The sequence below is a fragment of the Rhea pennata genome, chromosome 1 (assembly GCF_028389875.1).
Source record: "Rhea pennata isolate bPtePen1 chromosome 1, bPtePen1.pri, whole genome shotgun sequence".
Taxonomy (NCBI): Eukaryota; Metazoa; Chordata; class Aves; order Rheiformes; family Rheidae; genus Rhea; species Rhea pennata.
Window position 1 is genome coordinate 33219341 of NC_084663.1, and position 263416 is coordinate 33482756.

Consider the following 263416-nt stretch of genomic DNA (forward strand, 5'->3'; position numbering starts at 1 on the left):
TAGTTTTCATGCATTTCCTATACCTATCTTATACCTATTCTTTAATGAAATCGAAGTGCAACTCCTAAACAGTAATATCTTCTGCTAAACCTTCCCTCAGAAACAAGTAGGCAGCTGCCACTGAAATCAGCTGGAGCTGTGCCTCTGTGTCCGAGGGCAAGGCACGACCTCTAGACCATTACGAGGAGGCAGGAAAACATTGCACAGAAAGCAGCCTCTTTTTCAAGGAGCTCACACTCTCCTTTAAGAACATTGATTGCAGCTTGCCAGCAACTGGACAAAACAGTATATCCCCTGAGTACTCGTTATTTATGGACAAGGTGTCAAAGAGGAAAAAGGCTTATTTGGGCTGAAAATCTTCATAGTTTTAATGGTCCAATGTAGAACATAAGTCTAGATTTTTTTTTTTTTACTTTTTTCAGATTTTATTGTTGTCTGTGTTATTTGCACTCACTGGTCTGGCATCTGTCATGTTTCCTGCTCCAAAATCATCTAATATTCAGTAGGACTAGGGTGCAAAAGACTACCTATCAGATTCATGCAGTTGCATGGCATTCCTTTCATCTCCTCCTGTATCTGAAACACTGTAAAGTAGCATCCGTTTGAGGGCAAATATTCTGCCCTGTGAAAAATATACACACAGACTTCCCCTGTAACTTAATAACAGAAAGGGACAATATTAACAGAAGTTTTACCTGTTCAGGTTGCATGATGATCTATTGAACGGGTAAGAAAGATGCTGAAGAGAAATGAGGCACCTTGAAAAGACTGCTAGTGCAGTACTGAAAAGGATGCTGCCGTTCTGAATGTTTTGCTCCTCTCAAGCTTTGTCTCCACTGTTTGCAATGCATCCCTACACATCCAGTCTTTGCAACCCCTGCTCTGCAACTACTGCTTTATTCTTTATTTCCTTCCCAGAATAACATGGATTTGGTTAGGTAGCCTCTCTTATTTATTGTCACAACAGTACAGTTGTGAAAATAGGGTTTGCAAATTTAAGTGATTTCTCCTAATGGTTGACTGCCTCTTTATCGGTTCAAGTAAATACACTGAAATCATCTTCATGCATAGAGAGATTTTACAAAAACAAGCTGAGGAGCTTACAGAAAGACAAACCAACCTACGGCATCTGCAGAGACCAGGAGTCTAGACTACACCCCATGTAAACTAGAATAGATGTAATCACCACAAATGGTGTATACCTAGTCTGAGTGACATCTGGCTGGCAGGTAGGGTCTGATCTTTAGCCCTGTGAATTGCTTTGTTCAACCCGCTATAATGTTTCCCATGTGTGAAGTTCATGTGCTCTCAGAAGAATAGCAAAGATATGAAATGATGGGCATAATGTGCTGGGCAGAAACTCCCGTATGTATAGGAGCTAGACAGGAGATATACATTATCTGTAAAGTATAGCTGTCTAGCTCTGCTGACAAAGAAGGAACAATAACAATACAAAAATGACATATCTGAAAAGGAAAGGCAACACAAAGAAACATAAGGTAAGAGAAATATTTATTTAAATTTGCACAATAACGAGCTTATACTGAACAAATTCAATCAAGAAATAATAGTAAGTGCAGTAAAACAAGGAAATATTGATGACTTTTCCCATCAGAAAACATTAAGAAGCCATGCCTGTGCATCACGGGTTTTGTTTTTGTGTTTTTTTACAACAACTTGTATCTTTTTTTTTCAGAGCACATACTGTACATAACACGTCTTAGCTGCTATGTTCTTTATTCCTGAAGGCCTCATCCTTTTACTCAAATGTCTGCTAAATTCTGCAGTGAGCAATCAAATACATCTATGCATATCCAAATATGATTAGGTAAAAATCTCTGCACCTAGTCGAGTGTTGGACCCTCAAGCTTCAGAAGACCCCATAAGCACTCCTAGTTGATCTTTGATCTTGATACCGTTATGTACATCATTACAGTGTGTCATTTTACACTAATCTAATATTCTGCATAATGATGTCAGACAGACAAACAGCCAGAAGCTGGGCCTGACCTCACACAAAGGTTTACACATCTGAGATGATTTTCTTGAGTCCCATAAGTTTCATTCTGATTCAGGTAACTGAGTTCATCACATTCCTGCACTTTAGATGGGCAAAACCAATCTAATTTCAGTTTTGATTTTGTACAATTTTTGGTCTAAAGATCTTTTTTCATGAAAGAAATTCTTTAACCAGAAACTGCTTGTGAGAGATGGTTGTTAGCATCACAGTTCCTGAAGGCACTGTGGATCCACTGAACAACAGACGTGGCCATTCTAAGGGAAGAAACAACAAAAAGAAGAGTTGAAGTAAATAACACACATTTATACAAATTCAGTCAATTTAAGAAGATCAGTTATTTGCAGACACCCATCAGGCTTTAACACACAGATTTGTAAAATAGGGATTTGTATAGATTTTGAGCTGATCCATGAAGTTGTCAACCTGTCCTTCGCCCACCCCAGGGAGGGATGTGATGAGTCTCCTGACTGCACAGTTTGCTGCTGTCTGAATCACAAAGCTACAGCAACTGAACTGAAAGAAACTGAGATTGGTGAAAGACATTTAGCTGATGTAAAGGTATCAGGTATTTGCCTGCAGTACACATTAGGCTGTTGAACAAGACAGGGCACTTTGTGTTTTATTTAGCTTAGACAGAAGGGACTATGACTTTTACTTAGCACTAAGTGCTTCAAATTAATACATCCAGGCTATAACACTGGCAAAGGTTAATCCGTAAGGTTTTCCCTGGTAGTCTAGACCTTTTTTGAGAATATTAGCAATTAAGGGAACAGATTGCCTATGACATGATTAAAGTACTGGAGAAAATGTTTTTTACATTTCCACTACTTCTTTTTCTCACTCTGATTCTTGCAATGCAAATAAAAAGTGTGCATTATTTTTAAATTACTCCAAATATATTTAGATGACTGAACTGCCAGGACTGATTAAAGACCAAGGTCTGAATCATTCAGATGTTTTCTTTCACTCTTTCTGTGACACAAGGTTAGACAATCCTAGTGTTCACCTTCTTTACTTGTGACTCGAAATGGTTTTGTGGCTAAGTCAGCTTTAGCTGATGCCTGGCTTTCTGAATTCTTAAAGGATTTGTGTAAACCTGTTTTGCTATAGCTTGGTTAGAGAGGCTTATTCTAGAGCTTTAACCTTCTGTGTGATACTCCGCAAGAAAAGAGTGGAGTGACACAGGACGAATGAGACAGAACTATACAAATTGAGCACAGCATTAACCTCATCTGGAGGGAGAGGGCTGCTCGCATGCAGAACTGAAATATTAAAATGCCATGAATATGAATAGATATTGTATTTCAAAAAGAATACTGCTCTGTAAAGAGAAATGAATAAGATTTTGCTTGCTGAGGGACAAAGTGGTACATTTTCAGAGTTAAGCATCACTGCCCTGTTGTATGTTTTGCACTGTGATATTCAAGAATGCATAATGTGGAAAATACAGCTACACATTGAAAATCTGATTTAAACAGCACAATAACTTTTATCAAGGACTCATCTTTGTGACAACCCATTGAAATGTCTAATTCCAGGTAGCTGGGACACTGAAGTATAATAATGCAGTGGTGTTTTCTATGGGTTCTTAGAGCACATTCTTATCTGAGCTGTTTTAAATCTATGGAGTTTGGCAGAGTATCTGCTTTAATTGTATATAAGTTCACAATTCAGTAATAGATTTTAGTAATCTATGTATGTGTTTACACTGCATACAAATTAGTGCAGGCTTACAGTTCAATCTTTGCTTAGGATAAAAGGGCAAAAGGGAGTAGCAGACAGATGGACATCAGTAAAACTGATACAGATTTCTTCTGCAGTACCATTGATTAGCAATAAAACAATGAAAAACACATTTCTCATCACTGAATCTCAAAGTGCTTTAGAGAAGAACTACATGTAATTAGTAATTTTACAGACGGGGAAACCAAGGCACAGAAATCTCAGCACATTGCCCAAGCCCAAACAGTCCCTTAAGAGCCCTGTCCTGCGTTGTGTCTAGGGCCTTCCCCCTGCAGTGCCGTACCCATTACCTGAGCCACCCTGGCAGCGACTCCCAGAGCCCCACATTGTTCCTGGGCTGGTTTTTCATGGTCTGGCATCTAGAAACCCCAGTAGTAATTTCCACAGGACCTTGTGGGAAGTGACTGGGCCAGTGTGAAAATTCATCTCTTCCTCATCCCTTGGTTGCAGCTTTTATTTGTTTATTTCAATTTTCTTCCCCTAAAAGTAACTTTCACCATTAGAGTTGGTGTGTGTCACCAGCTATAGACCTCACTAATACAGGTTTGTGCACATAAGCCTGTGTCAACATTTCTTGGGCAATAGCTGGCTTTCTAACCATTGGCCACCATGTCAGATTATAGGGTTTTCTCCTAACCAAAGACCCACTCTGACATCAAGACAAATGCCCATACTTGATTTAGCATGTACCACTTGCCTAGTAAAAGGACTATGCTTTCAACAGCAGTGACAACTGCTGTTGTACACAGTATTACATCAGGCAATTCAGAGAAAGAAGGTGGTGGTGCTTGACAGCTTTTGCTACACAATCAGCTAAGCCTCCTCTCTTCCAGGAGCAAGTAGTAATATTATGCTATTTTTTGTTATGCACCTTTTCAAAATAATTTATGGTAGCATGTACTAGAGTTTGGGAAGTTTCCTCCTTGGAAGGATGCGGGATAAAGATCAAAATCAATCGTGAATTTCAGGAGGAGCTACACATCATTTGGATGAATCCTGCTGTGTCTCTCTCCTTGGCTACTGCGGATTCACTCTTTGTCATTCTTCACTACTGAATTACCAAAAATATAATCCCATTTATTTAGAGGCTTATTTTGAATAGGAAATATTTATTTTAACTTCCCACTCTCTTTCTTTGACTACAAAAACCATCAGATGCTCTAAACATTATGTTGATTCTATTAATAATTTTAAAGTAAGAAAACTATATACTTATGTAACTAGTCCCATTATAAAAATGTGAAGTATTTGATCATAACAATCCTCAGGGAGGAAATCAATCAGTTCTGATAACTTAATAGTACCACACAAAGTGCATTTCTTGCTGGTCTAATCTTACATATCTGTTTGTTACTGTGTAGATGTGCAAAATAGCACAGAGTTGCACTGCAGCCAAATTTGAAATGAGCTATTCTGACGGAACAAACAAGCCGTGGAACTTGTTCAAAGCATACCGTGGCAGGGGCTGTTCTGCTTCTGACCTGTTAGTGCAGTAAAGCCATCACTCTAGTGCATGCAAGACTGAAGTTAGCAAACCAGACTCAATGCATTAATATTTACATGCCACAGAACCAGCTGGGAAAGAGAATCGCAGCTCAACTTTTATGCTCATTACCTTGCACTGGCAGAGGGTGCACTCTGTGCCGTGCTTAATCCAAGAAGATCCAGTGAAGCGAACGACACTGGTTTCATCCAGACAGGTTTTAGTGATGTCATTACGAATGGTGTCTGCTTGGCAGGGGTCAGTGACACAGCGTGGGCAACACTCATTCTCGGGGAGAACACTGAACTCACAGTCCACCTCTGGACATGACAAGGGCCAGCAGTCAACTTCTCCTTGCTGTTAAAAAATGTTTCGAGAACAAGAGATTATTAGCTGTTGTTTTGATTCATTGCTTGTTTTATTACTCCGACTCAGCATTACGTTCCTTAGCCGACCATTTTTTTCCATCCAGTCCTGTTCAAAAGCCAGTGCAGAGAATACTAATATTCACTGCCTGTGGGAAACAGTAACCTGGGTGCTTTTAGCTGCATGCTATTCAGGAAGTGTATTAGATTTAACTTATTCCAATGCATCCTGCTTCAAGCTGCAACTGAAAATTCTCCTTACACTTCACAAAATACAAAATATGGATCTTTTCTTGTTAAGCCCTACTTCTGCAAGTGGCAGAAGCTGTAAAGGACTACATTTCAAAAGTGCTTTGATGTCTCTTTCCTCTAGTTCTGGCTTCTATTCAGATTGTTGATTTGCGATAAAAAACCCTCAACTGTTCATTTCTGTATGGACTACTTTTTTTTTTTCTTCTTGCTATCGTTACAAATCCACTGGCTGTACTAAGGGTGTCAAGCTACCAGCAACACAGTTTAACAGGGAACGAAAGAGAAAGGACCTCCACCCATTGATCATCCATGACTAGATTACCTGACTTCCCAACTTAATCCCACTTTCCGCACTTCAGTGATGGGTTCAGTGCAATCAGAGTATGAGAAGGTCAAATAAGAGACTTATTTGACACAAATAAGTGAGCTAGAATATTCCTTGGGAAAGTTACTGTACTCCTCTACACAAATCTTAAGATGTCTAATTATTCACTTCAGTTACTGGAAGTTGGGGCCAATTTCCATTCAGTTCTGAATAAGGGCCAAATTTTTACATCTATTGGTCAATGAAAAAATTTCACAGACATCTTAAATTCACAGTTGTTTTGGGGCAGGTCTATCTCTGACCTAAAAATTTATTCAGGTCATTTGAGTAGTCAGGATTTATGAAGGAGGGGGGAAAGAAAAAAAAAAAGCAACATTTGATCCAGAAAAGAAATTTATTCACAAAAACCTGTATCTAATGCTTTGAGTAATGGTAGTTAGATGTCTCCAGAGCAAAACCTGACAAAGACCTCCTGGAATTTGTCATAGCTCTGACTTTACTCTTCTTACTGTAGCAAGTATTGTGAAGTTGCTGCTTTATAAAACTCTCATGAGTCAATTTTCCTCTTTTTCTAAATCACATGATGCTAACAATGAAAGCAATCTTAAAACCTGTCACTGATCTTGAACTTCCAATTTATTTCTATACACTATACTATTACACTAGAAAGAGTAAACAAAAAGGTATCGCCTAAAACATCCTTGTGATAATCAAAGGAAAGCAGGTTTTAGTTATAGAAGAACCATCTTAAATAAAGAGACATCTATTGAGGTTCCAAGCTGCAGGTTGCCTTTTGTTTTGTTTTGTTTTGAAGACACTTAATGAAGCACCTGGGAATCTATTTCATTGGATTTTAGCAGTGGTAACACTGAAAGCTAAGTTTGTCTACAGGAAATTGGTTTCCTTCCGTTATTCATGATGTTCAGACGAGGGAAAGCTGCTAGATGGACTAGGCTTTACCTCTGGAGATTAACTTGAGGTAAAAACTGTTCGTTTATATCTTGGGATTGTTTCTGCCATGGTAACTTCCTGAGCTGCATTACACAGAAGAAGTTCTGCCCAGACTCTAAAATACATGCCTAGGAAAAGATCACAAGCTTTTAAAATACCTTTTTTCCAAACCTAATTTCACTATTTTGAAGAATGCATCAGGTCTTATTAATTTTTCTGTTACTGGAAATGTCTGAATTAATAGATTTTAGTCTGCCAAACCCTTAGAAATTATCAGTTGTGACAATAATTTCATATATATTTAGAATTTCCTTATAAAGCTTCTCTCGTCTCTGATTTCATGGGCTGTTGAGTACATTCCACATCCAAATGACCTTCACTCTCCTAAAACAATCTTCATGATTAAGTAATTCCTATTATGTCTATTGTGTCCATATGCATTTTTGACTGGAACTTGATAATACCAACAAATATCCACGAAAAACAGATTTTGATTATACATGTACTCCAGAGGGAACTAAATGGATGCTAATGCACCAAAATGCACACATCAAAATCTCTCGCATCCTTTTTTCCTTTCTGTCTGGTCTGCTGTAATCAGAAGACTCACCAAGCAGCGACACTGCTGACAGTTCTGTATCCAAGTGTCGCCGCTGTTGTAGGAAAGCTCTCCACTTTGATGCAAGCACTGACTGCTGAGCCGTGGGTCACATTCAGGGCAACAAAATAGGTCAACAGTGGGGTTCTCACAGTCACAGACCATTCGCCGGCACATCACATATCCACTCTGTTGTCGCAAGACAGACATAGAGCAACAGCAGAAATTAGTGCAACTCCAACGGCAATTGTACAAAAACTTGATTTGTTGATGCAATTCTAAGCCACTGGCACATCAAGAAATTTTCCACTATTTAACTCTTCAAAATACTATTTAAACAGAGGCAGAAATCACAGTACACACTGAACAAGTACTGTAAGTTCACCTGCAGACTAATAGATCACTGCACATTCTCGGTGTCTTGTGCAAATCATTCGTACAATCAGTCTTCAGACAGCTCTCGCCTAAGGTGATAAAACTCAAGGGTACTTCTCTCAAAGGTCAAATTTGAATGGGTTGTATTAACTCTATGCTAGTCTCCTATGGGTGCTAGTTAGGTCTTGTTTTAAACTTCCAGATCGGTCCTCTCTTGTGAAACTATTTACATAAGGAAGATAGGTACTGCAAAATTAAATTCATGCTAATGAAACTTCAGTCTCTGAAATGTTCAGTACTTTGTCAGCAGTGTATAATGGCCCTTCATTCTGCGTGAACTTCCTCTACACTTAGCTTGGCATTGGCATCCCACAGCAGACATTTGAGAAAGTTAGGCTGAATTACCCTTCAGATATAGAATCCATCTATATTTATAGCCATCTGCTAGAGATAATGGGTTCAGTCAGTAATGCCAATATGTGTCTAGATAGACAGTCTCTTTGAGTGACAATGTCTTTACTCCCACCAAGACAAGATAGGTTGGCATCTCTGCTAACAAAATAGTATCATGTCCTTCTCCCAGTACTGTATAATAAACTTTCCAAGGCAGTTACATTTGTGCAGGTTGGAGAGAGGAGGCTCTCCCCAAAACACCCTATAAAATAATGCTTTTATATAGCACCATCTGCACAGCAGAAAGGACAGCTAAAACAGGAATTTCACTTGAATCATGATGGTCCTCCCTTCACCCCTATCACCATATTGCAGAAACAGCTAGTTTTCATCTCTACTGACCTGGCACGAACAGACAGAGCATCTGTCATTCTCCAGCACCCAAATCTGACCATTGTGCTTGATTTTGTCTTCATGGATACAGTCTCCTGTACAGTTCTTGCCATGGGGACATCGACAATCATACCCACCATCCAAGTTAAAGCAAACAGTGTCATTGGCACAGCTATGCCTTCCGGTTCCACATTCATCAATGTCTGCAAAAACATGCCATGCAATGCTTTTAGACCACATTCAATTAACAAAAATGTTCTTGCTGTAGCCACTATAAATGATTCTTAGCTATTAAAGACTTCAGCTGAAAATTAATTAGCATTTCTTCAGCACAGGGAGAAATAACTTCCAACTTCATAAAAACCATTTTTCAAATCAAATCAACTTTTAAAAGAAAAAAATATATTTTGAGTTTCCATATATATTTTTCTACACAAATGCTACCAAGCAAGCTAGATAGAATGCAGAAATCACAAGAAACACAAGAAGAAAAATAATACTTAGCTCATGAATCTCATTAGTTTGTGCTAACCCACATTCATTAGAGATGTTCAATTAAACAAGAAAGCTGCAGAAACTTGTTTTCAAAATCTTTTGCTGGTTCTGACTAGCAAATTAGAGTTCACCTGCTAAGACATTAACAAGAAAGGTGATGTTTGGCCTGCAAGCTCATTTAGGTAAGAACTGCATCATTTATCAGGGTGTGCAAACTAGAATACTTTAACTATTCATGTTGAAGTGTTATCTATAGCCTTTGTCTGTAGCATAGAAAATAAAGAACAAAATTAACATCTCCAGTGGAAAAAAGTAAATGATTTTGAAACAATCATATCTCAAAAATTCAAGAGTACCTTTAAAGATTTACTTCATAAATCTACATAGAATTATTTTGCAAGGACAAAGTAGCAGCATACTCTGCCGTATACTTGAATAGCCTGCATTTAGCTTTTTCGGATGACCATTCAGAGAAGAGTTAGCTGGAAAAAAGTTAGCTTTGAAATGGCATGAAGTAAACAACTATATGTGATATAAATAAAATGTGGAAAACACTAGAAGGTCAAGTAGAGGCTAGATCTGTGGCAAGTGTAAATAGCAATAGCCCCACTGAGTTCAATTATAAATTCAATTTCATGACAAACTCTTTAACTAGAGTTCATTAAAAAGTAACACTGTGATGTTTAACTATCCAACAGATTGATACAAGACAAAATAAGCAGTAGACTCATGCACATATCTTTCATAATGACCATAAAAACTTAATACAACATTCAGTTTTGGTTTTAACAATGGAAATGAAATCTCCTTCAATTCAAGTTTAAAGCAAAATAACTTAATTATTTCAATTCCATGTGGCTTCAGTCAAAAAAAGTAAACAAGTTGCTACCATGAATAGGAATTAGAATGAAAAACAGCATGGAAATTATTAGAATTTCATATATAAATTATCAACATTGTGGTTTTAGTTCAAATATTCTGTGCAACAATGATAGATCCATCTTAAAATAAAAAAGTATTGCAAAATTAGCAGAGCTTCTGGGAAGGATGAGTAAAATATCATTTGATAAGATCTGAATAGAAATGGATTGTTCCTCTCTAAAATAACATTAGCAGGAAGGGATGTAACCAAAAAATAAGCAAAAGATTACAAATGAGTAATAGCACTTCTCAACAAACTGGCCACTCAGTTCAAACCAATTATATTAGATGAGATACTTGGAGAAAATTCAGCTGTCCTGTAAAACAAGCACAGTTTCCTGTTCTTGCAACAACATGCAATGACTCTATAAACACTAAGTCTGCATGTGGTGCTTAGGTACAAGTGCATTTCATAACTTGCTCATGGAGAAAATGTTTCTGGGGTATGTTTTTCAAGAGCACTCAGTAATGGTTAGTGTACTGTTACTGAAAATAATCAAGGTTTTATCACTGACTCCCTGCTTATCACTTCTGAAAAATCCCAACTTCAGTTTTGTAAGTTGTTTGATTGAGGAAAATGAATGTTCTGGATAGAGTAATTTATATATCTCAGGTCAAAGTAGAAGCTGTTTAGACTTTGATTCTCAGCTAATCAGAAACAGCAACGGGTTCATCATGCAGCAAGAGAAACACAAACTTACATGCACAAAATTCTTATTAGCATCATTCATCCACAACAAACTATCATCATTATCTGCAAAGAACTTATGCACAAGTCATCCATCCCAAGGAAAACTTCACTCAGCTCTTCTCCTTTGGATTTCCATGAGATGGTAAATTATGCCACTAACATTTTTTTTTAAGTTATAGCCAGCTCTCCAAACTCCATACTTATACGGACAGTGTACACTGGCCCCCACATCAGTTGCTGCTGAATATAATGGAGGACGAGGGAGGATTACAGGTTGCGTATTTCCAGCATACTGAGTCACAGAGGTTTATTATTATCACTCTCATATCATTTTTTTAATGTATCAATTCACATCACACTATTTACACACATTGCCTAGGAATCAAGCAGTTTAAGTGTTTTGACGTTAGAACATTGAGTCCCAAAAGACTTGAAGGTTTATCTCAGAAAAACAATCAAAATATCACTAGTTATCTAGTGTTAAATTAAGAACCAATTCTTATTTATCTAATCCATATTAAAAATTGCAACAGCTTTTATCCAGCACTTTTTTTTTTAACACTATCATCCCAGGTATGACTGTATTGTAATGACAAAAGAAACACATGGATGCCAAAGTAGTGCTATATGTTAAAGAAAGGTAGGAGTTAATTGTATCACAAGTAATTTAATGTCTCAACAGGAAAAATACAAGAATAGAGGTATATAGAATGGTGATAGTAACTGGAATGACTAAACTCAATTTGTAAGATTTTAGAATCTGCAAGGGCAGATAACTCCATAAAAAATGGAATTTTCAATTGCTCCACACAGACTGGGTTAGTGCTCCACCAGGATGTGACTCAAGACTACATTTAGGAGATTTAATGACTGTTTCTTGGAGCAGATAGTCAAAGAATCCCAAAGGGAGAAAGCAACATTTGACTTGGCCCTGCCCAGTGTGCAGACTCTGATACAAACTCACTACTGAAGTGCTACTCTGTATTGGTGACCAGTAATAACCACAATGTATGCAAGTTCAGCATTCTAAGGGGTATTAAAGAGGCTCCAAAAATTCACTGTGATAGTGTCTCATTTCAAAAGGGGAGTTATGTTAAAATGATGAAGCTTTTAAAAATGAATTAGACTAGCAGCTAAAAGTATAAAATGTTCTCAGATAGAAAGATTGTTCAAAGACATTGTATTATAGATTCGGAGTAAAAGCACACCACTAATTAAGAAATACTTTACAAAGGGGTTCCAGATGACATAACGTACTTTTTTATTCAAAAAAATTAGATGAACTCCCTTGCATAGTACATGTTCTTAAAGAAATGAATCTGCCATGGAATAAAAGAGGAGGTAAGCTCATGGATTTATAAATGGTTAATTACTAAGTAATAAAAGGTAGCAATAAATGGTCAAGTTGTCACAACGGACAGCTGTCCCAGGGGAGTCCCACAAAAGTCTATGTTAGAACATGTGCTGTTCACTGTGCTTAAAAGTGATCTGAAGGAATGGATGAACAGTGAGATAAAAAAGGCAGTTGACAATAAAGTACTAAAGACAACAATTGTCTGTTAAGATATAAAATGTTTTGTGATATTGACTGAGTAGGCAATAAAATGGCAGATGAGATTCAAATACAAGGCACATGGGGCAATATACATTCAAAAAACAAATCAATCTTTTAGATCTATTCTGGAAAGAGATTTTGCAGCTACTGTGAATAGCTCTTTTTGCAGCTGCTGTAGATAGCTCTAAGAAAAGGTCAATTCAACAGCCTATTGGACACAAAAAACAAATACAATATTGATAACTACAGATGAGAAAACTCTCAATAAACTTGCAAGGAACGTATGCACAATAAGAAAAAAATGCACACCTTGATAGGTGGTGACAAAAAGCTCAGAAACATGTTCTGACAATAACTGACTCTTACAAGTTTCTACTTTCCCTGCTCTTACAAGTCATCCAGACTTCACTGATGATGTGAATTCCTAACAAATTGTTCTGGTAACAGTCTGAGGGCTGTGGACCTCTATCAAGGAGAAATAGGCTGTTGGAAGATGGGCTGGGTCAGTGGACTCTTCTTCTGCCCTGAAACTACTGAAGTAACTTAGATACCTCAGCTCTGGGGAGTAGTGTTACCTCAGCAAGCTGGCAACTATGAGGATACCTGGAGTATTTTTTGCTTAAGGCAAAATAATAAGGAGTGTGTTTGCTGGGAGCCTGAGTTCTTCTAGACAGAAAGTTTGGTTTCTGTTCTTGTCTGTCCCAAAGCAATCTATTGACTGATATAACTATTCTTCAAATAGCAAGTGAATTATGAATAATTTATTTGTGACTCCATAAAAGTCATCTGTCAGAGCTCAGCAGATGTGGAAGATGAAGAGCTGAGATGGACTTCGGATGCTGATAACACCAGTTTCACAAAAGTGTTGTTTCCTGATACAGTAAATATGTTCAAATCACCAGCATATAAAATGCAGTGGTTGAGTACTCTGTCCCTGCTAGTCCTTTTATAAAAGATGAGAAACTGTCAATTTTGCACACTGCCTACATTCCAGAATATTTAAACATTAGTTTGTCTCTGTAGAAGTTATTTACCTTCTGTCTGGTTATGTTTAAGTTGTGTTCGCACACCTAATAATGAAGCTTTAATACCTATAGCTTTGTTTGGAAAGGATGGACTGTAGGAAGATCTAAGTGTAGAACTATGAATTGACAGTGCTTTTGAAGTAAGGAAAATCTCAAGAACATGTTAGTACCTTGGACGTACCGTGATATAAATTCAGACATTCTGGTGGTAAGCAATTCCTCTGCCTTCTCGATCCAGAGACATGAATGTCAGACTTTGTTCATTCAATGAGACTGGGGAGCATGCTGGCATCTGTAATTAGCCTCCATCACTCATTATTCTGGGTTGTGGAAAAAGTTTTTCAAGGAGACCCCTACCCCTCCACCTGGGATCTTCTTTGAAATAGCTTTGGCATTCTAGATTGATGCTTTCCAATCCTTTCATTTGCAGCTGTCTCATCTAAAGAATTTGATACCTGCTGAGAGCGAAGATATTTTGCTCCCACCTTATTTATCAACAACAGCTGGTATCTGTCAGATACTTCTGGTAAGTCCAAAAGGACTTCGTTAATTAGGTGAGCTATTCTTTTGACACAGAAGTGTGCAAAATGTCCAACAACTGATGAGGTACAACCTGCACTATTTCCGGTATGAACTAATACAGCCTCTGTCCTCACCTGATCTTCAAAGCTTTTTAGACATTGCAGGGGATATATTCAAAGGAATCAGGATCTTGCACAGAACTGAAAAGCAAATGGTAACTGGGCCTAACTGTTCTTATTTTAGGATTTTGCCCTCAGAGGTTCCAGTTTTTGAATACAATGAGGCTTGAGGCTGCAAAATCTATTATCTCAGCTTAGCTCTCTTTTATGAAATAGTAGGTGAGAGACAAACTTTAAAGCATCTATATGACTGTGTAATGAAAAGCCATAGGGGGCTGAAGAGGAAGGTAATATACTGTGCTGAATGCTATATTCACATCTCTCTAAAATTTGAGACTCCCCAAACCCATGCAATTCACAGAGACAAAGCAGCAGATCTTTCACCACTTTTCTGGAAAGAAGATGATGCATAATGTAATTCTATTTCCAAGGGAGAAACAGCAAGTGCTGGCATGAGGCGTTAAAGCCCTGCAGTTGCCTTTCACGTCGTTTCTCCTGGTCATTGTTATTTGGACTACAGGTCTGCCCAAAAGTACAATGTGAAGCAAAACTAATAGCAAAGGAATTTCTAGGTCTTCAAACATTTGTAGGTACCAAGTGATATAAGATCATAAATTTCTACATTCAAGTGCAGCGTTAGTCTAAATACTTGATATTCTCAGTCATGCCAAAGAAGCAGCAGTAACCAGGGTCAATACAGGTGTAAAGCAGGCAGTTCAGCAACTTATTTCACTGATATTTATCAAGCACTGACAAAGGCTGATGCTACCAAGGAGTCCACTTCCAGCTAGGATTTTCTAGTAAGAGGTCCTAATGGGACTATCTCCTGCAAAAGGGGTAGGGGGGCAGTTTAGGTCTTCTGTTAGAATAACGTTTTTAAAGCAAGACTCCTGTGCCTTTAATATTAATAGGGGTGTTTCCATCTGCATCTTTATAAATGGAGGCTTTGCTGAAGGAAACAAGGAGATGACTGACACGGATCTCAGAAGTGCTCTCTGTGGTACTACACACAGATGTCCCAGGGACACTGACAGACCCAGATTTAAGGCAGACCCAATAGAGCAATCAAGAAAGAAAATATTTGAATCCAGACATGGAAAACTGAGATTTGAGATTGATATGGTCTAGAAGCTGCTACTCTATTACAGTGACTGTCTGAAAGGCCACCCAGCAACGTCCCAATTTAATCACCTCTGACCTAGCGGATACTGAAGAAGTGACATAAGAAACGGCCAAATTGTCTTTAAATCCAATAGGGGAATCTCTCACAGTGGAAAGACCAGCCAGTGGAGAAAATGATTGCTTTTACACCATTGTGCTCTGCCACTGAAAGTTCGGCAGCAATAGTTTTGAGGCTGTCTCGTCATACCTTTTTTCAGATTTTATTTTCTGCTTGAGACACAATGTCACAGGCTTCAATCCAATAAAAAGTGATATAGTAAGACACCAATAAAATATGTAACCATCCTTCCTATCTCAAGCTGTTACATATTCCAGAATTTAGAGCTGCAATCAATCAGACTGAAAGTGTTCCATCGCTGGTGACTAGAGTTAGCAACAACTTGAAGGTAGTTTCCTGGTATCTGTGAACTAGTTCTAATCACTTGTTAGCCTCTGTGTATGTTTTCTAAAGAGCTGCTAATGCCTTGTGGAAAAGGCCAAGACATACTGTTAATTGCCACTTCTGCATACACATAACAATCTTTTTCCTTGGCTTTTCATTTGCTTAGAAATTGTTGCTTGATTTTTGCTTGTTAGAACACATCTTAGCAACAGATGTACTGCTAGAAGTTTCACTTGGGTGAGGAACCATGTTTCTCTTAAGATGGCATGTGCCAAATCACTATCTTAAACCCACAAGACAAATGGGATCTTGAAGTTGCAGATAAATCTTGGGGTAGGTAATCAGCAGTATTTCCACAAAAGCCTGGCTACAGTATTACTTGTACCTAGAGAGCGACAGAAGGGTGATCTTACAATCAGGGGAATCACACCTTCTTCAGAAGTCTTTGCACCTTCCTGCTCTAACACCTGGCCAGCTAACACTGACATTTAGTTTGTTCTTGATTAGGAAAGTGGGACTTATGAAAGCAGTTGCTGATTCAAATTGCTGGTTCCTCCTGGGAATATAGGCTTTCAGCTGTGGTGAAAATGTGTTGAAATAAAGCATTGGTGATGGGGATCCTGCAAAGGTCATTCTTGCTCTGTGTAGGGAATGGTCTGTATATCTGCCTTACTAAAATTAATTCAGTGCCTTCCCTTTCGAATTGATACTGCCCACTAAAGTGAATTTAAACAGCAAGGTGGGGAGGCTTACACTGTGTGAGCACTGAACATTTAAGTATTCAGGGAAAGAAGGAAGAAAGACTACTAATTTTGCCTTAAGTGGTCAACGACAAAAAAGATAGGCTTGTTCTCCTTTTTTAGCATAGCAGCGTGTAAAATCTTAAACGCAGAAAAATTTCATACTAAGAGATCTGCATCTGAAAATAACTCTATATTTACAAAGCTGCTGCTCACTCTTACGTCATTCATAAAACAAACAAAACCTTCCTGTCTCCTTGTTCCTGTCTCCTCTGCACCCCTGCCCCCAGCCCATGAAGGTAATCAACTTGCAAGGTTATTCTTCAAAATGCAGCTTTCTAAAAATGGTTGGTCTATGCACAGGAAAAACAGCATGGTAATAACTTGAGTGTGGGTAGGAATGTGAGAGCTCCGTAATTATTCTTTGCAATGGGAAAGATGTGTAACGCAGCCTATTTCAGTATACAAGAAATGAAGAGGAGGAATGGGGATCTGGACTGAGGCCCATTTCCACAAGTGAAGAAGCTGACATATGACCAGGCTACCATGGAGTGACAGATCATAGAATCAGTAAGGTTGAAAGGGACCTCTGGAGATCATCTAGTCCAACCTCCCTGCTCAGCAGGGTCACCTACAGCATGGTAGACAGGGTTGCATCCAGGTGGGCCTTGAAGATCTCCAGAGAAGGAGACTCCACAGCCTCTCTGGGCAACCTGTTCCAGTGCTCCGTCACTCTCACAGTGAAGAAATTCCCCCTCACGGTCAGGCGGAACTTCCTGTGCTTCAGTTTCTGCCCATTGCCTCTTGTCCTGTCACATGGGACAACTGAAAAGAGTTTGGCCCCGTCCCCTTGACACCCTCCCTTCAGGTACTTGTACACATTGATAAGATCTCCTCTCAGTCTGCTCTTCCCCAGGCTAAACAGGCCCAGCTCTCACAGCTGTTCCTCATAGGGCAGATGCTCCAGCCCTCTGATCATCTTTGTAGCCCTACACTGGACTCTCTCCAGTAGCTCCATGTCTCTTTTGTCCTGGGGAGCCCAGAACTGGACACAGTGCTCGAGATGAGGCCTCCCCAGGGCTGAGTAGAGGGGCAGGATCACCTCCCTCCACCTGCTGGCAACACTCTTCCTAATGCGCTCCAGGATACCATTGGCCTTCCTGGCCAGAAAGGCACATTGCTGGCTCGTGGTCAACTTGTCATCCACCAGCACTCCCAGGTGCTTCTCTGCAGAGCTGCTCTCCAGCAGGTCAGCCCCCAGCTTGCACTGGTGCCTAGGGTTATTGCTCCCTAGGTGCAGGACTCTACACTTGCCCCTGTGGAACCTCCTGAGGTTCCTCTACACCCAGCTCTCCAGCCTGTCCTGGTCTCTCTGAATGGCAGCACAGCCCTCGTGTATCAGATCACAGTGCATGCTATAAGCCCATGGTAAATGCAAGGTCACCTGCATTAGTTTAGCCTTCAGCACAAACTAAAGATCAGATGATTACCTCCTATCATGCTGTAATTTGATCTTGTACTAAGCTTTCCTTTGCAGCTACCTAGCAAAAAAAAAGTCATCTTTCACAGAAAATTAAACAACCTTTGCTCTCCTCTTTGGGGAGAAAAGGGGGGAAAAAATTCCTTGGTTTCTCTATTTTAGGACTTTAGCTGCACAAAGAGCATGGGAGGATACTGATCAGTGAATATCATCTCTTTTTCCCAGTTCCTTATGCAAGAGCCATGCACAGAAGCAGATATAGTACCAGAGAGATTCTGTTTTAAGCACTACTACTGACTTTACATAGTATCTTTAGCAAGTCACTGAATCTCCCAGAGGGCCAATGTTCCACCTATAAATTAGGAATACTTACATTTTCTTTTTTTGTCTCTTGTTCACCATGCTTACTTAGATTATGATTTCTTTAGGTTGAACTTTAACTTTCATTGATACAGTGTCCACTACTACTAAGAAATGGTAGATGTTACTGTAATGCAAGGCATAACACTACATCATCTTTTTTAGATACTGACCTTCACAGGATTCTCCGCTTGGTGAAAACATCCCATTGTCATGGTAGCCATCTCTGCACTCACAGTGATACCAACCAGGCAGATTAATGCAGTTAGCACGGCTGTCACATTGAACAAAGCCATCTGAGCATTCATCAATGTCTGTTTAGTAAGACCAGAAAAAAGAAAAGAAAAAGAAAAAAAAAATCACTTAGAGGAAAATACTACATTCACCCAATGTAAAAAGCATCTCTGTAGTATTCCTGAATTTCACAGAAGTATTTTAGTTACTAACACTTGTATTTCCAGAATTGTTTGTGGTATTTTTTTAAATCTTTTCTGTAGAAAGTCTTGGCTGTGCTGGCCCTGATCACAATGGAGGATCTGCTAATCCTATTTATTGTTTACATATTAGCAGCCCATTTTATCACAATACAGGGTAGATTATCTGTTATCCCTTTAACAGATAATGTAACAGATGTATTATCTCTTATCTGCCCACAGTATGGAAAAGGAGTTGGGCTGTGTTTCCAGGGGTTAACCCTTTGATGAATGCAGTCTGCCTGATAAATCAAGATTGTTTCTGGGGGCATATCAAAACAATAAATCTTTATTCTAGTACTCATTTGTGCTCTTGGTGACATTGATTTTAGGTTACTGGAATTTCCCTGTCTTCTGGTGTTCCCATTGACTTATACCAGTGCCTCCACAGCCAGTTATGCCAAGAGTCAGACTCCCCTCTCACTATCAAAAAGAGTAGTCAGGATTCCAAACGTGGATGCTTACATTCCTAAAGATTTCCTTCAGAAATAAAAAGCTCTAAAAAACTCTATGAGTTTGAATATTGAAGAAACCCTCATGTCCTCGTAAGCCCCTTCTGGCCAAGCAAGGACTCAACAAGGAATCTTTAGAATTGAATATTAAAATAACAATTTGAATTAAGACTCAAACTGTTAAAAGTACATCAGCCATTGATCGTATCCTCTGGGATGCAGGTACAATGAAGAGACGTGACACGACCATCAAAATTACATATATAAATACATCAAAATTCTGCTCATAGTGCCCGTTAGCTCCCATTTATGTCATCTATTATTTTCAAAGGAGAAAGTGTACACTGGCTGCAAAAATCAATTGTGAACTGTAATAAGGGCACAATTCTCTTTTCTGAGAATATCAGTGTGTAGAGAGAGCATAATAGTTAGTGCACAGATACAGATGTACTCACTCAAGTCTCCTATGAAATTTGTTCAAAAATAAACTTCTAAAAGAAAACAAAGCTTTTTCACCCATCCAAAATGTTTTATCTCATGTTTGCCAAGAAGAATGCTATTAAGTATTTGGGGGACATCTGCATACACTGTAAGGTATTTCTCCAGTTATCTACATTTGTTTGCAAGTTCTATTTGTCTTATACACCTTGAGGGTAGGAGGTAATCTTTTGGGGGTATTTCATTACAAGCCAATTGGTCTCTGACACTACACTTTTGTATTACAAGACTGATACAGTCATCTTAGAACGACCTGTCATCCCATCACTGTATTGGATTTTAAAAGCCTTATAGTTGATTGAGGAAAATTCATGAGAAATTTTCACTACTAGGTCTCAGCCCAATTTTCTATCAAGAGACTCTTTGGCTAGGTGCTCCTGGTGTACATTATCAGTATTTATCATGATGAAAGTTAACAGTACTCTTGTTAGAATACTGCATCAAACAGATAATATTTTTGCCTCTTTGTGTATCCGGAATTCATTAATAGGTATTGACTGGTTTAAAACACAGAATTTTCAACTCCACAGTGAATTCCAGGATAATCATATAATAACTCCTGCTGCAGGACTAAGAAATGTCAAACCTTTACAATCATCAGCTTTTCAGTGTGTGCGTCTCTAACCCAGTACAAACTCTGGCTTTTTTCTTGCGAGCAGGCAGGAGCCCGGGGGACTACAGAAGTGTTTGAGAGATCAGAGGAAGATCAAGGAAAATTATGTTGCTGGAGTGAGAAAAGGTTGGTTTGCAGTCTGTGCCTTATCTACCGGCTTTCACTTATATACCCATACATTGCCAAAAAAAAAAAAAAAAAAGAGAGAGAAAAAAAAAGAAAATGAAAAGAAAAGAAAGGAAAAAAAAGAAAGGTCCACAATCTAGAATTTAGCATACCATTGGGGAATATGCAAAAAGATAGCTTGCTTGGTGGGGAATGATCTAATTTACTATCCAGAGGCTTGAGATCATCTGCTCAATAGAGGATAACTTGCTGAGGTTGGCCAAAGCTACAAGACCCACAGAATCCACGAAGCATGTAGTCTAAGGCTGAAAAAGCAGAGAGCTGTTGTTCAAGCCTTTATACTCACCACCTAGAAACATGTATTAAGATACTGGATAGTATATATTTCACCTCTTGGGAAGCGGAATTTATTTCTTAATAATGAGGTAGAGGAAAAAGTCTTATTTAGGTCAAAGTAACAGATACGAATTAAAGAAAGCTTGTGTTCTTCTCTTCAAAACAATTTATTTGTGAATCTGTAAGCTTTGTAATTATAAGCAGGGTGCTGCAGGCACAGGCTGAATGCATTCTGATGAAATCACTGATTATTCAGGAAAACAAACCTTGCATGTCATGTCAGTATTGGTAAACTGACAAACAAAGTAGCTCTTCTGTATTTATTTGCAAACTATCTGACAAACCTGTATCACAAGAAATATTACTCGAGATGAAATGCTTCATCAGATGCCAATAAACAAAGAAATACATTCCTTTAGCTTCATTATGGCTGCATACAAAGCTGTTGAGTGGAGTTAGGTAAGAGAGCCTAGCATAAAGCGCTGATGGCAGCATACTGTCAGTCTTTAAGAAATGTCATATTCCTAACAGATTGTTTACCTGCACACCACTCCATTGGAACCACTTCTGCATTGGGGTTGAATAGCCTGTTATTCTTTAAATGATTTTGTAGCAAACAAGAAATTCAAAAAAATTTCTTCTCACCACTAACTTTTTATGCAAAAGATTTTACAGCATGTGCTGGTGGGTTTCAGAAAATAAATGTTAAGTACAAAAATTTGTTCTAAATCTTCCAAATAATGTGCAGTGTTAACTCTTGTAGAGACTTGCACTGTAATGGGACAAAAAACTGTTGCAACTCTGTTAAACAGAAAATGCAGCAGAAACATGTCTTGCAGAGCTGAAGCACTGATTTCAGGGAAGTTTTCTTGACATTTGGATAAAAGGATTTCTATTTTCAAATGGGCATAGCATGATTCAGGAAGTGCTGTGAAAGGATCTACAGCTGAAAGGATCTTATTAATATGGGCAAAGCAGCCAGAAATAATTTTTCTCTTTCCTATGGTGAAATGTTCTCCAATGAATCATCTTGCAGCTGCTCAGTCAGAGGTGTGAGCTGACAGGAGAAGAAAAACTGATTGAAGTTTTGCTTGGCCAGTGGCTATGGTATATCAGTGGACTATATGGAACATTAACAGCACTAATGAAGTCCTGTTTGATGCTGTACTAGGCACAAAAAATGAAATACTACTCTATAGAAGGAGGTTACTGAAAAGGCATTATATTTCACTTTCGAAAGAAATTATACAAAGTTTCTAAGTAGAAGTAAAGAAGTGATATGTCTTTTTCAATAGCAGGTGATGATATTTGCAAGCAAATACACAAAATCAACATCTTATTCTGAGTAAGCAAGTTCTTTTCTTCTACTAGCTATAAGAAGCTGCGGCAAAGGAGAACAAAAAATAAAAGCACCTCATCTAGGAGGTAAAATAGAGTGTCATCTGTGTGAAGGTTCAAAGCATGCAGTCTGCAGATTTAATCCGCTCCCACTGAAATTTATGGCAGAACTCCCACTGACTATCATGGAGGCAGTATAGTCTCCACTTTTTTTCTTTTTCCATTTAAAATAAACAGCACAGTTGCGCATACCAAATCTCCCACCGCACTGGCGTGAGTAGCCAGCTTTTGAACAAAAAGCAGTACTGAGACAATCCCTGGAGGTAACCTTCACCCTCAAATTGGAGAGCAGCTACACAACCAGTAGCGTAGCGCAGCGCAGTACTTCGGCACCTCCTGTCCGTCTGCGTTTCCACCCTGGGGAATTTGCATGGCAGAAGATTTGTGATTTCCGCTCTTGAGACAATGTGTCTGCAGAACATGCAAGTGTGATATCGGTGAGCACTACAAAACATCAGGAACATGAGGACTCTGTCTATGCTACAGAATTTGTGAATGCACTCATAGCAATAGCATACATACCCTATTGCCACAAAATAATGCAATTTTTTTATTAAACACTTATGTTGCACACAGTTTGCTTTTAAAATATTCAGTTTTTCTCCTGTGTGTTTTTCTTGAGCTAGAATCAGCCAACCTGGTTATTTCCATATTATGTTACCTATTTTTCAACGGGAAAAAACCCTCAAATTTTTGCTAATTGAAGCCCCACTCTAATAAAATAGTCACCTTGCCTGGCTTTTTGAACATAAGGACAGTATACAACTAGCTCTGCTTGAGATGAAAAAAATGATTTGCTCTTCCAAATCACCTTCTTTGCACCTCTGAATCACTCATTTCCTGAACTGTGGCAATAGTTATAGCTATTAAATCCCTTGCTCTCAGGGAGACTGAGAAAACTCTGCTCCCTGAAGAGTCAAATAAGATCATTAGCAAATTATCCACCGGTACAGTATGAAAAAAAGAAAAGCCAGAAGTCTGATGAATATTATTAGAGAATTTCTGTATAATAAGAGCTTTTGAAGATTCAAAGTGCTATAAAATTGCCAATTTGAAAGATAGCTGTGCTCTTTCATCCAGCGATAGGCCCAAGCTCTCTAATGTGGCCAAGCTGCACTCAACAAAGAACCATGGTGTGGGGGAAGAGGAGGGGACGTTACACTATTTTACATTACTCTCACTTCAAGATTGAAATATTAATCGCCAAATCCCGCTCTCAGAAAAGCCTGTGTGCCACCATCAAGCACAAAGTTACAGAGACAGAGAGCACAATTTAGTTCTAAAATCCTTTCTTTCATAAACCCTTTTTATCCAGTTCCAAACCAAAGCCCCCAAAGCCCTTTCCATTCAAGAAATAAACATCCACTGATTCAAAGTTGTGAATATTTAGAATTCAGTTATTTCCATTCTGGAAGTTTATTCTGGGACAGTAGAATATATAGCAGTCAGCTAGGACCGTCAAGTAATAGACTTCCAGTTGCAGCAATCTGCCCCCATGCTAACTGGGTTATCATCATCAGATGGATTTTTAAAGACTAACAAGCAGCCAGCAAACTCCATAACTTTCGGTCACTACTGAACTAGGCTAAGTTTGAAATCCCATTTTAAAGGCAAAAGCCTTCCCAGCCTAAGGCTAGCCTCCAGAGCCACCCACATTCCAGTCTATATGCCAGTTCCGTATAAACAAAGTGCATATGCTGAAAGAAGTATCACTTCAACACAGATCCCTGAAGAAGCAAGCGGTTAGGGGGACATCCTAACTATGAAGCTGTTTATAAAGATGAGCCTTTAATGATTTTTTATTGGTACATTTGAAACACTCAGACTCTAGTTGAAGTTTTTGCATGTCAATTTACTTTCAAGGATGCTATGTCCAGCCTGGGTATAGAAGACCACATTCCAATTTTTCAGACTTATGCTCATGTAAGATTAAGAGGATGTCTAGGTTATAGGATTTTAATTAGTACATACACAATAGGGAAAAGGCTTCAGCCTTATTCAATAGGACAAAATCAAAGTTCACTATACTGTATATTGTATCTGCTGTCATAACTCAATTTTCTGGAGTAGCTGTGAAAAGGGCTCATTATTTCTACGGCAAATTCTAGAATCTCATCTCTTTACATTTAAAAAGAAAAAAGTGTTTTGGTTGGTTTTCATGTGACAACAGATTTCTAATATGATGATACTTGAGAAGACCTTGCTGTTCAATGAGACCTTTGATTTGAGATCTTATATAAAAATCAGGTCCCACTGGAGAAACATAACAGCCTGAAACTGGTTCAATATACTAGAGCTATCTTGCTGTTAAAACAAAATATCAGCCTTTGGGATTTCCATCTCATTGCATTCCTATATATTGCAGGCATATAAACATCATACAGAAGAATAAAAAACAAGAATACAGAAGTTGAGACTTTTGAAACAATCCAGGGAGATACCAGTTATATCAGAAAATCAAAGTTGTTTAGAATATATTTTAAATGTTTTGTAAAGATTGATCAGCTCCTTTCCTCTGATGCTGCTGATGATTCCCAAGGAACTTTTTTCCTTGGTTAATAAAAGTTCTAGAACCTGTTTTTCTTTAGAATCTCACATGGAACTGTTCAGCTTCCAGTAACTCTTTAAAGATATGGTAACAGACCCTAACTACTGTAACATGCTTTTCACTATATGGGCTCTCACAAAGTTCCCATTGAACTATGGAATTTTCTTGAGTTTTCCTGTATTTGTATTCTAACATTTCGTTCAATTGTAAGTTTAAATTATGAAGGACCAGACTACGGGAGAGAGAAGACTCACCTGTTCTTTTACCCTCTCATAGTATAATGTCACGAGTAAAAGGATTTTCTCAGTATAGCATGAGAAACATTGACTATCTCAGATAAAGTCTTCAGAGAGCAGTAAAGAAGACCATGGCCCTTCCTTCCCCTGCTCCCCTGGAATATGGATCAGGCCAGTGCAGGATGAATTGCATCTTGCATGCCTTTGGAGTTGCTGCTCCTATCTCTATACCCCCGTGACTCTAGCAGAAATTCTCACTGAGTCAGCCTAAAACCATAATCTGGCTCAAATGGCAGGAACTGTAGAGCAAGGGCTGTAAAAGTAATTTTTAAAAATACTTCAACAGGTTGAGTCAATGCTGCAGATATGTTCTTCACTATAAGTTTTCAACTGTCATGTTGCATGAAGAAATAAATCTATCATTAAAATAGGTCTTTTTTTTTCTTATCCTAGCAAGAGCATGATTACATTTTTTTTTTTGAGTACCTTGTCCATAGAAAACTAATTTACTTACATTAATGAAAAGGAAGCAAAATGTGATTGAGGATGTAATATGGAATTATAGTTCATTAATTCTTCAAGTATGTAATTTTCCAGACTCCTGATCCCCCATTGATTTCTGCATACCCCCATAGGTCCTGCTAAATGCCAGCAAAAGAAAATTCAATCGTATAGTTATTTCATGTGTGGCAGTGGCGGTGTTCCAAAATTAGATAGAAACATTATGAAAGGGAATTTTCCACTGACTGCTTCCCCATGCAACCCTGTTAACAATTCTTTGTTGTCAAAAATTGATCACAGACCCCACAGATAACCGAAACTGTGACAGCTTCTCATTATGCAGCCAATACCATCAAAGAATATGATATTTGTAACAATTGAAAATGATAATTCAGAACCCCTAATTAGGCATGATGAACTAGGTACATGCTTGAATAGTTAAAAAAAAAAAAAAAAAAAAAAGATGTAAGGAATATATTTTTGCATGAGATCCTGTGAAACTGGTTATGCCAATCTCCATTAGAAAGTTAGATAAATTGAGACAGTACTGGGTTTCTGTTTTTAGATTTGGACTAAGATGCAAGTTTGCTTTCATTTTGGCCATAACTCTCAGTATAGCAACCCATCTTAAAAATAGTGCATGTTTATGTTTCCTTGTTAGTCCTACCTTGAGAAATGAAAATAATTATCTTCAAGATACCAAAATCACTTGCATACCTTGAAATCCACAGACAAATCCATTTTAGCTACATATGAGGTTTTGAAAGTTATGTAGCTCCACCAGCACATATTGAAAATGAGACTAACGCACTAGTGCTTCTCACTGAAAATGTTGTCAGTTACTAGGTAACAGTAGTTGAGTTCTAAAGAAAACAGCTAGATTAACCTCTCTGAAAAGAGAAAAATTCATTTTTGCCAGGTGCTTTCTTTTGTGAAGCGTGAGAAGGAAAGCTTCCTTTGCACAGTGCACTGAACAAGATCTTGAATTTTGTCAGGTGGGGAAATTAAGTCATTGATAATTGTGAGGTGCAAGAACAACTTCTACATATTTGAACTGAGGATTCTTAGTTTGGGTTCAGCTTTGCAAAAACTTAGTTAACGTTCAGTTCTGGTATGAATTAAACAAAACTTCCAATCATTCAAGTTTAGAGGACGTTAAAGGAAAACAAACACACACCCCACACAACACCTCAAACAAGGTTTTGTCTTGGATTTAATTTTACATCCCGATCTGAGCTTGGTCTTCTGCTGCTGGTCATATGATGTGTGTGCATGCGTAATGTTAAAACAGTCTTACCTACATTTTCTTACTGGTGACCTATTATCATGACTCTCAGCCCATATGACAGTGACCATCAATCTATGTTGCTATTCTTCAAGCATAAAATCACGCAGAGTTCATACAAAACCACCGAACCACAGAAATGGAGTAAACACATTATTTCTTTGCTTGGGCTATAAACATATCATTGGCATATATCTGCAGAGATTGCAGACTCCCTCATGTTGACAGCAAGAGAAAGGGCTCTCCAGGGATATGGTGCAATGATTGGTGGTGTTATAGATTTAATTCCACTAATAGTTGAATGGCTCATAATTCATAAAAGGAAGAGCTACAGTGAGTTATGAAGGTCATCCTCATTTTCCTTATATAACAGAAGGAAATTTTACCATAATATTGTCCAGCTGCACTATTCACATTCTATTTATAGCCTACAGTATTTTAAGAACCTAACTGAAATTTTCGTTTACATGTTTAGTAAAGGAGGTTCTTTCGCACAGTAAAATAATAGCTAAGTTGTGGGTGCATTAAAATCCTCCAAAGATGTATTTTGATTTTTGTATTGAAAATCAAAAAATCCTGTCTCCTCAAACTTTTCCTTTACTATTCTCCTTTTCCTGTTTTCTCAAATGCTTTTTAAAAAGCTGTTACAGATAGGAATGTTGCAACAGGAGTGTTGCAACAAGCTGAAGTAGATACAAAAGGAAAAGTGTTAGTATTTGGGTCTTCAGCAGAGGAAAAAATGTCCTTTGTTATTTAAGCTGACAAATACTCTGAGAGAAAAAAGAAATAATATACAACTAAGAAAGTGTGTCAGGCAGGGAAAAATGAAAAAAAAGTTACAGAACAGAAAGGATGATGTAGTAATGTTCATGCCTAAATGCAGAATATTCACCAAATTCCATATGCGCACTTTTGCTTAATTGCTGTCAAGAGTTTTATGAACAAACAGAAGTAAAAAATGTGAAGCAAAGTAAAACTTTCCAAACTTCTAAAGTCACCAGCCATCACCTCTCTGCTCATTTCGAGCTCATTTCTCATATCTTCGAAAAATATAATTGATAATTGGGATTAGCGTGACCTCCCTGCCAGACCCTGCAGCTAGGCAAAAAGCATCTCACTCACAGAACAGTGGCTTTTCCCGTGGCTTGTTGCAGATCTCATCTGTTTACAGCATAGAAACTTTAAGGCTTTTTCTGCAATTTAATGAGCTAACAATTTTAGAAAATGTCAACTCTAAAAGTCAAAGGAAACATTTTCTCAGGTTTTTATGAATTGGCTGAGCTTTCCTTTTGGGGTAATATGATATAAAAAACACCGTATCTTCCCTTGGACGTTGACTTATTTGAACAGAAGAGCAAGAGGAGCAGATAAGGGAGGACCTATATCTTACTTGCACTTTGCCACTGACTTATTCTTATGCACACCTTGTCGTCTACTCAACTTGGCTATGCGTCTTGATTTCACATCTGTAAAATAGGGAGAAAGTGCTTGTCATTTTTTTGCTTTTTGTTTCATTTTGCCTACAAAGTGCTCTGGAGGAAGAATTTCTAGTAACGGCACGAACTCCGTACCACTCGTGACATTGCCTGGGCATGCTTTGGGGGAAAGCAACAGATCAGGGGGTAGGAGCTATGGACAAGACAAAGGTGTTCTGGGGAGAGGAGAGAGATGCAGAGTTCAGCTGTACAGATGAAAGCTGCACCTCCTGCCCTTACTCCCTTGCCTGTGTTGTTCAGCAGCACAGACATATTGTACAAGTCACAAGGACACGAGCTAATACTAATTTGTCTTTTTTTTTTTTTTTTTAAGCAGAACTCTCAATGTAGACCACAAGTATTGTTTCCCGTAAAAATATAATTACAACGTACATACAAAAATATAATTACTCCTGTACAATTCTACTAGACTAGAAATGAGGATATTTAATTTCCTATATATTTGAAATAGTGATTGAATACAGCACCAGCATGTGTAACTAACTTTATATTACTGTATATGTTCAGATGAAATATTTGGACAGAGGGAGATACAGGAAACTATTTTTTTACACCAGCAAATTGAATTTCATAATTTTACTTGTATACACCCTATCCATATCATATGTGCCATGTTTGTAATGCATCTACTGCCTGCATGTACCTATATTTCTGCAGCCTTAATTAGCACTTGGAAAATTGTTAAGAGAGAGCATTCCTTGTCCGAAAGTCTCATTCTGCAGGTGTTAACTGAACTCTTACCTGGCTCTCTCTAGTAATCATGCTTTCTTTCTTCACCCCCTTTTTTTTCTTTTTTTTTTCTTTTTTTTTTTTTTGTTTTTTGTTTTGAACTTACCGGCAAATATGAAGGCTCTGCTTTTACTTGTTGGAAGTTAGCTGGAGTGTGATGGAATTATCACTTATAATGTCAGTTCAACCAACACTTACAGTTGGCTGTGTTTTATCAGTATTGTGGAATATGCAGTATTTTTTTCTCTTCTTAGTGACAACTCTTTCTGAACTTAAAGTTCCTTTTAGAATACGACCATCAAATGCCAAAGAGTTGTAAGCTATTTTATGAATGAAATCCTTCAAATCCCCCCCTTTTTTTTTTCTAGAGAAAAAAACTCATCCACAGGTTCTTAGCAGAGAGTCTCAGCACAAACTCTGTCCAAGAGTATCTTGTTCTTTGCTCTTTGAAAAGGCTTTTCTGAACTCATTTGGGCTGAGAAAAGAAAACAGTCAGTTTACACCTTTTATACGAATCAGTGGAGAAATCTCAGACAAGTAATGGGACAGAGATAGGATGGCAGCCTAGACGACCTGCTTTTGTAACCTAAGTTCTGCCAGATTACTAACCAAACTCTACAGAGGGTTTGCAGTTTACTGACTTCCCAACAAATCTCGGATGATCCTGCTGCAAAATGCAATCATTCATCAGCTTGTGTTGAAATGACTTCTTCAACCTTTCTTTCAACCCTCACTTGTCTGTAGGAGCATGTACGTTTGGACTGTGGGGGGGACATGCCCTTTGCCACTTGCAGTCCTTGGGAGTAAGGCTGCCACTGTAACACCCATTTCATAAGCTGTCCTGTCCCCTGCCTCTGCTAGACTTCAGTGCTAACAGAGATGCCAGTTAAAAGAGAAGTACAGTCTGGACAGAGTTAAAACTTTTGTCCCTACTAAGCTTCTGCCAGTGTCTGCTCTAGTCTATCTGCCTATGTTCAAACGAGCAACTGGTGCCCAATTAAAAAAGCAGAGATTGCAGCATTTGCCTCTTTAGTGCTCCGTGTTCCTTAAGATGTAATATACTAAATGCTTTGCAGCGACTTTAGTTGGGCAAATTCAAGATATTTTTCATGAGCACTTTTTAATTAGCTTAGAAAAATGCACCACACTTGAGATCCTTATGCGGTAAAGCCTTCCTTGAAAACCAGCCCTAGCATGTTTTTTATTAAACCCTGGTACATTTTCTACTTTGTAAAAATACAAATATTAGTAGCAACTTGTTTTATTTTTACACATGTTGGACTGAGCAGCTCTTCACCTAGAATGCTAATTAGTGGTAGGGAAGGAAAATGATTTACAAATAAAGATGAGAACATATTGCATGTTTTAGTTCTTTCAGCTAGATTCTAGCTTAATAGGACTCCAGCTCACCCAAGGTCTGACTTATAGAACTATATTAAAGAGTGAGCACTGCAACAACATGCCCCACTGTCCATGTTTTTCTTAGGGTTGGTCAGAGCTACTGGAATGATCTTAACCATCAAGTGTGAAATGTTGTTTCTGCATCAGTTCAAATGGACATTTTAGAATGACTATTACAGCTTGTTATTACTGTTTCAGCTTTCAGAGCCCACCTGGCCACAAGCTGATTATGATTGTTTTAGGTGAACACCAGCAATCAAGGGCTTAAACAGAAGCAATTCTCTTGTGATGCTAAAAGTACAAAAATATTTAATCAGGTTTTAGCAATATCAGCAAAGTTAACAAGCTTTCTGCTTACTTTGACAACAACTTCTGATCCAATACCAATAAAATTATTTTCCTAACAACTAGAGTATCAGAATTAAAAGTTTTTAACAAGCTTCAATTGGAACACCAATAATTTGAAGCCTGCTATTATCATAGTCAATGCACATGAAGAACTTAATTTGAATTTGCTGAAAAAAGCAACAGTTACACATGTTAAACATTTAGCTTGTACAGAAAGTGGCACAAAACATGGGAGCTCTGATCTGTAGCCTATAGCTAGCCAAATCACTTATCTGAATTATATTTTAATATTTTGAACTGCAAATGTTAAGTAAAGTTAAAAAAATTTGTGTTAGTTATATATTTTTTTCATTTTTCAGGAAGTACACAAAGCTTATTTATTTTTGTTTGAGCTTTCCATCTATGAAAAAAACAAAAAACATGGCGAAAAGCCAGATAATGTATTTTCCTTAAATTTGGCTATTTCTGGTAAGAGTGTGATCTCAAATTCGGTTGCCCATGTCATTAAGCAAATTGTTACTAGTAATGCATGGCTGAGTGATTGTAGAGTCTGTAAGTTAAGTTTGTTCTGAGCAGTTACTTTTAAATATAATAGTTTCGTGTGTGAGTTTATTTTTAGTAGTTTGCCACAGATTGTTAGGTAATAGGTGGACAAGATTCCTATGATATCCAAGAAAAGTTCACTATCACAAAATGCAAGTTACAGCCTGTCATCCACAAAAAGGCCATATATTTCCATCCAACTTGTTACAAAAACTGTATCAAAACACAAGTAGTCAAACTTTGCTATTTGCTTTTATATTGTAAATTAAAAAATGGTTCAGGGGAATACTCAAAGCACAGAAATGAATGTGGAAACTCAAAGAAGCTGGTAAAAAAGAAAAATTCAGTAGTCTTGAATATACACAGTAGCATATATACATACATAGTAGGAGAAAAATCACTGTTAAAGTTCTGTCATCCAATCAAAGTGGAGTTACACCAGTGTCAAGCAGCTCTAACAAAGTTATGCTGGATTCTTACACAAAACACTCTCCAAATACAATTTAAGATAACTAAAATGTCTATTGAATAATCATGGTTTTATAATAAAACAGGCAATAATAACTCAGGTATTTGGAAAATGTGTCTCAGGCACAAACATTTTCAGTTAGTCTTGGTAATCTCAGCTCTCTATACAGAAGAAGATTGTGCTCTACTGGGTTAAATCCTACTCTGTCTTGTAAGTCTTGAAAATCTTTTCACACATATCCGCTCCCCTATCCTAAGCCAACGATTGCATCTTCAGCTTTAATATTGCCTCAGCCTACTTCCTTTGGGAAAAGAAACAGAAATTCTCGCATGTCTCATTTGTATGTTATATTACCAATAAAAACAAAAAGTGTCAGAGGTTGAAATATCTGCATGTGATTCTTGCCTCTGCTTCCTCATTCTGTTGATCCATTTCAACAAGGCATGGGCCACGATTAATCTAAAGTGCTTCCAATAGCTAAATAATTACAAAGCTTTGCAACAGCTCCATTAACTGCAAGGCTCTCACAATGACTACCTCTCTCACAGAAATAACAGCTGACTAACATACAGTCTTAGCTGATTCTCATGTTACTGAGAGAGCAGTGGTTCCTACTGGCACTCCAGAAGTATCCACTGCGAAACAAAAACTTGTGTGAAATGCAATGCCCATTACAGTGTTTGGTTACACAAGGCTCCTTTTCTCTTTAAAACCTGCATTGTATTTAGGAATCTGACATACTCAGCTGACATGTCAGGAAGGTGAAGAGTTCCAGCTATGCCCATAAACACAAATAAGCTTCCAGTGCTAATCCACCAGAACTAGGAAGCTCCTTTGAGTCATGGCTGAACAGACTTGCCCTGAAATTATGTTCAATATCAGGATAATTTTTCCAGCAGATTTCAGACTTCCTCACCAGAAGCAGGCTGCCCACTTCTCACAGTCATGCACCATCACTTACCGACTCCACTCCTCTCCACTCCACTGGAAGATTCGGAGGGGCTACTAGTCTAATCACCTCCAGCCCAGTCTAATTTCCAGGCTATATCTTTTATCTTCTAAGCCAACAACTGTAGCCAGATCATCAACTATTTACCTGAACTGGTGCCGAAAGGACTGGTCTATTATCAGCAGCCATTCCCATGTGCATCTTTCATAGATGAACGGTGAAATAGTGCATCATCCCAACCCACACAGTGCCAAGGAAACAGACCAGGTCTCTGCTGATCTCAGCCTCACCACTGAGAAGTGCTTTAGAAAGGCATTTGGGCCTGAATCCACTCAACCTGACTTTAGGCCTGTATCTGAACTTCCTAAATTGGGAACAGAGGGGGCCATGGGTTCTTCTCTGAACAAGGGAGCAGAGACAGGACTTCCAGAGAGCAATTCAGACAAGCTAGTAAGACCTGTCTCTGCTGGTGGCTCTTTATTGACTACGCAAAGAGATTAATGCAAGTATATTTCTAATCTACACAAGTCAGATGATAGGCATGTAAATCCAGGGAAGATGAATCTTAGCCCTGAAACTGTGTATTTGGTTTGCTTGGCTGATAACAACAAAAAGCTGCAAGAAACATTTAAGACAAAACCACTAAAACAAGATAGCTATTTTTATACTTGAGCATTATCTTAGCACAAAAATTTATCCAAGTAAAAATATAACGCTACTGTGAAGTGACCTGATATTCTGCACCACATCATTTTCAGTCTCTGAAATAGTGAGGAATACTTGAAAACTTGCCTTTTTGACAGTTTTCTAGAAATAGATCAACAATCAGGATCCTGCTTTTCACATAGCACCTGTCGTGTGCACTGCGGTAATATCCATTCAAATGTAGAAGAATGAAAACAATCATATTTCTCACCTCTCAAATGGACCACAGAATATACAGAATTCAGAACAGTTAGTGTTTTGCATTAAACCTGGATATGTTTACAAGTAAGATGAAAGCAATACTTGCTGAAATGACCTCCTTTCTTCTGTTTGTAAGATTTATTGAAGGCAATATAGAATGGCAACAATAGTCAATCATAGGTGGCAGACTGCCCTTTTATTAGGCATAGTGAAGCCAATTAATCTAAGAGAGCTTTTCCCCTTCACCTCCTGAAGACATGTACTGTTAGAATGCATTTGAAAATTCTACAGCAATAAATAAAGGTGCTGGAACTACTCATTTGAACTTTGAGAAATTATTTACAAGCACTTGAGATGCTAAATATTAACATTCTACACAGTCTCCTGGGCAAAGTGCCTGCTACTGTAATTTGCATAGAACCAAGATTTAAAATAAAACTTTAAAACAAGGCTTTGTGGTACTGCCATTCTCAAGGATAACAAGAAGAATAAAGAATGCCTGTGAGAGAAAGTAAGAATAATAGGAACATTGGAACTTGTCTTGCAGTAAGTAAACACTGTTGAGTTAATTAAAGAAGTGTTTAAATAAAAATGCAAGGGAAGGTCAGCTAGTAAACCAGTCACAAGTTTACAGCATAGGAGTAATCAGTTACTTGGATTTATTTCTAGATGTAGATTATCTAGATTTGGTAGGAGATACCAAAGGCCATTTGAGATGAAAAGCAAGTATAAAATATTCTTCTTAATTATGGAATATCAGAATTCAAGATGTCTTAACTCATGTTCTGATTTCTGTGTTCAATATGCTTCTAATTAGAACTGTTGTAATATATTTTCTTGGGAGGCATATAAGAAAAGTGAGTAACTTAGTGGCAAGCTCCCTTTTTTAGGGCACAAACTTAAAACATTCCTTTATTCTTGGATTACCTCAAGCATCTTTCTTGAATTACTTTCATCATAAATTCAATTATAATCTTACCAGTTTCACAGCTGGGCCCAGTGAAGCCTTGCGGGCAGGCACACACATTGGAAGCAATGCAGGCTCCTCCATTCCTACACCCATCTTTGCAAAATGCTGAAATAATAAAAGCACAATATATGGTTAAGAAGGAATTAGCAAAATTACACTCAACAACTTCGCAGGTGTTCACAGGCCTCTAGCAGAGTGACACAAAACAGTCCTGTAGTGCTGAGCGCAGAGGCTGTTTTCACCTAAGGATAGAGGTCACTAAGAGAGAGTTTATAGCCCCCCTGCCTCATCGGCCAGATGGTCTGACAAGATGAAGAGGGAGATTAGAGTAAATCATCTGAAGAAAACAGGCCACATATGTGCTCCTTCTCATGCACTGGAAAGCGTGAGAGGGAACGACTTCCATAGCAACAGACCCTTCCTCGGGCGTTGCTGTTCTTCACTGCTTTCCCAAATAAAGACCTGAATCTAACAGGCACAATTAAGCACTAAATTAACTTTCCTACCTGAATCATAAATTCGACAATTAGATCAAAATAATAAAAATAGTAATTTGTCTCAAGGGATTTTAAAGAGCTTTAAAAGTTTTACCATTTACAGTTTGAGGTTCATCCTTGGATTTGTTCTTTGACTCACATTGGAATCTAAAAATCTGTGCACACATATTTAAGGGCAACATTATCCAGATACAGCTGTCAGTAAGTGTGTGCCTACAAGAATTCCTTCTATTGACACAGAAATGTAACTAGCGCTGATATAAAATTTGGCAGCTTTGTTTAATTGCTTTGATCGTATCTGTACCATGGAGTGAGCCCTGCCATGTTCACAAGAAACTACAGAGGAAAACTGCAGGTGAAACTAGGTGGATGAAGGTTGTCACCAATGCAAAGAGTAGAATTCTACCCAAGGGCACTGGGGTTACTCCTATGTTTGTAAACAGCCACAAGAGATACGAGGTTTGGTGTGCAGCTGCTCTGTGAGGCAGCATCACTGATGAGGTCCAAAGGAGGACCTAAGAGAGAACAGGCGTGTTATGAAGTTGACCTTTCCTACTCATTTTTGAGGCACTGAGCTCACAAGTTTCACAAAGTAGGAGCCAGAGCATTGAGCGGGACACCTAAGCTTCCTGGCATGAGATGGCCTGGAGCATCAGTTGGCAGCATGGGGCATAGAGAGCTGCCAAATCCATAGTGGTCAGGAGATGCATCCAGCTCTCTGAGAGACTCCAGTATCCAAACTAGGGCTGTAGGGATATACATTTCTCAGAATGGGAAACAGAGTTTCAGAGCTTTCTCCTGCATACTGTCTTTTCAATACCAAGAAGGGAGGGAGGGACACTTTTCTTTTATAATGGGGCCAAAGACCCTCTGAAACATTAGATTTGCAGTCAGAGCTCTCCTCCAGGAAATGTAAGAGCTAAATACTGCTCTACGGTTAGGCACCTTTTCTTTGACTCAAAGAAGTCTCAACTACCTGTTTGTGAAGTGACACACAGAAGGACTGGGGACTATTCCCAAGCACAGCACAGGGCTCAGTCACACAGACTGGGTGCTCTTCTGAGTGGAGTGACTGTGGGTTTGAACCTCCTTAGCCTGAGGTGTTTTTTCTCGCATCCCGAAAGAGGGATAATGGCATAAAGAGGATATTGGGTGACATCTCTTCCTCTAGCCATGTGTTTCACTAGAAGCAGGCACGGCTACTGTGTTTAACAGAGAGTTCACATATATTAGGAATACATAGGAAAAAATATACTGGCACTAAGGTGAAGGAATAGCTAGTGCTAAGATCTTAATCAGGTTTAGCAATTAAAGAAATATTGAGTTGCTTTACCTCAATAATTTGCATAGAACCAAGGTTTAAAATAAAAAATAGCAGCAGAATGTAGCTATGGAATATTATCAGTGTTAATTCAGTCCTCTTAGATTCTGACACCTAACAGATGGGGGGATTGAGGTGCAGTTTTAGGGAATCCTGGGTATGCCATTGCTGCAGCGAGACCACTTCTCATTTCTAAGCCAGTTCACCAGTTCACTTAGAGCTGTACTACCTATATTGTCAGATATCCCCAAATCCTATGCTACAAGTCTGAGGACTTCTGAGAATTTGGGCCCAAGTACCAAGTATTACCTCCTCTGATGTGAAATACAACATGAATTATAAAAGCAGCGCTGTATCTTTGGAAAAGCATCTAAGACTATTAATATAATTTTTAATGTTCACCAGTGAATGGCGATGTTAGAAAACAGTACCAGCTCCTGGGCAGAAAAGGCTTTGCACAGGGATGTCTACAGCTTTTCTTATTTACAATGGAAAGACACAACATACCAAACAATCTTCACTTCATCCCAAGCAAAATGACTGACAGTGGAAAATGCAGAAAATGCACAATCGTAATTTTGTTGGTAACACTGAGTTTTCTTGAATAGGGTAGCATTTCTAGAAACTTAACGTGGGAGAGAAAGGAAAAATTTAGTTGCTCTAAATTTTAAAACACACTATTTATATATGCATCATCCTCAAATTACTATAAACATTGTACAATGCAAAATTTTTATATCCGCTTATGAAGACCTTTTCCTAGGTGCAGAACCTAAATGTCTAGCATTTCTTCTGTCTTATTCAAGTTTTGTGAACAGACTGGCATTAACTCATGCAGTTCAAAGACTGTTTTCAACAGCTTACCTTTACATATGGTCCCATTTCCTGTGTAACCCGGCTTACAAACGCAGTTGTGCCCACCCACAGTGTTGAAACAGAGAGCGTTTTCATCGCAGTTGTGCTGGTTTGTGATACATTCATCATGCTCTGAAACGTGAAAAAATAATAGTTTGCTCTTGAATTTTGAATATACAACAAAATAAAGGCTTTATATAGTTTTCAAAATTAAAAAGAGACAAACAAAGAAATAGTTACAGAAGACAGGGCTAGATGAACGTGTAACCATGGATTAAACAAGGGAATACACTTTTAGCACATACTTTGCGTGCTAAGTGTGTTGCCCCATAACTCCACTTCAATAATAGGGAACTATCATCATTATATTTTTCATGTTACCTACACTGTACTCGTAAACATTTGCCAAAAAAATGGCTAGCATACTATAAATCCGTATGTTAGATCTACCGTACAATTGCAGATTTATGTTAAGCTAGATTCAAAGGGTTTCCTTAAGAAAAGCTGACTAATGGTGTGAGTCATGCGTTCCAAACTGCAAAAAACATGATTAGCAGAAGGCAGGACTTCAAAATGTAGCCCACGTTTTCCTTCACTTCATTGTGTACTCAGCTCTTGTCTTTAGCCAGATGAATTAAGTAAACTGAAAATTAAGGTCTACGTCCTGTTCAGAGTATGGGACTTTCATCGTGGAGTGTTCTAGCACCAGGATTCAATGGATTTGACTCTCCAGTCTGGTGACTAAATGTTGACATACTGAGGAAATACCACGGTTTGGATTAAATGAACAATAAAGGCAATATGATTTTGTGTTAACCTGAAGTGTTCTGCTTATTCTAAAACAACAGCAACAAACAAAATCTATAGATGTTTAGGTTACTCAACATTTTAATGTTTTAGCTTGCAATTAAAAAAAATCGAAAACAATTTCAAAATAAGATGCTCTAAAGTATCATTTCAAAATGTCACGTAAAGTGATCCAGCATTTTTGAAATGAAATACGTTACTCTGAACGCATCAGAATGAAATGTTTCAACGTTCTGGAAATCTTTCTTGCACTTTTTTAAATTCATCTAATCATAAATAATTTCAGGCTGTCTGGAATCTTTAATTTCAGGAAAAACTGATCTTTTTTGGGGGAAAAAAAAATCCAGTTTCTATCAGCAGACATGGACTAAACTGCAGGTGAGGTTTCCATAGCCATCATTCGTCCAGGGTCTAGTAAATTTTAGTAGTTCAGCTTATGCTTGTTCTATCTATCTGACCCAAGTCTTAAATCTGGACTCAGAAGTTCTTTCTTTTCTGGCCTTGGGTATGTCACATTGCTCTGAAACTTCCACTTTACAAATAAGAACTGAAACCTACACATACCCCACAGGGTGGCTGTGAAAATAACATTTGAAAATCACTATGTAAATGTCCAGCTTGGTATTTCAATACTGGCCATATATTATAGGAATATAAAACTGGCAAAATGAACCTACATCTCTAATCCATCAATAGCTGTAAATTGACTTCTAGTAATAGCAATTACCAGTCTTTTAAAAGGGAGAAAAATCACCAAAATATAGCTAACTATTTTTAAATACTACACAAGGGTTTTTTTTGTTTGTTTTTGAGGTTTTTCTTCTTTTGTATAACACTTACCTAACATCGCACTTATAAACAAGGACTTAAGTGTATCTTTTATCAATAATGCTGTTATCAGCCCTCATCCCTTCTGAGCAAGTCTCTTACTGAACGCAGCCGAGCATGGGCTGCCGGCCTCAATCCTGAAGCATAAGATTTAATCACTTTACTCTGAGCATAGATAACTAAAATTGTTAACGTTCACCAAATGATCTGGCCCTTCTAGCCTCCAGTTAAAATACTCAATTCTGACCTCCTGCCACAGTGAAATCTCTTACGCTGACAAAATAGTATTTTTGTTAGATCAATCAATAAAACAAAAAAAAAAGTCCTGGTTACGTAAATTAGCTACAAGTATTGTCTATGCGGTAATAATACTCTAGATTTCTTGGTTTGTGTTACCTTTGTGATGTTATTTAAGTATGGTATGCTATTTAAATAATAAATACTTATTATTTTCCCATTTTTAAATGTTCTATATAACACACAACAGGAAACTAATCATGGAAATGTGAGAAACATTATGCATTTAGCAGGCCAAAATATCTTGCAAAGTTAGAGTCTCAGCAGGAAGGATATATATAAATATACGTCACATTGATAGACTTGGTTCAAAACACTGAATCTGGCAAATTAAGTATCATGCTGAACAAGGAAGAGTAACCAGCCACCCCAGTCCTTGGGGGTGCAACAGCATCCCTGGCACTTACAGCACCTCTTTATGGCAGATAAGAGTGCATGAGAGAAAAGCAGCTAATCCCCAGGCTGTCATGTTAAAAGGAACAGCTCGAAGCATGTGCCTGGAAGAGCTCAGAAAGCCTGTGCAGGCATCCAAAGGCAGGGCAACTAATGCTGCCTTTATGCCAAGCAAAACTCTCGGGTTTCCAGTCCAACATGGTATTAAACACATGCATAACTCCACCTTGCAGAACTGTGGCCTTGAAGATCATTTGAACTGTCCTTTGGAAAAAAAAAAGAATTATGTTACATCTGACTGTATTTTCATAATATTTAGTCTCTGGACAGAGACAAACTAGTAAGTCTTTTTAAGATGAATTTTTCTTCAAGTGTATGGCATAGATAAAATTAACTTTTTAGTAGTCAAGGAAGAGAGCTCGGATTCAAAGACAATATCCCTTGTTCCCTACTCTGGCAGTAAGAAACTTCAGCATCTCATATCCTCCTGTAAGACAGCTCACAGAGGATGCTGCTAACATTTCAGCAACAGGGTGCAGCTCAAGATCAAAAATGTAGTATTATCAAAATAGCCAGCGTTTCTATGACAGTGACTATCTGCTCAAATTTCAGGTCTTTTTCTTTTTATTTTAATTTAATTTTTCTTTTAAATTAAGTATAAGTGACTCATGAAAAATTCATGGTTCTGATAAACAATTCTGGGATTTAAGTTAACATGTCAGCAAATTTGAGGAGAATGTCTCTGAGTAAAAGTAAAATTTGTGATTCAGTTAAAGAAACAGACTCTTTATAATGATAAGAACAGAAAAGAATCAGCAATGATATTTTACATCCCATCTAGATTCGTTGTCTTATAATATCTAAATTAATAACACAATTAAAAACATTTAAATGTACTGCTTCTTCATATTCCTTGTTTCAGCAAGAGCTAGCAGAGCAAAAGGCTACATTTTACGACTAGCTCTGCTGTGGACAGACTACAAATGGTTAAACTACGTAGAAAAAATCCTGCACACAAAGCATTTTATCACATTCAGTTCCAAAACGCATATGCCACTATCCACAGCAGTTTTGAAGAGACTACCAAAAACTGTTTTTTCCATAACTCTCCATTTGTTATGTCTGCCCAGTTTTATTAAATACAGAAATATTTATTTGTGATTAAAAGGGTACCTCTGTTGATAACTCTTCATTAATTCATGCCTATTACTTTGGCTTCCCTTCCTAATCGAATATCTCAAAAGTCACTTTAAATAAAAAGGATATTACAGAAACTAAGCTCAGCAATCTTCAACAGCACCAGGAACTGCATAAGCAGATATGACCATATATTACAAAGTAAAAAAGCAATTTATAAAAGAATCATTTAAAGAGAACCGTGAATTTGGTGTCTTCTACTTTAAGTTCAAAAAAATAGTAGAGAAACATTATTTGTATTATTTAATATTATCATTTAATATTATTCATAATATTTAATGTAAATATTGCTCAAACACATTGCTGATGCTCCAAGAAGCAATGCTGAGGTTATTTATTTCAAGCATCTTTAGAAATAATGTGACACAGATTTAACAAAAGCCCTATGTTCATTTTACTACACATCATAATGATGATGGGGACAGGTCAGGTACAACAGTATTACAGAATCAAAGAAATAAAAATTACATTTGCAGAGAAATTTTAATGATTTAGAAACCTGAATTTGCATAAACACATATTCCAAAAAGACCAAATGTACTGGTTTCAATGATTACTTCTAAAGCTATATTATCTAATATATCTAAAATCCATTTTGCACTGGCCAGGACTCCATGCTCAACAGTATTAAAATTCATAAAATCTCTGGTCTGGGAATTGACTGAAGGCTTAAATACAGTATTCATTTCTCTTGAATACTGTAAACTATCTCTTGAATAAGGTCTTTTTAGATGTAAAAAAATTTTCAACTCCAAAATTTGTTATTACTCCATAGTAAGTGCATACGAATGTTTCACTAAATAGCCTTCAAGACACAGATGACTTAAAGAAACGCAGAAAGCACATGACTACACAATTACTTTACTTGCCTATGTATTTGTGTATGTAGCAAACAGATCATGCACGTGTACATATAAATGTATGTATATATTTATAAAAATACACACACTCAGATGCCCATGCTTTATTTTACTTTGATTCATTATGGAATACTCATCTAGAATGTCTAATATGGTTGGTCTGACAAAAATTTTATTAGTTTATATCAAAAAAAGCATCAAGGACATTCTTTAAGATCTGGAACATAAATTAAGCATATGGTTTCTCATGACAATCAAGGTTAACAGGAAGATATTCACAGTGAAGTATGGTGTCACAAGGAGAGATTCTGCTGGAATAAACTGATGTAGACTCACTAATTTCCTACACTGTAAGACAATGTCTATCAGCTGGGCATCTCTCTTACCAATTTTACTGTATGCCTGGAGATTCCTGTAGAACAAAGTAACATGCTGTCTATGAGGTATCTCACCTATCTTCTCCTTTTATTTTCCTGATGCTATGCAGCACTTGGCCCCTCTGTCCTTCCTAGTATAATCTTCATGATTAAAAATAAACAGAAATCCTGCATAGTATTTGCTATGCATTATTCTACTTGTGTACCATAAGCTTTTACCAATGTCCCAATATTTATCTCAAGCATCCAAATTTTGTAAACATCTAAGAGAAAGAAAAGAAATCAACAGGCAGAATCCAATCCAACAGTGAACAGGATTATGCCTGAGTTGCATACTCAGCTACTAACGGGTAAAGAATATTATACTGACAGTTTTCCAAATTACTCATTACCAGCATGGGAGATTAAGAGCTAAGACCACAATTAAAATACAGAAATGCAAAAAAGCACCCAAATATGTAAATAAAACATGTTCCCCAAATTGTAATCTTGTAATGCCATGCAACAGACTTTCATTTTTGAGTGAGGAATTTCTGGACCAGGACTAAATTAAAGTATTTTTAAGAAACAGAATATTTTAGGTATTTTCTCCTGAAGATGTCTCTGAATTCTTGTACTCCAATTACTTTTTGTCTCCTGTTTCCTTCCAATGGATTTAGTATAATCGATAGAAATGTGGTGACCAGCTGGCAATCTGACATGACAGTGACAATAAGAGTTACTTTAATTGTCACTACCTTACACACTTAAATACTCACTCACAATTTATCTTAATTGCAAGCTTTTCTCCTCACATTGTTCCTGTACAGGATAAAAATTTGTATTAATTATATGGATAGTTCCAAAGACTTATTCATTTAAGATCATTTGGGAAGTGACAGATGGTTAATTTCTTTAAAGACTTCATATTAACTAGTTTAAACTCCAGTTAGCAGGGTTACCTAAAGTCTCCAGTATATGCACAAATTTATTGATGATATCGTTTGTTTTTCCATATACTTAAGTTACATTTTTCTACAGATATCCCCAATTAAAATGCAAAATGGAACCCACCCTTTAATTACTTTGAGTTACCATCACGCATTTACTCTTAGTTAATTAATGATTCATGACTTCAGCACAGATGACCACCAACAGTTGTCCCCAATTCAAGGCTGAAGATATGAAAGGCAAGGTCGCTCTACAACTGTGTATTCACTGCTAATCTTGTTTCTTGCTTGATTTTCACTTCTATCCATTCCTATATGTCCCTTACCCACACTGCTCTAGGTCCTCTTTTACTATTTCTTTCTTCACTGCAGTCATAAACAACTCTTTTTTTGAACTTATATCCCAATTTTTTCCTACTTTCTTCTCTTAATTATGTTGATAACAAAAATAGCTCTGGCATGTGCATGTTCTTTTCTCAAGGGCTGTTTAGAGGCCATCCTGCTTTCTGAAATGACTGTCATTACTTAGTCCACTGTTCTTCAGGGAGAACAGCTGCCATCACCTCATCCAGATGTCTACTTCTCTCTTTTGTTTATTAGCTTATTTACTTATTCTATATTTGGTGTTAATATGATAAAAAAGAAAAACAAGAGAACTGTAACTAAACCTTAGGAAGACAATCCAGTTGCGGGTATGGCCAAAACCTAATAGCCCTTTTCATATCCATTATCAGAAAGCTCAAGGACATTTTATTTATACTACTAAGAGGATATAAAGGGGAACCTAAGTTATTGGCAATTATTGATTAAGGATTAAGAGAGCAGAAAAATACTAGATCGAGAGAGGGTAATACCAAGAACATGCACTTGCTCTTCTTGAGTCTGTGTCTGAGGTCAGGAGTGCTTTGGAGAAAGCTCAGAGATGGTAGTGACTCTGAGGACACTAGAGACAGACAAAATTAAGCTGGAATTTGGGAGCTGCATGTGTGCAGCTTGATCTATTTCTGTTTAAAATTAAGTGAAGTCAGGCATATCATGTGAATTAAACTGGAACTGTGAGACTCTGATTTATCTCAAAGCAGTTCTGCAACAAAGCCCCCAAATGGACGAATATCTGACTGATAGGCTTTGCTCCAGCACAGGGTTCTGTGGCTGATACCTATAAAAGAGCAGATCAGAAGTATTCACAAATGAGGATATTTTCTTGGCTTACCAAAAAAATCTATTTTTGCGTGTCTGAATAGCCTTCGCCCTGAAGACCAACTGAGTAAGGACAAACCAGCTACGCAGACAAAGACCAGGAGAGCCACTTATTTTGGAGGCTTACCTCAGCATAAAAGGTTAGCTAAACTACACTGTGAGCCTGAGTCTGAGCCTTGCATACTCCTATGACTGTGTTTTTAATTATAATTCTAGCTGCCTTGATCTTTGGTAATATCTTTATGGGTCTGGCATAATTTTCTTTCATAAACAGAAATCCTGGCACTTTGAACAAGGTGATGAAAATAATCCCTAAAACATCTCCCACTTCTAGCCATGTTCTTTTCTCAATAAGAGAACTAAAACTTTTAATGTGTGCCTTGCTCTTTACCAACATGAGAACAGAAGAAAGACCCTAATGCCAACAAAATCCAAAAAAAAGCTGCACGTTGCAGCAGATACATCTTTTTTAAATAAGGAATAGGATATGCTAATCCCAGTAAAGAAGAGTTTTTTTGAAAACATATTCTAAGATTTTCACTTTTTTTTAGAATTATTGAACAACAGACTTTCATTTAAAGAAAACAGCAGCACTATTTCACGCTCCCAAATCAGCAAGAGGAATAAACATTTTTTCTACACCCTTATTTATACTAAGAATTGTTTCTTATAGAACATTATATAAAGTGATTTTCACATAAATTCTCTCTTTATTTTTTGATGATTCCAAAATTGGAATTCTGGATTTTTCCTCCTGAACTGAAGAAATACATAACTGCTATCTATGTCTTTCTAAATTGCCCACTAATACTTTTAAACTATGTAACTCTAATCATGGCTTTCATGGCTCTAAGCAGTGTATACTCGCACTCAGATCTTAAACTGAAAAGTCCAGTACACAAGCTGAACGTGGACCAGTCCATCCTTCCTGTGGTATCTCTTCAACAAGAAATCAGTGTTAAGATCTCCTAGAACCCAGGAAAGACAAAAAATATGCTCCAGCTCAGCCACAATGGACAAGGTGATGGTTAAAATACGTATTTCAAGTCAGGTCTACCACTCTTCCCCCTCAACCTTCTTCCACAGCTCTTGAGCAAATCACATAAACCTACTTAAACTCACTTAAGTTTCCTCACCTTCAAGATTTGTATTATAATTGTGATTTCCTATTTCATAGAAGTAAGATGTAATTTTGCAAAATATTCACATTCCTGTCATGAAGGGTTCACCTTTAATATTAATCATCATTACTTCATATAACATTCTATGAATTTTTACACTTTTCAACGATTTAAGCAGAGGAAATCTACTGAAGAATATGTAACATAATAGCTAAAATAAAGTAAGCTTTAATTTCCTTCATGTATGCCATTTTCTGTATTCCTTCCCGAAGGGAAAAGTTCATGGGAACCATTTTCTAGGGCACTTAGCAGAGGCCTAACTGTTTCCCCTAAGGGAAAGACTGTAACTCCCACCGACTTCAATGGCAGGGCTGTAATGCAAATCTGAAATTATTTTGAAAATCCCACCTTAAGAGATTTCAGCCTAGACATCAGGTCCGTGACCTTGTCACCCACTTATTTTTCGCCTTAATGCAAACTGATCTCTTAATATCTTGTCTCTTTTATCACTGACAATTTTTAAATAATGTTTCTATCCTTTAAAAGATATTTCATGATTTAGCTTGTGTTTTCCTCTATAATCCTTTTACTTCTTCTTCTTCTTTTTTTTTTTTTTAATCTAGGCAGATACATTATTTGTTCCTAGATAAATCTTTTTCAATTTCAACCTTTATTGTAAACCTCCCAGGTACTTATGATAAACTGATGCTTTCAAAATCTTCTATTATGTTGTCAAAAATGACAATGAGAGCGAATTCTGCATCTATGGTAGTGATTCCTATGTTATTGCTAGTAGAAAAAATAGCCAGCCTAGAACCGCAAATATCCTACTTCAATTTCCTCAGCCAGTTTAAAACTGTTTATTTCATCATATTTAATACCAGCTCTTTTAATTTACCATTTCCTTGCTAAAAGATTCCATGTTACATAAATTTGCTACCAGCAAGAGATACGTGTACTGGATATTTGGCCTCCATCTTGCACATCTTCATTTTACAGGGGAACCAGGAAAACTGCTAAGGCCCTTAACCTCCTGTATATTCTCATATCTCACTGTTAACAGCTTAAGGATCATCTATGTAACCAGAAGGCTCTGCAAAAGCTTCTCTGAGCAACACGGGCTTTTCAGCACTGAGATCACAGAAGGATGCATACCCAAGGGACAAGAGAAATGTGTCTCGGCAATCAAGTGCTGTCCAAAGTTGGTTAGATAGACTATAAAAGTACTCAGAGCTCTCTGGAGACAGTTGGTGCCACTTATCTATTCTTTTGGAGTATCATCATGGCCAGAGTTCACCAGCTTGTTATTAGAGGAGGCTCCCAGGGAACTTGCAGTTACACCATAAAGGACCACTGCCATGATAGTGCTTGACTGGAGGATAGGTGAAAAAAACAGTGGTGGATGTTGCTTTGATCCACCTCTTGCTGTCCTCCAGATTCTAGTGCAACCTATCTAACCATAAATATTAGATAAAATCTGTTCTCTTACCCAGCAGAGTAATTTCTTGATACAGGAGATGGTTCACCTTAGCTCCCCAGTGGTAGTGTACCACAGGAATACAGATGACTCACTGGGTATCTAGAAGGGCAGTACTATTTTTGATAAGGCAACTGAGCTCAGTGGGGAGAGGACTTCCCCCAGTGTTGCTCATCTAATGTAGGAAATGAGGACACAGATGTCCCCAGTGATCGTTCAGTGAAGCTTTAGTGAAGGAAAGGCAGAATGATACTGATACTCTGCCCTCAGTTCTGCCCTGTCTCTAGTGATGCTCCTAATTTTCCCTAGAGCTTGTCATCCACAGTAGACTACAAGGGCACACCGAAACAGCACAGCAAGCACACCCTGTGGCTGCTGCACAACCTCTGCACCCAAGCTGTCTTTCCTGGGAACAAGTGTGCCTGGAGAAGAACTGTACAGCCAGGTCTCAGAACATCACGGTGTCAGGGAAGCACCAGCACAACTCAGCCTTGGGAGCCAGCAAGCGCCCTGGCTTCTGCAGTTTAGACACAGCCCTCGATGCCAATAGCTGGCAGCGGTGCTGCAGAAGCGGGTTTGGCTGCCACAGGATACATCTGTGCTGCTTTTAGCAAAGCACAGCACAGTAATGGGCACGCAATGAAATCGGCTTTCGCATTACTTTTCCTCCCTGCGACAAACACTAACTTGTTTCACAGGTAGATTTTGCAGCCTGTACTGTATTTTTTTTTTTGCCAAATTTTAACTGCTGCTGCCAAGCATAGTTACAAATAACGATTTCTGCACTTACGTAGATGGCTATGTATATTTGTGTTTTATATTGATAACTAAATGTTTGCATAAAAGCATGTTAACAAACTTCACATATCTGAAAAATTCTACCATCAAATCTGCTGTCCTATTTAAGGGCATGAATTGGACCATGAATTACCCAATTAAACAGAAACACGACTGACATTAAGTCTTCAGTATTGTCTGAAACACAAATTTTAAATTTAGAATTAAATCTTAGAGTTAAAAAACAAAGCAAACCCAAACAATATATTCAATTTTTCTAATTTTTTTTTCATCCCAGGATGAATTTGCCTTTGGATTCCTATCTGCTTTACTTGTCTGCCCTTTGGAAATTGGTTGTTCAGATGTTGCAAACAACTTTGGAGCCCACTAACTTTAGGGTGGGTACTAAGTGAATACTCATAGCATATTCATAACATAATGGAACCCTTCTTCAGGCTACAATTAACCACATTCTTTTTTTTACTTCCCAAACATTAAAATAATGTAGCTAGAAGTTACATTGACTTCTACCTCCATCTCCACCTTCCGAAAAGCTGGAAGTAATGAATTCTGTTTACCAAACACATATACATTCCACACTTACTAAAAGCACAAGAAAACAATTAAAAGAGATTACTTTTGATGGAGCCACCTTTCCAGAAATCAAAAATTGACTATTCATGCCCACTTTGAACCTTGTGAAATCTTTATGCTTTTTTTTTTCAAATGCACCATTACTAAAGATTCTAGTTTTCCAAACCCCTGAGCATCAAAGTTAACACTGTGTGACAGCTGCTATGTTCCAAACTCGTCACATTTAGTGGTCTGTAACAGGGTAAATGACACAATTACCTGCTGTAATTACTGTTACTGACAATATATTTTCCCTGGTGATTGGTCTATATGATTCAGAGTCGCTTATCTTTGTCAGTCCAATCCAAATCTCCATTTGCATGCGACTTTGATATTAACTTAGGAAGTATTTAAGAATTAGTTCCAATATCTTCCAAGACAGATATTTGGGACAGTGAGGATAGTAAAAATTCATCTTCTATTGTATCACTGAATAGTCCACCACAGTCTATGCCTTTAATGTTGTTTTGCATTAGAAAATAAGCATTTATAATGAAAATAGGTTTTCCATTTAAAGTAAATGGTTATTTGTTTTATTAATATATTGGAAGACACACTTACTGAAACACATAAATAAAATGAAAGAATAAAATGCAAATAAGTAAAAAAGGTAAAAAAATATGTGATAAACATTTGAAGATTTATCTTCTCATGACAATTTTAAAGAATCCTTGTAGAAGACAACAGTGATTTTAATTTATAGTGGTGAGAGTTACAGGATAATCAAGCTAGCTGACTGCAAGTATTTCCCTGGAATACTTTCACTTTTAAAATATAAAATAGGTAAAATTCCTTGCTGTATTTCTTATATGAATATATGTATGGAAATCTAAAAAGACTGCAACATAGAGGGACTGCAGGAAACCGCACGGGAGCAGTTGTACCTACTATGTTGTACAGTGTAAACAGTGATACTTCCTTTTATATCGACCCGAATTTTCAAATTAAAGATGACAATTTGGCCAGTTTTCCTCCGAGCATCCTGAGAACAATCCCTGAGGACAAGTTCTGATATTTTTTCGCAGTATGACAGTATTTGTGTCTCCTTGCCAGCCTGCCTCTCCTGCCTGCCACAGAGAGGCCCTGCCGTCACTGGGGCATCTTCGACCTGGTAGAGGAACCAACGAACTCAGACAGGGCAAGTTCTGGAGCTGGAACTAGCTTTAGATGGGAATAGAAAGATAGATAAAGCACCAGTTTGGCTTTATCTAAATTATTGGTGCTATGCGTTTGTGCAGGACCAGCCATGGTCTGGCTATGGGGTCACCAGCAAATTTCAGTGTGAAATAGAAGTAACACACAGAACAACAAACGTAAGCCTTTCTTTGGGATTACACACAGAAACACAGATACCGAGTGAGTCAGTGAAGTGGATAAGCCCAATATGTTTACTTTGTGCGCCAAGACATTTCAGGGCAGATTTCAGCATAATTTATGTGCGAAGAAGGACTAGCAAGTATGCAACTCCTGCTGTGGTTAACAGGTTTTACAACATGGTTAAGTATGGCCACTACTCCAGCACAAGCTGGAAGAGAGCTTTGTAGCCCTAAAGGCTACTTCTGAGTTCTTCTGGCTGCAGCAATGAGCTTTCAGTTTAACAAAACAGTTTGATGCAAAGGTAATTTGTTTTAATAAGTTAAAATCATCAGTATAAAAGACTAACAAAAGGGAATATTATTGCTAAATTTGTCCCAGAAATCAAGCCTACACAGTATTTCCAAACCATGGCAAATACTAAACTACAAACCTTTTAGTGTTCACTGCCAGTATAAAACAAGAGTTAAAGAAACAATTTGCCATTTAGCATACAGCAGGGTTAGTCTTTTTAAGATTTCACAAAAAACAAAGGATGGTTACAAATTGTTTCAGGAGCCACTGCTTATTGGACTTCCCATGTTGCATGCAGTGGAAATCAGATTATAAAGAATTAAGTTTCCATACTCACCGATTGTCTGAACAGAAATAATTCAAAGATTGCTATACATCCAAACAGGAAAATTCCATATTCATTTAAAAGAAAAAGCCTCTGAAGCCCTAGACAAAACTAAAAAATTTCATGTCTCCTTTTATGAGTTTTGACAGACAGGCAGTTATCTTTCTCATCCTCGGCCTTTTCTCATGACTGCATTACCTTATGATTGGAAACATTTTTCAACAGCAGAGTGCCAACAGACTAAAACATGATGACCATATACTGCCAGCTGTATCTACTGCCCTCAAAACCTGTGCTAATTTCTATCGTAGCTCTAGTGACCTTCATTTTTATTGCAAATGCATAGAAAACTGCTGACTTGAATACAACACAACCACATAACCTTAAATAACTCCACTGTTCCTGTTTAAAAGCTATCTCTTTCTCATGCAGTAGCTGCAGTCTCTCACTGACCTTGGCTGGAGTCCTTTGAGGACAAGCTAAGCTCTGCAGGCAGGAGAAGATCACCAGCTGGCTCTGACACAATCAGCTGTGAGCTTTCCAACTTCCCTCTATTAAACTGCATTCTGTTCTGGCTCGCTCAACAAGACAGCAGCAGATTCCCATCTCCTGATCCAGGAAGATTCTTACATCTTCAAAGAAACTATCCTCATGGCTACCTATAATCTTTCTTGATCTTTGCAGTCTATCTTTTGCAGCCTGTGATCATTTGAAGGAGGACAAACCAAAAGAGGTCCATCTGTGATAAGAAGTCATGTTGTAGTTGAGCTCCATAAAAAATAAGCCTGTAAATTCTCCTTTCCTACGCTAATTCTAACTCAAAGCCCTAAATTCTTCAGGCATCAACCAAATGGGGCAGGAGACCTGCATGGATGAACAAGAAGCTCCTGGCAAAACTCAAACAGAAGAAAGTGTACAGAAGCTGGAAAAAGGGACAGGCCACTTGGATGGAATATAGAGATATCGTTCAAGTATGCAGGAATGGAACTAGGAAGGCCAAGGCCCATTTGCAGTTTAATCAGACAACAGAGGTCAAGCACAACAAAGGGGGCTTCCTTAAATACATCTACAACAAAAGGAAGACCAGGGAAAATGTGGGCCTGCTACTCTTTGGGACAGCGGCCTAAGGGACAAAGGATACACAGATTCTTTGAATGCCTTCTTTGCTCCCGTCTTTACTGCTAAGACCGTCCCTCAGGAATCTCAGGCCCTTGAGACCATGGAGAAAGTCTGGAGAAGGGAAGACTTTCCTTTGGTGGAGGAGGATCAGGCTAGGGACCTTTTAGACAAACTTGACACCATGGGCCCCGAGGGGATGCACCCATGAGTGCTGAGGGAGCTGGCAGATGTTATTGCCAGGTCATGCTCAATCATCGTTGAGGATCACAGCGATCAGGAGAGGTACCCGAGGACTGCAAGAAAGCCAATGTCAATCCAGTCTTCAAAAAGGGCAAGAAGGAGGACCCAGGGAACTACAGGCCACTCAGCCTCACTTCCATTCCTGCCAACGTGATAGAACAGCTCATCTTGGACACCATCTCCAAGCATATGAAGGATAAGGTGGCGATCAGCAGTAGTCAGCATGGATTCAACAACGGGAAATCCTGCTTAACCAACCTGATAGCCTTCTGTGATGGGATAACTGGCTGGGGAGAGGAGAGGAGAGCAGTGGATGTTGTCTACCTTGACTTCAGTAAGAGTTTTGACCCTGTCTCCCGTCACATCCTCATAGGCAAGCTGAGGATGTACAGGCTAGATGAGTGGACAGTGAGGTAGACTGAGAACTGGACGAATGACAGCAGCGCAAAGTCTAGCTGGAGGCATGTATCTAGTGGTGTGTACCAGGACCAATCTAAGGTCCAATCCTGTTTAGTATCTTCATTAATGACCTGGATGATAGGACAGAGTGCCTCCTCAGCATGTCTGCCGATAGTACAAATCTGATAGGAGTGGCTGATACACCAGAGGGCTGTGCTGCCATTCAGAGAGACCTTAGCTGGCTGGAGAAATGGGCAGAGAGGAACCTCACGAAGCTCAACAAATGCAAGTGCAGAGTCCTGCACCTGGGGAGGAATAACCCCCATGTACCAGTACAGGCTGGATACTGACTGAGTGGCTGGAAGGCAGCTCTGCAGAGAAGGACCTGGGAGTCCCAGTGGACAACGGGGTGACGAAGAGCCAACAAAGTGCTCTGGTGGCAAAGGCGTCTAACAACCTCCTGAGCTGTATTAGGAAGAGCACTGGCAGCAGGTCAAGATCCTTCTCTCTCTCCACTCTGCCCTGGTAAGGCCATACCTGGAGTACTGTCTCCAGTTCTGGGCTCCCCAATACCTGGAGGGGGCTACTGCAACAAGTTCAGTAAAGGGCAACTAAGATGAATAGGGGATCGGAGAATCTCTCCTATGAGGAAAGGCTGAGAGGGCTGAGACTCTTCAGCCTGGAGAAAGGCCGGGGGGGTCTTATCAATGCCCAGAGATATTGTGAAGTCTCCATTCTGGTAGATATTCAAAAGCCATCTAGTCATGGGCCTGGGCAATAAACTGATAACTGATGCCAAGTTGTAATAAATTGCAAGTTATTATTGCTTCCATCAATATTCAGCATATTGGTCACTTATAAATAATTCAGCTCCAAAGCTATAAAGTTAAATTCCATACCAATTTATTTGTAGTTAGGACTGTTTGATCACCATTTATTTTAATGTGTTATTGAGCTATTAATAGGACATATTTTTACTAGGTAACTAATTATAAAGACAAATGTCCATTTCCACAGTATCAAAGTGTGGCTTACATGGCACAGGTAATTTAAACAGTGGTAACTCTTAGAAGTCCACTGCTACAGGGATTCTGAATCAATACTCTCTGGATAAATATTCTCTTGATCTTGCATGTCATAGGAAGTGAAACTATTTCAGATTGCTTGCTATCCAGAGTAGTTAAGCGCTGGCTTCAATATGCTCAATAGTACCTCAATGAAGAGGTACTACAGGAGACAACTGACAACCCAAATCCAGCCCTCTTTGCCCAGATCAGTCACTCCCAATTCCACTAGAATGAACAGATTAATGGACAAAAGGGGCATGTTGAAAGGAGGAAAAGCTTTATTCCATTAGTTTTCAGGTGGCATAATCCAGAACAGGTCCAGGTTAATGTACTATTCCTGTGACAAAGCCAAGGCAGTAATGTTTAGATAAGCAAAGAATCGTAACTACTTCATAATTTAAAACTTCCAGATAGGAAGCCCTAAAAACTTAATGGAAAGGTTCCAGATAAGTTACTCCAGAAATTACTGCTTGGATTCTTTTTTTCCTCAGTCTCATATTCCTTACCAACAGATGTACTATCATCAAAGCAAGAACCATCTTCAGGAACCGCAGAAATCTCCTTTAGTATTGGCCATCCTCTCTCACTACCATTACACTAATTCCCACAGTCCAACTACCATCCAGTAGCTGGGATGAACAGATGAAGAAGTCTAGTACAGATGATACTACATGTACTCTTTGATTTGTTGGACGTAAACTCATTAAAAGAAAACCAATCCTTATCTGACCTTATTGCTGCTGTTTGGTTGCTAGAAATTCTGAGCGCTATTCAGCTCTAGATTAAGATACCTAAATTCAAATGTCTTATGTGTTATGGGCAGGATTCTACCACCTAAACACACTTGTATCTATTGAATCATATCTAATCTGGCACCACACGATATCTATCTAAGGCATCAACACAGGCTGGTAGAATGAGAAAGGCTCTAACAGCAGCTGGAAACCAGGCAGGATACACCACAGCACCTAAAATTATACTAGATCTATGACTGGAAAACCAAACCTATCTGCAGATCTCAATGTCCCCATTTCATGACATTCATGAGAACGACTCAGCAAATGTAAAATAGACAACTAGGATTGGATTGAATTGCCCACATATAGGAGTCTTGAGCCTCCTGAGAGGCCTAACTTGTACCCAGCTGTCACTCAAGAAAGGCGTAAGACCAACACTGTAGGTCTTGTATCAGATCTAGTAATCCCATGATGACAGCTTGGGTACCCTACATCATCTCAAACAGCACCAGAAACCTATAAGTAGATGGCTGAATTGTGCCCAAATGAATTGTGTCCTAGATCTCTTTTTATTAAGTGAGCTTAGATGAAGACATGTACATTTAGGGGTCTTAAACTTTCAGACTGATTCCCACCTCCTGAGTCAACCTCAGGAAGATTCTAACATGAGGATTCAATGCAATCAGTTGTGAAAATGAATATTCATTCAGTGCCAGATTGTTAGACTGCCTATTTTCATAATATACTCTGTTAATTTCACTAATTTCATTACATTTTTAATTTTCAGTTGTACTGTACTGACACAGCACAACTGCATTGTAGAAGCTGTCAAGTGAGAGTGGATTCTTGAGAGCTGGGAAGTGGTTCAGCACACCAAGAAATGGGATGTGCATTGGATGTCTATGGTAACATAGAGAAATATTAAGCAATGTTAATGTTTGAAAATGTTAAGTTTTGGAATTTTTAGATTTACTCCTTTCTGAGCCATTCTTTCAAAATGAGTATATTCTCAAATACATATCTGTACCTTCTTTTATAAATGGAAATGGAAAGCTTCCTCACCACCCTAAAAACATGAAATAATTAATTCTGATGTCTGCTCCTGCATAAACACAGAGTTCGAAAAGTATACAGAAGATGTAGAAATGCAAAGTAGTCAGAGAATTGCACTTGATAGAATAACTTTTATCATGCTCTGCACAGACTATTCCTAACATCAAAGGGAATCTAGTTCTATTATGCAATGATGCAGTGTCACTGAACTTGCCAGTAACACTTTTTTTTACATATTTTGTAAACAAATGATCTCTGAAAAGAATTAAGAATCCAATATGCAAGATCATACATTCACACATGTATTTGTCAAATGAATACATGTTGTGTTTATCAACCCAAATCACATTCCATCAAAAACCCTTGAAACATGTTGGGTTTTAATCAGTTGAGAAAGCAATCCTGCTATGATTAAATAGCCAGACAAACAGTTCTGATGAGGGTCAGTAACTGAGAGGGAAATAGAACCTAAAAAGTATGCTCTAAAAAGAAAAAAAAAAGTCTGGCTCCAAGTTAAAACAGCCTCTGAACTAAGATGTAAATAATAACTTGAATCAATACAAATATAGCATAAATGTATAAAGGCATAAATGCATATAGCAGATATATAATAATGACTTTTATTGTTATTTTAATAATGCAGTAACATAGCAATAAGTTCAGTCAGAATGATCAACCGTCCATGACCTTTGTGAATTATCTTACAGCTAGAAAGTTAAAATTGTAGAACATAGGACAGATTTTTTTTCCTGAAATAGACTTGGGAACTTTATGTGAACTCAAATTCTATAAAGTAGAAGGAAACTGTGCCCAGTGAAGGAAACTAGAATCAAATGGGATTTGAGTTGAAAATGTTCTGTGCATACAAGCTAACTTCCAGTCTACTGCCAACGGCAATGCTGAATGTATAGTCATATACCGTTACTTTAGTGAGTTTTAGATTACACAGAGTTTAATACTGTTTTATAAGGCATGTGTATTCATACTGTTGCTAACATCATTGGCGAGGCGGGAGTGGGAGAAATCACCAATATCAGAGACAGAAAAGACAGATGGTTCATCTTGCCCACATCATTACAAATCCACAATTGCTCATCCTATTTTCTCTAGTGGTTTGCTGACTAAAACATTTCTTTACTCAAGCCACAGGATTTCACTACACTGATGCTATAACAAGCCACAGCATGCTTATTTATTGTTCTGTCCCTTGCACCATTCTGTACAATCATTATTAGTCTTTATTTAAACAGAGTCAATGAGCTCAGCTGTTGTACAAGCTGCAGAACTTGAGGATAACTTGAAATGCTTGTTTCATAAAAATATCAAGGGGAAAACAGGAAGAAATTAGCCACATTGTTTTTACTATTATGATAATGTCTGGTATTGCTGTATCTGAAAATAACAAAGCTGCTGTACTAAATTAAATGACAGTCATCTGAAGTCACAAAGATTGTTTTTCTTTTTTAAGCTTCTTTGCAGCAGTGGAGGGTATAGAGTAGTTATGAATAAAGTTGCATCTTGTAGCCAAATTTAGGTACTTATTAAAATATGACCTCATTTACCAGTGTGGTGAGTACTATCAGTTCCTATTATCCTCATGCTGACTTGTGGATGCCCTTGTGTGTCTGAAAAAGCAAGATGATTTTATACTGTTCATTATGTAAGGATGAGTGTGCAACCATAAGCACAGAAGCTGCATGATTTCACTCAACTCGAGATTCCATCAGTCTTATAATAGCTTTGCTCCACAGAAACCCAGGCAACTATACCAATCCAAGCATGTGGTGGAGGTCCTAAGATGGTAACCCACATTCCTCACAGGTAAACTAGATTTTACTCTCAATTTTAAATAAGGAGAGGCAATTCCTTCCAGCTTCCCAGAACTCATATAGCTAGAGCAAAACTAATAAATCACAATACTATAAAATACCCACACTTCATGGTTAACTGGAATCCACTTCCTACCAATGTATACTGGTACAAATCCACTTTCAGTCACATGTCAGAACCCTTAGTAGCTCTTTTCTTGAATACCTAGAAAAGCATTGGATGTCTAGAATTTTAACTGTTGTTAAATTCCAGTATCCTATGGACTGAAAATGTTAATTTTACTTTCAGCTTCCTCACAAGCACATCAACAAAACCTTTTCTGGAGTATCTTTGCCATTAAACATCATTTCTGTGGTACAATATAGGAAAATAGGTGATTTTTCAAACTGTTAGTGTCCCAAACAATTGATGGATTCCTAAGTCAAAAATAAACCAAGGAAACCCGCATGGAAGACCAAGGTCAGATGCACTTTCATGAACTTCAAGTTCATAGGGAAATGGAACCATTCCTCTAAGTATACTGGAATACCAAGGTAAGAAAAACATAAAAAGCAAACCCCAAAATTATGTGACAGGGACTGTACTGTCCCCTCCAGAATGGTTTTGTCTTGCAAGAAGCAGAGGGTAGCAACTGGGGAGCTAGCAAAACCTCTAGTCTAGGGATCTGAGTCACAAACAGATCACCAACAGTGCCTGCTTAAATTTCAAGTTCCTCCAGCTACCAGGCTGGTTGTTTCCAAGCTGGGACATCAGAGCTTGGGGAATAGTAATGAACATCACTACCATTATAATGGCATGACCTCTATTTTTTCACAGACATCCTCAGAAGGCTTACTTTGTAAATAAAGCATGAATGTAGGAAAAGGTGGTAAACCCTACTTTTGGCTATACACTGTATTAGAAAGTTTAACACTTTTATTTCCTGGCTGGAACGATAGTGAAAACTGAAAACCAAACAAAATAGTATCATATATACAAGTGCTGAACAGGCTAAATATGACAATCCTTTTTCTGTACATAACTTTCCACTATGACCAAGGGCCTTTGTTTCGGAGTCAGCCCACAATTCCATTAAAGAGTTGTGTTGTGGGTCAGAGGTAATAAGTTAATGTCAAAAAGCAGAGTCTATTGATCTGCAATCATGCACATTTTTCCCCCACACTTTCTCATAAATTACTGACATCTTTCAAGTAGTTATTAGTATTATTGTTATCACATTCCCTACTTTTTGCACATTTGTCATCATTATGTAGGTAAATGTGTAGTTTTCTCTTTAAATCTTTCCCGTATGTCAAGTCAATCACCTCAGACCCTCAATTATTTTAATGCTGTTCTTGGAATTTCTTCCACTTTGCAACAGATTTGTGATTTAATTTGAACTGAAAAATATGCAGAGTTGCGAGCATTCCAAAGAATTAACATTTCAGGTGTCACTCAATTTGCTACTGCCATGCTTCTTGGCAATTTATGTGGAAACAATTATTAGCCTTCAATCTACTGTGAGAGGCCATTCCAAAAACATATTAAATGCTACTGAATCCATTGACAATGTTTAGGAAAAAAAATATTGTCAGAGTAATTTCTGAGACATGTAAATGACTTAGATATGCTAAGGGCATGGGAGCAAAGTCCAGCTGGATTCACTCAGCTAAAGCCCAATGAGTCTGACATAGGTTTTCCTTTGCGTTCAATAGGCCTTCTGTATGGCCAACTTGGGGAGAAAGGAAAGAAAAAAAAAAAAAAAAGGCCATCAATCTATTCCCTCCATTCCTTTCATTTCCAAGGAAGCGTTTTGTCCCTTCTGCTTGTTTAGACTCTGCAACTATGCCTCACTGAAGAACAATGTACCCTGTAACTATTCCCACCACAGTCATGAAATTGTACATAAAAACCCTTCATGATCTTCTTCAGAAGTCTAAAAAAAATGTAGAAACAAAAGTATGACAGTACTTAGCTCTAATGCATAATAGCGGCCTCACAGACTTAGAATCTGCATTATTTTGCCATTTCCTTCGACTTCAAAGCTATTTCTTTCTAAAAGAAAGTAACAGCAAAAATTCAGTGTCACTTGGCTCATATGAAAGTGAAAAGGAAAGACAAAATCATGCAGAAAGGATTTAGCAAAATGGTTATGAAGAGAGTTATAAAGTCTGCAAGCATTTAAAACATTTATGCAAGTGACTAACCCTGCACATGGGAGTAGTCCCACATAGCTGGGGTAACTGCTGAGATGGGTAAGGTTCGTCATGTGGCTCTGCCACGGTTTGGAGAAGTAGGCCACAATTTGCAACATGCCAGATACATTTTAATAATTAATCAGTTAAGACTTCACAAATATTTGCTGCCAGAGTGCAGTGTAATTTTAAAAGCTTGGTGATGTCAAGGTACAGGTCTGTAGATCACCCACTTCTGTTTAAAAAAGGAGAGAGAGAGAGAGAGAGAGAGAGAAAGGGAGTGCACGTGCGTGCAAGACAGCGAGTGTGTGAAAGAAGAGAGTGCAAGTGTACAGGAGAGAAAAGGAGAGTGTGCGCAAAGGAGAGAGTGTGCAAAGGAGAGGGAGGGGGATGAGGGAGGGGGTGAAGGAGGTTGGGGAGGGGTGGGGGAGAGGGAAGAAAAGCATGGAAAAGAATCTACAAAATACCCCAGATTATGGCATGTACAGGCATTACTTACCAAGGGAGGTATTTACAGAACCTGGTTTAGATGCTAACATAGTCCTTGCTGAGCCTTATCTTAGCGCTTGCTGAGCTTTAGCACAAGGCCACATGTGCAGAGAGAGTCAGCTGAAGACGTGGTTCTAGGATATTGGGGTCTCGAAATTAGTGGGAACCCTGGTGCCACACTCCAGCACCCGTAAGAGCGAAGCCCGAAGCTGCCCTCGGGGGAATCCTCTCAGCAGGCACCTACTGGCAGAACGGGTCCCCCTTTCCAAGCTGGCTGGAAAGTGAAAAATCAGAGTAGGCAGCCCACGAGACCATGCAGAAACAGAGCTTTCAAACAAGTTGTCTGGGCCTGGGAAGAGCCATGCTTTCTCTGCACCGTTACTTGCAACTTTCTCTACCTGGATATGATCTAAGGAGTAAAGGACGCTAAGAACCTCATAGGGTTTTCTTTCCTCCATTCCTTTTTTGATGGGTACTTAGGCAGGTGAGTGATCCCAAGGCAGGAAACAAAAGACGTGTTCAGAGCAGATGTGATTTTTTTTTTTTTCAATTGTGCAGGAAGGAAGATGTGTCATGCTGTTGAGAGCACTGTCCTGCTGGCTGTGGATTACCCTGCAACCTGGAAGACCTGGGGGTGACAGCAGCTGAATTCTTGCTTCTAGAAGGAAAACTTTTTTTTTTCCCCAGCCAAGAAAATAGCCTGAGCATTTTCTTTTTAATGCTAAATGGAATAAGGGTGTAAGTATATTCCATAAAAATACTAGGGCATTCAGATACAATCAGTGATGGTGCAGCATGGTGCTAAAAACTACCCCAGCAGAGAACAATGTCATTTTCTGCCTTCCTTCCCCCAGCACAACACCATAACACTTTAGGTTTTGCGAGACACAGTGGAAGGAGAATGAGACAATATGAATATAGAGGAATTATGGTAGCCTAGGGCATATTTTTACGCCATTAATTTGCAGTTTGTGCACCCATTTGGCATATGTGTGTAGCTTAGCACTCATCTCCCCTTTCATGACTATGATTGATTTTTGAACCTGAAATCAGTCACAAACAATAGATTTCTGTGTAAATATGGTTATGACTAATTCAGTCTAACCCTGTGATACTTGCTTCTAAGACAAGTACAAATAACAAAATCTTAAATTGATGTCTTCATTATATCCTTTGTTATATCCATTTGTGAAAATCAAAACGTAATTCAGATCTATTGTAACATTCACAATAAACATGCCATGAAGAAAGAGACTTAGCTGTTTCCAAAACAGTCTATATGTGGTCTAAATCAGTCTTTTGTGCACAGGACTCTAACAGAGATAGATAGTACAAATTTCTTTTCAAATGTCTCACGTAGGAGAAAAAGCCCCTCAATGTCACTGATTTTATACCTCTTTTCTATTTTGATCAATGACTGCTAAATTATATGTGTGTGCATGTATGTATCCAAATGGAACAATAAGGCATTTTACATAAATCTGCCAGCAAGCTGCATGGACATCACTCACATAATACCTGTCTAATCAAGGTTTGTCTATAATTTTTCAACATCTCCTTCCCATACTTCAGCTATCCTGTGCAAACAATGACATATTAATGCCGAGCTACAGAACGTTTTCTTCCTACTTTGTAACACTGCAGAAGATGGGCTACCAAAGTTTTTGCTCTAGTGTACAATAAACTCAAATTGCCTATAAGATGAACAAAGACTTGCCAAACACTTTAAATTCTGTAAAAGATAGAGGAAGGCTGAATAACTAAATTTAGTTGCAGACATTGGCAAAATTAAAAACGCATTGGACTCTGTACACAAGCGCTGAGAGGCTAGGACAGGACTGCATACTACACGGCTACATCAACTTGAATCCTGGGCACGGGGTCCCTTTTACTGCATGCTGCTAGTACCAAGCTGCCCCCAAGACAGCTCAGGATCCTCTCTGCACACAAGAGAGCAATGTCTGAGACACTTCTGCAGCATGGTTCTCATGAGTTGTTGGCAACATGCATCTTTATAATTTACAATACCCTTTTACAGTAGCTGATAGCTGAGAGTATCAGCTTTCATAGCACCAGCTTTCCTGGGGAAAACAGAAAGGAGTTATGTTCTATAGAACCCACTTTTTGCAAGAATCATGTAAAACAAAGCCTCTCTGATCCAACAATTTTAAAGATATTTCGTATATCAGTGCCAGAATCATTTTTTAAATTATCATTCCTTACACAGACATTTTTCCCACTTCTCATTTTTCCCAGATGTAAACACCAGGTTTTTGTATTCACAATAGAATACACCAGCTATTACATGCAGCTTCTACAAAAAGCCTGATTGTTAGAGCAAAAAAGAAAAATGGAAAACCTGAAATTTCTTTCAAAGGACAGTGCTCAGCCTTACTCTCATAGATATGCCAAGTTAAACAGGTTCTTCACAGAACCTTTCAAAAGCACTTCCTCAGCTCACAGAGCTCTAAGTCTCTTGTTCTGTCACGATTGCTTTTCTCCTTACTGTTTGGCTTTTTTGCCAGATAAAAAAACTTAGTTCATTCTCTTAACCTCCACAGCTAGCACCATCATGACAAAAAACAAAGCCTAACTAAAATTATTTCCAGATGCAGTGAATGGTCCAAAAGCTCAAGACGCACACAGTGAGGTGTGCTGGCCAAGTTGGAAGTTATCTGGATTCTCAAAGACTTTTACTCTCTGCTTTCTACAAATCATAAGGGGCAGATGAAAGTGATGGGTCTGCATGGAGCAAATGAACATTTGGGCTTTTTGTTTGTTTGTTGGGAGGAAGGATGAAGATACAATATAGATAAATGTAACTGCCTAACCTAAACCTGTCGGACTGTCTGTAGAACATCACAGAACTGTTATCATCATTAACTCCTTCCAGTTAGTATTTAGCATGGATTAGTTAACATACACAACTTTCAGCTAAGTAGTGGAAACCAAATCAGTGTTTGTACTACAGAGAAGAGTTGCTCTTTGTCAGAACACAGCAAGTTTCTTCAGGATAGACAATGTCAGAAAATTAGGTAGTGTGAAACTTTTACAAAGTTCATGTTAAACCCACAGCAACATACCTTCATTATTTATGTTCATATTGCCTCTCACAATTATATCTAGACAAATGGGTGCACATGAAAGTCTCAGAAACTAGGAGCTTTAATAGATGGCAAAGCCAGTGAAAAGTGCATGCTCAACCAGAGGTGAAAAAAATACAGCAATTATATACATTTGCCACTGGCTCAAACGCTGTAATTTCAACGCTCTCAGTGACAGTCATATAGACAAAAACAAGCACACTGCCCTTTATTGATCAAAGTAAAATTCTTTAAAAGTATCCTGTGTTTCACTCAGTCATTGAAACGTAATCAACTTTTCAATCATTTGTTATTCGATTAAAACGTCACAGAAGAATCTCACAACGTATTTCACTAACTGACCAATGGCTGCAGTGGAAATGCCCGGAGTAATTGTGGGACCATAGGAAAATCACAACCATTTCTTGTGTGACATATATGCTTAATTGTCATTAGTGGAAATTTTACCATCCAATTGGCATTGCTTTATCATGGTTGCTTCATAATATTCAAAATTCTCTACAGTTTAACTCCAGAAAAACTCCAGGTAGCATAACTATACCAAGGAAATATGTTCCAAATAATAGCAAGGGCATTGCTCAAACATAGAGAAACACTACACCACTTAGAAGTATTTCTGGCCTGAAGATGTCTTAAGATTTCACTTTCTTTTATTTTAGTTTTTTCCTTGTTTGAAGAGGTGGAAAAGAAATCATCTTTCATCCATCAGGCTGATTCCACAGGAAGCTATTATTTACAAATGTAGAGCCAAACTAGTTTTGGAATGTGAGGTCTGTAATGGATTTCTAGCAAGTTTTACATCAATTTGATAGACTATGTCAAGAGCTTTTGAAGTTCACTGAATTTCATAACAGCAGATTTCAGGAAAAACGGGGGTTGCTGTATGTGAAGCATTGAGAAATACCTTTATTATTTTTACAGCTATACCAAATGCTGCTATATTTATGATGGTTTACTGTTTGTAGAGTTCAGTCAGAATGGCAAGTTGAGGGAAACAAAACAGAGTCACACAGAATCATCACAGTGATTTGATAAGCTCAGTTCTAAAATAATACTAGCATTCAATAGGTAGTGAAACAACTGTTTTGCTCAGCTGAGTGTGTGGAAAACATGAGGCAGTGATTAGAAACATAATGGTTGCTTTGGAAAAGATCTGCTGCAAACAGACTGTAACTTGGTCCTTCAAGAACAGAGCTCACTGAAGTAAAATAATGCTTATCAGCATATGTAAGAGGAATGTCAACTACATACAAGGCAGTATGTACATAAATCACACACAGGTGTGTAAATCCACATCCCTGAGTGCTGTGCAAGTTTGGGCAAAGAAAGTATGCTAGTTTACAAGGAAGCTGTTTCTATATCAAGACATACCACTGATGCCCAAAAATGCCAAAACAGAATAGACAGGACTAAATAAATTTAAAACGAATTTTACAGTGACAGCTCCATCATTCTGAATATTCTCATCCATTTCTAGCTAGTACTAGTGAAACAAGTAACAAATAGTAATATGAAACAAGAAAGTTTTACTGAACACATATATCCTTTTATATAAAGAGCTAATGCATTCCTCTGTGCAAGTAAAAAAGCAGTATTATTTTGTTCACACACGTTTTTCTTCACTGAGAGAACGTGCCACATCTTTGAATCATATTTGCTTCATCTGTCTAGCACGAAAAAATACATTCCTCTAAGGAACACTTATAGTCAGCCTGGCTCTGATAAAGAGAGTTTTAAATGTTCAATTTTCATTTCATATGCCTAAAATACTTTGCAATAACACAAGACTAGAACACAGAAAGTCAGCGCCAATCCAAAGCTTCCTCTAGAGCATCCAGTAGCAGCAGAGCAGAAGGGAAGGTGTGGAGACAACACAGACCATGTAGTCCAGTGGCACAAAGTAGACAGATTTCTTGCACTCTGAATTCACAAAGAATTCAGCCAGAGAATCTCCCTGATGCAGGTGAATTCAAAACAAGGAAACAACTATACCTAATATGCAGGAAATTCAACTCCAACATTTGCAGAAGCGTCACTATATTCCAGTTTAAGATGTACTAGGATACTATAGGGAAACTGATTCCCTACAGCACTATTTTTGTTCTCTTCCCCTTCAGCCTCTTGCCTTTACTTTCTCTATCCACATCCAAAAACATGTACCCATGAGACAATCCAGACTGCTTTACAATTTCACATAAATGGTACAACATACACATAATCTCTAAAATGTATTAACTTTTGTGCACTGTATCCTCATAATTATTTTAGTATTTACTCTTCTTCACAAAATGTCTACATGCAGTGTTAATCTAACAGAGATTAACTTTATCTGATTAGTCATACCTGAATCATATCAATGCTCCTAAATACTACTATCCCATTATTTCCTTTCACAAATATACACCTCTTACCTGTACACGAATAATCATCAATCCGTATATATCCTGTTTTGCAGATGCACATAAAAGATCCTGGAGTATTTACACACATGGTATTCTCACGACAGTAGTGTCGTCCTTCGGCACACTCATCAATATCTGTGAATAAGGCAAAGAGGAAGACAAGTCAAATTCAGTTGTGTTCTTCAGTATCTCTCAATACTTTGTACTACTCACTTCCATCAGCATTAAGTTAAACTAAGAAATTACTTGAACCACCAAGCATTTTGGAAAGTCTTTTGGTGCTTTCCTTAAAACGACTGTTTGAAGTGTTCAAACAACAGGAGCAGCACAACCTTTTTGTGAACAGCTGTTAGTGGAGTTACAAAGAAGATTACATTGGCTTAGATCTTCCCTAAGCCCTTTTGAAGCGCCTATGCTATTATTCCTATGATTTAAGTAAGACCAGCATGCAAGTCTGGGCTGAAACAGCAGACCAACTGCCTCAGCACTGCAATGTCGTCAATGTCATCACTCAGTACATCTGTATAGTCGTTGCAGCCATTAATACATAGGGATAAACCCACTACTATATGCATACCATATGCCTTTGATCTAACATGTATTGCTATTTGGGAAGGAACTGTAATGAACATGGTAGGTTCCGAAAAAACACTGGACCTTATTAGAACTTTCGCTTATAACTATAAAGTAACCAACTGGTATTTATTACATATATATGTAGATAGCCATATCAGAAAGGAACATGAAAGAATTTGATTTATATAAAGATCTGTTCTGATAGAAAAAAAATGCAACTCGATAAAATATTTTTGGGGATGGAACACTTGCTGTTCTATTACAGTCACAGAGCAAACTCTAGATTGCAGGCATGGATTTCAAAACCTGTCTAGTTTCAATACTCACTTTGGTTTAAAATTAGGCCTATCTCTTGTAGCAGCTTATATTTAAATGAAAAGATAGAGAAAGCACCACAAATAACATTGCACACTACTATAAGAAAAACTATATTAATTTGAAAGTGATTAGTAGCATTCTGTTCTTCTAATCCTAATGATAAAGCCAGTATCACCAAAATGTTCATTACAGCTAGTTGTACTATCACGCAATGCATCACTAAGCTTTTTTACAGAAGCGGGTTAAAAATCAAAAGGGTGGATTGCTGGGTTTGTTTTTTTCCTGCTTAATCATATCACATCAATTTTAATTTGCTACCTGTTTTCAATGATGCTTACAGCTTTTGGAGTTGAAAAGAAAACCTCCAGAACAAAGTGTTGTATTCCAGAGTTTCCTAATAGTTCAAAACAATAGCTTGGAATTACAAACTCGCATCAGGATTGATTTCTTAATGCTGTGATGCTAAATGTCAATAATGTTAACTGCTACACTCTACTCCCATTTATGCCAAAGTTCATCTCCCAATTCCTCCTCTTCTTCCTAGCTGCATTAAAGCAACAACTACTTTCCAACTGCACTCATTGCCTGCTTTCCCCTTTAACCCCACAAAAATTTGCCTTATCAGCATGAAACCATGCAGCACATTGAACATTTGTGATTCCATTCTCATTTTTCAGTTTTGACAAAACCCTTCTACTTTCTAGCCCAGTTTATCTGACCCTAATTTGTCCAGTTCGGCACAGTGCACTGTTCCGTGGATTCTGCTGAAGAATCTGGGGACAGGTTTTGTATTTTAGAAGATACAAAGGTGTTGACTGTGAGTACTCAGTGCTGGGGGCCCAGCCTGTATTACACAAACCTACAGGTTCATGACCAACACACTTGAGCTGTTTTCCTTCCCTTCCTTTTTCTATAGGCTCTACAGGCATGGGGGAAAAAAATTCATACCAATATGACAGTGCTGGTTTAGAAAAGCAGTGGGAGTTTTCAAGTACATACATACACAATCATCAAACACTTATTTACAATAAGCACTCTAAGGAAGTACATTTTCTGAAAACCATCTAAGAAAGGCAGAAAAGAAAAGCTATCCCAACAGGCTGACAGAGGCAGTTGTTTTGTATGGAAAGCTGAAAATAGCATAAACCTCCTGAAGTACCAAACTTCTGCAGAAACAAATGTACAGGTCAAGAAAACAGTCAGTACTTACAAGGTGTACCACAGTTGCTACCACAAACGATGCAACTTGTGTCTTTCATAATTCCAGCTCACAACTCCATGTTAAATCAATGGTGTAAATTTATATTTAATAATATTGGCCTTTAAATAATTACTGGTCTTATATTCTTGAGGTCAGACTGCCTGTGAGCCGGCTTTGGCACCCCCAGACAATTCTAGTTAAAGATCCAAAGCCTCAAAAATATTAAATAGAAGTTTCTTAAAATTATACTAATGATTGTTTTGGCAAGTAAAAAGCCACAGGAGACCTAAAAGTCTAATGTTTATTAAAATTTTACAAAGAAATGTTTAAAGCCAAAGCTACTTTTGTTCTAACCTCTTCATATGGAACTGTTCTAAATAAATCCTTCCTTTTGTTAACATATCACATTTTGAGGTTTTGTAAAACTGTTTTATTTAAAATTACTTTTACTTCAAAACTGTGCTTGTTCAATTACCACAAAAAATGAACAGGTTAACTTTGCATTGAAATGTTTCATTTGAACACTAATTTGCAAAGATTTGTCTGCATTTCTAAATTCTCAATAGATTACAAAACTCTTTTTTCCACCCAGCTCTCTAAAATGGCTGTAAGAAGCAAAAAGGAAATGATTATTATTGCTACTGTTATTGTATTTTATTATACAATACGTTACAACCTATATGTCATTATACTCTAATCAGGTGTCAAAACAGCATTGTCCTAAACTATGGACATGTGTTAAATAGGAAGTTGCTTTTTAAAAGAATTTTCAACCTTTGCATGAAATGACACATTGCTGCAAGACACAAAGGAGTGAAGATAGAAAGGGTAAACAGTCAAATGCCAACTTGCAGTTGCAAAACTAGATGCAGTGAGTGACCACACTAAAAACCCAGTGATTCTGCTCTCCTTTAGTACCTCATATGCAAGCTACATATACATTAGGTTTAGGCATTACAAATCAAGGAGGATTGAAGTGGGACATTTGTTCTCTTTAAAAGTCACCAGAACAAAAGTCTTTTTATCCTGCTTATTGGTTGAAACACTGGCTTGGCCTTTTCTTCACCTTTAGACACAAATGCGCTCAATACAATAGAAAACCTGATGCGTTTCAAAATCTAAGCAAGCCTACAACATTTATCTTAATTTTACCCTGCCAAAAAGCCTTGCTGACAAATTAATGTACATTAATGTCTTACTGTTTAGCCAATAAGATCCTGCAGTCAGTCAGTTCAATAGGGCGAATGCATCACTCCAGTGGTTTTGCACATTCAACAATAAAAACTTGTCTGCTTTAAGTCTGTGATGTGATACTGAGCCACCAGCTGTGATGTACTGGCACAATGTAGTCATGGAGATCAACCTGCTCTGTTCCCACTGGAACAGACGTGAGAGGAATTTTTGGAAAATTGGTTGGTACAGAAGTATTTGGTATGGTTTATTTATACTTGCGAAAACAACAAAAGCCTGCCTTCACCCTCCCAAACACCTTAACAAAATTTATACAAAATACATAATCCGAGTTTTCTTTCTTCTATACTCCTATCTGATTCCCCAGAGTGAAATTCCCATTTATGTTTTATAATCCCATTAATAAGAAGAGAATTTGACCTGCAATCTCTAAGTCATTACTGACCCAAGGCTCGTAACACAGATGTCAACAAACAAAGCCTCTCCTTGGGCCTCACTATCCATCACTGCCTGTAGCCAGCACCAAAGCCCGCCAGAACAAATGAGTCTGGTACTACCTCAGTAAATCTGGGCTGTAGAGTAAAGGGAAGGCTACTTCCAGAATAATGCCCTGCCTCCAGCCTCTTCCTCTGAAACTCAACAGTGTCTAGCGTAAGTGATCTCACTGCTTGCACCCAGAGAGGCCTATGATGGGTAGGGAGATGCTTTTGCAGGATTTTTAGCAACAAATAGCTTCAGTTCCCCCTTGAGGAGGGGGGGAATGAAGCATTGAAAGCTGTATTTTTTAAATTTTCTTTGGGAAGCATGTCAAAAAGTGCCTTGAACCCAATAGCACAATAAATTAGATTTACAATTTAAAAAAATCTTTTTTATGTTCTGCCTTGACAACTCATGAGCATAAAGCTCCAGGTTTGCCAGCCCTCCCATCAGCACACCTCTGTCCCAACCTGAAGGCTCTGTCGCTCAGGGGAGGGAGGCCAATTTCTCACCATTCCTATGCTGTCTTGGGCCTCTCTGCTGAGATTCCCAAAGATAGATGCCAATAACAACATTCAACATATAAAGATCCTTCAGATCCTAATTTTTATCACTACTGACCTGATTCATATGGAAAAGGATAAGCTGGGAAAAGCTGACACTTTCTCATTCAGATCCTGACCCAGACAAAAGGCCTCATAAAATCAGCAGATGCTACTCACCCGCTAAGGGACTACAAACGCAGAGAATGAACAGTGACCAATCATAACAGCCACTACCAGGGAAAAGGGGAAATGTGGCTTTTAAAATAGTATGAGTCTTTTTAAGGAGATACAGGCAGAAGTATTATTTTAAATTTGTTTGTATCTGTCTTATGACTGGACTACCTCTCAGCTCTTAAACTGATGCCCATCACTTGCCCATGACCTGGTACAAGATGTAGCCATCCATTTGTGATGCACCACAGAGAGCAAGCAGTACACCACTCTGCGGCTCTACAACATCTCGTTTGTCTTTAAAGAAAGCCTCACGATCATGCAGTTTTTGCTTCAGATTGCTTTTTTTCCCTATGCTATCAGCCTTACTTCTTTCCACAAACCACTGTTTTGCCTTTTCTTCTGTAACTATTATTTAAAGCCTAGCCATTTGCTGCAGCTTTAATCTTTCTTCTAGCTCCTGCACCCTGGACAAGATCTCATAGAGAAAAAAAAAAATTGTCTTTTTTCTTTCTCTTTGTCTTCCCTTCACCTATAACAGTCTTCTTCCCACCTATCTCTGACATTAAGCTTTCTCTACTGTTTCCCGCCCTCACTCACTTTCTACTTGACTGACTTCACTCCCGTTTCCAGATCTTGCTCACCATGTTCCTCCCCGTCTTCAACCCTTCCCCTCCCTAGTTCCTTCTCCTTAAAAAAATAAAGGATAGACTCTTCTTCCATAACTTTGAAGCAAGCTCTCATCAGCTCACTCACCTGTGAAAACAGTTTTTTTTTCTTTTCACCAAACACACTGACTCAACCTCAAACTCTTCCAGTTCCCTCAGTGTCTAGAGCTTTAAAACTCCTCAAATCATTGCTCCAATGAGAATGCTACTAGTGCTCACTCCCCCCAACCATAACTCAGAGCTCCTGTTCACACTCCGCTCACTTTCAGCTACAACTTGCATATCTTGCATGCTCACAGAAGTGTGTCTCTGTGTCTCCGGTGCATGCCCTTCTTCTCACCGCACAACACAAAGTCCTGTCTGGAAGGACAAAATACCTGAGGGCTCTGGCACAGCCCTTCCTGCTTCCTCTTCCACTACTCCTAGGCTCTTCATCATCAGACAAACCTTTGGTTTAATTACCCTTTTATTCCAGTGAGTCACAAATTCATCACTGTACTCCTGTTTTGCTTTGCTTTGCCAAATCCAGTACAGCTATTTTTCCATCTGACATATTGCACAGCAGATAATAACATCAACTTAAATCAAAACTATATATTTTACTCACAATTTCCCACATTATTTATCCCAGTTGATTGCACCATCATTGCCATTGCTCACACCCACTGTAGATAATCTTTGATTCTTTCTTCTCCTTCTATATGTAGCCCTAGGCTCAATTAATTTGGTGTTACCAACAGCCAGTAATAGGCCTAGCTGTAACAGCAAAGTTACCCAATGGTCATATGTTATCTATCTCTCTGCTTATTTTAATTGTATTATTATGTAACTTACTACAGCCTTTTTTTTTTTTGCTTGTCTTTGTGCAGTTGTGCAATTCTTCTCCCCTAAAAGAAAACATACCACATGTGAAGAAGGACTAAAATCTACTTAATCATAATGTAACTAACCTTGTGGATCAACAGATGAAGATAGAGGATAATCTACTACAAGAACGTACCCTTATGTATTAGGTTAAAACCAAAAAATAACCTTAAGTTATTAACCTTAAGACCACGGAGAATAAAGCCTTCCACCGTCAGTATCATACTGCTCCAGCAAAGAACCTGGGACACAACTCACTGCAACAACACAAAGGAAGGGTGAGAACTTAACACCAGGGGAAGGGGCAGTTACTTCTGTCTATTGATTTTACGGAAACATTAATGGTCCCTAAGAGGAACTGAGAGAGTTGGATTATAAGCATCAGCACTGACGTAAATGGACTAATAACAGGTTGTTACAGCTTCACTAGATGGATAAAGCATTAGATTTAAAATAAACTCTAATTATTGGATCCTCATATAAGGTATATTCCCTTTTTTGCCCATAATGAAACTGCACACAACACACACACATATCTTGGTGCCTTTCCCTTCAGAGATTATTACATTTCTGACTTTTGCTTAAGTTCATGTTTTCTCTGTCCCCATCATGCAGAACGAGAATGGACTATTAGAACAGAAAGTACTACTAAAATAAAGGCGAAGTCACTCAAGTTCTACATTCCTTGACACAAGCTCTATCTAGCTGATAAAGGGCACAATTCAACATTATAGGATTTCAGAAATCTAATCTTTAACAGTGATTAAAAGTTGGCTTGTTTTTATTTCAACTGGGCCCAATTTTTCGAAAGGATGCGTAGACAGACTGTTGAGATAAAACTGTCTTTGTTAAAGTATGCAAGTAGGAGATATAGTTCAACATTTACCAGTGCAAGTGAGACACTTGAAAGAAACTGAAATCTTCATCATTGTCTTATCAAAACATTACCGGACCCCAAAGAAATTACACAGTTAAAAAAAAAAATCACACGAGAAATCTTTGAAAACAAATACTGTCTGCCATCATGTAATGTTTTACTTGGCAAACGGCACCTTCTTACTATTTAATATCTTATAATTAATTCATATGGTAGTGTATACACAATAAAACAAGTAATTATATATAGTTATCTGTCAGACATGGAAACACCCCGAGGGGCTTTCCTTATGCACCAGTCTGATGTAGATGCACACGAAGAATATAAAGGATGCTGTATACGGTTAATCAGTGAATTTCAAAATTGAGAATAATTTTTTGCAACTGCAGTTCATGATCTTCCCCCCGCCCCAGCACTGCATTGGGTGTTTAAACTTAAATTACAAAACAATATTTTTTTTTTCACTATGACAACTCTTCTTAGCATTTTTCAATTACGATTTTCAAAAACTTAGAAACACTTGCAACTGTTCTGTTAATGTTCTTGCTTTTTTCTTTTTAAAAAGGAGAATAAGATCAAGGAGAGACTATTTTTATACTGAAACTATAAATATATATCAGATTCTTCTCGAGAAGAATAAATTAATAAAGAAGAATAAATGGCAATATCGCAACCCATGTAGCCTCTCTTGAGAGGCTGTCACACTAGTTTCAGTATCATAACAGATATAATCACTGAGGTTACTATTCCTTTGCATACTTTATAAAAGGATCTTTATTTTAACTTCAGTTTGGTTTAACATCTAGCACTTGTGTGATCACTGTAGCTCTTGGGGACTGAACCACTATATACCGTAAGACATGCACTGCACATTTGGATAGAGGTTTTAAATGTTATCTAAGGAAACCAAACACCCAGCTCTGGGTAATTTTCAGTAGAATGAGAGCATCTGATTTACACAGTAGTCACCTCCCAGCTACTAATAAAAAATGGAATTAAAGGTAAACAAGAACAAAATTAAGGTGCTTTTTTCTTTTCCTCGAAGATTTAGGTGATTTCTATGAAAAACTTCACCTTAATTTGTAATTTAAAAAACAAAATGCAGCATATGCTCTTATTGCTGGGGGAAAACAATTGTCCTCCGTTTAAAAAAAAAAAAAAAATCTTACAAGGTACTAGGAGCACATTAGAGTTTAAAAGAGTTTGAGAGGCTCCCTTTATACAATTAGTTTCAAATTTTTTTCATCCTAAAAGCATAGACATGATAGATTCAGTCTGAACATCCTTCCTGTAGAAATAATCAAAAACAAATAACACTGAATCACATCCTGCAATACGTATATGTACAAGCTATTCCACACTTACAGACACTGGGTCTACCTGTACCCCAGAAGCACAGCATTCAGGAACACAACATATGTACTGGTGTCAGGGATGCTCCTTCTATGCTGGAAGTACGAAAATGCTTCATTATATTCCTAATAGCCATGATAAATGAGGACTTGGCCCACCCTCTAATCCACACTGGCACATTAAGACTGGTCCAATAATTCTTCATATGTAGATTTCTCAGTGACATAATGATGGAAATAAGCTGACAATTACTGCCTTTTTCAGAAAAAAATAAACATAATTTTTATGTTTAATTACTTTAATAGAGATTTTGAAATAACATTCTGCCCTCCTGGAATGAAAGCTTTTCTTTCTACTTCATTAATTTTTCAACCCAAACTGACAAAGTAATCATTCAAAAACTGGCAGCTGATAGAGATGGCAATCTTAATTTTGTAGTTACATGTGATACTACTGCCACATCCCACTCACAAAGTAGAATTTATGTAAGAAGAGAAGTTCAACTAATCTTCCCAGCTGTAAAATACTGACTATACTGTAGAGTTCCCATGCAGAGAGGACAGCACATACCCTCACGATCACGAGGCTAGCAAGAAGCCCAGTATTCTTTAATATAGACTTGCAGGATTTAAGGTAATATTCTTAAATATTCTCAGCTTTATCTCCATTTCAAATATCTTTTATTTATTTATGCTCTTCTTAATACTACATTTCTCTAAAGAGAAAAAAATGTTGTTGATTAGTGCACTTGGCCAATATAATGCAGAACGTATCCTACTCATTATTTCTTTTTATGTTCTGTAAGATTACTTCTTTTTATTACAGTCTGTAGAAACCAGATTCATTCTGAAAATTCTCTTCTGTTTTGTAATCTGGACAGCCAATAGTTAAAAACAGTGAGAAGCAGCAAGATTATCAACAGATTCTATGTACTAGGTAAATGATGAAATGCAGTGCTTGCCTACTGGTATCTTTACCCAAATACATGGATAAACACAAGCCCCATTAGTTAATCTTTCCAGCCAGAATGAGAACACAAGCACTGAACTGAGGGAATCTTGATGAAGCCCAGCAAAGTGATACTTCTTTTCTATTTTGGATATTTATTTTTGAAAGAGAAAAAACATACCCTAAAACTTCCTATTTCCCTCCACTGATAATTGAAATCAAGACAGCTAGCTCAAATGCAGATCTTTAAACTGAACACCATCTCACCTCAATCTTCGCTCAGAGAAGCTGATGCAGTTCTGAAATGTAGACAAAGTCACTCAGTCTGTGGTCTCATTTCAGCTGCCAAGTTTGAAACTAGGACAACCATGGTAACAGAAGAGTAACAAGAGGAGTTACTGAGGAAAGGGAGTAAATTAGAAGGAAGAATGGTGTATGGCTTCACTGAAGTGTATTTAATAATATTAAATACTCCCAAATATTGTTAGCACAAGTTAGCTAGGTTGCATACTGTGCAACTACCACAACAACAAAACTATTAAATATCAGAAAATAAACGTTATGGTACACACAACCAGAATGTAAATTTGTCAATTGCAGATGTAAAAGGGCCTATGCATCAGGCAGAATTCTCTTGATAAATAATCCAATAACTTGTTTTCTCTGATCACACTCATTCCTAGTGCTTACAAAAGATTACTGCATTCTCCTGTCTTACTTGAACCTACCCTTTTCCCTGTGTTATCAGTGATCATTGGCAATGCTCTGAAGCGAAACCAGATTTTGCACACAGTGAGTTGAGCGCTCTTATTAAATTAGAAACTCTGGTTTCAAGCACTCCCTCCAAGCCCAGACTCTGAAGAATACAAGTAACATCTCCTCTCCGTACACACATCTGAGAACAGCCGAAGGCACACACCTCAGTGCACAAAAATGGCTTGGGTTCAAGGATCTGAGAAGTACACCTAAGCTTATCACCAGCAGACTATTTGCTATGCACCCTGTTTCAGCAGATGTCTTGCTACCTATCTATATTTCATTCTCCTAAGTGCATCAGTTTATCCTGTCGTAGCTAAGAGTCCCACATTTATCCTTAAAAACATAAACGTAACTCCACGACCATAAAGTGGGCACTGAACACTATTTCAAATAACTCCCTGGGGCCAGGGTCAGTTTGAAAGGACTGTAGGTATCGATCTGGGCCACATAGATTACACATCATCATCAGATCTGAGTTTGTAAAATGCTGATGTTAGGTAGGCTATATACCAAGGATGCTATATTCAAAGCACCTCTATCCAGACAGTACAGCATATTCCACACTCAACCTGTCTATAAGGCACCTCAAACCATGCAACAACCTGAGGCAGAAAACGGATTTCATAGTACTTAGAATTCTTTTAAGTGGAAATTGTTCTCGATCTTAACTGTAGCACAGCACTGTTGTAACTGCATATAAATGAGTAAGTCCCGACTCTTTACAGTATGGCTTTTAACAGTCCTCCAAGGGAAAACCAGACATAATATTAAACACAAATATTAAAAATATCATTATTATAAAACAGAAAGGTATCCACCATAGCAGTATCTAGAGACATCACATAGCTTTGGAAAAGCATCAATTCTTTCTAGCACAGAAGCCAAAGTCTTCATTATTCAAATGAATTTCATGCAGCTCTCCTACATGCAAACTTAAACCAGCTTTGAATATTTTTATTTTTGTTCTTCTACTTTAAGTAGTTTTTCCAATAGGTGCATTATTATTTCTATCCTTTTAATTTTGGCAGTGCTGAGGCATGAACTTTTAACTGTAAAAAAAAATAAAGAAAGAAAGAAACCCAACATGGCAGGAACCTAAATTCTGAGACCCAATGTAAAAGTAGGATTTGGTGGTTCTCAGAGTTACACTGAGGGTTTTTGTGGGGAAGGGTGGTAGCAGATGGGTTCTCTTGTTGGCCTTTGTGTCTCACTGGTTTTCATCTTCCACATCCTGCAGCACTTCTTTATTCTGTTCTTCACTAACGTATTTGGTAAAGTTTGGCTCTAACACTGAATCAATAACATCCAATTTTGCAGCTTATCTTAAGTTTGTGAAGTGCAAGCATAAAAACAGTTATCATATCCATGGGTCCCAACAACTACAAAATACCTTGTCTGAAAGGCTGTATGTTAACATTTCTACACTTGGCATTACTAGTAACTAAAGCACAATAATGGTGTTCTGAAGAAAGGATATGTGCTGAGAGGGCGAGACTGGAACCATTTGGGGCTTTCAAGATGAGAGACAGGGCTCTATAAAGGACACAGCATTCTGTTATTACTATTGTGCCCTTTGCTATTACATTGTAAAAGATTGAGTCACCTCCCAGAAACAAAAAAAGACCTGGTCCCCTTGTAAGAAACACTTGGGCTGGGAAAAGAGGTAGGGTACTAAAAGTCCATGTCTGAAGAGACACTGGGATTACAATCTCCATACACTATAGCTACGGTACAGAACTGGCAGCAAAGCTACCTTCGTCCTTGGCTGCGAGAAAGCTGAAGCTGCCAGGGTTACTCTGCAACCATGTAGCTGAGGTCACCACCACTGTTACCTCCCTGCAGTAAATTACTGAGCAGGTTTTGGTTCCCTAGAGAACTAGTACATGCCTTCAGGTTCTCATGCTTAAGACAGAGCATAAAGCTGACAGGGCCCAGCAAGGCTGATTACATGCTGGGTGGCAATTATCACTTCATCCATAACCACATGAGGGAAGTGAAGGACTTTTTGGTGTGGGTATATGGTTTTGCCAAAAAGCAGTCTTCATCAAGAGCATCCCAAATGAATTGTGAAATGAAATTCACTGTCAAATGAATGAATTGCCAGGAGTTCCCCCAATCTCCTTTGCTCTTGTGTATATGTTGGAGTTTTGGTTTTGTTATTGCTGTTTTTTTCTAAACAAACAGGACTAAAAGAATAAAAAAGAGAAAGTTAGGACAGAATCCAGTATCAAAGTTGGTACCCCTGGCCAGGCAGAGTGTCCGAAATAATGATAGGAAAATATGAAAGGGTAGAATTGCACAGAACTTGAAGAAACGTGAGAAACTTCAACTTTATGTGGTACAGTAGAAAAGCAAAAGGAAGATTATGAAGGTTGGAGAGGAACAATATGAACTCTTGAGAAGGAAAAAAGAGGTGCAAGAAACCTCAGGTTTTTTCTTGGGCTTTGCATAGGGGTTGGGTTTCAATTTTTTGTTGATGGTAGTTTGGGGGGCTCGAGGGTTGGGTGTTTTCTGGTGTGTGCTGGGAGGTGGAACAAACCTTTTCTTTGTGTTTTGTTTTTAAGAAATTCAGGCAGGTATTGAAGATGATGTGATAACAATTCCAGGGCTGGAGATAATGAGGCTATGAACAAAAATTTTAGGAAAAAAAAACAATGACTGACCACACTGCAAGGATCTACCAGAGTCTCACAAGGGTGGAGGTACTTCTTGCCCACCATTCACTATTTACCTGTCATACATACACACACACACACATATAAAATATGTACATATGTATGCATATACATAGATACATATATACATATATGTTCAAACACACAAAAATATATAAAGCCATTCTGTAAAGTTAACAAAAATACAGCAAATTCTCTTGTATTGCTTCACATTAATAGTTTTAATTTTATAAAATTATGAAGGCAAGGAACTAAATTCAAAAGTTGATGCTCGTAAAGCATTAGTGCTTCTTGAATGTTACTGATAAATTCATCTTTATATTTGCACTTGGTTGTATCCTTTCTTCCTGCCTCAAGAATTCCTAAAAATACGAATTTCTCTAATAAAGACCTTATTTCATAGGCCCTCTTATAAACCACAAAAATGACAGACCTTTTCCAGCATTTCTTTTACACTAAAAATCTGTAAGGGAATTCTACAAGATTCACAGTTCTTTCTGTAATGAGCTTGGACAATATGATACAGAAGAGGGAACTAACAAGGAGCAACAGAAGAAAGAAATAGTAGTACTTAGTGTAAACTTTAAGACAAAGACACATATCTGGAGATACGCCAGATACTTTTAATGTTAATTAGTTTTATATGTTTCTATAAAAAGAGAATAAAGCTAAAAGACACTGGGAAATACATATTATTATTACTGAACACTGCATTATAAAAAAAACAGTGTATGTGTATACACAACTAAAAATCTATAGGAAAATTCATAGCTGTTGAAATTGCTACACACCCCAGAAATAATACAGATTGGTTCCAGGCCTCATGTGACAGGACACAACCTCTTGAGCTTTGCTCACATGGCTGTATCTTCCTAGCGGAACCTACTCTCACTGACTTCAGTGCTAGTAAGTGTTTCTGAATCAGGCCATAAATCGTACACATTAAGAGAGAATTCTCTGCATCTGGATACAGCAATCACAATAATTTTTTTAAGGGAAATATTATGTTCCAACCTATTATTCACTTTTGCAAGTTTTTTGAAAGTACTTAAGCAGATTAATAACTACCACAAAGAAACAATGTCATATACCCATACAGAAGCACTCAGGCCAGGAAACCTTCCCAAAAAAACATCATATTGGTTCAGGTACTGCCCAAACTGGCAAATTCATTTACAGTATGGATGCATCCCTCTCACATACGATACTCTACTGAGCCCTCACCTAAAAACATTTCACCACAGGATGATTTTTTGCTTATTACATGCCTGGCGAGTTTCACACATAGCCACAGGCTCTAATTGGTTTGAGTGATGTGGGGATCACTAAGAGCGTGACTTGTTTGCCTCCTTTGCAGTCAGTAGAGTAATAATAGAGCTGTGGAAAAAACATTCTTAAAGAGCCTGATTTCACTGTAATTCCATTGCTTTAGTGACCCTTTCAAAAGGGAAATGGCTGATGAATTCCCAGAAATTCAGATTCAAGATTAAACCTCTGTTTCATCTCCAAAGACTATGTGATAAAGAGTGGCTGATGCTGCACCACAGATTAAGCTGTACAGCAAGTCCTAGTGTCACATGTCCACTTGGCTATGATGAGGGGCAAGAGATTTGTTCTTGCATGGTTTTCAGTTCTACTCTCGACTACAGGCTTCCACCAAAAAGCTTACAATAAACATTAAATGGAGATATGTGTGAAGATTAATTAATTGTAGACTCCATTCCTGAAAACAATCATGAATTCTCACATGTAAACTTACACATAAGCATTCCCATTGAAGTTAATGCAACTACCCATTCAAGGGAGCTGCAGGCATCAATTTCTGCTGAGTTTAGCCAAAGGAACTGTCTTGAAAGGCCTTGATTCATACCATATAATTGTACCTCACCAGAGAACAATTCTGTTATTAGATGGGACTACAGAGTACCTTAGACTCTACTCACAGATGCTTAGCTTTCAATTTAGCAGGCTAAATCTGAACTGAACTGCTTATTGGTAAAAGGCCATGCTGCTGCCAACACTTAAGCTTTACTGTAAGAACGGCTCAATAGCATAGTAGTTGCACCATTTGTTTGCAGAATATCATGAAAAGAAAGGCAAGATTTTCCTATGGGAGTGTACTTCTAATTCAAGAACTCAGCCATATTAACTAGTAACTTCAACACTGATCACATTAAAAAAAAATTAATTGGAGAGAGAATTATTTTAACTGATTACTATGCTGTAAATTTAATTCATTGCAGTCAATGGACCCATCACTTTGAGAACTCACAAATTAATACATTCTTCCTACAGTAATTTATACAGTGGGACTAACCACCTTTACAAGGTATTACCTTCACAGTAAGCATTGTCCTCTCGAAGGGCTCTGAAACCATCTCGGCAGCTACAGACAGCTCTGTCATCTAGGTTTTGGCAGACAGAATGCTCCATACAGTTATGTCCTTCAGTACAAAAGTCGTGACCTGTACAGAAACAAATATGATTGAGGGTTAAAAAGAATCTAAGGATTATAAAATGTCCCTGTCAAAGACAGTCCTATCTTTTTTCAGTTAGGTCAAAGAATACCTTTCCATTGTGCATGAGATATAGAAAAATAAATTGTAGCAAGCATGCAGCAGATGAAAGGAGTAGTAAAGGGCACAAGAACAGACCATCACGAGGTCTTCAATTCAATTTCAGGTTATGCCATTGAACTGATGGCAGCTGGAAAGGTGGCTTGCTTAAATCCCCTTACTGTCTCCTTGTCATTGATGAGTACTTTTACAGAGCATTCTTAATTATACATTTTTCTTCAGTTTCTTTTTTATGGTTGGACTTTTTATAAAAAAAGAGCTCAATAGCTTAGATACTCAGTAGCACATTTACTAATGGATTACCTTCTTTTTCCTAGCACTTTCTGTTCTCAAGGGTTTTGTAAAATCCTTCCACATTTCACTGAAAGTCTTTGGTTAACATTGGCTTCTTTTGCTTTTCGCTTCTCCTCATCCTTTTCCTTTAAGCACCACAGATCAAATACTCTTCCCTAATTGCTTCCTCCTTTCCATTCCAGAAAAATTTATTTTTAAAACTTCACCTTTTAGTCATCCTTCTTTTTCTTGCATTCATCTCTTTTTCCTCCCCCTGCCCAAGTGGAACTGTTTTTCATTGCACCTTACTTACAAGTTTTTGAGATTCTGAATTCCTTTTCTAGGCTAGAAGATTTAAATTGAGTTTCTCAACATATTAGATTTTTTTTAATTCCTTAGTTCAAAATTTCTCAAGAAATCTAATGCTGCTGTATTGCTGAACACCTCCAAATCTTCCTTCATTATGATGAATTCAAGCTGGTTACAGTAACTAACTTGAAACTTCAAAAACTTTTACATCTTTCTGAAGATGCGTGAAGCTAGTCTCCTCTACTGTTTTCTCAATGATTTTATTTAAAGTTTTTTTCTTTAACTGAAACATAAGAATAGGTTAAGCAACAGTCTTTCATTGTTTCTTTCCAGTAACTACTTGGATGTCTAAAATGTCTCATAGGGGAACTGAAGAATGTGGGCCAGGTTCAAGGGATTGGGCTTGGTGCAACAGCAGCAACTCCAGAATCCAAGCTGGAATTAGACTGTAACACAGGTCCCTTATAAAACAACAACCAATGATTATTTGCTGGCTGTAAAAATTGCTTTATTTTTCAACACACTGCCTGTTTTCTGCTTCATATTTTGCTGTGAAAGAGCTTTCACCTGTCACTTTTCAGAAGCTCAGTTATATGCACATTTTGATCAGAAAAATAGTAGTGTTTGCTTGGAACTGAAATCAGAAGGTTGTTTTGCACTTGAGCAGTTCATGAACAGTGTGAAAAAACAAGAACCAAGCAAACCAGGACAAGTGAAACAGAAGAACCAGTAAATGCAAGATGTACAGAGCTTAGAATCAGTGATATGGTCACAGTACAAATGTCTGACCTACTGTGACAGAGGCAGATGTTTTTCAATTCTCTCTTTTCTGCTAGTCTTTCTCCCTGTCTCTCCCCCATATCCTAGGGATATGTTTCGATAACGTTACTTGAATATTGGAATTTGCCATAACTAGCACAATGCTGCTATCTGACACAGGACATAAAGAACCTAAAAGCGCTACACTTTCAATAATGCTAAAGGCACTTCAAAAACCATTGACTACAGCAGAATTCACTGATATGGCACAGAACGTGTTTTAAGAGCAATCTCTGGCCCTATCTATGGCAATATCTGCTCTTTGCCCTTTTCTTGTCTGTCTCTGAAGCCTGAGTTAATGGCAAAGCAAGCATCTTATTTCTGAATTTCCTGGCCCAGATTGGCTCATATCACAAGCCCATTGGCTAGTATTGCAGAATTATGAATGTACATATTATCCATGGAGTAGTGCGGGTTTTAAGATTCTTTACAGTTACCTATCAGCAGTATCAATCAACAAAATACACACTGTTGAATAATACTGTTCAACAGTTTCTTGTTTAAAGATGAAAACCTATAGTCAAAACTAGCACGGTTCAAGTAGGACTGAAAGTGCTCAAAATGCACTAATCTGGTATACATTAAAACTTTCAAGCTATATTGGGCACCACAAACATAGAACTCATTTCTTTAAGCGGCAAAAGAGTTTACAGAAAATTATCACCAAGAAAATCCCTTTTGACTGTGACAGATTTCAAGACCTATCAATTTTTGTTCTTTTCTTCCATTTTGCTCTTATTTCTTTGCTTGATGTCATTAATCTTTGTGCTTCCACTGAGTGGCTCCAAAACCAGTATAGCTGGACTTTTCACTGAAGTATATCTAAAGCCAGCCCAAGAGCCTGACATCTTATTTCATTCCAGGTATCAATTCATCATGATTTAACTACAGAAGAAACAGATGTAGCCTCTTGAAGGTACAATTGCTCATAGCTTTGAAGGTAATGGTGTTAGTTTAGATCAGGAGAACAGACTCCAGACACAGAGCATTTCCTTCAAGACACAGAGCATTTCCTTCATTTCCCTTCCTTGCTAAGGATTGTCTGGGTGTAACAGAGATACCTAGTTTACAAAAATATTCCTCAAATCTTCTACCTCTAGATAAAAAGTAGAACCATATACAAGAGAACAATATCCATTTACTGTACCCTGTGAACAACTGCACAGCACAAAACATTCTCAGAAAGAATCAAAGATGCTGGGGAACACAGACATTTCTCCAACCTCAATTTGTTTGGACATTGTTTATGAAATGTCGAATAATGTAAATTCTGAGTAACATGTTTGTTGGCATTTGTGTGTTTCATTCTACATTCTCCATTCAATTTGTTTGGATATAGGAATGGAGAAAGAGTATAAAAATCACTAGTTATGTCTCAAACGTCTTTGGATTTCCATCCACTTTTGGGTAGAATGAAACACACACATGTCAACAAACATGTTACACAGAATTTACATTATTCGACATTTCATAAACAATTTTCAGATGTCATGATGCAGACTTTACATATTCAGCTTTATAAGGTCTACAGTGATTAAAATGTTTAGGAGTACCCTACTTCAAATGTTGAAAAAAAACTCTGTATGATCTGTAAGAACAGAAAATTACACTGAGCTTGTATGTATCCTGCTATTATCTTACCTTTACAAATTTTGCAGCAGCTGTGAGATAAGGGGATCTGTTGCGATTCTGGGCAGTTCAAAGTTGGACAGTTGTCTTTTGGAATACGCTGCATTTTGTGGTCCTGTCAAATTGAGGTAATTCATTAATATTAGGGGAAGAGAAAAAAGTTGAATGATGCTTTAACTTTATTTGGGTTTTAGCTTTACAATTTACAAACAAGAAGTTGCTTCTGCCAAACTCCAGGTGCCTTTGAAAGCTGTCTGAAAGGAAAACTCAGCACAATAAAATCATCAGGAACTTTCCCATGCTCAAACATTTTACAGCAAGCAAAAATGTGGAAATAGTTCTCACTCTTCCCATACCTTAACTCTCAAGCAACCTGCCTCAAAGTTTTCTCCTAACATAATGCCTGAAGTGGTAACAATTAGTTCTCAAAAACTGAGGCAGAGGATCCCAGAGTCAAGGGTCCTCATACAAATCAAACAAAAATCAAACTTGCACATCTCTGATCTCAACTGTCATAGTAACATTAAAGCAAATTAGGCACTACTTTGCTGTTAAGAAAAAGAGTTTCTCATCTAAGCTTGTATCTGACCCCTGAAAACAGCCACGGGCAAGATCATACCTGAGTATCTTTAGGCACTCAGTGTGGTCATATGTACAGTCACCGCAATATGGCTACAGTGAAATGCCGCCCTTAGCAATCAGGTTACCACAGATGTGCCTCATTTAGGTGCCCTCGGGCTCTAAGGGATGTGTCCTGCAGTGCTCTAGTCATGATATGACAAAGACAGAAATCAAGACCAACATCTCCCATGGTGGCATTTGTCTTAAAATCAGCAATCTTGTCAAAATATGAGCTCACTGAATTCAGGACCCTGTTATTTCCACATAGATGAAAAGTTCCTAAAAAATCATGAATATGACATTGCTTATATAATTATTGCATGTGTAACCCTTAATTTTAAACTATTTTTAAGCATAAAATATAAAAATGAAACACAATAAGCACAATTACTGCTCAGACTTTATTTCAAATGAACTTGAACCAGGACCTAACACAACCCTAACCTGAACACACAGAAAAGCAAACCAGTCACCGCTGCGTGTTTCTACGCCAGAACAGAAAATACCCAGCAATCTCTCCAGCCAAAGACAACAAACCCTTCAACAGAAATTACATCAATTAGAGTACTCAAGATTGCATTTAAATATTTTACAAACTAATATGAAAGAGATATTTTCTTTCATTTGTTTTATAATACTTAAGCAGAAAAGTGCATGCCTATAAGGGATGCAACTGCAGCAGTCAATAAAAAAGAAAAGCAATGTTTAGGATTATGCATGCCTGAAAGCAAAAAAAAAAAAAAAAAACTCACTATGCTACCTTGCTAACATCACCGGTAGCCTTTAAGCTTAAAATCCGTACTTGTGCCATTCCCATCAAGTCTCTCTTGAGCAGATCATTAATTACATCCTTTATGAGGACTGTGATGATGATAACACAGCGTCCATGTATAGCCTCCTAACTGACCCACACAGTTCACAGTATGCAGACTTTCTGCTCTGAAACATCATCCACAAAGCTGCTCATTAGAAACCATATGTATTTCAGTCCTTGAAAAGCAGAGTTTGAATCAGTCAAAATTGTTGTGTAATATTTCTACCACTACAATCAGGCAGCCCACCAGCAAACAAGCCCGATCAACAGAATACATGCCAGCAAAGCCAAAGGCTTGTGCTCGTACAATATCATACTTGCCAGCAGTAAAGAACACAGGGCAACACCGTGTAACTTTTGATGGTTCTTAATTATACATACATATATTTTTTTTTCACTAATCACAGAATTCATGTCCCAAATGCCGTGTTGAAAATACAAAAATTGTACAACTGAACCAACAGTGTTTCCAAAATTATTTCAGGCCACCTTCTTCCCTCCTTTTGCAAATGGGTTTCACAGTACCTGCTCATAGAATTAAGCTCAAAAAGATTAAAAACCAACAACAGGAAGACAATGGTCACCAGTTCTACTTTGTAAAACACATTTGTTCAAAACCATCTAAATAAGGTTTGTAAATCTCCAGAAGAATGGTCCACTTCCCCGCCAAGACCAGACAGGAAAGGCACAATATGCTTTACACTATCGAAGGGAAAGATTTCTTAGGAGGCCTGGCCCTGAAGTCCAGGCAAAATGTGCCACAGCTTTCTGGCCTTCACAGTCAGAAAGGAATTTAATCTAGTTACTCTGGGTCTGACAGTCTGGATGTCCTACAGCCTAGGCCCAGGGGAGTCTGTAAGCTGTTGGATGCGGCAGTTACCCTCCTCCAAGGCTGCCCCAGGCACAGAACACGCTGGGGATTTTCTCCCCACCCTCTCTCTGTCCTAGAATCATGCAGTTGTCCGGCTCCACATCGGGCACACAGCCCCACGGGGAAGCGACAGCCCCTGCCCAACAAGGGGGGGGGGGTGGGAGCCAAGGCTTGCAGCATCACTCTGCAGCATCGCCAGCCAGCGGCTGCGCTGTCTCGTCCTTAATCTGCATTTGCGCTCTGAGGAGCCACAGGGCTAACGCGGCCGGGTAAGGCTGCTTCAGCACCAGCTGTGCTCTGTTTGCAAATTCAGCAGTGACTCCACCTGATCTCCAGCACCAGAAACATAATCAGACACCTGACATGCCAGCTTTTTTCCCTCATTTTTGTGTATCACTGCCATTAACAATTATTCCAAATTATGCTCCCATTACATTTGCACATCCTTGTAACTGAGCATATGATTTTGAACAACACTGCACAGGTGTTGCAGAACAGAAACATAATGCAGCTTTTGTGTTTTTCATTACTGATGACAGTCACGATATGACAGTCACGATATAGGAGGAGGAAAGAATGCAGGTCAGTTGTCAGGTTGCATAATCAAGGCTTGCAACTACAAAAATAAACTGATTTGCAAAACTTGTTGTGGAACTCAGCAAGACAAAATAATCACAGGACCCTCAAATCTGCTTTCAGCTGCCACTTCCCAAAGTACACCCCCCCTGCGTTTCAACAGTTTCGTTCAGTGAGACTTCAATATTTCTAACATGCAACAAAAAAAATTTCCAGCCAGTGTTCTTACCTTGCATTCAAACAGAACGCAGTCCCCTGAGTTTGAATACACAGTTTCTCTTTGTCCTTCAAAGTAGGTTCTGCCTTCAAATATGCACACCGCTTCAGGAGAAAATAAAAAAAAATCACAATGATTTTGTCAGAAAGTATTGGTACTGTGTTCATAAAACACACAAAAAGATCAATTCAGCTGCAAGAAGTTTCCAAACTCAGCTGCAGGAGTCCAGATAGCACAAGAAAAAAAAATCAGAGAAGAAATAAAAGATGAAAGAACAACAAAAGCACACGCACAAAAAAAAAAGGTGAAGGATGGCACAGCAATATGGAGTACTGACAGCTATTGAGAGGACAGAACAGATGTGTCTCAGGTCGTGACTAGGAAGATACGACTGCCGGCCTTGGTAAGGATGAAGCACAGAAGCACGGCTCAGGCTAGAAGAGATTTCGTGGAAGGCAGCCACTCTGAGCAGCCTCTAAGCTCAGAGGTGAAGAGAAAAATGGAGATGTGAGCGACAGATTAATAGATAAACAGTTTCTTGATGAGGAATGTTTTATCATGAAAAGTAATTACTGAACCTGTGTGTTTATTATTTGCTTTTGTTATTTTTTTTGTGGTTTCACCACCCCACACAGGTATTCAAGAGTTCTATATGTACATCTTAATTCCAAGTTATTTACTATTATTATTCTATTAGAGCATTTGAATTTTATTGTGCAGGAACTGATCTTTACCAACTTTTTCTTTTTTTTCCCAAAAGAAGTAGGATCAGATATCCAGTGTTCAAACAACAGAATAGCTTATCAAGGCCCAAATGCTACATCACCACCTCATGCACCACATGCCAATCTTATATCCTTACAGTAGCAAGTTTCACAGGAGTGTGCTGAAAAGCTCATACTAGATTACTCACTAAAGTTCCTGTCTGAGATTTAAGGGTTACACAAAATACCTTCACAACAAACTGTTTTCCTTTTTCTAAAAGGGTCTATTACTGCAATTACATTATGAGAAATACAATGGCTAAGTAGTGTAAATGCTAAGTGTGGAAAATCTGACATCTCTGTTGCTTAGGTCATAGTCGAGGTTCATCAAGGAAGGATAATCATGAAATAACAGGAGTAGGTTACCATCTTAAAGTACTAGATTACGTGTTTTAGATCTAATTTGTTAATCATTGATTTTGAGATATAAATCAATTGCACTACAATTCATTCCCAGACAATTTTATCTATTCTATTAAAACAAACAAAAATTTGTAGACATTTGAAAATATCTAAAAGTTTTTAAAGAGTTGCAGCTCTTTGATTTTTCCACTTTTCTAATACCTTGTCAACTTGTGGAAAAACAGCTCATGGAATAGACATTGAAAAAGAAATGAAGGGCATAGTAACAAAATTCTATCTTGTATAATGTAAGCCTGCACAACACCTTCAAAACATAATACAACAGCGAGCCAGAACCCCCCAAATCTCATGAATAGCACAGTTTGCAGTCAGATATAATAAAAGCAGTATGGAAATTAAAGAGCCACAGAAGAGAGTCCAGGAGAGAGTAGTCCTAAGTCTAACTGAAGAAGAAAGTCAGTATAACATCCACAAAGACAGGTCATAAAGAGCAGAAAAACCTCAGTCCAGTGCCTCCTTCCTCTCCCAGAAAAAGGAAGGACATCCCTCAAACTGTAGCAGAAGGAAGTCTGTGAAAAAGTCTACATAAACCTTCACCAGAGAGTAGCAAACACTGAGGCCAGAAAGGACGAGGCAATTATCCAAGTATGCAGGAATGGAACTAGGAAGGCCAAGGCCCATTTGCAGTTTAATCAGACAACAGAGGTCAAGCACAACAAAGGGGGCTTCCTTAAATACATCTACAACAAAAGGAAGACCAGGGAAAATGTGGGCCTGCTACTCTTTGGGACAGCGGCCTAAGGGACAAAGGATACACAGATTCTTTGAATGCCTTCTTTGCTCCCGTCTTTACTGCTAAGACCGTCCCTCAGGAATCTCAGGCCCTGGAGACCATGGAGAAAGTCTGGAGAAGGGAAGACTTTCCTTTGGTGGAGGAGGATCAGGCTAGGGACCTTTTAGACAAACTTGACACCCATAAGTCCATGGGCCCCGAGGGGATGCACCCATGAGTGCTGAGGGAGCTGGCAGATGTTATTGCCAGGTCATGCTCAATCATCGTTGAGGATCACAGCGATCAGGAGAGGTACCCGAGGACTGCAAGAAAGCCAATGTCAATCCAGTCTTCAAAAAGGGCAAGAAGGAGGACCCAGGGAACTACAGGCCACTCAGCCTCACTTCCATTCCTGCCGACGTGATAGAACAGCTCATCTTGGACACCATCTCCAAGCATATGAAGGATAAGGTGGCGATCAGCAGTAGTCAGCATGGATTCAACAACGGGAAATCCTGCTTAACCAACCTGATAGCCTTCTGTGATGGGATAACTGGCTGGGGAGAGGAGAGGAGAGCAGTGGATGTTGTCTACCTTGACTTCAGTAAGAGTTTTGACCCTGTCTCCCATCACATCCTCATAGGCAAGCTGAGGATGTGCAGGCTAGATGAGTGGACAGTGAGGTGGACTGAGAACCGGATGAATGGGCTCAGAGAGTTGTGATCAGTGGTACAAAGTCTAGTTGGAGGCCTGTAGCTAGCAGTGTACGCAGGAGTCAATAGTGGGTGCAATTCTATTTAACACCTTCAGTAATGACCTGGATGATAGAACAGAGTGCACCCCTAAGCAAGTTTCCTGACGACACAAAACTGAGAGGAGTGGCTGATGCATCAGATGGCTGCGCTGCCATGCAGGGGGACCTCAGCAGGCTGGAGAGATGGGCAGAGAGGAACCTCATGAAATTCAACAAAGGAAAATGCAGAGTTTGGACTAGTCCAGGGTGTTTGGACTACATGATCTCCAGAGGTCCCTTCCAATCATTCTGTGATTCTGTGATCATCCAATCACATATATCACAGGCCAGGACACCAAACTGAAATACGCATGTATTAAGCTCTTGGATAAAAATATTCTAAGCTTCATAGAACAACTTAACAGGAAAAACAAGCTATAGCAATGCCCGAGGACAACACAATGGCAATGGACTGATAATGTAGCACACCTTTACATGCTTCCAGTAGGCAAACTCTGCCTGTTCACAGGAAAGACAAAAGCCATGAAGGCTGCTGTCATTCTGTCCTGGAATAAAGCCCTCTCTTAGAGCCAAAATACTCTTGGGATGTAGGGATCTAAAACTAAAAAAAAATAGCACCCATGCTACCTCAGAACATAGTCCATTGAATCTCACCACCACCAACAAACCTTTGATTCTTCAGAGTAACTTAGAACAAAAAATTATCAAAAAAAACTTGGAGCCTACTGTGAAATCAGGAAGAAAAATATTTCTTGATCCTACCAACAGCCCTCTGAAGCCCTGACATTTGAAATGATCATAATGCAGTGTTGCATTATCATTAGCATATGCCAAAAGCAATTAAGTCAATTCTTTTCCATAGACTCTTGAAAAAAGATGTACAGAGGGACTCTCAAACTCCAGGGCTGTGAGGGATTGCTCTGACCATATAACTCTTGCCATTCTCCTATAACTCTTCATATACTGGACAAAGATCATTTCTCAAAGGTCCAGACACTGTGGGAGAGTATATTGTATTTTGCTATCATTTTGTAATCAAGGTTATAAAACCTCCGAGTATCAGGGTCCTGTTTATACAGTGATCAGACAATCTAAGAGGAAAGCAAAAAAAAGAGAGAGAAAAAAAAAAGAAAAAAAAACAGGATCTATATCCTAGACACTGTGGAAATTAATATTTTTTCCTGCCTCCTGCCAGTACCTGTTACAGCCAGTACACATCCCACAGCCAGTAGATGGTGATGCTTCATGTCTTTATTTTGTTTCAAAAATAAAGATATTTCAACAACAGGAACATCTGGACTAGAATTTTGAAATTAGAAAAATCCCGCAAAGATTTAATTTCTGCCTAGCTAAATGCTTCCCAAGATTAGTTTGTGATTGGTATAACTCCAGGGAAACATATCATGCTTCATCCTTTGATTCCACAGATTCAAGAAATTACCTGATTGGTTGTTCCAGATTTTATAGTTATTGCCTATGCAGCATTTCATCTACAGCTGAATTACATCAAGCATTTCCTCTTGCCATCAAACTTCCACATCCTCCCCAGTACCTAAAACAAATTCTATTATTCAAAGCGCACAGTTTTCTGGGATGATGAGACAAGAAGTCTATGAAACCTGTACAGTCAGGGAGTCTAACTAATGTTGATCCATTTGTATACAGAAAATGATCAAATATTACATGACAGGGATCAATACAGTCTTTTAACAATTATTAGCAAGGTATATCTCCACTGCTAATTTACACAGGTGTTGTGATAATACAAATATTCCTTGTAGTATCATTTAACACGCTTTAAGCATACGAACTTTTCGATGTTTATCCAGCAAAAGCAATCTTTCAGGACCCCAGTAGTTGTTGTGTTTGCTCAGTGAATTATCAATAGCCTGTCAGATTATCACTTGTCTTTTACAACTCTTTTTTTTTCTTTCCACTGGCCTCTAAATGACACTTTCCTTCTGCATTTCTTAAACTGCCTATGCAAAAATCCATGATGCAGCTAACACTTCCCTTCTGTTCACCAAGTTTATAGGAGGTCATTTAGTACTTTTTCACTTCTGTGTTTATCACCTTTGCTATCTAGATTGCTTATGAATTCTTCAATTCTATGCATGTTCCCCTGTGAGGTCTAAGCTAATTTTGATACAGGCTTATCACCAAGTTAAAGTTAGGAAGTTTAGAAGCCTGATGAACTCCTCAAACCACTCCACTCATGTATTCATAAATGCTCAGTGAATAGCAAAAGTAACTTTAAGTTTTGTAAAATTTGTGAGTAATTATAATGTTCACTTTAAATTCTGTAATTATTCCTATGTGGCTACATCTTTGACTACATATGTTGGTTCACCAAAACAAGACTAAGATATCCAAAAAAAAGAAAGAAAAAGAAAAAAAGTCTAGTTCTTTTAATTTTCCAACCTCCTCCTTGGAATCTCCTTTGATTGCATTCTCCACTGTTCTGAATGGAAGCTTAGGAATTATGTAAGTCTCATTAATCCTATTTTGCAAGCTTACATAGTACAAAACCTCTGTGTGGATTTATCCTTGGAAATACATGTAGAGATAATGGTCACCTTTCATGAATTCCTCTCTTTTGCCTGCTATGCCACTATTAGACTTGCTTTCACCTCTCTCTCATTTATCTTTCCGGGATTCAGGCAGCATTTCTTCTTTGTTCTTTTCCTGAATAGCACAAGCTCCTCTATTACTGCAGTTTTAAGATTTGAAACTTGTTTCATTTCATGCCATCTCCCTCAACAATTCAAAATTATTCCAGATTTCAAGCTGGAAAATACATTGCTAATTTTTCCAGTCATTCACTGTTGGGAAAACTGCATGCATCTGCTTCAACTTCTTCAACTAAAAAAAGAAAAAAAAAATCTGTTTGGAAGTTCTTAATGATTAGGAATCAATTATCATTTGTATTGTATTTCTTACTAGCTCGAAATGCTAAATGCTTCTATTACTTTGAAAACACAAAGTGGTTGCTCTAGAGCACTTATAGGATCAGTTAAGACTATGTGCAATATTAGCCATGCTAATGGGTTGCTTAGTCCTGTTGGCAAGGAGTCAATCTAAAAAAAATAAATTCTTCTATATACCTTCACTGTTTCTTTTATTTCCATCACCTATTATAGGGAAATTACATAAAACATCCTGCCCATGTATTCTTGCTAGGTAGTTTCCTGGAGAACTCATCTGAGCCCTATAATGAGGATTCTTCGAGGTATCCTTAAAGGATAAAAAAGCAATCGGAACAAGGAGGAAGCCCATCAAAATGCTAACTGGACTGGAAATTCTGTTGGAGCCAGTTCAGCTGAGGCAAATAGACCTGACAGATGAAGTAAAGCATAGGCTGCAGGACAGAGAGTTTTGGAAACAGTTTTTGCAGCTGATCAAAGCTAATGGACATCCCATGGCACTGAGCACAGATGCCTCTAATGAAGCCCATATCCAAGATACCCATATTGGAAGAACAATGGAAAAAAATTTTCTGGGAATCATTCTGAAATGACATGAGATAAGCCAAGAAGAAACAGAACTTGTTCACATTTCAATGTGTGTGTACATTCATCTGTAGATTTTGTACTATATACTAACTCTAATATTTAACCACTACAGACTACATGGAATCTCCTTCTCTGGAGATATTCAAGGCCCGCCTGGATGCAACCCTGTCTAACATGCTCTAGGTGACCCTGCTGAGAAGGGAGGTTGGACAAGATGTCTCCAGAGGTCCCTACCAACCTTCCCGATTCTATGATTCAAGGAACCAAGCATTCCATCTACAACAGATGAAACGGGAGACTGCTAAGAGTTTTTTATATTCACAAATAGTCCCCTGCTGGAAATAAGGTGATATCACTTTAAACATAAACTGCAAATAAGAAATATGTAAATATTCCCCAGCTGGAAAATTTTTAGACAAGTCAGAGATACATACATTTCTGTGCTCAGCTTTCAACACTGTTGTGCCAACAGAGATCCAAGACTCTATTTCACAAGGACTTAATGTTGTAATTCATGGTAGATTAAGAGGATACTAATTTTTCCTTCACATGCATGTGATTTTATTAAATATGTGATATGTATGAAATAGGAGAAACACTTTGAAAAGAAGAATCCTACATCCAAAGAGTGGCTTTTCAGTAATATGGAAGATGATTTAGTTACTACTGAAAATATATTTGAAAATATATTTGCATTGCCTACCGTGAGTAATACTCTTCAATTAAGTTGTTTTTTGATTTTTGGTTTTTTTTTAATGGATTGAAGACTGGCTGAGTCGCAAAGCTCAGAGGGTTGTGATCAGTGGTACAAAGTCTAGTTGGAGGCCTGTAGCTAGCAGTGTACGCAGGAGTCAATAGTGGGTGCAATTCTATTTAACACCTTCAGTAATGACCTGGATGATAGAACAGAGTGCACCCCTAAGCAAGTTTCCTGACGACACAAAACTGAGAGGAGTGGCTGATGCATCAGATGGCTGCGCTGCCATGCAGGGGGACCTCAGCAGGCTGGAGAGATGGGCAGAGAGGAACCTCATGAAATTCAACAAAGGAAAATGAAGAGTCCTGCACCAGGGGAGGAACAACCCCATGCACTAGTACAGGTTGGAGGACAAAGACCTGCAGGACAGCTTTGCAGAAAAAGCCCTAGAGGTCCTCATGGACAACAGGGTGACCAAGAGCCAGTAATGTGCTCTCGTGGCAAAGGTGGCCAATAGCCTCCTGAGCTGTTTTATATTAGGAAGAGCATTGGCAGCAGGTCAAGGGAAGCAATTCTCCCCCCTCTGCTCAGCCCTGGTGAGGCCATACCAGGAATAGTCTCCAGTTCTGGGCTCCCCAGGGACAGTAGACCCAAACTGAAACAGAGGCACTTCCGTCTAAGAAAAATATCTTTTCTATTGTGAGGGTGACTGAGCACTGGCACAGGCTGCCGAGAGAGATCGTGGAGTCTCCGTTCTCAGAGATATTCAAAAGCTGTCTGGGCAGGGTCCTGGGCATGTGATCTAGGTGATGAGGCTTGAGCAGGGGGTTTGGACTAGATGATCTCCAGAGGCCCCTTCCAACTTCAACCACTCTGTGATTCTGAGAAGCTGTAGGATCAAAATACTTAGGGATTTAGGTTACAGACAGAGATTACAGCCTCACTTTCAGAGAGGCTGACTGCAGTGTCCTCATATTTACTGACTTTAATTTTGCTTTCCTTTTTGCTCTGTTCAGCACACACAATGTTATTAATTCTGGCAAACACTAATGAGGATAAAATTAGATATTCTGTCCACATATGCAGAAAAAGCAACAATGCACCAATTTAGGGAGTGTATCTACATGCATGGAATCTGAACAATGTATTTGGTGTCAAGATCTTTCCAAAACATCATTTTATGTTAACATCACATAGCAACTTGACTTGGTTAAATACATCAGCCAAAATATTCATACTGACAGACATGCACAACTTTGGCTTTATAGTAATGGACCATATTCTGCTTGCTAAACAGAACTGGGATATTTTGGACTCTAAACATAGGATTTTGAAAACTAGACATGACTAATGCAATCAAAATTGCCACCCATTTGTCACATAACTATGTTGCCCATTCAGTACTCAAACAGCTTTCACAGTAAAATATCAAACAATAAAATCAAATGCTAAGACAAAAGTGCAAGAAGATGTCAAGAGAAAAAAAGAAATTAAGCTTAATATTTTTTATGTGACTACTAACAGTTCAATTAAAGGTCTACTAATAGCACAACAGTCTGTAAGGCCAACTGAACACATGATTACATGCCTGCTGATAAAAGCAGGATTAGACATTTTTTGATGGACTCCTTATGTCAGGTATTCTTTAAAGTAGTGATAGAACTTTTTCTTACTAGAGGTGCAAATAGGTACCTTAAAACACCTCACTACCCCATCAGAAAGTCTAAAGTAACATCCATAAGGCAGCAAGATAAAACCTGATGATGTAATTAAGATCAAGTGTTAAGGATTTCAGAAAGTAATGAAGATATGCTAGAAGCCTGCACACTTTTTAATCACTATTTTAAATCTATGAGAGAGAGAGAGAGAGAGAAAATCATCAACCATCAGCAGTAATCTACCATATAAAAAGCAGGTTGCATTCTCCATTGTCACATCTTCAGTTAAGACCACCCATCAGAATGAGGGGGCTACTCCCAAAACAGTGCTGTAACAGGGTAACTCTTATCCTGTTCCACAGAGTCTTTGGCTAAACAGGGAGAAAAAATAAATCATTTTATTTGGATACTAACCATATTTTTGTCCAGACTAACCATCAAAAAATAGAGTGCATCAATTATGCATAATTTTTCTACAACACAAAAGCCTGCTGTGCATTATCAGTAAGATGGCTATTTTCTGTAGCCTTTGAGGAAACAGGCCACCATGTGAGCAAAAACAAGGTCAGTCTCCCTGAAGGACAGCACCTTCAGAGATTTTTCTATTTTGTTTCATTTGACAATATTAAAACAAAAAGACAAAAAGTGTAGTTACTCCATTTATCCAAAAAGATTAATCTGACTAATCTGGGGAAAAAGTGACAATTCTATGCACCCAAATTATACAGGCTCCAAAGAAACTTGCTTCTGCTCCAAAAATTTACAGCCACTGCCAACATTTTGTTTCTGACCAGAAGTCTGCTCCAGTGTTGTTTAAGCACTCTCAGACTACATCCATACCTGAATGACTATCAGGGACCCTACTGCCACTCCCATGCTCAACCAGACCCTCCTTTGCCCAGGACAATCTCCACCACACTTTACAGAGGAATTCTGCACTGTGCCTTTGATAAACATGCCTCTCGGGCAAAGGCAGAGCATCCTGTCACCTGGTATCATATAGGTCTATATAGCTCCATCTTTGTCTTTTTCTATTTTTATTTTCCTCCCAAATCTAAGTGTTTTCTCTTCCCCTCTAAATGGCAGCCCCTTGTTAACTGGCATATTAACTAATTATCACATATGCCTTATTTGCATAATGGCACAGGCCAGCCCAGCACGTTGCACAGTTCCCAGAAGTGGATTAGCGTGCAGATGGAGCATCACATCTACAGGTGCTGTTAGATCACAGCTCTTTCAAAGCACTTGTACATCTGCATCTAGGTCTACAGATGAATTGAGCAGAATTTTACACTCCCATCTCTTCCTCTCCCCATTTTCATTTCCATATGATGAACCTGCCCTTCCTCCCTTCCCCCTTCTGAAACCCATTATCTTCCTTACCTGAACTGACAGGAAGAGTTGGGCATAACCAAACACCCCCGAGAACTCCACTGAACGTACCTGAGCTAAGCCCCCAGCAGTAGTTCAGCAAAAGGCTTTTAAAACAGACAGCAAGGTAAATAGATTTTTGGAAAACTTGATTAAAGTCAGTTATGCAAACTGGCTTTCCAAATTTGATATATACTCACTCTCAACATTCATTGTCAAGTATTATTCAATTAGAAATTAATTTTAAAAAAGCAAGTGCTACCAGGAGAGACAAATTAAAAAAAATAAAATAAAAACCCATGAAAGCCTAACATCATGTCCCTTTTTCCTCAAGGCTGCCAAAAGTTACAAGCTGCTATTATCAATTGTGCATTCCTGAACAATATGGTACTTCAAGTCTTGAGTCTGTTCAGGATTTGAAATATTTAAAAATGTAAAAGTAGCTGGACCAGATGCTCACACTCTGCTTTGTCATAGCTAAATTCTCTAGAGTGCATCAAGCTGATGCTCTGAGACATTTATAGTAAAATGGTAAACTGGAGACCAAAAAACTGTTGTTATGAATATTCTTTTTTCTGTCTGTGAAATACATCACTGAGGGAAAGCCTTAGAGTCACTGCTTCTGCAGAAAATAAGCAACATCTATACAAACACTTCTGTTGTTTTCAGTAGGATATTTCTAGGTATTAGACTCAGACCTCTCATGCTAGTGCAGCCAGGGCTGTACAGTGTGTTAGTCTGTCTATATGGATTTGTAGTATATGCCTGTCTCTAGGAGAGCTGCAATACTTTTGTCTTACAGATGTGTCAGCCAACTCACCTTCTCCCCACCCCCTTCTTTGTGTACCACTGCATTTCTACAGAAGCCAAGAGTCAAAGGGCAGTTTAAGAAAATATTTTTTAATTATAGTCTATTAGTATCAGATCTGCAGAAGACAAAGTACAATTCTGTAATTTCAATAGTGTAGAAGTTCATCTTTAAATGTAACTTGTTTCTTCACTAAGAATCTCAGTAGTGACTGAAGTAATGCAACTGTAGTTCATTAAGTCAAGATGCTTAATGAATTTTATGAAATCTGTTCTCAGCATTTCAAGTTCTTAAACACCAGAAAGAAAATACCAGTTTGCATTGGTAAGTTCTTGAATCTGTTTTTGATAATATTACATCAAACACCTTGTTTTCATTAGCTACAGAGGTCTAGAGGGGAAATTTAATAAAATTAAGAAGGAATAGTGAAATTATGATGAACAAAATCTAATGGATTTTGCTCCATTTGGGGTATCACCCTAGCAAGAATAAGTCCTGTCTCCCTTGGAACTACTTAATTTTGTTATAGGGAGCATTATACAGACTGAGAAAATGAATTCACCTACCACTGCCTCAATACATGAGCAATACTTCAGTATTTCACAAGAGAGAAGAAAGAATAATGTTGACAATGAGCTTCCAACATATACGATAACTTTATTATAATACTGAATTATATGAGAAAGTCAAATTGGCTTCTCCCTCCTCTGCTAAGTTCTACTGTTGTAAGAATTAAAAAAAAAAGGGGGGGGGTGGAAGGGAAAAGGCCAGTGAGGACAGAAGATTGAGAGAAAAGTTATTAAAAAAATTAAATATTGCCATCAAATCTAGAACAAGTATCAGTATCTCAACATGTGCATTTCCTCAAGAAGACAATCCTGGATATGAAAAATCAGATACAGCCCTTAACACCAACAGCTCCAACTTGGAACCTATGACTAGCCAGCTAGAAGTGCACGTACAGACCTAAGAGAAGTCTGACAGGACAGTGACTCCTTTCAGTTTTCCCTTCCTCTCCCCCCATCTATGTCTCTGCACCCCAGATATGAGATAGGACTCATCTCATCTTGCATTAAAGCTGTAAACTCTGCAAGACAGGGGACTGTGTGTTGTGTTCCATGTGCAGTAACTATAGTAACAGCTCTCGGTTCACAGCTGAGGATTTCAATGCTACCATTATATAAGTAACTGATAATAACAAGTAAAAATATTAAACAAATTGGTTCACTTCATCTATCTACTTCCAAGACAACCATGGTCTGGTAAGAAACATTTTCTAAAAGGCAGAATCTCATCTGTTCTGTAATATGACCTTCAAGCTTTGAGGGGTGAGGGCAAGTATTGGCAAAGGACTGTCACTCTCTAAGGAGGAGAGATCCTTCTGTTCTACAAGATATTTTCCCTCAACCATTTCCTTGGGATTTAACCGATCTTGAGCTTTGTCAAGATACCTTTAGATGAAGTTAGTCTTCAAAACACGAAGCTATATTCGAAAGAATGAAGAACAGGGCTTTTTCTATGATCAATTATCACCAAAAAAGAATGATTGCGACTTGCTTTAAATAGTATTGGTAAATAGTTTCCCAGAAGATTAAAAAAAACTTGCAAGGTACATACAAACCAGATTCAAATAAAACAAGAGATGCCAAGGTGAGAATCTTTAACTTGTTTGCTCACATGGAGATTCAAGCTTTCACAGAGCTCAAGCTGTCAACTGGAAACAGGATAAAGAGTACTAGGTACAAATGCGTGGAATGGGTGTTCTAATCTATGCATGACTAAGAATGAGGTTGTGATTCCTTTATTCCTGTATTTAAGTTTCTATATTTAAAGTGCATATATTCCCACATTTCTTTACAGTAACTCTACAACAGTAATGCAAAACTCTAACAATTTTTGGTATGTATTTCTGCCATATTAACGACTGTATACATATAGAGCCACAGAAGATTATGAACAATATTTTTAAAGCATTCTGAAGTCATTCTGCTCCTATTAAAAAGTTTCTTTGAATTTCACAGCATCCATTTGCAGGATTGTTCTTGTCTATGTTATAGTCAAATTTTATTTCTCCTTTAGGTGCCTCAAGGATCTGCTAAACCTCCAGCTATGGAAGCATCTACAACACATCTGCTATGAAAGCATGTAGAAAACAGGAACTCCCACTTCACAACTTTGTAAAGCTAGCCTAGAGAGGATGCTGTCTTTAAGTTATATTCACATTCACCAAAAGACAGCTTAAGGAAATAATACCAGAATTTATAGCTTTCAAAGTAGTATCACTCCCAAAATGATACAGTGAGGATCATGCCAGTTTCTTTCCCTACCTCCAGAGCATTTGAAGTAATGGCTCACTAGAAATAGCTTTCTGCTTATTTTCCAGATAGTTAAGAGTATTTTCTTGCTTTATTTTCAGAATAGAAAAAAATCTGATAATTAAAATTGATGTTTAACTCCAATTTATTACAGTGATGTCAGTGTAAAACCATTCTCTTTTATATATGAAAGTATATACTGTCCATCAGAAGTGATCAAGATAAAAATACTCTTCACCACAATAGCTTTGTCAATGCAAAACAGCAAAGCTAGTATTTTCAAGTTTTACTCATCTGTTAAGAAAAAATGTAAAAATGTCAAATAATTTTAGAGGAATTTGAACTAAATGTTACCAGTTGAACAAGAATAAAATGAAAACTGGAAAATCAGTCAAAATTATTTGAAAAAGGCTTATGTAAACTTTTACTAAGCGCAACCAGGACAGTTCCAGAATTTTCATTTACAAGTAGAAGTTATATAAATAATTTCAACAAGTAGGACAAAACAATAGTCAGCTACAGTAGTAGGACAAAATAATAATCAGTTATCCTACAGAAAGCATTAGGTTACTTAGGTACTCCCCTAAATTAGTGGGGTGAGCTTTCTTCTTAATGAAAATTGGTACCAAAAATGAGAAAGAGGTAAAAAACCTCACTCTAAATTGGCAGCGATGCAGAGCAGATTTAAAATATAGATATCATTGGTTATAGTCCTGTGCCTGGCTACAGTAAAGAAAGAAAATAAGACAGCAGAATTTCTAATTCCCCTGAATTGCAAGTCCCCTGAAGAGGACTGCTAATACAGGGAACAGATGAGGAAAGTATAAGAATAGACTATTACACTATATTTGCCTAGATTTCAATTTTGAAGATGTCTCATATGTGTAAATGTTTCCAGGGTTTGAGGCAGAATGCATTTTATGAGCCAACGGATGCAGAAATAGCGATCAATAACAGCCTTGAGGGTCTGCACACTGTTAGGTATCTGCAGGTGGTTACAAAGAAAAGTCAACCAAGCAGCAGATAGTTAAATTCACTGGAATATTTTCAAACTTCTACAATCGAAAGAGTGAAAACCATTGGTTTAAATCATTATTTTTGTAAAGATAAACGATAACATTACATGTATTTTTATGTTAATCCCATTGAATTAATTTCATGTGTATTTTACCAGCCTTTCATTACACTCTCTGGAAAATAAAATCACAATCCTTAGGGTTCTTAAGGGTTTTCGTTTTGTTATACTACAGTATTTTGTTTAAAACAGAGCTTCAGTCTCCTCATTCTTCCCATTTATTCCTCCCACATTACCTAGGAAGTGGTGGACAGCTGTAGCTATGTCTTTTTACACACTTGCGGTTCCTAGCACTACCTCCTCTCAGCCAATCTTCCACATAGATGACTCTTGTCAATATGGCAAGCCTGCTGTAAACAGGAGTTAATGCAGCACAAAGCCTTCTTTGCAAAACTGCAGAAGTCTCGATGAGCTCTTTTGCTTACTCATTTGATAGTCTGCTCTATCCAGCTCCATGACATGCTGTGGCCTTTTCCCAACACCACAGTTTTGGTGTTTTCACCTGAAGCCAAATTTTGCCCTTTTAACATATGTTCATTATGGATCGTTGTTACTGATACTACAGAAATAGGCAAAATCCACAAAGAAAGATGTCCAGACAGAAACTCGAACATCCATTACAAGCTGCTGATTTAGCAATGTGCTCCTTGTTAGGGTACAAAAAAATGCCAATGACACAGATGCAGAGCGACATTAATTCATTACTGGTGAGAAAAAACATCGAAGTCAACACATAGGCACATGAACATCCCAATATCCTATACAATTTTTGCAATTAGAAATTAAACCTGAGTTTTCTTATTATTTCATAATCACCTCACTAGGTAAATTCTGATGAAATTAGCATTACAAAAGTTGGGGTAGTGGCATACTAAAACTGGAATGCTGCCAATCCATCCATTCTCAGTTGTACAGAAGCCAAAATATTCATATCTAACATGTTAAGATTTTATTTGCACTGGAAATAAAATAATATGCTGCTACAGGGATTTAATATTTTGTGAGCTCCCTGGAAGAATGTGATGAAAGAGGGAAAAAATAGGTTTTCTCAAACTGCCTAAACAAAATAGGATCAGGTAGAGGGAAGGAAGAGAAGTAGGCCCTACAGCAAGATTTCAGTGTAAAATATTTTTAATTCTCTACTGATAAAATAAAATTACCAATATTATGTTTTCATTTTTTCTTTAGTGCAGAAAACTATACACTCCAATGCATTTTAATGAATAGAGGTATTTTTAAACATTTTATAATTCACTCCTCAGGCACACAACACTAAAACTGGGTTATTTACCATTAACTGGAATTCTCCTAATATATTGACACATTGCCTGCAGATCTCCGTCTTCCAGTTGAGTTCCATGACGCACAAAGCCCAGAATAGTTAAAAAGCAAGTAGCCTAGGAGGCAGCCACACTCTTTGATGCATGAAAAGTTCAATTTAGGTACAGTGCACTGATTCTCTCAGTTCTCCTGCGCTTACTCAGAATAACGAGACTCGAAATGAGGAAGGAGGAAAAATAAAATCAAGATATTCTGGAGAACTCCGCATACTGTAAGGTGTATTTTAATTTACACAACACAAACATACAAGTAGTAGAGTTCTGGCTCAGGAGGGAACTGCAAGTACATATGGGTGAAGACACTTTTTTTCTGACACAGGCATATTGCCCAGTTTACCAAAAAAGGTCCTTGGAGGCTACAAGCTCTGCACCAAAGAGCCCTTATTAATGCCAGTATTGGAAATATGACAGTTGTAAACTAAATATATCGCTGTGGTATAAGAAGAGTTTGACAAGTTCTGCAGTTTTAAAGGGAAAGCACAGCAGAGACTGAGCAGTTAGAGTCAGGGGTCTTTTCAACAACTTCATTTTCCTTTGGGGACCAGACCTGTCTACAGAAACCAAGTGGAGCCTTTCAACTGCCTTGAGTTGTTCGAGTTCAGCACAGGAAAGGCACTCAGGACATTCTTTGAGTACAGTATTAAGCTTCCTGAGATCACACCTGCTGTGCTGGAATGCAGAGATGATACATGCATCAGTTACACTTTTCTGCTATGCCTTTGTAAATCTAAAATTACTACACTGATTTTGTTAACCTGTGTGAGTTCAAAGATTTTTTTTCCTACAAAAACGTCGTTAGAAAAATTTTTGCTATTCCTAAATTAATAAAAACATTGCCTTTCATTTCAACTTCATGCAGTTGCTGAAGTAATAAACCTACATAAACAAGCAGTAAAATAGTGTTATTCTTCTCTGTATTGCAAGACATATATAATACTCTTCAACTGTCATTATAATGTAATACTCTTATTGTATGCGATTCAAAGGCCTGAGAAATGAGGTTGATATGAATCATCTCAGCACAGAAAACCTAGAAAGAGTCTGCTAAAATGCTAACTAGCATTCAGAAATTCTGCATGCTGAATGCAGGAAGATATAAAAATGCCACAGTCCTAAGGAATAACTCAATGCCAGCTACATCCCTGACTTGCTTTATTCTGAAAGTAGGCTAGTTTATCTGATTTTTTGAAAACTTCACCTCAAAATAAAGGATTTATGCTCTGTTTGCACCAGTATCTTAAGCCATATATTAATATTTATGATCAAAAAGTAACCAATTCTTTGCACTGGATAGAATGCTGTTTGTCTTCAATGTTCTAAGATGTCCTTAAAAACAACAACAACAACAACAAAAACTTTGACAATTAAATGAGCATTATTTCACTGCTAAAGAAAAAGATTAGATCAAAACTATGAAGAACCTGCACTGAGCCTATTCAATAGTCCAATAGCTTAGCCTAAAATCTACGGTGAGGCCCTAACTAATAGACTTGGGCTTTCCTTTAACCTAATCCTGAGTATTTGCAGGGTTAGTGATGTTTGACACTTCTCCACGGAATTATACTACAGTAACCTACAGTGCATGTTACTAGAAGACAGTATTGAGTGAGGAGCTAGGGACTTCAGATGTATGAATTTATAGTTGAAACAGAAAACAGCAGAACTATGTAAAAGCAGTCATAAGTTAGTAGTAAAGTATTTCACAGTATCCCTTAGTAGTTCACATCCTCTTTGAAGAATATTGCAATCTGGCATAATTCCACACAGATAGGGAGAAGTAAGAACAAATGCTATGATTTGCTCTCTGGGATCTATCTTAGGAAGCACTGCCAACTAAAACTGATTCTCCTTGGATACCATGCAAAAAACATCATCACTTTGTGACTAATGGTATCCAAGAGCATAGAGTAATCCAATCAGTACGGGGTTTTGTTGTGTGTGTGTGTTTTTTTTTTTTTTTTTTTTTTTTAACTGTAGGCAGTCCCTGTGAAGGTCCAGCTATCAGCACTGCAGTTGCTTTAATCTTCAAATCCTACATGCACTGACTTAATTAATATATTTTAGGTCCCATACTAATTCTATATTAAATTGCAGGGAACAAAAATGCGCAAGTTATAACATGAACCATGCCCCACCTCATCATCATTTTTAATGATTTCTCTTCACCTGACTTCTACGGCTTCTTCCACTTTCAGAGGCAAGCTCCACTGTCTTATATAAATACTTCTAATGGTACCATTGCTCCAAGCGATCTCTTTAGCTAGTTATTACTGGTTTAGTATCAATGGACATTTTGTTCAAGCTTCACACTCTGATTTGTATGAACTGCTTCAACATACTTCCACTGTTTGCTCCTGTCTCTGAATCCACACATTCTCCTTATCCTGTCTCCCTTGATCATAACTTCCAGTTCAACACTCACTACACTCAGTTTTCTGCCCTAAACAGGCAGTTTTCCCACAAAGTGCAGTTTTCCACCAACTACAAAACTCTCTTATTTCTCCACTACAGATCACAATTCTCTCATCCTGAATGAGCAGGGGAGTCTCCTGGCTCCCTACAGAATGGATGTGCAGGCCTTGTCCGTACCTGCTACATACTTACCATACCTACTAGAGCTGGTCTTTGTTTTCCAGGCTGCTGGATTCCAACTTAGTTAATATAAGTAAGATGGCCTGTTCAGCAGGCACAGATTTAATTCAGCACTCAAGTACTAACTGATCCCACCATTCAGATTTCTGAACTGCAGCCTCTTCTCTTTTGCCACCTTAAATGCAATAGTCATTCCTTCAGCACACTGATGAAAGGGGTTGAAGCTGGCATACTGTGCTGCCATAGATACATCTAAGGCAAGATGGTACCACTTCCTCAACCAAGAAAAGTAGCAGTTTGGGGAGAAGATGAGATTTAGTGAGCAGCACAAGCTTAAGTCTGTAATGCTTAAGTCTATCTGGACAAACATTAATGGATTTGCTAGAAAGCATCTATATTCCTTAAGTTTTTAGATAAATATTCTGTACTGTTGCTGATCAGCACCTGCTGTGCAAGTGAGAAGCAGACAGGCTCTTACAACTCCTTCTCTGTGCCAGTAGGCTAAAAGAGTTGGGAGTTTGTAGAAGTGTCTGTAGCTCTGGGGAAAAGTTGGAACATTATCAAGAGGAAAGGAGGAATCCTCTTAATTTCTAAGTATCAAATTAAGCTTCCTGCAAGCTAGCAAGACAGAACACCAAACCAGAAATCCATCCTTGTTAAGTACCATGTCCATATGTATGTTTTTAACCATTTTGCTCAAAAACCCTTTCCAAATCATAACCCCTTTACATACTCTATGTATACTTGTTGGCAATGGAAGTGTGAGTTGATCCAATACAGTCTGTGCTTTTTACAGTTGCTTAAGATAGTTGTGTTAGAGTGTAGATGAGGCTACAATGCACCAGAAAACCATCAAATGTCTGTTTCAGAAAACAGCGCATGGCGGGGGGAGGGGGGAGAAATCACAGCCTGTATATTTGGACATGATAGCCCAGACCTTAAATATGTCCCAACCAAATTCAGGGGAGTTTAAATAGTTTGGAATTAGGTCTGTAAGTGTCTGCAGTGTCACTGGGAAAGGACAGTGATGAGAACAGAACAATTTCTTCCTGGAAATCAGTCTTGGGGCTGGGAATTATTACTGTGTCAGACACTAATACAATGATCACTGCTGGCATTGAAAAATGAAAATCAGTTAGGCTGTTAAAAATACACTGGCTCCATTTAAAAAATATATACATCACATGGCTACTTAAGTGATGCCATAGTGTTAATATCCTGACTAATAAGAAAGTTACCATAAAAAGATTTGCTGACCAAGTACCAATTGCCTCAGCTACTAAGACATTGGCAGTCCTTTCACAACTCACTTAAAAATAAATCATTTTGTCCTTGTACTTTAAGCCAAGTCCATGGTGTAAAGTTATATTTCATAAGGTCAGTAGGGGAGCTTAATCTCTCACTGTTTTGTATCAGGCCTATCACCACACAATTCATTTGTCTTTGCAGAAGAAAAAAATAAGTTAATGATCTCTAGCCTTCTCAGCTAGGCTTGAAATGGCACTGGGAATAAAAAAGAAAATTCTCTGCTTTCTGGCTCCAAAAGAAACCTCTATAGGAGGCTCCCACTGATCTAAGATGTATACTTTGCTAGCTTGACTGAGCTTTGTTGAATAGTTGCCTACAGCTGAAACATGCATTCAATACGTTGTCCAATTTGTGTCTTGGAAGATTGCAGCTTCTTTTAGCCCATTCTGGTTAACAGAAAACAAAATGATAGCTTGTGTTCATTGTCATTCCCATTGACAGCAGCATCTGTCTTCACAGAAGACAAAAGGGATGAAATTGAATGTCCATTGAAGTCATGGGGTTTAGGGAGAAGGTGAGTGTTTGTTGCTGACTTCCTTCTCTTTCAGCATACACGAAGAATTAGAGTCAATGAAGCATCAGAAAGTTTTCCTACAAGATTCCATATTACATATTTTTCCATTAAGTAAACATTTAAAAAAACCCAGTTGTGCTGAAGTTCATAGTATAAAGCACTGAATGTCACCCAGGGAGACAGTGCAGTTTTGTCTTATCTATTCACTTAAATACTGGGCTGAAAATAACTTCCCAGGGCTTGACAGTGTGGTTGCTTCTCACAAGTCTATTAGCACAACTGCTTAATATAAAAGCCAACTTGCTACTCCTATATATGACACTACTGATACACTGATATCCATCAGTAACTAGTAGAAAGATTAATCTCACTTAACTTTAACTTTCTAGAAGTGTGGTACTCAACTGAATCATCTAGACTCTCCATATAGTCACTGGAGCTAGAGTTGCACATACCCACAAGGCAATTCAGTCTAACTAGTCCAGTCACCCCTTCATGTAAGTGCCCCCTGATGTACCAGTCTCCATCTGGCTGCTGAGAGCACCTAGGAGGCAAACTGGTGATAGTCATCCCTGTAAATGAAACAGGGCAGGGCCCAGGCTTAAGCACTGGCCTGTGATCACCCATACTGTTTGAATGTTAGCACACTTCACGGAAACATTTGGACTAACTAGCATGTTTTGAGACAACGCTAGGCATGGTTTGAGGAACAGCACTGGCCAGAGATCATTTCGCAAACAGCCATCTGGGTGCAGATATTCTGCTGGGGGAAGGGGAAGAGAGCGTAGCCATTACAAGCGTGAGCCACAAAGTGCTACCCTAGCCCCAGGACCACAGGAATGTACCAGTCCTATTCTATCCAGTAGTGTAAGTGAAGAGCTCGGCTACATTCCTAAATTCTACACAGCTAAAGCTCTGTGAAATTAAAGTTTAAATATACACACACACAAACACACTTCACCTGCAAATCCTGTTTGCTGGTCACCGTAAGTCTTCAGTATATTCCTACTCTTATGCTGCCTGTCATTAAATCAGTTCTTCTCAGTTTGGTGGCTCTTAACATACCAATAGAAGAAAGAAAAGGGAAGAGTTTAGCCCCGAGTGCAGCAGAACAAGGCTACCACAGCTACCATGGCCTAGACGGCTTTACTCACATGACAGTTTGGCAGAAACAGCTCATCATCTGTTACAAGGTACCACAGCTAACAGCAAGGAAACAGAGATAACAGTACACATTGTTTTGCAACAAAACTCAACTGAAGAACAGTATATTAGACATACTATATTTTCCTCACCATTTACAACTCTCTAATGCTAAAGATAGCGGCTCCTTAGGCAACACTCCCCTATTAGCTTCTTTCCCAATTATCAGCCATTTGTGTTCAGCCTACATGACCTAGTCAGATGCTATGTCCCCTGACACTGTTCTAAGAAATGAGAATAAAAAAAGCTATTTTGAGAAACTATCTAAATAAAGGAACTCAGATCTGACCCCTTGAGCAAGAACTGTGGTCACTGACTGCAATCAACTCAGGACATGAACTGAAGATGCCAAGAGGGCACGATACAGCTGGCACATATATATGAACCTGTGACAACTCAGCATTTCCAGCAAATGGGCCAGGAGAACAAATGAGGGTCTCACAGTTCATAATGCCTCTAACTTCACTCTTCACACTCTTTCACTGGAAAGTAATTATCTTGTTAGCTTGCACTAACAGCAAGCCTTTTGGCTGCAGTGAGTCAGCCTCTTGAAACATAAGAAGAAAAATACTAAACCAAAACACTTTACATACTCTAGATTAAATCAGAGATAATATTTGAAAAATGTTTATTTTATGATCTAATAATTTTTCTTACAGTTTGTCAGAAGGATTTATGCATGCATGTTTGTTACAATTGAATTGTGTACTGGCAACAGATTAACAGCACGGGAAGTTAAAAAGCTTTGGCTAATACTAAGAACATCAGAACTATCAGAGGTACATCGGGGACTATCAGAGTAATCATCATACTGTGCTGTAGCATAGCTGTACCTTAAATGCAAAAAGTACTAGTGCTGTATAATGAGGTCAGTGTCCATATGCCCATTCATTTCTTGACCTTTGTCAAGGCTTCCAATAAAAATAACTTATATGTAGTCTTTTATTACGTGAGCACTTGCCCACTAATACCCAGATGCAGGTTTCCCTGAAGAAAATTCACACACAGTACATCACAGAAAAATACTTTACAGGATCACATCCTCAAACTGCATCAGAATGGTCAAAGATTCGGAGGTCTGAGCTCTGCACATTTTACATTCCTGAGTTACTCGTTCCCTCAGCCACATAAAATGCATAGAAAAATCTGTGCAGCTGAGGCATTTGAGCTAGTTTCGTCTGAATCAGAGTAAGTTAATAAGCCTTCCTAAAACAGGGTAGCTTGTGTAACACAATTAAATATTAATAAACTCCTGTGGAAGCAAGACCAATGGAGTACAAACTGTCTTCCTGAATTTTATCTTACAACATATCATTTTAACCAGTTACATATTTGTCTATACTCTGTAAGAAGTTTTATACAGCAGTTGAAGTGATGAAGCCACACAGAAAAGCCTCAATAATTACTGAATTAAGTGTATGCCTCTCAAACAGTTTCAAGAATGGCTTCTAACCTAGCTTAAAATATCCATCACATGTGACACTCATTCATAATCAAGCTGAAATCCTATATACAGTCCATCTAGATAAGATACTGGTTAACCTCAAATTCCTCTTCTCTGACCCTACTTGCAACAAATGCAAAGTCCTATGAAACCAGAAAGGTAATCATCTGTCTCAAATAACAACATGAAATTACCGTTGTTCAATTTCCTTTATAACTGTGTGACCTTTTGTGAAAGAACATTTCTAGTTGACTAGGTTTTACTAGTCTCTCGGATCTAGTAGGAGTTTGCTCTTCCCCTAATTACAGAAAAAGGATCATAAACCGGAATCTCTATTTCTAGTGCTGTAACGGACAATGGAAAATACATTTGAATTAGAGGTGTTGGAAACACTTCCAGAATAAATGCAAAACATTTACTCCCAAGTCTCTAGCTGTTAGGTCAGATCTCACTAGAAGGCAACTTAGGTAAAAGCTGCAGGTTTTTTGGTTTTTACATCAACATTTTTGCTAAGACACTCATATGAAATTTGTTTTCAAAAAAGTAATAACTGAACTTGAGCAAAATAGCCTAAATGGAATGAAGGCATTTTGGTTATCAGTTTCCCAAAATATCCACAGAATTCCCTTGTTCCTCAAATTCAGATATGTAATTCTCTGATCAGTTCTGTCAGAGGTATTTTTATTAAAAGGTTCATTCTTTTTACAGATTTTAAAGCATTCATTAGAATGAAGCACTACAGTAAAACTTACATTGACATTCCTTGCAGCACTTGCCATCCACGTATGCCAGGGCAGAATTAAGCGGACAATCAGAGAAGGGGCAAATCAAAGCTTCACACTGCACAGTACCATTCTAGAAAAATAAAAAGTGCTTAACTGATAGTCACATTTAGCAAGAGAAGAGATTTTCCTCAAAAATGTGAGCATATAAGCTATTTTTAAGTACAGTAAACTGACAATACCCAAAAAGCCATTTTAACATGGTTCTTTTAATAGTTACAATAGAAACTATACTTTTAAAATATCATTCATAATGTTTTAGACATGTATGATGTGTTTGAGATGATAGCAATTGAATTGTTTAGTGTTTTTGTTTGACAGGCAAGTTTATTTGGAAGTAAAAAAATATTTTCTGCCAGTCACCAGCAAATTAACAAATTAGTGTGAAATATAAAAGCCTCATAAAGAAATACTCTACTTTCTAATTTTTACCTAAGAGAATATATTTTAAAAGATAATAATATCATAACTGCAAGAAAAGTCTGATACAAAATAATACATTTTAAATGCTTTGAATGCATTTGTTAGGTAGCAATCAGCCAGGTCTGATACTATGGACCAAGCCTTCTTCTGCTTAACAACTTTACAACTGCTAAAGAACAAAGCTAATATTCTGCTAGAAACATACCAAAATCAAATCATGCTTAAGGAGGACAGCTTAGCAAAACATAGCAACAAATTCATCTAAGGTGCAGTACCAGCAACAGCAGCCATTCCACCAGTTACTGATGTCTTTTGGATTAGGAACTTAATCAGTCCAAATGGAATTAATGAGGTTTAAAGGAATGGACATTAACCAAGATACCATGGTTTGGTATTTGAAAAGATACTTGCAACTGTTTCTGAAGTTCTGATACCTTAGAAAGTCCTCCATCCACTTCACATACTTTTTTGTGATACAACAGAACATGCATATGACCCTGACATCTCATATTTATTGAGATGTAACCAAAGGAAACTAAACAGAATCAGACACACAAGGGATCCATTAAATCTTTTTCTAAGAACAATACTGTGTTTGCAGTGATAAAAGAACCAGGAATTAATTATCCAGAGAAACTGTTTGCAATTCAGTGCATGGGAATAACATGACAGAAAAATATATTGCATAGCATCTGCCTATGCAGGCATAAAATCTAGGATAGCTACACATGCTGATACTGCTGAAATAATAGAAAAATATATCAGTTAATAGTATTCTAGATTTAGAATAGGTTTTCTAGAACTTTGTTGTTATTATCTAGAGTACACACTGGAAGTCTTCTCAACACTTGGCCACAGTAAAACTAATTAAAGAAAACTCTAGGGTTCCTGAGTTTCCACTCAAGCTGTAGCCATACCATGCAAGTGCAGTTTTTACAGCCATCTGTCCACGATTCAAATTCTCTGTAAGTCGTGCCTTTCATTGTGCAGGTCCTTTCACAGTAGCACTGATCCAACTTATTCATCCTCTGCTCAGCTTGGGACAGCTGTATACATGGTTCACAAAAAGTAGGGTTTAGATTTGTAAGTGGTTTCCATATCATTGAAAACGTAATTGGAACTGTAACCCCATCAACCACGTAGACAGGAAAATGCATGTATGATATACAGTCAAAGATAATGAAATGGTTATTGTCAAATATGAAGAGATTAAATGATTGGTCATTCGGAGAAAAAAAAATCTAGTAGTAAAAAATAATGCATTCCATCTTTCACTAACAACATCAGGAACATCATAGGACAGAGTAGGATAAGATGGACATGGACCCTAATTTGTCATCTCTGTATGTGTGAACTGACCAGGAATCCTGCGCTACATAAACTACTTATGGGTAGTATGTTACACAAAAGACCTGAATCTGAGTAGAGTCAAAATTGGAGGTAAAGTTAAAATTAACATGCCAGCAATTGTTCTTCCAATTGAACCAAGACTTCTTTTTTTTAAAAAAAAAAAAAAAAAAAAAAAAAAAAAAAAGTGTAGTTGCCAGTTAATCACATTCCTAAAGACAGCTATGGAACAGACACTTTAAGTGCTTTAAATTAGTACATGCTTACTGGCAGTCATGAGCGTTTTCAGCATGATCCTTCACAAGAAAAAAAATGATTCTCAGTTGCCTATCTTGCACATATTTTATCTGAAAGTTCCCTTGGCAGCTCAGGTTTAGAAAAATCTTGGACCAATAAACCTTGCTGCAATAAGCACTATAAGCATAGTAACCTGCTTCAGTACAGTTTTATTGCATTGTTAGCCTGATAGATAGAGCTTGAATATTTATGGGCCATTTCCTTGTTCAGAGTTTTGGATTATGTTTACTATTAAAACATTTGACTAGAACATATGATTAAAAAATTAAGAGAATGAAATATAAGGAAGTTCTCTGAATTAGATACTAGGCATAGTTAAATACATATACAAACATACTTACATGCAATTATATTTTGCACACACCAATATGCACATCCACACAAACACACAAATAATCCAAAAAGACAGCAATTAAGCCCTAGAGTCCTCAGTTCTCCTGTGCTATGCCTCCTAGTAACCATTACCTTAGCTGATGTTTTGGCTAAAATGTCTTGCAGCTCCATAATTTTCTGCACGAGGCCATGGAAGTCATTACAAGTTGGACACGCTAGAATTACAAATACACATTTGTCAAGATGTATTTACAGTAAGTTCAATCACATTGACAATGACAATCAATACACTGAATCTCAAGGTTTTAAGCAAGCTTGCAGAACAGAAACTAGGCAAGAAGCACATTTTTCATTTTACGGTGCAAGAATTAATAGACTTACTGCGATTAAGATCTGGGCATTGAGAAATAAATCCTTGAGGCATGACAAGTAATTGCACATCTTGCATTATTCCCTATAAACAGAGAAGAAAAAGAGATGTATTCTTTTTACCTGTCAAAATTATGTTTTCCTTTCACCACATAAAACATTAAAGCCTACACAGAAAAGCTTCCTGATAAAAACAGTATTTATGAATACACAGCTTCTTATCTGGACCTAGTGCAACAACAGAAGAATAAAGAAAGTGAAATGGATAAATGTACATGTATGTATGTACATATGTACAGACAGAGGATCATTTTTAAAGACATAAGATTAAATGTCAAGATACAATAATGTGGCAAAAGTTGGGTTGTTTTGAATTCATTGTTATTTTTAGTTAGCCACTGTAGAAAAGGTTGAAAACGACATTTAAAAATAATTTTAAACAGCAATTGTGTTTCCAGTGACATTGAAACACTAATACGCAAATTTTTCACTGAACTACAACTGTCAAATAGAAGTTAATCTTAAAGAAATTTGACTCAAGAAAAACATTCATGCAAACCCTTTATGATTTTGATGCGAATCTCTTTGTAAAGCAGACAGAATGCTAGGAAACTACCTATCTGTTACACAGCTGCAGACTTGCATGCTGGCAAGAATTTAAGAGAACAGGAAGTTTAGCATGAAATTTAAATATGCCATCTGGAAATTCCCTGCTTCACCCAGAACAGATAACATGCTTACAGGTAGAATGTACATGCATCCTTAGTCATTAAGATACCATTAGCAGCCACTTTGCTCCTCTCCAAAAGGAAAGGAGAAATAGTGAGCCATGCTATCATATATGCTCCAGATGTCCCTTTCCTCTATGACTCCTTCCCATTATCTCATACTCAGAAGAGAAGGCAAAATAATTACATCATGTTTCAGTATGCTTATAAAGGGAACATTTCAAGACGCAAGGAACAATATAAACTAAATGCAAAAGGCTGTATTTCATCCAACTACACAGTATTCCTATTAAAAAGCCTAAGAGCCAGAACTTTGACCTCAAGTGCATGACTCAGGATGCCTTAACAGCCTAAGTGACCCATGGAGAAGAATAGGTGTCACTGAAGGGCTACTGAGAGTATACATAAGTGACATGCCTACCCTTTCCATTAACAAAGCAATGTTTTAGGGTAACTGGACACTTCTCCATACCATGCAAGGAGCTGCAGTTACTAGCTAATAGTAAAACAGGTAGGGTTAAGAGAAGATTTCACATCAAGACCTCCCAGAGCAAGTGTATTGGAATTCAGGAGCAAAGATCTCTTTGAAGAACACACTCATTAGCTCTGGGTGTTCACCTCACTCTCCTGCCCTCCTCAGTGTCAAAGTTCAAAGTCTCATCAACTCAAGTTATGCCACTTTCCTGAAAAGAAGGAATTAAAAAGCTTAAAACGCATCTTTTTTCTGATAACACAGGCAACTATACAAGTCACTTAGCTATTAACAACAAAGCTTCTCTACCTATGTAAAGACCTTTATTTATCACACATCACCTGTGATGAAAGCTGGATGCTGCCACTTACCAGGAATTCAGATTCCTCCTCATCCTCCCCAGGGTAATAGAGCTGTGACATTTAGCACATCTGGGCTTCCAAATCAGGGATTTCTGATAATATATGAAAGGCTATGTACAGGCTCCTAAACTAAAGCACCACCGGTTGTCAGGTACATACAAGCACTACTAGTACCAGAAAGCAGAATTGCCTTCTCAGATTTAAGCACTTAATGACACAGATATATTTATATCCCAGTGTGAATATGCCCAAAATATTGGTACGTTGTTTTAGTGGAGCAAGATTAGGTCCAAAATGAAATACAGCCAAATAAATTTTTTCCAGAGTGACTAACGATTGAGTACCTTGATATAAAGACAATCCATTTGAGACATACTCAAAGTAACCCAATTTTCGGAAGGAACTGAAAACCTAGACCTCTGAAAACCAGATCAGTAGATGTCCTACACCGGCCAAATGAAAATACAGTCACTTCAAAACAGTAAGACAGATTAAAAGTATTCTTCTACACTGATGCATTTTCTGTACAATGGTGTCACATTTTCAGATGTGGTCAGGCCATTTGTATTATATTATACTGGAGAAATCAATTAGAACATTGTATTTTGGATATATTGATGTCATTTTAACAACTACCAATTCCCTATTGTATTTCTGTTAAATTGACTTATATTTGCAATTGAGGCACAGCTTATTGTATTTTATTTAGTAGTTTATTTTATTTTTCCAAAGAAATAAAGAAACAAACAAATACCATCTACAAGGGGAGTATTTATTTTTCTAAACTAAAGGAGCTCCTTCACAGTGTCTATGATTTGAGAAAATTTAATCAAGTCAAAAATTATGAAGACAAATAAAAGGAATATTAAAAAAGTTATTAACATAGAATAAAGTATCTGAAATCAGTTTAACCAAATGCACTAATATTTGCTTTTGATTTTATTTTCACATTTAACTGTTCATTTAAACCAGAAATTATACTTTTGCAACTCATTTACCAGGCATCCTCTCAGTCTTTTGCAGGAAAAGGAAACAAAGTAAAAAAATAAAAACAAATTCATGCTTCAGTTTTCAAATCAGAGTGCCTCACTAGACTTCCATACTTTATATCTATCAAATGTGTAAATTATCATTCAAGTATCAAGTACAATATTTCAACACCTAAAAACGTATTTTAACACAGAAGCACAGAATTTGCAGTGAGTCATAGTGTTTCATCCCAGAAAAGAGTTAGCAAGCCATATTTAACAATATGATTAGGCCTGTGACAGACATCAATTACATTCTGTAGCTCAAGTAAAAAAAAATGCCAATAGGGAGGTAAATGGGACTGCAGTGCCGCAAGGCATCCACAGGGATGCCATCATTTGTCAAAGCAGCTCCAGAGAGAATCGAAGCCAAACCACAGACAGCAGCTGTGACCAATGAATGCTACCTAATGGACTCATGGACTCTGCAGAGATAAGGAAACAGAGTCCCCTAGACTGTACTGCATATCCATACCCTGATGAAATAGCATTGGGGGTGGAGAGGAAATGCATCCAGCTGTAAAACAGACAGTTAACCTGACCACTTCTTTCCTATGTTTCACTTGGCCATTGACTTTCTCCAGGTTTAAACTGCTGTTGGCAATGGCATTTGGCAAAACTGAGCCTTATATATCAAGCTGTACAGCTTTATCTACTCAGGAAATTCCAGTTTGATGGAAACATAACTGAATCCATGTCTGACAAGGAGTTCACTGCATCTAATATGCTACACAACACACCATGGCATTAAGAACTGCATTACGATTGCCAGCAACTTGTTTTCAACCTGATCTAACAAATTGACAATCCTGTTGGCAATTTCTTCCTGATCAATGTAGCTGTATTTCTGCTGAGTCCTTCATGTACATACATGCCTCTTATCCATATCTGGTCTGCAAGGTATACCTTTTTTGTTCCATCCAAACTCCTGCTAGAGAAGTAATACGGCAAGCATCATCTCTTATTCAGTACACACATCTTTGTCCGTAAGACTAACCTCAACTCAGCTGAGCCTAAACCAGTCTTAGTTTACAGATCACATATTCTTCCCTAAGGTGAAGTCATTTTTATCCAAATTCACTCTTCCTTTCAGCAAATGCATACCTTAAAATAGCCATGTGCATTATTCCTCTGCCCCAGCCAAAAGGTTGTACCTATAGGTAAGTCCATGAAGGGCTTTTCCACAACTCTTTCATAAATCCTGTTGATAAGCAAGGAAATAAAAGTCAAGTTGTTATCATGTCATTTACTCAGAGCTATAACATTCCAAATGTGACTTACTATGAATCAACATTGTTTACTTACTTATTGCAGTCCACATGTAAGATCAAGTGAGAGGCACTGATTGCTAAGGAAAGTCTGTGCCACTTATCATCTGCCAAAATATATGGGAATACTTCCGTGTGGGAGCGATGACTGCCTGAACGATAATGCAACCTGATTTCATTTCGATGACCGCTACTTTCCAGTTCCAGGTACCTACACCAAAATGAAACATCTCATGAACCATTCTAATCAACACAGTAGCATTTTACATCACACAACTTCTCACTATCATACAGGAGAAGAGAAAAAAAAATGATGAAGGAATAACAAAGACAAAAGCTGACACTCTGTAGGTTTGTATTATATCCTCCTTCTGAGTAAAACACAGCAGCAATATCCAACTACCATTTAAGCACACAAGATCAAGCTAATTATCTTTTTTCCTTTAACAGTATTTTTCATAACATGGTCTCACTGGAAATACAGTTAGTCTATTATAAAAACTGCATTATATCCTGAAAGTACAGTATAGATACTCCAAAGGCATGAATATACACAACAGACAACACTAAGTGCTGTGATAGGGACATCATTAGTCATTACCTAGGGTGCAAGGAAGAACAGAGGCTGGACATTTGTTTGCTTTTTTATATATTGTATAATACCTATTTTCATAATGAAATTTCTCCAGATTTCTCCAAAGAACTCAAAATCAAGAAGTCCTATACTCTTCAGAACAATTTACACATGTATATATGCACATATGTATTTAAATGGCTAAGTGTATGGTATTTGTGGTATATATATATATGGTTTTAAAAAGTGCATTGCAGGGATACCAAGATGGGTACACCATATACATCAGATTTGCAGACAACGTGTTTTGGTAGCTTTGAGCTTTGGTAGCAAAAGTACTTCTAAATATTCTTCTAAATATTAGAGTTTCTCATTTTAAAGTGCCCCTTCCCCAAAATTTTTAAAACAAGAACGAACACGCAGAAGTGGAAATTCTCTAATCAGGTGCATTCTACAACATTCTACGACTCTAAAAGAGTAAGGAAAACACAGTATGTTGTGAAATGCAAAGATTGGGTGAATGGACAATTCATTTTTTGCATTTTTGCTACTACATCTGCAGTCAAGCATGGTGGTGGTTTGTTATCTTGTGTGCATGTGTTTTAGGATGATGCATTTTATTAAAGAACAGACAGGATAATTTTTGTAGTTTAAGAGTGAAGATGAGGACATCACACCAAAACAGTCTTGTATGAGACAGCTGAAAATGAAGAGCTATCTTGTATAAGATAGTTTTGATGTAGTCTCCTCATCTTTCATTAATCAGTCATTACCCCTAGGAGAAGGTTGGGCTCACTGCATCTCTCCTTCCTTCTGGGTCTTTTACAGTGAAGTGTGCCTAGCAAGGGCACAAAAAATACCACTCTTCTGCAAAACAGTCAAAGGGCACCTTCCCCTTCCTCCCTAGTATTAACAAAGCAGTTAGCTAAGTCCAGCAATAAATTTTATAATCTGAGCTAATTTACCAACTCATGCTCCCAAAATCATTTCTGCATGGCAAGGAGTGTAAACTAACTGAAGGTCTGGCTGGAAAAAAAAAAAAAAAAGGCCATAGTGGCAGGACATCAGTCAACTTAATAACCTTCTTCATAATGCAAGCTTCAAGGATAAAAATAAGGTCACACTCAGCCTAAAAAAGGAGGGGAACATTACAAAGCTGGACTGCTCCAGAAACTCTTTTCCACTCAGTTGCAGACATAATCCAGGAAAAAAAAGGGCATGGATATGTTGAAATATTATTTCCTGGTACAACACACAGCTAGCTCCTATTCGCCTCAAAGTCAATAGTCAAACTGACCCTAAAACACAGCCATACAAGCAGGCGTGCAGGAATCAAATGTACAGTCAATACACAAGGTATAAAACAAAAACTCATTTTTGCCTCTCATACAGATAGGATAACAAGATCTCAGATTGAAACAAGAATTGTCAAATAAACGTAAAATATGGCTGCAAGTTCTCAGAAATTAAGAACTGTTGAGACATGATGCTGGCACTTAACCATGCTGCAATAACCAAGGGAAGCTTCCTATATGAAGCAAAAAATTCAGGACATCTGGTGAGCTGTTTCAGTGATGACTAACTCACTTTGAGATCTACAGTGAATCTGTTCCGTTTTACTGCTTAGTAAGTTGTAAACAAATGCATCTACCTTCTAAAGGCTTGGTGATCGTTGGCAAGAACATGCCTTCTGCCTAAATTCAGAGAGGATTACGTATTAGCAACCACCTCAACAGCACCACTTTTTGCATGACTTAACGAAACCAAATGTTAAAAAGTCCTCAGACAAAACAGAATCATAATTTACGGTTTACTAATAATCTGTAGAAGGAGCAGGAAAACACAATCAGAAAAGTGACAATATTCAGCTTGAGCTAACACTGTGTAAGGGTAACACTGGGAAGTGAAGGTTAATCATTTCTGCTTCATCATTTTCAAGATACTGTGCTAGATATTCAGTGTCTATTTATATTGTGTATATTTAACTGCCTGGACTTAAAACAGATCTGGCTCAGTTCTCTTCACTTCAGAAGACTGAGCATGGTCTCAGGGCTGGTGCGCAGCCGCAGTGGGAAATGCACAGCCTAGCCCCAGCAAAGCTTCTCCTGCTTCGCTGAGACGACACGTGATGCCTCCTATCAGCCCACAGCCACCTCAGAGCACCCCAGACACATTCAGAGAAGTAAGGGAAGCATTAACGCCCACAACTGGCCATAGAGAGCTCACTTATAGTGACCAAAATGTTTTAAAAATCTCCCTACATGCTTAGGATAATGTTTTGAGAGAGAGAAAAAAAAAGTGAGCTTGTTTCCTAAGGACTTGCTCCCGAAGGAAATGATCACTGCGTTATGCTTCAGTCTTTTTTTAAGACTCATTGCTGAAAAGCTCCTGGGGAGCCCCATCAGCAGAATTTCATATCTACCCCCTCCCAGCCCAGGGTGCTTGTCTTGGGGACGACATCAGCCCGAGGATTCCCATACTAACGCCCTTACTGCTTTGTCCAGCAGCTCCAAGACATGCTGCTATGCTGAAAAGACACAGAGCTCTAAGTAAAAACAAACCTCAATGATAAACACCGTGCAAAAGGAGAACCTGCTTCTACCTTCACTGAAAGCACATAGGCTCACTGTTTAATCAATACCAGTCTGCCCGATTTTAACCCCGAAAACCGCATATCCTTTGGTCAAAGGAATTCCGCTTTGGAGGGAGATGATACGTGCTTCGGGTTGCTATGTTTGACACACAATGAAGAAAATGCCAACCCGAACAAAGGGCTGTAACATCTCTGCAGATCACTCCGTGCAGGCACAGTTGTTTCAAAGGCAACTGCCAAGGCCAAAGAAAGATCAGCCAGTCTGCTTGGAAACCAGCCAGACAGCAACCGCTTCCACCCCAAGGCTGAGCCTGTTCTCAGAGGAAGGAGTTTGTCTCAGCTGCCTCGAAGCAAGCCGAGACAGACAGTAGCAATGTTTTTGCTGCTGCCCCACAGGCTGCTGTGCGCGTACCCCAAGCGTACAGCCGAGGAGCGCTGGTGTGCTACCACATGTCCCATTTAGGGGCACAGGGGCTGTCCTCTCCACACTGCATGAGCCTCTGCACTACACGACCCACGCTCCAAGCTGGGACACGCAGAGGCGGGCTGTGGAGTTAAAGTCAGGATGCACAGCAAAGGGCTAGTTTGGGGAGGTGAAGCAATAGCAGGTTCTGGCGTATGGAGCAGGACTCTCAGGGAAGGGGGAAGTACGGCCCACTCACCACCATCAGCCATTTTGGTAACTCTAGGTCTTCAGTGCCTCACTCACTTATTTGGCATCTCTGCTCAGAGAGAAAAGGCATGCTATAACTGCCCACTGTTACTCCAGAAAGCTAATAAAATAAAAATAAAATCCTACTTCACCTCAATATGTAGGCAAATATTTTTAGAAGCTGAAGACAAGCTACCATATCTGCTGTTTAAGATTTTTTCTTTTTTAATTTTTACTACTCACTTTTATAGGTACAGGGTTAAAAGTATTCCACACCTGTTTGATCTATACTAAGAAAAAAGAAAAGCCAAAGAAAGTCAAGGAATATCTAAAGAACAACAAAAAACTCATATCTCCATTATTTATAAAAACCTTTATCTGAAGATCTCTAATATAGAGGTTCTTGTTTTTTACTTGGGTATAATGATATGAAATAACAAAAGAGATCCTACTCAGTAGACTCAATTCATTGTAAACTATGGCTACAACCGGAGTAAATAAATCCCATTCTACTGAGTGCAGCTGAAGCTGTTGAAGCAATCCGCACTGCACTGCCATCATGTTCAGCAATGCATTATTTGTTATTTTCCATGGTGTGATAGCTGGGCATTCAGGAGACTAAGCTTTTTTCCCATTCGGGAGCTAGAACTTTTAATGTTCTTTAATATTAAACATGAGCTTTTACTCAATGTTGCATCTCCTGAAACAATATGGCATCAAATTATCCTCATATATATTCTAAATGCCAAGCGGTACCTGCATTATAGCTGTAAAAATATAGTCCTCAAGTCATTACACTGTTTGGCCTCACCAGCTTTGACCTCTTCCCTGACTACCCTACAGCTCTACCTAGTCAAGTGATGAATGACACTTTTGCTAGAGTGATAAAGTACTGGTCTTTACTTTTCTGGATAATTTTGTAGCACTTAATGCAAATGCATAGAGAGCAGGAAAGCCATCAACTCTATTTTTGTACATTTCTGAATACATTTTTAAGAATTGGACAGGAATTTTCTGACATGAAATATTTCTATTCAAAAAAAAGCCAACTCATCAAAACCAAGTCTTCTGACTGAAACAAGTGTTCAAGCAGCAAGATGTAACCAGAATGAATATTTGCTAAACTCAGAAAGACTCCATAGATTTGAACCTGTATTTCCCATTTCCAAAAAGCATGCACCTGCAAGTAGACCATAAAGCCAGTTGACGTGATGAGGTCAGCTGAGGCTCTTTCAACGCATAGAATCCATTAATCATATATTAACCAAAAAAGAACAAATCAGGTACAACAGGGACCTAAACTCAGCAAGCTAGTCTCACTTCCTATACCTACACTAATAAAGCCAGCAAGGGCCCTTTCTCTGGGCCTGAAGACAATCACAGAATGGTTGAGGTTGGAAGGGACCTCTGGAGATCATCTATTCCAACTCCCCTGCTCAAGCAGGGTCACATAGAGCATGTTAGACAGGATCACATCCAGGCAGGATATGAATATCTCCAGTGAAAGAGACTCCACAACCTCTCTGGGCAACCTGTGCCAGGGCTCTGTCACTCTCACAGGGAAGAAGTTCTTCCTTATATTCAGGCAGAACTTCCTGTGTTTCAATTTGTGCCCATTGCCTCTTGTCCTGTCACTGGGCACCACTGAAGAGAGTCTGGTCCCATCCTCTTGACACCCTCCTTTGAGGTATTTGTATACACTGATAAGATCCCCTCTGTCTTCTCTTCTCCAGGCTAAACAGGCCCAGCTATTGCCACCTTTCCTCACAGCAGAGGTGCTCCAGTCCTCCAATCACTTTCATAGCCCTACGCTGGACTCTCTCCAGTAGCTCCATGTCTCTCTTGTCCTGGGGAGCCCAGAACTGGACACAGTACTCCAGCTGTGGCCTCACCAGGGCTGAGTAGAGGGGCAGGATCACCTCCCTTGACCTGCTGGCAACAGTCTTCCTAATGCACCCCAGGATACCATTCACCTTCTTTGCCACAAGGTCACATTGCTAGCTCACAGTTAACTTGTTCACTAGAACTCCCAGGTGGGTCTGCACCCAGTGTGAGCTGCATTCCAGCTGATCAACCCCCAGCCTGTACTGATGCATGAAGTTATTCCTCCCTCGGTGCAGGGCCTGCATTTGCCTTTGTTGAACTTCATGAGGTTCCTCTCTGCCCAACTCCCTAGGTCTCTGAATGGCAGCATAGCATTAATACAAGTATTAACAGTGGTGCCCCACCACAGCTTCCATTCTTTTTAGGGAAGAAGAGGGAGAGATCACTCACATGGATGTATTTTTCCATTCTATCTGTTGGGAACAGTTCTTGACCCATGCTATTTCACAAACCATGCCCTAGCATAATCCAGGAAGGTGCAAACTGCAGGAGACAAAACCATGCCAATGAGGATGGTAGCTATTATACAAAGCAAACAACAGCAGACCAGTCCTCAAAGCCTGTGCCCTGTTTTTACTAGCACAGCCACAGCTCAGCACTACTAGTGAAGCCTTTTTCTGTATTAAAGAAAACCACTCCTCAGGACACTTGTTTCAGATGCAAAAGTCCCTCTTTCAAATCAAGCAGAGAAAAGATTAATGGTGCAAGGAAAATGTCTCTAAGTACTCTTGCCAGTGTGTTATTGATCATTCTGGCATTCTCTTATGCTATTTATTCCACCTCACCCCCCACAAAAAAGGCAAAACATTTCAGCTTGCTCCAACATGACCATTGCTCATCACACTGGACAGCTACAGAGGACTGACAGCTGGAGAGTGGGAAGGTGCATTCCTGATGTGAATGTGAGACTGAGCCTCATGCTGGGACATGCATCTGGGAACATCAGCATGTTCATGTAAGAGATACCATTTGTACACATTCACCTGCAGAAACCCTCCTGGCTACCACACAGCACTGCACCTTCTTTCTGGCCAGAAAGAAGCCTCAGCACAAGGCATGAACTGGGAGAGTTGCAATGCCATGATTCAGAGGAATCTGGGAAACAATCACAGGTTGCTCAAATCTTCAGCCTTCTCCTTCTCAAAGTCTGTATCTGACTCAAGCTAACAAAGCAATGCAAGAGAAAAAAAATACACAAATAAGATCTTGTTTCTATCAGATCTTCCAGTCCCTCATCTGATTTCAGTGAGGCTGTGGTGACCTGGAAGTCTTTCCTAGCTTTGAAGGCAAGAACTTGCTTTCTTCATTTGAGGGATCTTTCGGCCCATCTCCTAAATTCTCAACTCAGCTATACCACTGAATCAGGGAGGCAAAATCCTGCTTATCCCACCTGCAGAGCCTCACAGTTTCTGCTAAGCTTAGAGGTATGATCCACGAGCCCCTGGCTGTCACAGAAGCAAGAAATCACAGACCCCCTAATCTCACAGCTGACAAGCCAGGGCTCCTAGCCAGCCTTCCCCCAGCACTTGCAGGAGCTCGGCAGGAGCTGGAAGCAGGAGCTGAAGTCCTGCTGAGCTCCCCACAGCAGTCCAAGGGGAGGCAGAATCCTGAAAAGTGCTGCTCTGGTGTTGCAACAATTCAATCTGGTGTTATGGCACATTGTCCACACTGTCCCCAGTTTGAGCTGCAAATATGAAATCAAATCACATTCCAAAACCAGGAAATATTGTTTGAAACAGAATCCTCATCTTTCAGCAACTGCTCTCATGCCTCTCATCTATCTTACTACCCCATTTATCGGTATTTTTTTCTTTCTATCATACAATCTCATTCACGTCAGGCTTGCCTCTCTGAAGCTTCTTTTTCTACCACAGTCAAAGAGTGAAGAGAATTTCCTACATCAAAAAGTAAACAGAAATGGAATAAACTTTTCTGCCCTCTGTCACTCCATTTTTTTGACAGAGTTTCTCCGTGGAGAACAAAATGACTGCAAACTCAGTGAACAACTTTCTGATATGTATTAGCAGAAGCAAAAAACAATTTCAGCCTACCTCCTCCTCTTTCCTGTCCTGTTTTGTTACATATAACAACATATTTTTCAAACAAACATATAACATTTGTTTGTTATTTGTTAATAGAAACCCTTTCAGAAAACAGTAGAAGAATAATGAGAGATGTCAAAACTCACATTTCAACTATCTATTTCATCTGTACTTTCCAGTGTCATAGGCAGGGACAAATCTTTCATGCCTTATTGAAGTAAATCTGTCACTAGTCTTAAAGACTAAATTCAAACTACAGGGTCTGGTCTCATAGGAGCATTTTGGAACAAATTCTCAAGCAAATCACACTGGATTAGTTGGTACTGTAACAATTTACGTCAGCAGACAGGCTGACCTAACTTGATTTAGTACACGTTACAGTAAGGTATTTCTAACAGAGGTACATTCACTACTTCAAACAATTTACATCTTATTGTCAACTTTTTTATTGGCAGGAAGCATAAACTAAATGAAGCAAAGAAAACAGGTTACAGTGACAAGGCATCAATCAATTTAATAACCTCCTTTATAAACAACACTAAGAAATAAGTCATCCCCAATGTTATGAAGAGGTTAAACTGAATATAATACAAAACTTGGACTGCCTCAAACATTTCCATTCAACTACATATTCAAGGACAGAAGATAATCTCCCAAACAAAAACAAGGAATCTTTCTCTTTTGGGGTAAAGGAAAGAGCCCAACCAAACTGTCAGTGGCTACATAAAGAATCTTTTGTCTTACAATCTTCTTCAGTGCTCAAAAAAGCATAAATGAATGAAAAGAACAAAGAAAATACTCTTTTTTTTCCTAGACATCTGCAATGACACATGAAAACTTTAGATAAAAGAAACATGGTTGGCCCTAGGAGAGTTCTAAAATGTTACAGCAAGTCAATTCAAAAGCAACTGATTATGTTTTAAATAAATTTTAGGTTTATAGTTATTATTACTATAGTAAGAAACAGTAAAATTTACTACAAAAAAAAAGAGAGCATTACAACCCTCCACAGTCTCAAAGAGCACTAACACATTCACATATAGTGGTTTAGAAAGAAATAGGCTACTACTTCTTTTGACACAGGAAACAGCCACATACAGCTTAACATTTGGAGGTGAATCCCATGCTATTCTCACCTAATCTAAATCCTGCAAGCTATTAGAGCATGGAGCACCCCTCAGACACAACCTACATAACTCTACAGTTAAAGTTTTTCATCAGTATAATGTGTCCACAGCAAGCTTGTCAGATAGAAGAGACTTACTACTGCAATCCAGAAACAGGCACTCATCTATCAACAGCAGGGAACATACACTTCCAGGACTACTTTAATATGATAGTCAAATACAACGGAATTTATGCATCAGGAGGTTACCTCTAGCAATTTATCTCCCTGCATCCATAAGAAATAGTCTCAGATAATTTCCTCCTAGACATTGAAAGAGGTCTCAAACCTAGACATTGAAAGAGGTCTCAAACCACTATATAGTGCTGTACATTTGACAACAGATAATCACAAGGTGCTGTGAAAACAAATGCTACGAAAGGCAGTAATTGAATAAATTATCAGATGTACACAATTAGGTCTAAGGAATGCCTCTCCATAATATCAGATTGATTTTACTACTTTGTTCCAGGATAAAAACACGCACACACACACACACACACACACACTAGTTAAAGGGTGAAATCATCGAATTGTAGTTTAAGGTCCCTAGAACGCAGCACCTCAAAGAGATATGAATATAACATTAGTGGCATAAAGCCATCTAACATGAAGGGAAGGAAAAGCTTTACTACATCACTCCACTGTTATCACTTAAATGCAAATATATGATGGAATAGTGAGGCCTAACATATTAAAACTTTGCCAGAGATTAAAGTTCTCTTCACTGATTCTTTCATCAAGAAGCAGCCAAGACAAATTCAGAAGAGAAGTGAAGACGCTTACACCAATTCTTAGAGCAAGCACCCAGCAATTCATGTGTAACAGTATCTGCACTCAGACTGAAGGCATCACTTTAACATCATTCAAAATATTTACTCTGTTATTGTAAAGTACAGAGGATTTTAGATAGCACACTATATGTAATCAAGAAGCTCCTCTTAAGTCAAATAAACATTCATAACTTCCTTGTCTAAAATATATGCCATACACAAACATGCCCAGAAACAAGTATTTAGCTGCATGAAACCCATTTGAATGGTTACTGTTGTGCAGTATTTTACTGAAAGTATCTCTTCCAAGATGTATCCGAGAATACAACCATCTGAAAATTCCAGGTGCCCCGGTTAGTAGGGCAAAAACAGATAGTCTCTGTAGTAGAATATAGGCAAAGTAGACAGGAATCATTACAGGTACAGTTTCAGATCCTTCCACTTTAAAATCAATTTTAAAAGATTTGAAAATATTAAAGAAAAGCATAATGATCTTAAAAGGAGAAGGAAGACAGCATCAATACTCAATTAGTAAAATAAAAATAAGAGCATTTAGTGCATAAGATGACTATATCCCCAGTAAACCCTTTAGAAAGCTACTTTTCATGGGGAAAGCAACAGTCCAGCCTCTAACATTTAAGCCTCAGGTTTACATGGACAACTTCTGCTTCTGATGCCCCACGGACAGCATTCACCGTGTGAAGAGAGAAAAAACCTCCTAAGAGCGATCCTGTTAAGTTCTTAAGACTCAAAACCTTAAGTAGTGTATGACTATCATCTCAGTGAAAGTATTAGTTACTGATCATCTTTGAAAGGAAGTCAAAGAGGAACAAAAAAAAAAAAAAGCCCAGAGGACCAGACACAGTTTGCTTTTCAATCTCAAGTATATCATTTTTACTAAAATTATAAAATTGAGACAACTAGTTTAATAGATGCCCTCAACTGCCATATATTAGTGTATTTTCACTGAAGTCCCTAGGGCTATGCAATGAGAAGATGAGTTTTTACTTTGATTCATTTTCCAAAATGCATATTTTCCAAGACACTAAATCAGTGAAGTCACTTCCAATCACTGAATCAATCAGTTTTTCCATTTTTCAGAAAAATATTTTGATTTTCTTTTACCCTAGATATTAGAACCTTTAGGTGTCATGAAACCACTCTAAAATAAAATACAGGAAAAGCTACTTGTGTGATGATTGATTATATCCTTTTTCCTTATATCCACCATCCTATTTTCTCATGGCAGGAAAGTAAGAGCTAGTATTGAATCCTGTAAATCAAGAACACAGCTAGATTCTATCCTGCAACACAACAGCTCAATACTAGTGCAGCTTTTCTACTTTAAAGGAGTTGTATAAGGCTAAACCTGGTGCAATAGAGTGGAGAATCAGGTGTTGTGTTGCTGTTTCTCCTTCCAACTGCAAGGACTTGTGACATAGACAGTTCCCTACAAGTTGTTTAAAAACTAAGGAGTCTTTGCACACAAGTCCCTGGACAGAAAGGGGCAAGCTCAAAGAGAGACAGAAATGGATGATGAAAAGAGTTTGAAATCTGACCCTGAAGCAGCAGTTACTTAATGTAACCCTTACAATTGTTTCCTTTTAATTTCTAAATACAATTACCTTTATTGGCATTCAAAAAGGAAAATGGAAACCATAAAAGAACCAAGAGGTATAGATGCTAGCCTAGTTACAGTATCATCTGCACTGAACTAAGTCATCCCTCAATTTGGCACAATAAATTAGACAAACACCAATATGGCACACAGACGGTATTCTGTAGATTCTTGTGTTGTAGAGCTGTTTATTAAAAGCTTAAAGGGCACACCTAATTTTATATTGTCAAATTCTCTTTTCTTGTCATACTCTTGTTGAGATTGATTTTACAGCTACTAAATATAACAAAAATATCTACCAACTGTAGTGGGAACAGATTAGGCCTCTCATTTTTAAAACCAGTTTAGGTTTCTTTTCCATCAGATTATATAATATTCTCCAAGAGGAAGCAACAAAGTATTCAAAAATAGATTTTTCTTTAGTTGCTTTATCCAAACTTGCCCTGATAAATGAATTTTTATTAGCATAAATAATCTCATAGGTCCTTTTCTTCCTTTCTTGTTTGATCATCCAAAGGCTTTCAAGAAGCCCAGAAAATAAACATATAACATACACCTTAGGAAAATGTTTGAGGTTCTCTCTACTACAGCTAGATAGAGCCAATCTAACATATTCTTGATCTCTTAAGACCAACAACAGGTCTATTTCTCCAGTCTTACTGCAAGGTTATCTGGGATATTTCTGCATCTGAATTAGAAACTCAATCACAGCTGCCCAATTCTGTCCATTACACACTGCCCACTCTTGGAGATGAGCAGCAGGTAACAACTAACAGAGGAGCCACTTGGCTTTTCTGTGATATAAGATCAATAAACATCATCTAGGAGTTATTTTAAGTACTCCTCTACATTGTTTAAAGATGCTTCAATAAACTCAGCATAATGATCCTTGGGAACATTTTTTAAAGATTTTGCAGAAGATGGGGCCTCTGGGAAATAGTACAAAGCTACTATTGTACCACCTTCTAGCACAAAACTAAGGCCTGTTAATGAAAACTTGCACACTCAGAGCAACAGATATTTTGTTTTCCCTCAAGCATCTGTCTTTGCCTTCATTTTTCTTTTACTTTGCAGGAAGATCACCAAGAAAAAGTATTATGGGACTGTACAAAGGAAAACAATAGGAGCATGAACTGAAAGGAGAGATCATCTGTTGCTTGTGCTGGTAACTGCTTAGAAAATGCACATTTTTTAAATCCTTTTTATTCTGTTACTAAACCACAGGGTGGTTATCTTTAATAGCAGTTACTCAGATGGAAATATAAAGAATAACTCATATCTCTAGCAGTTGCTATCCTATCATAAAGAAATAATCCTCAAATGCTCAGTGTCATCTGCTCTAGTCTTTTAAAGCCTGACAGAATTCCCAATTAAGTATTCTACCATTCAGTATCAGCCCACAACCTGGTATAATAATAATTAAAAAAAAAAGATACCTCTTTCTCCTCCCCTCATACTCAGTGCTAACAATTCACTGGTGAAGAAGCACACTTACAGGGCCAGGGCCACAGGCTTTGCAAATCAGTATAGCTGTACTGATGTGCTGCAGTTTTACACCAGCTCAGAATGCGGTCCTTACACTTATAACTGGAGAGAACTGGCTTTTCATGCCCCTAGTGGCAAGAGACATTTAAAGAGTGACAGCTGTTCCACTTTCACTTGGCAGATTTGGATTTGCGAATTTTTGAATCTGTATAATATGCATATATACACACACACACACACACACACTAAGTACTTGCAAGTGACTTGCTACCTGACAGTTCTTCCCCTACTTTATGTTCAGCTTTTGACTGTACAAACACACATGCTTTCATTTACCAGCATACAGGTAGCAGACTTACCTGTGATCTAAATGATGAATAGAAAGAATAACCCCTGAATTTAAATGGGCTTGCTTTAAGGTCACCAAGACTGTGAATTCATATTTATTTCTTAACTTCTGAAAAAAGATTTCAGCTGTTTCTGGAGATGCCTTTACACTTCTTGAAGTATCTAAAAAAAACACAGAAAAGACATTCAGAATACTATCTTATTTCACTTTGCACCCTCAACTGGGAAAGTCAACAAAACAAGCTACACCACAGTGGCACAATGCAGACAGGCAAAAAAGCAGGGACCAAAGTATTTTAAACATTATGTCTTAAATCAAATGTGAATCATTTCAATGAAAAAAAATGTTTTAATACAACATCCATTTTATTTTTCCTTTCTTTTTTTGTTAAAGACAGGGTCATAGCTATTTTACTCTCTTCATGGATGGCCATATGTACCATTAGTATCTCATACAAAATACACACGGACTAGCAGTGCAGCTCCTCTGCACTTTATTGCAGAGTGACAGCACTGGATACAAGCCTAAACTGTGAAATGAGACCTCAGCAAATATCTTATGACATCTATCAAAATGCTATGTTTAATATATATGCACAATTAATTAAAAAAACAAAAAGCAGCAGCTCTTGAGGGACAATTTACTGAGCTTTAAGTAAGAGTCACAAATGAGCTTTAAAATTAACCATCTCTCAAAATATACTGTCAAAAATTAATCACTATCTACACCAGTTGTACATGACATCCTGTGTAAGCAGCAGCAGCAATGTTATTGTACATTTGTCACAGAGTAATTGCATACACAAAAAAACAATTTTGCTTTTAAGAGCCCCCAACAATCAAGGCTGAAACAACACTTCTGCTGAATTTGCATAGAGGATAAGAATACAAAAGGCCCAACCTTCAGCCCTCTGGAGAGGTAATTTACTAATAAGATGTCAAATGACAGAAGAACAATTCCCAGGTTTTCCACAATATATTATACTATTAAAAATTTAATATATTGTTTTTAATGCATAAAATCAATTCATTAAAGTGTGTAATCAATTCATAAGCTTCTTATTATAATTTGACCATCCAGCTCTGACTCTGGGACACTCATTCAGGGACAGGAACAAGCAGAGAGCTAACTGCAATAGAAGCATTGATTTTCTGTTGGAAGTACTGGAGCTGAGCTCACAGTAAGAGATATTCTGAAAACACACGTCTATACTTTAGGCCATATCTATAATAACGCTACTCCATATTGACAGCTAACTAACAGTTTATTGTGGTTTATTGAACAGGAATATTTTGTAATACATGTTTAAGAAAGTCAGTAATTTCTACACCCCAGAAACCCTAGCTGAACTCCTACAATGTCACACCAGGCTGGACTGGATCCATTTTCCTTTGCAACGGAGAATCCAAAAATGAAGGAGGGGGGGAGAGGAAAAAAGAAAAAAAAGAAAAAAAAAAGAGAGAGCAATAAAAAAAAGCATTTTAAAGCTGAAACTTCACATCTTTTCCACTGTGGATTGTGGAACTTCCTCACTGCAGCATAATGCAACTCAAATACAATTACATCAAAGCATTCATTTCTAGCCAAGGGACACTAACAGAATGGAATGACATTGGTTTGCATGCTGGAAGATAGTTTAACTGCATTAACAATTTCAGCAATATAAACAGTCCGTTCCCACCAGACAGAGTTGAGGAAGGACACACATGGAACACATTCTTTAATCATTATTATAAGTCTTTATGCACTCAAGTTCTTCACAGCAACTTCCCTATCATGATACAGAAGAATGCAGGAAAATGCAAATATAGAACTCACTTATAAGCATATAGAGACCAATTTTCAGATGCAAAGCACATCCTCCAACCGTGTCTGCAGGTTTTCTTCTCACTTTATGAAGCCCAACCAACACCTTTTTTACTGCAGGTTAATCATAATTAGAGCCCTTAACACAATCTGGTTGGAGGCCCAAAACCACATCACATGTTTACACTGAAACTAAAACAATCTCATTTTGATTGATCCCTGAAGATCTGACAAAGTAATAAAATTTTGTTTACGTGCTTGCATGCACAGTCAAAAGAGTCTCTGCCTTGATAAGCAGAGCTTCTCTGCCTGAAGGGCTTGCAATCTCAGAAGTTTCGGTCAAGATGAGCAGTGCAGCTCAAACTAGATGAAGATGACAGAACAAAACAAGAGCAAGCTGAGACCACTGAAATATGTGAAATCTTGCTTATACTGTAATAATTATTACTACAGTGTAATAACAGTCTTGTCTCTCCAACTTCCTATGTTCATTACGTATTTTCTTGACAGAAATACTTTGCTTTGATTTCAGTAGATGAGATCCGAGAAACAAAAGGTATAGAGTATACACTATGAACATCCTAACCTCTTTCACTCCACGTTAATGCTAGCCGACTCCCTTTCAAATGAAAGGCTGACAGAGTTGCTAGAAGGAAAGTGAAGGATGAAGAAGGGCAATAACAATTGTTAGTTGATTTACACGTTGTCTCTCACCCCCTGCCACTTACCCAAAGTTGATAGAGCACACACCTACACTGATGTGATAGTGGAGAAGCTGCACACATCCTTCATTTAATAGCTTCTGTGTTTGGCCCTATAAGTCTTACTCTAAGTTAGAGAGCGAGCATGCAGTCATCTATTGAGGGGAACAGGAAGAGGGTTGGAAGGGGAAAAAAGCCAACAAAAGAGAGAAGAGAAAGTTGCATCAAAATATCAAGAAATAGCAGAACTGCAGAAAATTCCCCAGCTGATCTCGTTCTGCTTCCATTGACCGAATCTGATTGGTTTCCTTCAGGTTTCCCTCAAACATAGTTTGCTGAGGGCTGGTAACAGGTGGATTTCTAGAAGAGACCATTAAAAGGTCCTTGATCCACTAGATTCATTCTTTTTACACTAACAACAGTGTAAATCCCTCATTCCAATTACCACTGAACACTAACATAGCTGCCTGATAGATCACCAACTATGCTCAGTAAATACTGAGGCAAGCTTGGTCTTGACGTTTGACTTCTAGCAATCATTTCAAGACTGAAGGAAAATACCTTACAGGAACTGGACTACTTCCATAACAGCTTGTGGAAGGGAACATACACCAAATTGGTATATCTCAGATGATAAACTATTTCTAATGAGTTGTATGAAAATAAATTGTTACTGTGAACATTTTTAATTTAATACACAACTGAAAGCCTAAATATTTTGATGTTAGAATACAAAAGTATGGAAAGATCTAGCAGTTTGAAGGAGAAATTCATCTCTAGCTATGATATCTATATAGTGGATTTACTTTCTAAGAATGCTACACGTTTGACTTCTATCCCACCCTTAAAAACCCACAAACCCATAGCGTTAACATTCAGTTTTCAATATACTCAAGAATAAAGTGAAAATGAAGGAAACAAAAATCTAACCTCAAGATACAACGCATGTGCACTTCTTGTTCAATTCAAAAGTTATGGCATGAAAATGCCCTTTAGAAGGAATTATAATACTTCTGGAATAAGACGCACAACTAGGTTTCAGACATGCAAGTTAGCAAAAGTACTGAAAACATCACAATAGACTGGGGGTAGGAGGTTGTGGAAAGGCAGAATTAATATGCAACATTCTCATACAATGAGAATAATGGTCAGCGAAATGGTCACTAACAATAGGTATTTACAGAGCATTTAGTATGAAGTTGAAATTAAACACGAGGCTGCAGTCCAGGCTTCTCGTCTCCTAGAAGTGGCAGTTTGTGATGCCCCATCTCTCCTCACCCCCCTCTCCAGGTTTTTGCTTCTGCCTTTCTTCTACAGTAACTCCCCCATAGCAAGCTCAGCAGAACTGATCATCTGAGCATTTCTTTGCTCCAGTCCAAGCCAGCTGCCTTAGCCTGCTGAAGATAATTAGAATTAATTCAGCTAAGTTCACACACAGTAACTGAGGAGAGTTTACATGATGTAGTTCCAAAAGGGATGCTGACGAACAGTGGAAGGTGGTCAGTCTTAAGCCGTCACAGTCAATTATCAGACGATCAGTCAGCTGATCAGAAAGCCAAGCTGATTAAGATCTAACGTTGCAAAGCAGCCTGAACACTCTATGAAAGAAAACTGGTGACCATAAGACTTAGAGAACCTTAGTCCTTCAGAGGGTGAGCTTAGTGGCTGCTCTGAACTGCATTTGCAACTGCAGACCCAAATAGTAGGACACTCTCGTACTCAGCACCTGGCATACCTTTCACCTCTCAAACAATCTGCACCCAGAGCTTCGCAGCAAACACTATAGCCATGTAAGAGTTTCCTGGAGATGTTACACACCTAAGTGTAGACACAGCCATTTTAGTTAGGCTCATGAGATGGTAATTACTACATTATAGCCAGGATAAGTATCTTTCAACAGTTCCAGAGGTCCAAAAGCAGTTCCAGTTGGTGCCACAGAAAGAGGCAATCCTATCCTTTTTCCTCTGCCATCAGCCTGTCATTCCTTCTCTTCTTACCTATCCTAGCAAAAGGACTCAGGCAAACATAGAAGAAACTGTATCAGGGCACTGAGACAGCTATAACTAACTCCTTGTGTCTCCCCAAAAAAACGTTGCACCACCGCATGTTAAATTATATAATGAAAAGACAACATGCAAAAATAGTTAAGAGCAAGCCATTCATTACAGATATTTTCCAGTTCACAATAAAAATAGTTTATTAAATGGAATAGGTACCTTCTCTTAAGAAAGAGTATGCTCTTAAGTGCATTTTAAGCCAAGCAAATAGTATGAACTGAACTATAAAACCTCAAACTTCTGCAGACCCACTTCAGAAGGGGGTATTCTAATTAATTGGACTCCACAGTTCCAGTTTAATGTGAACACAATAAGCTTTTAAAAGCATCATCTGTAAACTGATTCTGTATCTGACTAAATTTGTTGAACTGCCCAAATTTAATTCTACTGGCTTGTGAACAAAGGGTTGCAGGGTAAGGAGTCTGAAGAACATAATAAGGCTAGCTCAGTTCTGTTATTTTCCTACACTATTTGGAATTGGTGTCATATGCATAAATTCAGTGTCACTTCTCCTTATTAACATTTTTGGCTAATGTTTTCACACAGCCTGCACAGGGCAACAACATCTGCAACTGTTTACATTGTGCTTTTATTTAAGTAGCTGAAGAAGGCACAGCTTCTCTCAGCTAAAGAGGCAGAATGGGAAGCCGATCCAAATGCGAACTCTTTGCAAGGTTGAAAAGGTACAACAGGTTTTTAACTAGAGCACAGAGCATCCAAATTTTCAAGTCATACTCCTGTAACAATGATTAATGAAAGCTAAATAGAAAGAAGTAAAACAATCCTTATTAGACTAAAACCCTGCAATATTATGATATGCTTTAGATACTTCAGTGAGACAGTTGATTAGTTTAGTTTCTTTATATAACTATTTGAAGTGATATGTAAGACATTAGTTGATGTAACATTGAGCTGTTTGTCCTACACATTTGTTCATTCCTTCCCAATATGTTCCCATACGCTTCAGCAAGAAAGTATGGAACAGCTATAATTTTTATAAACCGCATCAACCTGACTTAGTTTCCCCAAAGCTCTAGGAATTCAAATCACAGGAGTTTAGGATGAAGCTTTTTGCAGTTCTACCATAAAAAGATTAAAGCAGAGAGCAAATACTGGCCCTATAAGGTCCCATTGGTCAGAGTTTCACTCCCTTCCAAAAGGCTACATGCAACCTAAGGAGCCCAGGAGCAATGCCCAGTACAAGCCTGGGTGAACACTGAGATCTAGTTGTATGCCAGCATCCAGCCAGGGTATTTCTAGACTCACCTGCACCTGAGTGCTGCTTAAACTGGCTACAACCTAATTTCCATGGAATAAAAAACTGAATGCAGGGAAGGACTCCAGTAAGTCTCCAAGTATGAATGAATAGGGCCTTGGGATATCCCACAGGCTGCATCAGCCCTTTGCAGTGTGCTGTATGCACCACTTCTGCGCACCTCCAGTCTTACTTCCGTTGCAGTGGCTAAACAAAGATGCAGGCAGAAAGCACTACAATGAGACTGCAAGGGAAGGAGGAGGGCAAAACGCACTTAAACTAAGCAATCAAAACAAAACTGACTTGAAGCCAAACCACTGCATCAAATAAAAGCAATGGCAAAAGCATCAGTTTGTTCTTGCAGGAGGCTCCTATCACCTTTCCTCTGCAGCCTTCCTTATTCTGAATATCAACTACATATTGGACATGTTCATCTCCTGTTCAACTTCTTCATCAATGACCTGGATGAGGGGACAGAGTGCCTCCTCAACAAGTTTGCAGATGATACCAAGCTGGGAGGAGTGGCTGACATACCTGAGGGCTGTGCTGCCATTCGGAGACACCTGGACAGGCTGGAGAGTTGGGCAGAGAGGAACCTCACAGGGTTCAACAAGGGCAGGTGCAGAGTCCTGCACCTAGGGAAAAATAACCCTAGGCACCAGTACCAGCTGGGGGCTGACCTGCTGGAGAGCAGCTCTGCAGAGAAGGACCTGGGAGTGTTGGTGGATGACAAGACATGGAACTACTGGAGAGAGTCCAGCGTAGGGCTACGAGGATGATCAGAGGGCTGGAGCATCTGCCCTGTGAGGAACGGCTGTGAGAGCTGGGCCTCTGCAGCCTGGGGAAGAGAAGCCTGAGGGGGGATCTTATCAATGTGTACAAGTACCTGAAGGGAGAGTGTCAAGGGGACAGGGACAAACTCTTTCCAGTTGTCCCATGTGACAGGACAAGAGGTAATGGGCAGAAATTGAAGCACAGGAAGTTCCGCCTGACCGTGAGGGGGAATTTCTTCCCTGTGAGAGTGACGGAGCACTGGAACAGGTTGCTCAGAGAGGTTGTGGAGTCTCCTTCTCTGGAGATACTCAAGGCCTACCTGGATGCAACCCTGTCTAACATGCTCCAGGTGACCCTGCTTGAGCAGGGAGGTTGGGCCAGAGGTCCCTTCCAACCTTACTGATTCTATGATTCTATGTCACCCAGCAAGCTTAAAACAGGCAGACCTGAACTGTACCTGTACACCTGGTATACCTTGTGAGCTATACCTCACAACTGTACATTACAGGGAGTCACAACACACTGACACAGGAGACTACAGAAGGACATGTCTCTGACAGCTCATGTCTTTCTGCCCCAGTTGGCTGTTTATACTGATAGCCTCAAAAATACTAATCATGTTATTTCCAGCCAAAACTGTATATACAAGTATATAGCTTGTAGGTATGTTAAATATAATAAAAAATAAAGTCACTTTGACTTCGCTCGAGAAGATACATCCAGTGTGGAACGAGAGAGGAAAAAAGCTTTGCACCTGGACACACATGCTTGAATACAGCTGCAACATTTCTGACCCAAAATAACCAAGTCATCATTAAGCACCTAGTTCCCTTGTCTAACCTGGAGTAGCTTGTGTATTTGCATAAGCAATCACAATTTCATTCAAAGTGCTTTGTTAGTAATGCGTTGTTTTCCACAGTCAAAGCCCCCAGGCAATTTTGCTTTGTTTAAGTTTAAATAAAGTTAATGGGATATTCAAAATCATCAACTACATCAAATGAAACAAAAATAGAACAAATTTAATTGAAGGGAGCGGGGAAACCCTCTACCTGATGTGGTAGAATCTGAGTATTGACTGGCAGCAATCCCTCAGTCTTGCTGCCAGGTCCTGGCACTGACTCTGATGACTTTAGAACAGAGTTTGCAAAACCAGGATTGTCCATGGCAAACTATGGCTGTAATACATAATATTCACTGTAAAATAATGATAACACTGAATACCTGTTTCTGCCTAAGAGCAGTCTAAAAAAAAAAAAAAGAAAAAAAAAAAAGATGACTCAGTACTAGCTTACTAGCTTGAGGTTCATTATACTAGCAACTAGATTAAGCCTATGAGTTTATGTACTGGCTGCTTCTGGAAACTGGAGAAAGTTATACTGAGCTGAATGTTTTTGTAATACTAAGCCTGTCTTCTCAGTCTGACTGTGGATTTCTCCTACTAGAATAGCCTCTTTGCATCCTTGTGAGGCTACAAAACAGCTGGTCAGGTGTTACCCACTAAAATATAATCAAGCTTTTAGATATGGCCAAACCCCTAATGATCTTGGGATTTAGGGTATGAAACAACTGGTTGTGGTACAAACATTTAGCTAGATCATACTACAGGGAAAGCAAGTTCATTTTTCCACCCCTAGCCACCTACTGCACAAGCAGAACCCAGCTGTTCCTGTGAAGTTCTCAAGTTAACACTGCTGCTGCTGAGAGCAATTCACTTTCTAGATTACAGATGAGGAAATGTTATTTCAATAATGGTGAGCCTCAGTTTGTCAGCAGCATAGTGCAACTGAGCACCTTTGCTTGGTAGGTTGATACCTACAATGCAGGGAAATAAATGCAGCAAGATCAAGTGTCTAGATTTACACCATTATAGATATCCATTTTGGCTATAGCCCCCTTGGCAAGGAAGGGGTTACCCCAGGGCTGGAAGAAGGAGCAATCTACTGTAAGGTAAAGCAGCCTGGCCACAGAGGAGCAGGTTATGTGCACTCATTCAAAGATGAGGGATCCACATCCGAGGGTTTCATGACTTTTGTACTCAGCAAAAAGATAAATACAGTGAAAATTCTAGTTGTAGTATTTAAATAGAGCATATTTCTATAGGTAGTTTTTCAAGGTTTTGCAAATAAAAGGATGAGAAACCTCATTTTAAGAGAACTTGAACTTTACATTTCTCAGGCTCCCGATTAGAAGTCTATATTCTTAGCACTGGAGGCTGAGACAGATCCTACCATTCTAGATTGTTACTAAAACAACTAACTCCCAAACTGTCAAAGAAAATGAAGATTAGGTTTAGTCACACTGAAATCTACTAGCAGTGAATTAGTAACAACCTACAAGCACTTCTGAGCATTTATTTCTGAAAGGAAAACATGTACCAATGCAGCAGAAGTGCATACAAAAGTACTATCGGGCATTTCTAAACATGTACATGACAGAAAGACATTGTCCCCGTCTACCAGAAATACTCTTTCACTGTAAATATGTCATGCAAGATACACTCACCAAGAGAGAGGGTGGCATTCAATGGGGACATATTACACGATAACAAAAATGACAAGGATAAAAGATAACTTCTGTTCTTGCTATAGACATTCAACTCTTTGCAAATTAAAGTGTTGTAAAGCTCTGCATCAGGTGTTTGTTATTGTAAAGTTCTCTGGTGATTCGTAGTTTCTGGGTTATCAACTATAAGATGCAATAGCATTTTGATTACTAGTTCTCCCCAGTCTGTATTCCAACACTATTATCAATCCCTCTTCAAATTCTGAACGCCTTTTATTCGCTCTCTTGTAGGTAATACCAAGCACTGCTACTTGCAATGAAGTTGTTTACATTGCTTGAGGCCAACACCAATATAAAACCAATTATGTTTGAACAAGGATACAGAACAAGTGAAGAGTGGGATTTTGTTTTCTTCATTTTGAATTAGGTTCTAGCTACATTTAAAAGGCTGCAGCTAGCACAGCTTTATAAATATATATGTGTAAACACACACTCACACGCACTCCTTTAGGAGCAAAATAGTTTTCTAGAAGCTGCTCTGAGAACACCTTGAAGCCTGCAGAGAAAAACCAAGCCTGTCTTGTTTTCCGTGCTGCTGCCATCTGTGGCTTATGCACCCAGTTATGCTTGACTGCATACCGTCATATGAGCACATTATGTCAAACTGACCTAACAACAAACAAAAATATCGCACTTAGCAATGCTGTTAACATCAGGACACAGAATGAAGAGCACAAGAAAAATATATTGCCTTCCAGCTGTACTGGTAATGAAATAAAGGCACACCACACACAAGAACCACTAAAAGACTGCATTTATTTCCAGAATAAATGGAAAGCCATTGGCCAGAATGGCCAGAATTTATAAAATTATGCAAGTCACACCATGGGGAGAAAGTCAGAGGAAGCAGTGCTGTTAGTTGTTTCCAAATGAAAAAGCAGGCTATCAAAAGTAAAAGTGGAATCAGTTACAAACAAAGTGCAAACTAACAGTAATAATAAACTACACAAGCAGATTACATTGGATGTAGGTCAAGCTGGATTATATGAACTATCCTCCTTGCAGAAGACACTGCACAATCCAGGCTTCTCAAATGTATCATCTAGCCAACAAGTGTTGAAATATTTTAGTCGCAGCCAGGATGGTGCATTGGGTTGTAGGATGACAGATGGTAGGAGACTAACCACAGCACCTTTGGATGAGGATGCTGCTGGGTGCAGACACTCCTATATCCTCCAGCCAACGCACCACATCTCCTCCTCACTATGCAAGTACTCAGAGACCTACTAATGGTCTCTGATCAGTCATTTTCTCTCAATAGTTCCTCTTCCTGGGACCTATAAGGCTACTCTGGAGGAGCCACCACCTGAGGCCTGCATTTGCTGATGCCCTGGAGGGTTTAGCTTTTTCCTCTCATATTAGAAACCTAATGTTTTCTCCCTCTTTGCAGTTGAACTATTGCTGGAACTTATAGCTTTTGCTACAAAATTTTTTTGTACTCACAGCAGGGATACCAAAGCCTCCAGCTCAAACTAAGCATTAGAAGTTTATTTTCAGTCTATGTATACAATGGTGCTTAAGAAAGCATTAGCATGAAGCAGATCTTTATTTCCCAGATAACCTTTCAGACTCCATCACTGTGGTTAATCTGACTGAAGGAAAGTCACCAAATCGGATTTAAAAACAAAAAAAAAAAAACACAAAAAACAAAAAAACAAAAAACAAAAAACAAAAAAAAAACAAAAAAAAAAAGAGAGAGAAAGCCCAAACTTCCATTCCAACAACAGAAGCAGCACAGCAAGGCCACCGTTGGGGGGAAAGAAAAAGAAAAATTGTCTGAACCATGCCAGACACTTCCAGCAATTCTGTTGCTAGCCACAGAAATCTCTGGCAATGGCCTGAGCAAACATCAACAGATGGAAAGAGAAGGTAGGAGATCCAACCGTAATGAGAAACCAGGTACTGGAAGAAGTGAAGGGAACAGGGCCAGTGGTCATGACTAAAAAGAGAGAAATAGCACCCAGGCCACCAAAATATCTTTCTAGAACCCCCCTCAAAAAAAAAAAAAAACACACACACACACTCTGCTAAATCTGTTGTTTGTTTTGATGCCAAGGAAAGAAAACAGCTAGAAAAATTTTGAATCACAAGTCTCACATGAAAGAGTTCCATGCTTTGTGATACACATTGGGACTCGAGCAACAATTCCTAGAGGTCCCAAGAAATCCAAAAGTTCAGATTCTCCTGCAAGAAATTTAACTATATTAAAAGATTCATGCTTCATGAGTGTGCCTGCTAGCCCCAGTGAATTAGTCACAAGTTTTAAAGTACATGCACAGTTTATAAACTTAAATGAGTTAAAATTAGAAATTCATCCAAACTCTGATTTCCTTGCTCTTATAGGCTTGTTCTTACCCAAGCACCATTAAAATAAAACAAGAGCACTTAACAGTTTTAGTATTTTAGTATTCAAAGGCCCCAGTTTGATTTTAATGAATAGTGTTTGATACTCCATGTGTTTGAAAGTCTCTCCCTATATTGTAGCAACCCAGATTTCCAGACTATAGGAAAACTTAAAGAATCATCTGCTTTATTTTCAGCTTAACAGACTGTCTTACAATGACTACAACATAGTATGAAATTTAAAAAAGAAATGAGCTATGTTGTAAAAAAAAAAAAAAATCAAAATTATGGAAATTTTTAACACTTCTTTTCAGTAGTTATTCTACAATATGAACTAGCTCACTATATCTCTTATCTTGGATCCTCTCCACTTATATCATTAGGTTACTTTTAGTTCTAGCTCTTTGAATACTAGATTCCTTCATTGTAAACTTCTGAGACTAATATTAGACATTTATGCAACACTTGTCTTTGCTTGGACAAGTTGTACATATTTAGTTCTTCCAGAATCTGTTTTAGTAAGCTTGGTCTTTACTGTATTGGATTTGCTGTTTTTGGTATTTTTGGAAATGGAGAAAAACAGAAGTGAATGCAACAACCCAGACAATCCTTTAAAGAAAAAAGAAAGCAAGCTTCCAAATCTTAGTACAAGATGCTTTCCTTATACTTCAAATGCTAATGCTGTATGTGGAGATTGTCGAGAGCTTTACTCGGCAGAGTACAGAAGTTTCCTCAAGTTTATCCCACTCCCAGAATGGGTGCAGAACAAACTTGGAGACTGTTTCAAGTTCAAGAGATACTAGCTAGTGTTACAGGAAATCTTCTAGCGCTTTTTGAATAGCCATGGTCTATTACACAAATACATGTTTAGGGAGCTATTAAAAACACAGATTAACCTCAAAACCACAGAAGTTCCTTTGGAACCTTTCTGGTTCATTATGCATTTGTATCAAGAGACTCTTAGATTCCAGCCATGGAGTCAAGGCAGGCTCATGCCTTCTTTATAGTGACTTTTTTCCATCAGATAAACAGTAAGGACATTATCATTTTCAAATTACACTTACAAAAGCATTTAGACTGGGAAAACAATACAAATATTACCCAGTCTAACAGAACAACTCTAAAACTGTAGGTCTCTTTTTACAGGAGGAAATTGCCACTCAAATGCCACTAAAAGAATTCTCAGTTATGGATCACTAGCAATATTGATTGTAATGGCTCCTGTGGAAACATTACGGTCTATCATAACAATGTTGTTCCTGCTGCAAATATGTTAATCTGCTAAAACCCTTCTGAACAATCTTCAGAATTCTCTTTTACACCATGCCCATTATTTTAGCATCTTCCTGCAGTACACAAAGTTGTCAGTAGCATTTCCCAAGATGGCAAAATACTGAACTAAGTTTTTTAAACTCCTATTTCTCTCTGAAGTCATCGGGAATATGGAAAAGTATACATGAAAAAGAGCAAACTAAAATATAGTTTAACATAAATATCATTTTTCTGCAAAATTCTTGCACATTAAAAATGGCTACAGCAATTTTTCCAAAGTGCTTTAAAGAAAGAATTTACTCCCTGAATGAGACCATGACTTAAATAACATCTTCACAACAAATTTGCCTTAAATTTTTAAAGTCCAGTGAGAGCTACCTGAAAAATTCAACTAAGCAGTCATAATGGATATTCATCATTGAAAACAATAGATGACCAAACAAAAACTTAAAGTACTCTTACAATATTTCTTCTCAGATTTTCCAGTGCAAAGTTGTTGGACAGAGATGGACAAATCAATACATTTTAAATATCAAGACAAAATATTGAGGGATTTAGAAAAAAAATGAGCTGCAATTTTTTCCTTTTTCTTTCTTTCTTTTTTGTTAAGAATTCTGTCTAATGCTCCACCCTATATCCAGCTCTACCTTAAAAATTAAGGTAGGAAAACATTGCTGCTGAGTAGATTTTTAAGTTTGGCACGTAACCAAAGATGACAACGTAAAGAGAACTGAAGAGTAACTACATGAAAGCATAGTTTCCTGTGACAGCTATATATAATCTCCAGCTCTTATCCACTGGTTTTAAATAACTTACGAGCTCAGTTCTATACCTCCCTTAAGACGCAGTGGAAGCAGCAAAATTAACCATTCTTACCTCTCCAAGCCAGCATCCCTATACCCTGGTGAATACAGACTAGAAGACTGCAAGCAGTAAGGGGAGCATAGAAAATTTATTTCCCAGGTCTTACAAGCAAACAATAGTGTGTGAGAATGAGGGGAAAAAACAGACATAAAGGTTAATCTACAACATGAAAGAATATATAGGAAATGCTGTCCTCTGAAGCAGCATTGAGAAATAAACACTGATGCAATAAAAATATAAAAACCCCTTGCCCAGCTAGTCTCAGCCACTCTACACCACCACAGAACTATGTCACAACAAAACAGTTATATAAGGATAGCAAGACCTTGCCTTCCCACGTCACTACCCTTTGCTAATTTAGTCCTCCTCCAGCAGTATGGAAAGACGTGCTTGACACCTACCCAGAACAGTCACTGTGCCCTCTCTCTCATGATACGCATGCAGCAAGGTGCCCGGTTCTTTCTGGCACCCAGAACAGATGTGGTCTCACTACCAGCATAACATTTAACCTCACCTGAGATCACAGCACCCTGCTATTTCAGCAAGAGAGGCCTCCCCTTCTCAGGGCACAAGGGCAGCTTCACCCCCAGAGCAGCATACCAATACCATCTTCCTGTATTTTTGTTCCACATATAACCTGGAGCCCACCTCATACTGGTCTTCAGCTTCCAAATAATACTACCCAGACAATCTGTCTATCTGAAAAATTTCTAAAGATTTTTGTCTAAGTTTTTTAAACCTTTAGAAAAGGCCTGATTACAAATCTAGTAACAAGTAATTGCAACTCTGGCTGTTGTTAATTAAGTATGAATTGGTTTGGGCAAAACTGAGTGTTTACACAGAACATGGTCATTTGAGTTAACAAGAACAAAACTGTCAGGAAAAAAAATATTTTGGACTGCCCCAACAGAAAAGGAGCCCCAGAGACTTCTATTTATTGCAAATATTTGAAGCAACCTGGCTGTGAAGAACACCAGGTCAACAGAAATTCTACTGAACTCAATGAGACTACTTGCAAAGTATGACATGGCTCCTGAATCAGCTAGTATTCAGCTGCTCCTTTACTAAATGCAAATATAAGTTTATTGGGGAAGGCAAAGTGGCAGAGGCAGGAGGCTTTAGCTAGCCTGTTGAGCTGAGCCAAAGCTGCGGAAACCATGCTGTTCAGCATCACTTCCCCCCAGGATCACAGCAGGTAAGTTACAGTGACTACATCAGCAAGCACATATCTCTTCTCCTCGTGCTTGGTCTTCCTGCAGAGTCTAAGCTGTTTGGATGCACCAGAAGGTGCCAAGCACCCATACTGAGACATATGGCAAGAGATGCAAGTACCTGAAAAAAAAAAAAAAAAAGAAAAGAAAAGAAAAAACACTCAAAGACTTCAGAGGGTATATTTAATTTTGTTTGTTTCTTTCCCCTCCACAAAAGCCATTATAGAAAAATAAAAAACAGAAAAAAAAATTTGTGTAAAAAAAAAAATCTTTACTTGCAAGGAACAGTGACATCATTTTTTAGTCATCCTTAAAACATTATTGCTCTACACTTAAGCCTTCACGATGCTTTACACAACTAATGCACATTCTCAAAGACATTATTTGGAACTTTCAGCATTAGACAGTTACAATCCCTACATACTACAGGCCAAATTTTCTATCATTCCCTAACATCATTCTGCATTAACTAGGTGTTAATGATTACATATAGAAATTACAGGCATCCTTTCTCTAGAAATCCAAGTTTCTTTGGCAACTGCAGTTTATTAGATCCACATTTACATTCTACTTCTCAGTTCTACCCTATACTCTTCCTTCTTATTCACAAGTCAACTACATTGTTCTTCTTTTGATAGCTTTCTAATTTTTTTTTTTTAATAAGCCAGCATGGCAGTATTTAGTGTACAGCACAGCACAACACAATCTCCAGTATTAGGTATATTTATCATTGTTCAGCAGTAAAGTGTGTACTTATCTACTGCACAGCTATACATGACAGCTCTGTGCACATTAATTCCACCTGGCTCAGGACAGGAAAGGCACACGGGATTCTCACATATCACCACCTACATTTTGGGCAGACTCTTCAAGCAGCAAATGCTGCCCAAACACCTCCTCCTGCTACTGCTGCCACCACCACCAAGAGAAGGCGGATGCCGAATATTCACTCATACTTGTGGAGTGAGGCTGTCTCACAGCAGCTGTCCCCACTTTGCAAACTCCAGCAGAAGCAGGAGTCACCCAGCTCTGCAGGGTTCTTCTCTCTAGCCCCCACCCCAGCTGTAACCTCAACCCAAGTTGTGCTCTGCCCCAACAGCTACTATCAGCAGCAAATGCAGGGGTGAAGGAGTCAACCTTGGAAGACACAGAAGGTGGAAGGGCAAAGAGAGCATCAGTGGTAGGGATAAGCTGCTGCTGCAGGTATTTCAAAATCTGGATCTCTCTGGCCACTGAGTTGTCAGAGTAATTGGCTACACTAGATATTCCTAGTGCTGAAAAGAGTTTCATTTTAGCAAGTACTGGAGTTATTTCAGTCTTTCCCAAAACTATAGGACAGGGGTTTTCCTTTCTCACTTCAAAAAGTCCTGGGAATATTAAATATCCACAAGTGACCTCTGTGCTGGAGGTCCCACATTTTGAGGATGCATTGATTCCAAGAGAGAAATCAGAGCTTGTGAGAAAAATAGCTGCAGATAGCTACACTCTATACTAGTCAGCTATGCCAGTTGATGACATGAGCAGCCTCTCCTCCAGCTGTCTGTTACAGCTCCTCTAGGACAGGACTCTGGTCTTTAATACAGCTGGAGAGAGCGCATCTTATGGGACTCACTAATGCACATCACTGCAGGCAGCCAATTTAGCTCCAGCTGCTGGCTGGCTTTGCCATCAGGAGATTAGGGAGTGCTCATATGATCTCTTGCTTTGGAAAAGTTGTGGGGACAGTAACCTCTAGCTACTGGGCAGTGATAAGCAGCTGGGAACAGTAACATTTTGAACAGGCTCAGCTGGAACCAGGAGAGAGCATCTGTCTATAGCTCCAGTGACAGGTGGCAAGGAAAAAAGCATGTAAAATGTATAGCCAACCTAAATTCTGTTTTTATAGGAAGAGAGAGTTTGTCACCTGGTTTTAGAGATGTCCTTCTAGCACTTTTAGCAATATTACGAGCGACACCATTGGTCAGAAACCAGTGATCCTTCCAAGGAACATTGGATATATAGGTAGTAATAGTCTTGCTAGCATTTAAGTACTGGGCTGATCATCTAGCCATGCAGCAATATGTAACAAACCATTTATACAAAGTGGTCTATTTTAGTTTTATTTTCTGCCAGTAGTTTGTGCCAGCAAGACCCAATTCAAAAAAAAAAAAAAAGGCAGTACTGTTAAGTCTTTTCATGTATCATACTGACAGATTAAATCAGCTCTTTGGGGTTTTATAGCACTTCTTGTTCCCCATCATAATCTACCATATACTGCCTCCAGCACTGTCCCTTCTCATCAAGAAGACATAAGCATTGTTTATAACCATGTTAAAATTAACATATCCTAACTGTTTTTTTTTAAAAAAAAACAACAACACTCATCTGAGCACAAAATTTGGAACTCATTACAAATATATACAAGCCTTCCGATTTTCATGCCATCATGCCCTTTTAATTTTGCCTTAAATGTATTTGTAAGCATCCAACTGCACTACTCTATTCTCCCATTATGCCCTTCTTTGACGGGTCTATATTTTTCTTACACGTCACCTTGCTTTCATGTTTACTTTGTGGCTCTTCACTTGATTTAGAGGGAACCTTCTACTCTCCACAGCTGTTGGAGGTGTTTGAAAGATGCATCTATTATTACACAAATTCTTTGGGCAAGGCAACCTTAATTCATAGTATTTACATGCAAAAGCAGTTAAAGAAATGTAATACGGAGTCTGAAATCAGGGTGAGATAAGGTGAGAAAGCTGCTACAGAGAGGACTGTCAGAAAGAAACAAAGTTACTGTTACCTTAGATTCACATACTCCAGAGCAGTTTCCTGTTACAGGTTGAAATACCTGGCTTCAGTCGGAGTTTGCATGTGCTTAGAGTTAATTACATGCTCAAACTCAAGTCATAGTCCCAATACATCCAAAAACCCTAATGGTATGCAGCCCATTGTTTGTGTTTATGAAAATTCAAGAGGTAGACAAAAGTTACATGTGCAACATGTATAACAATTAGGGTTTTTAATATTTCATAGGAAAATGGCTACATTTGCTTTCATCTGCACTTATCCACTCAAATTTATTAACATGGTATACTTACAAAGAAAGAAGTATAAGAGTGACAATAATTGGCATATCTCCAAAAGGAGCTCAAAGCCTTCCTCAAACACATTAATTGCACTTCAATCCACCCATCTGATTTCAGTATTGCTTTAAATGTTATCCTTATTTTGGAAGAATTGAATTGATTTTTACAAAGGGAAAACTGAGGCATTGAGAACGCCAATATGTATGAGAAGAGTCACCAGCAAGAAGTTTATGCCAAAGATCATCTGACTTCTGTTCTGATATTCTGGCTAGAAGAATTTTTTCCTCGACGTATTTTGACATAATCTGTTGGCTAGAAGTGCTGGCAGATGTTCATACATAGCAATACTAACATTCTGGAAGACTTCCTCCTATTTTCTACTCATATTTTCCCCACAAGCTACAGTGGAGCATTTTACAATTACTTTGTAAATCACATTTCTGCAGCAAAAGAAATCCTTGTGGCTAAATAGGGCCAAATTACAGCAGTATTCAGGTGTTATCCACTACAATCAAGGAGCAGCAGGAAGCTAAAAAGCTTAGAATTCAAGACCATGGTATCTAATCCAACTGAAAACAAAGGCAAGACTTGTGAAACAAGTCTTTACTTTGTATGCAGATTTGACTGCAGATTTCAAATGGCTAGATTGATTTCTAAGTCAGAAACTATACGGAATAATCTAAGGTTTCCTGAATTGTACATAATAGAACAAAAGTACCTTCACCAAGAAAGCACATACTCTGCTCTATGGTCTAGAAATAGAAGTTCCTTAAAAAAAATCAATTATTGAAAGAAGAATTTATCAGTGGCCAATTAGACACTAACAATTTCTCATGCTGAAGATTGATGCTGCACCCAATTAAGCAATTTCTACCCAGTCAAAACTGACTTTCTATCTAGAAAAAGGACACTATTCTGCTTTAACTGCAGGTACAATTTTAATTGTCCACGAACTGTCAGCAGCTCAACCTGCCACTCTTATGATTACTTTCCAAAATAAAGGCCTCCATTTAGCCCTTTATGTTTAAGTGTACCTAAAGGAATATTTTTTGCGCAGAAGAATGTAACACAGTCTGAGCTTCAACCTCTCAGGCTGACAGCACCAGCTAGAACTTCTGGCCAGTAGGAAGCACAACAACAACAAATTATCTGAAGAGGATTTACAGATAAGGGATTATGCCAGCTGAGAACATGGTCTACAAAAAACCTCTAAGGGTAAAATACTGAAGTGACACAAAAATGCATGTTGCACAAAAAACAGAACACTGTTTAAAGCTTTGAGAGTAAGTTCATAGATCATTTAAAATCATTTGCATCTTTTTAGACTCAAGTCAGTTGTCTAAATGACTAAGGCTTTGACTAAGGCAAAAGAGGTAAAAATAAATTTGAAGTCTGCAGTTCATACATTTCAACTTTACACATTGCAAGTACATATATTAAAAAGCATTCACTGCAATGTTCCCAAGGCGTTAGCTCTAAGAGCAAAATAAAAAAAAGTCTGAATGAGTATGGAAATTTCTATATTCTTAAATGCAAGTTAGAAAATGAAAATTTGTCTGTTCAGGGAAGCCTCCATTTCCTGAATGAATGTCAGCTGCCCAATTATGCAGTAACAGAAAAAGTGCATCCAATCCTGCAGGGTGCTAAAGACTTCCCAAGGGATACTGACTGAGTTCAACCACCATTTTAGACCAGTGTTTTTGTCCTTGTTATCCCCCTGCCCATTCCTCTGAGCAAAAGAAAAGGGGTGTATGTAAATTTAAAGTCATGTCCTCTTTGTTATGACTAAATGGACAAATTATTTGGGATTTACATACTTGTTTTTACAGAAAAAGAGGGACAACTGAAAAAAAAAAGAAAAATCTAAATATTGTTTACTAATCTAGTAATCTTTTTGCCCCAAAACTGGGAAAATATACAGTAAAAAGACTTATTATTACAATCCTAATCCTATTACCACTGAATCAGATGGAGTTTTGACTTTTTCCTATTTTAACACTGTTGGGAGCCTCAAATCAGAGCACTATACCTTATACACTACACCTATTTTAGGACATGAACCACAGAGCTGTACATGTGTGCTGCCACACTAAGCAGTTACCCTCTTCAGAGGTCTCTGTCAGAAGCAGCGAGCCCACCGCTGACATTTAAGAACAGCATGTGTCAGTGTTTCTTAATGCACATGCCTGTGAGTCTCCACCTTAGTATCCACAGCGACACATGCTGGCTGTACCAGGGAAGAACATCACTACAGAGATCACCTTAAAAAAAGCCTTTGGCAACTATTTACCTCCTGACAAATTATCTCATTAATGCAAGCATGAAAGAAATTCTCTCTCCAGCTCTTATCTCCCTGAAATTATAACTATTCTGTATGGTAAACACAGCCTCTTGCCTGTTGCACCAGAAATTCTTCCAGAGCTTAAACTCCTAGCATGCCACAAGAAGCCAATAACCATGCCCCCATATTTTAAAACTACAAATCGATGCAGAAATTTTCTCACTCCACCAGCTGTTGAGCCATATTTCTTGCTCTTATTCAGCCAAGTTTATAAAAAAACCCACTCCATTAGCTTTCAGCTCAAAATTTTGCTTTTAAAGGTCACTTTTAGGCTTTTTTAAAAAATGAGGATGGAGATTTTTCCCAAAAACATATCCCTGACTCCAGCTTCATGCAAGATGTCAACACACTATTAAAGCATAGCTTTAAAAAAAAATACACTGAAACAAGCAGATACAACGAGCAGCCCACTCCAATAAGTTTGGCTATGGGGTGATAGATGTTACTGACCTAAGTTGTTAATAATAAGGGCTGTGTCTGGTTTTGGAATAACACTCCTAAGCATGTTTTTGAAAGGGGGAGCATGACTGCTACTTTCTTTCCTTCCCCAGCACACACAAAAAAAAGGAGGGGGGGGAAGAAGAGGAGGAGGGGGAAGGAGAGGGGAGGGAGCTGCCCGTACCTGGGAAGAGGAAGGCTTTGCTCCCGTTGTGCAGCCCCGGCACCTGGCGCACGCCCGCCGCCGCGGCGCCGCCCAGCCGCAGCTCGGACAGCACGTCGATCTGCAGCGAGGGGTCCACGCCGAAACCTGCAACTGACCCGCAAACTCCGCGTTACCACCACACGCCGCAACTTTCCGCCCCGCGGGCGGCGGCGGCGGCGGGGCGCGGGCAGCGCCGCGGCCCCGGTCCCGGTCCCGGCCCCGGCGCGGCGGCCGCCTACCTGCTCGGAGGCAGAGGAGGAAGCAGAGCGCGCCCGCGCCGATGCCCGACTCCATGGCACTCGGCGGCGCTCAGTCCATAGTCCCCCTTCCCCGCAGCCGCGGAAAAGCCTGCGGGCAGCGCCCGGGTCCCGCCCCGTCTCTCACCGGGAGGAGCGGACCCCCCGCCGCCCCGCAGCGCGCATCACGGCGCCCGCCGCCGCTGCCGCCGCCCTGCGCCGCCGGCGCACACAAAGCGCGGGGCGGGGGGCGCTGCCCTCCGGCCGCGGGCACGCAACGGGAGAGGTGCGTGGGGTGGGGGTGGGGGGGCGCCGCGGCCCCGCGCCTCGTCGCCTTCGCGCCGGAGCGGCCGCGACCTGCCGCTGCTGCTGCCGCCGCCGCCGGCCCTCGCGGGAGCCACCACCTCCTCCCGCCGTCCGGCGGCGACACGCGGGGGCGACGCTTTATGCCGCGGGAGCCGCCCACCGCCTCCGCCGGGCAGGGCCGGGGCGGGGCGGGGCGGGGCCGGGGGTCCGCGCGGGCGGGGGCGGGGCCGCTGCAGCGGAGCCGTTAGGCGGGAAGTTTGAGGGGAGCCGTTAGGCGCCCGGGAGGCCGCCCGGTGGCCTCCGCTCGTGGTGGGCGGCGCTGGCCGTGGGCTCCCGGGCAGCTGCCACTCGGTGGCGCGGGCTTCCCTCGGACCGCTTTGCTTTCGCGTGCGCGTGTTGAAGTAACCGCTTTAATTCCTGGCCCAGCATAACATTTTCTAGGCTCTGGGAAAATCTCGGCCTGATCTTTCAGCTGAAATAGAAGCATTTTTTTGGGGGGTGGGGGCGGGTTTTGGGGGTGGGGGAACAACAGCGGACGGCGGGTTCCCGTTTGCCCTTTGGGGCAGGGAGATTTTGCAGTCACACAACAGTCCAGTTCTCCACTCCCCAGCAGATCCCCTGCAAGGGACATTGCTGTGGCTTACTTTTTGTGTCTGTAAAGGGGGCTAAGAATAGCCTCACTCTTACCTGCTCTTTTCTAAGGACTCTGATGAGCAAGGCAAAAATGCCTTGCTGCTGGTTAGCTTTCAGAGAAAAATGTTGGGTTTTTTTTTTCATTTTTTCCCATTTCCCATGCAAGGCAGTAAGACCTTGATGTCAGCTTGTGATTTCCTGCAGTGTTTATTGATCACCCTCAATTTATTCTGTATGATCTTTACAAATAATGAAACAATTCCAAAAACTGAAGGGAAGAGGGTTTTTTTTCTCTCTTTTTTCCCCCCCTCAAAGTAGACCATGGGGATCAGCAGCAAATTCCTTTCCAAGCTAGATCAACCAACTCAGATCCTAAGCAGTATAAAAAGCAATCAGCTGCTAATGTGAAAATCACCTTCTTTCTTATTTAAAAGAGAGAGAGAGAGAGAGAGGAAAGAGTATCTAAAACTGAGAGTGAGAAAATGAAATCCGTCTGTCAACCCAAACACACATCACCAGTGTCCACATGCAGCTCCGACAGCCCGTGTAATCTTAGAAGAGCTGCAGACGCCTCTTGCAGGTATTGGTGTTGGTAGAGACACGTGAGAGATGCTTCAACCTATCTCACTGCACCTGACCCAAAAACCAAAAGGGGAACCCTGCCAGTACCAGCTGCATAACTAGTGCCACAATATACCTGAGTTTCTATCTTAAACAGAGCCAGGAGACAGTGATGTTACAGCCCTGTCCTAAACAGCCTAACACCTCTTCTGCATACAAACTTTGTCTCCAGCCTGCTGGGGAAGTGGAGCTGCACTTCCGAACTGAGGAGATCCACCCACTGTCAAAGCAAGCTAATGGAAGAGGTGTTTCATTGTGGGAATTAATGGACAAGAGCCACACGTTGGTGGCTTCTTTCATGCTCTTTCACTCACATTGGTTATAGATAACTGAACCAGAAGCAATTAATTTGGGAAGAAATAGGTTCATAATTCAGAGCAATGACGGTGCATAACGAACCCCACAAGCACCTGAGCTGGGCATGCAAATGAACAGAAGGAAATAGGCAAACATCTGCATTTATTTTTTTGAATCTGCCAGCAGCTACGGGCAGTTTCCATCAATTGCTCCAGCCTCAGTGGAGGAAGCTTGGGAAGTAGCAGGAGTCCTCTTCAATCACCCCTTTCTCTCACAGTAGATCTCTGGGGAGTGACCGCTCATCTTCATGTCACGTACATAAGAGTCACTCATCCAACTCCATCCAGCCTACTTTATTTCCTGTTAGCACTATGTAGGCACATTATACCCATTGTATGGAGCTGCATTTCCGCTGTGTGAGCAATCAATTGAGAATTTCTACCAACACAAGGAATATGATGCTGAGAGGAACCTTTCAGAGATTTGCCTAAAACATATTTCTATGCAGGGGAATCACTTTCTGATCTCCCTAGAAACACAGAGTTTCACAGTGTTTTTGGGCATGCTGCTTTCTAAATTTGGATATTATGGAAATACTGAAAAGAAAATACTCTTTACATCTTGAGGTGCACAGGATGCTCTTCTCTTTGATGCAAACAATGTCTTTGAGACAGAAATCTATATACGCATCAACTGTGATCTTTTCCCAAAAAATGGTACAGCATATACATATCCAGTAAGAACCACATGCTGAAGAAAGCACAATCTTTCAGTGTTTTGTATACTAAACAAAGTCTCTGCTTAAAGCAACCCATTCCAGATATTAACCTGTAAGGCTCCCAGCAGGTTTCAAGGCTCTCCAGAGCATGGATATCTTACATCTATCTTCTTTTTCGGGGGGCATTAACATAGTTCAGTTCCACATAAACACTAGAGCAAACATTGCCCAAGGAAAGAGCTATAGATGACAAGACTAATTTTTTGCACTGATTTTTCATGGGACTCTTCATGAGATGACTGACTTCTCAAGGGACTCTTCTGAATACCATCCAGGGAGAGGTATTTGCATGTTTACAGTGAAATGAAAACAACCATCTTTACAAAACATCTAGGTTGACATGGCATCCTGTAATTCCACAGCAATGAACATGTCAGTGGTGTCACGCAAATATAAGCGAAAAGCCTTTTAGAGGCACTGACCCTGGACCCAGGCACACTCAAGGCTCTAGCAGCGGTGTTCCTGCCCCAGCTGCTCCTCTCCTCCAAGCAGGTGAGCCTGTAGGACTAGTAGGCAGATCAGCAGGAAAAAAACAAATTGATGCAGTGTAGTACCACTGACTTATGAACAGTCTTCAGGTGGTAAATGTTTCTATTTCAACAAGATTTTTGGAGGGAATAGATGTCATGATATTGACCCCAAGGTCCCCCCTACTAGATTTTTAGAAAGATAATTAGGTCTTCTGAATAATGAGTAATATTTACAATTGTCATTACAAATGAAAACTTAAGGACTGTCTTAAAAGCCCCAAGTTCAGGAATGATTTCAGTGCAAGGAGAATCTCATATTAATTATGCTTATGTTAATTATATGCTAATAAACTGAACTGAGTAAAGCTCTTAAAACATGCAGATGACAGTCTTGAACTGGGAAAGCATTACCTCTCCTACTACATCTTAACTGAGTTTATTTATTTTTAAAGAAAAACATAAATATTTTATTCACAGTAATTTTAACCATGTATTTCTACCCCAGGACCTGGAGAGTCCAAGCAAATTTAAGAAATATGTAAAGAATTGTCACTGACCTACTTAAAAACACTGATGCAACTTTTTTCCTACAGTATAAAAACCAGTCTTCTTTATATTGCAAAACACAGGTAGATGTTTACTCAACGTTATAGTGCTTTAGTGCAGCATTTGTACAGAAAAATGTTTGTAAAATATGATGTTCCATAATTCATACTTTTTGAAATGGAATAAAGAGAATAGTTTGTTGTCATAATGAAACAACTTTTTAATGTGATTGATACTGCTGAGGATAAGGGCTCTTATTAGTCACAATCAGGGAAACACAGGCAAATTATGCTGCAGGAGTTTCTGTTAATACCCTTCCATGTGGACTCCTATCTGCACTATTACATCATTACAATCCAGATTTTCCTTATATGAAAACTTTCCCATGTAAAATCCATGCAGTCATTGTGTGGTGTATAGCATGCCATGTGGGACTGAGGTGAGACCACTAAACTCATTTTCATTTGTTTTCTAAAGAAAGGTTTCAACAAAAAAAAAGAAACAAATCTCAGATGCTCTCCAGTTCTTGAATAAACTTCAGGTGTTTATTAGCTTTTTTACTTGCAAGCTTCCTGGCCAGCTATGTGAACTTGACCTGTGGCACTCTCTCCCTGCAACACATGCACACATCAATTTATTTGTTTATATAAATATATTTTTTTTGTACCTGTGCCTCTTCATAGGCCATCTCTTACATAGTCTTTCTCCCTGACTCTCCAAATGCTTTCTGACCTTTCTGCTTAGCAGTTCTGCTAAGGCATGCTGTCATGCTCATGCTCGCTTTCTCTCTCTCCCTCTCTCTCTCTCCCTCTTTCTCTCTCTCTCCCCCCTTCTCCCTATCTCCCTTTCTCATACAAATGTGCGTGCACACACACTCCTTTGCTACTCTCCTCTTTGCAATTTGTCAGTCTTGCAGTTTCTGCTGCATCAGAACTATATCCGTATTAAAATCTTGCATGCTGCAGGTTTCCTATCTCAAAAATGTACCATGTGTCCCTCACCAGGAAAGCCTCAGAGACCATAAGATTTAAATTTAGCACTTGGCTAAGGCCCAGCAGAGACTGCCAGACTGACTAAGCTGCACACCTACCATGACAATACTAGCCCAGTTAAAGGGCCATGGCATCAAAGGTGTTCCTCTCTAACATGCATTTGATGAAGACACATCACCGATTTTAGTTACACAGTTACGAATGTTTCATACAAATTTGCTATTGCCCCACTTATAATTTCAAAAATTACTTACCTTCATAAAAATAGAGCTGTGGAACAAAGCATGTAGCTACCAAAGTAAAGCACTTATGTCTCTCTAAGTGTTGTGTCTTCCTCATGCATCACAATTTACATCTTACATCTCAGATTTGGCAAGTTGAATGTTGCAGCCAGAAGTGGAAAAGCAGAACATGGGAAGAGTAATGGGAATTACAAGGCTAGAATTACAGGTGCATTCTTCTGAGAGCAGAAAGAGAAATGCAGGTGATTACATTAATGAGAGATAGAGAGGAAGGCATTTTACAGACGTTTTCCCGAAGATTCTTGTTTGATTCAGGGGCAAGGAAGAAAGGCTGCAGGTGCAGTCTGCAATTTGCTTCTCCCAAATTTGAACCTTGATCTTCAGAGTTATAAGGTGCCCACATTAACCTTCCTTGCTAGAGTCTTGTTTTTTATACTAGCTTTATTTTCTTCCTCCAACAGGGTGCACATCCCTTTGATGTAAGGTAGAAGTGATAGACTGCCCTGCTGACAGCCTTCAAACATTATGATACCTTAAAGTGTCTTTTCATAGAAAGTATCAGCTAGAAGTTTTGGCATTGTATTTGGCATGTGAAACCATATGAAGTAAGGAAAGGATAGTTCATGATCAGGATTTAATTATTTCAGTTCTGTCTAACTAGGTCATCATAACAGCGAGATTATAGTTAAATTATCTTGACCCAAGTGTACTCTGTGGTTTGATCATTTTGCCATCAGAAATATTACCCCTATTAAAAAGGGATCAGCCTATCCATCACAAATATTTATGATAACAAAGTTGTCATGGGAACACTTTCTTTTGTTTGTTTTACTTCCATAATAAAGAAAAAAAATCGATACACTCCTCGTTGGAGCCCAACACTGGCTAGAGTAAGTGTCTGTAAAAGAGGATGGGTGCACTTTTTTTCTTCTTTTACAATCTAATGTAGTATGGTGATTCCATCTGCAAAGTGGTGAGTTGATTTCTGATAGCAGAAGACTCTCTACTGTGGAAAACAAAGGCAACACAAAATCGAGTAGCTGAGGATAAAATTTAAAGAAATCCATACTTGATGGCACAACTAACTAGTTAATGACCACAATTGGCCAGTAATTGATGAGTTCTCCACCACCCTTTATTTTCATTAAAAGCAGACATGATTTTAGGGAACACGGTATCTTTACAGGTTTGACACAGACATTAGTGGGTAATGATTACAGCTTGGTGTGGTGTTCAGAGTGCCTTGATGGATGAGTTGTAAAAGCTGCTGGAGTCAGTGTAAAGACTCCTGGCAACTTTGGATTGGGACCACCTTCCAGAGTCCACTCCCAGATGCCATTCCTGCAGAACGAGTGGCAAACACCTTGTGGTTAAAAGGGTCTGCTTTTTTATCGTGTGTACAAACTACCATATCCACAAATTCCCCAAATCCAGTACAGACAATTTCAAGCAAAAATAATCTATCATCTGGTGTGTTGTGATTGGGACTGCAGTGGAACAGAATATTAATACCTGTCATCCAACCATTTAGTTTTCAGTTGAACAAAGCCAGATTTTGGCTTTTGCATTGTACAGAGAGAGGAGAAAAGGTTTAAAATGTACCTATGAGTTCAATAGCACAAATTCAAGTCTCTAGTATAGTCTAATTACTTCTGCAGTATTAAGAGAGAAAGTATCACAGGATCTCTTACACTGTCTGAAAAATAATAGGCTATTCAAACTTGATCTGTGCAGTTTCTAGATCCAAAGGCATATTTATTGGGCAAACTAGAATAGCTTCAATGATTCTATCATTGAATCTTAGTAATTAAGAAGGCATTTAAGTAACGCAGCATTTTGTGGTAGCATTACTACATTATCAAACTTCAGTTTTTAAATGACCTTAGATTTCTATTAGCTAGAGTAAAAAATGTAGACAAAAGGGAACAATCCAGACGCTAAGGGGCTACACTGCGGGGCAGACACCAAAGCTGTATCTGCCTCCACTGCTGGGAGATTTGTAATAAAGTCTTGTTAACACAGGTACTATGATGTTAGAACATGCTGAATGGCTTTTGGACCCAAGAAAGAAAGTCTGAACAGCACTGTACTCCAGCATGGGAAAGTCTGGGGATTTCTGAATCCTGCTTCAGCGTACAGTGTAAACATGCCTAGTGCCAGCGTCACTAAATCTTCTGCACACTCCACCTTGGACCAGGCTTCACCTGGTTAGTCTTACAGACATAAAAGAAAATAACCAATTCCAAGTAGCTAGATCCCAACAGTATGTTAAATTTGATCAGCAATTCCAGAGCGTAAACGTACATTATATATTTTAAAAATCATATGATTTTAATATTGCTTTTAAGCCCACAAAATTAAAAAAACTCCATTAACTATTAGAGTTAATTCATTACTAGACATGATAGTAAACATCCTATTAGTCCATCTTTCGAACAAACAAAAAGAAGATAAAGTTTTGAACTCATATTTTCTTAAAATATAGAATCTATATAAAAATTCTAACACTTATTTTAGATCCCACTCCTTGTCCCCATAACAGCAAAAATGCATTTAGGGCCAGGCGGGCTGGGTTCAAGTGCCTGCTTCATCTGATTACAGTAGGTGCTTCATTCTAGGCTCTTTTGCTAGTGAGCGCCTGGCTCTTGAGGTATTTCTAGGACAAGATTATTTCACTATGAAATGCTTGATTAGTCCTAATCTAAGTGGTCTGTTTTTCAAAAGTCTGAGCACTAGACATTTCTCACGAACACCACTTGCAGTTTTACTCATTACTTGTTCAAACACATGTAAAGACAGGAATCTATTTTAATATACCTAATTAGCTACAGGAATTAGACTATTAATGGGAACAAAGGGCTATCAATAACATTAGAGTTTAACCCCAGAGAGGAGAACAAAATTAGAAGCTGGGAATTACTTACTTTATTGATTTTGAATACTAACAGCGATATAACTTTAAGAAATAAATTGAACATCTAAAATGACTTTAGTGCTGGATTCTTGGATGAGGAAGGGGAGCCAGGCTACTAAATAACAGATATGTAAGCAACAGAAAGGTGCGGAGATATAGGAATGTAGGTATACTGATGGTTGAGAAAGCAGTACCATGTTGGGAAGAAATGAAGAAATTGTGAATAAGCAACGTTTCTTAGAAGGAAATCTCAAGGGATGACCATTTTTTCTAGAGCATAATAATGGAAGGAACTAAAGTGTGCCACCTAAGCCATTGATGGGAACTCAAGTATATTAGTGTGATTAGTAGGAACTGAGTAGAATAACCCTTTTAGCACACAAATTCTAGATCCCGGAAAAGCTAGTACGGTAGTGTAAACACACCACAGACCTATGGATCAAAATGATTAAGCACTAAAAAGGAGTATGAGCAATAGAATTCATTAGCTTAGTAACATTAGCTTGGTTCTGAAAGTATGGTCCCAAATTCAATAAATAGGATAACAATAATTATGATACCCTTATTTACATGAGTATCTCCTTTCCAATGACAAATATGGGTACATGGAATCACATTCCAGCTAAGTAGATTAAACAATATGTAAAATATCAGCATTTAAAGCAAGATTTTTCTTCCAGAGAAATAAGGAGAAAAGTAAAGTTTAAAATCATGATCTATAACTTTAAATTGGAGCTATTTATGACCCGTGTTTTAGAACTCCTCAGTTCAGATGAATAAAGAAAGGAAAGCACAGGATAATTAAATGGTAGAATACAAGAATTAATATTGGTCCCCAAAGCATCTTTCAGAAATGGATACTCGGTTAAAGTAATGTTAATAAAATGGAACATTTGGCAGGCAAGATGTAACTCATATAGTAAAAGGAAGCTCAGAAGGTACACAAAAACAGTCAAACACATGATGACAAATAATAAGAAGTGATACAAGTAAATCAGATGCGGGAAGCTGACTATTATACTTAAGCCTGCTGGGCTGCTGAATGTAAAGGAAGAAAGCATAGAATGAGAAAAAATTGCAGTGAAGCTAAATGATTTATTTGAGTGTCGTAAAAGAGGGGGTGGAGGTGAATCTCTGGTCTGAAATTACATGTAATGATGTTGAAGCTCTGTTGGATAAAAGGTATTAAAATGGTGGTGTAACAACTCAAGAAATAAAGGTTCCAATAATTCATCGGACTAGACGGAATTCATTGGAGACTCTGAAGGAATCCTAAGAATGAAACACAATTCCAGCCTAACATAATTTATCATTAAAGATATGTAATTTATCATTAAAACAGCCACTCCACTGGATAACTGGAAAATGGCCCACATTGTAGCAATCTTTAAAAAAGCTCTTAAGGCTCTCCCTGAGAACTAAAAACCAGAGAACCTTAATTCAATAATGGGGAAAATAGTTCAGAAAATCATTTAAGCTAGTTATAAAACACCTTTGTAGGAGAGAGAGAAAAAAATCAGGATGAATAAATTGCAAGTCAGCACAGATAAATTGATATCCCTATCAATGAGGATAAATAGTGCTTTCCTAGCTTGTTCAGATGTTATAAAAAGAGTTAGCAAAATATTGAATAAAAGAGAATCGGTGGATATACGTTTACAGAGACGTTTGATAATGTCATTCACATGAGGCTTTTAAGGAAACTCAGTAACCCTGGGGTAGGAGATAAAGTCTTTGTTATGGATTAAAGGAAAGAGAGAGAAAAGGATGGGGATGAATGGCAGATCGTTGGGATGGAAAGGTGGTAGCAGTGTGATGCCACAGGGACTGTACTGGAGGATCACTGCTAGGATTAATTTCACTCTTTCTCCATCCCCATCTATTTATTAATGACCAGGAGGAGAGGGAGTACAATCAGATAGCAAAACTGCTGACTACACAAAGCTGTTAAATTAGATAAAACTAAGGGGTCTGTAAATAACTCTTGGGACTTGTTGCAAAACTGACAACAGAACAGGAAAAGATGTTTGGTATGAGTGACTACAGAGATACGGCTATAAAACAAGCTGCATATGCTTATTTACAGGTCCTGAACCAATTATGGGAGAACCTAGCTAGTTTCCATTTATGAGAGGAGAATCACTATGTTTTGTTACTTACTTACAACTAAGTGGATAATTTTAAAACAATAGACTGTACAAAGTGTCTTCTGTTTATATATTTAAAATGTCTGAGTTTCATTTTATCCGAATATTTCTGAACCTCTTAGTAGCGCTCAGTTCATATGGTGACGTACCACCGCTGCAAAGGACAGTGTCTGCCTCTCAATATCTGAGACAAACCTTGGCAAGCGGAAGGCTCTGAGCAGTGTGGCCAGCTAAGCAGTCTGTCAGAGCTGCCTTCTTTCACCCAGCCTCTGAGCCAGAGGACTCCTGCTGTGGGAGCTTTTATATTTCTTCATAAAAAAGACTGATGACACATTAAAGATAGCCTCTGCTTACTGTGCGCAGAGGAAAATGAACAGCCTGTTTTTATTGCAAGATATTTTTCACAGATTACAGTCCTGATGGGAGGGTTTTTGTTGAAAGTTCACATTGGCCAACCCCCTGAAGCGCTTCCTCTCCTTCCTGTGACCCTGAACGGGTCCAGGAGGCGTGAAAGGAGGGAGGAAGAGGAGGGAAATCTCTGAAGCAGGCCTAGTGCGCAAGTGTGGCTGGTGTGCACTGAAAATCTTATAGTGTGTGTGCTCCTCTTTCTCTCCTTACAGTGACGTAGTGTGGAATAGCTCAGTGGTCAGGTGTGAGAGGCAACATGCGGCTGGGCCAATACCTTAGTCCCTTGCCGGCATTGCAAATACCCAGCCCCACAGCACGTGTGCTGCCAGCATCACACCCGCCTGCTCAGTGCCATGGGTCAGTTCCATTCAAGAGGCCAGATTGAAAAGATACAGCTGACAGACCTGGGCTAGTTTCCCAGGACTGTGGGGAGACTCCATGTGCCTGCCCTAAAACCCTCTCTTTGCTCATAGCCAGCCTCCAGTGAAGCAGGAAATCTGCTTTCTCCATAACCAAGTTATATATCAGTGGAAAAGGGAATTCACTTCTTCACCTCTTCGGGTGATGAGGATTGTCCCTTGGGGATGGGATTAACTCAATCAGGACACTATAAACACAGAGCAGCAAATATTTTAAGTGCATGAAAGCCTGAGAGGGAGGAAATAAAAGGCACACGACACAGAAATGCTAATCACTGCTGCCCAGTCTGACCTTTCCTACTTAAACACACATGCTCTGCTCTTCATTTGTTTAAAGTATCTTTCAAACACAGGCAAAGATGCATGTGATATTCTGAACTCAGTGCTTTTTCTCCTGCTACTAATTCCTTCCTGTCTCTACAGCAAATTTTTCGCCATATTTATTCTGGAACATCATTAGCTGTTTTCACAGCCATATCACACAGGGGGCTCATGGCCATCCCGTGGTCAACCAATTAATTTATCGCTCCTTCCTCCAGTTCATGAACCCCTTTTATACAGCAAAAGTTCTGGTGATTAGTCTTGAAGGGCATGATTTTGCACTTTGGATTATCAAATTTCATGCTGTTCTATTCTGCTATTCAACAAGGTCGTCTAATTTTTCCTACATGATAATCAGGTCTTCCTCTGGTCTGCATTAGCAATACATACCAGCTTTGTGTCATTTGCAGATTTCTTAAGCACACATCTCGTTCTTGGACCAAGGTCACTAAGGAAAATATCAACCCGGCCTGGGCCCAAGGCTGTCCTCCCACAGAACATAACTACTAGTCTCTTCTACTGTCATCCTGCAGCTCCGCTATTCAACAATTTTAGAACTCATCCCCTATCATCTTCAATTCAAATATTAGTTCCTGTTAGGCATGCCCTGTCTCAGCCCTTTCCTTAAATCTAGATAAATTCAGTCACACTTTTTATTTACTTCCTCATCTTTGTTTCCCCCCTAAAACCTTTTCTGGAGTAAAAACAGCTAATGACATTCCAGAATAGATGTGGCAAAGACTCTCCACTCCCAAACTGTGCCTTAGGCAAAAACTCTGACAACATCGTCTCCTTCATTGCTGAGTGTGGGGCAAGGTGAGCACTGTCCATCCGATACTCAGCATGGGCAGCTGGGGGTCCAGGCTTGGAGAGCCCCACTGGCCACTAGTTTGACACTTAAAATGGAGTAGTGAGGCTCTCAGAGAGCTGTCACTTTCCTGCTTTATAGAAATCAAGACAGCTAGATATATATATAGTAACCTCCACAAATCCTGGAGTGTCAGAGCCACTGGACGTATGCAGCAGATCTGTGCCCACACACGAAAGGCAACTCAGCAGACTCCTGCATCCATCTGACAGGTTGGCAGTAGCATCAGGCCAGGCACCTGGAGGCACCCCTGCTGGGGGCTGCACCTCTCTCAGGAGCAGTGCATATGCTGGGTGCACATGAACAGAGCTGTTGTTGACCCTGTCTGCTCTGCTAGTGGCCTTCATAGTTCCTGCTGCTGCCTCCATGTTCACTGATGCTGTCCTATCCACTGCTTTCACTGCCACCGGCTGCAGGAGATGGTGGCTGTGAGCTGGTCATGTTAACCTTTTTGGCTGATGAGCATAATGAGCATATCTATTCTCACCATTCATCATTCTTGCCAATGTTGAGAGATTTTCTGAACACTCATTCCCTTCATTAAAAGTCTCTCAGGGCTCTCTGACAGAAATGCTCCCCAATATCATCGAACAGGCATACTTGCTAAAAATATTCTGATGAAATTAAATTTTAATGAAAAAAGAAGTAGGGCTGGGACCACTAGTCATGCCCTGAACATTACTTTTCTCTAGCTGACACCATAGGAGTTCCTCAGCTCCTTTTCTCCCTACCAGACACTGGGATAACACTTGTCCCCCGCTGGCACCTCTTCTCTTGTTATCCACAGGGAGAAACATGCTGCCTCATGGAACAAGCAAATGAGGGGGGGGAATAAAGCAGAGATGAAAGATGCGGATAATCACAGGCCCTGTTAGCCCTTCTCAGTAAGGCACATTAGCTCAGTGCCAGTGTTGTGCAAATGCAGCTCCAAAGTCCCTGCTTCACAGTTCACTCCCACCTGGCCAGGTCACTGCAGCAGCAGAGCTGCTTCATGCTTGACTGCAATAACGCTGTGCAAACGTGCCCTCCGTTTGCTTTTGCCTCAGAAAAGGATGACTTCCATCGCCCTGCCAGTCTCAGTCATATCCAACACCGTCTGCTTCCCAGATCCTGGAAACAGGATTCATGTAGGCCATACCTGGATTAACCTTTCATTTCCACCTGTCAGTCAGTAGTTCCCTCACTTCTTTTCTTCTAATTGTCTTTTTATTTCAGTGGCTCTAGTATATTTGGCTGTTTATTTTAATTTTCTTCACTAGACCCAGGTCAGTGGCTGGACTTTTGAACATTCTTAGTTTAGCTCTGCATTTTATGACCTTTGAGACATAGCTTTCTTTACTATTAGTTCCCTTTCCATTAAGAGTTCTTCCTACTCTTAAGTGCTTTTTGTGGGATGCTTACTTTTGCCAGGCTGATCCGTATTCCTTTCCTACCATTTTCCCCTTGCATTTGGAATACATAGTCAAGCTATTAAATAATAAGCACTTCTGACTTAAATTAACTCCATGTCTCCTTAACATTGAAATTCTTGAGCTTCTCACTTCATTGAGCCTTATTTCATAGGCGAAAAATTACCATTCTGAATACAAAACCTTCATTTCAGACCTATTTTAACTGATTTATAATCACTAGATCAAAGATTATTTTCTACAATCAGCTCCTCTGTAAGTCTGTTAGGATTGAAGTAGTATCATCTCTGTTGGTATAGCAACTCTGTAGCAGAAGCACATGCAGACCTTTACATCCAAGAATACTTGAACCTTACAATTTCCGGAAAAAAACTTTCTAATCTCTATCTGCAAGTTAAAAACTCCCATAATGTCCCACTAATATGTATTTTTTCCATCATCTTACAGAGATCTCTACCCATATACATAACTGAGCCTGAAGAGATCCACAACAGATGGCTCTGAGAGAAACATATTTTCTACTTTGTGCCTTCTGTTCATCAGAAAGCTTCTGTTCCTGTGCCTCTTATTCCCACCATAAATCTCTGGTTGACTTACCAAAATTTTTTCTTGCCCTTCATGATTATGCAACACCCTTATAAAAAGCCTAAAGAGCAGAGAAATGTGATGGCCATCTCAGCAACACTTATATTTTCCTTTCACTCTTGGGATGTGTGCTGTTTTTCTGGAAGCCACAACTAGCAGCAATCAACTGCAGGAGACTATCAGCTTTCATTAAAGAAGAAAAAAAAAAAAGCATTTGTCACTCATGTTTGTAGACCAAAGCTTGAAAATATGACTCAGATGCACCTAGACACTCTGAAACTAAAAAGAAAATGAGAAGGTACTTGAAATTCATTTATTAAAAACTCAAGTGTAAGCAATCTGAAGATTTTTGGAGTCTCAGACACGGTTTCTGAGCATTGGGCTTGGTGGCAATTTTGTGATAAATGAAGAGAGAGAAAACTATAGCTTGACTCAGCTTAATGTCTGTGTGCACTGTCGAAAAGGAAAGGGAAAGCCCCCCACACAAGAGACTTGCAGAATCATAATTCTTGTACTAAAATTGCAAATATCCTTCTATCATTGTCACCAGAAACTATGGGATGAAGCAAGTTTCAGAACCTAAAAGTCTTCTCAACTACTCAGAAAAGTGACATAGAACCTAGTTTCACTGATGATAGACTTCTATAATAATAATATATTATTAAAAATGTTTAATCATTTAATATGTTCTCCTATATATCTATTTAATGTTTACTGTAATGTTAAGGTACTCCTAATATAGTATATGGAACGAAAATGCTACAGTGGTCCAACCTACAAAATAGATATAGAGTAGAAGAAAAACCTATCTTTCCTTGATCCCAAAGCTCTCTGTGATACACTGTATTTGGAGCCAGTAAAGGCACAGTAAAATCTGCAGAGTTCATTTTCCTGTATGTTAAATAACTGAAAAAAAAAATAGAAAAAGACATATTAGCATACAGTAGGTGTTATAAGAGAAGAATGTCAACTTCTGACAATTAAATGAATTACAGAGATTTTTAAAACCTTGACAACTAAGAAAGAGCTTATCCATATATATAGCAATAACATACTTTGTTTCGATTTTGACCTAATTTTCAAAAAGTACTTTCTCACCTTTGCTCCTTGTTTTTTGTTGTTTTTCTTCTTCCTTGGATGTTAATAATACACTTGTGTAGTTTTTCAGCTAGATGCAGAGACCGTGTGTATGCCATTTTATCTTACTGTTCACAAGGTTATCGTAAATAAAACAACATAGAACATTAATAAGGAGCAGAATAACATGTAATGCAATTTTGAAGAATTCGCACAACTGTTATTCATCTTCTGTGACCATTTAATAGAGGAGGTGTCTGAGAGGACAGATGGGAATTGAACGCAATGCACTTGGAAGAAAATGGAGATTACAGCTATCCCTCCAATAATTTGAAACTGATCCTCAGGCTTCGTCAAAAATAAATGCAGAGCTCAAGGTCAGAAAATACATTACTTAGAATCAAGCACTAGAATGCAGAACAGCCCCGTAACAGATTTTGCTGTCTGCAAATATCCTGCATTTGTCTTCATCAGTAATGTAGTATCCAGGTTACTGCAAGTGGCTTGGAGTAGTGGGCTGAAGTAGTTTATTGATTGCAATGCACAAGTAGCTTTGCAAAGGTAGCTAAACTGCAAGTACCCTGTCCAGCATCCACCGGGACACACATTACACTGCTGATGGATGCTTTGGGTCTGTCCTGCTGCTTTGAAATCCACATCTATAAAGTGCCAGCCAACAATATGGTGGGGAAATGTTGCCATGACGATAAGCATCACTCCTTCTCCCCTCCCCTCCCACTTCTTCCTACCTCCTCCTGGCTTGTATTCTTGATAGATTGCTCTGCAACAAATCAGTAGCACATTGAAGATGCTTTTGGATATTAGTCCATAAGAAAAGATAACTCTGCCATCTGGGTGACATGCAGTGGGGGAGGGAAGGTGATCAGGAAGAGTCTCTAATCCTTTTAGAGAAAGAAACCAAGGTGAAACTGGTGTAGTGATAGAGCTCAGAAAAGTGGAGAATGATCTTCTGCATGTATCGTCTGGCTCTCAGACTCAGAACTATCCCATAATTCAGTATCATTCGGAATAACATTCTTGAACAGCTTACTACATGGCCTCGATTTCTCCAGGATCATTATTGCATTCTGTTGTTAGAAGAGAAACTTGTCTTCTCTTGGGTTGCTCAGCAGATTTTCTTCCTTGTACTCATCCGCCATCTGTGTTTTTGACCAGCAGTGGTCTCTTTCATACGTTTCTCACAGCTCTGTGGGAAGCAGATGGCAGATCTGAAGATTCAGCTGCCCCCAAATGTATCATCTCCTGTGGGAGCAGGGTAGACCAGGAAAGGATTTGCATTCTCACTGCTGTGCTTGCATGAAGCTAGCAGCAGCCTCCTTGGCAGAGGGGCTCCCTCCAAGTGAGACATCCTAACACTTAGTGTAGATATGGGGGAAGCAGCAGCAGCACCGCTGCTGTTTTCTAGTATGGTTTTTGCCTCTTCAACAAGACGAAGCGCTACAAGTCTATCCACTGCATAAGGAAAGGCAAAAGTCAGGTTGCTTAATGCTCCATGCATATGTCTCCGTGCGCAGTGTGGACCAGCTATGCTACCTCTCCCCCCTTGCTCTCTCCTTCCTCAGCTCTGCAGCACTGCTCACAGCCCTAGTGCCAGCACTCTGCTCCTCATTGCAAGGGAGGCACAGAGAGGCAGCATCAGTGCTGGGACACTTAGCACTGCAGCTCCAGTAAAGAGAGGAGAGGGAGAGAGCATGACAAGGCTGATCACGCCCTGGGTCCCTTTTACCAGGAGACGGTGGCAGATGCCATAGGGACTGTTTAAAGAAGCTGGGGAATCACTGCTGTAGTGATAAACAAAGCAACCTGGTTGAGCACCTGGACTCTGCGCTAGTCATTGGCCCAGAATACCTTCCCACCACGTTTCTGCCTCCCCTCGTGCCATGAGCTGCCTTTACTGTTCGGATTTAGATTTTTTAAGGATGGAAAAGGAAAGGTGGCCATATGTAACGCCAGCCACTTCGCATCTGTCTGTGCTGCAGGCTCCCATAAGCAGCATGTCTGGACCACAGTAGCCTTCTGGGCCATCAAGGTGCAGGAGGACTCCTGGGTTAATAAGGTACAAGCATAGTTCAGGGTCCAGAGAAATGTTAATTTCAAATAAAGAGGCTCTGAAAGATGAGGCCTTCAGGATCACAAGTTGTTCCATGGGCATTTAAATTGTTTTATGACTCTAATCCCAACTTTCTGCTATATGATTGCAGGACTCGTTCCCTGCACTCAGGTGGGATGAACAGCAAAGGATGCAGCTGAGCTCCAGCCCTTTTACAGATCTCTGATGCTTGCCAGTGTCAGCTTCTCACTGGAATAATCACATTCATTCAGCTTCAGAATAGGTTTCACAATTTTAGCCTTGATCCCCATTACCTCATCACACTACTTACCTTCATTGGATGTGTGTCTTTCCAAACATGGCCTATAATGCTAAGGAAAACAAAGATAAGTCAGAACTGCATCAGGTTTGGAGGATATTCTTTATTTATCCATTTCTTGCAATTTAACTAAATATCTGAAGCAATAATGAAACAAAAATCAAGTCGTTCCCCTCGAAACTAGCAGGTGTGAAGAGCAGAACCCTAGTGTCGTTCCTTGTAACACTAAAAAAAAATGTGTTACTGAAATAAATACAGGTCTGTATCCTATTGGTCTTATTTATTTTGGCAGTCTCATGAAAGTCGATGGTTCATGTGAATAAATAAGGATTTAGCTTGAGGTGACAGGAGGTAAGCCCTCAAGCAATGGGAGAATGGAAGTGAGACTGCCCAAGATTAGAAATCTAATGTTCTCCCTAGATCAATCTAAATAGTGAAGACTGAAGCTGCGTAGTGTTCAGCCTACTGTACAGCAATCCATCATTAAAAATAGAAGAGGCGGAGGAGAAAAATAAGATGAGAAAAAAAGTAAGATTTCTCTGCAGATAGGTTTCTAAAAGGTACATTTTTCTAAAAAAAAAAGGCTGTAAGGTTTGATTTGCGTATTTAATCATTGCTTTTTAAAGATCCTTCCACCTCTTTGAAATTTCAAAGCATAGGAATTTATTAGTAAAATGACATTTTGTATTGAATTTGAATACATTACAGCTTTGATGATAACCTTTATACAACAAGAAAGATTTTTGGGGGATGTACTCTCATTTAAAATTAATAGATATACATTCTGTGCAGCCAAATGTTTAATTTGCTACAAGAACTGTTGCCACTTTTATTTCCTGTAGAAAGTCTCTAGAACCACACATACACAGCATGGTCACATTTATTAATCCTTTCATAAATAAGCAATCTTTTTTCATGTCAGTTTTTGAAGGAAATATGATCTTGCACTACAAATGTTTTGGGGAAGAGATGTAATCACAGAGAAACCACTCAACTCATTGGTCCACATGTGAAGACCAGTAAATGAGATGGTGTTTTTGTTTTAACCAGCTCATGACATTACAAGTATAATGTTATGCCATAAAGGGCAAAAGGTACCTTCACATGGAACAACTGAGCCACCTTGTAGCCTGTCAGGTTCACTTCAAGTGTGCATAGTGTGAATTACACTTTTCCCTTTTGCTATCTATTCCCTATAGTCATGGCAGGAACAGCTTGCACCAAAACTGTCAGTTTTATAGCAAATATCTGTCAGCATGCAACGCATATACTGTGCAAAAATGTCAGGGTGCATTTTCCTGATGTGCATGTCATGCATCGTTTTCATCAATCTTTTATTTTTAGGAGAGCAGGAAAAAAGCACTTTTTCCTTTGCAGAAGAGGAAAAAAGAAAACAAGAAGAATTTAGTTAACATCCTGTGCAACTTCTATTTTCTTCGGGAAGGCAGAGCTTTGTTTCATCTTTTAGTATATATTCTACATGCTATACTCTTGTTTCTAAAAATATTAAGAAAATCACATCACAGCATCTCCTGGATATCCATATTTTTGCATCTTAGATCTTCTGTCTGACAGCTAAGTGACTACACAGTTATCCATTGTTTGTGTCTGTTTTCTCCTCCTTAGATTTCTAAGTCATCACATAAATGCTGCATGTGAGAAAACAACAGAGTAAGTATTTCTGTGCCTCAGAAAATGACACAGAACTGATTAAAAAACTGGGGATGATGTTGATATTTTTGTGTAAGCTTATAATGTGTAAATTTATCATGTTTTGTATGAGATTACAATCACTGTTTGGAATGAGCTGATGTGTACATGGTGCCACGGTGGCATATCTTGGACCTCAAAACAAATATAGCAGCGCTTTATTTGTGTGACTGTGGGATGAATGGGTTGCAGAGCAAGATCAGTGGCTGACATACAAAATTCCTTCCCAGAAGAAAGGAATTTTCCCCCCACTGCAGCTGATGAATAGCATACTATTTTTTCATTGTTTTCAGCTCTCATATAGCCTGACTTTCCATTGATAAGATTAAGGCAGGTGTATGGAGAGAGGGAAAAGTTCAGAGGGGCTGTAATTGCCCTGCTTTGCCATGACTATGACTTACTGCAGCACGCATGTTGCTGGTCACAGGATCTTGTGAGATAACAAACCCCCCCCCTGCCTGCACTTGATTGGATTGTTGCTTTTTCCTCCTGTGGAGGAAAGTATGTATTTTTTTTCAGCTCTAATTTGTCACAAAATAATTGATTATCTGAACAGATTTTCATTAATATAGACCATCACTAACAATTTGACAATGGAGTATTCTTCAAAATAAGCTGTTTGGTCCCTCTTATAGAAAACAATTCAAGAAAATTTGAACATTCTACAGAACTGAGTTCTTACTGATTTGCCAGCTAATGTTCTTAAAGACAGAGCCCAGGAAATGCTCTCCACTAGAGCTATAGAGATTGTGTTGTAGAAAGCTGAGAAGATTTCTCAAGAGGAATTGCATCCTTACTTTATGGCTAATTTCTATGATTATTAAGATTATGGATAATCTCTACGATCTCTAAGGAAAGAAAGATGGATAGGTAGGATGTGTTTCACCTCACTTGAGATATCTGCAATAAAAGTTCTTGCATCTAAGCTAATCATACTAAGCTCCTTTTTTTGAAAGAGATACTTCTAGGGGGTGGTTTGTCTGACGTATTTCAGATGTCAGCTTCAGAGTGAGATTAATAACATCCTAGAAGACCCCATTTCTCTCTACAAAGAAAGTCTAGATAATCACTTCAGATGTAAGTGCTTATCTCTCTTCAGTGCATCCTAAGAAAGAGCAAGTTTTCCTAGTGTAAAGTGAGTTATAAAATTGATCCAAGATCCACCACTCACTTTGCCCTATGCAATCAGTCATCTGTACTTGCCAGAAATGTATGGGACTATTCTCAAAAACCTGGTCATTTTAAAGGGTTTAATTGGAGCTTTTATCATGCAATAGAATGATTTCAAGAACCAGTATTTCCTTACACTGAGATCAGAAAGCAATATAGTGTCAAGTTTCATTTCCTAGTATCAGCCTCTCTTCTCTCTCTACTGTTCTGGTACCAAGTGATAGTTCACAAAGATCCTGTGTGAGAGCTTATTTCTTTTCAATTTTGCTCTGTGATCTGGACAGTCACTTCTGCAGCCCATTTGTCTTTGTGAAACCATTCTCTCCATCTTTCTTACCATGTAATCACCAAAACCTTCATGGCAAGCTAAAGGATTAAAGTTTTTGAAGCCCTAGAGAAGGTAAGGTGAAACTAGATTTCTCTTGCTAATCACTTTGGTGAAATTGCCAAAGTTCTACTTTCCCAGAGAAACCCTCTTAGAAATAAAGAAACCATAACTGGCAAAGAATATGTCTACAGTGTATCAGAGTTGAGACAAAAGGACATTTAGATGACTCCAAAGCAACATTAACCTGGCTACACAAAGCACCAGTAGAAGCAAGACCTAGCAGGTAAAGTGAGAGTTGCACTCTGATTTTGAGAACTTGAGAATATATTGCACTTTAAAGACAAGTCATCTGGAGACCTCACTTTCCTCTAATCTAAACTGCTGAAGCTTTAGCTATAATCTACAGCTTCTCTGACCCCTATATGAGGATCCATTGAGTAACGTATAGGGCCAAAGACCAACAGGGAGAGTCTGCACCCTCCTTCTGATGGGGGAGGTCAGTTAAAACTTCTTTTGATTTGTTAAAAACCACCTTCCACAAGCTTTTTGCTCTTCTGGGCACTGCATATCATATGTTCGCCTTGGAAGCGGGTTGCAGCAATGGGGACAACAGCTTCCCACCAAGTCCTGCAGGCTCACACACATGGTCCCAGCTTTGTCACCTTCAATGCTCCATTCCCCAACATCGACTATTTTTGGTTCCACTGAAAATATCAGCTGTGAACTATGCCCATTTTCAGATCCTATAGAAATGGTAACAAATACTGTACTATAAAAAACCCAAACACTTATAATTCATTCAGTGAAGGACTCTCAGCCACTATGGTTGAATACCCCAAATGAGAATCGCGTTTTCAGCTGAATTGATGTCATAATTTGTAGTATGTTCTTTTAATTCCTTTTCCCTCTGGTGTGGTTATATTGGCTGGTATGTATTCTTGCAGCTCCCTTTTTCTTTTCTATATTTGTGCTCATTTCAGTAATTTTTTTTTTTTGTGGATTTCCCAATTTATCCAGATGGAGATAAGGGAAAGAGACTAGTTGAAGAAAAGGAAAAATAAAGTGTTCAGATGTGTTTTCTCAGGCTTTCCACTTTGGCTGCAACTCATTCTGACAGTTAAACCTGAGCCTAGTTTTGTTTGTGCTGCCCTGATGCAAGGGGAGGGTTTGTAGATTTTTTTTTTTTTTTTTTTTTTTTTTTGCTAGACCAGCAAAAGCAAAGCAAGAACCAATATGTGCTTTTCAATTAACTTCATGCTGGTGAATACCCTCCTCCTTACCACTCCTCTTTCTTTAAGAAAGCCATGTGTATAGATAGCTAGATTCCCAAGTATTTTATGTTCAGCAAGTATTTTGTGACTACATTTTCCAGGCTTTTATTAGCAGGGGAGCTTGCAAACAGTGGTGCAGCAATGTAGTTACTCTGTTTCAAGGAGAAAAGATGCAGTTCCTCAGAACTTAATTGGTTAAGCTGAATTAATGACCTTTCTGGACCTACTCAAAAACATTGCAAAGAAAAATTAAAGCAAGAATTATCCATTTCCTCCATAAGCTGTCCAAGTGATGAAAACACAGCCATTAATTCCTGAAGCCATTTTATGATTGGGCACACAATAAAATGCTCTGTAATTTTAGAAACATTTACTCACTGTCTCTGCATATTTATGTCGTAGTACCATAAGCTCCTGGTAAAAGGTTCTTCTGCTAGCATAGAAGGCATTCACAGACGAGAGAAGCAACAACAACCTGACTCAGGTCACTGAGTATGAATTTTCAGCCTCCAGTCATAATAACTTTGTTTAATGTAGGTTTAGGGCTGTAGAAGCTATCATTTCTAAAGCGGAGATTGACAAGAAATAAAATAGAACAAGAGCTTTTGAGGCACTTCTTAATCTGTGTGGCTCTGGTGACACAGAGACATATTTAAAGAGAATAGTGTTTGATGAGTGACATAACAGCTTGCAGTTTGGTCTGCTCTGGTGAATTAGGAGAATACAAAAGCCTAATGATTAATAAACCTAACGATCTTACATGCACAAGAATGGTCTGGGCCCTGGTAAACTTACTATTGCTTGGTAGATATTTATTAGGAGCACAAGGGAAGAAAAGTCATTAGTAAAAACAAATGCACATTATTTAAATCAAATGTTCTTCTGTGTGGGTGTTTTCTCTTCATCCACCGTAAACAAATTTTCAAAGCTCAATGCATCTTCTAAATGTCATGGTTTGTTATTCCTGCTTAGGCTCAATCCTCTGCATACAATGTATATGTACAGGGCATCTAGGAGAAAATCACTGACTAATCTGAGGAGAGGTATATTTTGGGGGGCCTAGATATCTTATTCAGTGCCTGACAAGAAACTTGGGGTTGGAGGAGCAAATGTAGCAGTTCATACTAACATACACTGCTCAGTGAGTCCCACAAATCCTGCAGAAGGAAGTATTTGAAAGGGGAGAATGAGACTCAGAAAACACAGGTAACACTGCCTTGAAGTGCTGCGTAGCCAATAGCAGCTGCAGGAACAGAGCGGACAGAGATTTTACAGAACGTTAAGAAACAGCACAGATAACTATGAACCTCAGAGGAGGAAAACACACAAGCAACCTCACATCTTTGGGTCAGACTCCTGGAGCCTGGATACAGACTCCTTTCTATCAGATATGAGGACATGTGGGCTCACCAAAAAGCAAGGTTTCCATTTCTAGTAAGGGAGATGGGTGAGAAAGGAGGCCACAAGGGACTTCTTGATGTCCCAACCAAAATATAAGGCAGATTATGAAGTGAAAACTAGCCAAGCAGGGTGTGACTGAAAGAGGTGGTGTGCTGAACACGAGTTCCTAAATATCTGAGAACTAGTGAATACCTTTGTATTTAATCTTTTATGCTCAACATCTCCATCTGTAAAATGAGGTCATATTACCCCCCACATCTTACTAGACTTTTGCGTTCATCCAACAGGTATGGAACAGAAGAGTCATGGAGGAAATTAATATTTGCCTTCAAACAAAGGTCTAGAGATGAAGCATTAGCTCTCATCTGTGTGTATGTATTTTTCCCTCCTTGACTAAGAATTCTTTCTGTAACCTGAGACACCTCTCCTTTGGAATCTGATATTTATGTTATTTAACAAAAAGAAAAAGAAAAATAAGTTTTGTAAACTTATGTTTACAAATGTAAAAATAATTGAAATTAATGTGAAATTAATGTGAAGAGAGAAATTAATGAGAAAGATGTGAACCTTCATTTCCTCCAAATCTGTCTTCCGAGCTATTGCCTTCCTATCCCTCTCCTCACCCTATTTCTTCCCTAGTCCTTCACTAACAAGTGCAAGTGTTTTTGCTGTTTCTGTAGCTCTTCCCATTTTGCTCTCAGAATTCTTTGTCAGTCAAGAGACTGACAAAGTCTTTCTCTATTCAGTGCAGTTATATTTTTTTTAATAGAAGATCCCTATATCCACATCTCAAGTTTCTTATCTCAGTTCTAATTCTCTTTCCAGTCCTTTCCTCCTTTCAATTTCTCTTTGGTCTGTCTCTTCCCAACAAGTAATATCAAGTCTCAGTCTTCAGTTCAGAGCCATCTAAAATTTTCGCAATGTCTTTGCCCACTGAGTTCCAGCTTCCTCCTCAGTTTCTGGCTTTCTTCCCTAGAATACAGGGCAAAACAATTTCTTTCTCAATGAATGGTTGAACTGCTTTAGCTGAAACTGTTAAAGTAATTTCACTAGCAGGCTATTATGGAGAATTTCAAGCAAAACAGACTTTAGCTAGGTCATAAAAATCAGTGAAAATGGCCTTTTATAATCAGGAAGACTTAGTACTATGTAGTGCTGCAGGCTCTGTGGTATACAGAAAATTCAGTTCTCTAAGATTACTGAAGCAATGTAATCTATTGAAAGAAGTAAGCTCTCCTGGATACACTGTAACTTAACTTACTCCAGTTTATACAACAGAAAGTTTCATGGTCAGATATTAATTTTCTCTTGCTACAACATTCAGTTTTACTTCATGCCTCATTAAAAAGAGGAGATGTTTTTGACACTATCTCAGCTCTTTCCTACTAGGTCTCACATATGGCAGCCTCTTCCTCATCCAGTGCAAAACAGGGAGACAAGGTGACTGGTAAAAAGGGGAAATTTATTACTATAAGCCTTACTTATAATTTTTAGCAGCTGTTTACTAACACAATTTTTAGCTACTGTTTACCTGTACATATGCACGGTAAATTCCAAAACAGCAAATGGTGCCCAGAGCAGCTGGATGGCACATTGCAGAGATGTAGGCACACCACAGCAGGTCCTTGACCTCACCTGCTACTAGAGAAAGCTTCACAGCCTGCTTGCCTGGAAAAGTTTCCTCTAGAAAGTACTGTGGCTCACACAGATTAACAGTATATGTTTTTAATGACTAAAGAAAAACTTCAAGAAAGTAATTACCCCAAAGTTGAACTTTTTTTTATCTTTTATAGAGCATGTAGTTGACTGTAATCATTGATGTAAGCACAAGAGTAGCTCCTATTAACCTCACTTGCTCCTGTTGACAGTAATTCAGGTACATAAGAAGCTTGTTTATAACATTTTCAATTGCTAGTGAAATGTGTTGTTGTTAGAGCAAAATGGTAAGATGAAGTATTCTGAGGAAAAAAGACTTTCCCCAAATTAGCAAGCACCTAGACAAGAACAACGTGTAACACTGAACTAGTATAATAAATATGAGATAATCTCTTATCTAACACAAGACCAACAGGGAACTCACAGCCCAGTTAATTTCTTGCACCATTTAATTACAGTGTTAACAGTGTCACAGTAGAAGCTGGAAGATGGGACTTAGTGGAGTAAATGAACAGAATCAGAAGCAGTCCCTCATCTTAAGCACTTATGTTCAAAATAGGTGGAATATCTAGATGAAAAAGTGGAAAATAATTGTAATTCTGCTTTCAGACATGAGGTGTGAGACACTAAGAAAGAAACTACTCTTCTTGTTCTGCTCTGCATCTCCTCGACACCAAGGTCATGCAGAAGCGAAGCACTAAGCACAACTGCACTCAGTTCATTTTGAGTGCCAAGCACAGACCTTAACCATGTCCTACCTAAAGCAGCTGTTGGAAGTCAGTGCTGCAACATATCTTTTTCTGCTTAATTAAACAAAATTGTGTCTTAATAGCCTTTATTATATACTGCTTGTATACTGGTGGCAGACACTGTATCTAAAATCTGTAACAATAAAGCATTTTTAAGTTACCCTTTTCAAACAATCTTTGAGTGTCTTTGAACGTACATAAAAAGAAAGCCTCCACGGAGCTTTCCAATTTACAGAGTTTACCACAAAGTTGCGAAGGAAGCTCTTTGAGGAGTGAACTGTGGTCCTTGGCACATCTTATTTTCTTACCTTGCCATCTTTGATTCATTCTCTGACCTGAAATTCTTTATTTCTTCACAGAATTTATCCCAGGTGGTAACTATATGAAAACTCACAGGGCTTTTGAAGTTAATTTTACATTGGGGCATTCAGGGAAGCTAACAATACCAGGATTTAAGCTAGACTGGTCTAAGATCTTGCTACAGCAAAGCAAGTAGGCACATTCAAACACTCAAACCTGTTCTAGTAAGCAGAAGACTGTGGTTAAGCACATGCCAAAGGAATTTACTACATCAGGCCATCTATATATCGCAACACTCCTATACATGCATATAAAGTGTATCACCACAAAATCCCTCACTTTACGTGTAAATCTGTTTAAAATTGAATTAGTTTTATGTGCTCAGTGATCAAATAGCAATTGGTCATGTTCAGGTGTAGGGGTAATTATTTTGACTGTAACAGTCAATAGTAACAGTTAAAGCACCTACCATTCTATTTTTAGTTAGACTCTCAAAGCTGCAGGGAACAATCTCTTCAAAGAGCTGCTTTGTGTGGATGCTGTGAAAGTTTGTATCTAGAAAAAGAGACGAGAAAATGTTTTCCACCGTTTCCTGTAATTATCGAAAGGATTATAGTGCCATCTTGTGGAAGAAAAGCCATTTAAAGTTGCCAGTAGGCTATCATTTGTGGCTATTAAGACAATGAAGTAAAAACAGAATCTCTTAGAAATTAAACAAGCATATGATCTGACTTAAGGAACAACTGTCCTATACCGGAGGCTTTCTAAGAAGAGGTATAAAATAACAGTGCTATCCACTTTTCATCATATTTCCAAGGACTTCCCAAGTGCAAATCTGTTTCTGGCAGGAAAGGGCTTCTCCCATTGAGTTGCAATGTCAAATACCCTAAAAAGATCATTTTTATTATAAAGAGTAGAAATAAACATCTTGATGGGACCCCTAGTTTGTGGTGCTGCTGTCTAAACTAGGGGTCCCCACCTCAAGTTTTCTGGGTGCATTTGGCATCTGTGCCACCCACCGAAAGTTCTGGGCCACTGACGTAGCCCAGATGCTCCTCAGCTTCCTCTTTTGCACTCTGGCCCATCACCAGCTGCCTTCACTGCCCACCTGCAGCATATCCCCCTGTCTTCCTCCCACACAAATGCAGACATGTACACTATTTTGGGTAGGGTGTGTGGATGGCATCATGCTTAATTTCCACTTGAATAGTTCTAATCAGGAAAATCTCACACGCTTGCACAGAATGTCATGCAAGACACTACAAAAAATGGACTATCATGTTGTAGTTGTATTGAGAGCTTTCCTTCTAGTAATGATTTTTGGTTTTGTTTGAATAAGCATTTCTGCTGTTTAAGAGGTTCTGCTAGAATAGGTACTACCATGGTAGGGTAGTTCCCAGTGCAGCCTGCAAGTCAGGTGAGATACCTGACACCAGGAAGAAATTTGGAGACTTTTCCCTGAAACTCCTCCACTTAGAGGCCCTCCCAGCTCTCCCAGAAAGAGATTTAGACTGCTGGCCAGACCTCTGGAAAGCCCTGATGGCCTCCTCCAGCAGGTGTTCCCATGCCTAATCACTGTGGGCTACAAAGTCTCATATATAGCGGTGTGCCACATCCATCACAATACTGGAGATACTCTCAACAAGGGTAAGTCCCTTACTAGAGAAAAAGAAAATAAATAGTTGACCATTTTTGTTCACTGTTAGTTCTGCTAAGTCTAATTAGCATTCCAGTGGTCTAGACTAGTCTATCTGAGTATGTTCTGTGGCATAAAGCAGAAAAAACACTCAAGCAAATTGTTGAATTCTTTATTTTAACGGATCGTACATTTTCTGTAACTATTGAGGTTGCTCGAGCCTGCGCCCCTTTTTTGAGTATGCCAAATACCCAGAAATGTCCAGTCCATCACAATCTGTAACAATTTCTAAAGGCAGAGACAAAGCATGCAGAGCTGACTAGGTACAAATGACACATGCAATAATCTGAGAACATTTTACTACCACAAGATCTAATGCCAGCATGCTCAAAACCAGATAAAAGGTATCATACAGTGTTAGTTGTTTAAAGCAGTCCCTTTACAGGTATTCAACAAGAGAGCACAACATGTGTGATGGTGATGGTTAAACATGTGCTAGAGGCAGAGATAACTGCAGTACTAAATAATGAATGGGATAAAGGGAAAAAGAAAAGAAAGAAAAGATAGGCAGAAAAGGTGGTGGGCTTGAGCAGGTCAGAACTAGGAGATCAGCATCCCATAAAGCCTGCAAGTGATAAAATAGGGCTAGGAAAAACAGAAAAAAAAAGGGGGGATAGTACTTAAGTTTGGGGAAAGAACAGGTGGATAAACAAGGTAATAACAAAGCTGAAAGACTCGGATGAAAAGCTTTCTTTTGGTTATCGCTGTGTATAAACTTTCTCATAAGAACAAACAATGGCCTAAAGACTAATGCTCTGATAGCCAGGGGGTCCCAAAGAAATCACAGATAATGAGGAAAGCTCTAGCCCTTCAAATATTTACATACTTCCCTAACGCTCTGCATAATTCAGATAGACAACTATCACACCAAAGTAATATAACTGATTGTCTCCATTGAATTATAGTATTCGGGGAAAAAGTTCTGATTTAAATTTTCTGAATTTTTTTCCAAAAGAAGAAAAATAACCTGCTTTTTTTTTTTAGAAGTAGGAAAGATAGAGAAAAGAGGAATTAAAACTCTCAGAACTGAAGAAAGAAGGGTTTAAGAAGAGTTTACTTATTCGGGTATTTTTGTTTGTTTGTTTGTTTGTTTGTTTGTTTTACCAACACTTATCCAATTTTCTACCAATTCTCTGTTAACTACCTACCTATGTATTTACAGGCAGGAGGCATAAATTTGCAGTAAAGAAACTCATTAAACTATGGCCCTTTTCTCAGCTGCCATTACATTTTTAACTGCAACAGCTTAGTTTGAATCTCAATCACTCCTTTACCTTTCTGTCTTTAAAAACACATTATCACTAACATTCCAGACATGTAGGTTAAATTTCCAAAGAGCCCTCAACAGGACTTCTGCCTTCCTACCTGCATGAAAAAGCAGAGTGCTGACATTCAGCTTCTTGACTGCAAACACAAGTGTCATCTGCAACCACAAACCAGAATGACCTATCAAAATATTGTTATTTTTGCCATTTGGCTGAAGTGAAATACGAGCACTGAACTATCTAATACTTTTTTCCTCTAAAAACAATTCACACAGTTTATAGCTTATAATAACACAAACCCTCTGCAAATACTGTAATGTATTTCAGGTTATTTTCCCTAATACACAGATTGCTACAAAAGATAGTCTTTCTGATAGCCCCACCAAACCTGCCATTCTACAGTGTTTTATTACACAATTATAGAATGGATATGGCAAGAACATATAGAATTTTTTGATGAATAATTTCCTGGTTTATGAATGGAAATATAATTTAAAGATTTTTCTCAAATTAAATAAATGCTAAAATCTTCTGACAATAAAAGTTTTATTTTGAAGTAGTTCATCATCTACATACCTTTTAAATTTCTATGGAAAAAAAAGAGAACATAGATGCACATCAAACTAAAACCTCTTTTTCATAGACAGAATGAAGGTTTGACATGTTTATATTCAATTAAGAGCCCAGAGTTTGAATATTTTTTTTAATTTGGCCAGAGGAATATTTAAGTTTTATGCTTAGAAATCATATTGAACTAGTCTTTCCTTTGTATCAGGAAACTGCCACATTTATTTGCATTTCATTTCTTCCTCCCAGAAGGAGGAAAAAAATATTATTTTGTTTTTGGCTGCTGAATATCATGTAATTTCAGCTAGCTTTACCCTTGCATAAATCTCTCAAACAACTTTCATCAAGGCAGGTTGCCTCCTAACTCCCCCAAGCCTGTTCACCCCAGCAGCTCTACCACTCTGAGTGGCCCACTCTGCTCGTGAGGGAGCCCTGCGCTTTCTTTACCATTTGCTGCCTCCCAATAGCGCTCCTCTCTCCAACCTGGTCCACAAATGTTGTTACAAGCTGTTTGAAGATCTCATCTTCCCACTCGGGTTTCCAGCGAGTCAGGTCCCCTCCTTCTGAGTGCCAGAGAGCCTTCAGAGGAGTGTGGCAGACCCCTGCATGGCAGCCCCCACCACCTCTGAGTCTCCCTCCATAAAGACTAAACGGTGCTATAAAGAAGATTTTGTTGGCCTTTCTTCTCATTTGTCACCATAACTCCTTGTGTCTCATTGTTATCATTCTCCTTCATACTGCCTTTAACCAGCTTCAGCGTCACCATGCCCGTTAAGGTGCTCAGTGCTAGAGCCACACTCACCAGTTACACATTGCCATCACTCTCAGCCTTGCCATCCTGGGCCGTGATCCTCCTGAAGCTCTTCAAACTGAGTGTAAAACGCTGTGCAACAGCTTTCTGACCGCAGAGACAAGGCCTGACTGGAGTGTGGATGATAGGAGCTGCTGCTTAGCTGCTCTCTCTGCCTAACACCTACCTCTGCTCAGTTCACTGATCTCCTTCATTTTCTCTTTTCATAGGTGTTATGAAGTAGTTATCTACAGAAGAGAGAAAAGAACTCTGATCTGCAAGCCAAAATCATAAAATTGCCCTGTCTGAGCTGGAAGATAAGCTGACACAAGCAAGTACAGCCCTACAGAAGTCAGCAACGCTAGTTACAACCAGTTCCAGCTACTACAGCCTGTACCAGCTACTCTTCAGCCTACACCACCTTTAAGGGGACAAAAAAGTATCTTGAGACTTGTGCTGGCATGGCTGTTTTGTGAGCAAACAAGACACATTCTACCTAGGGACAGCAGTGCTGAAAGCAGAATTTTCAAAGAATTATTTTGCGTTTGGTACAATGATACTGCTCAGAATCACATTGAAACTATTGAATGCAGTTACACTCTCTGCCTTTGCTAACAGCCATTTCTTAATGGAGAATCAGCATGTTATCCAGAACATAGGACATCAAATAACTATAATTAAAAAGCCAAACTAACAGTAAAAGCAGCACATATGATATGCAATAGAAAGCACACTTGCTTTTAGAAAGAAATTCTAGTTACAAGATAAACCACACGTTCTGTAACATTCTTAGATTTATTGCTTATAATTGGCATGAGTTTGGTGGCTTTTGGTAGCCTTTTAATTCAAATCTCAACTTCATTTTGTCATGCAGCTGACAATAACATAAATTACTACAAAAGTGGTAAGGCCAGCACCCTGGTCAAAGGAGGGTTAGAAATTAATTAAGTATAAAGCTGAAATTCCCTATTGCCTAACCAGAGGCTACTGCTGCAGGTCAAAATTAAGGTCAACTTACAGAGCAGTGGAGAAAACCTTGCGCTGAGACCTCCTCATCTCCACGAGAACACAAACCCCAGTAAAGGCCATCCTTATTTAACCTTGCATTATGAAGTGACTCATGCTATGGCTCTGAATCATTAAAACCTTTCACATGGTAACGGCACTAGTCAAAAATTAGTTCCACACATGTTCATGCTTGAAGCATGCTTTTAATGATTTGAGCAGCATGAGTCAAATATTTGCTAGTGGGCAAAGAGAAAATATTAACTTGTGAAACAATAGACTGAACTTCTCAGACAATATTTATCCATTGCCAAAAAAAAAAAAAAAAAAAAAAAACAATAAAAGGGAACAATTTCAAAGATGAGAGTCCCTGACACCAGCTCTCACTGACTTTCCTATCTCTTTTCTGTTCTGGGCCTTTGAAAAATCATCCCCCAAATGGCAGACTGCTTGTGCCTAAGAATGTGACCCAAATCACAGACCTCTCCCATTAAATATATGCAATACACAGCAGGGAGAAAACTACAAATCAACATACTCACTAGCAGTGTAGACTTTACTAGCACTCGTTTGAACTGATACAGTTTGTCACATCTGTAGTATTATAAATAGTCATAACGCGAAATGAAGAACTCTTTCTAAAACTCTGGCCTGGAGTTATCAGTTTTCTATCAGCCCTGCATGTGCATCAGAATCTCAAGTACAAAGGAAAATCTCAACTGTGAGTATTTAATTTCATCTGCTGCTTCCTAAAATATCAGAGATGGTACTGCTGAGCTTCCTTGTTCCTTCACACAGCCACATTCAGTTCTCCACAGTTGCAGACATCTTAACGGGATCTACCATTAAGATTTCAGGCTTCAATTCAAGAAGGTATTCAAGTGTAACTTCAAGTAATCCTACAGATGTCAGACTGATTGGTGCAACCAGCATACATTTGCTTTCATATTCTGCAGGGCTGATGTCTTCACATTCATTTTCTCTGACATTTTTTCCCTCCTGAAGAAATACTCTGCACTCATACTCATACACCGACAAAAAAACAGGCAAGCACGTCATTTTAGTTACATTATTTCAGGCATAGCTTTACTGCTATTTAAGCAAATAGCTATTACAACTCAGTACAGCTCTTTAAACTCACAGTTAGGCCTTGTACATTGATATTATACACTTATATGATAGACCTAACTGTGGGAGATAGAAAGGAAAATACTAACACCAGATTAGGAGAGAAGAATAATGAAACAGTTATAGTTCAACATAAATACACAGTTAAAATAACAGAACAGTTCTTGCCAACCTTTGGATATGTAGCATGATGATTAATGGTCTCATTTAAATAAGAAAGATGGTGTGACAACATACTTCCCTCTAAAAGTCTCCCGATATTCGGTTCAGTAATTCTAAACCAAATACATTCTTGGCAATTAAGTTTCACTATCAACATATTCAGTCTGTAGTTTAAAGAAATGAGCATTTGCTAATGAGTCTGCCTCTAATGGTTCCTTCAGGGTTCACATGTTCCACTACGAAGTCTTGGACAATTTTTTGCTGATAGGAATTGTCAGCTCTTAAAGAGCATTCATAGCTGGTGACACACCATTATAGCTTATTTCTTAATGCCATGTGTAGTTTTCCATGTGACATGTTCCATGTTCATTTTTGCACATGAACTAAAATATCTGCACACCTAAGAACAACTAAACAACTCCAACTACACATCCATTGGATAATTCTGAGAAACACACCATCTTGTCCTTTTTTTCTCCTACAAAATTGTTTTCAGATGGCATTAAACAAAATTAACATTCTTAATAGCGTACTTGACAAGTAAATGGGAAAAGTAACTCAGAAGGGATAGGAACACAATGCTTACTCCAGAAACTTTGCTCACTCTTCCCACTTGGTGAACTACAGACCAGTCCATGTGGCGAGCTTGAAATACTGAGAATTTGGGCCCCTTAGGATCCTCCTCCTTTCAGCAGGGTAGGCAGCTCCCAAAACTCTTTTCCTTCCTATTTGTTCCAGTCATTTCAGGCTATTTTGTTACGGTGGGAAAAAGCAATTAGGGACATTTCTGCAGGAAAATCCATTAGCTCATTCCAGTTGAGCTTAACTTAGGGTTTTGTAACACTAGCTTGTTACATGTTTTTTCCTCACATTTTCTCTTAGCCCAAGACAATTTATTTCAGTCATTCTACACCACTTTTTAACTCATTTCCTGCTTTCAACACCATATTCTTTACCATGTGGGACACCCAATAGGAAAAGAATTGAGTGTTGCTCAGCTATGCCTCGACACTGCAGAACTGCCAGCCTGGACCTTTACAGGCTTCCAAACCCCTCAAAAGGGACATGGCCTAGTAGGATGGTCAGACCTCACGACACAACACAACTGGTTAGGCAAGGAGTCTTGTAACAACAGAGAATTAATCAGAAACAGGTTCTTCCTTGGTCACATTGTCTCTGTTCACTTTGCTCCTCCTATTTTATTTTGGAGTCAGGGATATCAGCCTGAGAAGAAACAGAAGTCAAGAGGAGAAGAGTCTCCTCTGGGCCCCTGTTGCATTTGACTGTGGCCCAGTGGGAGCTGTGATTCCCCATTCCTCTGACAATCCTCATGGTGCTTACTTGCAGCTGGAGCCACTCCACCTTAGCAGCAGGAACTGACTAATGTATATGCTATATAAATCAGGGATAGCAGTAGGTATTCTTTAGGGAAGAGCATTTTGTAGGGAAGAACTCTTGCCTTCAATCATAGTATTATTTGGAATATGATTTAAATGCTGTTATCTATTCAGATAGCACTGGCTCTTGTTGATGCACTGCCTAGAAGTCCAAGTCAGGACTAAGCACCCCAATAGGCACAGGGCCATAGCATTGATGGAGCAAGGAGAGCACTAGATCAGTGTTAGCTACACCAGATACACAGGGCAAAATAAATTTTACTTTGTATAACTGCTTCCTCATTTTGGAAGGATATTCTAACTACCTGTTTTAAATGCCTCCTGTTGTGGGAATGCAAAGGACTATTAGGAAACACTGAAATGAAGCTTTAGCTTACATGTAACATTAATCTGGTATTTAATGATTTTCCTTTGCCATGACTTAAATGTAAATATATGAGCACAATAAAATCATATATATATATATATATATATATATATATGCAATTACTCATTCCAATTTGTTCTATTATAAATACATCAATTTTTCATCCCTGCAAAATAAAACACACAACAGGACCAGTGAATTTTTAGCATTCGGTAGTAGGTTGATTTTTTCCAAGGAGTTTTCACAAAGACACATGAGAGAGAGAGAGAGACACATATTCCATGTGACAGTAAACAAATTTAGAGAGAGCAGCCTCTATAAATAATCTATGTTCATCATCTTACATAAGAAAGTGGAAAGTTAGCCACTTATTCCAATCTATTAAATGGTTTGCAGCAGTTTGGTAACCTGCAGGCTTTCTCACTATCGTTATGCTGTCATGTGGCTATAGTCAGGGAATGATGGAAGCATAAAGCCCATAAGCATAAGACTATAAATGGAAATACACATTAGTGACTTGGAAAGAAAAAAAAAACTTTAGGAAAACATCATTAAGAGAACAAGAGGGAGCAACATTTTTCTTCCTTTTTTTTCTTTTTTGATTCTGAATAAAAGTAATTTGCCACTTTCCACAATATATATTTAAAAGCTACAAGAGTATAATTTGGAACTGCATATAAATCACAGAATATAGATGTCAGAAGTATATGCAACAGTCCTGCTTCAGCAAGGAGCACCCAATCTGTTCAGGATAAGGATTCCTGAGGTTAAAGCACAGGAAGCAAAAGGCAGGGATTTTATTCCTAGCCAGGAAAATTTCTGGTACCACCTTGGTAAGTCAGTTACCCATTCAGTTTTTCTTCCATCTGTAAATGACTGAAAAACACTCCTACCTCCTAAGTGGGTTATTGCATTCTGTTATTACTTCCTATTAGAAACAAATCTGATTCTCCCTAGCCCCTGAATACTGCTGATGTGGTGAGCAGGGACTAGGAATAAAAGCCTTTGAGCAATAGAAACAGAATTTCTCCAGTAGAGAGACCGTACAGGACATCTACAAGCTGCACTACACATGTTTCCCACAGGCTTCAGGACAGGGAATACTTAGGGGTACTGCCAGTCCAGGAAAGACATATGTCAGGGAAAATAAGAAAGAGTGTCCCTGTCACATACTCAGCCTGAAACATGGCACATATCCAATCCCAGCTGGTCTACCCATGTTAGGAAAGGTGAGAGAAAAAAGGGAAAGAAATAGGAAAAAAATATATTGAAAAAAAAGGAGAGCACAGAATTTCAATGGCATTTCTACTAGGTTTCAGTACAGCAGGTATAATGGGGCCAAGTGCCCACTGGCTTACTTGCATTCTGCCTTTGAATGAAAGAATTGGAAAGCTGGAGAGAGGAAATTGTTTCTGCATCTTGTTTCCACTCCTCCTGTGCCAGAGTGCTGGCATCATAGTGGGGATAAATGAGAAAATACCTCTCACGGAAGCAAGTCAAAAACTCCTCAGCTGATTTCCCTTCAGCAAAAGAAAAGCAGAGAAGGTATCATGACCAAGGAGCATCTTGGATACACAGCCTTCAATGATGATTCAGGAACTGCATATTAAAAATGATTTATCATCTTTTCCTGTTATTTATTGTTTTATTATAATCCAGGCAGATAATGGCTATCATAAAGGCTTCTCAATACTTTCCTTGTTCCTCATAATTTGTCAAGCCTTACATTTTAGGTTGAAATTGTAAATGTTTGGGATCTGGTAAATGTTTGTTGTTTTTCTGGAAGATCAGCCTAAATGGTTCCCTAAAGCATGGAAAAAAACAAAAGTTGTTCAAAAACCAATAAGGTTTCACTAGAAATTCCAGTGCTCCCTATTCATTGTCCTCTTTTAAAATAGAGATTTGACAGATGACATCAGGAGATGATTTTATATCTGGGATATGATTGTTTTATCCTTCTGCAAATCTAACCCCTTATGCGGCCAAGCTGTAACCCCTTGGAAAAAGGAAAACAGTTTCCACACATGCTATATACCTTCTTGGTGTTAGGTTATAGGGGCAGAGAGGATAACTGGAAGCTAAGTCTGAGGAGAAAGACTACGAGATATAGGAAGAAAGGATACAATTGGTTGAACAAGGCAGTCAAAACAAGAAGGCAGGGGAGAACTGTGGGAAATATCCAAAAATATCGAAATATTAGGCATGTCTGGTGAGGAGAACACCTGCTGGGTTTCTTTGTCTCACAGACCAGACTGAAAAGGAGATCGATTAAGTCCAGCTACAGCACAGCCCCCTTTACAACTTGAGACAGAACAAAATGTTCCCAGGACTCGCTAAGCCATTGCTGTGAGCAAATATCTCTACCCTTTCCCCAAGGGATGGTGACTTACCACTGCTACCAATTTCTTAGCTTGAAAGGCAAAGGTCTGAAAATAGATCTCAGGGTTCCAAGTAGAGATTGGTGATTCCAGCCAGATATTTTTTTCCATGCTAGGAGAAAAGTGTATCAGCAGAACAGAGACCTGAACAAAAGATTTTTATGTCTGAATTCAGTAAAGGTAGTACTTAAATACAATGTTTTCTGTTCCGCAGTTCCTCAAGTACACATCGTGTCCTTTGCATGTCAAAATGACCATTCAAATAGATTAATAATTTCACTGTGTCTCTTTATTTATCTGTAAAATGGGTGTGATAGCATCCCCTCACCTCAGGAATATGATGTGCTAATCAATTAATTAATGCTTGTGAATTGCCAGATATTCAAGAGCAATAGAGAAAATCCAGGAGGAAAATAATTATGTATTCAGAATGGATTGAATAGTGTGCAGTAAATAAGGCATGGGAGCACAGAGTAAACAGTAAGAAAAAAAACAAAACTGAAGAGCTGCTTATTCAGCTGAATACAGTATACTGAACCCAGCAGAAACCCAGTCAAAAAATACCTTTCAGCCATGTAATTAAAGGCTATTACACATGTATGCAAAAGGAACACAAAGGAAGATTCCAGAACATACTTAATATTTTCAAATTTAGCAAAGAGCATTTTATAATAACAAATTTCTTTATAATATTTGAGGCTATGAGGAAAGTGTAGCAGAAATTACAAAGAATTGACAACGTGGAGGACACACGTATTTATATTATTTTCCTCGTGAGCCTTGCAAAGCTTTAGGTCTCGCCAAGTACTTTATGCTGTAAAATATTATTATGCCAGTGGGAAAGACACAGCCTGGCAACATCTATCACTAGCCAGATGTTAAATGAACTGCTGTTAACATACATCCATACTACAGTTTTAAAAAGCTTGGAGCTTTGGTACCCCGACATACTTCTCTTCTGCAATGATGATTCCAATATGGTGTCAGATGGGAAGTCACAATTTAAATGAAGCATCACTTCAGATCAGCGGACAGCCCTACAAGAAAAAAATACAAACATTTCACATAATTCCAGGGTCTTCTTTCCTACTTCACTAAACTCTCTAAATAATTTAATTTCTTAAACAGAGGCTACAGCATGCATTTTCTAACTGCCATTACAGAACTGACCCTGGGGGGTTGAACCGTGTATGGTTATCAATAATACAGACTTGGAGCCTGAATCCAATCATACACCCATATGATTCAGAAGTAGATTTATCAATACTTTATCAAGACTAAGTTTACAGTGGAGCTATACCAGTATAATGATCTAACTCAATATTCACCAAAGCCTACTATAAATTTCAGTGAGTGCTAAGGCAGCCCCTAGAGATTCCCTGCAAGGCATGACAGAATTATCATTATTTCCTTAGTATTCTCAGACCTGAGTAACTACTTTGCCTGAAATTTATCTCCAAATAATTACATAAAAAATGCACTATTTTACCTTAATGTTCAAAAAAGGTTGTTTCAAATACAAGCCTGTCTCCTTTAAAATTTAACACATCCCTTTAGTGTGACATTACCACTTGAAACTTTTGATATGAGGGGAAACATGGCTGAGCTGGAAATGCTTAGTGCTGCTGGAGAACATCGGAGCTACTATACAGCCTGTGCTATATGGGCATCGTAGGGAGCAGAAAGCACGGTGATGCAGCTGTATCATTAAGGTGCAACTCCTTTTGAGAAGACTGACTTCTTTTGCTTAGAGGAAAATGAAGTTCCATTGAAGCATTTTACAAATTTTGTAGATGGTAAAACATGATGTGTAATCTCCCACTGGTTTTGAGGCAGTAAGACCATTTCTATTTATTCAAAGGGTAGGATCCAATCATACCTTTCTCCTTTCTAAACCTATTTTTATATTATTTTATTTTTATATTTTGGAAATATTTTATAAGTGAGTTTTTTCAGCAGATTGTATATCCCAGAGTACAGAGAAAATCCTAATGACTTTGTTGTCCAAAGGTTCTACCTTTTATGTTCAAATTTAGTTTATCTAGACCACTTTCAGGTATTACAGAACCACAGAATGGTTGAGGTTGGAAGGGGCCTCTAGAAATCATCAAGTCCAAACCCCTTGCTCAAGAAGAGTCACTCAGAGCAGGTTGCCTAGAACCCAGTCCAGACAATTTCTGAATATCTCCAAGGATGAAGACTCCTCCTCTCTGGGCAACCTGTGCCAGTGCTCAGCCACCCTCACAGTTTAAAAAAAAAAAAAAAAAAAAAAAAAAAAAAAAAAAAAAACATGAGATTCAGACAGAACTTCCTAGGTTTTGGGTTGTGCCCATTGCCTCTTTTTCTGTCACTAGGCAACATTAAAAAGAGTTTGGCTCCATTTCTTATACATTCTTGCTTCAAATATTTAAACACATTGACAAGATCTCCCCTCAGTCTTCTCTTCTCCAGGCTAAACAAAAATGTGAAGTTGAAATATAGAAATTCTAAAATAATATAGAATATATAAAATAAAATTGAAATAATTAAATTTCACTTTTAAAAAAGTGTAGAATAAGTTCAAAAGTTCAACTGCAAAGTCAGGACCTCCTACTACATAGTGCTCCTTCAAATTTCCATGAAAGTCAGAGTTTTCATAGAACCCACCTTTCCCTGTGATTGGATCAGCCCCTCCAAATCACTAAGTAAACTGACAGTTAGGTAGAATGATGGTCACATATCACATGCAATCCATCTGAAGTCAACAGAGATGAGAACAGAAGAAAACAAAATTTGAAAGAAGCATCACTTTGCAAATAAAATACTGAGACACTGCTTATTCCATTCGACTTGCACGATACTTATTATGACAGAAACCATTGATTTAGAGTAATATCTCTTTAGCCTGGCAATTTTTCACTCAGACTTCCATATATTCCCAAATTCCCCCTCTGCACAATTTAGTCCATGCCCTTAGCAGGACAGGCAGGAAAAGCTTCCAGAACTCAAAGGACTGGGTTTTGGAACTGGCTTTTTATCTTCAGTTTTATTTAATCTTTATGTTTCTACAGTTCTTCCCATAAATTAGCACAGCAGTTCATCTTGATGGGCAATCAGCAGATCAGCTAAGGAATTAGACCTCTCCAAAGAGCTGGAATAAAGAAGATATTTCAGTACTGTATTTCTTTCTACCTGTGTGCTATTACTGGCAAAAATGGTACGAGGATTCTTTCCTGCCTACTAGTGATAACTTTTGTTAACACAAAACACACACACATCACTAGTTCAAGATTTCTGAGGTGCTCCAGGAATCAAAATGAAATACTTTATTAAAAAAAAAAAAAAAAAAAAAAAAAAAAAAAAGAAGAAGAAGAAGAAGAAGAAGAAAAAGAAGAAGAAGAAGAAGAATATTTGTTGTTCCTTTTAGCTCTTTTACATTTGAGCTGGGAGTTAAACACCCGAAAGGACATGTTGGCGAGACAAGCAGATACTTCTGTTTGGACATATGGAGATCAATATCAAACAGGAAAGTACACCTCCAAGTGGCAGTAAGGAACACTAGCTGGATTTTTTTTTCTTCTTTTCTTTTCTTTTCTTTTCTTTTCTTTTCTTTTCTTTTCTTTTCTTTTTCTTTTTCTTTTTCTTTTTCTTTTCTGATGACATTGTAAGTCTCCACATAAAACTGGAGAAGAGATGAGGAGGATTCTCAAAAAAAGGAACTAGAGAAGTAGCATGAGAAGCAGTAGAGGATATAGTTACAAAAACGAGGAGAAAACAAGAAAGGCATTACCAATCTTCCTATAGGAGGCTGCCAGCTTAAGGAAGATGACAACGGAGAACTGATTCTAAGTTTTGATTATGAAGCAGTCATTAGAGATTTTAACAAAAGCAGATTCAGATGAAGATGAAGACAGAGAAACGTGACGAAAACGCACATAAAAAGGAGAAGATTCCAGGTGATGAACGCAAACTTCTCAGGGAGTGAAGACCTACGGAGAAGGCAGAAGGATTTTGCCTAGAGAGACAAACGGATTACTTTTTTAAGATGAGAGAGAGGTGTTTGTACCATGAGGAAAGAGTCAGGAGAAGGTGGGGCACTGGGAAAGCAAGAGAAAGTGTTTTACTACTGTCTATGCTATAAAGAGAACATGAGAGAGGGACGTTTGAAAATGAATCTTAGAAATTGAAAACTGAAAGTTACTGAGAGTGAGATTTGTTTAAATTGGCAATGGTGCTGCTTAGCTAGGAGAATGGCAAAACAACAGGAGTCTGTGCTGTAGGAAGTCAACTGAGTCCAAAGATGTATATTAGATGTACTCCACAGGGTGAACATAAGAGCAGAAGAAGCAGATGTAGTGAGTGTGGCAGGATGAGGGTGGACAGAGAAGACTATCATGGGTGAGCAGAAAAGGGCTCAAGGTAGAGACAAATTAAGAATAAACAGTCATATCAGAGGCTAGAGAAAGGAGACTGAGAGTAGGTAATTCATGGACATGATTAACTGGAAATCATGGAAAAGCTGTTTCTCGGATGATGATCAATGAGGAGAGACTCCCTAACTCCCTAACATCCCTAACTCAGGGATGAAAGTTCTTGATGAAGAGTAAATGAACTGGCCTTTCTGAGACAGAACAAGTTGGCTACAGCTATAGAGGCAAGAAACACACAACCAGCACAACCAGCACAAGACAAGGCTTGTAGATAGAGTTAAATCTAAAAAAAAAAAAAAAAAAAAAAAAAAAAAAAGTTTTTGAATAGACAAAACAGACAAGTTTTCAGATCCACACTGAAAAAAGTCACGTTTGCCTAAAAGCTTGTTTCTATTTTTTTCCCCTGCTATATCAACTGATCCAATGAAAGCTACTACCTGTTCTCACCTAGTTTGTATTGCCTAAGTCTTTGGGTTTTCAAGGCTGCAACAATATTACCAAACCAAAGGGCAAATTGGTCATTTATTTGGAAGGTGAAATCACTGAGGACAAATGCAAATGATTACGAGGAGAAGAAAAAAAGGACACCAATGACAAAACTGGTGAGTTTAGTAACTGACTATTACCTAGAGTACTAGACACGGTTCTATTCAAGAGAGGAGAGAAAGAAAAACAGAGTTCAGAGTAAGAAGAAAACAGATACCTCTACATGAAGTGGTTAAAACCAACAGTATGAGGAAAACTGACTTCCAAATTGACTGCGTTCTCCAAAAGACAAACATCAATATCAGAGTAACCTTTTCACTTTTGCAGTAAGACCATTTGACCTTCAGATACTGATCACAAAAGCAACAGCACTGATCCCATGTTTATGTTTTTTTCTATTCCAGAACAGTTTAAAGAGGGCTGTAGCAGAATACATATGAAAATCTTTATGGACTTTCTTTAAGGACTTACTTCAAGGAAAACAACTGGCTGCATCCAGTTTGTAAACAGTATGCAGCTGTATACGTGTCTGCGTGCTCAGCCAGCTGAGCACGATTCCCAGGCAAAAGACCTCGGCAGAATACCCTGCCCAAAAGAAAAGTAAGTTTTTAGTAAACTACTCAAGCATACTTCAGATTTTCTGGAAAACCTAGGGTTTAAGCAGACATGTTTAGAAATCATTCCTATGACTCTATCTATACATGTAGCAGAAGTACATCTTTTTCTTCACTAGGAAAAGGCCAGGAGAAGCAGGAAAAAACACAGACTTGTATTCCAGCCTTCAGAAAATGGCTGGCTTCTTCAGGTGAGTAGACAACTCTTTTTTCATATCACTTCTCAGATCCAGGCTTCATAATTTCCATATTATTTTATTCAATAACTTGTATTTTAACTTTCAGAGCAAAAGAGTGTGACTTGTCCCTTCCTCAGCTATAAAATGTGCATGTTGCTATGTTACAGGGAAAAGGCAAAGCAATAGCATACAGCATTTGGTTGATACAAATCTTTTCATTTCACCTTTTACTCCTTTGTGCTGTAACTTTAGGAGGGATTTTAAATGTATAATGAACTCCAGCTGGCCTTGCATTAGAGAACTGCAGAAGGCTGGAAGAAGGCTGGTCAGATGTTCCTGCTCGCTCTCCTGCCCATGGCAGGATGAACCCTAATGCTGGCAGTCTGAAAACTGTCTGAAAGTTTTTAAAGAAATGTTAGATAACGACGGAGATTTCAGTGTCCCTGAGCAATCTGTTCCAGTCCTTAACTCTTCTAACCATTAAGAAGTTTCCTCTAATGTCTAATTTAAATCTCCCTTATTGCAGTTTAATCCTGTTATATCTTGTATCTGTAATGAATGTGGTGAATAATTGATTCTCTTCCTCTTTGCTGCTACCTTCTGCATATTTGAAAACTGTATCTCGCCTCATCTTTCCCTGTTAGGGAGTAAACAACCCTGCTTCCTTCAGTCTTTCCTTGTAGTCCATGTTTTTTTTAACCTTTGATCATTCTTGTTGTTCTCCTCAGGGCTCTTTCCATTCGGCTTACATCTCTCTTGAAATGTGATGTCCAGCACTGAACACAGTATTGGCGCTGAGGCCCTACCAGTGCAAGGTATGTCAGAGGACCTATTTTACATGTCTTACAGACAACATTTCAAAGTACACAGTTTGCAAAACAAATGAATAAATAAATAATGTAAAGTAACAGTAAGATACTGCTGATTTACGTTCAGTGTGTTATATCTCATAAGCTCTAATCCCCTCCTGTGCAACTGCTGCCCAGCTCTGTATTTGGGCAGTTGTTTGTTCCTGTCTAAGTATAGTCATTTGCATTTTTCTTTACTGAACCGTACCCTACTTCTCCAGGCCATTTCTCTAATTTGTCAAGTTCATGTTGAATTCTAAAATGCAAGTGAATTCTTCCAGTTCGGTGTCATTTAGAAACTTAATAAGGAATCACTGAAGAGCGAGGAAAAAATATATTTCTTAAAACATTTATATATCATTGATCAAGAAAACATCATCCACTTTAGGAAATGGACACTTTAATGAAACTTCACAATTTACTATGGACTCTTTCCTCTACATTGTATTGTATTTTTTTACTGTGCAATTCATTTACACTTTTCCTTAGTGCAAGTACACCTCCTCCAAAACTCAGAAATTCTCTTAACATTTTAGGAAACCTGTTCCAGAGTAAAATATATATATGTTAGGATTTCTCCATGCCATTGCAAACCAAAAGAAAAAGAAGTCTTCTAGCCAGTAAAAACAAACCATTGATACACATGCTTCCCATATGAATGCTACCAACATTTTTCAGATCCTGTCATATGCATGATTGTTCGTTTTCTGATGGTCACTAGATACTAATATTCCAAGCCTGCAGTATTTTATCAGCTACCAAAGAGCTCACAGCTACTGCCATCATCATCTGTATGATCCTCATTAAGAACTGGCAGTTCTCTCAACAACTCAAACCACTAAAATTAACTGCATTCAGTCTTATTCATTTGAGAAATAGCAGAGGTAAGAAAATTAGAACAACCTCTACTGAATAGCATACATCATTAAGCAGATTTTAATGAACTGCTTTAAAAACTAAATTTAGGAATTCCAAAAAATGATGCATAAGAAGTATCTTAGGGACCGATGACTCCATCAACATTTATAAGTGACTTTGGAGAAATGGGTTAGGTCTGCTGGGTTCAGAGATATATTGGTTTGAATTGCAATGGCTGCCTAAGCTGCATTGCCAGTGCAGGCTCAGGGGCATGTAGACTAGTCCAGGAGTGAGATTTCTGATATTTACTCATACTGATTAAATGGAGTCAAGAAAAACGTAGATTTTGGTGGGAGATTTGGAATCAAATTTAGCTAATTCGGAGCACTGTGGCAAAGACAAGTCCTGGGAACGACTCAAGGTTTGTAGGCTTCTCTGAGAGAGAAATAACCTTCCTTTGAGAGGGCTGTATGAAATGAAAGCAATACAGGTTGTGTGAGAAAGACGTGTGAATATTCCTCCTCATGTGCTATCTTTTCAACCTACCTTCAGGCAAAAAGAAATCTAAATTTCCCTCTATTCAACCTCAAACTCTATCTTGTTAACAAAGAGACAAATCCCTAAAAGGATGTAAACATGGAAAACAGAACTCAGGCAGAGAGCATAACCAGTTGAATAGTGGTCCCTACAGGCAGTTGCTTCTGCTATCCTAGCGCTCTGCACTAAAGGACTTCACCTCTCAAAGTCTGGTCCTCAAATGTGTCAGATTTGACAGGACTTGGAGCTCAGTTAATAGCCATGCATACACCTACTCAGAGTCTAGAAACTGATACCTAGCTTGGAGAAGTTCTTATTTTAAAAAATAAACAGTTCTCGGAAACTCCATGCAGAATGCAGTGGCAGATGGCAATCACTTTCAAGATTTGGCTGCCTCTACTCATTTTCTACCAGTTGTTTAGCATCTACACAGAATATAAATGACCAAGGTCAATTCTTCCTTGGCTGAAAGCTAGTCAAACTCACATCTTCCACCTTCAAAGAGGGTGTCCTGATCACCAAGCTATCCTTACAAAATAGGTGAGAGGGACCTTATTTGTCATGCTGGTGGAGGTATGGTTATTGCATTTTCCATAAAGCAAATCAGGACTCGGGAGCTAGAAAACAAGATACATGACTAATGTAGTGGCTGTTGTAGTCACATGAGGATATAAACTGTCCTCAGTGATAACTTCATGTAAAACATATCCTCATTTCTAAGCAGACTACTCTTTTTGCAGTGAAACATCTTCAATAAGAAGGGCAGAGCGGACCCTTTCCCCATGTCATAGCAGCCAGCAGCTACAGCAGTCTCACAGCCACTGTCAGCCTGACACTGCCCACAGAGATGGTGACCGATTCAGCACTCCTAAGCTCTGAGCTGTACTCCTGGTTTCTAAGGGGTAAGGTACCAAAACACAGAAAACAGAGCGGGAAGAGGTTGTGCTCCATGTCCCCTTCGGTCAGCTTGAAGCAGCTCACAGTTTGACATGACAGCAACTGTGAGCCTCATGACAAACTTCTCAGCTCTCCTTGCAGGGCTGCCCAGTGTCTCACGCAGAAATTAAGGACAGCAACTGAGCCCGTAGGGCTTGCCTCCCTTTGCAGATCCTGCTTTAAGTGCTTTGCCACATTAGTCCCTTAACTTTTTAGCTCAATAGGCTAAACTGTCACCTGTCCTCAGGTGACACAAAACATGCAGTTGCCAGCTATTGGGCCTTTAGTGGTCCTGGCTACCTCTGACCAGCAACAAGGGAGCAGGCAAAGCCAATCTGATCTTAAACACCTGATTATAGGGGACCGTTCATCTTGTGCTATCTGGCAATATCTCTCCTACCCTGCGAAGTTGCCTCATTGCTGTCCTTATCATATACACCCTCAGTTATTACTAACAGCCAGTTTTTCCCTCTTCTCACAACCTTGCTCTGTCCCAGTGCTTCACAGATGGCAGTGCCATGATGGCAGAGCTCTGGCCAAGCGGCCCCTGTGTGGGCTGAGGAGCTGTCACCTCCTGCCCAGGAGAGGTGGCGTGAAGGCCCCTGGCTGCCACCAGCAAGGGCCCTCACCCCGCAGCGAGACCCGGCTCGGGTCAGCAATGTCTCCCTGGAGTACCCAGGTGCAGGGGGAGCACGGGCCAACACACACACCGCCGCGGGGACCAGCGTGTGGACCAGGAGGCAGGGGACAGTTGCGTGAGGGGACCATTGGGGTGGGGGGTGGGGAGAGTCGGTGTGGGGGGAGCTTGGGGAGGAGCTATCAGTGTGAGGGAAGGTTTGGGAGCCCTTGGTGTGGGGGGAGGCGGGAGGAGGGGCGTCACTGGGAGGGGAGGTTGGCGACTCCTGGTGCGGGGGGGGGGGGTAGGGGGGTAGGGACAGTCGGGGGGGAAGAAGGGGACGGTTTGAGGAAAGGTTTGGGGGCGTTAGGGCGAGGGGGCTGAGGGACGGTCAGTGCAGGGCAAGCTGGGGGGGGGGAGCGATCCGTGCGGGGGCACGTGGGGGCAGTCAGGGCGGGGGGAGGCCGGGGGCCATCATCGGTGCGGGGGGAGGTCGGGGGCTGGCGGGGGGAGGAGACGTCGGTGCGGGGGGAGGTCGGTGCGGGGGAGGCTGCCGGGCCCCCGGGGCCGCGCCGGCGGAGCCGGCTCCGCGCGGGCTGCGCGCAGCGGGGCGGGTCGTGTGTGTGTGTGTGTCCCCCGCCCCGTCCCGTCCAGTCCCGTCCCCACCGCGGGTTATATATATATATAGGCCGGGGCGCGGGGGCAGCGCGGCGCCGGCCCAGCCGCAGCCGCCCGCACCGCCATGGGCCGCGCTCGGGCCGCGCGGCGCGCAGGTGAGGCGCGGCCGGGCCCCGGGGGGGCGGGCGCGGGGGCTCCGCCGCCGCCGGAGGGGGCTCCGCCGCCGTCGCCGGGGGGGTGGGGGGCGCCGCGGCCGCCCCCCGACGCCCCGCTGCGCTCCCGCAGGTGCCGCCGCGGCGCTGGCGCTGCTGTGGCTGCTGGCGAGGGCGGCGGCGGCGGCGGCGCGGGCCGCCTGCCCCCCCGGGGACACCGGCTGCCGCCTCCTCACCGTGTCCGACCTCTTCGACCGCGTGATCCGGCACTCGGGCAGGATCCACGCCGAGCTGGTGAGTGCCCCGGCGGCCCCGCTCCGCCGCCGCGGGGCAGCGCGGGCCGGCGGGGGGCTGCGCCTGGCCTTTCCCTAGGTTTTCTTCCCCCCTAGGAAAAATACTTCCCTCCGCGTGGAAACGAGCTGGGGAGGCCCGCGCGGAAGTGCCACACGTCCCGGATGCCGACCCCCAAAGGCAAGGAGCTGGCCCAAAATCTCCCGGTAAGGCCGGGCGGAGGGGCGGGCTGGGGCCCTCCCGGAGGGCTGGCAGGGGGCTCAGGGCCCCCCCCCTGCCCTGCCCGTAGCCGAGGAAAGGCGAAAACATCCCCCCGCTCGCCCTCCCCGCACGCCGGCTGAGCCCCAAACGGCTTGCACGAAAAGGTGGCCGGGGTTGGTCCGATGTCTCCGGTTTGGAGGGAAGGAGCTGTAAGCGTTGACCCCAAGCGGCCGCAGATCAGAGATGCCGCGTAATGAATCACCATTTTGTCCTGCTTAAAAAGATAAATATGGTTAAAAGTTCTTAGTTCAAGCTTATTATAACAGTTGCCCTAGTATATCATGCCAGTGACTGACACACGGGCATCCCTTTGGTTTTGTGGTAGCAGTCCCCGCGGAGCACAAACTTAGCAACGTGTGAATGTGACGGGTAGGTGTGATTAATCAGTTCCACTGCCAGCTATAAAAAGCAATCAGGAGAAAAACACAACAGTCATTATCTCCCTGAATTTGTAATTAGGTAAGGGGGGGGGGGGGGAACAGCAGATTGTTTTAGACATGTCGTGGCAAAGGGAGAATCCCAAATCAGTTTAGAGAAAAGCAGTAAGAGCTTCTTTAGACAGAGGAAAAGCAGACTGCAAAGCTGAGGATACAGCAACAGAAGCCTTTGCCTCTAGGAGGAGACAGACTTAGAGAAATGTTATTATTTAATCACCTTGCTCTTCAGTTGTGATGATACGAATGATTTTGTCCAAGATGGACAAATTGCACCTTGAAGGGTAATGGGAAATGGGGCCTTACCTGCTTTAAAAAAGTTTAGCTGTTCAACCTTATTTCAGAACTTACCCTACAGGAGCGCTCTTATGCTTCTCCTGGAGAAGCAACCACCCTGACCACCAGCCACTTTTAGAAGTGTCTGCAATGAGTGTTCAGCTGGCATAGTTGGAACTACTGCTGGTGTGAGGAAGTATCTGCACTTCCATACTAGTAAACTTGAAAGTCTAGAAGAGGTTCATGAGACACCCAGGAATTACTGCAAACTTCTTCAGCAGAAATAACTTTAACAGGAATGCCACCATTTTGCTAAGGCTGTGTTCCACAATTTTAGGTTTTACATAGCTCTTAAGCTATGACTCTTAAGTCTAAGAAAGTTGAGAAGGAAGTCATATAAAAATTAGGTGTTTCCCTGTTTTATATCTAGGCAAGTAACCAGACATGGAGTGTCCCTCAAGTTCTGAATATTTGAAAACCACTGAATTGCACAGACAAATCTTAAACCTGCCCAGATTTCAATGAGACTGTCCAACAGCATTCATATGATCTGCAAACTAACAGAAAAATCTTTATTGTTTTAATTTGTAAGAGAGAAGAACTAACACACTTGATACTGAAACTTTTGCAAGCCTGGAAAGAGCCACTTTCTCACTTTAACCATCATATTGAGCACCATCAAGAGTTATCTGATGACAGCCTTAGCAAAGCTAAGCAAATCAGCAATATGGTACATGAGCTGAAGACTGGAGTTGAGAAAGTAACAGAAAAGGCAAGATTTTCAATGTAGCTTCTATATGTATCAGTCATGATATTTTGGCATCAGTGACTTCTGGGGGCTGTCTGCTCTCAGGCTGTAACCTGGATATGAACCGAGGCTCTGATTCAGCAATAGACTTAAGCCTGGCAGCTCCTATTCAAATGGCTTGACTATAACATCTGTATAAGAAAGAGAGAGTACAAAGAGTAGGACCATTTACAGCTTCATGGATGAGCCGGTACAGACTTACATTTCTAGGACAGTAAAGGAGATGTGGGTAGACCATGACAAATATTTATTGTTTTCATTTTTTTCTGATTCACATCCCAACTAATCCATATATCGCTCTCTGCTGTAGAGAGCGCTTTCCTAAAGCAACAATTTTATGGATAAGTTCTTCAAGAAACAATGGCATCAGTTGAGGTTACTTTTGTTTGCTTCATTCTATAGTTCAAGCTGGTCATAAAATTCTAAACTAACTTAATAAACTAAAATATACTTATTTATCTTGTGGAGTTTTTTATTTTGTTTTGTGTTTTTTTTCCCCTAAAATACCATTTGAGGCATTACTAAAAAGGAGCGCTCTCTGAAGTTTGGCATGTATGTCCATTTTGACCTATATGTACTATGGACATGCCACACAGTAGAAATGCAATTAAAAAAATGAAGAAAACAGCATCAAATGGCAGCAATCTGCATTCCAGTATTTTGCAGCTGCATTTTGCTGTGAGACACCAGTTCTAAGCTTGATCCCATTGTGAAGCCAGCACTCCTGAGAGGTGGTAGCTGTCTTCAGATTTCACCAGGTTAAACATCACTGGTGAATGCTCACATTAGAAATTTCCCATGCCAAAACTCATTAAAATAAATGGCTGCAAGTCTAGAGACTGATTTGCTGTATTACTTTGAAAGGAAAAAAACTCTTATCAAACAGTGATTCCTACTTAAATTCAAATGGTTTTATATTTATGAATGTGAGGCCAATATTCTTACATTACTAGCATATCAGATCATTTCAGGCTAATATTCAGATTGTGTAGGCAACTGTTCAAAGAAAATGCAGTGATATGTGTCTGTAAGGAGCTTTACACATCTTCAATAGGCACATGAAAATTCTGGAATATAACAGCCTAACAGTGATGCATCAGTTGACTTCAGCACTAGCATTTTAAAGTTTTTTTTTTTCTCCTGTGTATAGTTATTTGTCAAACTGGTTTATACTCATAAAACACCATGTACAGTTTTCCTGTTTTCAATACAGATGCAGTCAATGGGGATCATCAGCAATTCGTTGAATGGAATGGCATCATCTGAAACGGCTGGTTTATCCATTAGTAATGAAGCAGACCTGATGAGTGACTCTGACTTTATTCATTGTTTCAGGAGAGACTCCAATAAAGTACAAAGCTACTTAAAAATTCTTAAATGTAGAATTATGCCAGAAAATAGTTGTTGAGCTTTAATCTCTTGGCAGGGAGTTTTCAGGAGCAGAATTACATGTTGTTTATAAAAATGGAAAATATAATTTATAAACTCTCACATTTACAGTAATTATAAATTAATAGGAAAGTAGTTTTGAAATGCTTTGGCAGCTACTTCACACTGTTAACCTATACAGTTGAAATATTAAATAAAGCATAATGTGTGCATGTGGATATAAACACACCAAATGAAACAGAGTAGCTGTAGATAAATCAATATCCTTGTGTATTACACTATGAGAAACTGTAATATGGCCAGTTTACAGAGTTTCGATGTGCACATAGTTAGAAGTGAAATTGGTAAAATATATCTATATACTATAAATAAAGTATATTTTGTGTTAAAATTGTTATTCCTCTATTTATTGCCTACAGAGTATTGCCTAACACTGAGAAGTGGTATTGCTGTTGATCAGTTCATGTAACTGCATGGGCCTTGGGGTAGACTTTCTTTATGTTCATGTCATGCTTTTAACTAATTTCTACAGGCTTTCACATGTGTCCCATAAGATCTAGATTTTAGCTCTTCTATTTGTGTTGAGTTTTCTTTTATACCTGTAGTAGTGTCACTGATTTCACTGGAAATTCAAAGAGTTTCTATATGAAAGGTAAATCAGAATTTTGATTTAAGTACTGCTTCAGTTTGAGGGTTGAGTATGGCTGATACAGTTTCAATTTCCCACTCTCTACAGTTTGCCATAGCACATCCTGACACAGGGCTTGGGTTTTACAGTAATGTTGACACAAACTCTCTGGAAAAAAAAAGTCTGTGAAGGATTTTTTAACAATTACATTTTCCTGAATGGGTGGTGCTTACTGCTCTTTTTAGGATGATAGGACAAAACAACACAAAATTGCAGAATAGTACAGGTTGGCAGTTACCTCTGGAGATCATGTAGTCCAAACCCTCTGCTCAAACAGGGTCACCTCTACCGTGTTGTTCAGGCCTGTGTCCAGACTGCCTTTGAGAATCTCCAAGGATGGGCACGTTTCTGGCCCACATTCAAATTGTCCACGAGGATCTTCAGGTCCTTCTCTGCAAGGCTGCTCTCCAGCTGGTTGGCCATCAACATTTGCTTGTGCATGGGGTTATTCCTCTCCAGTTGCAGGATTTTCCCTTTATTCAACTTCATGAGGTTCCCCTGCCCATTTCTCCAGCCTATTGAGATCCCTCTGAATGGCAGCACAGCCCTCTGGTATACCAGCCACTCCTCCCAATATTGTATCATCTGCAAACATCCTTGCATTCAGATTCTAAATTAACATTTATAATTGACATGGGTTTATTTTTAAAACTCTTGATTATTTGATTTCTGACAGTCCTGCATGTACTGAAAATTTTCCCCATGGTGTTTTCCTTTACATTTGCAAGTCTGAGGGCATGGCAGGAATGCAGCTACACATTTATTCTGAGGAAACTTAAGAAACTCAAAGAGATGACTCAGAACAGAAGAACTTAGAGAGTTATGTCTTAGCTCCCAAACCTCACCCAAAGTATAGGCAGTTACTTTTTCAAGCTGGAAATGCAAACACTTAGCTGTTCAGCCAGCATTTTCTCCACATACGAACATTCAGATAAGTAGAAAAGCTCTTACTTGCTGTAGCATGAATATAAATTGTGCTATTTGCTAAAATTTCATCTCAACATTAGGAAAGGAGCATGTTAAAGCAATGTAAGTGCCGCAGGACTTAAAACTAGAGGTAAGTTGGAGTACTGGTGTGTAGTTTATCTGGCCATGTGGTTTGATTTTCTCCTTTTCGCAGGACCTACAACAGCAATTTGAATTCCTGTACCCGCACTTTCATTTGCCTCTTGTCTTTCTTTGTTCTGCATTGAGTAACTGATGAGATGATAGTACAAGAAAGTTTGGTCTTTTTCTGGCCTCCTCTACTCTTAATGCTTGTGAACAGTTGCTGGAGCTCAGGTTGCCAAGAATGGAGGGCAAAATTGCTGATGAGTATTTGACACTGGATTTGGGCTTGAGAAATTGAAAGAACAGGAAAGCATTTCAGACAAAATTTTATGCGGAACAGAGGAAGAACGAAGGAACAGCTTTTTCACTCACAGCCATTTCTATCATCCTGTCTAACAGAAGTACCGCACAGCCAGAAGTGGTGAGTGTTCACAGTTCCTGTTGTGCCAGGTATGGTGGAAATACACTGGACTACATGGTTCCTGTCCTAAAGATGTTACTAGCTGTAATTTCTTAGACCGTAAGATGCTACATACAAATAGCAAAATATCAGCATTAATACACAAATTCTGAAGAAATTCTAGAAAACTAAACATGTCTCCAAATGATCTGAAGAACGGAAGGTCTCCTCTGGGCAAATGGCTAGACAAAGCCAGAGAGGGATGTCTCCTCTGCCTACATCTGCCCCCCTACACTTCCCAGGGGTTGCTTGGGAGAAGTAATAACCCACGCATGTCCGAAACAAGGGCGAGCTGAGGCAGGAGGGTTATTCACGCAAAAGGGAGTCGCTGGGAGAGGTGTCGGGGGGACAGGTCTTGGGTTTGGTACCGCTGTGTCCGCTACACACAGAAGCATTTCTGTTGTTTTGATCCGACCCCGGTTTTTTTGCAGAAAGAGTAAATGTGCTGTCTGATCTCTCGCAGGACTTCTTCGGTTGAATGACACGGCCCAAAGAGTCAAAGAAAGGAGGGGACGGGCGAGAGGGACACGACAGCACCCCAGGCAGCTCCCAGAGGAAAGAGGGTTGGGGACGAGGGCGGCTGCTCCCTGCCGGGCCAGTCTGCTGCCGACCTCTCCCCCCCAAGCGGTGGCGGTGGGGCGGCTGCTGGCTCCGGGCTCCCGCCGGGCGTGCGGGTGTCCCGGCCGGGCCTCGCCGCCCGCCTCCCTGTGGGGCCGCAGCAGCAGAGCCACAGCCTCCTGCCAGCGCCCTGGCAGACCCCGAGGCATCTGGGCCCCATTGCCTCTGGCGCTGCTGCGGGGCGTGGGGCGCAGGGCAGGGAGGGGGCGAGGTCCAGGGTGAGGCCGAGGAAAGGGGATGGGGAGAGGGAAGTGGCAGGGCAAGGGAAGGGAGAAGGTGAGGGAAGAGGAGGGGGCGAGGGAAGAGAGAGGGCGAGGGGAATGGAGAGGGAGAGGGAAGGAAAAGAGAGCGGGAAATGGAAGGGGTGAGGATGAGGAAAGGGAGAGGGTGAGGGAAGGGAGAGGACACGGTCTTGCAGGGTCAGAGCAGTCAGACCTGGTTTCCTTTGGGCCATGGGAACGGGTAAGACGTGTGGGGTAAGGGGTTCTCGCGGTGCGGGCAGAGCAGCCCACGCTGCTCTCTGCACCTGGCCCCGGACCGTCCCAGGGTTTCCCATCTGCCCCTTCCTGCTTCTCCCGGCCCGGGATCAGACGCTGCCGGCAGAGATGCTGGTGCTACAGTGTTTAACGAGGCCCTGGACTGGGCTGCGACGGCATTTCCTTACGTGGGAAGAGGGACGGCCGAGCTGCGGGGCGTCCTGGCGCTGCGGGGCCCTGGCAGGGCAGAGGCAGGCCCGGAGGGGTCGCAGCGGCGGGGACTCCACGCGCCAGGGGCTCGGAGGAGGTGGGGAAGGGGCTGGCGCGGGCTGCGGCTGAAGGCAGGGCGCAGCGCGAGCGGGCCCTGGCCTGCCCGACGGTCGGCGCCTTCAGCCAGCGCCGCAGCCCAAGCGTCACCTTCCAGCTCGTGACCTGGGGCTGAGCCCTGCATCACCCCTAAAGCCAAAGGGTATTTAACAAGCTGGGTGCAAAACTGGTTTCAGCCATCGCTGAAATGTATAAAAGTGTATTTAAAATGAATTTCCACAATAGATTTAGGCTAAGGAAGGTATCTGCAGCTTACAGTCGCCAGTAAATCAATCTTTTGGTGTCCAGCGATGACTTTCTGCTATATAGTGGCCATGAGTTACATTCTGGCAGTTGTGATGCACAGTATCTGGTTTGTTTGTTTGTTTGTTTTCCTCAGAAGGGAATGATGTGACCTAAAGTGGAGCGTGCGCATGACAGTGAGTGTCATGGTAACGCTCCATGCCCGGGCCCAGGTGCAGCCGAGGCTGCTGCTTTGTCCGAACGCGTTGCAAGGAGACTTGGCGTGGAGCAGGAAAGTGAACAGTAACTGCTATGAGGCTCTTAGTTAGGAAGATCCTCCAGTGGCTGCAGCTTACTGTCAGGTGGAAAACATCTTATAAATGAAGCAGATCATAAAAATAATTTTACTGTATTTCTAAGAGCAAAACTCTGGAAATACTTTGTTTTAGAGAAATATGAAAACATAGAAAATGATAGAGTGGGTGCTGCAGAAAGAACAACAGTGTACCAAAATATCCGTAGTCATTCATATTAATTTGACATCACAAATTAGTATTACATTCCATAGTTTGCCTATGGCTAAAATGAGGCATGTTTCTAACAAAAGCCATTCTATATTGCCAGCAATGTATTACATCCTCTTTTGACTGAGAAAAATTGAAGAGTTGCCTGAAAAGGGCATGTTTTTTCTCTTTGGTGACTGATGCCTCAAATAGAAATATCACTGATGGTTGCTTTCTACACAAGGGAATCGTTCATCATCTGCATGATTTTTCTTCAAGGCAGCAGTGAAAATAGGAATATTTGAAGATACAAAAAAGTGCACTAAGATCAAATGTTTTGAAATGTAAGAATACATCATTTGCATCTGAGGATACTAACGTTAACTGAGGAAACACAATCAGAATTAATATATTTGCTTCCAATTAATTGTTCAGCTCTCATACAGCAATATATAGCAATGTATGTTATAGATAAGTCATCATGTAATTTCAGATTCTGTAACAAAATGTTTCTATTAACTCTCCTCATCAGCTAAGCACATTTAAGAATTACAAATATTATTTCCTTTGTTCTCCAAACTTTATTACATGAAATGTTGCAGAATATCCCCAGAATATAGAGGAGAATGTTAGAGGAGGATTTCCTAGTTGTATTTTTTCCATTTTTTAAGGTGATGAAGCATATAGCAAAGAGACACTCTCATTAACTGAACGTTACTTTTGTTTCTTTCACAATGTACAAAATGACTTTGATAATGCATCTTATATTTAGATTGAATCTGCTGTCTGCTGATGTTTGGTATGGTGGATTAACTGAAAGATAAGTTACAAGAGAGAATTTTGTTATAGTTTAACTCTTATCTAAAACCATATCATAGCAAAGCAGAAAAAAATGGAAACATACATCTTTGACTGGTATAAATAAACTTTTAAATACCTGGCATCACATTCTAATGTTAACAAGCATAGAAAAATTGACTTAAAAAATTTTAAGAATTCCTGACGCACTGAATGTTTATAGAAGGCTAGATGTTTGTGTGAATGTTTAGATGAATATTAGGGATTCACTATCAAAATGTTGCCTTGAGACATCCCCATCCATCATGCCCAGCTTCATTGCTTAGAACTACAGCCAGTATCTGTAAGAAACCAGAGAGTGCGAGTTGCAGGTTTTTGGTCAACAGTTAATTTAGGTGCAAGTCTACATGGAGAGCATCTTAGATCAAGGTTTATATACCTAGGTTTATCTCCTACAGCAACAGTTGTCAGGCACATACTTAGAAGCACAGTTATTGTAGACCTGTACAGTCAATGGCAATTTATTCTATTTAGAATAAGAACCTTTTTCTACAGAGGCCTTTTGGCCTCTCTATGGTCCTAAACTAAATTTGAAGTTAGTTGGGCCCTAATCTCTCTTTGGACCTTTCTTAGGGCACTCAATTCACAGCTAACTTGCTTTAAATTCTCCTTCTAGTTTGTGAAGATCAGCAACGTTATTGTTCACAGAAGGTAAAGAAGCAAATGAATGTAATTTATGTCAGTCTTTAACTGTGGAGCAGATGATGGTCATCAGAGGAGAAATGTGGCTAAGGTGATGGCAACTGGTATTTAAAACCTAGTACTAGTAAATAACAGTGGAAAAAAACTAATCATCTGATGTGTTATTACAGCTAAGGAGTGACATTTGGCCATTGTGTTATTGTTCTGACATTGAAGTTTTGTGCCTCAAAGCAGTCCTGTTCTGTGAAACAAGCCCTCACAATTAATTCCTGTTTGCAGAGAATCAAGAGAACTTTTAGAAAATTATTTTATTCTATAAATCTGTACAACCAAAGTTTAAGTGCTGACATAGGTATGGTTATTACATCCCATTTTTAACAATGTTATATGAAGTCCATGTTGAAGCTAGCTTGCCTCTCTTCATGTTCATGATATCACAGTTGTCTACATGCAATAAAACATAACTGTGGCTGCGCCTGATAATCTGCCCCACATTCAGACTAGTCTGGGCAATCTCAAATTGGGGGGCGAGAAAACCTCCTCCTGTTACTGATGCTGCTCCACTGTGCAGAAAGAGCTGTAGTATGTCAGCAGGATACTCTAAGGGAACAGGAGTCTGCAACTTGGATAACAAAGAGAGTACTGAGCCTCAGTCCATTCTTCCTTTCCCAGTTGTATTTTATATTACATTAGCATTGATAAGTTGCCAGACTAAACACAGAGATGCCCAGCCAGTAGAAGTATTTGCATTGTTAATGGCACACTGAACAGTTAGCTTTTTGTTGCGGTTCTGAATTTAAGGCACCTAAACTCTGCCAAACCCCAGGATCCCAACAAACGTCCTTCATAATATTTGACAGGTTGGAACTATATAGTCTCAAAATGCCATACATAAAAGCACAGCTCAGACACCCTTTAACCATGCTGCAATATCGTCCATCAAGCCATATCTTTGAAGTCAAAATAGTATGTACCTACTTTTAACTGTGAGATGCCATCAGTATCTTTTATGTCACTGTAATACCAAACAGGTGCATTATATGCCTTATATCCCTGCAATGTGAATGCCAAAGTTCTTCAAACACCTACTGGGGATTTTGTGCATCATTTTTGTTCTCTTTGTTCTTTTATAACTACTGTTCATGCATTATTTGAAGAAAACTTATAGATAGTACTTGATCCACCATACTCAGAAAAGACTGGCACTGTAAGTCTCTCATATTTTCTGTGTTCATACTGAGTGCTGCTTCTCATTTACCAAGATTTCACAGTATGTTGGCATTGAAGAAATTTCTTCTTTAAATAGCTTAAAATGAGAGGAATCAGGCTTGTTATGTGTTACAGGCATTAAGTCCATTTTGACTAATCGAATCATATTATTTTAGGTATAATTCAGAACTCATATATTTCTAGGGTTTTGAAGAAAGCTGGAGCAGCACTTTCAAGTAAAGAGAGGTTTAACCTGGCATAGTGAAACTTTATTCTAGCTACAAAATAAGAATTCTAATAGGAAGTGTTAGAGGTTTGGAGGGCTATGAAGTGATGTAGCTTTAAAGAGGCTACCGGGAAAGAAGAGGTTTAAAAAATGTGTAACATTGTAACTGTGAATCCAATTCTGCAAGAGCCTCGCTTGATCTTTGCCTCAGTGAGAGGTTCTTCAAACGTGATCTGTTTAGCAGCTCAGTTCAGAGTTTTTACAGTAGCTCACATTCAGCGCTTGCAACAGCATCATCAAATGAAAGAACTTCACAGTGAGCATCCTGAATCTCATCCATCTGTGCTGCTTCTAACACTGCCACTTGATTGAGTTGTGGGAGGCTTGGTAAAAGAATATGAGCAGCTATGAAAGCTCTCCCTTCCAGGGCTTCACACTCACACCTGGAAGGTGACACTGTAAAACCCCAAATTGCCCCAAGCATGCACTGATGCATGATGAGGAAAACAAGATTAGATTATCATAATAATCTCTTCTGGCTATAAAATACAGGAATCTGACAGAAATGAAATAGTCATATATATAAAAACCTAATGTTCTTCAAAAGGTTTTCCCTGCAACATCAAATACTCCCAGTCTTTCTCCTCAACAAATGCATTCACAGAAGTATGGTAAAAAAACATTTTCTATTCCCATTTTGATAAAGGAATGAGGGGATGAAGCAAGCAAATCATTTAAAGTAAAGCCATTTTAATAATACTATTTCAGGCTACTTGTATTACATAGAACACTGTCCTGCCTTTGATACAGAAATAAACTAATGTGCACTTATTGGCACCAGTTTAAATAGGAGTAAGTCAAGAATAAGACTCATAGAGCATGGCATCTCTTCAAATTCTTCTCTAAGTGGGTTATGGTGGCAATTTGTCCGATTTTAGCTTTGTTGCTTATTCCATTTGGGCTATAATTCTGCATATCACCATCACAATTTTGAAACAGAGGTGCTGTAGTTTCATCCACGGGTGAAAAGAAACGAGTTGGTGAAATGCATTTCTCAGTACGCATTCAAACCAAAGTGATTTAAATGTAGAATATTTTATTAGAGTTGGTTGCTTGTCTTCTAATATTGCAACTTTACTAGAGTAAGCAGCAGACTTGTGGCCATGCTATTTAGAACTAACTGGATAATGATATAAGTGAAGAGAGATAGAGAAAACATACTAAAAATTTTTATGTTCATCTAACATGAACCTATTGTGTCATTTTATCAATTAAAAAAAATCAAAGCAACTTATTATCTTGGGGGAGATGGTTATTCTTGGGCACAGAAGAAATTAATTGGTCTGATTGCAATGACAGAGAAAAGTGAGTCTCTACCAGTGTGTTTTTAATGAATAACTATATACAGCACAGATGTATAAATCAGAGTAAAATTTCAGTTCTACGCTCTTCACTTCATTTTACTTACCATCAGTTCCTATTTCACTTTTAAGGTCAGTACAAGACTGGAGAAGACAGAAGAAAAGTATTCTGAGTATTCAAGAATATTTCTTTTTTAGTTGTTTGTCATTTTAATGGTGTTAGACTTTAGAAAATCGATGAAGCGTAAACTAGTTAGCTTTACAGTGTCCAAATACTGTTAGTCTTAGAAGACCATCCATCTGAAACCTGTGCTCTTCATTCAGTTTACAAACCGCCTCTTATTTTCTTAGGCTGATGATGTAACTGCCTTAATTGCAGTGTCTTGGTCAGGATAGAAATACAGTGGGCTCTGTGATGAATTTGCTCTTGGAGGTGGTTGTGTACTAATCAGTCTTTCAGAAGTTCCTGGAGAATTCTCCCTCCACCTTGTACTTGCCTGCTCCTGAGATACTTCCCACACAGCAGGGCACGGGGAGGTAAAATTCACAGTAGATCTTGAGAGGTAGTTCTCCTGAAGACTCTCTTCTTGGAGGCACCTGTTAGAAAGCACTTCTTTTTCTTTGGAGTTTCGCCATTTCATCCTTCGGTTCTGAAACCAAATTTTCACCTATTCACAAGTTAATGAGAGTTTACTGTCAATGTTTTCTTAAAACAGCTCTTCACAGTTTTTTTTTTCTTTCCATACCCTTTTATGTTCCCTCCTCAGTCAATATCACAGTAGATTCAACAAAGCTGTCTCATTTACACTAGCTGAACATTTTCCCATCACTATTTACTACAGCTGGGCCATGCTCTCCTTGATTTTCACAGCCTTAAAGAGGTGACTGGACAGAGGACACACCAGTGGCTAAGGAGAGCAACTTCCTGTAACACCCTCTTTGTAGACAGATAAGGATTCTCAGAGTAACATTAACAAAACTAAGTGATAATACTGACAAAGTGAAGATTCCAATTTAAAGAGGCTGTGAGAACTATGACTGTCCCACTCACAAACATAGCGAAAGATAGCTTGGCCATACAGCTATGAAATGCATGTTATGACACAGAAGTGAAGATTTAAAGGCATTTTGTCTTTCTGACTACAGGCACTCAAGGTTGCTTAGAATCCATGTGCTTTTGAGATAAAATACATTTTCCAAAAGCTTTGAATTGCAAAGTTTGATTATGGCAGTTCAAAGGCATTCATGAAATGCTGGGAAAAGCTTAGGCAAATACATATCTAAGAGCTGTTTTTTATATAAAGAGAAGAAATGTTTTGGGGAGTGAATCAATCAGATTATTCAGATTATATTCTTTTTTTTTCTGAAACATTTACATGAAGTTCTAGTATTCAGATACTTGGTATGAAAGCAGAGGAGCTACACTTTCAAAAGGCTTGAGAATCATAGCCTTAGATGGCAGATGCTGATCCTCCAGCACAACCAGTCAGAAAATCTAAGAACTGACCCTCATGAGAACCACTCTCCTCTTTATGAGGAAAACGTCTGAAGAGCTTGGTCTGGTCTATCATTATCATGAAATAATTTTCCTGTAATGTTGGTTGTTCTCTCTGTCTCACTCCATTATTTCTTCTTTCCCTAGGCTCTCTTGAATATTGAGAGCACAGAAAATAACCTCAAGGATACAGCTGTATTAAGAATTTGACTATATACTGGGAAATTTTTAGGCAGCTCACTGGAGAATGCAATTGCACATTTTCATTGAAATGAAATAGTTTATCCTGCAGAGATTACAGCTCTGCTCATCATGCTAAGAAGGGTCACAACTCTACATTCTTTGTTCTTTATAGCTGCAGTGCTTGAAATAGAGTCAAAGATTCATTCAGGCTGCAAAGAACTGCTATAGTCCACAAGATCCAACCTCTGACACAGTGCAAAATTAGAGCAGGTTGCTTCAGATCTTGTTACGTTCTAAAAATCTCCAAGATAAAATTGACAAAAGCTCCCATCACCTTTCCCAGGCTTTTACGCTCACCAGATAGCTTCAGCTTTAATTTTCTTAGGCACTTTCACTCCTGCCACATGCATAGAAATACAACTGTATCGTCACTCTCTCACCTGCTTTCAGCTGTACTCTGGAGGCCCACATCTCCATCACCACCTTCAGAATCCCACCTACCAGTTGTGACCATGATTCCAGTGTCTTTAGAATTTGTACCCTTTAGAATATATACTTCAGTGCCAGCAGGCTAGTATCCCACTTTCTTGATAGCAGAACCAGCTAGCTAGTATCCCACTAGTGCTAGCAGGCTAGTATCCCACTTTTTTTGGTGCTATAAATGTGTAGTAATGCTTCAGTCATGTTTGTTAAGGACTAAATCCTCACTTGGATCTAGAGGTGATGTCAGTGGTCAAGAGCCTTCCCTTGACATGGTAAAGGAACAGTAACACATTATATATTAGAATATACACTTTAGAATTTGTCAGGCACTTTTTATTTGCCTGCATTTGCAGCTAGGTCAGGCCTCTGTGCTTCCAGATTTGGCTACTGCCTGTAGGCATCATCATTAACACATTTTTTAGTCATAACAGCTTGCCGAAGGTATTAAACCCTCAGCTAAATTCTGAAGTTCTACAGTAGGCCAAATCAGAGTCATATGAAAAATCCTATGATTTTTTAGTAAATAAGGAGTTAGTAATTAGTAAGGAGAGTGGGAGCCTTTTGGAAGGTCAGCCTGCAGCAAAATTTTCCTTCTAGGGCTTCTCTCAAGTCTGTGGAGACTTTTTCTTTGTGGAGCCATGTCTGTTTCTGTAGGGATGGCTGCCCTTTCTCTTGGGGCGGAATGACTCCAGAGTGAGTGTTACTGACCGCATCATCATTAGCTGCTCAGCAGTGGTGGTGCAAAGGATGTTCTGAGGAAAGCAGGACGGCTATATGTGTGTTGCCTTCTGCCAGGATTGCTGGCTGTGTGGCAGTGGAAGGGAGCACAATTCACTGCCTCAAAGCCCCTTAGGGGAGCTATGTCAGACAGCAAAATGGGAGTTGGAAATGAAATTCAAAGATCATTTTACTTCCAGTCTGTGTCGAAATGGGAGTGATCAGCTTCTGAATGTACATCTTCAAGGAATAAACTAGGGACAGACACTTGTTCAACGACTTCTTGCTTAAAACTGCCATTGATTTACTGAGGTCTTTGCTCAGGGCTGCCCCTAGGCTGTTCAATTTTCCTTCTGCAAAGCCATTTAAAAGATTTTTGCTTCAAAAAGACAGAAAGTCATGGATATTCTGTCATTCCTCCTTACCTGTGACTCCTTTAGACCCAGGTTAATGGCCAGTTTCTTCCTGTCTGTTTTACTGATATATTTCTGTTTCTGAAACATTTTCTCCAAAGCTTTCCTCTGGTCTTCAGAAAAAACAGCTCTTCTTAATATACCTCTCCGGGCTTTGGAGCTGGACTCCTGGGTCAGAAGAGGCAGGACACTTTCCTCTCCTAGTGGAAATGGATTAGAATTTCACAAAACATCTAACACATACCAAAGAAATATTAAGCTCTGTCTGTTATAGTGCTAGCAGGCTAGTATCCCACTTTTGTTTTGATGGTGCTATAAATGTGTAGTAATGCTTCAGTCATGTTTGTTAAGGACTAAATTCTCACTTGGATCTAGAGGTGGTGTCAGTGGTCAAAAGCCTCCCCTTGACGTGGTAAAAAGTAAATCAGGTGAGTTCATAGAGGAACATTAACACAGGGCCCACTCTACTGTAAAATCCAAATATGGTCAGAGAAAAACTTCTCTACTTTACTTAGAACATTATTATCACTGAGTAAACTGCAGTAAGTTTTCCCAGAAGTTTATTTTCTTCCTGTATGAAATGTAGTACCAGATAAAACTGGTCCATAACACAGCTTTAAAGGAGCTAAATAGGCTTTATACAGTTTAGTTTTCTAAGAAAAGGCTGTTAGGGTGAACTTTCTCTCAGAAAATCACTGGCCATTCACTTATTTATTCTGGAAACTGCAGCATTTTCTTTATTATAGGATTCGGAGAGTACTTGAAATTATTTCTTTCAGCCTGGTCTCTAATCTTTTAACAATCCATAGCAAGCCCTGGGAGGGCAGTTTGCAGTGAATTCAGTCATATCCCCTTGATCCACGCCCGGAGAGAGATCCCCTAGAGATCCTTTGCCATGGAAAATAGTCTCAAAGCTGGGGGACAGAACTGCAGTGGAGGAATTGGGAGTATCCACACTGTTCATCGGCCTCACACAGAGCATAGAAACACCAAATCCAGATAAATCTCTCACCTTCCTCACACCCGATAAAGCCTAAAGCCACAGTACTTTCCCATGCTCCCTGTCCCACAGGAGGATTTGGTGTCCCTGGCAAGGAATGGTATGCCTCCAGCAGTCTCAGCTTGCCCAGGGAGCAGTACCAGAGGCCAGCTGAATAGGGCCCAACACCCAATATTAGATGTAGTAATTGCATGGGACATCGTTATAAGCTGTGCAGGAAAGAGCTGCCTTTTGATTCAGACACCCACACCACGGCTGTATAGTCAAAGACACGTAGGATCTTTCTCTGAATGGGCACCTTTGGTTTGTGTCACATGCAATTTAAACTCTAAAAGTGCAAGCTGTCCTCCTGTTTATGGCACCTTCCCACATAACCTGCCTCAAGAATGCCTTCAAGATACTTTCTTCAGATCCTAGTAAAGGTGTACTGCTGTTCAATTTCTGTCAAGGGTCTGATCATTTCTGTATCAAAGCCAATAGAAATTCCCTTCTAAAGCAGATTTTCTAAAAGTTTACACATTTTTTCATGAAAAAGCCTATCTGTTCTAGCCAGTTGTAGTGGTAGTAGGGGGGAAATTAAATACATTTGTTCAGTAAATGTCATGCTCTTGAAAACATTATCCCATACGTATCCTCTCCAGCTGTGGCCTGCAGAGAAATAGTATTAGAAGTTCAGCAAGTACAAAATGATCTTTCATAAAATACCCTCCTACAATCCAACATTACTGATTCAGAGACCATTGGATTTAGTAGCTTCTGCTAGACATAAACTTCTTAAATTTTCCTAAATTTTAAGAACCCATTTTTATATTTGGCCTCCATAACAGCCTCTGACAATAAATAATCATTTAAAATTAAAGTGTTACAATATAAAGAAACTTAAATTGATACAGATAGATTTCAATTTTAAAAATAATATTTGGAAACATATACAAAAATCATAGCCTGCTGGTTACTGTTCTGGTATTTATCACACAGTGAGGCACAGATTCTGTCAGAAGTAAAATAAACTATTTGCAGAACACAAGTCAAAATGTTACAGTGGACATTTCTGCAAAGGACAAGCTGGATTTATATTTCCCTGAAGACTGCAACTGCCACCCCCCGGGTCCTGTTCCTACCCAGGAAGCTGCAACAAACATTAGCCCTTCCTCCTCAAGGATGTTTTCTATCCTTCTTGCTCATATAACTCATACAGGAGTTCATACAATTCAGGTACATTTTTCCAGATGGCCTCCAGGGGGATCCTGATCAACCATTAGGACTTTTTAACATTTACTGGAAGGTAAGGTCTGAGAGTAGAAAAGTTTAAACTGGAACTTCCTTTCATCCCCACCACTGACACCAGGGAGGAAAAACGCTTAACAGGGCTGGTCCTTGACTCCTGGGCTGAGTTCCACAATGGAGTTGTCAGCCAAGGACAGAGAATGCCAGATTATGTGACCCCTTAAAATTTGTCTTGCCTGGCTGGTTGTTAACAGTCAATCAGCTAAGAAACAACCTCCTGCTGAAGCACTGAAGCTCCAATTAATTCCCATAAAGGCAGTATGCAGGTTACAGCTTAACACCTGTTTAAGACCAGTGTAATAGTGAAGAATCTACGTAGTGTAAAGCACAACATGTGATGGATTGTAAAAACCTAACTAAACTAAATTTAATCATGCGCAGAACACAGACAAGCATTAGCAACCAGCCACTGGGTCAACAGTGGGTCAAAATTTTTGTTTGGGATAAGCCCAGAGATTTTTTTTAAAGAGTATCTCATATTCCAAAATATGTTCTGACTCTGCACACAGAAAATATATTTCAATCTGTGAATTAAATGATTTTTTGATATGTTGAGGACTGGCAGTAGTTCACACGTTACAACAGTTCTATCAAAATTAAGTGAGTTTGCAGTCTGTCACTCTGAACATGCATCAAAAGGTTTAGTGGTCTGCTGACACAAATGTGAATCTGTTACCAACTGTTTCCTACGTTACTGGTTTGGTTTTTGTTTCGCTTTGTTTTGTTTTTAAGTCTTTCCTTCGTATCCTAATATATAGTGATAAATGTCTTCTTAATCTGTGGAACAATCTTCGTTTGCCTTCATGGCAGAGACCACCTTGAAGGAGCAAGTAAAAGCTTTAGTCATGGTTTCCATTTTTTCATTTGAATTCAATACATTCTAGTTAAATGGACAATTAATAGGTCACTTCCAAAATAGTAGTGTATCAGTCCTGGTTAATAAACAATCCCCACAGTTGATAATGGGCCTATGTATTCAGCAAGTCCCTGTATACACTCAGCTCATCCACTAAATCCCTTTTCAGGTAGACAGGGTTATATGGGAAGATGAGCTAGAATGAGTCTATAAAAGTCAGTTTCATTCACTGCTTTATTTTTCAGTCAAGTGCTTTAAATGGTGTCCAGAAAATCTCTTGGAATGTGAGACAGGAGAAAAGACTGGCACATAGAGTATTGCTTTATGGCCATACAAAAGGGCAAATGACCCTTGCCCAGGCCTTTTCAATGTGAAATGGTTCCTAAAGTTCATCTGCACAGTGAAAAATTGTGGTGAGGTCGCGTGTGGATGAGTAAAGTGAAAGTGGTGATTGGTCATGGTGCTGTCAGCCATTGTGGGAGAGCCGGGGCCATGTAAAACGCTCTGTGGGAAAGTGTCAGCCCCCTAAAGAGGTGCTTAGAAACTTGCAGCTCATTAAACTGCCAGCATTTGCTGCCTCACTTGTCAAGAATCATTCAACTTAGCAACTGCCCTTCTGAAACATTCATAAAACACATGCACATAGTCAGAAAGGGTTTGAATGCAACTGTGATAAGAAAATATGTGCTAGAGCATGCGTAAGTGCCAATTCTCCTTTGGATTTAACACACAATTTGGTCTTTTTATTCCACATTGAAGGACTAGGAAATCCCTCCTCTCTTTGTATTTCTGAGCCATAAACATATAAAATCACTAATAACCACTCTGAATGCTGTTGCGCATAAACTTTGTGATCAAGATTAAATTTAGATATGGATTAGACGGAAATGTATTCCAGGTCTTAATCCTGAGTATATAATACTAGCCAAAATTCTCTTCAATAAATGCCTTCAACTCTTTACATTATAAATAAAAAAATCAAATTAAACGTGTGCATGCATTTGACTGCTATGAGTAGAATGACTGTATTATCTAAACAATGTTACTGCTTCCTGAATCCTATGCCAAATAGACAATAAAATGCAGCATCCATTTTATGATCTTTCAGCTCTTTTCTTCTCCTATTTGCAAACGTTTATTGACACAGATTTTAAAAAGAGTTAATGATTTTTAAAGAATCTTTTCTAGCAAACTGAAAACAAGGAGCTTTCCTAGGCTAGCTCTGTCTGGGTGTCTCAATGCCACTGGAAATCTCTCACAATCGCTCAGTGTACTTAAGTTTGATAAATCTTTGGAAACCTTCTGAATAGGATTGCTGTGATTTTACTAAGGAATTAGCCGCTGCCATTGCATCACCAATTAGTTTTCCAGAACACATTAAATCCTGCTGCTTCGGTTTACAGAGTAACTCAAGCATTACTGATGAAGCATAAAAACTTACTTGGAAAAGCAGTGGGGGATGCAGGGTGCTGACAGGACCCACCGCAGCATGCTGAGTAGAATGGCGGGGCTCGGAGAAAAAAGTGTTTGGAAAGAGCTGCAAAGAAAGCATAGATCTAATTGATTATCCATTGAGCTTAGGTGATATTCGTAACAACAGTCTTCCAAAAAGTCAGTGTGAAGTCCTGCCCCACAAGTTCTTTTTCCTTTTTTCAAGATGGTGATATTTTTAAGGTAAACAATGATAATCCAAGTAATTGCTCTTTATATTTTTACAAAGTTAGTTTATATGTATAGCTTAAATGTTAATGTGCAAAACTTTCACAATGTATTTATCATGAGAATGAAACTGCAGATTTGAAATTTACCTCTGTAATTGCTATAACTGTTTTTTCCTAAATATTAGATTTAAACACATCATTTACATAATGAGTATAATGCATCTCAGAAAGTTATTCTAAACAACTATAGCAGGCATAATATCTTGGAAAGGTCCCTGAAAAATCAAAAAAGAAAACCAAAATCTACAGATGAATCCTGCCTCGTTTGCTTGTACTCTAGCGCTGTTTTTTGTACTCAAACAAATGAGGACTTCAATAAATAATGAACCTTTAAGAAAAAAAATATAAAATGTACTGAGATCAAGCTGACCTCTATGAAAACTTCTCCACACACTACAGGGCTTGATATTCTGCCATCCTGATATTGAACTGTATCTGGCTGGGCAAGTGTTCTCATGAATTTAAACAAACCACTTGGTGAAGAAGGCTCTACTTAGTACAATAAAAAAATGCAATATCATCCCATTTAATATTAGTATTATTAATACTATTAATACTTCATAACATTTCCAGAGACATTTTTGAACCCATGAATTATAAGTCTCTGTTATTTCTCTGTTATTTCCAAGAAGTACTTCCATGTCTTAGAAAAGGCTCATTGTCTAAAGCTCCTTTTTTTTTTTTTTTTTTTTTTTTTTTGCTAATCTTAATTACCTTCTGATTTCTGCTGGTATTAATCAATTATGAAATGTGGAATATTTTTTTCTTTTGAAAACAGGTATTGCTAAAACTGTAGCCTTGTAAAATGTGGTGAGCTTCACAACACCTATGTCACTTACCTGTTTTACTTTAGGCAAAAAATAAACTGCTCTAGACTTTGTCCTGTAATCTGTCTAAATCTCTATAAATAACCTGATTATTTCAAAAAATGTAACTGCATATTTAGATTTTTTTAAAAAAGAAACAATCAGTAATCAGGAAGCAAGATAGATAAATGCATTTAAGCTGTATTCTTCATTTTGTAAAGGTTTTTCAACTGGAATTAAAAACAAAGATCACCCCAAATTATGTTTCTGAGTACATATTTGGGCATCTTAATAAGCCTTATAACATTCAAATCTGCTGATCTCCCTAAGCAACAAAACACTGCTCTAGAAGTCTAACGCAGAATATTTTTAAAATATTTACTCCTACTTTTTTATCTGAATTCATACATTCTTTGGTGAAAATTTCTTCCACTCTAATTAATGAGCACTTTTTACTACAGCTTTTCATTAACGCTTTGTTGTTTCTAATAAAATATAAATATACTCCAAGATAACTAATTGTCTACATTTGAGCTGTAGGCTTGCAAAACTATTACGAAAAGGAATGATTTATATCAGACATCGGATTTCTAAAGCTTCTGTCTCAGATGAGACCACCAATGTGGAACCGTGCCATAAAGAGCTTAAAAGCATCGAGAACATGCAGCCAAAGAGCTTAAAAGCATCAAGAACATGCAGCCAAATTTTACCTATCTTATGTGTCCAAGGGGCTTGAATGCCACTAGTGAGGTAAATAAGTTTAGAAGGATTAGACTGTAATTGAAGCAGTATAGGAGATAGAGAAGGAAAAAAACTATTAGATAACTTCAGAAATCCTCCTGAACATGAGGGCTTTTTCTTGACAATTCACTTGCTAATGTTTTGTTTGCTCCACCTTCCAAATTCCCAAGTGAAGGGTTTGGGAGCCAGAGTCCTCATACTACTATCAAATTTCCCTGATTTACAGGTAAAATTTTCCACTTTAAAAATACAGCTCAGTATATACATGGTAGCAGACATAATTTCTTTGCTTGCCTTTTGTTAACATCTCTCAAACACTCCATGACTGCTATAATGCCCTGTTTCCTTTAATCATTGCTTTACCACCTTATTCAGGTCACCTGATCTTTGCAAGACATGCCTACCTGTCCTTGACACTCCCTGGTATGGAGGAACTCTTTCCAGTTCCTTGCTCCTTTTTTTGAGAATGTGATGCACATAATGGTATGTGATATAACCCAGAGAGATACCTGGATAAATAAGAATTGAATAAGCTGTTGTGTCAGAAAGATAGCACACTCCTGCATGTAAAGATAGAGAAGCAGGCTAGGCTAGGCTATGTTTTTCTCTGTTCACTAAATTTCCTCTTGTATGCAAGAGCTGCAAGCATAAAAGCAGGAGGATGAAACAGTATCAAAACTGAAGATACACACTTTCTTCAAGAAAGCTCTAAGCAAGCCACACATCTGGGTGCTGCTGGGAATGATTTAGTGCACTAGTAGAGCATCATGATGGAACAGTACAGATCTCCAAGGACCTGGTAACAAGTCTGGTTAAATTGATGGGAATTTTGCTTTTGTCGTTCTTGAGCTTTTTGCTTAACTCTCTCAACTGTTGTGTTTTTTGCCTGTATGGTGCATATGACTCCAGGCGGAGAACACTTATTTAAGAAATAAGATATAGAAGATATTCTCATATAGATCTGAACCAGATGGTTCCTGAAACAATTTCTGAAGACTGATTTATTCCAAATCCTGTAGAATAAACAATGGCATTATGTCTCCCTCAACCTATAGCATAGTATCTAGTTTATAAACTTCTTTAATGTGCTCCAGCTACACTGATGCACAGTGAATTTGTGTTAGGTATATCAAACGATGCCCCCAGGTGATGTCTTTTGAAGCAGTTGCACTGAAACCAACGTATAGGAGTTGCACAGAGTTACATCAGCAAAGAATCTGGCTCAACACAGGGATACTCAGCTCTGCCTTGGGAGCCCTATGTAGAGAAAAGTGTTAATGCTTCACCCTAATACATACAAGTGTATTTTTTGTCTCTGACAGACACAGCAAAGAACATTCATTGTATTAAATAGCTTCCAGTGTCTGTGCAAAACTGCATTAACAGAATGAAAATTGCTGGGGGAAAATGATCCATTTAAAGTATATTTATTTCAGAATTATATTCAATGTGACTGTAACTGTAGGAATGACATAATACATACGAGTATTGAAGGAAGGACAAGGAAAATATTGGCTACATTTTAATTTTCTGGTCACGTACATCATGACCACTCTACCAATATTTGTTGCTCGAGCAATCTAAAGAAAACTGTTTGCTATTCACATGTATTAATTCTGTATTTATTGGCCAGAGTGAAGTATACAATAACCAAAAAGTAGCTTTTCCTCCAAACAATGTGGATTAAACATTAACCATGGGCCAAATCCTAGTAATTCATATTCAAGGTACCTACTCCTTTTTCTGCTTAGCATTCCCATTTCATAAACACAGACTGTGTGGTACTAGATTGAGACTTTGCAGATTTGACCTCTGATGCATGAAAATGAGATATTGGAGTATGATATAAATGCCTTTTGGCACTCCAAAAATTATACTATATACCATAAAGCAAGTACTCTATGCTTTAAAATAGAATTTATCATGTCATAAATATAAGAGAATGAAATATCTAAAATGAAATCAATAATTTATTTTCACATTTTAGCACAAGATAAATTCCTTGACACTGCAGCTGCTTACAAAATTTTAGTAATAATGCTCATTTATACTCAGCTTTGTGAATTTACAGCATTTTACAAACACACAATAAATGGATACTAAACATGCAAGTCAAACTCAAGCTCATCCAGTGTTAAAACTCACAATATTAGTTCAGACACTAATATTTTAAAATATATTGCAAGTCTTAAGATAGTCTAAATTCAAAAATCCTTCCATACTTAGAGGTCATACTAATAGAGGGATTAGAAGCTTTCCTTCCAACTCTTTATCATTTTGAGAGTAAGTTCCCAAGTACAATTCAGCTGAAATGGATATATACACAGATAGAGCTCAGGCTGTGTGAAAACAGCCCTTAAAAATCTCCAAGTGCTGCTAAGCCTATACTAACAGCTCTCCACAGTGAGGCCTGACAGGTAAATTAAAAATATTACCACTAGAAGTACCACATTTCATCTGAGAAACTTGGATAGTTCCTGCCTATGAAGTGGGCAATAGAAAATTGCCATTTCCCACGGACATTTGTCTGCTCTTGAAATGATTAAAGCAGACTTTTGCAAAGCCGCAAGAAAGCTTCATCTCATGAACAGCTCCCTGCAAATAGTCAAGCAGCAGCTATGCCAGGTTAGTGGTCCAGATGAGCCTCATGGCTCTGTTTCTGCTCCTGAACCTCAAGCCATTGGTCTAGTAATGAACCATGGCAAGGTCCCTCACAGTGACTTTATTCAAAGTGCAGGACTTCAGCAGCAGTTGCACATCCCAAAGCTTTTCAGGCAGTCAAAGGGGAGCTGTTGGCAGAGGGGGAACAGGTACAGGCTGCTGCCATCTCCCACCAAAGTGAGTCACCACCACATGGACTTGACTATGTTTTCTGCAAGAACTTGTGGTACAGCATCCCTCAGAGCTGGGGTTTCTCCCACGCCCCAAAGTCACTGGTTACCCACTTTCCATTCATTCCCATATGACATGACTGCATGAACGCTCAAAGTAAGTCAAGTTGAGATGGTAGATGATAGAGGCAGATTAGTTTTAAAAGGCTGGCAAATGATCATAGGGTTTTGCAGTCCTAAAAGTGTATGTTGAAATCCTGTCGAATCCAAAAAGTAGATGTCAGAAGTGGGCTTGCATTCTTATGTCGGGTCCCAATGGGACTTTCAAAAATTAGCAGATTAGTCACTCCAGAAAAGATACATCACCAAAAAGGCCTTGAAATGTATTAATGGCACAATCATCTTTTCCTTACATCTACAGCAGTATTGTAGATGATAAGAGTCACGCAGCAGCCTAGCTGAGGTCATGTGAATCACTGTCAGTTTTCAGAGGCATCATCTGCGTGCCTTATTATTAAGGCATGATATGGTTTGTGTGTATGACTTGTTTGTTTTCTTTGTCTTTAGAAACATGGACAACAAGGTGCCTCAGACTGGTGACAACGCACGGGTAGGCTCTGGTGAGACTGCACAGCTGGCATAGGTTTCACTTCTGTGACAACAAAAAAGCAACATCCAACCCCCCCAACACTTGCAAAAGACTCCTGGGTCTCCTGGTGTTAGCAATAAAGGCTATGTCCACTTTGTGGCAGGATCTTCTCTCTATGTCTTCTACATAGCCTTGCTATTGAGAAGAAAAATAGGGATCTGGAAAGTTTGGGATTACAGACTCCATCCTTCTCCTTCAAGATGCCCATGTGTTTAGTGTGCCCACAGCACCTTCTCTTAACTGTTCTTGTTAAACATCTCCTTTCTCTCTCTCTCTTTCACTTAAATACATTTAAGAGCATTACTGTCACTTCTTTGTCTGAAAGTTCAGTGCATTGTCTAAGCTAGTTGCCCAGGCCTCCTACACAGTCAATGAGAAGAAGTAAGTAGTAAGTAGCTGTATATAATGATCACCTTAAAATAGATGTCTAAGAAGATAAATTGTGTCATGCTCGGGAGATGCCTCTCTCCGTATCGAGTATAAATTAGAGAAGGTATATAGACAACTGGATTAGACAAGACACCTACTTTTTTTAAGCCGCTAACACAATCTGTATTGCCATAAGGACACTGTAAAAACAGTAATGATAAAATTCAGCCATAAAGGCACTAAAGTTATTTTCTTTGATTTTCAACATATTACAACTTGTTTAAAAATAATTTCCTCAAACAAGCTTAAATTAGAGTCACATGCTGCAAGAGGGCAGTTCACCGGTTTCTCATTGCTGCAACTCTAATTGAAAATCTTACTGTAGGCCAAAATGCTCCATTTATGCCAGCATTAACGGAGTATTTTTTAACTAAACATTTCAAGCTGAACCACAGTAATACTTGCTGCAGTATTACTAGCTCTAACCAGTACAAGAAGTGTCAAGATTGGTTAAACATCATTAAAATTAAGAAGAAAAACAAAAAGAGTATGTTCTCTCTCTTTTTTAAAAAACACTCCTAGGGGTTTTAGTCTTCTTACATGTGTAACGATTCTCATTAAAGGGATGAAACATTTTTTTCAAGATGAAGTCTGAGATTCTTCACTTAGTATAAAATTCCAGGGGCTGGGACTTTAACAAACAACACCAAATTGCCCAAGGTTCATGAGAAGGGTGTAAAGTCCTCAACAGACATAGAAAATAACTCAACAGAATTACATGCTACAATTTCAGGAAAAGGCAGCCTCTCAAGGGAAATTTTCTTGGGAAATTTTCATGGGGTCTTCAGCATAAAGCAAAGGCTACTTATTCTCCAACCTGATGACCGATAGCTCTAGCCACCGAAAATATTTTGGTGCCTAACTTTAAAATGATCTGGTACTACATATCCTGACTTTTGAAAATGCCTCCTACTGTTTTGTACACTTGCACCTGTTTTCATTTTGAAAGGATTATCTCCCAGTTCCGCCAAGAGTTGTGACTGACCACAAAAGTACCACTTAGAAAAGTCAGAGTAAGAATTAGTTTGCAGAGCTGAATTGTGCAAGAATAATTTTTTGTGGATCATCTTCGGTAGGCAACTGGAGGCACAGAACCTGCCTTCCAAAATTTAGGGGAGTTTGTTAATGTTAAAAAAATCACAGCACAATGAAACCTGAAATCTACATACAAGAACTAAAGAACTTGCCTGATGAGATTCGTCGCTGTCTTTCACCTTTCTATTTCTAACAAACGTGAAAAATATGAGATTTCAAAAGACCAGCTCACTCTGCAGTACAAAATGCATTTTACAGAAATTAATTCACTAACTGTGGGCATCAATAATTCTACAGCTTTCCCTCCACAAAGTGCTTTCTGTTCCTGCAAACTCTGACCACTGGTCACCTTAGCATGGTCTTGAGACTTTCTGGCAGTGCTTAAACCTAACTAAGGGCCAAACTCTGAAGCCTTTTTCTCAAAGATGGTGCAGCAAGCGTGGCCAGAAGCAAGAGCACTGCCCAGCCAAAGCTTACATGCCCGCTGAGCTCTGACTGATGGACTGGTGATCAGGTCGCAGTGTGTAACTGGCACCAGTCTGGCTCTGAAAACGTTACAACAAGGACAAAGATAGCTTTAAAAGCATTTTGCAGCCACTCTTTTAGGTTATGCTGGGTACCTCAAACTGATTCTACTAAATGGCTCATAAAGGTAATTGGAAGCAGAAGAAGATCCTACATCCTGGGGAAATTAACTTCTTTTGATTTCTGATGCTCACAGAAACTCCTCTCTTTTCAAAGATAAACTTTTAGAACAATGAAGTCTCAATACTCCTGGAAATGAGGGCAAAAGAAAAAATGCCAAACAGAGCTCTCTTTCCCCTCCCTCCACCCCCCAAGAAACGTTCTTTCCCCAGAAAACACATGCAAAATAGGAGACTCTTTAGACTTATTAGTGAACAAGTTGTTGACTTAGGGAAACAAACTCCAGAGGCTAGTGAAAATCTAAAGGGAGCTGAGAGTTAAACCATTCAGCTCTTTTCAGCCTACAGTTTTAGTGGGAGTTACAGTGTTACGTGTCACTCGAGGACACAGTCTGGCTGCCAGTTTGTAATCAATAAATAGTGAGCCTTAATTGGAGTATGATTCACTAAAAGGGAGTCCAAGATGAAGAAGAAAATCACTTAGTTCCATTAACTGAAATCTCCTGGTTGTTTTAAGGAATGAAACACAGGTTTTACTAAAAGTGGAAAATACAGTATAGTGACTAAAATAAGAGTGTTGGAGGGCATAATTAATGTCGTTATGACATTGAGGGAAAAACTGATGTTGGTCCAGAGAGTTAGCCTGCAGAGGAGGACTTGGCTTTATTTCCCTGCATTGCTACTCATTTTCTCTGTTACCTTAGGCAAGTTACTTCACTTCTTTTTGCCCTCTTTCCTCTTCTACGCAATGTAGAGAGAAAGCATCTCCCATCTCACTGGCACATTGTGATGATAAATGCATTAAAATGTAAAGTATCCAAATGTTAGAGAAACAGAAGTCACACCCATCTGATGGTGGATGCTGAACATTATGATACCGATTTATTTTTAAGGTGCACTTGTTCTAATTGTTTTGGGGGGTTTGTTACATGTACTCTACTATACTGTATTCTATTCTATTCTGTTGCTTTAGGTAAAAATCCAGTAAGCTCAATTTTTCAGCAGGTTTTGCAATGGAAATATCTCACTGTTAAGTTCATATTATTTGTTTCATTTTCAGTTTTATTTCTTTATTACTCTATCAAAATACCAAGATAAAAGCAGAAAGCCAGATTCTTGTCACATATGTACCAGTGAACACATTCAGGCTGTAAAGCATTTACTGTCATTTTCCTCCAGGGCAAATTACTTGAGAAGAGATTCTCAGAAAGCGATTTCAGGTATTTGAGTAACTGCACTTCTCACTGAGGTCGCTCTGACCTAAGTGTCAGCCAAAACTTCTGGAAAGCAGGTCATGAGAAAAGATGTGGAATGGACCTCTTTAGAGCCTCCCCTGTGCTACAACAGACTGCATCCCATCATCCCCTGGATGATTCTACTACACCAAAAAATGCTGAGGAAAACTGCCAAGTCTTATAATTTATCCAGAAGGCAATGATATCTAGCCACTGGAGTACAAGGAGAGGGATCAAATCTGATATTAGTCAACAGAAAGAGAGGACCTCCTCTGTACTTACAGCAGCATCTGTTAGCTTGGTTGTAACTTTTATCTTAAGCTTTCCTCACCCTTTAACAGGAAGTATATACTGTATGGCTACAACATGCCTCACTGGGAAATGCTGCTTTTACAACAGTGCAATTTTTAAATGTTTCTGCCCATTGAGAAAACACCCTAGGAGTCCAGTGTCTAAAAGGCAGAACCAGCTTCTGCACTGCTTTACCCAGTCATGCCTGCCAACACACGCTGTACGCAGAATTCTAACAAAGCAGGATTTTACATCTATTTATCAAGGCAAAAGGTTTTGAAAGAGTAGAATCAGGTCCAGGGCATATAGGTTAGGAGAAACGCAGTTCAGTGAGACAGAAACACAAAACGTAACATATGCACTGGAGCTGGTGGGCCCATAGTTCACCATTCCATCACCAGCACTGGTTTGTAATGGTACTTCAGAGCCCAAGGCAAGAAATCTTAATGCAGGAATCCTAAGTTGGCAAAAACTGACATACCACTGCAGAAAGCAAGTGAGTTTGTCATCTGGCAATACTGCTCCTTCTGCTTTTCTTCCTTAATTTCCATGTAACATGCCGCTTGTTCATGAGGTCATACTCTTAAGTCAGAATAATTTAAATTAATTTTAAGACTATACTTTGATTACATTCATTTTTTTAAAAAAAAATAATGTAGCAATAGAAAGTAATCATTTTAATCTTTTACAGACAGCATAAAGATACTTCTTTCAAGAGCACTGGTGTGACAGTTTGTGGGTGAGTATTTCTTGTTCAGTTTTTCCTTTAGGATAATTTTGAAGAAGTGCTCAAAACAAATATAAACACTTGAAATGATCAAACTAAATCTCTCAAGACTTGTAAATTACGGGAATGGAAACTTACTGATAAAACTCTGCTGCTGAAGGGTTACTTACAAAAGAAAAGGCTGCCCTGACCAGATGTCACTGATCAAGAGTCCCATCCCACCCGGCCTCCTTTGCAGCCATGGATGAGAGTTTCCCAGTTTACAAAAAGAATACAGTATTTTCATTCTTTAGGACTTTTATGGAATGTTAAAAGGCATTTTAAAATGGAGTGATTTGTTCACATTTTTCTTTGAGAGAAGCTTTAGATACATGTTATTTTTGGAACTCTAAAAAGGTTTAGCTTATTCAGTTCAGTCCCCAGCGTAATTTTATATTCTTTGCTTTCTTAAAACTTCTGGTGCCCTCACCCGAATTTCAGGCTATATCAGCAATACAGATTACGAAACCCAGTAATTTTGATTTTTTCAGTTCTGTTTTCTAAAGCAGCTGTATTGTTTTTCCTTTAGCAATTCTGGATATTGCCAAGATTTTTGTTAAAGCACTTTTAGTCCCTGCATGACATACAAAGCACTTGCTAGTTCAGAAAAATTTAAAAAAAATGCTTTATCGTGTTCAATAGTTTTCTTAAGGATTCAGGACAAAATATTCCAAAATGTCGTAAGGTTTGGAGGGTCCAAACAGGAAAAGGTTTGTTCCTCCTATAACTCACAAAAACAGTGATTTGAAAACCTTACCTAGTATTTAATTCCTTGGTTAAAGTATCTTTCATTACTCCCTAAAGCCTAAAAATTCTTACTCTGACAAAACACTGTTTTGCCCTGTTACTACATACACAAGAAATATGACACCTAATCATGCAAGCCTTCCTCACAAGTTTAAATGTCCAGTACGTGAGAGGAGTTCCACCAGAGCATGCCTACTCTAGAGATGAAGAGACTCCTTAGAAACCAAAAAATCTAGCTCAAAAATACATTTCTGACCTAATTTATATTTATGAAAGTTCATAATCTTAGAGTACTCATAACTTTAAGCTACCTATGTCAGATCAGGATCTATGTATATTTGTTGCATGCCTCATACGTTAGTGAGAGACTTTTCTGAGTGCATAATGCATGAGGAAATCTAGATTTTATCATTTTGCTCAAAGGTGAGGTCCTGGTTCTTCAGACAAAACTCCCTCTGAAATTCCTGGGAGTTGAGAGATAAGACTGTAAACCACTAAGACGACCTGACCTTGCAATGCACTGCTAAATTCACAGCTCCCATTTTTGTTCCACTGGACAAAAGAACTAATCCTGGAAATAAGCATTTGGAAAAGTGGGCACGCAGTAATGACTGTAATACCTAGAAAAGTTTACCTATAATGATGAGTGGCAGGGAATCTCCCAGCTCCCCCGGTGCTTTGTAAATAGAAACACAACATTATCTTTAGAACTTTTTGAGAAAAAGAATGTGTGCTGTTTCCGAAAAGATTATTTATCTTGTTTCCAGCGTTAGTTTATACGATGTTAACTTATACATAGAAAAATATACTTAAATAATTGAGGTCTGGAATATTCAGAAATGTTAATGTACATCTCTTTGCCTCTGTCCTGCTTACCTTAACAGCACATCGGGTAAAAGGAACAAAAAATGTTCTGGATGTTGCAAAACAGTTTGTAGGGTTTAATCAAAGCAAAATAAATTATGTTCAAAAATGACTTGTTAATTCTGGTTCTAAAATGAGCCTCTCATGACTATGCTTTAACATCATATTTCAATAAATACGCTTCTGTTTGTCTTATTCATTTATGTACATTTAAAACTGCATGATCATACATCTGAGCTCTGAAAATACCACAGGAGGCTGCAATAAATTGACATATCACAATGAAACGGCAGAATACAATATAGATGGTGAGTCTAACATTGAATTTTATGAATTAAATTTTAAAATGAATTCAAAGGGCCCACAACGGACAGAAATTTGTACTCCTACAAATGTTTTAAAATTTTTTTTGTTCAGATGAAATACATGCGAACTGGCACACTAAAGAAATATCATTTAAATATATACATACATGTGTGTTAAATTCAGTAATGCAGCTACACGTCACCACACGATACACCAGAAACGTGAGCAGATCAGGTCGCCAGAGAATCGGGTTAAACCCGTACAAGTGACAAATGTTTCCTGTAGATTCATCACCCAGCACAGCCCGGACTTTTAACACCGAATCGAATCGCCAATTAGGGATCTTTTACATAGTTGTAAAGTTTTTTTCTTGTTTTGTTTTGTTTTTTTCGTGGTGAGTGTTGTCTGGCTGTAGGAAAAGCGCGCTCCCGCCGCCGGAGCCGTCCCGTGGGCCGTCGCTCACCCACCACGGCAGCCGGTGAGCGGCCGCCAGCCCTGAAGCAGCCGTTAAAAGCACCGGTCGCGCCGGCGAGGCGCCTCGCGCCGCTCACGCGTTCCGCAGGTGCGCGCGACGCTAACGGCCGCTCGCGGCGGCGCGCGGACAGCGCGCGCTGAGGCGCCGCCATCGCCCCGGCCCGGCCCCGGCGGGCACCGTTCCCCGAGCCGCCGCCGCCGCCTCCCCGCGCGCCCCGGCCGCGGCCCCGCGGCTCCTCGGCCGTCGGCTCCCGGGCCGAGGGGGGCGCTCCCCGCGGGGGCCGGGCCCGCCGCCCCGGGGCGCAGCTCTCGGCCGGGCGCTCACCTGTGGCCGCGGGCGGGAAGACGCCGCCTCTGTCCGCCGCCGGGGCCCGCGCGGGCGGGCGGCCGCCGTCCGCCGCGGAGGGGTTAAGCACCTGAAAGGCCCATCTGGTCGGGAAGGGACCCGCCGCGGGGCTGCTCGGCTCCGCCGCGGGGCACAGCTTGAGGGGCACGGGGCTGGCGGGGAGGGCCCGCAGCTGGGCCGCGCTCTGCGGCGCCCCGGCCCGCAGCAAGTTCTCGATGAGGAAACTTTTGCCCAGGCTGCCGAAGCCCGGCGCCGCCGGCAGCTGGAGCAGAGCCGAGGAGCCCACCAGGTCCCAGTACAGGGCGCTGGGCAGCATAGCGAGGGCTGCCCGCCCGGCCCGGCGCGGCGCGGCCGCTCAGCGCGCGGGGACGGCGCGGCGGGCGGCGGCGAGCATGCGGGCGGCGCCGCTGCCCGCGGAGCTGCGCGGAGCGGGGCGGCCGGGCGCGGAGCGGCGCGGAGGCGCGGCGGGCGGCTCTGCCGGCCCGGAAGGTGTGTCCGCGCTCAGTCATTATGTCAGCCGGGCCGCGCCGTCACGGGCGCGGACAACAAAGCCGCTGGGCCCGGCAGCCCCCTCCCGCCATCCCTCCCTCCCTTCTTCCCTCCCTCCGCCCTCCCGGGCTGGCGGGGCCGCACCTGCGCGCGGGGCGGCCGCGGCCGCGGCGGCGAGGTCATCTCGACCTCTTGCTCCCATGAGGTAATGAGGAGACAGTCATTAGCTCACTCCCTCTGGGCCTTCCTCTCTGCCCCGCTCTGCCGCTGCGGTTCTTCACGCGTGTCTCCGTAAATCTCCGCAGGGCCAGCGCCGCACTCGTCATCATGTTTCCCCTGAGACGTGGCACGGTGCTTTCTGAGGGCGTACGCGCCTTTTGGCAGGAGTGGTGCTGGTTTTTCTGCTTGTTTGTGCGCACGTCACTTACTTGGTCTTTTTTTTTTCCTTTTTGCAAACTGTGTTAACATGGCAGAGACCTGTCATAATTTGCCACTGAAAGATGCACACGCAGAAAGTTAAACTGAATGCCATTCCCAAAGACTCTGGGAAGGGGGAAGTGAATTTGCACACAAATCCTCCTTCCTTCAGCAGCTGCTAACCAGTCTGTTCAGCAAAATCCCCTGGACCAGGTATGTCCCATATTAGTGCGTAGCAGCAGGGGGACAATCCCTAGTTGTGGCCTTGGATGCTATTGCAGGGCAGTTACTAGCTGCAACCCACTGGAGAAGCAGAAATGTCAAACTGCAGATGGGAAGGATATTTTTACTGCTGAGATACTAGATAGTATCTCAAGAGAAGTGATTTAATAACTCAGATGTCCCAGGCTTTTCTTCATGTCCTTGGGTGGCACCAGACTTTGGACACTTACTTGGTTATCTGAGGTCAGTGCTTTCTCAAGATGACAAGACTGGCAGCTCTGTTTTGTCCTAGGAGCCCATGGAGTCCACTCTTCAGTATTCAGCAGTGGCTATACATACACAGAAAAATAAGAGCAGGACAAGCATATCTGATACTTTCTTCTGATATACTGGCATTCTCTATTCTTCTCAGCTCAAGGGATTTCTATGCTTGTTTTTGCAGATCTGAAGGTCTTCATCTCTGTAAACTCAAGACATTAATATAAGTATTTTACCTGTGAGTATTTTGAGACTCCTGTTTTACGGAATTTAGCTTAATGGAACCCAGAGTATATTTGGTGGTAGTATATATCACTGTAATATGAAGAAGAAGAAATATATATTTGTTACATTGTTAAAGGGAAGAAGCGAGTCTTTCCAGGAGAGCACCTGCTTTTGAGCATTGCAAGTCACTGCCTTTCTAATTACGCCTTATAAATGTATTCACACTTAAGGATTTATTCTGTCTTTTCTTTCACTGGCCAAATTCTCACAGAGTTCCCAAGGGCCTGAGACACTAAAAACCATAATTCAATGCTGGGGAAAGTGCTGTTAGTCCATCCAGCTGTGCTGCATGAATAAAAGGTATTCACTATGGAAAAGACAGTTGTCAAATACAGTAGCTTTCAAAGAGAGGCTTGGAGTTTGGTTTCCTTCAAAGCTATTTCTCATCTCAAAGTATCTGCTGTTGTGTTGTGACAATCATAAATGTGCTAGATCTATTATTGTTAGCTGTGTGGTTCAATTTAAAGTGTGATTAGCAAGTTACACATTTCCGTGAAATACAAGGCTCCCACATGTAGCATTTGACAGCTGCTCTGTTCCATTGAAGAGTGTTATCTACAATGCAATGGGTTAACAAGTCACATCAGGTTTATTCTGTAGTTCTCAAGTACAACTCACTCAGGATGATGACTATTTCAGGAGCTTGCTTCCTGTCTCCCCTTTTAATCCATCAGTGGCCTCTCATTCATACTCTGGCTCCACTCCCTTAGCTCTAGCACCAAAATATTGCAAACTGGATCAGCGAAATCATCCAGGTTTTAATAAGACAGTCAAAAAAGGTTATTTTTCAAGAGATACCCAGCACAGAGCTAAAATCAGTTGTGTGAGCTTTTGCCAGTGTGACACTGGAGAACAGCTGATGAACTCATTAAAGCAACACAGCCTCTGAGCACTTTGTGTCAGGGAAAAACATCTCCATGGCCATGCCAAACAGCAGCTAGCAAATTCTGTTATCCTCTACCTATGTGGTAATCATATACAGTCAGGCCCAAGAAATACTACCTTTATAAAGCTGGAGAGAACAGTCATTTAGCAGAAAAGGTTCCTCGTTCTTATCTGGCATATGAACTGGCTTGAATGTAAAAGCAAGTGGCATTGCTAAACCCACATCCTTTTCCATGAACTTATCCTGGAAATGTGTGACAAATGAATCCTTAGCTAGCGAGCTGGAAGGTCATTGCATGTTTGTTAGCTGGATATATACCATTAGCAGAGACAATGTTCACATGATTAATATCTTTCATTTCTTTTCATCTGTTTCTGCAAACTTAGAAAGTATTTAGTCTGTATTTAGATTTTGCCAATTTATTGATTTACCTTAACCAGAACAAAAGTTCTTAACTGAATGGATATCTGGCTTGTTTTGGGGAAATGGAGAACATTAAGATGTACATTAAGATAAGACACTCAGATTTCAATGTTTTAAAATGAGATATATGATCATTCATGGAATGCCTAGCACTCCCTGTTATGCCTCCTCATGGGTAGTCCAGGGTGCAGTCTTATTGCCAAGACAGTTTATTTAACGTATCAAGCGCAGCCAAATAAAGTCTCCTCTTTCTCAACTCTGCCCTTTCTCAATTGCTTTTCCATCCTTTAATTGTGGGGTTTCTCCCTTGGAACTCCTTCCTTGTACTAATTCATGTTAAGCTGAATCCTGCTTCTAGTTCATACTTTTTCTTACAAACCTTTCCACTGCTTAACAGGAGGCATGCATATTTGCTGTCAGATGCTCCTTCTGACTTTCTTTCCAATAACCTCTCACTTGTTGACATATTTGACTTACTTCTTTTAAAACTGCCAAATGTACGGCTAAGTCATAAGCTGCAGCAGTCAACCACAAAACCCAAACGACAGAACCAATTCTTTATTCTGTAATCATTTCCTTATTTCACAGTCTACCAGATTTAATCAACATCTACATTGTTTGCCACATTAATATACCTTTAATTTTCCTGAAGCCCGTATTAGCAACTAGAGCCTCTCTGGCTAAGCTAGCTGCTTAAGTCTTAAGCAGCTAAAGTTTAGATCTACACTGCAGTAAATAGCTCCAAGATATCCAAATAAAAGAGTAAATTGCTCTTTTATTTTACTGTATAGGCTATATTGGAAGCTGGTAGCATAGGTGCTAGATGCGTTGTCCAGGACCTTGTGCCAGCAACAGTTAAAAAACCTTGTATTTCAAAATAAGCTTGTAAGAACACCTAGTCTAGGGCAAATTCATATTCTGCTGTTTCTGGCTATAAGAGTTTTCCAAAAGGCACCTCCAATCAGCATGGATAAGATGTCCAAAACTGATTAAAAAACAGATTTAAGTCATTTCAATGATCTTTACATTCTATTAAATTCAGATACACAGAAACTTTAGCACAGCTGCTGTTTCTACCTGTGAAGACCTCACATAGATAGTGTGAGCCGTCTGCCTCCGCATTTCCCAACTATGTTCCTCTTTGGCAGCCTGAGATACTCGAACAGTATCACTGCCATTTTATTCAGTACAGCCAAGAACCAGGATCTCGATATAGAAACAGATTCACACTCACAGGAGATAGAGATGGGGTAATTGAATACAGGTCTTTTCTAATGCTCTCTTTGCTTACACATGCTAAAGGCAGCTCTACTCAGTCATAATTTTAGTGGATTCTGTGTATAACATTTTAGTGACATCTATTTTAACTTGGTTATTAATGATTCCCAATTTTGCTTTTTCAGCAAAAATAATGCCATACCCTCTCTCCTTTTCTGCTTGTAAGCTTTAGAGTAACATATTCCAGTCAAAGGAATAATACATGAATCCTACCGGAGTATATGCACAGTTCTTGTAATTGACCTGAAGTTCTTTATCACCAAATGCCCTGGGCTTGGGCATCATAATGCCCTTTTAATAATATAATCATTTCCATTTTGAAAGTGAGATGCACTCCTAGACTCTTGGAGAGGTGCCTCATACTATTCTGTCTGTCCTAAGCATGATAGACAAGTCTGCAAAAGTACAACCTTCAAAATAGTACTAAGTTTGCGAAACAAAGGCTAGGAGGTGTCATCACTGCAGAACTGCTATAGGCCTTTAAGTAGATACTGCTCTAAATTTTCCTTCCCCAATCAAAAATGCCTTATCTGACATTTTAGTGATAATCATATATGAGGAGGTTAAGTGTCACAGCCGGAGAAAGTAGCTCCCTGTCAGGTTATGCTAATCTGGGTGCAGATCACCATGCTGAGCTCCATGTTGGAGGCACCACAGAACAACAGTGACAGCAGCAAACTAGGAGCATAACCGGTATCTACAGGAGAATTTAACTTTTGATCATGAGTTTATTTTTAAGTTCTTGTACCATGACCCAAACTATTTTGGCTTAAAACTGCTGCTTCAGCTACCATGAAGCTTAGGGCACAGTGCAAATAGAAAATACAGCACCTGCATGTTGTAAAGCACTAACCTGGTGTAACCTGACTTCTTGAGCATAATTTACACCAGAAAATTTTGGGGTAACTTTCACTGGACAGACTTTTGCTGGATGAGTGTCACTTACTTGCACTACTTCATGGTTGGATATCCCACACACAACATAGGCTTTTCTTTCATACTCTCTCTGCTGCAAAGCCCTTTCCTGTCCTGGTCCCAGTCTTCCAGAAGAGCAGATGCTGGTCCATTTCCTACCCTGTTCAACTGGGCAGCTGCTGGCATCAAACTTTTCCCTCCCAGCTGCCACCCCTCACCACTCACAGTCAGCTTCTCCTCTTTGTGCTCTTTGCTACAAAATGCATGGGCCAAAGCTGCCTTTCTACCTGAACAAAATCACTTAGATTTTTCACCAGCAAGTGGTTGAATTCTAACTCTAAGCAATGCCTAGTCAGAGCCAAAGTAGTTGTGAACAGGGCACAAACCTTGCCCAGCCCTTCCTAAGCAAAAAGCACTCTAGTTTACAAAGAGACTTGAAAAGTCTATAAGCTTCTCAAGGTCTAAATTAAACTCTTAGATACTGAAGATTTTGCAGCACGGACAGATAATTATAAGGTCACTTCCATCAGACGAAACTCTTAACTCTGCAGGTTAACTTTATAATTTAGGTGGTCTGAAGCACAGCTGTAGAGATTTACTGGTAGAGGAAGGGGGTGCCTGTGTATGAGCATGAGAATTCAGAACAGAAGATAATAGTAATATCGTTAGTGGCTGATGCTACTGTCAATGGTAGGCTTAAAAATTTAGGCCAATTTATTGGTTATGAATTCTTCACTGTTGTCTACAAGACACTTTCATTGGGTTGTTTCTTTATTGGGCTATTTACTGAACATTTTCATGCTTTTGTGTGACAAATGACAGAATTATTTAATCATTTACTCAGTTGACTTACAAGCACTGGCACATGCTGTGAAAGAGTACATATCCTGCTTGTTGAATTTTGATGGAGATTTGTACTGTGCTGGAAGGCTGCAATTTCTCTGCAAGTAAGCGTGCAGGCTGGGGATGCTTTTGGAAAGGACAATGGAGCATGCAGGGTGGGAGAGAGACTCCACGCAGCAAATGTATTGCACATATGCAGACTGGGAGATACCCAAGCAGAGGAGAAATCCTGCCATCAGAGGAGCACAGCTGATTTTCTTCAGGAGATGAGAGCTCGTGTGGGCTTTATTTGATCCAAAACACCAAAAGATGATCTACTGGAAAGGAAGACTGAAGGCAAGAACTTACCATATGGGACTACTGCAGAAGGAAGATTTGCTTTCAAACTTTCCAATTTAATCTTATTAGTTTGGTTTATTTTTAGTTTTCACTAGATAAATAATTATCCTATTCTGGCTTGTTATTTTTGTACTGTAATATAAGATAGCTATAGAAAAGCCTTTGATACCTCTTTCTGGAAAAGGATAGTTTGTGGAAGGAGGAGAAAGTTCTGTTTCCATACTCTGGCCAGGCTGAGGTCCTCTCACATCTCAGGACTGGCTACATCTTCCTTGGAGATATTTTTAGCATGTAGGGAGACACAGGCCGTGCTCAGAAACCAGAATAGGGAACTACAGTGCCTACAATGCCATCTCGCTCTGCATACAGCAGCGAGGGGGACCTCAAGGCCAGAGTTGGCTTGTGTTGGACACGGCGAGCCATGCTCATGAAGGCATCTGACCTCACAAGCACCACTGCCTCATGAGGGAGCAGTGAATTGCCATAAAACTGGCACCCAGCCCACAACATTAGAAGATTTAGGGCACCCTGTTGTTGCCATTTTAATTTCTTAAATTTTAATTTTCTGTTTAAACTCTGACACTTACTTCTTTCTTTTGCTACCTCCCACTGTTTTTTATACAGCTCTGACATCCTGAAAATGATACAAATTTTGTCAGGTTAGTCAAGCTTTTGTGAAGTTTAGATTTAACTAAAGCATTTCACAGCACTCCTGGCTGAACATAAGTGTTCACTGAGAAACTCTGCTGTGCTGAGGAATCACCATCATTCTCAACAAATATAGATGGAATTAGCAGTCTTTCAATCCAGGTCCATAAAAAGCTTTTCAGTTTCAAATGACTGAAATCATTTCCATCAAATCTGACTTGGCATTAGATCTCAGCAAGTTGCAAAAAAATACACAGAAGTGAAATGTTGGAAGTGTGAAAAGAAATTGTTTCTCTGTCAGTTATGTTGCAGATGTGCACAAATTCTTACCATAACATGCACCCTGGCTTTTCCATGTGTGATTTTAACACATGTTGAAATCTAGCTATGTGAATGTGAACGGAACATTTAAAACTATGCTTCTCCCTGCAGAAACCACACATGGAAAACTTCTATCCTCATGGATTTTATTTGATGAATTTCATTTTCATAGTTGAAATTTTTTCTCATGTGTGACATATCAGGAATAAAGTGGAAGAGAGCTTATATAATACAACTTGTAATTTACATTTGATTAGATAGTAGCAGGACCTACTGCTTCTGCTCAGATACAAAGGATTCAGAAGGCAGCATATGAAACATACAGTGAGCTCTCAGAAGATAACTTGTATTCCTAAGAATAAACTGTATTTCCAATTCTGCTGTTGTGTAATACAGAGCTTATCCAATAGTCTGTACAGCATTGCCTTATATACTTTGATATGATTTATGGTCCACAGCAGTGCTGTTACTTCAGAAATCTACTGATAGGAAAAAAATAGAGCAAGGTCCTTTCTGAATGTCTTGGGTCTTTCACACAATTTGTACTATGTACCTTTGCACTTCTGGGAAAGTGGTGGTGTTAGAGACTTGTGCAATTGTTTCAGGGGATGTTTTTTGATATTGGGTTAATCTGCTGAAATCCATGTACTGTTCAGAAGTACCAGGTGGTCAGAGCACTGTGATCCCCTCAAAGATCATAGTTTTCATTTTTTTTTAACAAAAAGACTAAATTATTAAATGTCCTTCTAGCAATTTATAGCTTGAAGTAGTTTAAATAAGGTGTGAGAATCACCATTTCCTTCAGCCTCCCCTTCTCTTGCCAGGAGGTTCCTTCTGTCAATTTTCTCCCGTGGTCCATCTTCCCCTTATTTCCTATTTTCTGCTGCATTACAGTTTCCAAGGCTTTAGCATCTTTAGGACAGAGGAAGGGACAGCATGCTGCTGCAATGCTCCAGCACAGGTGGGTCTGCTTCTAAATAATCAAGAGAGAGGGACATTTTTTTCCTATTTATGATATACATTTTAACTAATATACTATTTTTTTACTGTACTAAAAGGGCCCTACAGTAACATACACACAGATAATGTTATTGAAAGAGAAATCAGATACCTTTATATTATCATGTAAAATTCCCCCAAGCTGAAAGTTTTCCTGAATAAAGGCTGCAAGGTTGGAATCTTTAAAGTCTGCAGTATAAACTGGGACATGGAGGACTCCATCAATAATCCCTAAGATTTTAAAGGGAAGCCGGTTCTCTATAAGTGTCTATGTTTACTGAGGAAATGTATTAAGCAGAGGCATATTTCTTTGCTGCTTTATGTTTTGTCTTACCCTAATAAGGCTTTTAGGAGTAATATGTGCCATATTGTTGTATGTACCTTCTTTGAAACAGAACCAGTTCAGTTATTTTTTTAAGTTCCTTAGACCTGTACATAATTCTTTCCCCAAAACAGCACAGAATCAAAATGTAGGTACATGAAAAAGAAGGTTTGCCCGTTTATTCTCACTGACTCCATTGGTTTGTTTTAAATTGAGCAATGTGATGCAGGGAAGCACGGCGAGGTGGGTTACTGCATTCAGAAGCATTTTACCCTCAGAGGCGAAGGGCCACAATTTGGTTAGGTCCCAAGTGGCTGACTGGGATGAGTCCAGTGCTTCCTAACTGAAGTGTTAGGTAGGATAATGAAATTTCAAGGCAAAGAAAAATACAAATAGTTTCTGCAGTTGTGAAAGGAGTAAAATCTTGAAAGCAAGGTCTCAACCCAGCATTTGCAATCCACTTCTGTGGTCCATTAAGGCAAGCAGAAGTCCCACTCAAGCAACATTGCATAAAAAGTGCTGGACTGGTTCCCTGTGGCAGTTTGCCTTTACCACACACCATCATAACGTCATGGATTTTTTTCTTTGCCCCTGAGAGAAGCCTATTACTGGAATACCAAACGAAAAGATACTGAAATTCAGAGCGAAAAGCACAATAGGATCTGAGCTAGACGTGCTTTTCAAGTAATGTACAAGAAAACAGAGATTTGTCAACATTCTGCTGAACAACGAATAATGAAATAAATAAGCATCGGTTGTTGAACACAGCCATTCACTTATCCAAAGTCAACATCTTTTCTCTTTCTGCAAGTAGAATAGCTGCAATCCATTTTCAAAGGAAGGCTGGTGCAATTGCCAGCTTGATATTAGTAACTGAGCACTTTGCACAATTCAGGGACCATCTTTTGTGCAAGTCTGGCCAAGGTATCACTGAAGAGAACAGCAGTATTTCAGTCTGGTACTCTCAAAAGGTTTGAGCCCACCCGATCCGGCTAGCTGAAAGGTTACGTGTCAGGCTGACCATGGCAGCTGAGCACCACTAAAGTCAAGATGGCCATTCAGAAGAGTTAGGCTTTTGGAGAGCTGAACCTTAAAATTTCCCAAAGGAATCTCACAATTTAGCTATTAGAGCTGTTCTGCTATTTTTCTGCTCACGAAGGAACTTTCCATTTTTACGATAACCAAAAACAGGTTGAAGCAAACCCCTCCAAGTACCCTGCTTCTGAGGAAAGAAGCACAAATGCTTCACAAACGGTATTTGGGGTGGTGGGAGGAAAGCACTCTGAAGCTGCAGCAAGGGTTATAGTCTGCAGGAGAGCAGGCTGGGATTCCTGCTTAGCAGCTGACAAAGCTTTTATTGCTAAGAGCAGTGCAGAGACCAGGCAGGCTGACCAAGCACCCTGACCCAAAGGAAAACAGCATTTCTGCAGACAAAGATAATAGCTCTGAAATCTACTTACCCTAATTTATCCCTTTGATTTCAGTGGGGCTAACCGATAGACTAAAGCAAGGAAAATTTGATCCTGCTAAATAATCTCCAAAATGGTATTTTGCATTTAAGTTGTTACTTTCTGGGAAAGTCTGCTCTGTGTGCTACAAACCTTTTCTGTTGTTGTGTTTTACGTTGTTTTTCCCAGACATTGCTGTTTGACATGCATAAGGCACTATGCCATTTGCGTCACATCTTTCCTGCACATGATCTATGGGTCTGTAAAATTGCCCTGTTTTTCACAGGAAGAGCTAGTGATCCAATAAAATCCAGTAAAAGTGAGATTGGAAAAATCTTTCAAGACTAATTACTCTTTCGTAGTTTATTTAAAATCAAATAGATCTTTTTCTGTAAATTCTTTGTAATTAATGAACTAGAGCTATCACAGAAAACCATTAACATTTATTAAACTTCCTCTGGAAATTTTTTATTTGCCAGACTGTAGAAGAAATTTATTTTCCTGATTGCTACTGATACAAATGACAGAAAAGACACATTTACTTCTCCGTACCAACTTCTTACCAAAAGCGTTCTCCTCGGTTGTTTCCAAGCCTGAGCTACCTGAATGTTTAAGCACTTATCTGCCCGAATACAGTCTTGTCTCATGTGAACGTCTGCCAGGCAGGAACTGGGCTGTCAGCTTCATCCCATCAAAAGGACTTTCAGTGCCATGAGCTGCAGGCAGGTTCCAATTGTTAAGTCATTCTTGCCTGGGCTGAATTTAAAGTCAGGCTCCTGGAGCGAACGGAAGTTGCTGGAGGCAACTGTTCAGCAAAAGGCATTAAAATCATATGTCTTATAATTATTCTTTTGACTCAATTGCCCATTTACTCTTTATTTTTATATCCAGTGGAACCTGAGGGCAGCAAATCCTGCATAGGGGGAACAAATCCTGCATAATAGTTCTTGTTTTGGTACATTCACTTAGTAGTGATTTATTAAGGACTGCTGAATAAGCCTGATTAAAATGCATAAACAGTTCTGAACAGTAAACAACCATGTCTAAGGATGAAAAAATGGGACCCACATGCTGTGCATGGAAATTGCCCTTAACAACATGGCCTATTGTTGAACAGATAGGAAGCCAAAGGTTGCTTGTAATCAAATTTGAAGTTTCCCATCACTTATAAAAGCAACACTTCCTTGTGTAAACGTTTCAATTTGTTGTTGTTAAAAACTGCTTCCTGACTTAATCCCTACAGGAACCCAGGATTGCTTTGACTGTCAGGTACAAAGACAATTTCAAATTAAAGTAGCTTTTGGATTTAGGCAAGGTAATACAAATACACTTAGCCCAAGCAACAAAATCTGCATAGTTTGTTAAGATTAATGAGAATAATTGACCAATTGCATCAATTTAAAGTTATCCTCTTCTGAAAATTTTCCCTGTCTTGCAACTAAACAACAATACAAAACAGAGAGATGTAGAGCAGAGAGTACAGTAGTATTAGCCTGCCTGGCTTGACATGGCAAGTAGGAACACCCTGCAGATTATTGATTTTTCCCTCAATTAGCGAGGTTAATTAATTACAGAAATTTGCATATTAAAAATTATTATTGTGCACTAAAAATGTCACTCTTTACATTAATGTCAGGACTTTGAGTCATGCTTAGACTGAAGAAAAGTAAATTTCAGAAAATAAAAGTTGTTTTAAATACTCTGGCAAATGTAGATTCATCTTACTGATGCACTTCAAAGCAATGAAATCTCAAGCCCAGCTAAGCTAGAAATACCACTGCACTGCCTCTAGACACAGAGGGAGCTTTGCCACAGGCTTCCAGGGAGCCAAGAGTTCCTCCACTGTGTTTGAGGTCTCTGTACAAAATGATGTCTCTTTAACATTGTTAAAATATTTTTTCCCCTGTAATATAAATAGGACTGAACAGTGTTTAACAGCATCCTTATGTCTAAAACATGACTCCCTGTTATCTCTCTGTTATCTTTGAAAGGTCACAGAGGCCAGTGGAGGTGCCTAACAAGTGGTGAAAGGCAAATGTTGCACCCATCTTCAGAAATGGTCCAAAGGACAACTGAGGCAATGGACAAAAACTAAAGGAGCTTTATGAAATTCTGCCGGGAGAAAAGCGCAGTGCTGTCCTGGGAAGGAAGAGCCTGCTGCAGCAGCACGGCTTAGGGATGGACGGCTCGGGAGCAGCTCTGTAGAAAAGGCCCAGGAGGCCCTGGAGGCAGTGAGCTGAGCAGTGAGCCCTGGCAGGGAGGAAGGCCCGCTGCGCCCTGGGCTGCATTAGCCCAGGGTGCATTAGATCGTGGGATGTCATTATCCCCCATTTCTGAGCACTCGCTGTCAGCTATTACATCTGATTTTAGGCCCCCTGGTGCAGAAAAGATCCTCATGAACTAGAGCAAGTTCAGTGGAGGGACACCATGATGGTTGGAGGCTGGGCACTTGGCCTGAGGTAGGGGCTGAGGGACTGGGGCTTATTCAGCCAGGAAAAGAAGTGTCTTCAGGGGACCAGACAGCAGCCCCCCAGAAATTTAAGGGAGATTAGCAAGAAGACAGAGCCAGGCTCTTCTCAGTGATGCATGCAGGGAAAAAGAGACAACAGGCATAAACTGAAAGAAGAGGTTCAGACTAGGTATGAGGAAAAACTTTTCCCCTCTGAGGACAGTCAGGCAGTGGAGCAGGTTGCTCAGGGAGGTTGTGCAGTCTCCATCCTTGAAAGTTTTCAAGACCAGCTGGATGAACAACCTGCGCAAACTGGTCTGACCTCAGAGGTGACACTGCTCTGAGCAGGAGGTTGGACTGAACACCTCTTGAGGTCCATTCCAGCATGAATTATCCTGTGATCCTATTCTGTGATTCAGGAACAAAGTTAGCAACAGTTCTGTGTAATCTATGCTGATCAAACCAATATTTAATAATGTTGTAATTAGGAATGCTCAATGTAATAGGCTTTACAATGTATATTGAACTTCGGAGAGAGCTACCTGAGCCAACACAATATTCTGAAGAAAGAATATTCCTAGATCTTCTTGGAAAACCTCTTCAGTCCTGAGTTTGGGCTTATACTGGGATAAGCAAGGGATCCACAAAGCCTTAAGTTCTCCTATATTTAAGCATCATCTGGTTAAGATGACAGGCTCCTAATTTTGCAGACACCCTTTATTAGACCAAAATACTACTTTTTCATTTAATATTTCATAGGCCATGGCACTGAAGCTGAGCACAGCCGAGAATATGAGGTGTGTGGTACAGGAGAGGAGGCATTAGAAAAAGCCTTGCTCTGTACCCCGATGATGAGTCCTTATGCTCTGCTGCCAGACTGCTTCTAGATTTTGTACCAGCCAGCCAGAGGCTGCCAGGCTATATGCCTGGCTAATGCATAAAAATGGGTGTCATCTTTACCACTAAACATGTTAAAAGAGGCCCTAACTATTGTTTTTAATCATAAGTTTTTCCATCTGTTAGACATAGATGCCAAACAAAACATACCCTTCTAGGGATGTAGGTGAAAAGAAAACCTATTTGTGGGTTGCAGACCAGGCTTGGGCTCAGGGTCGGCATGGAGGCACAGGAGCTGGGGCTGGTAGCATGGGCCATGGACGGGTTCGAAGCAGGGAGGGGGCTCAGCTGCAGGAAAGACAGGTTTTCTGGTTGCCCAAAAGCTTTACATGAAGTCTTGTCCAAGTCTTCCTTGGACATAGGTGCCTGCCATACTTAAAAGGTTATGTCTGATGAGAATCTGTTTGAAAGCATTTGAGTAAAGTTCAGAGGATTTCTGTTGGAATTAATCATAGCTACCATGATTACAATCCGTATGAGGGCATTCATGTCTTTAGGAAGGCTATGTTATAACCAATATGAAAGAGCATTAGTGTTTTTCATCCTAACCGCATAGTTAAACAGGTTTTGTGAAGTAAAATATAAAAATGAAAGTCCTGCCTGGTTTACTGTTTGGATCTTAGCCAATTTTGTCCAGTGATTTAGACAATTACTTAGTCAAAATTAGAGATCATCACCTATTTTATGAATACTGCTTTTAAATCAGAATAGTGTTTGTTGCCCTAGGATACTGACAGCTGTTTCCTGACATGGAACTTTATTTCAAATAGGTGTTAATACTGTTAAGATTTCACTTAAGGTTAAGGTTATACTTTAAATATTTTAGGACTGATGAGATTCATATAGTCCTGAGATGCAAGGTTGTATGATTAAAACTGATGAAAACACAACAAGATATAAGGAATCCTGATTTTCTTCTTTTCATGTCCAGCAGGACATGAGTTGGTGTTTTTGTAGATTAGAAGCTCCTCAGATGTGGGATACACTCTATTATTATTAGCTGCTCTCCATGCCTTTTTCATTCCTCAATTACCTGTTTTTAATGTCGTGCTCAATTAGTGCATAAAGCTGTAGATATTTGTTTACATTTTGCTCTCCAAGCAAATAAATAGCAAATAAACAAGCTATTTCCTTTTGCAAGTGTTTACAAATATCAGACAATGTAACTGAATTTTGGCTATAACACTGAAATCCTTTTTCTGATCATTTTCACAGAAAGAGAAGAACAAATTTTGACAATAAATGTAGTCTAAGATTCACCTCTTCAAAAACATCTGCTCTCTTTTCCGATGCTTTCAAACATTCATTTTATTTCCCTCAACTAAAATCCAACCTTAAAATTTTCTTCTGCATTGCACAAATGCGCATTTGCTACCAAGTGTTTATATATTACTGGAAAAAAATGCTTCACCTAATTGCAATTCTTATGACTTCTCTCAATTTATACCCACTTACTAGTGCTGTCTTATTTCATTTAAGCCATTTTTTCCTCAGTGTAAAATGTCACCATTAATACCGTATTTGATGATGGTACAGATCAATCTTTTATGTGATACTAAATCAAAGGCCTCTTTGTAGTCAACTTAGGATGTCTCCTACTTCACACCTGTCAGTTCTCATTGTCCTTCCAGTGCAGAAGTTAATCACATTAGTTAAACACACTTTTCCCTTTGTATAGCCGTGCTGACTAGTGTGTATCTATTCGTATGTTTCCCAGTAATGTTTCTAATTAATTACTGCAATCATTTGTGTGTTTTTGTGATATAACAAATCATGCCTCGGTAGCATGTGTTAAGGAGAAGATCTGTTAACTGAAACGTGGGGCCAGCAGGGAGAAATTATTTAGGATTATATCCTGATGTTAAAAAGAGACATAAACACCAGCCAGTGAGTGTCTGAAGTGTTTATCGTGTGTTATTTAACCTATCACTGCTTGTCAGTTGTCCTACACACATAAACTCTGGTTCTGCGTTAGCCATTTATGACCGCACGCAGTAACCCCTGCTTAACCCTCCTTCGCAGCGCAGTGCCGTGGAAGTCAAAGGGATGTGATCAATGACTCAATTAAGGCCTTAGATGGTAATCTAGACAGGTGTTTGCATAGGGCCCAGCCCTTTGTATGCCCTTACTTCTTCTCTTCTTTCTTCCTCACGCGCTCGCGCGTTAAGATGTCTCACCCTGCGGAAGAATGCCCCACATACCAACGACATCAGGTAAGAGCTGTTCCTTTCCCGTTACTAAAATTGTCCGAGTTAGTCAGATGTTTTCTGAGAAAATGTTTTTGGTTGGAAAACTGACTTGAAAATGCAAAAATCACTTTTGTCTTAAAGTTCATTAACAAAACTGAAAACGTATGTTTTGCTACTATGGGCACTCGTTTTTGATAATGAAATATATAATATAATCAATCCCATCAAAATGTAACACTCTAGTAAAATCATTTCCATGTTTCAGGGACAACACCCTTCTGAAATTTCCCTCTGTAGGAAATGATGATATCCCAATTTATTATTCCAATTGGGAATGCAATTTCAAAAGTTCAGAACTGTTCACAAAATAGATTATTTGAAAGGTTTCCGAATATGCGGTTTTCTGACTGTCCTCGTGTCAGCCTCAGCAGAAGCACCATTTTCCATTTGCTCAAGCTACTTGAAATATAATATTGCTGCTCACCATTACAGGATCTTCTCTTTGAGAATTACAGACATCATCTCATCAGCTGCTGTCAATGGAGTTTTTTTCTTACTACGGTATCTAGCTTACAAAAATGTTATTCTGATGATTTGAGGCCCCGTCACCTTTTTGTTTTCTTCTTAGCTACTGAAACCGTACCTATGCATATTTTCACAACTGTGCTTGAAGAGATACGTTTAATATCCTAGTATCAATTGCCCTTATTAGAGCCCCTGCTCAACCTCTTGCACCTGATACAACAAATCTCTCTTTGCAGATCTCACGCAATGATCCTTTATTTTGATCTTAGTTAAATCTTCCTTTATGATTTCTTGCTATTTGATACCACTTCACAAAGCCTATTACTCTTATATCATTATCACGCCCATCTCATGCCTTTGGTTACTTGATGTTTTTCTGCCATTTCTCTGGATTCTGTTCAATTTCCTATATGATTCTTTCTTGCTTCTACACATATGGTTTATTTTTCTTAGCGGTGACCTTGGAAAGCTTCAATTTATTTTACACTTATTCTAGTTGTCCTATTATTATTGCTCTTATCATTATATACTATTATATTACATTATTATTACTCGCATTATTAGTGTTAATGTAATTGGAAAGTCTGGAGATCGGCAAGGTCACGGTCCACTGTGCAAAGAGCTGTATATATAGTTATAAAAAATAACATGGGTTTTATTTAGCCATAAGTGCATTATGACTGTTACAGTGATAGCATTTAAAAACCTTGATTGCATTTCAAGTAATTAAGTCTGAAGCAAGCCTTGAAGTTCAGCAGCACTTTCATGTACATGCATTGACCCTTGAAACACAGCAGTGGCCATCCTATCCTATTTGTAAGATTTTAATACATTATTACTTTATTTGTACCTGTGGTGATGTGCAGATGACATTTGTTTATAGCTTCTCCACTTTCACCAAGATCCTGGATATATGGGAGTGAAATTCTGCTGAACACAACAGAAGCCAGGGTAAAGATACAGCTTATTCCAAATACTGACTTGATCTTATATAAAAATATTACTCTGAAAAACATTGAAAGAATAATGCACAACCTCCGCCTATTTAAGAATGCCAATAAATCCATACAGGAAACATTAAAATAGTGAATGACCTACTGGTGATTTTTATGCTAGATTTTATCTAACAAGCCTTCGGGCTATATAATTTTGCTATTAAAGAGCAATGACTTTTAGTGGGTTCAGTTCAATTAACTGCTGACTTAACTTCTTCTCTGTATTGTGATTAAAAGAAATGGCAGCTGGAAGCCCAGTTTCTGAATTTGTTTGTTTATGCTGCTTCTGAGAGAACAAAGTGAAAATCCTGGGTTATTGATGTGATGGCTTGAGGAGCCTTCCTGTTTACAGCGTTTTGACCACATCTCAGATTAGCCATATTTGGAGGGCAAAGGCCAAAGTCCCAGGCCACAATCAGACATTTGCTGCAGAAATGAGAGGGCTTGGTTAAAACGCTGCTTCACCCTCCCCGACACCCCCTTTTCAGCATCCCCAAAGCAGAGATGCCAGAATAGATTATGTGAATGCTCTCCATCTTCCGTAACCCAAATGTCAGCAACATCAGATTAATTTAAACTGCTGTGGAAAGCTGTTTAGGATAAACTGGGTGCATTTGCGTGGAAGAAGGTAGGAATCCTCAGATGAGCCATTTGGACATCACTGTTCTGGCATACATTGAAAGTGCTGCTAACAGGTCGCTGTGCTTTGTTCTTTGGCCCTCCTGATTGTCTCAGCTACTTTGAAGGTGTAGCTGGCTGTTATCTTCAACAGCTCCCTGTTCACACTGAATGTGACCCAGATGACCAGTGATTTCTTCCCTTTTTTTAACCACTTCCCCTAATTGTGCCCTTCTCAGCCCTTCTCTCTTCACTTTTCTAATTGCCTTTGAAGAAGATACAGAATTTTTTCTTACTTCTTTCACCCCCCTGTAATTCCTTGCAAAAATATATTAACTATTTTAGCTTAGGAAATGCAAGCTGAGACAAAAAAGCTGGGGATTGGAGCTAAGGAATTATGAGAGTTGTAATCTATCACAAGAGGCAATTACATGGAGACAGCATAGTGACTAAAACCAACCAAACAGTGGCTATGTAAATCCCAGGATCTGGGTTTATAATAACTCTCAGATGAACAGTGCACAGGCTTTTCTATGTTATACAATGATAGTGAATAAATCAGACCTGGTTCCCTAACCAGAGTTCATTGACCAAGAGTTAACTATAAACTTCAGCAAACATACAACACTTGTGCATTGCGCCTGTGACCCAATTCTGTTTTGGTATTGGCAGTTGACATTTCCTTAACATACTATTTTGTTTCTGTTTATTTATCTTACTTTGCACCCACAGACTGGGCCAAATTTTCTCCTCTCATAGCACTGTTAAAGTAGAAAAAATCCACTTTGACTAACAAAGCTATTTTTGCTGGCACTGGGGATATATAGATGTAATGCGGCGCTGCTTTTGTGTTGCAGATATATTAAAATAGAGAAAAAATACTTGCTATGTGTTTAGCCATTGATTTAATACCATAATGTATGTCAACATAAGGAAATGGGATGAATACCCCATCTAGATTTTATTTATATGCAAGCCATAATTTCCTTACTTCAGATTCCCACATCCAGCAAAAAAACAAAGCCGTAGCTGTCAGTTGCCCTTTCTTAGATCAAAAACTTGTACTGTGAATGTGAGAAATCACTATGAATCTATCTGCGTAAGTTCTCCCGAGGGAAAGACACTTTAAGGTGAAATATTAAAAGGAATCCATGCCAGGCAAATTTATCTGCACAGCAATCTTGTTTCCTTGAAAATAAAAAGCCCTTAAGGTCTGATGTAAAGTGGGTCCCTTCAATTTGCAAAGAAAGTGGGGGAATTCTGAAAATGATATTAAGGGCTGTTACCCAGCGAGCTGCCTTCTACTTCCCAAAGGTCTGAGCGCAAGCTTTCAAAGAAAACATAATGATTTAAAAATCAATAGTTTGAGTTTTCACCTCAGATCCTTGAATGCCAAAGCACAGAGGAAAATATGGTCGGGACATTATCTGCGTTGTCAGGCACTGAGGCTGCAAAGGCCTTATTGAGCTGGTGGCTTGCGCAGGGAGATGTTTTATAGTGAACCCCAAAACAAAAAGAAAAGTGTTACTATCCAACAGTACTGTACACAGGAACTTTACCAAAGATGTTGACACGTTGTAGAGGCAGGTAGGCAGGTGAACTATGGCCAAGATGACCAGACATGTTTTGTTAATGGCAAAAGAGCAATCTCTGTTCTTCTCTTCATTAGAATCTAGCTCTGAAAGTCGTAAGCAGATTTAGTTGTATTTTACTCCTTTAGTAACTCAACTGAAAGCCAGGAGAAAAGGAGCATTATTCAAGGTAGGTAAACAAGGCAGAACCTGGCCCTTGGTCGATAAGTGATTTGCAGAAAGGCCTTTTAAAAACATGCTCTGAATGACTGTTTACTTGCCTTCAAGCAGCAAACAAAGACAACCTCCACATTGTATTGTAGCAATTGGCAAGTGTACCCAGCTATGTCAATTCATTTCAAATATACTGTCCTCAGAGAAACTGGAATTTCAGGAAGCAATGTTAAAGGATGCTGGTAAATGAATCTCTCCTACAAAGGCTGAAATGCTGGGTTACAAATGAGCGATCCCTTTAGTTAGCCTGCTAAATCGGTGTGCAGGCCTGGAAAAAGAGAACAATGAGCACCTCCTGACACCAGGCTGTTTGTCTGGTGAGTATCCCTCAGTGCAAATGTTGGTACTGTGTGAGTATTTTTTGTGTTTCTATAAAGTCCTAATGAGCTCCTTGGGTGAGAGTGAAACCCTTTGCTTTTTCACACTGTGCTCAAGACCCTTAAACTTCATGAGGTCAGGCCTAAAGAAAGGGCAATGGACCATGAGGTCCAGCTTAATAGACCTGATATTAACACAGCAGCAAGAATGTCACCAAATGCAAAGTTTAGGGCAGGCAATGAATGAAGTATTTGTTACACTTAAATAATATACAAAGATTATAACAGAGTAGTAGCACTACATCAATGTCATCATGCGAGACTTTGAAAATCCCCCATGTATGAAAAAACTTTGCAATGCATCCTTGTATTATAATCACCACAATTACCTACATAGCCTAAACGATTAATTAATGTGTGTTAAGTGTCATATCTAGTCAGTAATATTCATCTGAATTTCTTGTTAATCTTGGACTTTGAAAAATCTATGTGTAGAAAAGCTCTCTATCAAATCACAGTAAGAGAACATTTGCATATGAGAGGCAAAGAATTTATTCATTCTGTGGCTGAGATTCCAGTCGTGGCAGATCATGTGGCGGTTCATGACAACAATTTTGTTGGAAAGTGAATGAGATTTCTCATATTTAGTCTAGCCCTGGAATGCTTTTTGGTACAAATAATGATTCATTTGATTAATGAAGTGCAATGATAACTCATGCTAAATTATGAACCCATGTGAGGCCTAAGCCTTCTCGACTCTAACATTCATTTTAATATGAAACAATAAAGTAGCATGTGCTAATGAAAGCAAAAGAGTAAATGCAGATACATAGGAGCATCACAGATCAGCAATTCAATGCTTATTTAATAAATATTTGTTTCTATAATCATACTTTAGTAAGGCTAGAACTGCTTAACAGAATGTTTAAAATAGCCTTATATTCAATTTTATTTGTAGATAAGGAGCTTTTATTGTTGTTTCTCCTTTATCTTGTTAGAAGAATAAAAATGTAGATGTAAATAGTGGTTTGATAAGCTTTCTGAAGGGGTCAAAAAGGCTTTTTAAAAAACATTTCCCTCTTTTTAATGACTGACTGTGAGAGCAAAACTCTTCCAGTAACATACTTTAAGGAGCAGTTGCTCTGAGGAGTGTATGCTATCCTTTCAAAATAAGGTCCCACACAGATGTATGGTGTTTGAAAAAGGAAGCACAAAAATTAAGCAAATCAAAAAAAGCAATAATATTTAATTTGACAAAAATAAAATATTCCTCTGACTATAGAAAGAGAGAAAATTGCCCATGTGTAGACTTGGCATCACTGACCTGACATTTGCCAGTATTGTTGTTGACCTTACTATTTGCTGGCTCATGCCAAAGTATTCTCCATCCTCCATTTATGAAAGTTTGTGATTTAGTATTTCATTTTACAACATTAATCATTATTCTTGCATTATTAAAAAAACCCTGTGTTTTAAAACTTTGAACTCAGTGTTCATGAGTGGGAGAGGAAAGCTCACTGAACTCATGCCATCTAATTCAGTTTCCCAGACTTCCAGGTAAAGGCTTAAGCTGGTATTGCACAAAGCTTTAGGTGGAGAAGCTGTAGGTGAATGAACCTGGTGCTTCCTACTACCAGCACTTGTGGCAAGGTACACCAGGAGCAATTCCACCAAAGTTATAGCCAGAAAGCACTGCCTCCACTAGACCACCAAGCTGAATGGAAATGCAGTTCTAGTGCATAAAGAATAAAATATTCTGGAACGTCTGTATGACTTTGGAGCTTAAATTTTATCAATATTGAATGGAATTAAAGTCACATTTTCAAAACTGCTTCCCCAACTTGGGACTCTGTTCCATTTTCAAAATTGACTCTTAGAAACCAAAATTGGCACTTAGAAAATCAACTTCCTTCATCCACCAATGAGATTAATGCCCAGAGATCCTGGACAGTAAGTACCTATTTCCTATGGCAATGTGAGAAAAGTGCCCAGATACTATCAGATCAGAAGGAGAACACAGCAGCTTTCAACTTTGTATCAACCACAATTGGTGAACGTATGTGGCAACCTTGAAAGAAAACAATTCTGCAGGAGTTTCAGCTTTTTACTGCAAATTATAGAGCCAGCAATTCAAAATCAATTAAAATTCAGACTAAACTATTCCATCTTTAGGAAAACTTAACTACAAAGAAACAATCCGATAGTGATTCAAGCTTAATGAGAATCAATGTAAGTAATGTATAAATAAAATATGGTATGAAGTCACAAATGATTTTGAGCAGTGGAAGAATGCATCAAAGAAACATTGCGTGAATTAAGTCATGAAGTTATGTAACACACAATCTGAGGAAGGCTTAAACTCCACTCTCTGTTCTTGAACATGTGGTATAGAAGACACTGCATGAAAACTGTGTGCCTTATTACATGGGTAAGGAGGGGTTTAGGCCTTTCTGCCTTGTGCTTTCCACTGATTAGTCCTACACACCTTCCTGCACATCATTTGGGTTTTCTAGATCACGTTTCAGATGCGATCTTAAGGAATGGCTTTCAGGCGCACTGATTGAATGGGAACCCATGCTCTCAGTTTAGACAGTCTGGAGCAGACTGGATATCTCACGATGTCTAGGGTAGATGATGCAGATCTTGCCCAGCAGCAGTTATGGGAAAAGGTAACATCTCCAGCTTGTAGAGTTTTTGGAGCATGAGGTTTACAGCTGTGGGAGACAATTTCATTCCTGTTTGATACTTCACACCATGCAGTTTACTTTAACCATGAGGCTCCTCAGGCTAGCATGGTGTTTGGTTTCTTGCTATTCTTTTTGGCCTGCATAAGACATCAGTGTTTTTGAGATAAACCCACATGTCCCATGTTTTCTAACTGAAGAAGAGACTACAATCCAGACGCAGAGGCACATGCTCGACTGTACGTCAGTCTAGCATTCAGTAGATATGCACTAAAAATAGAAAAATCATAGACGTCAAAAGACATGACTCTAGATTCTGTTTTGCCTGTTTCCCAGCTTCTTTATGAACAGTAAGAATCCTTCATGAGAAATAATTATACATATACATATGTATGTATATGTGTGTGTAAAACATACAATATACTTTGAAAAAATAGTAAACCTTGCAAAATACAGGAATATGAAGTATATGCATGAATATGCTTTTATAATGCTTTTCCTCTCCCAGTAGACGTGTAACTTCTGGATTGTACCTTAACCTTTTTACTACTGCTTTTAATAACATAGTCACTTAACCAGATGCTGCTCTCCCTTGCTTTATTGTAAATCCCCAAACGCTTCTGTTTACCTGGGTTTACACTGACACAAATAAATGAAGGAGGTCTAACACCTCTAGGCAGCTGGAGCAAACTCCCCAGAACACACAGTACTGAATTGCCTGATTACATATAACTTAGATCTTGAAGTCTTTTGTATTTGCATTGTAATGACTAATTCCAACAATGTATTGTGTCTGTTATTTCATGTATCATTCAGCTTTTAGTTAAATTTTTTTTTCTCCAGCAGCCAATCAAAGAATTATTGTAACTATTCTCACAGAGTTCAGAACTACTCTTGTCAGAGAAGGTATATCTTACTTCTGGTGATGTAAAGAACAGAAAAGGAAAAAAATGCAAAAGCCAGAAGCACACACAATTCTAGCTTTCTAGCTTCCAGCTTTTAGCTAGGAAGCCTTCCTCAGAAATGATGTAGTGTCTAACACACGTTCTCATGTTAATTATTTAGATTAATAACATATGCCATTTTACAGTAGTCTGACAGCAAACAATACAATCTTCCACCTGACAAAGATGACAGAAGAAAAATGTAGCAGTAGCTTATTATCCTGCTACATTCCTTTGCAATGACAGGGCGCAGCAAATGCATTTCCAGTAATAGCCTTCACACAAGGCAGCGCACAAATGTCAACAGAAAAGGCTGCTAGCAAATAACCATTCAGGGTTGTGGTAAGATTTCTCACCCAACTGCCACTGAAATCTGGGGCTGTAGCTGCTGACAGCAGAAGAATGGCTGGTGTAAGGCTAACTTTGACTTCTTTTAGCTCAGTTGATAATGGTGAGGGATACAGGTGTGTAACCCCAAACTGAAAGATTTGCACCTGCTGAAGACTGTAGTGTAAACAATGACATTAGCAATACCATTCTTTTCCTGTAATACCTTGTTTTATTACTGGAAGAGGGAAGATTTCAATACAATGGTACACTGGTATCTCTACTAACAGCATTTTTCAGTATGGTAACAAGCTCTGCCCATAAGTTTCCAAGGGTTTCTAATAATGGATCTTTCATTCCTATTGTGAAGGTGCAAAACACATAATAATCAGTATTTTCCCATCTAGTTATGTACAGAAGGGTCTCTTACTGAAAACTCCAAGTAGAAGCTTGTCAATATATAATTGCTGTTTTGTATTGTGTCAGAGGAGAGTCTCACCAGGATTCGAAGTGACAATGTTAGGACACGTGAGCACCACTTCCCTTTTTTTAATAGCCCTTGAGACATAATTTCCCTTCTAGGCAAAATGAAACATCTAAATTACTCCTGCATAATAGTCACATCCTGTCTGGATTCCATTTATTTACAAATGGAGGTGGATTGAGAACTGGCTGAATGGCAAAGCTCAGAGGGTCATCATCAGTGGTTCAGAGTCTAGTTGGAGGCCTGTGGCTAGTAGCGTCCCCCAGGACTCAGTACTGGGTCCCAGCCTGTTCAACTTCTTCATCAGTGACCTGGATGAGGGGACAGAGTGCCTCCTCAGCAACTTTGCAGGTGATACCAAGCTGGGAGGAGTGGCTGAAACACCTGAGGGCTGTGCTGCCGTCCAGAGAGACCTGGACAAGCTGGAGAACTGGGTGGAGAGGAACCTCATGAGGTTCAACAAGAGCAAGTGCAGAGTACTGCACCCAGGGAAAAATAACTCTAGGCACCAGGACAAGCTGGGGGCTGACCTTCTGGAGAGCAGCTCCGCAGAGAAGGACCTGGGAGTCCTTCCATAGTGCTGGTGGATGACAAATTGACCATGAGCCAGCAATGTGCCCTTGTGGCCAAGAAATCCACTGGTATCCTGGGCTGCATTAGAAGACTGTTGCAGGTTGAGGGAGGTGAGCCCCTCTGCTCAGCCCTGGTGAGGCCACGTCTGGAGTACTGTGTCCAGTTCTGGGCTCCCCAGTAAAAGAGACAAGGAAATACTGGAGCCCAGTGTATGTCTATGAAAATGATTAGAGGACTGGAGACCTCTCCTGTGAGGAAAGGTGACAAGAGCTGGGTCTCTCTAGCTTGGGGAAGAGAAGACGGAGGGGGGATCTTATCAATGTGTACAAGTACCTGAAGGAGGAGTGCCAAGGGGACGGGGCTAAACTCTTTTCAGCTGTCCCATGTGACAGGACAAGAGGTAATGGGCAGAAATTGAAGCACAGGAAGTTCAGCCTGACCGTGAGGGGGAATTTCTTCCCTGTGAGAGTGACAGAGTACTGGAACAGGTTGCCCCGGGAGGTTGTGGAGTCTCCTTCTCTGGAGATCTTCAAGGCCTGCCTGGATGCAACCCTGTCTAACATGCTCTAGGTGACGCTGCTGAGCAGGGAGGTTGGACTAGATGATCTCCAAAGGTCCCTTCCAACCTTACTGATTCTACGCTGCATCCTACCAACTGGGTTGTCAGTAGTCCAAGTTCACTTGTGCAAGTGAAGGCTTTTCTTTCCTTTGAAGGATCATGTACCAGTCACTGAAATGAGCAACTGGGGGCCAAACTCTGACCAGTGCTTGTGTATTTTCTTGTGTATTAATCCTCTGCAGAAGAATAAATATCACAGCATCCTTATTCAACATAATTTATGAGCTAAATTCTGTTTGCTAAGGCAATTTAACATATGGGAAAAAAATCAGTACATTCAAATACAGACTGCATACATGGGGATATAACCCACACAAATATTTTCCTCCTTACACTGTGTGGCGAAATTTACATCAAAGTGCCAATAAGTATCTAATATTTTTTTCATTATTTAAAGACCTCCAGAGCCTTAAAACAATAATTAAGTACACATTTTTCTAGAGGGAGGTCAGTTAGCCTGCTCTGTTTCATAACATTTCCAAAACACAACCACCTAGTTTAACAAGTTTTTTTTTTTTTTTTTTTTTTTTTTTTCTCCCCCTGTTTAGATAACTGCTGCCACTTCTCTGCTAGTTGTTGTGGACAGCAAGGGGAACTCTGTTACAGCTGTTGGCTGAGATGGTAAATGAGACCATGCTGCCACCAGGAGGTTGAATGATTTGCTCTATGTTTCATTACAGTGGCTTGAGTTCTGCTTCAAAGGTATCTATAAACAGTCTCCAAATCTCTGACAAAGCTAGTGGCATACAAATAGCAACGAGAAAAAAACAAATGAGCTACCCTAGCGCTGCATTGAAATTACAGCTAAAAGTGACTTTAGTTAAGTGACTATTAATGCCTACACTGGGTACGCATGAGTGAATGTATGTTTAATTGCACTAACATGGCTGCCATGTATGGTTAAATACAGCCATGAAAAGTAATCGTTCCCTATCAGCAGTGACCCTTTCAAAATAGACTCAGGGAACCAAGAAGTGCCCAGATGAAAAAACTATGTGCTCTTTCGTATAATATCATTATGACAATTTGATATTATTAATCATACTAATAGAAAATTATATTTGTATTAGGATGCTTTTTGGTTACTTTCAATAGCAATTTAAGTTTGTATCTGGACTGCAGATATTTACATACATATTAAGCAGGTGTAAGTCTCCAAACACAATTGAAGTCACTGGAGCTATCTCAATATATATTAGTCTCTTCCCTAAGAGTCCTGAGGGCTGACCTGCTGGAAAGCAGCTTTGCAGAAAAGAACTTGAGAGTCTTGGTGGACAACAAGGTGGCTGTGAGCCAGTAATGTGTCTATGTGGGTACTGGAGCAAATCCATCAAAGGGCTACTAAGATGATGAGGGGACTGGAGCACCTCTCATATGAGGAAAGGCAAAGAGCTCGGACTGTTCGGCCTAGAGAAGGAAAGAGTGAGGGGGATCTTATCAGTGCCTTTAAATATCTGATAGGAGGGTGTCAAGGGACAGGACCAGACTCTTTTCATTGGTGCCCTGCAACACGATAAGAGACAACAGGAACAAACTGAAACACAGGCAGTTCCATCTGAACATGAGGAAAAGCTGAGCAACATGCTCTAGGTGACCTTGCTTGAGCAGCGGGGGTTGGATCAGATGAGCTCTGAAGGTCCCTTCCAACCTCAACCATTATGTGATTCTGGGAAATTTTCTGTGGAAAAATGTTGGTACTAGAGTTCCATGCTGTCTTCATATCAGTCTATGATAACTTATTGAATGTTATTTGTGGAAAAAATTATATATCAAAAAAGAAGTTTTTATCCAAAGCTAACGAGTTTTCTTTTTTCTCCTATTTGATCTATAGAGCATCCAAATATCCAGTCCTAGCCTATCCAGCTAACCTTTTCCATAAAGATCTAGTATTACAGATAGACACAAGTACTCTGTAAATAAAGCATACCCTTATTTTACTGACCTGACAGTTTGGATTCTTTTCATGGCAGTTCCTTGATCTGTCAATCACTTGTCCTGTGATTTTGAAAGAGTTACTTAGCCTATCAGTGCCTTGTAATCTGTAGATCAAAATCAACTAAATAATTGTGAGGAATTATATATCTCTCTGGAATTGGAAAGGATTTTTGGAGCATAATGGCCTTTCCCTCTAGCACAAATACATAATGGCTTCTTGCCCCCCTGAGAATAAAATAATTTGCTTAGACTTTCTGGAAACAGCTTGCTTCAAACTGCAGTGAATGACATTACAAAGGTGAATCAGTTTATATATACCAAATGCCATTTTTACACAAACTATTTACATGCCATTATTACACATACCATTTTATAGATCCTCATGAAAATTAGTTAATAAATTACCTATGATTCCATGAAAAGCCATGTGCAGGTATGCTCTGGTTGGGGAAAGGGAGAAGTGGCTAGCAGATAGTGCTGATTAGCAATGCAATCGAGACCCTTTACCAAAATACACATAACACTAGGTAAGCTAATTCCAACTCTGTTTGAGAACTGGCTCCTCGAGTGGACACTGAGACCATCCCTGAAGGTGGGCACTTTGGTGGCAGAAAGCAGAGACAACTGTGTTTTGTTCACATGTGTTGGCAGTCAGGCCAAAGGGTCCTGAGTTCCCCAAAGCAGTAGAGAGGTGTTGTTTGTTTGCCTGTATGCATTGCTCTGTCTTCTTGTGCCCCTTCCAAAAGCCACAAAGACCCCAGCCCAAACAGGGTTGCTTGATGGGAAGCTCTCCTGATTGAGGAAATGCCCAGATATTCAAAGCCTATAAAATTTGTAGGCAATACCTTTTTCAATTTGTGAATAGATGCAATCACATTTCAAGGGCCACTCTATATTGTTTTTAAAACAGTCATCTATTCTCTAATTTTGTCAGGAGCTAATGGGAAGCCTTTTCTTTCCTAATGGTTGCATGTATTCTGAGAATATTTTTTCTTCTAAGCTTTTTTTTTTTTTGTTTATTCTCAAGAGGCAGTGGTTCTCCTTTGAATTTCTGAGTGCATTGTACCATTATCCATAACTAAAACAACTAAAAACCATCTGGCAATTCATTCTCAATGAAAGCATACGTTTAGAAAATTATCATTTTGTTTTCCATCTGTACCCTGTTGGTGTCAGCATCCTCTTCGTGTATTCTGGACTCCAAAAATGATAAACATATTTTAAATGCTAAGTCTAGCCTGGATTTTCAGGGATGAATACAACTACGGAAAATTTCAGAGCTCTAGGAAATGTAAATTCACTGAAGAACTAACTAGTCCCACAAGGATCAGGCTAACAAATGCACAAACAAATTTCACAGGAGCTGCTGGTCAGTGCTTCAAGGCTTGAGCTTCCTACCTACTTTCACTTTAATATATAATTTCCATTGGTGATTCATTTTGCCTGCACAAACCTCTGAATGTCTCCTGCTACAGCAACTATTTTTCTTTTTCGTACAGTGTGGTGTATGAAGTCTCTTTAAGCTTTGACCAATTCTGTCAAAAGAATGCTTCACAGATGCTGGCCCTTTGACCTCACAGGAAAGGAAGATTTTTCTCATCTGTGGAAGCTTTGCAGATACATTGGAGGAAGCTTTCACCAAGGAAGCCCAAGCTACTGTACAGGCAAGAAATCTTAGAATATCAGAAGGAGAAAGTAATGCTCAAACTCAGCTGATGATGGGCCTTGATGCTCCATGATGCTACCAATGATCTTTCCATGGCCCACTATAGCTCCCCACAGGGCCAGGAAAAAATTCTATTCCTACTCAAGTGCTACTCTAAGCTAGCCTGGAAACAGCACTGATCTTCCCAGTTAAGGGCAGTGGGCGATTCCGCCAGCATGACTGAAGTAGTAGCATCCACATGAAACACTCTGCTCTCGTTAGGCACAATTTTTCTATAGAGAAGTGCTACCACAGTCCACTGGCCATATCTCTATTGGCTCGATATGAAAGAAAAGGAAGAGAAGTTGAGTCATTCTGGGGTATGAAACAAGTGTGGATTACAGTGGTGTTTTTCTGCTGTTCTTGTTTCTGTCCTACTTATTATTACATACTTTATGCTACAGTACACTGATGGACTTTGACTTTTTTTTAGATAGCTACAGTCTGAATTCTGCTCTGCCCAACAGGACCTTAATGACTCAGGCCAGCTTCCACACAAAACCTATTTCAATTACCACTAGATTCTGGAAAGTGCTACTTGTCCTTTTTGGATACAAACTCCTATTCAGTATTTGGAGTCTTATTGGAAGATTCTCTTCAAGGAGAAAAATTGATGTCAAGGTCAGATTTTTTTTCTTTTTGTCCTATTTATTTACAAAGAGTAAAAAGGTAGGAATCAAATAAAGGCAGGTACTTTCTTTGCAATTTAAACCTCCTTTCAGCAGAGATCTTACTGAAAGATATCTCTGGCTATAGACTTTTTATGGCACCACATGCCTAATGCTTGCTCTGGTTCTCTCCTTGCTTATCTAATGTTTCTCTGCCAGTCTCTAATTTTTGCTGCTTCTCTTCTTATGTCTAGCTCCATCAAACAGTGACCACCCTTCTGCATTGGTATCCAGCCCAAAGAAAACCTCTTTTATCTGTGATCCTTATGATGATATATACTGCTATGTTCTTGGCAAAAGCTCTTTTTGTTTCAGCTATCTTAGCCCAAGAGGGAGTTTTGGTGTTTCTTACATTTTATCCTGAATGAAAAACAACTGTTAGGACCAACAGTTACAAGAAGATTTTATAAAAGTCCTAGCCTAGTGCACCCTAACTCTCAGTGAAACCATCTTTCAGAATGAAATACTGACTTTGAGATTTGACCTTTACTAAGGTCTGAAGTTCCTAGAGAAAACTTCTTGTACTAAGTGTCTACATGAAAGTTGAAAGTTCAGACTAGAGTCAGAAATGTTCTTCAACAAAAGGAAATACAAAACCAGAACAAAAATACTGTATCATGTTACTGAAGGTCTAGGAAGTCTAGGCTTATGGCTGGAGGTAGCTTAGCACTTGAATTTGTCCAGCTCATGACCATAAGAATCTCTTGACTTATACTGGGCTCCCTCCACCATCCATTGGCCCATCAGTCTCAGCCCCCACGACCAAACTGATGTGCCTGTCTGTAATTTCACAGTGTTGTCTGGGGTCCATTGTACAGCAACACACTCAGATGATTCCTGCGTATCACAGAGCAACACCTTCCCTTCCTGCTTAGATGGCCACATGGGGAAGATGATTCCCAGAAGCATCTGGAAAAAAGAGAGTCTAGTGACCTTCATGAGACCAAGAGAGGTATATCTCCAAGGACACAAGTACCACAAACGTGAAGAACTTCCAGGGCTCTTATTGGAGAGGGGTGGGTGGAGGGGTTGAAAAGGAATAAGATTTCCCTTATAGCAGCATTAAGCCCATTTAAGAGCTGCCTACCTCCTTTATTTCCACTAACAGAAAGACGTATAGAATCTCAGATTTCCCAAGAATGAGGATGGGGGGATTTATAGATCTTCCATCTCCTCACTGAAATATTGGAGTGCTGTTCAGGGCCCTCCAGAATAGACAAATGGGATGTCTTCTGGCTCTTTTGACCTCCTATGTCTTATTGGGGTTTCTAGATATCTAAGCTGGGGGGAGGGGAAAATACTAAGAAGATCCAGCTTGGGGCTATTTCTCTTCTGCACCTAATGTCTATCACTCCCTTTCACTCCAAAAGCTGTAAGAAAGACTTTTCCCTCACAAAGAAAAGGATCCTCACTGCTTGTGTTACAATAAAGAAACAAGAGTCCTACTTCAGACCCTACCACTTGATGGCACCACACTGTTACTACTTCATTTCCACAAGATGAGGGCTGCTGGGGCCTGGTTTGGGCTGTTTTGAGACACAGAGCCAGCAGGCACAGATGTGTCTATTCTCAAGTCAAATGAAGCTGTTGCAGTAACACAAAGTGATGTTAAATAACAGACTTACTAGAATCTTCCCTCGTTTAGAGAAATCAGTCCAAGCCCAAATAAACCAAAGCAAAATCTGTTTATCTGTTTTGTTTGTGCTGAGATGGACTGAAGAATGTGGAAGGATTCAGAACACACTTTCTGCTGCGAACTGAAAGGGTAGATCACTGCCAAGACAGCCTACTGTTCATGTGCCTGGCTAAAATGCATGCCTTTCTTCTCTAATGTTTGTCCTTGCATTAAAAAACTCCTGCCAACCATTGTCAGCCCTGAAATTTGTGTGTATCTGCTAAATTAAAATGTAAATATGTGTTGGCAAATGCAAAGTAGATCAAGGAAGTTAACAGTGCTACATCCACAAACAGTTGTAATGTGTGTACATTGTTTGATAAGGCTTCTCAAGAAATGCCAGTCACATCCTAAAGCAGAAAAAACAATGTGTAGACACAACTAAATCCAGAATAGAGAAAGACATTTACATTTAGTGGCTGAGAATAAAAAAGGATGCAATACATCTTATTGCATTTCAGTGGCTAAGATCTGTTAGTCACAGAAACGATCAGGAATATTATTTAAAGAAGTTTTCCATTGTAAATGATGTAAATTCTGTATAGATAATATAAATTGACTTGTATTACAAACACAAAAGATTGCTATTCAAAAAAATCTGAAGTTGTAAAGTCAGAGATCTTAAAGTTAGAAAAGGTTTTTGCAACTTGCTCTGTGATACTAAGTTTAGTTACATTATCAAATACCATCTTCTCTGCAAGACTTCTGCTTCATTCATTGGACAAATTGTATGACCCACTCAGAGAAGAAACTGTTCAGAGTTTTGTTTAAGCCACACTACCTTGTATATAGCTAACAGTTCTGTGAACACAGAACTGGGTTCTGCATTTCAAATTGTGTTTGAGAAATTTTCTTATGGGCTCTACTCTGACACACTTTATCTAAATTGAGTCTGTCACAAGCAGTTATTCATAGAGCCTCCCATTGCAGGGGTCTAATACCATCTTGTTTTAGCTACCTAAAGCTTATTCCCAAGCATTATTTATGTGGATTGCATATGATTGATGGGGAAAAAGTAGCATGTAATGCTGTTTCATGGAATGTAAACTATAGTACATACACTGGGTGACCCCACTAAAGATATACAGATAGCCAGTATATTGGCAATTCCTAAATTCTTCTCAGTTAATATCACAGCCATATCATGTTGTTTATTTATTTTTTAATGTCATATTACAAAGTCTGACAAATAAAGAAGTTTAATAGGCTACATTCCTAGAGGAACATTCCAAGTTCCTCCTGGCTAAATAACTACACCAGAAAATAATGGATATTGTAGATAATTTTAACAGAAATTAATTTTAACAGAATTAGTATTAATCTTGTCCTGATAAAGGAGGGAAGTAAAAGGGAAACTGATTTTGCAGGCAGTCTTGCAATGGATAACTAGAAAGTAGATAATCTCCCAGCAGAGAAAATAAATAAATGTTAGTGAATCAGACCTAGTATTAGACCTTGCTGGAACAGTTTCTGTACAGGACAATCAAGAGTAAACAGAAATAAATCACTAAAAATGAACATGAAATCTTGGAAGGTCTTGAGGCTCAGGAATGAGTCCAGTTCTCATTGCACCCTGCCCGTGGTAAGATCAAGGCTATGCCGCAGTATTTCCACAGAATTTACTGTGTCAGTTTAGAAATTTAACCATATAATTAATGTAACGCTAAAAATGGTGGTGAAATTGCAAATAAGTAGGTAGTGCAAGTGCAGAGAGATATTTCTGAAGTGAACTTGCAGGTTGATGCAAACAGAGTTGGTTTTCCTCCTGCTTGTTAATAGTAAAAGGCTGTAACTCTATCAAAGACTCTGCAGGACACGCACCAAATTGATCAACACAGAGGTGAATGCTTCACTTGAGCTATAGTTACTGAAAACTGTCATCTGCTTTCAGGAGAAACAATGTCACTGATAGCAATACAAATACAGAAAAGCATCACAAGTGTTCTGGAGTCATATTACATACCGAGGAACTGATCATTGAACAGTAGCTGCCATGAATACATTGCTGTGAGAGTTAGCATGTTTTAATGGGCTACCAAGTATGGACAGAGAGAGCCCCAAACAACATGAATTCTGCGAAATGAGTGCTCTGATTTAAACCTGCCTTTGAAAGGACCAAAGCAACCACATAATTAAGGTTCCGCATACTTCGGTATAATGTGGAAAAGAATCTGCAGGGATATTTGGGGTTCACAGGTATGTTTACTCAGAGATAGCAATAC

The 263416-nt window shown here is 39.2% G+C and overlaps 3 protein-coding genes across 3 annotated transcripts; 1 reads left to right on the top strand and 2 right to left on the bottom strand.

Moving 5' to 3' along the window:
• Window positions 1-1495: 1495 nt before the first annotated feature.
• NELL2 (neural EGFL like 2) lies at window positions 1496-150472 on the bottom strand. The gene is made up of 20 exons (XM_062583812.1): window positions 150262-150472; window positions 150002-150133; window positions 129136-129286; window positions 116028-116201; window positions 115827-115923; window positions 112145-112217; window positions 111896-111978; window positions 110704-110832; window positions 109334-109436; window positions 86104-86195; window positions 83005-83107; window positions 79723-79851; window positions 64773-64898; window positions 37330-37452; window positions 34657-34752; window positions 18544-18684; window positions 8908-9101; window positions 7750-7926; window positions 5379-5603; window positions 1496-2274 (listed from the first exon to the last, which is right to left on the bottom strand). Exons 1-20 carry the CDS (start codon window positions 150314-150316, stop codon window positions 2224-2226), a joined length of 2454 nt encoding a protein of 817 aa, XP_062439796.1. The 5' UTR covers window positions 150317-150472; the 3' UTR covers window positions 1496-2223.
• A 46774-nt stretch (window positions 150473-197246) lies between these two features.
• LOC134135735 (prolactin-like) lies at window positions 197247-200752 on the top strand. The gene is made up of 5 exons (XM_062567514.1): window positions 197247-197277; window positions 197408-197568; window positions 197664-197771; window positions 199129-199308; window positions 200558-200752. The coding sequence occupies exons 1-5, from the start codon at window positions 197247-197249 to the stop codon at window positions 200750-200752; spliced, it is 675 nt and encodes a 224-aa protein (XP_062423498.1).
• An 8844-nt stretch (window positions 200753-209596) lies between these two features.
• On the bottom strand, window positions 209597-230008 carry DBX2 (developing brain homeobox 2). Its single transcript, XM_062567528.1, has 4 exons — window positions 229672-230008; window positions 217249-217344; window positions 212677-212864; window positions 209597-210041 (listed from the first exon to the last, which is right to left on the bottom strand). Exons 1-4 carry the CDS (start codon window positions 230006-230008, stop codon window positions 209721-209723), a joined length of 942 nt encoding a protein of 313 aa, XP_062423512.1. The 3' UTR covers window positions 209597-209720.
• Window positions 230009-263416: the final 33408 nt, after the last annotated feature.

Coding starts and splice junctions, on each gene's coding strand:
- NELL2 (XM_062583812.1), bottom strand. CDS start 150,316: ATGGAGTCGGGCATCGGCGCGGGCGCGCTCTGCTTCCTCCTCTGCCTC. Junction 150,134..150,261: donor CCTCCTCTGCCTCCGAGCAG/GTAGGCGGCCGC, acceptor TTTGCGGGTCAG/TTGCAGGTTTCGGCGTGGAC. Junction 115,924..116,027: donor TTACATGTGGACTGCAATAA/GTAAGTAAACAA, acceptor GCTTATCAACAG/GATTTATGAAAGAGTTGTGG.
- LOC134135735 (XM_062567514.1), top strand. CDS start 197,247: ATGGGCCGCGCTCGGGCCGCGCGGCGCGCAG. Junction 197,278..197,407: donor TCGGGCCGCGCGGCGCGCAG/GTGAGGCGCGGC, acceptor GCGCTCCCGCAG/GTGCCGCCGCGGCGCTGGCG. Junction 199,309..200,557: donor TTGAGAAAGTAACAGAAAAG/GCAAGATTTTCA, acceptor TTTTCAATACAG/ATGCAGTCAATGGGGATCAT.
- DBX2 (XM_062567528.1), bottom strand. CDS start 230,008: ATGCTGCCCAGCGCCCTGTACTGGGACCTGGTGGGCTCCTCGGCTCTG. Junction 217,345..229,671: donor CTTCCCGCCCGCGGCCACAG/GTGAGCGCCCGG, acceptor CTTTCTTTGCAG/CTCTTTCCAAACACTTTTTT. Junction 210,042..212,676: donor TGGGTCTAAAGGAGTCACAG/GTAAGGAGGAAT, acceptor ACTTGTGAATAG/GTGAAAATTTGGTTTCAGAA.